This window comes from Condylostylus longicornis, unplaced genomic scaffold (assembly GCF_029603195.1).
Source record: "Condylostylus longicornis isolate FDR11 unplaced genomic scaffold, ASM2960319v2 ptg000100l, whole genome shotgun sequence".
Taxonomy (NCBI): Eukaryota; Metazoa; Arthropoda; class Insecta; order Diptera; family Dolichopodidae; genus Condylostylus; species Condylostylus longicornis.
The window spans coordinates 1,836,295-2,124,652 of record NW_026578068.1 but is presented as its reverse complement, the minus strand read 5'-3'; positions in this window follow the sequence as shown (position 1 = coordinate 2,124,652).

The following is a 288,358-nucleotide window of genomic DNA, read 5'->3' as shown; positions in this document are numbered from 1 at the left end:
TACTGTAGATTGTAGATTTTAAGGAAACAGAGTGGGGTAGGATCATCTACCCGGGCCACCGCAGCTCTTCGTGACTTATATGCGTAGTCCGAGCTCTAAGCTGGAGATATCTGGAAGGGAGTTGGACAACAGTTCTTGACGCTTAGGAAACTCAATTCAATACGATTGTCACAACTAGTGTCAGACAACCAGTACCACGAAATCGCAAAGGATGTACATTGTGGTTTCGTCACTGTCTCCACAAAATCTGCACAAGGGGAGTCCAATTTCGTGATATTTTACTGGGCAGTGGCCAGCGAAGAAATTCGCATTTGCACTAACCCAGTTTCTATCCATCCACAAAAACTCTGCGGTCAACTTTCCCGAGCATGATGGAAGAAACACCTTCGGATGATAACATCCTTTCTTGTCGCGTCAGGGAAGGTCGCACTCCGCCCTAAGAAGACAATCAAACCTAGCCCTCACGTCAGAAGAAGCCAGTCCGCAGAAAGACAGTGGCTGCTCGCAGTAAGCCCTCGATCCTCTCCGCACCAGACAGTTCCATTGGCAACTTCTTTTCGCCCATATCTACTATGGTCAGGCACCCAAATGAGCGTGACTCTGTTTTGCGATACCAACTCCACAAGTGCAGTTCTAAATTGACTTTCACACTGATCTATATTGCATGTATTACAGCCTAAAATACCGTAAAATACCGCGTTAGGTTCGCATATATGTGCTTGTTACTACGGATACCATAAACACCAGAAGGTACACTCCGTCTACGACCAACCTGTGTGCCACACGCTTATTCCGACTGAAGTACCAGCCTAACCTGTCCACATCCGTCGTTTAGGAAGCAGAACTTTGTACCTGCTGTCGAAGTTGTATTGTGGCAGACAGGAATCCGAAATGATTATTCCCAGCAACAGACGAGCAAATAGACATATCAAGTGAAATTAAAAAGTACTCTATTTCCAAAATTCTTTGGGAATGTACCAAAAATTTTTATCTTCAATAGTCAAAAATTTCTTTGCAACTTTTAATAATTTTCATCACAATATGCTTTTCAGGTCATTGACTTATTTCATACCTTTCTTTTTTAATAAAATGGCACTCACTCAGCTATTAATAAACGAAATTAATGAATGATGAAGTTTTTCATTATATTACAAGTACACACACCTAGATATTTCAAATAAATAGATTTCTAAAAAATTTTTCTTTATTTTTTTTTTTCATCGAACAAAAATATTAGGAGTAATAATTTAAAGGACTGCCACATCTATTTTATTTGTTTGTTTTTTTTTGTTTATGCCTTGGAAACCACTTCGTTAAATGAATAAATTAAATAAGTTTTTCTTTGCGCACAAGGAAGTCGACATTTTGTAGTGTTTTAATTTTTTGTTTCCCCGTTTCGTAATTCCAAATATAAAAGGAATAGAATAAATAAAAGTAATAACAGAAAAATTTTATATTTTATTTAATAAAAATGTAAAAATTTTGTTATAAAAATTAAGAGGAAAATTATTTTTCTATGTTTTTTTTTTGTTTCTTATTTCCTTATCAAAGTACGTTAGGTAGATTTTTTAATTATTATTTTTTGTTATTATTGCAATGACTCGTTCAATTGGAAAGAAAGGAGGGCAAGCGAGATAAAGAAATTTTTATTTTTCTGTTTTAGTGCCAAAAAACTTTGCATACCTCCCGCATTCCTTTTTATTTTCAATACAATGAAAATTTCGCGTTTATTTCTATACTTTGCTTGCTTAATCATCTGACACAAATCATTTTTGTTTCTTTTTTCTTCTCTCTCTCTTTTAGATTTCCATTTTTAATGCGATTATTTTACTAATACAAAGAAAGAGAACTGAAAACGCCAATAACCAGAACAAAAAACAGTATGCTTTTATATTAAAAACAAGAGAAAAAAAGGAACACTAACAACATTAAGAAACGTAACGGTACATTAAAAAAAAAAAATAAAGTTAAAACGGATCTTTTCTCAAACAAAACACAGCATATTATTTATTTTCTCTTTCTTCCCTTATATTTCCTTATTTTTTCCATTTTATTTCTCAAATTATAATTATAATCATTAATTTTGCTTTTTTCATTATTCTTACAATTTTATTATTTTTGCTCGGCTTTGACTTCGATTGGGTGTTTTGAAAAGGTGAAATTTTTTACATTTTTCGAAGTTTTTCATTTTAAAAAAGTTATTTTTGTTTTTTATAATTTAAATTTTTTGTTTCATTATTCTTTTAAAACTTTCTCTTTAAATTTTAGAATAAAGAATAAATTCCCGGTAATCCAAAATATTTTGGAATTCTAAAGAGATTGTCAGCATTTTTGTCTTTGTAATATTTTGTTCGCTTTAAAATCAAATTATTTAAACTCAGACACAAAGTTATTAAAGGATTGGAATTTTTTCACTTTAGTGAAAAATAATATTCAAGGAGCTTTTTCCTCTCAAAACTATACAATATAGTGTTATAAATAGGTGCTTGTTAAAAAATTTAGAGTATCTTGGAATGTGATTCAAAAATTGTTCTCAAAACAAACTTTTTCATTTAATAAAACACTGACTTTGTATTTTATGTACTTAAACCCAATTTCATTTTAAAAATAAGGTCGTGTCTAACCAGTGGTTTGTAAAATACAATCTAGTACAATTTAGTTTAAAACCAATCTTAATTAGAAAAATACAATCTAGTTTAAAACCAATCTAGTAATGAACTAAATTATTAAAATTACTTTTATTCTTATACGAATATATTTGCATACCTTTGGGATGAGCAATGAATGCAAATTTTGAAATAAATCAAAAAAAGTTTAAAGAGACCCGAAAGATAAGAAAGGTAATTGCGAAAGATAAGAAGATTAATTATATTTGTTAATGGCATTGCATTTAACATTAGCTTTCTACATTTATAGAAATTTAGAAAAGCTTACGGTTTCGGAAATACAAGGTGCGAAAAATTCGAATTTTACAAATATCGAAAGGCAATAACTTGAGAGGTGGTGGAAATAAAATTTTCTTCTAACGAAATGAATGAAGATTTTTATTTATGGAAAATATTTTAATTCAAAAATGTTTCCTTAAGTCAATGATTTGTCCTGGAAGCAAAATTTAAACTATGATGAATTAAAATTAGTTTAAAATATAAATCACATTTTCAAATATTTAAACACAGTATTTAAAATTTAAGTTCTCGTATTGAAAATTTGAGTAAACTGCTGCGTATAGTGTTAAACAAAATAAAATACATAGTATGCACATAATTCCACTTATAAATATAGTATTATAAAATATTTTTATTATAAAATTCTAAATAACCATGCCATTATACAAAAGCAGTTCACCACTTTATTCCTAAAATTTTATCCTTTTATTCAAAAAACATATTATTCAATTTTAAAACCCCTACACTAACAATGCCCTTCATACAATATATGGCTAAATCTATTTACATTAACAAAATGAAAACAAAAAACGAAGCGGTTTAGACATGACAATTCATTTTGTGGCTTACTATAAATTATTTTATGCAAATTATTTCTATTATTTAAATGATTCGGTTATTAAACAACGGGTGGCAAAATATAAAAACATTCAATATAAAATCTTTAAAATTTTTTAGAGTACCGTGAACCGAAAACATATTCCATAATAATAAAGGGAATTTTCCTTTATTTATTTTAAATATAACTATTATTATACGCTCATATTTATAGTATATAAATTTTTAACATTTATAATTTTATCCTTGTTAAAATTTTTATATCCTAATTTAAAATGAAAATTCTGTTTAGAACAATATTATTATTAAAATTATTTATACAAAATTATATTAATTGAAGGCACATGATTTGTAAAAAGCTTTCAGAATGTATAACAGTGTAAAGTAAAAATTTTATAAAATATTGTTACAAAAAATTCATTTAAATTTAAAATTCTGATAATATGAAATTTTGGGGGAGAAAATTTCGATATTTATTTTTTGCTTATTTTGTTTTAGTAAAGTGCCGAAATTGAACTGGGATAACATAATATATGAGGCCGGTGAAATAATTTAAGAACATAAATTAAATATTCTTAAATAAGGCTCATTATAAAGGCTACATGAGTTCCAGAAGTAGAGATAACGTTTAAATATAATTTTTGATTTATTTTTAAGATGTTTAAATCGGCACGATATTCCGGCTACTTTAAATGGAATTTTTATTTAAAGTAGCCGGAATATCGGTTACTTTATCGAATGGAAATAGTAAGGATCAACAACTTTCTAGAACTTTTGGATGCATTTTGAAAAACGTAATGTAAAATTACAATATTCAATTTTGCAATTTATTGAAAATAAATATTAATATTAAATAAATTTAATTTATGAAAATCAAGCTTCCAGATTTATTAATTAAATGCTGCATTCAATTATGGGGGAAATTTGGAAAAGTTCGTAAATTTATTAAGTATCCTATGTGCAAATATAATTTTGTACTTACAAAGTAGTTGTTAAAGTTCTAAATAGCCTGTATATGGTTTATGGTCATGTTATTTTTGAATTTGGTATACAGTTATATAGTACTCGTATATTACATTAATATAAAATGTACGCGTTATTTAAATTAGTAAGGATATTTTATGTATGGGGAATATTAATAAAGAATCTCTTGAATAACAAGAGAAGTATGAAAAAATTATATTATTTATATACTAGAATTTGTTGGGTATATTACTGTAGAATAAATTGAAAATATTATGGTTTTCTTATTTGGAATCGATATCCAATTGTTTTTGATGAAGATTGTTTTTTTCCTTTTTAAATTTTACTTTCTTTTAGTTTATAATTAAAATATTTTACTTAAGTCAGATACAAAATACTGTAATAGCAATTGAAATAAAACTAATTAAAGTGTATATCTATTGTATAGAATTTCATAAATTATAAAATTTATTCAATATAAATTTTTAACAAAATAAAGCAAACTAAAATTAAATGTGGTAGGTTTATACGTAAAATACCAAATATATATATATATATAATATTTGGTATTTTATATTGGTATATACCAAATATATATATATATATATATATATATATATATGTATTTATATATATATATATATATATACAGAATATGTACGACACAATTATTTACTATTTTATAATATGGTTTAGACATATTTGCAAAATTAATAAAAATAAATTTTATAGTTCAATTCTATAAATTCGATATTATGGCAAAAATATAAGTAATTTGTTATAAAACAGAAAGTATAATTTATCTCATACAAAATTATAAATTACTACATATATATATGAAAATTTGTATGTGTAGATAAATGTGTTAAAAATTAAAGTACGTATGAATGAATTAAACTCTTTGAAATGAAATCTTTAAATTTTTGAACTGGCAATCAAAATATATTTACGAAAATTTTAACCACTATAAGGTAATTTTTTACATACCTATAAACATTTGTTTAAAAACTATTTATTTTATTATATACGTACATACCACCCAGTTGGTCAAATATTTGGACTTTGAAATATTGTTCACAGTTTGAATTTCATTTCAGGTATAATATGTAAATGTATATACGCAATATACGGAATATTACTTTTTGACATTTTCACGACATTTCACTAACTTGACTTTTTGGCATTTTAACGACATTTCACTAACTTGTTACAAAGAGAAATATTATTAGAAATGTTTTTTTGCACTATTTTTAGGCAATTAGAAAATTTATTAGAAATACTTCTGGCTCCTTTTCCATATATTCGGTTATTTTCAGTCAACGGAAAATGTGGTTGTAAATTTATAAAATATATTTATTTGATTGTCAAAGAGCATTTTTGTAGGTATACTTGTACTAATGAAATTCCATAGTTGGAATAGAAATATTGTGGGTAATCTGGAGAAATTATTTAATTTAATACAAATTTCAAAAATTACATCAAAATATCAAAAACAAAATTTCGTTTTGGAATATTTTGATTTGGTACAAAAATTCCAAGATTCGGCTATGAGTAGATAATATTGTATGGGATATGAGTATTTGTTTTTAATCTATATAATATGCTTCGAAGTATATCATGGAGAGAAATTATTTTTAAATTTTATTTTTAAAATTTTTTAAAACCAATTTTTTTTTTGGAAAACCAATTGTGTATTTCACATATAAAATTTTCGAAATTTTCAGAATTTTTATACAACATAGGCGATATATATAGATAACATTTTTTATATGCTTTATTTTTTTTGGTAGAATATATATATATATATTGTCAGAAAAATATTATGGTATTCATATTGGTTAATAATTTTTGGTCAATAAATTTTTTTATAATAAATATTTCTATATAAAATACACATATTCTCGTATATGTTGCACATATATATATATGTATTGTATATATATATATATATATATATATATATATATATATATATATATATATATATAATATATATATAATATATAATATTGTATATATAATATATATAATATATATATATATATATATATATATATATATATATATATATATATTTTGCACAAATCTGTGTATTTATATATATATAAAGCTGATATATATGCAAAAATTATGGTTTTCTTTAAAAAAATAATTCGAATATATTTAATTGTTTATATATATAATATAATATTATAATATATCTCTAGTATATAATGTATATATATAATATATAATAAATATTTAAATTTAATATTTTATATTGTATATAATTAAAACGATTTTTATTGTTATCATTTTTATATAAAATATCTTAACTTTAAAAATTTTAATTTTAATTTTTATTTAATTTGTTTTTGTTTTATCGCCGTTTTGAATTATATAATGTAGTAAAAATAAGAAAAACTTTAATTTTTTCACTTCTTATATACACTGTAATAAATTATATATATATATGCATATATATCGATATATATACGAGTATATATGGTATTTTTAGAATAAGGATAAAAGAGGATTTAAACTTTTTAATAAGAATTTTCTTTTTATATTATTTTATCTTTATTTTTTTTTATTTTTTTTTGATTTTGCTCTTTTTTATTTCATTTACTTTTCTTGTTTTCTTATTTGGTTTTATTTGATTTTTTTTCTTCCACCTTTATAAACACATAAAAAAAATAAAAAAATTAAAAAAAAATATAATAATTTTTTTTTTAATTCACTTTTATGTTTTATTCTATATGTGTGCAAACACACATATACCTATGTAGATATTTTATGTATTATGGACTATACTTTTTTTATTTAGTAAATATTATAATTTTCAATAGCTTTATTTATTTATTTAATTTTTTTTATTTATATATTTTTTTAATTTAATTTTAAATTCAATTAATTTTTTTTCTTGTTTAACATTTTTCTTTTTTAATTTTTTATTAATAAATATTTATTTAAATTTATAATAAAATTATAATTTATTTTAATGTTTTCATAAAATTGACTAATAAAATTTTGTGATGCTGAAAATATTATGCTAAAAGATTTTATACATAAAAAGAAAAAAAATTAATTTTCACAAAAAAAAAATAAAATCTAAAAATCATAGAATTTAAAAGCAATATAACGGTATAATTATTATTGCTTACTAGGTCATATTACATTTTTAATTCTGTACATACGAAATTAATAAATATATAATTATAGAGCAAAGAATACATTAAAAAAAAAGAGGAGGGACGAGCTGCTCTTAATATGATGTCAGATTAATTATTAATAAAGGACTAACACGCACCACCTTTAAACCTTATTCACAAAAAAAACTCATCTCTCATACTTTTTATACGCCAAATGAAAAACATTAGAAAAAAAATGTAAAATAAAATGTTCATAATATTATTTTATAACGGTCCTTTTCCTTATTTTTTTTTCATTTCATTTTAATTTTATTTTCTTTTTTTTTTTCATGTGTATTTTCTTATGTTGAACTTGCTAAATATACAATAACATAAACCTTTTCCCAAAATTATGTTATGAACATTTTTATATTTTATCTATTATATAATAATTTTTTATTGTATATACCTATATTATATATTATAGAAAAGCATTGTAAACAATTTGGTGTCATTTGTATAAATAATAAAGAAAAAAAACCAAGTATAATAATATTTTAGGATAATAATATGTAAAAATTAGATATCAGTGTTGTAAAACATAATTTACGTAATTGTATCGCACAAAGCCTAGTAATAATTTAAAGGAAGTGTACGGAAATCTTCTATTCAGTAGAAATTATATAACTATATTGTATACAATAGTGTTATAATAAGTAGATATTATTGATTCTTATAAGAATAGATAATATGAAAATTTTTTTATACATCTGCTGAACAGACGGATGGTGCAATCAAACGAACGAGTCAAAGCAGAAAAATTTATTAAAAAAATTTCTAATCGGACGCTCTTCCAACTAAGCTAGATAGGTATGAAGAAAATGCCGGCAAATTGTTCTTCTCATTGTTTTATATTACGAGTAGATATTATTCAAACAATTAAAAATACTTGATGTTGCAAAAAACAAACCAGCTAGTTTACATATGTATCAGTTTCTCAAATTACTTTAATAAAAAAAACCAAAATAATTCAAATTCTTGCCTAGATTTAGGATGAAAAAAAAAAAATTGGTGGGAGCGTTAGAATAAACGTCGAACTCGACGATCAAACAAGTGAGATAAGATAAGAAGAATAATTTTTTTTTTTGAAGCCATAGCATTTTTAAATGTTATTTAAAATTTATAGAAACTCGAGCAGTTTCAGAAATATTACGTATGAAATATTCAAATTTTACAAATTTCATAGAACATGATTACTTGAAAAGAAGTGGAGTCGGGAAAAAGTATCTATATTAAAGATACTAAAATTTCAGATTGTCTATAATATTAGCCCTCAATGTATACTTTTTTTGTGTTGGAACCGAACGTGGTTAAAAAATGTAACAATAAAGTACTGTGGGTGTGATTTATTCGATCAAAGTCGAATCAAACTAAGAGTTAATATTCTATTAATAACTTAACTTCGTATTTATTCCGACTTTTGTGTGTTCACGTTTATTAGTTTGAAACAAGTCTAAGCCATATATTATTAGATCTGATATTTATAAGGTTAACCGAAATTTACCTATTCTTCAATTAAAATTTTTTCAATTAAAATTTCAACTAAAATTTAAATTTTCAATTTAAATTTTTTAAGAAAATTTTTGAATTTTGCCTCTCTTCTTTAATATTTTCAATATGTTTTTAGATATGAAAAACGACCCTAATCCCATGTTTAAATCCTTATATAATTCAAAATTTAAATTGAAATTATATGAAGTCTGTGTTAAATGAGAATCTTTGTATATATTTTTATTTTTTATTTAATAACTCATATTTTAGATGAGTTACAAACCTATTTCTGTTTACTTACTGGGTTTACTGTTCACTTCTGTTCTTAAATACATTTTACTCAATTCCATTTTTTATATTCCTACTGCACTGCATTGAACTTATCTATAGAGTTATACAGACTCGACTAAAACAAAAGAATAACGATCTAATTGCAATTTGGTTTTACAAAATTTCATTTTACAACACTGACTAATTATTAATTTACAATATTATAATAAATCAAATTACATACTGTATAACTATTATATTATTAAACATTATAATTCATCAAAACAATTAAACAGTTAGTTTCCGCAACAATGAAGTAAGCATATAAAATATTTATAAAACTTGTTTTTTTTTTTTTTGATTAATAATTCTCTTGTTTAAGTACATAAAATATTAATAATAATTCTCATATTCCTATTGAGTACCCATCTACATAGCATATTTGCCTTTTCTACATAGACCATTTTATGTATTATATTTGTATATAATTATTTACAGTAACACTGTTATTATATTATTTATTTTATTTGTAAATTATACACAATTTTCATCTTTATAATTTTCTTTTTTGTTTTTGGATCGGATCCTTTTTAATGTAATTAGAATTAACACCTTTTTATGTAATAAACATAAATTCGTATACCATTATATTTTATAATACATGATGTATAATATTGTGTATATTGAATATCATACATTATTTTTGAACTAAATGTTGAGAGTGGGATTGAAAGATCTCCTCACAAAATATGTAATAGGGAAAGGAAAAAAAGGATCTTTATCTAAATAATAAAACAGGAATAAAATATTTTTTTATTTTTGTTGTTTTTACCTTAATATAAATTTTTTGCTTTTTATTATTACTTTGTAACTTATTTCCCTCACTTTTCTTCTTCTTCTTTTATTTTTGTGTTTAATTATTTAATTAAAGTTTTTTTTTCTCTGCTGTTTTTTTTATAATGATTTAATTTCATTACATTGTATTTTTTTCTACCTTATATTTTTAATATTACTTTATTATATTTTAATAAAACACACTTAATGCATAATTATTATTAATATGGGTATGGATTTTTGATTCTAGAACCTTTCTTTACACTTTCAATGTCACACAAATTGTTGTTGGTATTTTTCTATTTTATTTTTGAATTAAACCACCATTATACCATTTATTTTTTTGACCAAAAAAATATATAAAAGTTTTTTCTTAATTTTACATTATTATTATTGTTATTAGACCCAAATGTACACATTATGGGGAGCTTACATAAATGAATATTATATTTTAATATGTCATAATAAATTAGAAGAGAAAATTATTCCAAAAGAAGGGAAAAAAAAATTATATTTGCGAATTTATGCGAAATATTCACGCAATCATAATAATTTTAGAGTGTTTTACATTTGTTGTTGTTCTTGTTCGTTACTTGATGTTATTATTGTTGCTGTTCTTGACTTTCCATTTATTTTAAATTACAATAAGTTGCAAGTTAAAAAAAAAGAGAAACGGAAAAAAACAACTGGTCTATTTTATTTTATTTTTTTGGTAACCATTTAACAAGAAATCACGATCACGTTTTTTATGCGATTTTATGTTTTCTTTTTTGTTTTCTTGTTAGATTTTTTATATTCTTTTATACACGTATATTATATGTATGTAAAATTATTAATCTGTAATATTTTTTGTAATAAAATATCTATTTATATTATGTGTGTGTATGAACACGTATCCTTTTTAATATTTTAGTCACGCAATTTTATTTTGTGTCAAGAAATTCTTTGTTTTCTTTTTTTTTTTTCTCATTCACTTTTTTATATGAATTTTTTATTTTTTTTAGTTGTTTTATTTATTTGGACTTCGTACTCTCCAGAATGCTATTTTATATTAAAATTTTTAGTCTGAAATTATTAGCAAAATTTTGCATACTTTTAGGATTCTATAGAATTTTAATTATTTTTTAGGTCTGCTTATAATGGAAATATCAGCAAGTTTTATGCACTTTTAAATGAAATCGAATAATTCCAAATTTTTTTTTAAATTTTTTTTTGTATTTTTTTTTTATTTTGCATCCGTGTAATTTGATGTACTAGCAAAGTTTTTAAAATATTATTCTGTTTTATACTAATTTTTTTTGTCAAGAACGCGTAAATCTGTTATAAATAGTATAATGGTTAAATACCAACTGAATATCTTACAAAGATTTTAGTACTGAAAAGGTTAAGCAACCAAAAAAACAAAAAAAATAAACCAAATGTTCTGTTTAAATTTTATTTTCTTACAATTTTTTTTTTCCTTTGAATTTTTCATTCAATATATTACCACATTACATAATGGTAAATAATGTTAATGTTAAAAAGAAAATTATATATTAAATTCATCTCGTATTTCGTATACATGCGTGTTGAATTTTTTTTTACATCAAAATAATATTTTCACCATAATAACAGAAATATAACAATAATTTTTACGGTAAAGAATTTCTAAATCTCTGTTCAAAAACGTAAAGAAATAATAAAAAATATTTTACGTTATTAGAAAAAAATACAATATCGTAAAATGTAAATGTTTTCCTATACATAAATATGGACCATTTAATATTTTTGCAGATTTTACATCAAATATCCTAATTCTTAATAAATAATAGCAGATATTCTGTTATTATTACAGAATTCTTCTTATGTGAAAAAATTACGAAAAGTATTTGAAATTGTAACCGAATACTCTTTTGATTGTTATACATGATGCCGTAATTAACACATTTGCTTTATATGTGAATGCATTTTTATGAAATTACCTCGCGATGTACTTATAGAGCTCTGTAATATTCTTTAGCATATGATATAAAACAAAAATATTATCTGTTTCTTGAAAATTACTGTTAATGGACCTGTTATATTATTAGATTGAGGTTATACCCGTATTTATTCTAAAGTTTTGCTTGTAAGACAAGGCCTTTCGCGTAAAACGTATAATAGAAAACATTCTACACGATGATAGAAAGGAAAAATCTTTTGTTATTGGATTTTGTATTAATTTTAATAAATAAAATAATTTTTGTATGTTGTGTTAAAATTTTGATTTTTTAAATTATTTCAGCTAACTAAATACAAGTAAGTGAATATTAATTTTGTATTTGATCTTGTTCTTAATTTAACTAAATGCAAGTCTCCTCAAAATTGAAATATTTTCAATAATAAAATTTCTTGAAACAATATGCAATTGCTGTTATTTTTATTAATGTGGCTTTCTATTTATTTCTACTTGTTTCTGACAAGTCATTTTACAATTAAAAACCTCACTTTTGAATCATCAATTTTATAACAGTTATAGTATTTCTTGCACTTTAGTTATTTTAGCAGAATAATGTCCTTGTTTCTTTGAGATTTTCATGAAAGTTACTTAATTATAAGTAAATCTATTTTTAAAATCAAAAATTATAGCTAGTTAAAAATAAATAATGAAGTATAAATTTTCAATTTTATAAAAAAAATTGAAGGATGAAGAAAATTTCTTGAAAATTCAGGAATTTTTTTATTTAAAAAACGTTGGTGTTAAAAATTGATTTTCCGCAAATTTTTCCTTTTTTCATTTCAATTACAATACTTACAAAATTTTTCATCATTAAAGTATTATGTTATGTTTAAATAGAATTCAGGAATTATTATTTCTTCGAATATCTATAATTAGTATACTATAGAATTATTGCGTATTGTTATATAGTGCAAACTCTATATAACGAACTCCAATAATTACAAGAATTTTGTTCTTAATATGGAAATTTCGTTAAATAGAAATTCTCTTTATTATTAACAAAAATTCGTATTCTAGAATAAACAAAATATGACATGTCAATTATCAATATCGACCAAATGACGATTAAAGTAGAAGAGCCAAAATTTTCTAGTTGAATTAAAAAAAGATATTTTTAAAGTTTTTGTTTCATTCGATATAATATGGGAAGGATATTTAGTAAAAATGGAAAATTGAATTTGTGTGTTATATAGAGAATGTCGTTAAATAGGGATTTCTTATGAAATTTTTAAAAATGCTATTGCCAAACAAAATTGTTCAATAAGTAGAGATGTTTGTTATAATATGGAAGTGGTATTATAAGGAGGTTCTTCTGTTTTATATATACAAATGCACATACAATACTCGTAATGTATATTTTCAAAGAATGAAATATTTTTAAGAGCAAAAATATAAAAGAAAATCTTTTATTCCTTGAATTCATTTCTGTTTCTTTTAAATATTTTTCACTATTTTCTATCACACATTAATACAAGTGTGTATGTAAATATTACATTAAAATATTAAATCTTTTATAAATAATTATTAGCTTTTTGTTGTAGGAAAAACTTTTGCTGAATAGTAGTTAATATTTTTGAGCATTAATAAGTTTGTGAATAAAAGAGAAAGGCTTTTGAAAAATTTCAAAAATCCTTCTCTTTTATTTCTTTTCTATTATCAAAAAAAGTGGTTTAACAAAATTTTTTGCAGTTTTACACTACTATGTATAACTTGGCCATTAATAGATTACTTCGATTAGATAGAAGAGTGTATTTTAAAATGAAAATTTGTGTACATTAATTGCAATTCAATGTAAATACTTCCAATTAGCAATAACGTAAAATTAACACGGTTCTATATGTAACAGAGATTTAAAATATAATTTTTCTAACATTGGAACATTTGTGATTAGCTCTATAAAAACTATTCATATTAAATAATTTACGAATAAAGTCTCAAAAGTAATAACCTAATTTTGAATTGTTTTGTTTATTTTTAGTAATTTTATTTATTTATAAACTTTAGATAAATAAAAGGCAATTAATATAATATAAAAAATAAAAATATTTTTGACAATAAAAATAAACCCTAACAATACTCTTAAAAATTATAATGACATTTTATATAATAATTCATGAGATTTCTATACTTTCCTCTCATACTTATACATTTACTTTCTCATACTCTCCCTTACTCTTTACTTTATCACAAAAACTGTAATACTTTTTTATATTTCATAATAAACTGCAAATACGTGACCATTTCCTTTTCTCCTTTTTGTTTTTTTTTTATTTATGGTAGGTAATGATAAAATGCTATCTAATTGTGATTCATATTTTTCATAATAATTTTCGTTCCTTTTGTATTATAATATATGTATAGGTAGAAGTGTATCAGGTTTATTGTCATATATTAAGGCAATTAATAGATTTATTTGATCGTATATAACTTCATTGTCAGGACAAACATTAAAATAACTCTCTTTTAGTCAGATTTAAAAAGTGTAAGATGAAAACGAAAATCATAAAAAAAATTTAGTTTTATTTTTTAATTCCTCCTCTTTTTTCACTCGTTGTTTTATGATCTCACATATAATTTATCAGAAATAAGACATCTGTGTCCAAAACTCTATAACTGTACAACAAGTAGTTAAAAATAAATATGAAAGAATGAAAACTAAGGATAACAAATAAAAACAAACAGAGAGAGAACAAAAAACAAAAAATGAATATAAAAACTTTTAATGTTCGTACGCTGAGTCATAACGGGATAATACAAAAAGAATAAAAAATCAAAAAAAAAAAATTATTGTTATCATTTTATAATGACGAATGGTTTTTGCGTTAACAATGCTCCTTTGATGGTCATACATGTTAAGATCCTTTTAATACGTAACGTTTCAAAAAATACAACCGAAAATAAAAAAAAAAATACAATTTACGAGCCCGTAGTGATTTTACGATTTCAAATATTTACACATATTCACATGCATACAACATGCGTCCCTCGAAAAATTATGGAATGAATAATAATTGACCAGGCCAACTTTAGTGATATTATAAAAAGCGAGAGAGAGAGAGAGCGAGAGAGAGAGTATGATGGTGAAAGGTGGGGAAAAGGGGCAACAAATATAACGTAAAACTTTTAATAAAAAAGGAATGCTTTTTACATTTTTTTACTTTCAATATTTTGCAATAAAAATATTTATCATTGTCCGCAGTTATCCTCTTCTTGTATATATTGTAGAAAAATATTGAGAAAAAAAAATAAGAGATTTCAAAAATGAAATTTATAATTTGCAAAATATTAGGAATTTGATTAGAATTCGTAGTTTTATACAAAAAAAAAATTACTTTAAGGATAAGAAGGGAAAAATAGTAAATTTTGAATAATTTTTTTAAAAATTTGAAATACTTTAAATGTGAGGTCTTGTTAAAAGTACGGAGTATATTTTATATTGTCTACTATGGGAACATTATGTTCATATATATACAGAGTGATTCAGTAATTAGTTAGGAGCCATATAGCACCAGTTATAGCATCGAAAATAAGTGACATTTTTATTCGGAATCTAGTGCTAAATCAAAACCGTTTTCGAGATACAGCGATTTTAAGAAAATTGTTCGTAATTTTAACATATCTAAATTTATTTGATTATACTTTTCGTTCCGAAATAGATAGAAACTTCAAACAAATAGTTTTTGAAAGTGATATTAGACGGCTTGATATAAATTAACCGATTATTTGTTTGTTTTTTTAGAAATAAGAGAATCCGAACTTTAGAAAAATTCCAATTTTACTTTTATTTTTTTAGTTTTTTTTTTGACATGTCCTTGTTTCTTTGAGATTTTCATGAAAGTTACTCATGAAATTTTTTGAAGTTTCCTAAATCCTTTGTACACAATTGTTCTCAGGTACCTAAGTTTTAATTTAAGTCATTTAACGTTGACAGAAATGTGTAGAAATTTGGTGCGGACAACAAAAATTTTTCTTATTAATTCCGAATAAAAATTTTATATATGGCTTCTAACTTATTGTTGAAACTATTGTTGTGGTATCCTACGTCCTTTTTTATTCACTACTTCTTATACTTACTTGATTATAAATATTATCGTATATTAGTAAATTGAATAGTTTTTCAATATTGCAGTATTGAAAATAATTTTCTTAATAAAATTAAATTGGAAATTATTTACAAATTTTGCTTAGATTTTCCAGCTTACAATTACCGTGACCAGTTGAAATGGTAACAAAATCTAAGCTGTTTAAAGATAAAAATCCTTTTTAATATACAATTATTCTTATGACGCATTTTACAGTCATTCTAGAATTTTTTAAGCTGTAACTAAATTTTAGAATATTTCAAATTATTTTGTATAAAGAAAATTTTTCAAGCAAAGTTGTCTCGTATGTTGCTGCAATATGAATAAAATGTCTGGGATTTCGACATAATAATTATTAGAAATAACATTTAAGATTTTGAGGTATTCAAAAAACTTTCATCCAGAGATAGATATTTCAGTTCCGTATATAAAATCACGATTTTTTAGCTTAAATGAGTGTTAAATTAAGTAAACGAACAAAAATACGAGGACGCAGAGAAAAATAAATAACAAACATTTTTTTTCCAATATCACCGAAAATATGATAAAAAGAAAATTTTATTTAATTATTTTACGAAAAATATAATTAAGGACCCTGTCCGGAGGGCAACCGCTTTTAAAACTTTTTCCCGATCAACTGCAATCTGGCCAATTCCAGAGCAATTCGTATTATGGCAATCCTCTTCTCACAAGATTTTTTTTCCAAATATTAACGTGAAACGCTAAAATTTATTTGCATAAAAATCTTTTTAGGCCACGAACATTAAAAGGTAGTCAAAATTTTGTTTTCTTCACAAACTCTTGAGAGTTTCCTTATATGAAGTGTTGAAAATGAGAGTCTACACGGATGTCTTATACCAATGAGGGGTAGTGGTTCATCATGTAATTTAATTAAAAATATTTCCTAAAAAATTTTACTGAGTAGTCATTGAGAGTAGTAACAGTGTTTACCCTTACTTAATGCAGCTCAAAAATAAAAATGTTCTTCTTCTTTAATCCTTGTATTATACACACGTATACACATAAGTATAACACTTTATTTATAGTATTTTTGTGGAGAAAAATTTTTTATTTAATTTTAAACTATATGACCAGTTTTTATTCACTTGAACAACAGTTTTATTTAACTTAAAGTTTTTTTGAGTTTTAATTTAGAGAACGTGATTTAAAATAAAGCCATTGAATTCAATATTGATTTATATTTAGCTGTACCTGAGTTACTTTTTTATTAGGTGCTCATCGTCTTAACGAAAAACCCTTATTTAACTTTCATAAGGCGAGTGCCTTACTAGTGGGAAAAAAAGTGTTTTCGAAAGCAGTGAACTGAGCACTTTCTTTATTTTTTGTTTTTTTTATTATATTAATCTAATGATAAGAAATTTGGCATCTTTCTTTTTACTCTGTTCATATTAAATTTAATGACTGCACTTACTAAGCACAACGTAAACTTATATTGGAAAATTTATTTTGTTTTTGTCCAATCTTGATTCAATTAAGAAGATAATAAACTTCAGTTTAATAGACTAAAAAAAAATGCTTTTCCAAAAAAAAAATTTTTTTTCCTTTACAATTTTTTCTCATTTCACTTTTACTCATTTTTCTTACAACAAAAAATAAGAGAAAAATTCACCAAAAAAAGTTCAAAAGAGTTAAAGGATTCGCGTTTTTTTTTTTTCATTACTTCAGGAGAAGAAGAAAATTTTTTGTTAATTTTTTTTTTCCTAGATGATAAAGTTTTATTTTTTTTATTTTTTCTCAATATTTGCTGGTATTTCCATTACTTAAACTAACTTTTTCCATTGGCTAACCGTATAATCTTTTAAATTTAGAAAATTGGAAAGTTCAAAAAAAGTTTTTTTTCTTCTTTATTTTTCATTTTTAAATTTTTTTTCTTCGTAAGTTTCAGAGTAAAGAAAGGAAAAAAATAAAGTAAAAACTAGAGGGCAATATTTAGAAAGCGCTTTAAAAAATATGAAGGCTAGTTAAAATTCTTATTCACCTATATTGTATTATATAACAGTAGTTATGGTATTAAGAATTCCTTTTTTGCTTATCGGAGAAAATTTCGTTTAGAACACATGAATTGAAAATTCTTTATGGTCCTACCAAAAGTAGTAATTTTACATTTCCATTTAGGAGTTTTTAAAAATGAATTGTAAGATTACGTTTGGTAATATTCTAGATTCTTGAGGGGGTTCTATTATTCACTTAACTTTTTACATGAGATGAGTTTGTAGCGGAAACAATTAAAAGATCCTCTAAGTTATAAGAAAATTATAAAAAAATCTCATTTTTCTTTCAAAATTTCATTGTCGCCTCAATTATTTTTTAAGAATTTATTCGCATTTATTCCGAAAACCATATAAAAACTGAAATATAAAATTGGGCGTAAGTCAAAATCTTTGAAAATTTTGGATATCTTCTAAATTATTAGAATTAAAAGTGTTATAAAGTTCGTTGTGTACAATTGTTAAATAGGCTCTTGGATCCCATTGTAGCGACGTCTATAATTTCTTATATACCTAATACAGGCAAAGTTATAGCCTATTTTCTATAGGGACAACCCCAAAAATTATTTTGCTTTTAAGAGTCTGTACTTAATAACCCATTTGCTATAGAGGCAAATTGTGTATCAATAGAAGAACTACACGCAATGGTTGTATGTTAATATACGACTGTGTACGAAACACCCTATGTAATTTCGTGTTCCGTAAAACTCCTATTTAAATTTAATTTATACCATTTTCATTTAAGGTTTCTTCTTAAAAAATTTTCATTTAGCAAGAAATTACAGCAATAGTTTTTGCTTTATAAAAACAATATCGCAAATAATGTTAAAATGTTGCCAAACATTTTCGTTTTTGCCTAAATTAAGTTCACAACTTCTGAATCCTAAACCTTTTTGTTGTAGTTTAAAAGAATTTTTGAATATCACAAACTGTTCTTGGAGTTGTTTGGCAACTACTCTAACTGGTGCTTCAATTTAATTCTTATTTAAGAGAGTTAGTGCGATAAAAGATCCTAGGAATTTTATTAAGTGTATTGTTCAATACGCTTGTTTTTGTTGGATATAGTGCCAGAAATTCGGATAAACATTACTTCCTCAATCAAAGCCATAAAAGGAATTTTATGTCATTAAGTTGTTTGAATAGACCTTACAGTGTTTGTGTCAGAACATTGCATTTCTAATTAGTAAAACACTAAGACAATAATGTAATAGAAGATGGTGCTCTTTATAACCAAACTAAATTGAGCGTAAACTAAAAATAAAATTTTTTCTCAATAGTACAAAGGATCTTTGATTTTATAATTAATTTTTTTCTCAAATCTTCACGTAATGAAGAAACTATAATTAGCTAATTATTATTTATTATTATATAAAGTAAATTGTTTATGCAATTATTTTAATGTGAACTTAATTAAAATATATTAACAATTTTTTTAAAATAGCAATTTTCACCTTTAATTACTTTTCTTTTAACTGTGATATTGTCATTTTTCCCGACAATACTGAAATAAATTATTAAGAAATCACTTTAACATTGGAAATTTTCCTATGTTACAAATTACGAATAATATTGCATAGACAATACTGATTCGCACATTTTCGCGAATGACGGATTTAAAATAGATTTCGCAAAATTTAATAAAAAGGTTATAGTGAAAATAACACAAAATTTTCTTTCCATTTTCATATCAATATAACAAAATATAAACAGATATCCTTTTCATTCTAAAAATGGCATATGTGCATTTTTTAAATTTTTGTAATTATCAAATTTGTTATGAATAAAGTTAGAATTAAAAATTTCAGTTTTTGTTGTATTTAGACGGGTTTAAATAAGTTTTCAATGCTTAAATAAGAGAACGGTTTATTATGGGTTTTAGAAATTATAAATTTTTGAACAATGAGCAAACTGATCACATTCAAATTAATGAACAATTCTTCAAAATTTTTGCTCTCCTGTTAAATTTCGCTCATGTTATTTATGTGGTTTGAATATTAAGTTTCCTGAAACGTAACAATATAAATTCTAATATTAGAAACAAAATAAAATATTTAAATATTTAGGAAAAATACTAAAAAAAAATTGTTGTGGGGGTTTGACACAAGCAGTTGACTTTTATAACCACCCATAATTTTTGAATTTTTTTTCTTTCCAATTAAAATTCTAATTATAAGTATCGATTGGCATTTGTAAGGAGTCTTCTGCTTGATTATTTTTATATAAAATCTATTTTTTTTTATTTTTAAAAGTATTTTGGCAATTAATTTTCTAACAATTTTATATTCAATTAAATAATTTACAAAGAGTGTAAAAGAATATTATTTATAGCAGTTCGCCTCTTCACATATAAATTAATAATTTATTTTTAGAATTTCATTTTTAAATTTTCAAAGTATTTATGTTGTATTTATGTCAATTTGTGCATACATAAAAATACAATGGAAATTTTCAAATTTATATTGACTCTCTACCATTAAAATTTATAATATCACAGATTCTGCTGAATTTAGCTTATGTTGACAAATATATTGCACGTATATATATGTGTGTGCAGAATCATGACACATACAATTTGTTTACACAATATTCATTCAAAAATAATATCAACAAAATTCAACTGAATTTTCTCTCTCTTACCTCAAAGTATGAAACTTATCTATGTAAGTGTATTAATGTTTTATTGTCCCTGTTCTTAGAAAAATAAATTATAATAGCCGTTTAATATTAATATGTATAATAATACTTTTTTAATATGTTGAAAAATTTAATAGACTTAACAATTTTAATGAACGTAGTGGGAGATGCAGTCATCATTGAAAATGAAATGAAAATATATTATTCAATTAACCTTATTTTCCAAGTAAATATTATAAAAATAATTGCAAAAGAAGATTATCGTAATTTCGAATTTTTTTTCCAGCTCTCAAAGAAAATATTTACAGTTTGTTATAAAATAATTTAATCAAATATTAATTCTAAGTAAATTTGTGTTAGTTAATAAAAATGAAAATATTTTATTTATGGAAAATCGTATTGCAAAATTACTTGTAAAGCGGCCGGATATTTTGATAATTTTATTTTCAAAGAAACACAATTTTTCAATAAACCATATTTTCAGGAATAAAGAATTAAATTGAAATCCGTTTTCGTTGGAAATTAAAAATATATCTGAAAACAATATTATAGTATAAAATTAAGTGGGCTAAGATTTTAATTCTCACATGAAGTAAAAATTACTATGCGACTAAAATATTTTAGGGACCACATGCAACTTGAGCAATATTTGAAAAAAAAAATTACTTCATTGTTGTAAAAATTTAGGATAATAGAGCTGCAATTTAAATTTTAGAAAGGATTATTTAGAGAAAACTTTAACCTTAATAGTTACTCTCAGCGATTACATGTTATTTCAATGAATTTTTGAACTAAAGATTCTATATTAGATTTTTAAATAAATCAAATATTTGTGCTGTTTAAAATCCAATTATAATGGAGTGTATTTATTTGGTGACAAACAAATTATATAATACAATTAATTGTTTAATAACTGAGTGAATTAAATTGAATATTATTAATTTGGAAGTACGAAGTCAATTTTCCTCCACAAATCGTCCTTTTAAAACGAAATGTTGACCATTAATGCAAGTTTAGGAGTAAGAGAGAATCAAAAATAATGAATAGTATTTATATATGATACCTATATGATGGGACTGGAAATACAATAAAAAAATGTAAGAAAATTAGCATTTTAGTCTTCAATGACAATATTAAGATATTCTGTATATCACCAATTTTAACTTAATATTTATTTTAAATGTCAATTACAATAATTATTGGAACAAGGCAATTAAAATTCCGTAAAATTACATTTACAAAAGTTTCCAAGAAAAAAAATTATTAAAACTACTTTGACCAGAAATTTTTTCACCAATTATTTATGAATTTATTAAGCAATTAATTCAAGGGATGCCTTCCTCCGAAATTTCTATTAAAAATTAAATTTTCTTCTTTTTTGAAAATTAAGAATAAGAAAATTTTAGTTTCTTTTACATTTTTCTCTAAAAATTTTATCTTAAAGATCGCTTATTTCAGGAGCAATAAATTTTTTGTTGAAAATTTTTATAGAAAAAAAAAAAGAAAGTTTTTTAAAGAAGTAAAAGAAAAAATTCTTGGTTAAAAAGTTATAAAATGAATTTTGCAAAAAATTTTCAAAAAAGAAAAAAAATTATTTCTTAATTGAATAACGAGCAAGGAAATGCAATAAGGTTCTTTAATAGTTTTATAGTAACGCATTGACTTTAAAATCTACTTTCAGAGTTTCTGTAATTGCTTTCTTTCTTATATCGTAGAATAAAAAATAATTATATAATTTAAAAAGTTTTCCGAATTCATGTTTCACGATATTTTAACATTCTGTTAATTTTAAAGTAAGTTTAAAATTTTTTCCACATATGTCCCTAAAAGTATGCAATTTTGTTAAATAAAATTGAATCTTGTAAGATGATCGATTAACAGTTAGGATTTTGTATAATGGCAAACAGTAGTAAGTAAAATTATTTAAATTGAAGTAAAAATGAGGATATTAATAAATTACATGATAAAAAATTACGATACAGGAACCGTCATTATACTTAATTTTTCACAATTTGTTTAATGAAAATCCTTCTCTTTTCAATTATTCCTCTGATTTAATGATTTTTACCGCAAATTCAATTTATAAGCAAAATAGAATTTTAATCTTGAACTGAAGATCAATTTCATGAGGTATTACACACATTTTATTAGTGGGTCTTATAGAAAGTATGAAAATAAATAAAAATAATGAAAGTACAAAATTTTTTGTTCAGTTGATTTCTAAAGTAACCGTACTACAAAAACAAAAAATTTAAGTAAAGTGCATTCTCAAGTAAATTTATATAAAATCGCAGTTATTCCGGTTGAAGTAACTTCCGAAGGAAACATGATATATTGTCCTGATTTTCTTTTCCTTTTTTTCTTTTTATAAAAGTTTAACCATATATGAGCAATATGCAATTTTTTTTTTTTTTTGAAATTTTTGAATTGATTTTAGATCCGATTCTAAAAAAATTCTAGAAAATACAAAAATTCTTATAAATTCGTTGTATGTTATTTTATAGCAGAATATAGAATCTAGTTTTTCATACTGTTGAAAATTGAGGGCAATAATCCAAATATTAAGTGCAAGTTTCCCTCCTTTTCTTTCTTTTAAATTTAATTTTTTTTTTTTAAGAATAAAACATTCCAAACAGACGCTTTTAAAACATGTTAAGAATTAAAGTTTTTTTTTCTTCGTTTATTTTACTTTTATTGTAGTGCTTACGATAAAAGATGCACGTTATATGTTTTGCATGTAATTTAAAACTTATCTTGTAAAAATTTGAGATTTTAAAAAAATCTAAAATATTTTTCTATGTACTACTCAAAATCACATATGCACGAATAAAATCAACTTAATAACTCATTTTATCTGATAAAATTATTCAAATTACTTGTACGCTTAGAAGCCTTAATACAATCAAATTTTTCTGACATTATAATTCCAAATTTCATGGAAGAACGGAGCCGATGTTCACATTAAATTTTAAATCAAAGTTCAAACTTGAATGGAAATTGGAATTCGAAAGAAGTGTTATTTAAATTTTTCTGAATTTTGAAAAATTTTGAAAAATTTTAGACAGCTGTTGTAAGGTACGTAATGATAAAATACTTCACAAACCGATTGCGATTGTGGCCTATTATTTAACAATTTTTTTTTCTTTATTAATAAAGAATCTGTATGTTACGTAGAGGGCAGGAGCATTAACTTTGTCATAATAAAGGAAACATTAAGAAAGAAACTTTTGTTATCCCAAAATATGGTTGCTCAAAATTATATTCTAAGCCGATTGATTTTGAATACGTCCGCCCGTTCATCCTTTTGTTGTTGAAGCAGTGATTTCAAAATTGACAAAGATGTTTAGATACCATCAACGGGCGCACGCTGATATTGAAAATGAGTAGATATACCTATTGGAACTATTACCTTCTGTACTATAGGGACTGATACGGACGTTAAAACATTCATCAATATGGTTATGCCACAAATCGAAAAGGTCTCCCAAATTTCTATGATTTTTTACAAAAGTGTTATCGAAAAGGTTCCTAAATTTTATTCATGTATATTATTAGATTTTTAATTATTCGATTTTTCTATTGAGTATAAGGAAGCACTTAAATTTCACTTTCTAATTCATTCATACCTATTTATTTTTTTGTTTTTCAATAAAAATATCTACATACAATTTATTTTCAAAGTTTTTTCCATAAGAATTTACGTAAGTACATATTTGAGTGTAAAAAAGAAATTCTTTTTGGAAAAATAAAATATTCCACAAAAGCGTATTTAATAAACTATTTTTTTTTTACTAAATTTTTCATAAATAATTTTCCAATATCACATATACTTACATACGAATTTTCCTTACCGTTTACAATCTATATTCAATAATATTTTGGTGTACTCAAAATAATTTTTCTTTATAAAATTTTTATAAAGTAAAAAATGAAAATAAAATTTACACAAAATATACGAATATATAGGCTATAAAAATATTATATACTTTATGTATATAGCTATATGTATGTATGTTATGGATGTTTGTAAGTTTTTTGAATTTAATTTGAATTAAGTTCCTGTTTACAAAAATGTCCTTGTCGGTATAATAATTCAAATCAATATTTTATGTGAAAAGTTTATTATTTTTTTTTTTTTTCCTCTTATAAAATTCGATTTACATTACTAAGAAATACATTCATACATATATACCTATCAAACTAGTAGAAATTGTAAATTGATTGTATATTTGTGAGAGCGTGTATCAGCACATAATTACTATGCTATACATAATCTAACATTGGATAAGCATGTCTTGAATGTTAGATATTGTTTACGTATACGACGAAATATAAGATTTAAGCTGAGTCTGATTAAGGTCTCTGATGGCAATTAATGGAAATTACTCTATTCTCATCAGATTTAAAGACTATAATATTTTTTAAGAATAAAATGACGAAAATTAATTCTTTTTTTAGGAACTTTGACCTTCTATTAGTTCATTTGTATATTTTGGTTATATTTTCCTTGAAAAATTATTAAATTTCAACGTAAAATCTGAGCTCCATCAAATGTGTGAAAGACACCTTTGTGTTTATTTCAAATACCAATTTTTTATTATCCTTGTTTTCGTCTTTTGTTATTAAGGATTTAAATTTATTTTCTATAATTTTATTTAAAATAAATTTCTTTTGAGGGTTTCTACTCTATTTTCATGTTTTAATTCTTTTATTTCTTGTCTCTTTTTTGTAAATTTTTCAATTTGAATTAATCAAGGATTATCGCAAGAAACTCTCAACTGTTTTTTTTTGTTTCCTTTCTTTCATTTTCTGTTTGATATTAAATTTAAATAATTTTTAATAGATAACAAAGAAATTTTCATTTTGAAGTTCGATGAATACATAAAACAGCTATATTATGACATATAAATTTACAAATATTTAAATTTTATTGTCGTAAATAATTTAGATATATGAACAGACTTATAAAAACCAGAAGGTTATTTGATAAAATTTGGTAATAAGTCAATGATAAATGTAAATTTCCATTTAAACATAGTAGACTAGAGAGCCATTGAAATCTTTCGAAAGATGGAAAATTCGAATATTTTTGCAAAGTGCTTTTGCAGCTTATATTATTAGGCCTCCATCTTTTTATTTTTAATAATAATTCCTTTTGATAAGTGTCAGTATGGTATTTGATGAAATTCTAGTGTTAGATTTAAACTGTTATATAATATTTTGCTACAATAATAAGGTATAATAATACATGAAATTAGAAAAATTTCAACTTTTATAAAATTAATAGTTTTGCTGGTTAAGGTCAGATCAATTCCGAAATTTGAAACTCTATACTGAAAACTAATATACACTCTAATAATATCGCATCATCTGAAGTAACCCGTCCAACAGAATATGGGTTTAAATTCTTATAAAACTAAAGTAGAACACCTCATAAGACTGTGTAATAAATGTGGTAAATCTGAATAAAATGTAAAAATTCAAGTAAGCGGTATTTGTATAACAGAAACAGGCCTTGGTAAACTTTAAAATATTTTTATTATTTAAAAAACAAATAAGTGCATTACCAGCACTACCACGATATTTTTACTTTAAGCAGCACAAAATTAAACATTCTTTTACAAAAGTAATTTGAATTGAGTAATAGAAGTTTGCTGTGTCATCAAAACGACATTTTCTCTCTTTTCTCTCTAAAAGAAACAAAATAAAAGATTGAGTATAAATATTTGCAATAATTTCTTTCTGATCGAAAATATTTTGGTGTTCATAGTTGACTTTATCACATTAATCTTTCTTCGGCAACAATTACTATTATTGTCAAAAAAATAAAATAAGTAAAAAAATTAAAAATTAAACAATATTTTATTCCTGTAAGGTATTCACCTTAATTGTATATTGTGAATTGTTCTACATCTACATCCCAAAGTCACAATATTTATAAAAATACAATGTAAAAAAAATTTTTCATTTTTATTTAATAAGTTTTTCTTTTTTTTTTTTCTGGTTCTGTTTCAACAGGAGTACCAATAAATCTACAATCAACATTTTCCTGCAAATATATAAAAATAAATACTGAGTTTTTAAACGACATGTGTTCTTGTTTCACTGACATGAGATTATAACCAGAGAATAAAATGAAAATTTTTAAGGAACCGCAGATGTTTTATAATACATTTTTTTTTTCATTTATTTCTCTTCTTTTTTTATGATATATTTTTGATGACATCCTGACTGAAAATAAAATAGGTGTATTTATATTCCTTTAATATAATATAATGGTATGAAAGTATGTGTATATGTATATCTATATAATATTTATATAATGAGCATACACACAATTCTAAATAATAAAAAATTCCGTTAGAAATTTAGATTACATTCTTGAAAACGTTATCAAAACGTTTTTATTGTTTTCTTCTTCTATACTTGTAGCTTGTATAACAGTAACGAAAAACAACAGTACCATATTTTTATATCATTCTTTTATTTCTTGAAAAAATTGTTTTTTCTTCTTTATTTAAAAATTTAATATGCAATTTAAAAAAAAAAAAAATTGAACTCTTCGCTCAAAATAAAGATGCCATTTTATTTATTTATTTACTTGTTTATGTAAAAGTTCCTATATAAATGGTTGATCTGCAAATTTAAATATTAAATAAGATCTTAATTTAAATTATGGGGTGTGAATAACATTTTAATAATTTTTTTTAATTTATGGGTACCTTATAGTACGATAATAATTTGGCTTAATAAATTATGAATAATAAATTTAGGCAAAATCAAGATTATTGATGATTGAAAACAATTTATTTAACCTTTGCAGACATAAGCAGTCACCCGGGTGATTTTTCCCTTTAATATGCAAATTATACAGTGAAAAAGATGTCTTTCAATTACACACAAACTACAAAATTTCACTATTTTTACTAAATAGGAGCTTCAAATTAGGATTTTTCTCAAAATTTTTGTCGTGTCATGAAAATTTGGCATTTTACAATTTTTTGCAATTATCTAATACATCTAAATCGATACATAATTTTTTATGTAACAAAGTAAATTCAAAAAATGCAAAAATGCAAAATAAAAGCATACTAAAAAGTAGACACCCGGGTAACTAATAATGTAAAAGAAGGTGTTTAATTCTTTATGAACACAAGGGTTAAATTTTTATAACTTCAATTTTGGTATTATGTCAGGCATTATAAATCAATTATCTCATAAATTTTTCTTATAAAGTTGGAATTAAAAAATTGTATTGCAAAATTTTCAGTCAGTCCAAATATTTTCATATCAAAATGATCATGGGTTTGCTACCATTTCCTTCTAGCTTTTCTTCCTAATTGAATTGTTAATTGTGGAATTGTTCCAAGCTGTTTTCTGAAAAATTTGAAAATTAAACTTCTGTAATTTGGATGATTTTATGAATTTTTAGGGCGAAAATTGTTACTTATGCCCTGAAATAAAATTCTCTTGTCTGAGAGAACAAAAAAGACATTGCGTCCCAAGCAAATCAAAATTGTTTATTGTTATTGTTTATTTTGGGTGTATTACTGTTTGCTGTATATTTTAGCCCTGTTGTACTAAAAACTTTACAATTAAAATTTATTAATAGATTCTTTATATTTAATCAATATTTATACTTTCCACACATATATTCAAATCAGATAAGTTATTAAAATTATATTTAAATGTAATTCACACTGCACAGAAAGTTGCATAAATAAATTCGTTAATCTGTATCTTTTTACCGACCGTATTGTGTAAACAATAGGTAGGTTATGTGATGGCAACAAATTTTGCATATCGAGTTTTCGGTGGGAACGTACTTCTTCATAGTAGGGAAGTGTAAATAAACTATTTTTAGCAACCTGTCGGTCTGTCGGTCTGTCGGTCTGTCGGTCTGTCGGTCTGTCCGTCTGTCGGTCTGTCGGTCTGTCGGTCTGTCGGTCTGTGTGTGCACGCGTGTATCTCAAGTTCGGCTGAACCGATTTTGATGAAATTTTATATGTAAGTTTGTTTCCACCATGGCACGGATCGATCAACTTTTGGTATATATCAGGCCTCGGGAACTGCACTTTTTAGCGGGCCTGTTTTACATTTTTGAACATTTTGAAGAAAATATTCAACCGATTTACTTGAAATTTTATATATAAGCTCTGCTCGACCGTCCGCAAAAATTCGTGTGTTTTGGAAGAAATCAGGCATCGGCAACTAGACGTTTACTACGGGCCAAATATACATTTTTGTGTATATAAAGAGAAATAATCAACCGATTTCATTGAAATTTAATATATGAACTCCTCGTATTAAAACAATGAACATATAAATTTTTTGGAAAGATCAGGGCTCGAAAACGGATTTGCGGGCCGATTTTACATTTTTCACCATTTTGAAGAAAGTATTCAACCGATTTAATTGAAACTTCATATATAAGCTTTGCTCGATCATACGCAAAAATTCCTAACTTTTGGAAGAAATCAGGCATCAGCAACTGGGCGTTTACTACGGGCCAAATATATATTTTTGTGTATATAAAGAGAAATAATCAACCGATTTCATTGAAATTTAATATATGAATTCCCCGTATTAAAACAATGAACATGTAAATTTTTTGGAAAGATCAGGCATCGGCAACTAGACGTTTACTACGGGCCAAAAATACACTTTTGTGTATATAAAGAGAAATAATCAACCGATTTCATTGAAATTTAATATATGAATTCCCCGTATTAAAACAATGAACATGTAAATTTTTTGGAAAGATCAGGCATCGGCAACTAGACACGGGCCAAACATACACTTTTGTGTATATAAAGAGAAATAATCAACCGATTTCATTGAAATTTAATATATGATTTTACATTTTTCACCATACCCACAGAACAAATTGATGGAATTTCTTGAAATTTGATATTTGAGTTCTGGTTGTTACCGAAACTAACCGGCGAGCATTTCAGGGAATTCGGGTAGCACAAAGCGAAACTCTACTAAGAGCCAAAATTACATTTTTCAAAGTATGTTAACTATAAGCTTACTAATGTCCTAAAAATTGGAAAGAAGTATTTAACAGACATTTTTATAATATTCTGTAACACTTTCATTTAACTAGACAATACAAAATGCGGTCGGTTATGTGCTGACCACATCAGATTTTTTTCTTATAAGTTTTACTCATTCCATCAGTCCGTCCTTTTGTATACAAATTAGTAGAAATTGACAAAATCCTTGGTAATTAAAATAGCTGTAGCAGATTGCTTTTAAGAACAAGTATTTTCACTCTTTGAAGCAAAACCCATTACAAGACCCATTAGTTTCATCTGAATTTACTATTTTATTTAACATAACGTGGGATCAAATGAAGGATTCTAAGAATAAAAAAAAAATATTTGCCTTGAAAAGAACTTCTTTTTACCGACCGTATTGTGTAAACAATAGGTAGGTTATGTGATGGCAACAAATTTTGCATATCGAGTTTTCGGTGGGAACGTACTTCTCCATAGTAGGGAAGTGTAAATAAACTATTTTAAGCAACCTGTCGGTCTGTCGGTCTGTCGGTCTGTCGGTCTGTCGGTCTGTGTGTGCACGCGTGTATCTCAAGTTCGGCTGAACCGATTTTGATGAAATTTTATATGTAAGTTTATTTCCACCATGGCACGGATCGATCAACTTTTGGTATATATCAGGCCTCGGGAACTGCACTTTTTAGCGGGCCTGTTTTACATTTTTGAGCATATTGAAGAACATATTCAACCGATTTACTTGAAATTTCATATATAAGTTTTGCTCTACCGGCGATGAAACCTCCTAACTTTTGGAAGAAATCAGGCGTCAGCAACTGGACGTTTACTACGGGCCAAATATACATTTTTGTGTATATAAAGAGAAATAAACAACCGATTTCATTGAAATTTAATATATAAATTCCTTGTATGAAAACAATGAACATGTAAATTTTTTGGAAAGATCAGGGCTCGACAACTGATCTGCGGGCCGATTTTACATTTTTCACCATATCTACGGAACGAATTGATGGAGTTTCTTGAAATTTGATATTTGAGTTCTGGTTGTTACCGAAACTAACTGGCGAGCATTTCAGGGAATTCGGGTAGCACAAAGCGAAACTCTACTAAGAGCCAAATTTACATTTTTCTAGGTATGTTAACTATAAGCTTACTAATGTCCTAAAAATTAGAAAGAAGTATTTAACAGACATTTTTATAATATTCTTTAACACTTTCACTTAACTAGACAATACACATTGCAGTCGGTTATGTGCTGACCACATCAGATTTTTTTTTATTGTGAAGGAAAGTTTATTCAATTTATTTAAAGGACCAAAAAATTATCCATTTTCTGTGTGAATTAAAAATAAATTTCTTTTATAAAGGCTGACTTACAAAAAAAAAAATGGTGTTTGTAATTTTCCCCTTGATACAATTCAAATGATTGACTTTGTGTCAACTCTCTTGAAAGAGATTTTATTTATTATTCGATTTACCTATACAAATACCAATACGTTTTCAATTGATATTTCCAAAAAAAAAACAAAAAAAAAAACCAAAAAAAAATTTTTTTTTTACCTTACCAACATTCCACAGATTAAACACTTTTGATTTAATTATTTTCAACCATATTGTTTAAACACTTAGGGTTTTTTTTGGGGTATAAATAAGGAAAATGTTAAATTTTCAGATTTTGTTATAAAACTTGATAGCACAATCTATATATATAGCTACATTTGTATTTTACGTATATTATGTATAACACTTAATGATAACGTTGCATACTTATAGGATACTTGTATAGGAAATTCAAAAGAATTAATTCTGTTTCAAAGTTTTCAATCGGTTCGGTTTACTATTAATTTAGTGAATAAGGTTGAACAGTTAAGTTAAAGACTAACAGTACGGATAACAATCGAAAGTAATTTTTGTAGCCAATGCAAAGAAAAACTACATCTACCTTAGTTTTGCCTGCTGCTAGCTATAACTGTTAGAAATCGAAATTCTGCCAGGAAATAAAATTTTTTGTCATGCTTAATTGAACTTCATTCTTAAAAGTACTTGCAATTTTTTCATTTAATACTGCTAAAAAGTACAATTTCTTTTTAATACTCATGAAGTATATAACAGGGCTAATTGAAAATCTCGTCATAAAAGCTAACTTAATTTTATATGTCACAAATCAGCTACAGAATAAATATATATTCAATATCGAGAACGAAATATTAATAACATTGAAATTTTTTTGGCAACTTCAGATATAAAGTTGATGCTTTTTGGCAGTTGTAATATCACGGAACGATGCGCTTTGTAGACCGCAGCACGGATCATAACAATTAACCTTTAAGATTAGAAACAATTGCAATACTTAGTTCCTTGAAATTCACTTTATAATTTGAAACGTAAATACAATAAGATAAAGTACATTTGTTATTCCTTTTACTATATTATACAAAATAATTTCAAAACGTATATATATGATTATTTATACAAAGAGTATAGTATACAAAATATAAATACAAAATAGAAATTACAAAATATATTATTTATATAAATTAATTAATTTTTAGACTTATACAATTATGTAAAATTATAAAATGTTATATTATAAAATGTTATATAATTAAAAGTCAATTGTTCTATAATCGTATTATTACATAATTAAATGAAATATTAAAATAACAAAAGAATGCTTCCACATTTACTTGAACAGGAATTTACAAATTCTTATAATCTTACATAATGTATTAGGAAATTGTATTGTGAGCGCAATTTTGAGATATCAGAAAATTTGAGATATTTTTGATTTGCTCTTGAAATCTTGGGTTTTTCTGGAGTGATTGATAGAATTTTAAAAATTTCATATTGCAATTTTTAGCTTTAATGTTAAGTTTTATGGATCCAAGAAATAATTTTTTATTTTTTTAAGAAATGTCTTTGAAATTGTAAATTTTGCCAGAATTTTAATTTTGGATAAAAATATATATTACATGCCTGGATTTGGATAAATACATATATTACAAAACTGCTTACTGTTATACGTGCTGAATTCGTGAGATTAGTATTGAAAATTTTTACTATACATAAAATGTTAAGTTATTTCTTCATATAAAGTAATTTTCGCACTTTTTTAACAGTATACAATTACCTAAAAGTAAACCTCAATTAAGAAGCTCAAAAGAAATTCCTAAAATTTCTCTGCTTTTTCCCCAGCATTTCTGTTTTTATTCAATTTACATTTTATTCTTTAGTATACCACATATTCGTGCAATTATATAATAAGTTTCTTTTCAGTATAATATTTTGTATAAAAACTTTTAAATAACATACTTAAGACTAAAGTAATGAATGTTATTTTTCGTTATTTGTAATTTAAAATTCCACTTTTTCCTACGATTATTCTAATTATGTTCGCTTTTTTACCGTTACCACAAAGGAACACATTTTAATTTTATGATTTGGAATTTAAATTTTATTTCCATTTTCTTATTTCATGTAAAAATTAAAAAATATTAGTAAAATGAGCCATGTATAATTATAGGAGAGTTTGTATTGGTTTTGTTAACTAAAAATTTGTTTACTTAGGTTACAACTGAATGACAATCCTTTAATTCGAAACCAAAAATAAATTATTTAATAAGAATGTAATGTCAATTTAATTTAAGGACAACGAGTTGTAATTTCGTCCTCTCTTATATTCTTCATCCACCTGTAATTATAGTAAAAAAGAAAAAAAAAGAAAAAATATAAATAAAATATTTTGTTTCGCGTACGTTAAATGAACCTTAGAGAAACTGAAATTTACCGAATATTTACTTTGAGATAATTGAAATCTGAGAAAATTTCTTGAGTTATTACAGAACTATTTTTTTATTGATTTAAAATTATAAAATTCTAGGGGAGAATTTGCATCGTTCTTACTCAAGATTATTATACAGAGTCGCCCGAACTAGGGCTAAAATTCTTGCCATTCGTTTCTTTGGATTTATTTTTTGTAAAAACTTGGCCTTGTACAGCACGGTTTAGGGTTAAAGTTTAATCAAATTCCGGCCGTTAAATATTTATATTACAGGTTCGAAGGTGTTGACGGTGTCCAATGTTTTGTTTGTAAATACTTTTCTCAGTAATGAATGGTTTACTTCACCATTTTATTCATTATGATCACATCCTTGTAAGACATCTTAATACCCTTAATGATTTATTTTACATAACTACTCCAACAGATGTCTTATACTAAATATAAACATTGTATTCTCTATGATAATTTTTTTAATTAGATTTTCTTCATATATTCTAATATTGTACATTTGTCAAAAAACCCCATAACAACAAAATATATAATATGTATTTAAAGGATTACAATTAACATACACGAGAAGTAGGTACACGTTTCATATAATACATAAAAGGAGGACCTTAATTTGTTATTTTGGTGGCAAGTGTCTTAATAATTCAAAAAACCTTTGTATTTTTTTTCAAGAATTGTTGTAGAGAACTCTGAAATCCGTTAACAATTCTTTATATTTTTTATTTTCCGGTTTTTTTTTTGTTCTTTCTCAAAACATAAAAATTTGTCATTTTACAAGTAAATTTTGTTTTTGTAGTGCTCTTCAAATACTTAAATTAAATAAATAAAATTTATTTACGTATGTTTATTATTCCATTTAATAATGAGATTACAAATATTTAGGAAAAATTTGTGTACTTAGTTGCATATAACATACACATGTGTTTGTATAACAATATAAATTTTTTCATTTGTTATAATGATCCTTACATTGTTAAAAAGAAGATTCTCTTATGTCAATTCAATTAGAATTTAAAATAGAAGAAAATATTATCCATTTAGTGAGTAAATTTCTCGATTATTAAAAGTTTCTCAATTTATTTTCTTGTAGTAGGAGGCACCGATACAATTTAAAGTTTAAATATTAAAACGTTTTACATAATATTTTGTACATTAAAGTAATGAAACTGATATTTTTCTGGTAAGAAAGCCTAACAGTATACAACACACCAATTTATAAATAGAACTAGCATTACATTGATTGCATTAATCAACATTCTAATATAGTACAGCTTAGTGTCGAAAATTAGTAGAAATATTTTTCTTAGAAATAATCCCGATTTGAGTCCTTTCATTAAACTATTGGTTTGATTTATAACCCTGCCACTATAATATATGGCTTAAATCGGGAACGTAAATAACATGTTAATAACATGTTATATTAAAATCTTGTAAATTTAAATAACAGAATGTATTTCAAATACATGCACAAGTATCTCAAAAAAATGGATTCCTTTATTATTTTTTTTGATGAAAATTCTTTGAAATTGCCAATATTAATTTTACTATAATATACAAATTATAATGATTTCTGCAGAAACGAAAGCTTGTTATATCTTATTTTCTTGAAATCCTGTTTTTTATGAATCATAAGATGAAATCCTGTTATTCATTTATGAATCATGAGATTCATTAAACTATATGCATATTCGAATTATTGTCAATTTTAAAGAAAACTAATATTATAGGGAAGTCCGAAAAATTTCCCTAATTTACGCTAATTTTTCTGATATCGGAATTCTATTTGGATAAGCAGTAAAACAATAATAATATGTTATGCATATTAATAATTATTTTTCAAATTTTTATAACAAATGAGAAATTTCTAAATTGAGTATAATAGAAATTGAATTGTTTATGACATTATGATTAACAAAAACTTTTTCTTTATTTACAAGGACACCATTTTTTTTTATTGAATAAAGTTTAGAAGTTGTATTTGCTTTTCGAATTCAACAGAATTTTATTATTCACGGTTGAAATACTTCATTTAATATTCAAGGTAAAATGCTCATCTTCACTTAGAGACTTCATTTTTCATATGAAAATCATATTTAAAGTTTTCTTAACAATTATGTCCAATCTTCGCAAACAATGTTTATTTTTTGTGGCCCGTGTTATAAATTTCTTTTCAATTTTAGCTATTATTGGTTGCTAACTCATTCATTTGAATAATGGAAAACAGATGACTCTCATATATTTGAGTAGATATTTTTCTAATTATTTTGTGTATAAAGTCAAAACCAGATTATTTTGCATTTATGTGCCTTATATTTAATCTGATTGTTATGAAACTTTCATATTTACTTGAATTAACGATACCCAATTAATCATTCAGTAACAAAGATTAAAAATTAGGATGATGAGGTTTCTTTGTTTGAATTTTGCTATCAGGAATGCTTTTTTTTTATCTTTTATGAAACCTTTTAACAAAGTTCTAATTAAATTTTTAGGTATCTATATCTTTACAAATTTCAAAAAGTAAAAAATTTTATAAATTTCAACATAAAATAAAATAAATTAATTACAACTATACCTTCCTTAGGCGATTCTACAACTAATTTATTAATCTTTCATAAAATTATAATAAAATTTTTGTGTTATTTGATTTTATAATGATGTAGGCATAAATTTCAAATCCAAAATTTTGATATTTGTCATTGATAGTTCAGAAATTTTTTATATTCAAGGTCTCTTTTGGCTCAATATTGTTTATAGGATATGTCAAAATTTCCAATATATTACTTTTGTCCATCTCAGTATTATGTAAAAAATTTATAATGGAATAATTTTTCAGAAGAAAAACTACATTTTAATTGTAGAAACCTCTTTTGTTTTATTCCAAATGTTTATTTTAATTCTAAAAATTATTGGTACTTAAAAATCTCAAAATTTCATTTAGAATCTCCATACACAAGACCTTGTGTCTTATTTTCAGTTTGATAGTTTTCTCTTGACAAAGTTTTTTTTCAAAGTATTTTTTTTTTGTTTATCAAGGTTTCATTTATAAAATTTATAATATTCCTTTGAAATCCCACGTTCAAACGTACTAATTTAAATACAAAGTAAAAAAATCTGATGTGGTCGGCACAATATTACAGAGCATAAAGTATATGTTGTCTATTTTAACGAAAATGTTTCCTTCAAATTTTAAAGGCCTTCATTCCATTTAAGATACGAATTAAATATAGGATTCGAATTCTCTGAAAAATGCGACAGTTACTTTCAGTAGGAAGCAGAACTGGAAAATTAATTTTCAAAAAATTTCGTCAGTGTTACTCGTAGTTCTTGAGATATTTAAAAAAAATTTAATGTTAGGTGTTAAACTCTGGTATCTCAATATAAATATACATTAAATGAGATTTTTCTGCTAATATATGAAAAATCGGGTACAAAATGTAAAGTCCAGATGCTGAAATCAGGTTTCTTCTAAAAGTTAGATAATTTCTCGTGTTCTCAGAAGAAGCTTACGTATAAAATTTCAAGTTGACCCATTGTATGTTTTTTAAAAATACCCAAAAATATAAAAGCGGCCCGTAGAAAAATGTTCAGTTCTCGATACCTGAGATGTCTTAAAACTTGATTAAATCGTCATATTTCATATATAATCGGTTCAACCGAACTTTAGATAAACGCTTGTATGTCACGACCGAGAGACCGACAGATCGACATCTCTCTAAAAAAATGGCTTATTTATACTTCCCTGCTACAAAGAAGTGCGTTCTCACCGAAAACTCGAAATGCGAATTTTAATGCCATCACATTACCGCTCATATTGTATACAATGTTGTCGTTAAAAAATAATATCGAATTTCATTCAAATGAATGAGAAAATTTGAAATATAAAAGAAAAATATTGTTGTGTGAGAGAAATTTATATTAAAGTACTGGCGGAAGAGGATTTTAATATGAAAGTTTATCATTACGGTTTTGAATAACGAAAGTATGTAATCTGATTTACAAGAGAAAAGAAAATTCCTAAAAGTAAAAGGAAATTTTAAGAATAGTAGTTTTTAAAACATAAAATAAAATGTCAACACAACAGAAAAAAAAATACTTTCTGTTCTTAAATTTAGAAGAAAACCCACAACTGGTTTGTGAACACGATGAATATTTTTATTTATTACGTACTTAATAATTTGATTAAAAGTGAAGATATTTTTGTTATTATTTTTTACAAGTCATAAGTTTTCAAAGGAGGCGATATTGCGCTTATTAATAAAAGATAATTAGAACTTAGCTGTTAAATTTTTCCCATAAAATATGATCAAATCACAATCCGAAGTTTATATTAACTTTATATATGTATTTCAAGTTTAATTAAATCATTGTTAATGCATTAGAAAAGCATGTCAAATTTATTTCTGCTTACAATTTTGGTCTTCGCCCAAAATTTTATTTCAATTCAACCTGCACATATTCATTTCTTGTAATTAAATCACTAAATTAGTTCATTCAAATTTAATGGAAAAATTATATTCACCTTATTTCTATTAATTGGATAAGCATAAGGTGTCCACCTTGTACAAACATAACATTATTACAATATGTACATATTTATTATATACTTCCAATTACATATTTATCTATAATTATATCAATCATATTATATAACATGTATGCCTAATTTATATCATAGTAAAGGTAAAACTTTTTCAGTAAGAATTTTAAGTTGGAAAATCATATTTTTCCATAATATTTGAATGTGTTAAAACGTTTTTATTGAAAAGATTTTATATTGGTGAAAGAAAATTGAGTAGAATTATATTTGATTGAAAAAATAAATTATTTAAGCTCATATAAAAATAAGGGGAGATTTTCGAGATATGAAGACTATAATGTAAGTTGTATATAAAATTTGGTTACATAGTTTTGGTCACTGAGAACTATTAATGCAAATTATTGAATATTAATCTATATTTTATATCATCTTTCAATACAAAGATACAACCTTGTGTCGTATAGAACAAGAAGAACTCAATTTATAAAGTAAAAATTTAATTTTGTTTTCATGCTTTTAAGAATAATATTCTCTTAACAGATAAGAGTTCCGGATATACAAAAAATATTCAGAAGTAAAACGTAATTGACCTAACGATTTATTTATTTGCATCCTGTTTTGATTATTTCACCTTTAAACAAAAGAATCTTTTAAATTTGTATTTAATCGGAAATAAAATATTATAGGAAATCTCGCACCCTTAACATAACACAATTTTAAATATGTAATTTTTAAAGCTCACTAACTCGCTTTTTTGCTTATTAAATTCTTGAAATAGCTTTACAATATTTTAAAGAAATAAAGTACACTACAAATTTTTGTTAAATAATTCGGCGGACCGGGTAGAATCGCCACGGGGGACATATGATCCCAAAAAGGAATCGGTGGACGAGGGGGGTCTTTCCGAGGGATATGAAACCCCGGATGAGTGGCGTCCCCCTTCATTAACGACGGAGGAGATGGTGGAGGACCTGGAGCTAACCCTTCGGAGTCTCAGGGAGTCCTTCCCAGAAAATAACGTCCCGATGGCAGGGGAAGATCACCATGCCAGTCAACTCAACTAATGAGGGACGAAGGCACTAGGGTCGCCCAGGTGAATGTCCACCACGCTAGCTTAGGTTGTTCTGGCAAGGATGTTCACCAACGAACATCTGGGCATAGCCATGATACAGGAGCCCTGGGTATACAAGGAGCAGATCAAAGGACTGTTAATTAGGGATGCACAGGTAGTATGGGATAATGGGCAGGACTGACCCAGGACCTGCAATCTAATTAGAAAAAATATAACCTTATTTTACTTTCAGAGTATATGACAAGGGACTTCACACCTGTCAGGGCCCGTATTAATGTCGGAGGATGGAGTATCTCCTCCGCCACCAGAGGTGCAGAGGCTCGTGGAGCAGTACAATAGGTAAAAGTGGCCACTCATCATGGGCTGTGATGCGAATGCGCATCACGTTGCATGGGGAAGCAGCGACTTCAACACTAGAGGTGAGTCTTTATTCGAATTTGTAGTTAAAGAAAACCTAGAAATATTTAATGTACGGAATGCCCCAACTTTTGCAACTAGGGTTAGAGAGGAGGTACTGGATATCACATTCGGCAGTCCGAATATGGGATTTCTGGTACGCGACTGGAAGGTGTCGGGGGAGGTTTCTATGTCAGATCATAGAATCATCCGGTTTTGTCTGGGTGGGTTAATGGAGGAGAATCTTCCTTCCTTCAGTTTCTGAAGGATGGAATCTTCCTTCAGAAATCCGAGACGGATAAACTGGGAGGGATACAGAAGGAACCTAGAGACAAAACTTTCGGGGGCTTCGGTTAGAACTGTAGCCAGGAATCCTCTGGTGTTGGAAAGGGGTGTGGAGGAGCTGGGGGGAATTATGGTCGAGGCTTTTGAATCGAACTGCCCCATTAGTGTGCCGAGGGATTTCACAGATGCACCTTGGTGGACCCCTCAATTGGAAAACCTGAGGGTCGGGGTTCGCAGGCTTTTCAATAAGGCTAAGCGAGAAGGTACTTGGGAAGAGTACAAGATGAACTTCGCAGCCTACAGCAAGGATCATTCTGCGGGAACATAGCGGAGACACCGGCGGCTGCGAGGTTGCATAGGGCCCAGGCTAGAGACAGGGTGCCAGTGACTGCTTCTATAAGGAGGCCGGATGGTGGCTACACGGAGAACGAGGAGCAAAAGGCTCTTCTGCTCCTGGAGATGCATTTTCCCGGCAGTACTCCGTATGTTGGATCCGTGGCGTGGGAATGCAGGACACCACGGCCTCACCGAAAACTCGATATCCGAAATTTGGTTTAATCACATTACCTCCCTTATTGTATGCAATGCGGTCCGTAAAAAGTTGTTAACCGATTCTTATTTACTCCTTTACAATATTTATGGATGTTGTTCTTGTAAGATTTTTGAACTATTATATTGTATGCTTAGAGACCCTCAATAGAAAGAAAAACATAAAGTTATATAAAAATTCACTGCTTTACTAATTCTATATAAAATTTCAAAAAACTAGTTCCAATCTTCTATAGTCTTAGAAACTACTTTTCAAGTACATCTATACATATAAAGGTTTGCTATTCTTTGAAATTAGCCCCGCGCTTATGATAATTTATTTTAAACGTAAAAGTATGCAAATTTCATTTAAATCAATTTTTAATTAAAAAATATTATTTGCATTAAATTTTAGTAAATAAATGTGTACACCATGGCACTATAATTTATAATAAAATTTGCTTTTGAAATCTTAATTAAATCTCATTTGGTATTTAGCAAAATTACAACCACAAGAAGGAATCATGAAATTTTGAGAAACAAAGTTAATAAAATTTTAATATTTTATTGATTGAATTGCGCAAATTGACGTGTATATAATATATCTCAATATTATATTAGAAAATTTTAACAAAATAGTTAAGTATTTACCATAATTTTTGAAACATTTTATAATTATATGCCGTTTTATTATTAAATAAACTGCAAGGATATTACCAAAGTTTTTGAAAATATTTTCTCAATTTCCAATTTACAAATAATTTAGAAATTCAATGTATATTAATTTATGGTTCAAAATGAGATTGAATTCATTTCCCTGCAGTATCTATAGTTACAAAATAATTAAGCATATTGTAAAATCTTTTGCAACAATAACCATAAAACTAACTCTTGTTTTCTAAATTTCATACATAAGAGAATTAATATTGTGAATAACTATAATTTTTTAGATGTTCTTCAACCATCAAAAGGTAAAACTGGGTATTCTATATTCAGAGCTCTTGATTTATCAGAATATTATTACTGTTGTTTACTCAAAAGCCGAAGTCACTATACTTTTAATATATTTTGATTTAAGTTTGGTAAGATTTGCATTTTAATATGGTTCTAGTGAATTTTATGTATTTTCGGAACACCAGGCATTCCAACTTCAAACCCAATAATTTCGCAGATACATAATTTTTTGAAAGTTCGAAGTATTTTTTTACAGAATTGAATTTTTGGAATTTACAGTGATCACAAAAACACTTAGAATCGCTCTATCTCTAATAATTTAAGATAAGATCGTATGATAACAGGTGTGAAATTGTTTTTTATGCTGTAGCAAGAATTTTTCATTTTAGAATAAAATTTATAACTCATATTAAAAGTGTGTATGCCTAAAATTTTGAAAGATATTCTGTTTAGGGATTATCTTAAAATGTCACATGAAGTTAATGTGCAAAGATTATACGAATAATTGGTTTTGAAATGGATCATTCATGTGTTTAACACATCATATATGTTGCATTCTCCACATCAATTTAAATTATAAAATTTATTTGCGATATGCCATTTTCCTCTATAGTCTCACATAAAAAAACATCTATTATACTTTTTACTGCAGATGTAAGCTGCTTGTTTATGACATATTGTTTCCAAAATGGTAAAATTTTCTTAGGAAGGAAAAAAAAGCAAATTTCTTTTTTTTTTTTAATTATGATTTTTATACATCTACAATTTTATAGTATAAAAACTTTAAAAGCAAAAAGAGTTTTGAAAAAAAAAATGCTTTTTCCCATTCTCCTATTTTTATCTTTACAAAAAAATTAAGCCAAAAGTTAAAGTAAAAAAAAAAAATTCAAATATCGAGACAACTTTATTGATCCCTTGTCATAAACCCTTTCATTTTCCAATCAAACTCATTTTTTAAATTTATTTAGGTATGCAAATTATTTTGCTTGACCCTCACTTTTAAAATAATATTGAATGCCAATTCAATAAAAAATACTTTATAGTAATATTATAACCTTAAGGTCATTGTTTAAGGATCACTTACATAAGACATAAGACATAAGACAACAGACGGAATTTTTGTAAGAAAATTTTTTCCCTCTAAATATAATTTTCCTTATTACAATGAAAGAAACCCGCAAAGTACCAAATAACAAACAAAAAAAAAAGGTTGAAAACGGACAGAAACTTAGAGAAAATATTTTCAGTTTTGTATGTGTGTAATGTAAGAAAAAAAATTGATTATTTAATTAAGCAATGAATTGGAAATAATTTACGGAAAATCACTGTATTAAACACTATAAAGATTGACACATGTCTGAGAATGTCATTTGGTTGATTTAAGCAAAATAAATCATAACAATTTTGTTCGATTTGAGTTTTAGTCCCTTTAATGTTTTTATTTGCTGTTTAAAGACTAAAATCTCTTTAGTAAGCAAAAATTGGAAGTTTGCAAGTCCAAAAAATTGGTAGGATGATAGAATGATAAAGTCTTAATCTTTTTTTTTTTTGTTTTAATTTTTTTATTTTTTAAGTTGAAAAAATTTTGAGCAAAAAGTTTAATAATAAAACAATAATTTTATTTACTTCATAATTAGTCTTCCTAAAATTGTCGAATTTTGTAGCTTCAAATTTTATATAACAATTAATACAGATTTGAATTTCTTATTGTTTCTAATGCATTTTTTAAACCTTTAATCATCATACCTGACTAATGCTGATAAATAAATATGAAATGTAGCCCCTCATTCTTTGTTTTATCCTTGCAATCTGTGTCAGTTATTTATAACTCAAAGTTAATACCGAACAGCTGTTTGCATTCCGAAAAATTACAATTATTTTAACAGAATTTTGTAATTTCTATAATAAATAAGGAGGAGAATATAAAATTATTTCTGATGTAAAAATATTCTTACCCTGATAATTTTAATATTCTTTTTCATACTATAATACTATAACAGCTTCTCATTTAATAATGTTTTCCAGCTTACTAAAAAATCTAGTTTTTTGAAAATTATAACGCTATAGGCATTCTGAAAGCATATAGATAATACATAAAACTAAGAAATCAGTTTTTAACATTGAACTAAGCCTTTCAATTATTTTTTATACCCGTGCGAACGTATGTTCGAAGGGTATATTAAATTTAACTTACCGTTTGTAACGCTAAGGAATAATGGTCTGAGATATAGACTCAAGTGTATATTTTTGATTAGCGTCAAATTCTGAGTTGATTAAGCTTTGTCTGTCCGTCCGCTCGTTCGTCCCAGAGATGACTCAAATTTTCACAAATGATTTATTATAGTAAACGCCAGAACTCTATTTAAATTGGACATGATCGGGGTACTGGTTCAGGTAGCTGCCATACAACTTCAAAATTTATTTGGCTATATCTCAGAAACTATAAAAGCTGTGACATTGAAATTTCACACAAGCGAATATAAAAGTCGATGAAATTGCTTGGCTCCTTCTGGGAGCTGCCATACAACTTTAATAGTATTTTGAAAAACACAGTAAATTCTGCATAAATTAATATGGTAATACGGCAACTTAAAGTCATATTCTGTCCCATAGTCAGTTATGTCATATTTATTCGTACATAGGATAACAAATTCATACGGGTATCACAGAGTTGACAAGGTCAAGTCTATTTTTTCTCGTTTATTAATTTTAAGATCCCACTTTTCTTGGAGCGGATGTTTAGCTAGCAAAATTCATTTTAAGATCCCTCTTTTCTTGGAGCAGAGGTTTAGCTAGCAAAATTTGAATAAGTAGAAAATTGGTAAAATTTTTTTTCAAAATTCTTTTATTTCGGAAACCGTTTTATTTTTACTTTTATATCCAAGCAAAAGATTTGAACATATTTTTTGATTATCTATTCTAAATAGTAATATTGTGTAACTTTTTACAAAATGAACATGGATTATTAGAATAAATGTACAGATATCGGCGAAATAGATATTACTAGGAAAAAATTTCCTCTTATACCTAATTTAATACTAAAGTGTTGAAAAGACAACGTTGATTTTTATTACTATAATGCAATAATAAATTTACATAATATGCTTATGTACACATGACATAAATCATAAGTATAATAGAGTCATCTGTTAATAATTATTATTTTAAGCATATGGGAGAAAAGTAATAATTTTGAATCAACAAACTAACAAATAGTATTATTGAAAAATTAATATACAAGAATTTTTTTTTTCCAATTGAACTTTTAATCGACATTTAAATTTTTTTCAAATAATATTGAAATCTCCTGAAAGAACTTTACTTTTTTTTATTCATTGTAATTATTAAAAGGGTTCTCATTTCCCTTGAAATCCTTATACGTTCATGTAGACACCATTACTATCATTCAATTTGTATTTTTTCAAAGTAATGACAGCATAATATAAAATGTAAGTATGCATGTATACTGGTGTATTTAATGACTTCATTTTCAAAGAAGCAGCTTACATCCATTTTTATTTTATGAAAACATCTTGAATCATTGATAATTTAAAATTTATAATGTTTTCAATAATATTTTTGAATTTCATGCATAAAAAAAATGGAATATAGCTATAATGGAATATTTTTTAAAAGAAACTTAATTATACCCAAATTGTCCTTGCCAGATTTTTTATAACAATGGGCACAGAAAACAAAATAAAAAAAAAAGGAAAAAAACTGGGAGAAATAATCAAAAATGTTTTTAAAAACTTTTTATTTTATTATTTTTTCTTTTGTGGATTTTTTCCATGCAACATTTATTTTTATGGGTTACTAGTTAATAGAAGGAATTTTTTTGCAATTTATAAAAAAAATATTTTTTTCTTATATTGTCCATTTATATGTCCTTTAATCCTTTTTAATAGAGAACGGAAACTAAGCATTTTTTGATCATATGCTTACCATGATTTTTTTTATTTAACATTATACAGGCAATTTAGTATATAGAAAATTTCTTATGGAATTCGGATGAAAAAAGGTAAGCAATTGTTTTTTAAATTCTAGCCTTAAAACGATATTACAATACTTTTCTAGGGTATAAAAAATATTCTAAAAATTTTCCTTTTAAAAATTATTTTTATATTTTAAAATTTAATTTAAAAATTATTAATAATATTTACAAGAAATTCCTGAAGAATTCATGAACGATATTTTGTTCCTTGAAAATTTTTATGAAAAAAATTTTTTAAATTTTTAAAGTTACAAAAATTAAAATATTTGAGATTACCTTGAAATCAACAACACGATAAGATTTCAAAATCATATTGTATTTAAATCGAATCCATAAAGGATCTGTTTCAAATTCAAATATGAGTGGGGGTTTGAACTTAAAACAATGCCTAGTAATCGATTTTTTCTGTTATTTTCAAACGAAGATGGAAATTTTGGAGCCGGCATTTTGAATAAATCAAAAATATTGCAAATATAAAGATTTTTCCACTTCTACTTTATTTTAATTTGCAACTACTCCGGTTTAAAAAAGAAAACGCAATTAATTTATTATTAAACTCGGTTAATTGAAATTTGAGCACACATTTAATTAAATTTCGACGTTTTGCTGACTCTATCTTGATTACCATTTTATAAGGAATTATTTATAAAAAAAGGAAAAATGCTATTTTCAGACTCTTAATTTTTCTATCTGAATTTTTAATATTTTAATTGCATGTTAACAGCGACTCTTCAGAGAAATTATTTTACTGTGCATGAAAAGTTTTCCTTTCATGAAGTCATAACATCATTATACCATCGTTATCATCATCATCATCATCATCATCATCATCATCATTATTATAATATGCCGCATATGAATAAAAATATGCATACTATGTATTAAAAGTGATTGAAATTATCAATATTGAAGTTGGCTGAAAATTTATAATTATTATCCAGAGATTAATGATGAAGTATGTGTAAGGAATAGCAATTATTAAATACAGGAAAATTTCATATTTTATATTATAATTTTTTTTTTCAATTTATTAAAAAAAAACAAAAATTGTGTACTTATCTTCGTGTATATACAATATTAATTACATATAATATTTACTGTATTGTTTCAAAATAATGTTTTTAAATGAAGAAAACAATAAGTATGAAAATTAAATTCGTTTATTCAAGCATGCAGTTTATTAAAAAAAACTAGTAAAGATCATGAAATTATGAACAACATTATTATTATTTTTTTATGAAGTATGCGAAGCAGGAAAGGAAAAACTAATGAACTGAATATCATTATGAATACTTCCAACTTACTTTAATAGTAGTTTTATATTATGGTATGGTGTCGGAGGAAAATCAACTACTCGGGGTCTATATGCGTTTTTAAATTCAAATTTAGTTAATTAAGATGTGGTTAGAATTTTGTGAAATTACGGTTTACTTTTCAATCCTAATAGTACGAGGATAGGGCATAGATCTAGAGCATGACATCTTAAATAACCATAACCAGTTCTATATCGAAAATGATTATCCACGAGAATATCGTAAATGATTAACGATAAAAATGATAATATTGATTATTTACGACAAATTTCGAATATTATTAAACTTTGACATTAATTAAATTTTGAAACAACGTTCACAACCTATAAAAAACAAAATAATGACAGTTGAATGGCACTGAAATGGAAATATAAAATTAATATTAAATATCAATATCAAGGCATAAATGGACACAAATTGGTAAATTTGTTTCCAAAAAAAAAAAAAAAACATTTCAAGTTTTTGATTAATCAAATTCAATTACTAATTAAATATTTCGTCCAGCCTTATAATTTTATTTATGTTCAAAAATTTTTTGCCTCGTTTAAATTTATTTTCTACTATTTTTTGTTTTTGTTTTTGAAACCAATCACTAAAAATTAGTGAAACGTAAAAACAATAGTTGGAAATTTAATGAAAATTAGATGAAAAAGTGTGAATAAATATTTTTGTTTTTTGTTTTTTTTTTGTCCAAAATTTTTACATTCTATTTGATGATCCGGAAAGGTACAAATAATTCTACAAAATAATATATCAAATTTTAATAGGATAAGTGTTTTAAGGTCAGGTATGGTTTGTTCAACAACATTGTATGTATGTGTGTCGTTTTATATGTATTGCCAAGATTTTTGTGGGAAAAAAATATTTTTGTCCATCAATAATGGATGTGAATTTGTTGAACTGTTAATATTACATTTTCATTCAAATAATTATTCTATTCTAATTAAATTTTTACTCGAAAAATATACACTATACACAGGCGATTCATTTATATCTAGGAAGATTATATAAAATGGTACAGTTTGAAATTTTTGTATTTTTTGGCCATAAGTGTATTTTTGGTCGAATAAATCTGATATTTTTTATCTCTATAAAAATTACAAATGAACATTTTAATTAATTGAATGGAATCTTAATAAATTTTAAATAAAATGAATAAGCCTTAAAATACTTTTTGGAAGTAAAATCTTTTAAGTAGCATATTTCATTAATTATTATTTATCAGAGATTCTTCTAGCATGACAACTTTAATTTGACATAAAAAGTAGTATCTCAGTGGCCAATAAAAATTGGTTACAATGTAATTCTTAAAAATCTAAGAAAATCAAATTTTTGGACAGAATTTGACCATATTACATTATGAAATTTTTATAAAATTTAAAATTATTTTAAATAATTTTTTTCCGAATTAAATGCAACATTTTGATTTAGTTCAGATCGGATTTATCCGAAAATAAATAAGTAGTATTTGAGTAAAGTCAAAAAATAAACTTTTTGAAATTAAATAAAATGAAATAAAGGAGATTTTTATTGTTTTAAATTACGAACTATGAAGCAGCTCATTAAAAAATTTAATTTATAAAATGAAATTCTAATTTGGTTAGCCTTTCATGAAGCGAAAAACTCTGGAATCCTTTAATAGGTTAGTAAAATAAACTTTCAGTATTCAGTTAAATATTGCATATATCTATTTTTCAATGGATTTGGAAATTAATCATTAATTTTTAAAAAAAAATTAATTGAAATTTATTGAATAATGTTTATTTTTATTGAATTCTGACCAATAATGCAGTGGTTATGGCATCTTCAACCGAATACTATAAATTAATAATTAGTAGTAATAATTAACTGCCATAATGTTTTTCATAACATGCAATATTAAAACAAATTTGGTGATAGCTGCTGCAGGTTGATCACCCATTTGTCTATAGTTAACAAAATGATACTGAAATGTACTCAACCTATTATGACTTATGATGTTATATGCAAATAACCCAATACCTATTTGAATGAAAATGGCGGAAAAAAAATATATTAAATTTTGGGGAAAAATTTGTAATTTTGTGGAAAAAGACTAACTCTCTGTCACTCAAACTATTTTGGGAATACAACTTGATTTTCTTTGTAAATAATTTCAGGCTTGATAATATTAAGAATTTTTTATGAAACTAATGAGATTTTCAAGCAGTTCAGTATATGAGAAGGAATTAAATTTAAGTGCTTTTTATTAAAACATAATTACTTCAGTAAAAACACAAAATAATTGCAAAAACAAAATAAATAAAGTTAGGTCAAACCAATGGTTTGTAATTATGGCACTTTTGCCTTCAACAGTGAAAATACTGTTTTTTACGAATAATCTAGCTATGAACTACATCATTAAAATTACTTTCATTTGCATACGAAAAAAATATAAAAATTGCATACATTTAGGATTAGGAAAAAAAATTTTAAAGCGGCGTTAATATAATGCATAAATTTAAAGGTTATTTGCGTGTGTAAAGAAAAACAGTTAAAATTTTTTAAAGAACATGGCATTTACCATTAACTTTCTGCGTTTATTTCAAAAATTTTTGTAAACGACGGACCGACGTACAAACGAACGAACGGACAATCGTGGGGGACGGACAGAGTAAAAGTAATAAGTACATTTTTTTAAATTTTGTTGTGGAAAAATTCTAAAAAGTAAATAGCTATTTATAAATTATTATAACTTATTAAAAATTTTATCAGAGCAAGTTACAAACCACGGCATAAAAAATTTAACAAGTAGCTAAACTATTAAAAACCAATTTTTTCATTTTTGAAATTCTTTAAGAAAGATTAAGGACTCAAGATTTTTTACGTTCTTTATTTGAGAATTTTATATTGCCAATAAATATGACTTTGAGGATGCGCGGAAAAAAGAAGTTAAAAACTCGTAAATTGCTAATATAAAGGATCCTATAGGAGATTTTCCTTATAAAGAAAAAATATGATGAAATTTTTATTTCACTCGCCAGGAAATTAATTTTGTTTTTCTTTATGTGCACAAAGTCAATAAAAATTATTAAAAAAAAAAATGTCAAAGTAAAACGTCGATAAATTTTTTATAACAAAAAATTAAATTTTTTTTTTTCGCCTGAATTTTTATTAAACAATATTATTATTATATTTTCAAGTACTTATCATGGTCGGTTTTATAACAGATAAGTAATAAAGAAATTATGGTGGATAATAGAGGTCGCCCATTTTGTTATTACTTCATTTTGTTGGTTTATTTTAAAAATTTGTATTGACTTTCAATATTTTTTTTTAAATTCGTTATTCTTTAAAATATAAAAATATTGCTTTGGAATGATAATCCAGATGGCCATTCATAACAATTCAAAATATTGTCCTGTAGTATTTTTGAAATTTTGTTATAATTCACTAAATTATTTAACACTGAATTTTAAAAAACGAGATAGGTGATTATTTTATATATCTTTATAGCAATAAATAGTTCATAAAAGAGTTATAATGTATAAAAAATTATTAAATTTTCGAAATATTTGAACAATATTGAAATATTGATATGTGCTTGTTGTAAAATTAATATGTACTACAAATATGTCTGGTGAATTAAGATCCAAGTGATAAAAATATGGTGATCATTTTGTCACCATCCAAGTTATAATTCAAGCTCATAATCGAATAACTTCCTGGAGGACATTTAAATTTTTCTGATACAGTAAACTTTCGAGAAAAAAAAAATTGGAAATTATAGGTAAAATTAAAAAATATTGTGCTAAAGGTCAGTATTTCCGACAAACAATTCGTAAATGATAGTTACATTGTGTCTCATGTAACCGACAATCGCGATCCGAAATGAAAGAAAAACAATAAAAATTAAGATTAAACAAAAATAACATAAAAAAATAGTAAAAAAATAAAACCAAAACATATCAAAGTCAAAGATCGGTTCTCTATATTGCGATGCTAAGCGAAAACAGCCGAAGTACAAAAGTAGAGCAAAAAGTAAGAAAGAGAGATTATATATAAAAAAATATTTTTTTGTTTATCCGTTTTAGTATCAAATGAGTGTTTATTCAAAGTGGTTGTTTTGAAAAAAAATAAAAATTACAGACAAATGCACATATACAATTATTTAAAAAAAAGGATGTTGAAAATTTTTTTTTGAAAATTGCGATTTATAAAATTCTAAGTTAATTTTTAGTTGTTAACAAAAACCTAGAATATGTCTGGAATGAGTTCAGGGAAGAAAGAAGAGCAAAATAGACCATTCCTTGACACATTTCAGGTCTGACACTTTATAAGACACATTTCAGTAATTTGGACGGTTTTTCACGTTGATAATTAAAACGATATTTCGGTTATATTTCAGGAACATTGCAGATATTTTTTTTTGGTCACTACAGGCGCAATGCCTGTACGAAGCCTAAATGATCCCGAAAAGGCTTCGCTTGGTAACTGTGACGCACCATATTATTACAAATTTTCAGCAACATTTCAGTATCGTAACTAATTGTAGCCGAATTGGTCCCTAGTTACATTCCAGGTTTTTCTTTGTTACAAACCCTAATTTTGTTTGTCGGGTATTTATTTAACTTTGTTAAAATCTTAATTTTTTATTCTAAAATATTCGAACAACATTTTCGTCTTAAAACAATAAAACAAAATTTACAAGTAATAAATTTTTATATGTGTATTTTGTGATTAACGTAATAGAATGACTCAATTATTAAATATTTTTTTTTGTGTGGTTTAAATTGTTTTGTTATAAAAAATCTTTAATTTTTCGAACCAGAATATTGTATTAAGCAATACTTACCGAATAATATAATTTCTTTCCTTATATAAGAAAGAAAAATTATAGTATTTTTATAGTATTAAGTCTGATTATCTTTATAAGACACAACGACTGTTTTAATTATTTTTATTTCATAAAACTTGTATAGTAATCGAAAAACAATAACAAAAAAATAAATACATGTGACACAGTAAATACATATTATATACAAAAAATTAAAACAAATTAGTAAGAAAATATTATTTATTAAAATTTTCCTCTATATTAAAACTAAAAGAAAATTTTAATTTTGATTCAATCTAAAAGCTGTATAAAAGTGTATATACAATGTATACAATAAATATCACAAATGTTGAACATCCTTTTTGAATGAAATCATCCTCTTTCTAAAAGATTTAATTAACATTCTCTTTTTACATTGCTGTTTAATAAAAAGTAAATTCTTAATAATTGAAAGTAATTGTGCTAAAGGTCAGTATTTCCGACAAACAATTCGTAAATGATAGTTACATTGTGTCTCATGTAACCGACAATCGCGATCCGAAATGAAAGAAAAACAATAAAAATTAAGATTAAACAAAAATAACATAAAAAAATAGTAAAAAAATAAAACCAAAACATATCAAAGTCAAAGATCGGTTCTCTATATTGCGATGCTAAGCGAAAACAGCCGAAGTACAAAAGTAGAGCAAAAAGTAAGAAAGAGAGATTATATATAAAAAAATATTTTTTTGTTTATCCGTTTTAGTATCAAATGAGTGTTTATTCAAAGTGGTTGTTTTGAAAAAAAATAAAAATTACAGACAAATGCACATATACAATTATTTAAAAAAAAGGATGTTGAAAATTTTTTTTTGAAAATTGCGATTTATAAAATTCTAAGTTAATTTTTAGTTGTTAACAAAAACCTAGAATATGTCTGGAATGAGTTCAGGGAAGAAAGAAGAGCAAAATAGACCATTCCTTGACACATTTCAGGTCTGACACTTTATAAGACACATTTCAGTAATTTGGACGGTTTTTCACGTTGATAATTAAAACGATATTTCGGTTATATTTCAGGAACATTGCAGATATTTTTTTTTGGTCACTACAGGCGCAATGCCTGTACGAAGCCTAAATGATCCCGAAAAGGCTTCGCTTGGTAACTGTGACGCACCATATTATTACAAATTTTCAGCAACATTTCAGTATCGTAACTAATTGTAGCCGAATTGGTCCCTAGTTACATTCCAGGTTTTTCTTTGTTACAAACCCTAATTTTGTTTGTCGGGTATTTATTTAACTTTGTTAAAATCTTAATTTTTTATTCTAAAATATTCGAACAACATTTTCGTCTTAAAACAATAAAACAAAATTTACAAGTAATAAATTTTTATATGTGTATTTTGTGATTAACGTAATAGAATGACTCAATTATTAAATATTTTTTTTTGTGTGGTTTAAATTGTTTTGTTATAAAAAATCTTTAATTTTTCGAACCAGAATATTGTATTAAGCAATACTTACCGAATAATATAATTTCTTTCCTTATATAAGAAAGAAAAATTATAGTATTTTTATAGTATTAAGTCTGATTATCTTTATAAGACACAACGACTGTTTTAATTATTTTTATTTCATAAAACTTGTATAGTAATCGAAAAACAATAACAAAAAAATAAATACATGTGACACAGTAAATACATATTATATACAAAAAATTAAAACAAATTAGTAAGAAAATATTATTTATTAAAATTTTCCTCTATATTAAAACTAAAAGAAAATTTTAATTTTGATTCAATCTAAAAGCTGTATAAAAGTGTATATACAATGTATACAATAAATATCACAAATGTTGAACATCCTTTTTGAATGAAATCATCCTCTTTCTAAAAGATTTAATTAACATTCTCTTTTTACATTGCTGTTTAATAAAAAGTAAATTCTTAATAATTGAAAGTAATTTTATGTAATGTTGTTATTACTAGAAACATATAACTGTATAAAGTATATAATATATATACGTTATATACACAATGTTGCTAGTCCATATATTATAATCCATAATATAAGTGCTTAATATGTACAATAATAACGAACATGAAAATGTACCACTATGTCTTTTGAATATTTGCTTATGTTACTATCTATCCATATATAATAATGTAGATGCATGAATATCTTCAATTTGTAATAGTAAAGCAGATAACAGCAATGAAACGAACAGAATACGGGTTCAGAGAATCGATAATTTTTTTATTTCTTTATACTACCCCAAAATAATTGCTATAAAAACAAACTAAAACATTAATAATATGGAAGGAAAGAAAAAAAAAACTTCCCTTTAAATTTCATTTAGTCAAGGATCTTTGAAATAAACTTATAAAACAGAAATAATTGAATCTACATATATCTAGGTACATACGTACAATGTATATTAAGTTTGTCTATATTAAAACTTTCAAAAGTAAATACGAATATGAGCACTGACATTTTATTATTAGATTCACTTTAAAAAAAAAAAAATAACAAAAACAAAAGAAAAAGTTTTCCCTTATCTAGGGATTTGAAAATTAATTCTCTTAAGATATAGAAAAGTTGAGAAGTCAATAATTACTCGTGTAAAGTATATAGGTACCTTTAGAAGAGCATTCAGAATTCGATAAAAATTTTTGAGAAAAGAACAAAAATATTATATAAAATGTATATTCAATATTATTTTTACCCATGTACCAAAAATAGAAAATTAAAAATTTTTTCTTTTAAAAATTAAATGTGAAGTTGTTTTTATTGTTTTACTATGAAATTTTCCACAACAAAAAAAAAGCAAATTTAAAACAATTAAATTTAATGAGGGTTTTCCGATTTTATCTCATCTCGTATAAAATATTTTTTATTTAAAATAAAATATTTCAAATGTTTTTTGCTGGTACCAAACACAATAATTTATAAGAAAAGAAAAATCAGATTTAAATTTAATAAAATATTTTAATTCGCATGTGTAAGTATAAAAGTATGTGTTTCAATGCTTCTTTGTAGCAGTAATGATAAAGAACTTGTTTTTACTTATTTAAGGATATTTTGGAACTTATGAAGGTAGTAATTACTAATATCAGACTTAATTAATAATACCGATAATATTATGAAAGTGTTTTCTAAACTAAAATTCGAAATACAAAATTAAATCAAAGAGTTTTTCCCTTAACTCTTTAATATCATTCTGTATTGTAACGCATTATAATATTTTTATATTGTGTCGCAAGTTTTTACGACACTAGTTATGATAACTATTTACAGTATAAATTCATTAAATTTTATACCTATGCAGCGTGTGTGAAGTACGATGGCCAGCATTACCATTTTGATTTTACAGAAATTGTGAAAAATTTCATTAAAAAAATTTGAAAAATCTGGCAATATTTACCTGGTTTATGTTTATCAAAAACTATTCTTGTTAAAATTTAATATTAAAAAAAAAAACAACTTGAATCAAATTATTTCTAAAAGTATAATTTTTACTAATTTTGATTTTCTTTCTATTGAAGCTTAATCTGGATTCCCATGATAAAATCAATCTTACTTCACAAACAATATCAAAGTGTCTAAATCAGTATTCGATTAGCCGATGGACAGTCGATGTCTATCGGAATTCACAATAATATAATTATTATCCAATTTCAGTGTCTATAGGTGTCAATTCATTTAATATCAATTTCTTTATATATTTTAATTTTTGAAATACCTGATTACTGTTTGAGTAGTAATAATTTCTAGTATTTTAAGTAGATATTCGAATCAAGAAATTTAAAGCGATTTGTCAGATCTTTCCCAGCAGAAAAAAGCATTGTGGGTAAAAAATCTGGTCATCTGGTAGAACTTTAAAAAATGTGGTAAAGTTAAAAAAAAAAAGCTGATATTTTGAGTAAAAAATCTGGTCATCTGGTAGACCTTCGAAAAATCGAAAAAATCAAATAAATACGCTGACGATGGTACTCCCAAAGCAGGATGATAAGATGCGGCCACACAAACAAAAAACAACAAATAACATTTTTCTTCTTATTAATTATTTATTGTTGATTTTCTTTCGGAAAAATGAATTTAATAAGTCAAAATGTTATCATTTGGAAGTTATCCAAATTATTGTTTCTGCAATTAAATTCAAACTTTCAATTAAAATCACTAGAGTTAATTTTATTACAGTGTTCAAATTGAGAACAATTCTTTATTTTTCTGGTTTTGTTATCACAACCGTAAATAATTTTACTCTTGTACTGTAATAACTGTAAATTATCTATTATATAATATAAATGAAGTTAAAACCAATTTCAATTTTAAAAAATTGAAGGTTTGATAAAACAAACCTTCAAGAATGAACAAAGGTTTAGATAAAACAAAAGAAATTCATAAAGAAAATTAAGGAGATTGAATTTTGTATTTTTATTTACAAAATATTGTAAACTAACGAAATGCTGTATATTTTATGGTATCTTCGCATACTAAGAACATTTCGACTGTACAATATGTACATATGTATATATAGAAAATTATCCTTTCTTTTTCGAATAATCTATAAGCTATGCACGTTTACTATACTTTATGCAATTAAACTTAAAGTAAAAGTAAAATGTAATAAACCTAAATAAATCTCGTGAGAACTATTTTTATATAAAAGAAAATTCAATTTTCAATTTTTCTTCTAAATTTATTGATAAAAACAGAGAGATAAATATGTATTATACAATAATTTGTAGATTCTATATGAATGTATGTGTATTATTGTACATAAAAAAGAAAAATACAAACTAGATTTTGTTTAAAAAGTTTTGATTGAAATTAAAAATAAAATTCACGATTTTTCTTTTATTTATTACGCTTCATTTTTGTTATCCTTTAAGAAGAAGTATGAAGATTTTTTGTAATTCATGTATATTTTATAAAAAAAAAACAAAATAAAATATAACAAGTAAAAACGTTTCTCGAACGCAATGTTTTTACGCAATTACTCGAACCTGTGAAGTCACTCTATAGAAACTTCACGGATATGTCTGACCTATAATTGGACATCCGACTGCCAAGTTTCATGAATCTGACTTTATAATTTTTCCAAATATTTAAAATTAGCTTTAGGAGTTGTATGGCAAGTACCTGAACCTGTCAAGCAATTCCATCAAAACTTCATATATCTGATCTACAATCGGACACACAACTGCCAAGCTTCATGAATATGACTTTATTATTTTTCCAAATATTAAGAATAAACTTTTAGGCTTGTATGGTATCTACTCGAACCTGTCAAGCAATTTCACCAAAACTTCAGAAATATATCTGACCCGTAACTCGACATACAAGTGCCAAATTTCATGAATCTGACTTTATTATTTTTCCAAATACTTAAAATAAGCTTTTGGAGTTGTATGGCAAGTACCCGAACCTGTCAAGCAATTCCACTAAAACCTCACAAATATATCTGATCTACAATCGGACACAACTGCCAAGTTTCATGAATCTGACTTTATTATTTTTCCAAATATTAAGAATAAGCTTTTAGACTTGTATGGGAGCTACTCGAACCTGCCAAGCAATCCCACGAAAACTTCAGAAATAATATCTGAAATATAACTCGACATACAACTGCCAAGTTTCATAAATCTGACTCTATTATTTTTGCAAATATTTCAAATAAGCTTTTGGAGTTGTATGGCAAGTACCCGAACCTGTCAAACAACTCCACTAAAACTTCACAAATATATCAGATCTACAATCGGACACGCAATTGCCAAGTTTCATGAATCTGACTTTATTATTTTTCCAAATATTTAAAATTAGCTTCTGGAGTTGTATGGCAAGTACCCGAACCTGTCACGCAATTCCTCTAAAACTTCAGAAATATATTTGACCTATAATTGGACACATGACTGCCAAGTTTCATGAATCTGACTTTATTATTTTGGCGAATATAAAAAATTTGCTGTTGGAGTTGTATGGCAGCCACCCGAACCGGTGCAGCTATCCCATTATAATTTTTAGAGCATGTGTAGAATATAATTGGACACATGTATACAAAATTTTATATTTATAGCTTTATTAGTTTTCGAAATATTTAAAATAAACTCTTTGAGTTGTATGGCAGCTACCCGAGCCCGTGTCCGAATTAGTCCAATAACAATAGGGTGAGTTATCGGGCGATCGGACGGACGGACATGTCTAAATCGACGCAGAATTTTACGCTGAGCAAGAATATATATGTCCATACCGCAGATGACTCCTTCAAGTAGTTACAAACTCCATACCAAAGTTAATATACCCTTCACGAAGTGCAAGGTATAAAAACCTAAGCAATTTCTATATTTGCTGTTTAACGTCATAATAACATGGTTTTTATAGCTCTAATATGTGATCTTCTATATTACATAAGTAACATTGATTGAATTCAATCGACAAGGCTTTATATCCTATACCCATATTATTCATAATGTTATGTAGTTATAATTATAGGCTTTTATTGTGTTATATTATAAATAAATGTTGCTAATCAATATATTGGCAGAATCTGTGGATTCCAGTGATCACAAAAAATACTTAAAATCGCTCTATCTCTTCTAGTTTAGCCAGAAAACGCGTTTGAAGTTTTGCGAAAGATTTTTTAAATATCTCCAAAAATATTTTTGCTATAGCCTATTATCCCATATTGGGAGAATCTGTGGATTCCCAGTGATTACAAAAAATACATAAAATCGCTCTATTTATTCTACTTTAGCCAGAAAACGCGTTTAAAGTTTTGCAAAAGATTTTTTTAAATATCTCCAAAAATATTTTTGTTACAGCCTATTATCGCATATTGGCAGAATCTGTGGATTCCCAGTGATATAAAAAAAACACTTAAAATCGCTCTATCTTCCTCTATTTCCAAAAATATTTTTGCTACAGCCCATTATCCCATATTGGCAGAATCCCATATTCCCAGTGATCACAAAAAACACTTAAAATCGCTCTATCTCTTCCAGTTTAACCACAAAACGCATTTAAAGTTTTGAAAAAGATTTTTTTAAATATCTCCAAAAATATTTTTGCAGTCTATTATCGCGTATTGGCAGAATCTGTGGATTCCCAGTGATCACAAAAAACACTTAAAATCGCTCTATCTCTTCTAGTTTAGCCAGTAAACGCGTTTAAAGTTTTTCAAAAGAAAAGATCTCCAAAAATATTTTTGTTACAGCCTATTATCACATATTGGCAGAATCTGTGGATTCTCAGTGATCACAAAAAACGCTTAAAATCGCTCTATCTCTTCCAGTTTAGCCACAAAACGCATTTAAAATTTTGAAAAAGATTTTTTTAAATATCTCCAAAAATATTTTTGCAGTCTATTATCGCATATTGGCAGAATCTGTTGATTCCCAGTGATCACAAAAAACACTTAAAATCGCTCTATCTCTTCTAGTTCAGCCAGTAAACGCGTTTAAAGTTTTGCAAAAGATTTTTATAAATATCTCCAAAAATATTTTTGCTATAGCCTATTATCCCATATTGGGAGAATCTGTGGATTCCCAGTGATCACAAAAAACACTTAAAATCGCCCTATCTCTTCTAGTTTAACCAGAAAACGCGTTTAAAGTTTTTCAAAAGGAAAGATCTCCCAAAATATTTTTGTTACAGCCTATTATCGCATATTGGCAGAATCTGTGGATTCTCAGTGATCACAAAAAACACTTAAAATCGCTCTATCTCTTCCAGTTTAGCCACAAAACGCATTTAAAGTTTTGAAAAAGATTTTTTTAAATATCTCCAAAAATATTTTTGCAGTCTATTATCGCATATTGGCAGAATCTGTGGATTCCCAGTGATCACAAAAAACACTTAAAATCGCTCTATCTCTTCTAGTTTAGCCAGTAAACGCGTTTAAAGTTTTGCAAAAGATTTTTATAAATATCTCCAAAAATATTTTTGCTATAGCCTATTATCCCATATTGGGAGAATCTGTGGATTCCCAGTGATCACAAAAAACACTTAAAATCGCTCTATCTCTTCTAGTTTAACCAGAAAACGCGTTTAAAGTTTTTCAAAAGGAAAGATCTCCAAAAATATTTTTGCTACAGCCTATTATATTTTTTTATTTTTTTATTACATTTTTTTATTTTTTTAATAAATTTTTTTATTCGTAATATATTTTTTTACTTTTTAGCACTTTTCCAAAAAATTTTACTTTTTAATTATAGGTAGCACATACCCGTGAATTTTTTGTGAATGACTTTATAGGCTCGAGTAACTACCATAAAGTCATGAAACCTAATTCTAAATATTTCAAAAACAAGTTTTTATAATCAGATTGTCAATTGCAGGGTATAATTCAGTCGGTTTAGACTGATAAGCAATCCTAGAAGCTAACGGTAAATTCTATGACGTTAAAAAATATAATTATTTTTCTTAACTCACGCAATTAACCCTTAAAATCGAGCATTATGTTAAACCCACTTTTTATTAATTTTTGCTTTATTTCAAAGACTGCATAAATCGTTCATCCTAAATAAATGCAATCCTAGAAATAGTTCCGTATATGAATGAAAATAATTTCAATAGTGTGATAGGTATACATAGACTGTATTTTAAAAGCAGTATTTTTACTAATATTGTTGAAGGCAAAAGTGCTACTATACAAACCATTGGTTTGACCCAACTTTATTAATATATTTTTTTATTTTTTTATTTATTTTTTTAATATATTTCTATAAACACAATGCTAGGGGGGTATAACTTCTAAATGGGGAGAGATAAATAAAAGTTTTGTTCTACGAAAATAAGTTTCTAGTAAAGATCTATGGAAGTATTAAATTTCAGCTTTATATCTTCAAGGGTGTGGAAGTTTTGTAAACAGACACACGGACAGACGGACGGACGGACGGACGGACGGACAGAGTGAAACTGATAAGCACTTTTTCTCTTATGGAATGAAATATCTTTTAGCTTTATTTCAAATGAGTTTAAAAAAATATATTCAAAAACAATTAAAAACATTTTAGTCTGTCTAAACCGACTGAATTATACCCTGCAATTGACAATCTGAGTATAAAAACTTGTTTTTGAAATATTTAGAATTAGGTTTCATGGCTTTATGGTAGTTGCCCGAGCCTATAAAGTCATTCACAAAAATTTCAGGGATATGTGCTACCTATAATTAAAAAGTTTGAAGATATATTATCTGGGTTATCTGGGATATAATACACTTGACTGATAAGTTTCATGAATCTACCTTTTGTTAGTTTTCTTCTAAATATTTAAAATTAGATTTTTTGGCTATATGGCAGATATCCGAAGTCGATAAGCCATGTCCTTGACCGAAAAGAAACAACTTGAGAAAGTTTGGTGTCGATTGCATTAATCGTTTTTGAGTTATCGTACAATCGGACAGTTGAACATATTTAAATTAACACCATACCGCAGATGGTTGCTTCAAGTTGTTACAAACGCAGTACCAAAGTTAAAATACGAATCACGGATGTGCAGGGTATAAAAAAGAAAAATAATTTTATTTGCACTTATACTCTTTGTTTTCAAAGTTTTAAAAAAGCATAGATACACAGAATTTATAATATTTTGCAATAAATTATATTTTGTTACAAAATGAAATCGGAACGAAATAAGGAACGAGAAAATAAAAGATAAAAAGAAAATTTTGCACTAAAAAAAAAATTTTACCAATTAATTTATTCGAAAAGAATAACTCTATACAAAATAAAACTGTTACCAATGCATTAATGCAAAAAGAAATACAATAAAAAAAGAGAAAAATTTTCTATGTAAAGAACAAGTAAGAAACGCTAAGAACAGAACACGTTAGCATTTTTAAGTTTCCTTTTTCACTTTTCAATAGAGAAAATTCCTTTTGAGAAGACCCTTGTGATTAATTAAATTTACTTCGGAATGTCAAATCAATACCATTTTCTTTTTTTTTCCTCTGTCTGTTTTGGCAAAGTCGTATATACACTTTTTGTATAATTTTATTGAAATTATTTCAAAAAATATTAAGCAATTTTATCTTTTTATCGTATGAACTAAAAAAATTTTTAATTTATCTTTTGGGATCTTTAATTTATTAAAACACTTATTTATAGACAATGCTTAAATGTTTTTCATTAGTGAATAACATGAATGTAAATACTTACATTTGAGCACCATATTCTCATCAAACAAAATGTATAAAACATGAATAACTTTATTTTTCTAAGCCTTGCCTTACGTATGCATATTTCGTACTTGTATTTATGAAAAAAAAATTAGAACACAGCAAAGTTAAAAGAGTGTATCAATTGAAAATTAGCTTTTGTTTACGCCATATTCAGAATTATTCTCAGAAGCATCTTCGTGAAGGGTATATCATCTTTGGATTAGAGTTTACTTGAAGGAGACATCTCTGGTATGAGCATGTGTATATATTCTTGGTTAGCGTAAAATTTTGCGTTTGATTTAGATGTGTCCGTCCGTCCGTCGGATCCATCGTACGATAACTGAAAAACGAATAATGCAATCAACACCAAAATTTCACAAGTTTTTCTTCGTGTCAAGGACGGCTGCTATTGTAATTGGACCAATTCGGACAACGTGTTCGCATAGTTGCCATACAACTCAAAGGGATTTTTTTAAATATTTCAAAAGCAAATACAGATCTCAATATAAAGTTTAGTGTACGTGTGTACAGTTACATTTTACATACGCTCTAAAAATTTAAATGTCATGGTAGCACTGCACTGGTTCGACTGCCAAACAATTCCTAAAGCTAATTTTAAATATTCGGAAAAATAATAAAGTTAGATTGATGAAACTTAGCAGTCGTGTGTCCAATTATAGGTCAGACATATACATACAGTTTCTAAAGAGTGGTTTGACAGGTTCGAGTAATTGCCATTTAATCATGAAAGGTGTTCCGTACAATTCAATCGGTTTATACCGACTGAAGCGTTTTCATTTGTTTTTAAGATAAATTAGAAAAATTTAACAATGAATTGTAAAACTTTTGTTAGTCCATCAAAACTTCAAATCGAGGTTGCTTTTTATATAAAAAGAATACTACTTTTCATTAAAAATAAAAAATAATTTTAAATTTGTAGTTAAAATTCTTCTTCTAGTAAATCAGAAAATTCTGATTTAAACACATGATACAATTCAAATAGATAGATATCGAAAATTCAACATTCGAACACAAAAGTGTACCCCCTTAACTATGCATGTATATCTCACATAAAAATGTTTACTTACTTTGAGAAAATTGTAAGAGAATCTCGCTGTTACATCAATAGTTACATTCAATCATCATCAGTGAACAAAATAAATTGATTATTTACAAAACGAAATACCAAAATATTAGAAAATGGTTATAATCAAATAAAAACAATAGCAAAATGTAAATTCAATTCTGTAGTCTTGCAATATAGTGTTATAATAAAAGGGCAAATAATATTTTTTCTTCTATGTATTATAATCCTTAAGGCATAACTCGTTGTTCCCGCATTTGTTTAAACTAATCAAATAAAAGAATATTACAAATTTCTTTAAGGATTTCATTTTTAGTATTATTGAATTTGAAATACAAAAAAGAATGTATTGTTCTATAAAATTTTATAGAACAATGCAAAATAATAATAAAAATAATAATATTATTATTTGCTTAACAAAAGATATCAAAATATTGAATAACAATGTAAACGGAAATTATATTGTGCAAAAGGTTAGCTATGTCAACTTTTGGACATTAGTCGGGTCTATTTGAAGGAGATATAAAGATATTATGTTCCTTTTAATAATTATTATTTTTCAGGTTTAGCTTCAATCAAATCAGTTTATGAAATGATTTGATGAAAAATATTGTCTATTTGTTCGCTTTGTTTTAATACAAATAACTGTAAAAATTTCTGTCCGTCAAAAGTTAGCAAAAATTTCTGGAGTGTTACTTTGAATTGACAAATGGAATAATTGTTTTCGTAAATTATCCGAGATTTTTACAGTAGCTTCTATATTGAACATATTCAGTTTTGATCAGTGTTATAGAAGTTATTTTGATTTGCTTATATCCTTGAAACATAATTCGTGACGTACTTAAGAAAGGAATGGGAATTAAAGTATTATGTAAAACAAATAGTAGATAATAATAAAGAAATGACAATAATGACAACACAAACAATATCAGCTATAATATGTGGTAACACCATTCCACATATAGTAGCCGAAAATATATAAAATAAATAATACGAACGAAAATAAAATTCGTAGTATGATTGTTAAAGTTTAACAATAACGTACCTTCGATTCCTGTATTACAATACAAGTTCTATACTACACAAAGGAATTATTTTATATTCGCAAAATTAAACTGTTTATGGCATAATTTTTGCACTTTTGGAATTAATTAATTTCACTTTATAATTATAATGAGTTTTCAAATAAAATTAGAAAATTTAATTTGTTTAACACAATCTTGTTTAAATTGAATGCATACTGAAAAATTAATAGATTAAAAGTTCTTAATAATAAGAGAATTTGGTTTTAATTTAAGGAGAATTATAGTTAATTTTTAACTGCTATATAAGTTTAATTTCTTAGGGGTACATTAAGATATCTAATGTACATGTAGACTATAAAACGTAACTTAATCTGTTAGAATTACCATATGGTCTATAGACAATAGATTTCATTTGATTTATAATCTCGTCAAATTAATGTTTTTTAAAACAGCACATTTCATTATTAATTCTTTAAAGAATTGAAAAGATATCCTTCAGTATTCAAGTTACTCGTACACGAGATATCTCAGAAATATACGACCACTAAACGCTATACGGATCAAAATTGAAGATAAAATACGAGTTCTGTACCTACAAATATGATTTGTTAATATTAAAAATACTCAGTAAGAGAAAAATTCTTGAGATTATTTCATAAAATTTCAAATATTTTTTGATCTAAATTTATTGGAAATCTAAATTACTTCACATCTGAAGTAATTTAGAAGGAAATAAACAATTGAATAGCGGGCATCGGAAGGCAATTTGAGTGAAATAAATCCGCAAAAGTTTTATTTTCCAAAATACACCATCCATAACATTAATATTATATTTTGAGGTTAATTTATGTATATCATAATAATCGATTTTACACAATATCAAAGTGTTAATGACCATATAAAAGCATATTAATCAAAACTCATTATGTGGTAAAAAAGGATAATTAACATTAAAGTCTACACTAAGTTTAAGGATAATTTATCTTTATAATTAAATAATTCTAGAAAATATTTTAAGAACTTTGTTAAAATAATTTAATTTCATTATTCTAATTAAGTGTGTAAGTTCAAAAAGTATGGCATGTTCATTGGCCTCAACATATTAAACGAATAAAAAGTTTCTAAATAATCACAGTTGTTTTGGTTTCTAAGAAAAGCAAAAAATATTATTGTAAAACTCCAGTACAAATATACTTTTACCCTAGTCCTAGTATATTATAAACCAAAATAATCGATTATTGCTACAGGTAAACTAAAATTTTCTACAATTGATTTCAAGAGAATACTTTATATAAAAGTTTTTTTTGAAGAGCTCACATAAATAAAAACCAATTGTATGTAAACTTGAAAAATTTTCATGATATTCTTGTTTATTTCATCTCAGCACGTACTAAATTTCAAATTAAATATTCATTAAACATAGAACACTTACGAAAATAGTTTCTAAGAAAATTCTTATAAAATCTTTAAGATTAAAATATTGTTAAATCATTGAACTGTTTTGGATTGAGTTCTTAAGTATTATGTAACGTTGCATATTATTTCAGACGTTTGTCAACACAGCAATTTTTGGTGTGAACTACCTTAAAAATTAGTTCACATAAAAATTCGTTGAACGGTCACGTTGCACCTAGTAGCTGCAAGTAGAGCAATCGGTAATAAAAATTAAAATTTTATGATAACTAACAAAATTTTTGTTTGTAAAATTAAACTAAAATATTGTTTTTTTTATTAAAATAAAATAAAATAATTTTTTCTGATAAAATAATATTATAAAAGTGATAAAGGTACGCCATAAAGGTAAGGTGGACGCCAGAGAACTTTAATTTATATAAAGGCAAAGAAATTTTTTTTAATTTACAAATCTAGAATATAAATAAAAGGCTTTTAGTATTCATCATAAATTTCAAATAAGTTTCTAATAAATTTTTTTTATTTGGATACGGTAGTTATGTATAGGAAAATAGTTATTATAAGGGATATAATTTTAATGTTAGTATACGTGATTCATTATATTAACAGATTTTTGGATCTAATAGAAAGAACACAATTATTGTATTGAATATGTGGTAGGAAACAACACTTGCCGGATTGACTTATGATTCTTTAAAATGGTATGCCATTAAAATGGTTAAGATTTAAATTTGTTAAAAATTTTAAAGTTTTGAATCGAAAAATATTTTTTTTACATTTTCAGTTGTAAAAATCATAAAAACAATTTTCGACGGTAAATTACACACAGATGGAATTTTCAATATTCTTTCACTGAAAGTATCTACATGTCTTTTTTTCTTGTTTTATATTAATTAGCTAAGTTTAGGTTTAGGTTGACTAGTTGTTGGCATAATCAGTGGGCATTGTCTCAACATGGTTCATCTGACAATAATGTACAAGGTGGAGAGTGGAGTGTGTCGTATGTGCTTAGAAGAGGATGAGACGGTGGAGCATCTGCTATGCGACTGTGAGGATGTGACCCAGCCAAAGCTCAAGTTCTATGATGGGGGCTTTGTGACCCGTTGAAAGGTATCATGGAAGAGACGTAATGCTAAGATGTAACTGGATCACGAACCACAAAAAAGTCAATGGCTCGAAGTGATAACGATCATGAGATCCCCTTCATCCTCCTCCCCATGAAAACAAATACAAAATCTCGTAGCACCCTATAGTACTAATTATAAAGCTATAGTAATTAATTTTTGTATTATTAATTTCGTTTTATTATATGTTCTTCATTGGGAAGCAATTATAACCACCTGTCTAAGTACATGAAATCTAAATATTATACGTATTATGTATACAAGAAAATGAATAAAATGAAATTCAAACTTTACTTAAAAAAAATTTTGAGGTATTGACCTTTACACATAGATATTAATAATATTACTCAAATTTTTTTTTTTCTATAATATTTTTTTAAAAACAAAGTCTTAATCTTAATATATTGTTCAAGTAGTTATTAAATAGGTATAAAATACAACTTAAATATCCTTAATTCAAGTAAATTAGTTTAGACTACAATAAATAGGTTCTTGAATAGTGTTTCATCACATAATTTAAAACCACAAAATTATTTAGAATAATAATTTTTAAAATGAGTTTCTTGATCTTAAAAATTAAATGGAAAAATTTCAGAAAATTTTTTCATAAAACTTACAAAACAAACATTAAATTTTATTATATAGATTTCGAATAATATGAGTTTATTTCATTATTTCATTTTCGTTATATACCTATAGCCAATTTAAACCCATCGATTCAACAATAATTTTCTCAATAAACAAAGTTTTTTTTTTTGAGGTAATGTTGAACTTACAAGATTCCTCCAATGCAATTGGAGAGGGCATAATATAATGTATACTTCGTAAACGAGATGAAAATTTGAATTTACAACACCTGTGTCAAAAATTAATCTTTAATTTGTTTTTAATAAATATTCAATCATGCTACTTTTAACAAAGAACAAAAAGGTTTCTCTCTTTTGATATTTTGGAGTGAATAAAATCATATTTTTAATAATTTGTTTGTAATTCAAGCAACATAAGTTCTATTATAAGAGTTATAACTGATTTTAATTCTTCACTTAAATATTATTTATTTTTAAATTACCTGATTTTGTTCAAAAATAATTCGATTTATTTAAGAATTCATATTTATTTGAATCTTTAATGATATCACGTTTATTTGAAATAAAATTCTTAAAAAGAAGAATTATTGAGGTTGAGTAAAAGACAACAATGTTTTTATAATCGGTCCAGTACAAAGACGGTCGTTCAGTATATTTGAGACATTTCAAATCCGTTTTCGTACTTAATGGAAATTTCTTCATACAACTCTATTTTTATATTTTGATTCGGGATGTAATTTCCGAACCAATAACATTTAATTTTATTTGACTATTTATTTATTAAATAATGAAATTTCGTGTTTTTTGTGGATTTTTTTTTCGTAGAAAAGCTAGTTTCTGCATTTTTGATAAAAAACTTATGCTTTTCGAAAAAAAATGTTCTCTTTACACATTTTGAACGGAGTTAAGCATTATTTCTATGTTTAAACTGGGTACGGAACTTGGAAAACTCCTTTATCAAGCCTTCATATTTAAAATTTTTCAAATTCAATTCTAATTAAGCTAATAAATAAAGTGTTATATGGACACTGTGGAAAATGGCATGTAATGAAATGTCATTTTTACTTTTTTATATAAAATGTCATTTGATAGACATATTGTACAATATTCTATATAATATCTACGCAATATTGTTCATTATACACATTTATATTATTTGTGGTTTATATAAACTATCTTTGACCTATATTAGTTGGAATATTTTTTGTCTTGGTTGTTAATCAAATAATTATTTATTAAAGTTAAGTTAATTATTTATTTAAATAAAGGAATTTTATGTATCTAAAAATAAATATTTTCGTAGAAATCTTATAAAATGCCTTGAACCACAAATTCCATTCCATTTTTTTATTCTTTTTATGATATTTTCGTTTTTCATTTGTAATTTTTGTTCAAATAATAATTATTAAAACCCAAAATAATAATTTAAAGGAAACATATGACTTTATTATTTATTAATTAGTCAAACAATCTATACGATATTGTTTATTGTATAACGTGCCCAATATAAAATATTGTGACATTATTAATTAAATTAATTAACTTGTTCTTTACATTACATACATTGTATATGTACTGTACCTATAATTACATACATTCATATTAACAAAGAAAAACTTTTTTGTTTTAAGTCTAATATTCAAGAATTTATGGGTAAACTCAAAATAATCTGAAAAGTATTAAAATGAGTGCGAAGTCTAGAATTTCTTAAAATGTATAGGGAAATGTGTGACTAAATTATTTTTCACTTTTGATAAATTAATTTTAATAATAATAATGTAACTCATTCTGTTAAAATTTTGTTGCTAACATTGTGAAAATAATAAAGAGAATGAAAACGGGGTAAAATAGATATATAGGTGTATTAATCTTGAATACAAAGCTTATATTCCGTAATGGTGGTTAAAATACAACAAACTATAAATTAAGACGCACAAACTTTGGTTTTTAAGGTTTGAAACTTTATTATAAATAATAAGATATGTAGTCAAAAAATTTTAATTTTTCTGAAACGAAAATAAATTGCGGTAAGACCTAAGAACACGAGTAATATGTTATGAACTAAGAGTTGACGTTATGTTAACATGCCTTCAAATAAACTTATACGTGTGAGTGTAACATGTTTTTGGAAATTCTTATGTGAATAGAAATGTTTAAAGACTACTTGTTATTAATTTGTGACTTTGAGATAAAAATACAAATTCCTCTATTTCAAATCAATATTTTTTAAATTCTCAGAGTTCTTTTATCATATAGAGCAGAGCTACAATATCATTTTATGTAAATCTAACACTGTTATTATAATATTAGCATCATTATTATAATGGTAAAATTTTTATATATTTTGTCTGTAACATTTTTCTTTCTCAAATTAATGTTGGCATGGGTATAATATACCCCTTATATACATATTATATAAGAATATAATATAATTTTTACTTAAAAGAATAATAATATTTATTAGAAGAATTTTCCACAAAATTAGGGTCTGAATCTATATTGTATTTGATATAAAACATTTAGTAGAAAAGTTGAATGACTTTTGCTTTTGAAGAGAGTCAAATTAAACAGAAAAATTTATATGGATTTTTATTTTACGATTAAAAATCTGATCGATTTTAGGTCTTATTATTTATTTACATACGATTTGTTAAATTAAAATATTTATTCGTTTAATTTTATTACTTCATTTTTAGCTTTTATGTTATGTAGGCATGTGTACATAATGGCTACATAACATTATTGTGCTACAAAAATATAAAAATACCCTTTCCATTTTCATGGATCACATTATATAAATGGGGTTTTTGATTCCGTAAAGGATATAAACCATATGTACTTAGAGCATATAAAAAGTAATCAAAAAGTAATGAAGAAAATTATGTTATTTTATAGATTTGTTTTAAAAGCATATGTTATGAATTTTGTTTATCGGAAAAGCTTCTTTAAAAATTTTTAAAATAATTGAGTATAATAATTTAAAAATATATTTTGTGCTATTGAACATTTATTTTCATTTTGAAAATACATAAATGTATTTTGTATCAAATATAAGCTTTTAAAAATTATTTTGAAGATATTATATACTTAACGACAGCAGTTTAAATAGTTTAAATAATTTTCAAGTATGTATATTAAAAATGTATAAAAGGTTATGTAAAAACTTCTCCGGCGAGAGGACATAAGCGGGGTTGCTAGGTGTTTTAAGTTGACACTGTCTGATTGGCGATCATTCCAGGAGGATGAGCCTCCCCGCAAACGATCTCTGTAGAAGCTGCTATGAGGAAAGGAGGAGACGATGACTAACCTGCTATGCTCGTGTCGAGCGTCGACAAGTTTCAGGCGGAGATTACTTGGGTTTTATTTTTTGCAGCGGAACGGAAGAGATTCGGCGGCCCCATATATCAAACTAACCCATTTAAGGGCTTTCCGTTTTCAAGCTATTTTAATATATCAATAACAGTCAAGTTAAGCAGTTATTGTAGTTGTAAGTGCTTCGCCTTGACTTTATATTTTGAAATAAATTTTTGTATAAGCAAAAAATAATATCTAATATTATTATTAAGTTATTTCTGTGTAAAAGCAAAGCATTTTCACTTTTATTATATGACGTGAGTCCATAGATTATTTATGGTATAAGGAACTTGTAAATTTAATTAATATTCAAATAATATACACGCGTTATAATATTGTAATAGTAACAAAAACAAAATCTAAACGTATTTCCTCTTCAGTTTTCAAAATTATATCAGCAACTCACCATCCAGTCGCTTAAAACTGCACTTTATATTTGAATACTTAAAAATAAACTCGAATCAAACCAATGTTTTGTAAAGTAGCACTTTTTCCTTGAAAAATTGAAGATACATCTTTCTTCTTTCATATAGCAGAATATATAAAATTATTGCATACATTTAGGATAAAAAAAAATATTAAAAAATGTGTTAACATAATAATTCAATTGAGCGGTTCTTCATATGAATTAAGTTAATTAACTAAGTCTTTATGACAGCATAGTATTTACTGTCAGCTATTCGTTTTCATAGAAATTTGGAAAAGCTCGCAATTTCGGAAAACACTCAAATTTTACAAATTTTGAGTAATAATAATTTGGGAAGAATTGACACAGAAATAAATTATTTTTTAGTGTCTTAAAGCTGTTAAAATTTCAAACCCTTACAATTTACGGTCTAAAAGAAAAACTATATTAAACGATAAAAAATGTTTCTGGTTTCAACACAAAAAGGTGGAAAAATACGTTTTTAAGATTTTCAGTCACAAAAAAAATTTTTTTGGACTGTTCGGGTGTAAAATTTCAGCTTTCTAACTTAAAGGGTTTATGCGTGATGTTACCGGATACACAACGAACAGTAGTTTTCCTCTATGTATAAACTTTTTTTTCCAATTTTTTATTAGAAAAGTGCTAAAAAGTGAAAAAATATTTGAAAATTTGTTGCTAATTACACAATTTAGTGTACTTATTATTATATTAGCTATGTATAATGGAGAATATTATTGTTTTCAGCATTTTCGTAAACATAGTAAAAATAGTATACGTGTACATTATAATTAAATTATCTTTAACAAAATATTTTTACTTAAAACAAAATGAACTACATCAGGAATGTTCAATTCTCATATTATTCATATTATACAAAAAAAATTAAACTATGTATATTCGAGTAGCATAAAATGAAACTAATGAATTGTTACTAATTTGAATTATAATTGGATTTTAGCAATTTATTTAAAATTATAATCCTTTATTTATATACCTAGATTTTATGTAAATAAATACTAGGATGCGTTCAGTGTTAAAGTCAATAAATCCGTTTAATACAAAAAAATAAATTTATTCTGCGTTTGTGTATAGGTACGTTCCGCATACATTCCATTCTATACACACAAACTGAATAAAAATGGTAGTATGAAAATAGAATTTGAATATAATTAAAGTTTAAATGCTTATTTAAATAACAAAATTCATCCCACTTTATAATTAATGTGTAACTTATAATATTTAGATTTAAAAATATTTAAACGAATTTTATACTTTAAAACAAAAATAAACAATAAATATTTTTTAGTGGAAAATCGTCGTGGTTTTATTTAATTATAATATAATAATAATTTTAACATTTTTAGTTATTTACTTTAATTTTAAAGGAATTCAATAGTTGAAATCTAATACAAGATTATTTAAAAGTGTTTTAAATTATTTATAACTATTATTTTATGGAAAAATGTTAAATTATCTGTACCAGGTAACGTAGTGTTAGGTTAATGGGATTTTTATGATTAATAAAGTGGAAATATTCTCTTAATCTAAATAATATTTTAAAAATTTTAAGTGAAGTATTCTTGTTATACGTGCTTCTATCTAAAATATTAATAATAACATTAAAATTGTACATAATTTGACCATCGTGCAATTAATATTATTGTATACGGGTGCAAAATTAACTTTTGTTGAAAAAAATTTCAATGCATGAATGTTATATTATGGTAAAATTCTCAATACACCCTATTCTCTTAAAACCCTAACAGCAAAATAATTTCACACTTAATTTGGAAGTAATTATCCAGAGAATAATTAATTTACCAAATAATTCACAATAACAATACGGATTTATTATAACAATGTTCCCCTTTTTTTTTAAATATTGAAAACTTTCCAATTTGGATGATCTATAAAATCAATTATGCACAATTTTTTACTTTTGTAATTTAAAATTTAAGTTTGTATTTGAATTCAAATTAATTATTATTTCGTTATAATTATGTCTTTAAAGTGTTTGTTTCTTTCGTTCTTCCTATGTCCTTCCTCTACTAAAAATTTTTTTAGATAGAATTTGGTACCAAGAACAGAATTATAATTTTGTAATCAAATTCAAAGTAAAGGATTTTTTAAGGGAAATAATTAATTTATGTAATGTTACCACACTTAGATGTAATATTATTCTGGAAGATAAAGCAATATAAATGGAATAGTATTTTACCCACAAAACAAGACAATCTAAATTATTTTAAAATTTATTAATCAGAATTTTCGCACAAGTCATTTATTGTTTAAAATAGAGAAAAAAATTCGAAAATAATTTTACTTTTTTATACCCGTACGAACGTATGTTCGAAGGGTATACTAAATTTGCCTTACCGTTTGTAACGCTAAGAAATAACGGTGTTAGATATAGACTCAAGTGTATGTTTTTGATCAGCGTCAAATTCTGAGTTGATTTAGCTTTGTCTGTCCGTCCGTCCGTCCGTCCGAACGATAACTCAAAAACTAATTGAGCTAAGTTCACCAAATTTTCACAAATGATTTATTGTAGTAAGTGCCAGAACCCTATTTAAATTGGACATGATCGGGGTACCGGTTCGGGTAGCTGCCATACAACTTCAAAATTTATTTGGCTATATCTCATAAACTATAAAAGTTATGGTATTGAAATTTCACACAAACGAATATATTAGTAGGGCCAATATGCCCCATAAAAGTCGTTGAAATTACTTGGCTCCTTCTGGTACCTGCCATACAACTTCAAAAGTTATTTGGCTATATCTCAGAAACTATAAAATCTGTGATATTGAGATTTCACACAAGTAAATATATTAGTAGGGCCGATGTGTCTGGTAAAAGTCGTTGAAATTACTTGGCTCCTTCTGGTACCTGCCATACAACTTCAAAAGTTATTTGACTATATTTCAGAAACTATTAAAGCTATGGTATTGAAATTTCACACAAACGAATATATTAGTAGGGCCAATGTGTCTCATAAAAGTCGTTGAAATTACTTGGCTCCTTCTGGTACCTGTCATACAACTTCAAAAGTTATTTGACTATATCTCAAAAACTATAAAAGCTGTGATATTGAGATTTCACACAAGTGAGTATATTAGTAGGGCCGATGTGCTTGATAAAATTCGCTAAAATTTCTTGGCTCTTTCTGGTAGTTGTCATACAACATCAATAGTAGTTTGGCACAACCAGTATTTTGAATAACACATAGTACTGAAATTTTGCACAAATTAATATGGTAATACGGCAACTTAAAGTCATAGTCTGCCCCATAGTTAGTTATGGCACATTAGTTATTCGCACATAGGATAACAAATTCGTACGGGTATCACAGAGTTGACAAGGTCAACTCTATTTTTTTTCTCGTCTCTTTTGTTTTTATATAATCCTTTTTGGATTATTAACTCTAACAAAAGGGAACTTTGAATATGTATTGTATGGTTGTATGCATGAATACAAGCATTACAAACATTATAATATATACAATATTGTAATACAAAATTTTATTATTTTTTATATTCATTTCGAAAAGGATATAGGATTTAAAGACAAAAAGAAGCTTATTCTGGTGGGATCAAGTGAATATTGTAAAAGATTGTATTTTAATATTTCAGGTTAAAATGTTGTTGTGTTATGGCCTACTGTTGTTGTGGGTTGAGATATGGATAACATAAAATTCTTATTCACTCTTATATCAAAAGTATTATATTTTTTTTAGTGTTAATATATAAAAGAAGTACATAAGCAGAACAAAAAAAATTTTTACTGATAATTTAACCTTACCTCATGTGGTTCTTTTTTAATTATTTCACAAAATGGGAAAAAAAAACATTCTCTCCCCCATTTTTATTTCAATTTTTTTTTTATTTGGAAAAACGATTCGAAAATATCCTTAAAAAAAGGGAATTAAATAAATATTTTATCAATCTGCATAACATATGAAGCGTCATAGCTAGTTATAGATTTCTTAAATAAAAAATTTGCATGAACAACTAGATCAGGGTATTACAAGATATTATGTTGAATCAAGGCAAATATGATGAAAATGCAAGGCTACGATTGTAGTTAACAATATATTTAATACTTATCCGGCCAACTCAGTGGTTATGGTGTCGCTTCTTTAATCGAAGGGTCTCAGTTTAAAACCTCGCTCAGGTCCCTATAATATTGTATATTTAACATTATATAAATTAATATGCAATCTTATAAAAAATATTAACATAAATATAATCGCCTATATGTCTATAATATTCGATATTGCAAACCAACTAAAAGAATTAAAAATACTAATATCAATAACCTTCAATATTTAATATTATGGCAGGCTGATCACCGCCTAATTAACTTAATGATCTTCAAAACTGAGGCAAGTTGAGTAAAAGAGCAAAAATCATTTCAAGGACAACTTTATTAACAAAAATTCGTGTAAAAATTCATTATCAAACTAGCACGCCTATCAGGAATTAATCAAAATATTCTTTACGGTGTAATCACAATTAAAGTTAATGACCGTAGTATGTCAATCGGAAACAAAATTTTGAACTTTCCAGTTAATTAGATTTTGGTGATGTTAAGAATATGCGAATGTCTAATCATTTGGCACAAGGCGTAATTTGCAAAAAAAGGGGACTTATACTGTTATACCCAAACCTATTATATTAATCATTTTAACTATAATTTTAGTAGCCAAATAGATCAAATTAATTATTTGTTGTTCTCTATAAATTTATTTAAATTACATGCAAATTTATGTAGAGTAAAAATATTTTATTAATTTTTATGTTTCTATTTTTTTATTTGTTCCTTATAAATGCTTTTCTCGTTTTGTATTTAAGCTTTTAATCTGAAATCCAAAAGAGCAATTGTTCATGAATCACTAAATTTTAGCTCCATTTTCTAAGAAGAAAATTCACATTTGTTATATTAATTACAACATTTAATAATGGAAGTCATTTCGTTTTATTTTTCTTTACAAAATTAAATGTTTACTTTTTTTTTTGTTTTATAAGTGTGGAAAATACATTAATTTTTTTTTGTTGGGAGATTTATTATGCATTAAATCTGTATTATGATCTTTTATCACAGTTTTTCCTTAAGGATTCTATTTAAAATACCTTGAAAGATTATTAATGGTATGTGTTTAAGGTTTATATACTTTTATATTGTATTAAATATTATTCTTTTGCACAGTTAAAAGTGGTATCAATAACGAAGTTATTCTGATTATTTTAAAATATTTCTTATAACTTATTTTTGTTCGTCTGTTAGTCTTGGTTGAAGTTGCTTGTCATTAGTTAATATTAATATTTTTTCTCCGTGCAATAAAAAGCTCGATAGAAGTGTTCTAGTAAAGTAATTAAAACAACTGAATGAAATTGCTTTTCTATATACCTTATTACTTTTCAACCTTAAGAAATTATTCTTATCGTAGTTTTATAATCATGCTACTAGTGTCACCTTATAAAATAGCGACAAAAAGTAGCGAAAATTTAATTAAATTTTCGTTTTACGCTCAAGTGAATGAGATGTAGGGTTTGTAGAAAAGTCTGTGTTTACATAAAATATGATAGCTTTTTGAAAGTGGGAGCAACGTTTTATAATATTTTAGGTGGAATTTCACTCCATTTTTCAAGGTACTTGTAAATTAGGTTTATCTAATTCAAGGTAATATTAGGTTTATCTAATCCTTATGTGAACGTGTGTAGATATTCTTTCTATTTATGAAGTAAAGGGATCTATACCCAAATTTCTAAATTTGGGTGTATTGAAAATATTGGACATTGAAAGTTTCATATTAGCTTCCGTACCCTAGTTTAAAGGGTTGGGTGGTAAAATTTTTATGTTTAAGAGCTTTTTTTGGATTGTGCCTATCACTACAATAGGATACATATCAAACTATAATATTCTAGGATTTTAAGAAGTACACTTAGGATTTTAAAGATAATCAGTGAGTGAGAAACCCCAAGTAGCGGTTTTTTAGATTTCAATAAAATCTAATGTACAATAACTTCGAAATTTAAGCTTTATGCACATTATTTTCAACGAAAGTCTAGTATTGAAATCATATTCCGAGAATTTTGTTTATCTGATGTAATCCAAACCAAAGTTATAAGGCTTCAAAAATGCCTTTCGGAAATCTTAATAGTGAATTTAAAATTTAAGATAGATTTTGGTAAATAAAATTTATTTTGAAACTTAACTTTATTTTATTACATTACTTGTATTCACGTTGAACATAAGGTTCCTCTCTATTTTATTTTATTCAGCCTATTAACAATCGAATAAGTATGTAGCATAGAATAAAAATATTCTTCTACTTTCAATTATAAATATTTCACAAAAAAAAACGAAAAACAAAACAAATTTATATTAGACTTTCTAATTCTGTTATACTGTCTAAATTATATTAGAGAAGAAAAATCCATATGATTTAAATGAAAAAACAAAAATACAAAATAAAAAAAAAACTTAACATAGAAAAATATTTTATTTTTCCATTCCAATATAAAATATAAAAGAATATGTAAAAGCGAAAGTTGCAAAAGGAAAAAACAAAACTGAGAATTAATTTGGGGGAAAATATTTTTGTATACAGAAGAAGGAAAAAATTCTCTACAATTCTGTTATACATGTTTTGACTATACTTTATTTGTGTTTATAATTTTTAAGATCAGTTCATATTTTATACCTTATATGTAGGTATGTGCGTATATACCTAGACCTACATATACATATATGTTCATGAATCAACCCATAAAAGATTAAAGAATGAGACAAAAGGTTAATAACAGAGTAAATACGAAAATTAAGGATTAAATTGGGATCTACATATTTTTTTGTTTTTTTCTTCTTTTACAAATAATTATACTTGAAGTCCTTAAATTTATATATGTATAAGCAAAAGACTTTTTGGTATTTTTCAAATTAATTTGAATTGTTATTTTGGTTTAATCAACAAATATAATATGAGAAATAAACATAGAAAAATACTAACTAGAAAGTTAATGGAATGCCTACTTGTTTTTCTCATTTACTTTCTCCACCACTAAAAATATTCTATCTATATAATTTGAGAAGATAAGTGAGCGGTAAAAGAATAAGCGTACGCATAATAAATAAAAGGATACAAAAAAAAATTAAAACCATGAAAATAAAGAAAAAACAAAATAAAAGAAATGAAAAGAAAAATATTTTATGAAAATTTTTACGAAAATATTTATAGGCGGCATACCATCAGTGTTAATCAAGTTAAAATGAAAAAAAAAAAAAAAGAATTTTCTTACCGTTTTGCACTTCACTGAATTGGAATCGAATGTAGGTACAATATTTTTATATAATATACACATATCTATACCAATATATTATTAAATATTTTTTCCAAAGGATAATAAGTTTTTACGATTAAAGTGATAATAAAATTGAAGAAATGCAAGAAACGAAAAAAAAAAATGGAATGGTGATTACGGATTTTGGTAAATTTACGTGAAATATAAATATTTAATTTTGTGATAAAAATAAATTCTAATAATAACAAATGAAAAAAAACGCAATTTTTATGGCTTTAAATTAATCAAGTCGAACCACTGTTCTTATATTGCAAAATGAACAACTTTAAAAGAAAAAAATTTAAGATTTTAACCTTGAACCAGAGTTCCTATTTATTTCTTTTAAAAACAAGATTATCTCCTGGAATTAAAATTATGAACATTTCCTGTTTTTACTAAGCCCGGCTGAATATTTCTATACTATTTCTTCCAATAAATTTCAAATATTAGTGGGAATCAATAACACGTACATTACATATTATTCTGTAGACTTTAAAAGTTGAGCAATACATCAAGGTACTACAATGGTATATGATAAATATACAGTAAAATACAGTAAAACATCAGTAATTCTAAAAGTTTTGTGCGTATACAAGTTTCGTTAAATGGTTACGAATTGTGTTCGTAATATAGAGAGAGATCCGCTTTATTATACTAATAAAAAGACGTAGTATATAGAGAGTTTCTCACACAGAAATTTAAAAATGTCCACAGACTAAAGTTTGAAATACTTATTTTTGAAAAATTGGCACCATTATTTTTTGACAAAAGAAAAAAAAAAATAAAAATAAATGAAATATTACTCTGTTCATTTAAACTTCTGCTAATAATGACATATCAATGATCAATATCAAACAAATTGTCACAAAATTGTTTTTGAATTTACTAAAACTGGAATATTGAATTTGACTGTTGTACAGAGAATGTGATTAAATACAGAGTCGCGATAATATATAGAGAAATTTTTTTCTATATCAAAAATTTTTAAAAACGCTACTGCCAAACAAAAGTGTTCATTAACTGAAGGTTTTTACCTAATGCATATTGCGTTATAATAAAGGTACCTCTGCATTGATTATTCGACCCATCGAAATTTTTGCAAATGTTTTAAATATTCTTTTATATTTCAATTATGTATTAAATTCTCACCAAATTCTCGATATTCCATTTTCAATCTTTCCAATGTCATTTAATAGATTGCACTCAAAATTATTCATTGTTATCATAATGAAGTTCCTCACAATATTTCAATAATCATATGTATGTATGTATGTATGCGCTTACTATGAACTTTCAATATTCTTATTGAGCTAAGAGAAAAATTTGTCAACAACAGAAGACCTTTAATTTTATATGAATAAGAATTTTAATATTAATACCACAGCTACTGTTCACAAAATAAAAAAAAATTCTTTTTTTAATTCTTATGTAGTATACACATACATACATATTTACTTACATTAAGAATAATATAGAGCAATAATATGTAATTAAAAAATATGATTTATTTTCATTCATTAGCAACTTTTTCAAACTTTTTTTTTTTATTATAAAAATAATGGTTTTCATTATCTGTTTAATAAAGAGATCATTAAAAATATAACACAATCAGTAAAATTAATATAAAGAGCATTTTCGAAACATCGTCAGTGCTCTCTCATTCACCAGTACACTATTCTTATATATTTAAAAAAAAAAAACATTTTAATAATCTCATTTTGACCATATTTTATTGTACAATTAAAATAAAAGCATAATATTTAATTTAATAAAATTTATCATTACTTATCAGACATTTTTGTACTTGAAAACCAATTTTAAAAATTAAAATTAAATGAGAAGTAAAATGAAAAATCAAAAGAGAAAGCAACGAAAATGAATTTCATGTAAAAACAATTACATAATATAAAAATAGTATGGACCATAAAACATCTCCATTAACTTGATATACAAGTAGAATACATAATAATATTATGTACATTATAATATATAAGTGCTTACAAACTTTTATGCAGAAAAAACGTAAATCATGTTCTGTATGAAGGTCTACATACAATAACATAAACTATTATATACCCGCAACTATAGTAGCTACATGTCCTTATATTTGATGAAACCTTAAAACTGGAATACAAAACAAAATAAAAACGAGAAAAAATAGAGTTGACCGTGTCAACTCTGTGATATACCCGTACGAATTTGTTTACCTATATGCGAATAATTAACGTATGTCATAGATGACTATGGGACAGACTATGATCCTTAATTTATGCAAAATTTCAGTACTGTGTTTTCAATATTTTCTAAGATATGGCCAAACTACTATTGAAGTTGCATGGCAGCTACCAGAAGGAGTCAACAAATTTTAACGACTTTTGCCAATACATTGGCCCTACTAATATGTTTGCTTGTGCGAAATTTCCGTATCACAGCTTTTATAGTTTTTGAGATATAGCCAAATAAATTTGGAAGTTGTATGACAGGTCCCCCAAGCAGTACCTCGATCATATTCAATTCAAATAGAGTTCCAGCATTTACTATAATAAATCATTTGTGAAAATTTGGTGAACTCAGCTCAATTATTTTTTGATAAATCGACTCAGAATCCGACGCTGATCAAAAACATATACTTCAGTCTATATCTCAGATTATTACATAGCGTTACAAACGATAAGAAAAATTTAGTACACCCTTCGAACATACGTATGTACGGGTATAACAAGTAAATTTATTTGAGGGTCAGTTTCAAGTATATCTACATACATGTATGAGAAAACATAAAACAAGCATCTTTAGCAACGTTTCTTTTTCTAAAGGAACGGTGGTATTTGATTTTTCATTAAATGTAAGTAAGTATTTATAGTTTCTTCTATATTTTTACAATAATAATTTATAATACACAAATGTAACTACTTTTGACTGAGAATATTGCATACACTGTATTTTTCTTGTATGCTGGGCTGGAGTTACTTCTAATAAAATGCAATATTGCATTTTAATTTGATTGTTTACATTATTTTACAAGCATTATGTTTTTATCCATTTCTATATTGTTATTTTATTGCTTCCTTCCTCAGATTGTAAAAGATTTTTATAAATTTGAGAGTTTCATTTAACTTTATTTTTCAATCAATTAGTTTCGAAATAAAGAGAAAATGAAAAATTCAAAAATTTTTCTTCATTACAAAATGTAACAACACAACGTTAATGCTTTGAATTCTTTTTTTTGAACATATTTAAAAAAAAAAAATGTTTTCCTCTCGAACCGTTTGTTGATTTGCCAACAACAATTTCGAACTCTTTCGAATAAAATTTCGACTTTAATCAGCTTAAAAGAAAGCCTTATTAAGCGATAAGCTTATTTGAAGCACAATTTTTTTTCATGTCATCTATTTTGTCGTTTTCATTCATATACATGCATTATAAATTCATTCACGAAGTATTCTAGACATAGACGAATTGAAAATTATTTCTGCTTACTTTTCAGATTTTTGATTTTTTATCATAATTTCTTTTGGCAAGACATTGATCATACGCAAATTTAGAACCTTTAAACCTTAAAATATATTCATAAGAAACATAATAATTTAATTTATTGTCATCATCTGAATTTTAATTCAATCTAGAAAGATTCACAAATTCTCGCTTTATCTCATTGATATTCATTTACAAATCACACGTGGATTTTTATAATTGAATACACGACGTTTGTTTTAAGAAGCTAAAATAATATTATTTTAATCTATATTTGAATAATTTTCAAAATCGTATTTCATCGCATAATTTATTTGAATTCACGAAACCTGTGCATTCGTTTTGACTAATAAAAATTTGATATAAAATATTTTGTTAATTTATTTTGCATAATATTTTCTTCTTTTTCGCTAGGTCTAGTGAATTTATTTTGTTTCACTTATTATGTATACATTATATTTACATATTAAAAGCATATGTTCTCTACATTCACGCATTTTAAAATCGGATCCCTTTTATCTTGAATTTGTGATAAAAATGCAGAAATTATTTATATACCGCATAGTTCAACTTAAAATATTTTCACAATATTCGAGGGTTAATGAAGACTTCAATTGCGACAAAGTTATCTTCATCTTAAACTACAGAATTGCTTATTAATGAATCACACTTCATGTACAATGTACATTCATATGACATAATATACACTGAACTTTATATTTAAAATCACTTCCATTACTATAGTTTAAATACTAAATGGAGTATCAGACTGAAAGTGAATTCATTTTTACATATCGGGCACGTATTCATTTCATTTTGAAATTTTTATATTATTCGGATCATAAAAATTTAAATAGAGGCATAAAGACAAAAGGGATAAGTTGTTGACTTTTTTCGACATTAACTAAAAATGAACTTTTGCAGTTGACACATATATACGACACAATCTCTTAACAGGTTAAAGTTATTAAATAAATCTGTACAAAAACATATTACGTAATACTTAAAACATGAAAAAATTAATTTAAAAACTTAATATCAACTAAATAATCATATTAGGTAATTAGATATAAGGACAAGCAAATCATTTAAATTCTGTTGAACAGAAATGCTACTTTGGCAAACATTTACATCAAAGTGTATTGCTCAAACGTGATCAAATTTCAATTCTTACAAACGTATTTCTGAAGAATATTATGAATTTACCATATCGTCTGTAACGTTGAGAAAATAATAATAATCTGAGTAGTCCTGCAAGTTTTCATAAAACTTCAAAAATACAAAACTGGCAGTGTTGAAAATTTGAATGCGACTTCGAAGATCGCCTATTTAAAAAAAAATTCCCCCTGTTGTACTAAGTTGAGATAACGGACTATATGAATTAGGAAAGTGAAGTCATTATTTATAAAGAAAACGCAAAGTTGTGTTAAGCTATACAACATTTAGTTGAATTCATTCAATCGCACTGATACTATAGAGTTCAGAATCAAATTTACTTATTCGAATTTTTTTTTATGTCCATCTTTTCATTTTTGCTGTATAATTTACACTATAGTTCAAACGCAATGCTCACACTTACATTATAAAAGCTTCTAACAAAATAATAGACATGAAATGATTGAAATTTTTTAAAATGCTTATTTAATCTTCATTATAATGGGTTTCTTAATCTTTAATATTATTTCAATGGTTTAATTAAGCCAAAAATTTAAGCACATCCGCATTGTAAAATATAAAAATAAAAATATCTACATATATAAATGAGCAATAACCTAAATTTGAATGTTAAAATCTTGGATACAGTTTATATTAAAGGAAAAACTCGAAAAAGGACAATAAAGGTAAAGAAAAAAATAAAAAAAAATATATTTAAGGATATACTTAAGGATATAATAGCATTATTAAGATATTATCGCGATTAAGATGAAATTTTAAGGATGAAGTCTACTTTTTTTTTTTTTAATATTGCGCCTGACCTTGATTTTTTGTATTTTATCTTAAAATTCGGCTACGATGATATTAACTACATTAATATATAACAGTATCTAAGGGGACAATGAGATTTTTATTTAGTCAAACCAATTTTAAGGTAAATGTTTGATATCAATCGGGAATAAAAGTTTTAAAATCTTATTTTTGAATAAATTTAAAGTGGAAGTGTAAAAATCTTATAAATAAGATTAAACTTAAATGGTTTTTCTGATGGGAAAACTGATTTGGGAGTTTTATTTGTGGTAGGATTCTTTAAACAATTTTATTGTATATCATAAATTAATTACATCGTTTGTTAAAATAAATAATTTCGAATTTCCTGAATTTCTTGCAATTTCTTTATTAGAAAACTGAAAGGTGAATCTGTTCCACTTACATACGTCGTCTAGTTTCGAAGGGCGCAATATTTTTCAAAATAAATGCGATATGAAATTGTTACCGTTGAATATGGAAAGATTTCGGGAAAGACGTGGAAAGATTATTACATAAATATTTAATAAGCATGCAAATAAGTTTGCACTATTATTTCTACACATGCAAAGTCAATAATTTATTGATATGGCATGTGTAGGATTAAACAAAATTCCATTTTTAGTTTTCTCTTTTCACTTGCATTGAATATTTAATATACAATAAACAAAAAAAAACATATTATCAGCATATTTTTTTTTTGCCTAAAAGTATGCTTTTTAATTTATCAGAATATCAAATATCGAAATGTTTTAAAATCTTTTCTGAAAATCTACTCACGAAGTCTTAGAATGAATTTTATTTTCTTTTTATTTTTGTTTTTTTTTTTAAGAATAAATTTGTAATATTTTATATTATAAAAATACTCTTATGAATATTCGATTTCCTATAGATAACCACCATCTAATATTGAATATTTCTTCCGTTAGGCTCCTAGTTTTTTTCTCCAATTACTCTTTTCGTTGTTTCTATTTTATTTCTCAGTATAAGAAACTGTAGTACTTTAATATTATGCATTATTCAACATCCTCAGTCCTTTAATTTATTATATTTTATTATAATATACTGTGGGCTAAAAGTCATTTAAAATGAAGTAATTTAAGTATAAAAGAAAAGAAAAAGCGTCCGTTGGAATGGAATATAGAAACTGGTCTTTGACGAGAATAATGCTGCCATCAGCAGTATTTATTTTTCTTCTTCTTATTCTTTTTTTTATGTTTTGCATTATTGTTTCGCAAAGGAATAAAATAAAAATACCAGTGTTCATAGTCTCTGTTTACTTATGACAATAAGTGCACACAAAAACATAAAACAAAAGAAAATGGGAAGTAAGTATTGTACGTTATTTTTCTGTACATACTTTGGGAAATTGAGAGAGTGAAAGATTGATTTTATCAAGTTGAGCTGAGAAGAGAAGACAGATAGAATAAAATAATATGTGAATATTGCGAATGCTAGTTACTTTAGGAGAAAATGTACTTTATTATTATTATTATTTTTTGTGTGTTTTTGATTTTGACAAGCAGATAACGCTGATGGATTATTTTGGATTTATTATAAGAACTTAAGTAAATTAAGTGGGATGAGAGAGAAAAGAAGAAGAGAAGAAAGAAAAAAGTAAATGATAAGAATAGCAATGACCGAACACAAAGTAATAAAAATGCTATCAAAATTTAGTATGCTATTTTTGTTTTTTTATTTTTATTTTATTTTAAAATTCTTCAAAATACTTAAAAGACTAAAGGTCACTGACGAAACGTTTTCCCTTATTATAAGCATTAAAATAAGAATTTAAAAAATGTATTTTCTAATCTTTAAAATATTTTCTATAAAAGCAAAAAATTCTTTAAAATATTGAAATTTTTTTATATTCTTGTTTTTTGTGGAAAATGTAAAATGAACAATTTAATATAAGCAGTAGAAATTTTTCATTACTCTTCATATTTTAATTCAAATACATTCATTTAACACGTATATTACTTTTAAAAAAAGTCCTGTTAAAATTTTCTAGTTATTTTCAAGTAAATCTTGCTTTCGATTGCCCTCATCATTTGATCTTGTTCTACTTGCAGGAATATTTTTATTTAAAGGGTATAATAAATAACAAATGAGTTGCATTTATACAAGGTAATCGCATTAGGTGGTAAATAATTCCAGCGATGAGTTTTTGATCAGCTTCCACCAAAAATTTATTTAGTGATAGGAGGGGAAGGAGAGGGGTGCAGATATACTCGTTTTCGAGATACAGCTTGTTGGAAATATTTACCAGATTTTTCCTGCGCAGAAATAAACTATTATAACTTCGGAACCACGTAACATATAATTACCATCGCGGGCTTGCTTTGCACACATTTAATTGCTCTTTATTGCTAGTCTCACAATCGATTAAATATGAGCAATGGTCGTTGAAATAGAGCGTTTCAAAGACAAAATTTTCGACCCCCTCCTCTTCCACCCAGAATTATCGCTGAAATTATTTGCCACCTTTTGTACAGTAACTTGTATGGGTTCCAGAATTTTATTATCAAAAGATATTAAAATTATTTTTTATTTAAAATTTCGCATATTTTATTGAAATTTTAATGACCATTTCAACTTAATGATTTTAAAAAATTCTATAATAAATAAAAGCAAAAATATAAAGATTATTATAGAAAATATTTTACTAAATAATTTTCATTTTTTTTTTAATTGTTAATCAATTGATTTAATAACAGACGATATTGTTAGAGGTGGACAAAATAAAATTAGGTTTTATAATACGTGATGTTTTTATAAATAGCCTAATTATATTTTTATTATTATTTTTGTGATTCACATTATTAATGCATTCATCATTTTAAATTATTTCACCAGTTATTAAAATTTCTCGTATAATTAGCCATATTTATAAATATAAAATTTTAATTGCAAAAAAATAAAAATTAATCTGCATAATATAGTTTTAAATTTAATGTTTTTCTGTGCAATAAAATTATTTTAATAATAATATTATTTAAAAATACTAATTTTAATTCGAAGCACGTTTTATTTTTAATTTTATAATTGTTTCATAAATTTTTGTTTTTCACTCATTTTTTAATTATTCATAATTGAATTTTTTAGAATAATTAATAAATTTTTTCAATTATAATGGAACACAGTGCGCATGCAATTAGTATTGGATCAAAAATGTGTTAAATAAAAACTACACTGGACGTAATTAAGAAATAATTTCAAACATTTCCGATTTATTTTATGAAATAAAAAGGTTATCAGGGAAATTATGTGAAAAAGAGGGAAGAAATAAACTTAGAAACCACAAAAAAAGAAAAGCGTATTGTGTGATACGAGGGCTGTCCCAGAATTGAGTAGCCTAACCAAGAAAACACAAAAATTTTGAAAAAAAAAATAAACCTGGCAAAAAGCCCTATCATTTTAAGAATTAACTGTTACACTTTTATTTTTTTTTCTCTTCAGATTACCGACTATTAATAGTGAAGCTTTTCAGTAAATTTTTAATATGGTATTAGTCTAGCCGGTATCAAAAGTGAACATACACTACACTAAGAAGATTCTACACAAGGGGAGTAGGAGATTCTACACTAGTATTGTGTGAAAATCAAAAATATTCTTACATAGCGCAGAAAATATCTCGCATTCCACATCTATAGAAATTATTTTAGATATATAATAATCTTGTAAAAATCCCTCTCCCAGAACATTGTATGAAATGAAAATTTAACTGTTGGCAGCTTGCAGCTCTTCGACGGACTGTGAACATTTTGCTACTTAAGATTGTTATCAACACTTTTTTTACTATTTTTATTTATATACTATAATTAAATATCTTTAAATTTGCGAACATAAATCCAATATAATATTTTGACTTTAAATAGCCCACAAAAAGTTTTTGATTTAATTTACGCAAATACAATAAATTGACTGTACTACAAAATTATCTAGTGATCAACCACCATACTTTCCGAAGTGGTTTCTTTCTAGCATAATTGTATTGATTTTTTAGACCATATAAAAATCGCATTCATTTCTTAATAAAAATGTATAGTAAATTTAATTTTTTTGCTTTCTCTACTATATAGCTATATATTAAAACTAAAGTAAAATGAATATTCTATAAAATAATTTGTTTTGGAAGAGTAACTTTTTCGTTGCCTTGAAACTTTTCTGAACTTTTCGATATGAAAACGAGAGAAAAAAAATTTAAATTTCATAAAAAATTTAAAATAAAAATTGCTAGATCTTTAAGTGGATGAAATGTGCAATTTTTAAATTAATTTAAACTTTAATATTATAATATATTGGCGCTACGTGCATGAATATATGTACATGTGTATAACATGTGTTTAAGGTTAAATTAAATTGTATGTTGAATTCTTATTTACGTATTGAGGATACAATATAACCGTATATTTACCTATATGATATGAATATTTCACATTCATATATGCAAGTGATGTGTTCTTACTGCTTTCTCTTCTTCAAAAATGAACTTTGTAATGTTTTTTTGATTAGAATATTTGAATAACCAAAGTTTAAACAAATTAAGTTATTGATTCAAATTAAACGATTCTATAAAAATTTACAAAAGAATTTGTCTTGGATTCTAAAAAATTGCTTTGTTTCTTAAAACAATTATTAAAATTATAACTCCCTGTGGTTGGTTGTTTAACGTGGCCACTGCAGCAGGTCCACCTCACCCAAATTATACAAATGTATCGTTTTGCTACCACTACCCAGTGATCACCAAGCCATCGTTGACCGTACGAGATTACAGATGGCCTATCTAAGCCATCCGGTTCTCTTGAGTAATCTGTCTAAATTTAATCTTCGATATCTCGTTCAGGTCCGTCACACTTACAATGCCCTACGTGAGCAGTCTGTTCCTATTTAAAGTCGAACGCTTTCTTGTCAATTTCCCGACAACTGCGACACATCGTTTGGAAGGGCAATAGTCTAGCTAATCCTCTTCAACGGCCAGTGTTTCGTGCACACCACCGATAGATTAGCTAGGCAATACCCCTACAAGACATCGCCAGGATCCCATCCGATTTTCTAAGGTCGTATTTTGGCCACATCTTTTCTTGACGTCTCGCATGTGGGTAGAGCTTTCCACCTGCGGTCGGCGCACGGTATAGATAATGCCCATAATTATATTCATTTTTACTGTACTGATGGGAACAAATACCCTTTCCTCCCCGTAAATGTACATTAATGAACCACATCTACCTGTAATCAATTAACTTTTAATGAAGAATTTTTAAGAAAGTTATTTTATTTATATATTTACAACTAAAGTTTAATTTATTCTCCTTTTGTACCTTGATAAAATTTCAGTTTCTCCCGCATTAAATAGAATCCCTTGGAAAACTTTTTAAAATATATTTATTGAAACAATGCTACCAAAAAAAAATCAAAAAATTAAATAATTTCTAATTTTTTTAAATTAAAATTTCTTTATTGAATAATTGTTTAAATAGATTAGTTTTTCAAATATAATTTTAAAATTTTTTAGAATTTCAGAAAAAATTTATAAAACTGTTATATGTATAACTTTTTGAAAAGACATAAAAGAAAAAAACTCATTTGCAAGTGATGCAATCATGATTTAGCACGATAAAAATGAATTATTTTTTTAATTCAATTTTTTTTTACGATTCTGAAAATTATTAACTATAAAAGTTGTAATGAAGTTTTACAAAATATTTTTTAACTATAACCAAATAAATTTTTAAGAATAAAGAAGAAAGAAAAAAGGTGCAAAAAAATTTTCTGATAATTTTAAGATTCAATGGTGCAATAATTTTTATCATAAATTTATTAACCATATACAAAGGTGTTTTTGTAACACTATCAAATCACACTGGCGAAAAACTGATGTACTAAATCACAACGAGTTTACATGAATTATTAAGGCTGTGGGAAGAGCTGATTGTGTATAATTCCAATGGATGTTATTTATTGGTTAACATTTCTTATAATTAAAAACCCTAATCTAGATTATACACATAATTATTTTAACGAGTTCGAACTTTCAATCCAAAATGCAAAATTACGATACCTTTCAGCAATACTATTGATATAGAGGTACACACGTATTCACGTAAATCACAACATTAAATTATAATTTAATTTTAGTTTTTGTCTTTAATTAAATTTCAAAATATCAAGCAAAATTATTATACAAATGAAAAAAGAACAAACTGTTTAAGGTGAATGAATTTTGTTTTAGCTTTAAGAAATATTTTCGTCCTCTTACTATAACATAATTTTATTTTAAAGTAACTTGTATACAGAGAAGCAGCACACGTACAAAATACTTGTGCTCATTTATTTTACACGTACACGGTGCAAATATAAATTAGCTAAACTTTTTTACTGAGTTGGTAAGGATTAGTAAATTTTTTTATTTTAAGAAAAAAAAAAATATATTTAATCCTTATGACAACTTTTACATTAAAACAGCACTATTTTATATATTTAATCTAACTTAAGCTATTTAAATAACACATAAACCGAAAAAGAGTAGAAAAAAAATCTTATAATAATTTCCAAGAGAAAATTTAATCTTGTGAGAATGAGAAAGAAATAAGAAAACAAGAAAAGTAAAAAATAATAAGTTATATAAATTACTTTACATTTTTAAATGTTAACTTTTAAAATAACTACAGAGAATTTATGAATCAAACATAATCATTTTAAGTGTATAAAAAAAATAAGATATACACGAAAGAGATTAGGTATGTCGTAAAATTTCGTGTTATTTAGTTTGTATTTTAAACAAATCAAATTCACACTATTAAGCTGAAAGTGTTAATTAAATTTTGTGTGTTACCTTGTATTTAATTTGAGATAAATGACATTAACATGAGTTGGATTGTGCTTTATTCAAATCAAAGATATTTAAAACTTTTACATTTTAGATAACTGTCTCTATACGACATATTACGACAATTTAATATTTTAATTTGATAATTTTTCTTGAAATTTTAAAAATGCTTAATTAAAATCTGATTAGTCATACTTCCAAGAAATTTATGCGGCGTAAAAACCTTGCTCATACCCGTGAAAAAAAAAACTTGTACACATTATTAAGTTGAGTCCCATTGCGCATCCCTTAACTATGTAATGGTAACACAAATTGAACATCTGCTCTCTTAAGATCGCTTAAGATATAAAATATGTACATACCTATAATTAATTTAAACTTTATAATATTAGAAACTCATGTGGAACTCAAAGTAAAAATTTTTCCTAAATTGAGCGGCGATCGCAGGATAGTCCTTTAAAAAACAACACATTAAAAAAATAAGAAATTAAATAAATGACAATGGTAATTAAATAAATAATTTTAATCATTTATTTAATTTTTTATTAGAAAATACATATAAAATATCCAGAAACAAAATCATACTTCATAAAAATTCAAAAATCTATTACAAATGTGGATTTGGAAAATTTTCTTCCGTATGTTGACACATCCGTTCGCAACATTTCCCATAATAATTAAAGCTTAATTTGAAAAAATTCCAATTTATTAAATTTTCTACCCTACACCTTAGTGAGAAAAAGGAGTAGTTTCCAGTATGAACATGTATACATATTTTCTTTAAATCACCGTAAAATTTTGTGTTGATTTAGAAATGTACGGAACGTCTGTTTGCACAATACCTGAAAAATGAAAAAATCAAAAAGAACACCAACTTTTGAAAATATTGTAGTATTATAAAAAATATTGTAGTAAAAATATCACGTATTCTTTTCTGTCATGGACGACTACTGTTGTATATTGACCAATTCGAAAAACAAGCCGTAGTAATTACCACGCAGCCCAAAGAGCTTATTTTACAAATTTAAAAAACTACTAAAACAAGCTGCATATAAAATTTGGCAGTCATGTCACATGTGTCCAAATATGTCTAATAAGCCTGTGCGAAGTCACTTGCGGAGTTTGTTTTTCCTAAATGGTAGAAAATCACAAGCAAATAAGAATATAAGTTATAGTTTATAAACCCCTCAAAAATTTTGTCCAACCTACTTACTATAAGTTTCGGTGTTACAATTAGATTAATTTATTGTAGGGTATAATTCATTCGGATAGAAACAACTGCAACGCTTTTACTTGTTCTATAGCATGCAAGGGTTTTCATGTATTCTATAAAACTTATTATGTGTACTTTTATATTCTATTTGCATATAATTCCCAGTAAATGCGAATAAATTTTGTTACAGTTGTAATGTGATACAAGGACAAATTTTTAATAGCATGGAAATATTTGATGAATATTAGAATTATTACTTCAACAAAAGTTAACCTAATAATAGTGACTAGATACAAAAGTTAGCAAGGTACATTTATTACAAATGCAGTCTGCATTATTGTTATTAAGCAATAAAAATAAAACGCAAAAAACACAAATACCGACAAAAATGTAAATTAAGTTTCCACTAAAGAATCACATGGGAAGTAAAAGTAATATAATGAAAATAAAAGGCAAAAAGAAAAAAAAGGAAATATACACAACTAGGTAAAAATAAACAAACGGTGAATATTAAAAAGCAAGGATTAAATATACATGCTTGCCCGACGCATCACCAAGTAAACAACATATAGTAAAACTTTATTGAATTTTTTTCAATTCTATTATATACTGTAAACTATTATAACCGTAGTGCTAACAATGTAAAGATTTTAATATAAAATATAGTAGACGAAAAAGTGTTAGGTATTTTAAATTTAAATATTTAATTTATTGGAAAAGTGTGTAAAAAAATAAAGTGAAATAAATATCCTGATAGCAAGTGAAAAATTCAGAATCTGAGAAACATGGAGAGTTTTGCTATCTTAAAAATTAGGATTTACGACGATCTTATCAAAAATATCGGAAGAGATAAAATCAGATTTCATAAGTTGAAAAATTAATATCACACCTACGACATCACGTCTTTTATTTAGAGTGGGTAAGTTGATCAATGTGAGCCTGTCCTCATAAGGAGAAAGAAAAAAAGCATCCTTCCAAAGAGGGCGACGTAGCGCAAATCTTAAAATTTTTTGAATCGACTCAATCCTATTTATATGAATACTGTAAAAAGACGACCAAACCTATGAAGCATATTCTAGATGGAGGCAAACCGGCGACGAATACAGTGACTTCAATATGTATGGGTCATCAAAATGCTTCACCAGCATTTAACAAATAAAGCTTGCCTTTCAAATTACGCATAGTTTGTAGTAATTGACGAATGATAACTTATTATGAAAGAAAACCCCCCAAGTTCTTAAGTGAATGAACTCTACTAAGAATTTGACCATTTAAAGTATAATCTGAAATTATAAGCTGTCTTTGTCACGAATAATACACTAGCCCGCATTTTCTGACAATGATTTTCTAGTTGTTTACTAGTACATGATCGTTAAAGTTATTAAGTGGAGAAACTGCATCATTAATAGAATACGTAATATTCAAATATTTTGAATTAGAACTTTCATAATGGTTTAAGCTATTTTATAATTACTTCTTGATATTTAATGGTTATTTTGTAATTAATTAATGGTTATAAAATACATTGCTAGTCTCATCGACTACCATCTTAAGTTTTCCCTTTTGAAATATTCTCAGAGTAAGATTGAAAACCCATTTAATACTAAGTGTTTGTGTATGTATTAACAAAATATTATTAATTATTTTTGGAATTTATTATGTCGTCCTTGATTATTGTTAAGTCATTGTAATAACTTTTTGCAAAATTTATGTTGAACTTTATTAAATCTTAAAAATCAAAATCCTTATTTAAATTTTCATATTCTTGAAATTGTTACAATATTATAAGGTATATATAAGTAGGTACATGTGGTATTAAAACAATTTCCAAAAATTATTCATACATTTTTAATTATTTTCTAAATTTTAACACCTGTTTACTTTTTTAATATTCATATTTCTTGTATATTTTGATAATAACTACACTTATTAAGTGTGAAAATTAATTTATTTTTTTTTTATTTCTGGCTTTTTTTTTCTTCAAAATTTTATTAGATTTAAGTTGTAAATACTTTACCATAAAATATATACAATACCCACTTATATAATAAAAAATATTATATAATATTCCTTGAAAATGTAAGTTCGAACATATCAAGAGCTCCTTTTATTCTGAATATTTCGCACCGTCAGAATAATACCACAATATATTAACATTTTTTAATGAGACATATGTGGCAGCGCAAAATATTTTCATATTTTTTGCCCCAAATCTTGCAACGATAGTATATAAAAAATTTATTTAAAATCAGCGTAGCTTTGAACTCAATTTACTCGAAACTAAAAAATTTAGAGATGTTGCGGTATTATTCAAAAGGTGCGATTTGTTCTCAATAATTCTAGTTTTTTATATTTATATGTTTATAATAATATAGTATAGAGTTACATATAGAGTTAATATTCAAGCATATTCATATATTCATTATTAACACCTTGTTAAATAGATTCTGAAATGTAAGTGTAACATCAATCTTCTTGCCAAAAAAGATTGAACAGAATATTTCATAACAACAAAATTTATAATTTACAAGAAGGATTAAACAATAATATTTTCATCTTATTTTAATAAATATTTTTTTAATTGTTTAAAAGAAAATTTAAGGAAACTAGCTACTTACTTAACTTGATAATAAAAATTACCCCTGAGTATATGCAATTTTATTATTTTTAAAAAACATTAATTTGATTTAAGTATGACAATTTTTATTGTCAAATTAACCTGTTACTTATGAGATTGCGTTGAACTTTAACCAAAATATTTCATTTTAATGCATCATTGAATTTTTTTCCGTTCCAAATGTATAAATTTAAAGTTTCTAGTAATTGATACTATGCCAATAAAATATTTTTGATTTTTGACTTCAAAACTTATCTTTTGGCAAAATATTAATAAAATTATTGCCATACTATATAGCGTATTTGTCACTTCAAAGTATTTTGTTAGTTATTATTTCAAGGATAACGCAGTTATTCAAATTGACAAAAAAAATGCATAAGATCTATATTTTTTGGCAATTTTACAATAATGTAGAGTTATTGATAAAAAATACATTAAGTATTCCATTTTAGTCCAAAAAAATTATCATATTTGTGTCAGACGAGAATTCAACATTGTTTTATGAGCAAAGTTTTATAAAACATTCAAAAATTCTGCATTTTTCATTTAAAAAAGAAATTTTTTTAAATTTTTTAAACACAATTAACTTAAAAACTCGAATTTTTCTGTTATACAACAAAGATACAAGATTTAATTACATAATAATTTTATATAAATATTTTATTTTTTACCTATAAAAAATTCAAATTATAAGTATTCTATTATTATAATCTAGAAAATTTTATTGAATTTTCTTGTATAACATGTTTTTGTTTTTTTGTTATAACAACTCTCAAGGGCAAAATCCCTATTTAACTTAAATATATTGTATAACAAAAGGGAACATAAAAATTTAACACATCAAACTGAATTTGATTAATCATTTGGGTTTTCATTTTGAGGTTTCCTGGCTTAACATACTCGTATAACAAATTCTATAATATATAGAATATTATAATATGTGAGTATAGAAGAAAAGCAAAAGAATGTCAAAAAGTCACAAAGTGCAAAATAATAAAATTGATTCCTTTTCTCGTTTTTTTTGGCGATATAAAGAAAGGATATGATTTTAGTCCTTTTTTCTTTCTATTCTTATTTATTCTTATTATATGTCAATTGGTGAAACAAAATGAAAAACAAAAGTTTTATACAATAGAAAAATAAAGAAATCATTGAAAAAGAAAAGTAAATTATTTCCATCTGAATAAATAATAAGTTTGATGTTTATAAAATTATCGATAAATGTTATATTGGGGTTTTAGTCAATAAAACTTTTGTAATTCCCTACTGACTTTTTAAATGAATCTTTGTATTAGCTCTATAATATCTTTCTTCCTTTGTCTCCTTTATTTTAATTTTTTTTGGGTTTATTTTTGTTGATTGATATTTTGTATGACATTCAAATAAAAAAATTTTTTTTTTTTTTGCAAAGCATTAAGATTATTGTGTCTTTATGGCCATGGCTCATTAAAATTGCTACATTTTTAGCCAATGCGATTTTAATTGCAATCCTTTTATTTAATTAAGGGCTATATGTCTATGTCACGTTTTTACACGCAGAATTAAAAGAGAGCATATGTTAATATAACAGAATTTTCAATCAAGAGTGAGTAGGGATGAGATTTCTTCTTGTATTTTGTATCCCGGTTTTTTAAAAATTTATACAAAAATTTAGTCACGATTATTTCATTGACTTTGTTCTTTGAAGGTGATATTTTGAGAAAAAACATTAGAAAATTTTGTTGGAAGACTGAAATTTAATTAAAGAAACGTGATTTCCTATTTGAAAGTGAATACAAATAAAGGCGAGATTTATTAAAATCTAAGATTTATAATCGAAATTTTTTTGAAAAAAGATTAAATAACCTTCTTAGTTTTAATATTAATGTATAATATTCTGCTATTACAAGCTTAAAACACTTAAAATAATTTTGGAATTCATTAATTATGAAACAAATGACAGAGTGTACACTTTATGCCTCCTTTTTGCCCAAAAAATCAACCAAATTTCGACAAAGAAATCAAATTCTATATGAGATCTTGAGAAATTGAATAAAATTTTATACAATGTACTTTATTATCATTTGGAACAACATTTTTTTTTTCAATTTAGCGGGCTTTCCTTTAAAACTATGAGAAAATCTGTGCAAACATCATAATATTTTTGACAAAAAACATTTTTCCAACTTATAAAAGATGCCTAGATATTCCAATGAATATTTACAGATTACGATTAAAAATATTTTCCTCAGTTTCTTACCGATTTTAACTCTTACAAAAACTAATGCTAAACCAAATTAAAAAATTAATGAATTTAAAAATAATTTTTAAGTAAAAAAAAATAAAATACCTAATAATCTTAAAGGTAATTTTGAATATTTAAAAAAAAATTTTAGTGTGTTTTCAGGGATAAAAAAATATTTAATGAAATACTATGCATACTTCAATATTTAGGGAAAGTTTGAAGTGAAGTTGTATTGTGGTTGTTTAAAAATTTTCCTTTTTATATTGAATGCAAATTTTACCGTCATATATTTTTACTTTAATTGTATAAGCAAAAAACAAAATCAGAAAAAAAATACTTATCAACTTTAAAGTAGAAAGCTATAGATACATTGCTTATATACAAAATATTATAGAAAGGGTACACAATAAATTTTTTATTCAAGTACCAAAAAAACGTAATGCATAAGTTTTGCCAACTTTATAATCTAAAATATACAAAAGTTTTTGACTATAAACTTTTGCAAAACGAAAAAAATAAATTGTGAAGTTTTACGATTGCAGTATTTTCGTAAAGGATGAACTATAAACTATATACTTTGTATGATGATTTATTGCATTAGCATTTTGCAGGGCATTAGAAACCGCATATGAATATTGCGGTTTCTTATTGATTTTTTTCTTATATTGATTTTTTTCTTATACATACATTGTAATTTTACATTTATTGTATTTTTGTGTCTGATAATGCGTGTACCTCAAAAGCACAAGATTTTATTTTAACTTGTGTTTATAGGTTTTTTCTTCTTTTTTTTAGAATATTTTGTTGTTGGAATAATGTTTACTAGAAATCAAAAATATAAGAGTTACTCTAAGTTATATAAAAACTTGTTTATTACAAAATATTGTTTAAAAAATGCATGCATTATAACAGTATCAATTCACATTTTTGCATATCAATATACAATTACATATTTCTTGAAAAATTTTTGAAATATAAAATGATTCTACATTACAAATTAAAAATATACAACGTGTAGTTGTTGATCTTTTATTATCAATTTCTTATTAGAACTAATAATAGAAATTCTTTCATACAACGTAAATGTATAATACAAATGGCGTAACTAAAAGAATTATTCAAGGCAGAAATATTAAAAAACTTTTCTCCACGAACTGAACTCCAACCAGAGACCCACCGGTTTCTTGGCGAATGCTCTACCAACTGAACTACAGGGGTATGAAGAAATTACCGGCAAATTGTTCTCCACATTGTCTTCTATAATAATCATCATGATGACAAAGTACTAATTATATTCGATGGCTACATGCAATCTTCTACTTGAAACACCCAATCACAAGAACTTATAAATAGGTATTGTACCTAATTGTTACACTAATGATATTGCAAATTAATAAAGTTGGGTCAAATCAACTTTGGTTTGGTTTGTAAAGGAGCACTTTTTCGTTCAACAAGTGAAAATACTGTTTTTAAAAACTATATATTAAAAATTTCTTTGATTCATATTATGTAATGTAATACAATAGTTGCATACACTTAGGATGAGGCAATAAAAAGAAAATTTAAAGAAAATTTAGGCCATTTTGTTTTCTGAAAGTTCGAACATTGTGTGCCGTGGCAGAAGAAGCAAGTGTAATAAATAAATAAAAAAAGTGGAATTTTTAGTATTTTGGCGAATAGGGAGTTTAGGTGATACAGCTTTTATAGGAGGAGGGGGAGATAGGTAAAAATTTTCTACTATGGAAATAAGTTTCTACTAAAGATCTATGTAAATTATTTCAGCTTTTTATTTTCAAGGGCGTAGAAGTTTTGTAAAAAAGTCCACGGACGGGCGGACAGAGTGAATCTAATAAGAATTTTTTTCATTATTTTTTAGAAAATTACTAAAAATTACAAAGGGGCTAATCTAAAATGATCAAATTTAAAGTGATCCTAGTTAGCCAGAAAGTTGCAAAATGTTTTAAAATCAATTTAAATTCGCTTCATCTTATAGTCAATGCCTAATGTCATGATAATAAGCAAATTTAGGTTCTGCCACTCATTCTATTTTAATTTTAATTCTTACCCATATGCTCACAAATAAAATTTTTTAAAATATTTTCTTTTATATTAAAAAAAAAATGTTAACGAAAAAATTAAATCGAAAATTATTTTATTTAGCGTTAAAAATACATAAATATGTCAAAAGTTTGTAAAATATGTTCTTATATAACATTATGTAAGTATTGTATTGGTAATATTAAAAAAATTAGATCGTTAAATAGAAGTTTTCTTTTCTTTATTTTCTGTGCCATAGAAGATTTTAATGTCTCAGTTAAAAAAAAAATTTATTAATGTATTTTATAAAATCAAAATTATTCTTATGTGTTGTGTACAATGCGGAAAATTTTCAAAATAACTTGTAAATCGAATACGTGACCAAAATAATTGAGATTGTTATATTTGTGTAGAAAAGGGGAAAAAATAAGGAAATAAAATATTTATTACCTGATAATGGATAGATTAATCTACCACGTATGATTTTTATATATGTATGTATAAGCGAAATTTAAATGGATCGCAATGGATTTCACAATGGAATACGAGTATTATGTATGCGAGTTACATGACCTGTTGTTATTACGAGTATTACAAACAAGAGTGTACGAAAACCATAATTTTACACTCTAATAAAGTTATCGGATATGAATTCAAAATTTTATTTAAATTTTAAAAAATTTTATTTTTGTTTCTGAACACAGAATCAAAAGGGAATTTGTTTAATTTAGATATTTGATTTGTCTATTGTACTTGTATACGTGCACATCTACCACCACTATTGTTTAGATACGCAGTAGGTGCTTACAAATAATTAAATATTATTCTCAAAATATTCTTTAACTGAAATGTAAGCTGTATGATTTCTCTTATTTCCTCGTCAATTAGTGGAATTTATAATATTATTTATGTTCTTTAATGACTGCAATGAAAAAATTTATGTTTTGTTAAGCGGAACTTAGGTTTTCGATCAAATATAGAATTTTATTTTAATAAAAATTCAAAAATGGTTATAAGTACACGAAAAATTTTGGTAAAGCTCTAAAAAATGAAAAAATCTTTAATGTATGTAGAGGCTACTTTCGATAATAAATCTTTATTAATGATTCCTTTAGTATTTCCTCTAGACTTTAAAACTATTCAACTATCACATAGTTACTGATAAATTAACTTGTATTATTGCATTTATTAATTGTAATGTTATGTTAACTAATTGTAAACCTTCATTCATTAACGAAATTGATTTTTAAACCATGTTATATGAAATTTTTAAAGCGTCTTCATTTAATAATAAATTTCGTATTTGGCTTGTCACGCTTAATTATTTGAGTGAAAGAATAAAATAAATATTGGATTTCGCCTTACTAATACTTAAAAAGAATTTTGATTTTACTCAAGTTTTACTCAATACTAATATTCTATCATACATATTTTATCCGGTAAGTAGACGAAGATAGGATCTCATTGTAATTAAAAGATTCTATATAGCTAAAATTTAAAAGAAATTGGAACCCATGAAAAGATGATGAAATTTTGATGTAAAATTTTCGATTTTTTTTAAATGATGTAACCTGGCTTCTCCTAAAAATATTGTTTTACTTAGAAGTCAGGCAATTTTTTTTCTCTTATCCTTTGAAAATTATTATTGAGTTACCCACATCTTTTCTCGAAAATTTTCTGTGATTGAATTGACAATTCATAAAAGTAAGAAAAAGTAAAATAGCAAAAAGTTAATATTTTTCCAAATATCAATAAAAAACAAAAGTTTTCAAATAAAAATTCTTAACGAAAAAGAAAATGAAAAAGAAAAACAAACAAATATAGGAAAAAGCGGAAAAGTTTTTGAAATGGGTGAATAATGAATTAGTCCCATCTCCTTTCATATTATATTTATTGTCAAAAGATTTTAAAACATTAAATAGGATTTACTCTATTGGAAAGGTTTATTAATTTTAACGTTATTTAAGAAAAAAATTTCATATTCAATAATAATTTAATATTGAGTAAAATGAAAAACACAGAAAGCCAGTTTATTAAAAAGCCTTTTTCCTTAAGTTAGAGTTGAAACGTTCTCATTCTATTTTTCATTAAAAAAATGGGATTTTTGAGCTATTTGAAAATATCAATAAGATGTTTGAACTAAAAATTTTGGACCATTCTTAAATGTGACTGTGTATAGCATGATCTGGTTCTATCAGCTTTCCTTGAGTACAATCAAAACTATCTTTAAGAAACAATCTCTTCGTTTTATTGCAATCTTATTTAACCAATTCACGTTCATCGTTAACGGAAGTGTCTTTTATAAAAAAATTTGTCTCCTATACACAAATACAACACATGAGTGTCAGCTTAATTCCGTTCCATTGGGTTGTAAAAATATTTTTTAATAGCGAATTGCTTTTAAAATTGCAAAATAGTTTCTCCATAAATTCGACCAATATTCTTACTGCTGAACAAACTTTGAAAGCAGATCAATCACAATGATAAAATTGAAAGGGAGGACACAGAAAATAAAGATTTAAAATTGCAATACGAGTGGGACATTACACCAACTAAATATTAAATAAATTGAACCCATATAATATAGAGTCTATAAAATTTTAAAAATCCTTGAGAAAACAATATAAACTCTTAATGCAATTTTTTGATTTACTTGAAATATTATTAAATTACTTTATCACTTTATTCAGTATCTTCTCAGATTTCATATAAAAATTTGCCCTCATAATAATTGACAGAATCAAACTTAGATAATTTGTAAAAATTAAAAAGTTTACGGTAAAATGCAATAAATTACTTCATTTGAATCATTTTGGTTTTTATGAATTTTCAAGGATAATTCTAATTCAACAAATTCTAAAATCGCATGAAAAATTCATTGAACGTTATCTAGAAACACAAATTTTCATTGTTACTCAATTCGATGTAAAAAAATTTGCTTTAAATTCCTTAAATGCCGTCAAAAAGTAGTATTTTTTCCAATAACACTGCTATAACAATGGCTTTCAAAATCGTTTGAACTCTAACAATAAATCATTTGATAGTTTTTTCTTTGTTAAATTGAAGAATTAAGAATTTTTTGCCTTTTTTATTTCTGATCTGTTATGTATATACTAAATCATTGTGTATTTAAATATATTTACTTTACATTAAAAAAATGTTGCCGGCACTTTCGAAAAATTCTGAATGTTCTTCCATAAAATTTTAACGATAGGTCAAAGACCAATATGCACTAGTAATTGTTCTGATTGACATAGCGTTAATTTTTGACTTCTTGAGCGTGATAATATTAAGGATTATTTATGATAATAAAGATTTTGTAAAATCTATCTGGAAATGTCAACTTAGCTTTGTTTTATTTGACAATGTAGTGTTATTGTATTTGATACCCAGTACAATAATACAACAATAAGCAATACCGAATACAACAATTTTGTCAAGTAATAGTTAATATTTTGTAAACATTAATATAACAGTTTAAAAATCTTTACTTATACTACTAATTTGAACACTAATTTAAAACTAATCTTGAACAACAGGTTTTAAAAATTAATATAGGGATTCACAATATCTTTCCTCTCTATACTATTCATAATAGATGTCTGCAATTAATTAAAAAAATTGTTTTGTTTCAGAATAATTGTTTGAAATATAATAATTGGTCCCACTTAAATTAAAAAAATATGAATTCAAAAATACTATTCCTTACAATTTGTAAACAATATGAATTAAATTTATTTTGATCGGATTTTATGCAAATTTATTTATAGAAATACTAGGTATACTAAGCTACAGAATGAATGTTATCTAATGGTTCATGAAAATATATAAATAATAATATAATGCATACATACACACATAAAACTATATAACATTTACATAATATTTTTTTGGAATTCATATGAATGCATAATTTTCAAGTGCTTTTATATATAAAATATTTTCATTTTGCATGCAACTATTATATATGTGTATAATTTGTAAATTTTTTGAAAAAGGATATTCTTTTCAAAGGAAATCCTCATTCATTTAAAGTTTCTTCTATACTATAACTACACTTTTAATATTTGCGTATAATTTGGTACGGGATGAAACAGTGAAGTGAAAAATAGCTTCAATATCTTTCACCTTTTTTATATTCTAAAATGTAAGAAAACTTATAAACTAGTATACAGAATGAATATTAAAAGAGTTTTAATAATAGCAAACTGATTTCAAAAAAATTATTTAAGGGTTTCCAGTAGAAAAATTAAACTTACTGCTTTGTTTATTTTTCGTTTTTCCACTGGTATAGAGTGTAAAAAAAAATGTTGCTTCCACACTGTTTCTAAATTTTATAGGCAATAAAAAAATTCTTTAAAAAATCATACTGTTTTTTTACATAATATAAAAATATAAAATCTTTTCTTAACCTTCTTTTATTTTTATTTGTTAAAAATAAAAGAAGGTTAAGAAAATGCATACCAATTTTATTACAATACAATAGAAAATAAATAAATTTAAGAGATTGTTAAATAATTTAAATTTGATGCAGTAGAAAAGCATCATCATCTTGGTAGACATTTTTTTAAACTTAGCTAAGATCCTTCGTTGTAGATATGGACAGATCCATGTCAGATGTTGCGTTCTTTTCACAAGTTTTGCCTCTGCGGTGCCAAAATACCAAAACACTTCATAAGTGAAAGATAGAAGAAATCTAATCAATCTTCTCAAAACATTCCTTGGTTCGAAGTGTAGCTGAGTGTTACAGTGACCACCTGTAAGTCAGCGACCACCTTGTAGCCTTCCTCTTCTAGGCGTACTAAAAGTTGATTTATAAGTACGAGATTCCAAAGAAGAGAAAGGACGCCTCCTTTAGGGGTCTCTCCTGACAGGTAACTCATCACACAAACCACCAAAATGCGCCTTGATAGTTCTGACTAGCGGCATGTATTCTATAAAATCTAACTAGGATGCATGAATCGCGAACTGACGTACTTAAAGGCCCCTCGATTTCAAGAATAGCAGTCATTGTGTAATCTTTGTAATTCAAATATTCCTGTACAAAGCTTGTAGCGTACAAAGAAATGCAGAGCTTTCTCCTCCGACCTGTCTTGGCAGTATCAAAACAAAAAACGAATTCGAAAAATATGTATCAATTGTCAGAAAAAAAATTCTCTTGCGAAAACTTTCAATTCGTGACCATAACAACGGATTAAGAGGCGAGAATTTTATTTATAACTTCTTGCCGATTTTTAGTTATAAAGGTGAGCTCAAAGCCTCATCAAATAAGGTTAGTACTCAAGAAAAATTCTAAAAGTGACTCCCATCACTCCTTTATATCTGAGCTTCCACACCCCAATATATGTGGTGCGCGTTCACTTTCAATGATGAAACTGCTTCCAAATCCTCTCATTTTAGACGGTGGGAGTTCTGTCTGGGAGCCATAGAGCAGGTATGTTAACGGTACTGTGACTCCCCATTCCCAACTTTTAGGCTGATAGCTTTCATTTATTCCGCTGACTTTATTGCTTTAAAGAGGTAATAAAAAAGCATTTAAATTTCTTTTGATAAGCATGCATGATCTTACGTTCCCGCCGTTATTGCTATAAAATAACTAGTAATTTTGCGTCCTGAGTCCACAGATCCAAAGATATTTTTCGGAACTGACTTAGTCACATTCCTTTCGGGTTTTTTCATGAGTACCGGACTCGTTTTTTTTTTAAATTTGACTTCTTTATAACTGTTTGCACGCGTTGCGGAGAATAGATGTCCATCTAAGCAGAGAATCAAAAAAAATGTATATAAAATTAAAAAACAAAATTTTAAAAACAACATTTGCATCCTAAATTATGTGCAATCTAGTTAAAAATGGAAAATTTATAATTTATTTGAGAATAAAAGTCCCCTATTCATATAAGGACATTATTATTGTAAAAACAAAGCAACAAATATTCAATAATGTAAATTATTACAAAATTTTTTTCTTCTTGGTCGGAAAAAATGTAATATTTTGATATGAAAATAACAGGATTATTAAGAAATATATAGAATAATAATGTTACACAGAGATTTTAAATGTAAATATTACTAAATATGGTGTTTATATTTAGAACAACAGAGCTACAAATTAAAGTAAATATATACACAGATACTTATAAAATATTATATATTATAATATTTTTGAAATAATAGATATTCGTAATATAATTGTATAGCACTATCATATAATTTATTAATGCCATTAAAGATCTATGTTTTTAAAATTCTGTTGTTACAAGCAACATCTGTCTATGTTCAATTTGATAAAGAACTTGAAATTTCTTATAATTTTAATGACAGCTCTGTAAAATATGAGAATTTTCCTCAATTAGTTAAGTTTTAAATTAAGTTTCAAACAGTTGAAACAGTTCTTTATTTTCCTTAGCTAATAGATTTTAAGCATAACTGCAGAATCGAATATTTTTTTTGCAATATTCTTCATAAACTCTCGTATTGTCTTGCTTTTTTTGGTTTTAAATATGAATTAATTTCATTTTACATCGATTTTGTATAGGACATAATTTTTTTTTTGAAATACGTGCCACAAATTTATTTTTAGATGTCAAAATATTTAAATGCATAATATTCCCCACCAATATATTAAAATTACTCGTCTGTAACACAAAAAGAAAGGCATAATATTATATTTTGAATTATTATTGGATTAAATCTATATTTAAAAATCAATCTAATTGCTTTATGTATCCGAAAATTTTTAACAATTACTAATTTTTGTTTTTGTTTTTAGTTCCATTACAGTATAATATGCAAATTAAAAGCAAACATTGTATCATAGGCGTTTCCGTTTCCTCTTATTTATCTATTATATACAAAAATGTACTTTGAGGGTCTTATAACCTACATATACTTACGCATGCATATTATAGTACATAATGCATTAAATAATACTATTATATTATATGTGTATCGCCCCTTTTTTGTAGGAATTACTAAAATTGAATGAATTTTAAGTGCTTTTAAAGAATTTATTTGGTTATGATTTTGGTAAATCGAGAATTTTCATTGAAATTTTTTTTTCATAAATGTTGTATGCTTTTTAAACAATGCAATAGTTAAGTGCAGCTGCTTTTTTAAGTAAATATTTACGCAGAAAATAAAAGAACAGAAGAGAAAAACAGTTTTTTTTCCTATTTACGAAAGCTAAATGAAAAAAATAAAACAATAATATTGATTTTCTTTTCCCCATTTTTAATTTTTGGTGAAAAAACGAAAAATCGGAATTGAACAGTTAAAATAAAAATGAAAACAATAATGTTGGGTATTAAAAATTTTAGTCGGAAATTCATAAATAAAATATTTTTCAAAATTAAATTCTTTCAAATCACTACAAGTAATACTAAAATTATTATTTTAAATTTTTTTTTATTTTTAATAAATAAATCCAATGAAGTGAAAAATTTAATAAAATTTAAAAAGAAAAAATTAAATGAATAATTTTACCATTTTAATGCTAAGAGAAAATTCTATCTTTTTCATGATATTTTTGAATTGACGATAAAAATCGGGGTTAGTTTTATGAAACATTTCTACTTTAAATACCATAGTAATAGTAAAATTAAGTGTAATATTGAAAATAATTCAAATACAAGAGAAAATTCAAGTAACAAAATTATTTGAAGCTCCTCGGGGTATTCCGCATAAATTTGTTATTTTAACAAAAAAAATTCGGAGAAAACAAAATTTCAAACATTCTTTTAATATTGTTTTACTTTTTAATATTAAAAATCTTTTTAAAAAATCGCGGTTTTAAATTATAGTTTTTCTACAAAAAAATTGTTACTGTTAGTACTTCTGCTAGATGAATTCAAAGTTTATAGAATAATATTGTACGGGCTCTAAATATATATTTAATAAAGTTAGCAAGTTGTTTCATTTTAATATTATATTAACAAGGTGGTTAAGTGGCCATACGTCTTCATTTGAAGAAAGTTGAATTCTAGATTTACTTAGATTAAAGTTATAACACTAATACTAATATGAGGATGATTGATGCTACGTAATATTAATTATGAGAGTGAGGTGGAATATTCTGATACCTTGTCTTGTTATAAGCTAGGTTGAGTTCAAAAACATTTTGTAACGTGCATGTATATAATGTATATAGATTTGTATGTTAGATTTTTAATTGTACTAGAATAATAATAGTCATGTCAACACTCAAAACAAAACTTTGAAATAAAGAATTAATTTTAAACTTTAAATTTTTATTTTAACAAAATCTAGAATTTTGTGTTAATTTTAAGACCTAGAATAGTAGTCTAATTACATATATAACAATTGATTAATATTAACAGTATAATTAGTTACAGTTACCATATAAAATTTTCGCAATAACATACACATTCCACCAATACCAAACCAAAAGCCAATATTGAAATTTTTCTGATGAAGTCCCTACATCCAAAAAAAACACGTTTATAAATAAATTTTATCGTATTTCTAGAAATATATGTATTTTCATTTTGTATACTTCGTGCAGTAAGAGTCATTATGTTAGAGCTCGTACTCTCTCTCGAGTATCCATGAGTCCTTCAATAAATTTTAAATTATTTTATATTTATTTCATATACATACATATATACATATATTTGAGCTCTATATAAGCACGAATATTATATAGGTCATAATATTTATATATATATTTAATATCATTATAATAGTATATAAGTATGTGCGATGTACTTAACAAAAAGAAAATTCCTTTTTATAATCTCCATTTTTTTTTGTATATTTTTACTTTTCAATCTTATTTATATTATATCGGGTAATAATATTTTTCCTTTAAAGCACGGGCAAAAAATGGAAAACCATTACAATATTTCTTACAAATATTATGTAAATATGTTTTAAAGTTCTAAAATTTATGGATTTTTTTTAAATGGAAATCTTTTAATAAAATAAAAGGGAATCGTCTGATTTCTCTTGTATTTTAAAATATTTGGGTTTGATTACGTTATGAGAGAAAAAACAGATGATTCTTATATACTTAAATAATATTTTTTTTTGTTTCAAAAATTTTTTTCATATTCGAAATGCTTTATGATTTTCACTATTCGATTTGTGATGCTATAATAATAAGGAAAATGATTTTCGCTTTTAAAATAAAAGGAAATGTTCAAAAAATTTTTCATATATTTATTTCAAAATTTATAGTTTCTACAAATATTTTTCAATACCTAGCACATTTACATATTTTAGATAGCCCTAATTTTAAGCAAACGAAGATAATTTTAAATCACAAATTACAGAAATGATTCCAAGGTTCTGCCAGCGATTCCAAGCCACCATTTATAAAATGTTTTTAGCACTTTTCCAAAAAAATTTTTGAAAAAAGTGCTTATTAGTTTCACTCTGTCCGTCCGTCCGTCCGTCCGTCCGTCCGTCTGTCCGTCCGTCCGTCCGTCCGTCCGTCCGTCCGTCCGTGGACACTTTTTTTGTTTACAAAACTTCTACACCTTTGAAGATAGAAAGCTGAAATTTAATATGTACATAGATCTTCACTAGAAACTTATTTCCGTAGAACAAAATGTTTACCTATCTCCCCCCCTCTAGAAGTTATACCCCTCCAAAACCCTAAAAACGGCCTTTTTTAAATATTTGTTGCAATGAAACCATAAGCATTTTTGAAATTTTGTAAACGCAGATAGGCTGTGGCTTGCTTCCCCTTGCGCGGTATACTATAGTTAAACTTTAGAAAAACAAAATGGCCGTTCAAATTTACCGTTACCTAAAGTCCTTTTTTTCCAAATTTTTGATGTCGTTTTTCTTCTAGACCCCAGACTGTAGAAGCTTGATATTTTAGGAGCTTTTAGACATTAACAAATAGTTTATTTTGTTTGAAGAAAATTTTTTTCCATCTCCACCCCCTCTCAAGTTATCACCTCTTGAAATTCGTAAAATTTGAATTTTTGACACCTTATAATTCTGAAACCGCAAGCTTTTCCAAATTTTTATAAACGCAAAAAGCTAACGGTAAATTCCATGACATTGAAAAATATAATTATTTTTCTTAACTCGCACAATTAACCCTTAAAATCGAGCGTTATGTTAACCCCTTTCCATATTAATTTTTGCTTTATTTCAAAGACTGCATATATGCGTCATCCTAAATATATGCAATCCTAAAAATAGTTGTGTATATGAATGAAAATAATTTTAATAGTGTGATAGGTATAGATAGATTGTATTTAAAAGCAGAATTTTCACTTGTTGAAAGGAAAAGTGCTACAATACAAACCATTGGTTTGACCCAACTTTATTAAAATTATTATTGCTTCTTGAAAACGATCTCTTATCAATGTTAGCATAATATTGTGTCAGCCAAATTTCTAAATATTTAAATTTTTACAAAACATCCTATGATTTGCAGTTTCACGAACACAATATACGTTATCCTATTTTAAGTTTTATTTAGGAATTCAAACGTTAAATTCAAAAGAACTTACAAACTAATGAAAAAAGCAGAAATTTTAGTAAAATAAACAAAAACTTTTATATTTATAGCAACGTTAACCTTTTGTTATAGAACCCAAATAATTCAGAAAATCTAATGTACATGTATATATGTAAATGTTTTAGATTTGCTAAAACTTACCATACCTTAACTACACTTACATCTACCTAATCGAAATGTAGTATTGAAAATCCTTCAAGCACCCTAATATTCTATAATTCACAATTTTTTATCACACCTGCAAACACTTTTTTCTCAAAACATTGACTCCATTCCGCAATATTACTGCGAAAACAAAAAAATTAACTGTAATTAAAAGGTAGAATTTAATTATAAAACCTAAACTTTCCCGCAGAAAAGATTCTAGATTAAATTAATTTTCTTTGACATTACATCGTTTAAATTCTTCAAAAAATAACTTAAATTTGATGTTGTACAATTTCAAATAATTATTTTTTTATATTATGCGAGACAAGTCTAATTAGAAATAAAATTCACGTTTCAAATGAAAAACAACCAAGTTGAAAAAAAAAAGTTGAAAATAAAACGTTTACAAAATAAGTGGTAAAGAAAAACGCAAAAAAAAGAGGGAAAACAAAAACAAGAGAAAATTTCCTCTTTATGAAGAGAATTTACAATTAGTTAAGTTTTAACGTTGAAATTTTTATTCCAATGCCATCTAGGAAAAAGTCTTAAGTTATACTCTAAACTGACAAAATAGCAAATAATTTGCTAAAATTAAGTTGAATGCTAAAAAGTTTAAAAAAGTTTATAAAAAAATTTTATTTCTTTCAAAACAAAAGAAAAGGTACTCGTATAAAAAGAAAGGATATACAAAATGGCGTAAATTATCAGACTGGGTTTGAAGATCGATTTTGGCAGTCTGACGAAATTTACATCGAGAATCTAATTACGGGAACTTTATTTTATTCAATGTTATTGGAATTAAAGAGTTTTATACTGGGAAGGGGGGTATTATAGGCGGGAGCTTGGTGAGGCTACAATAAGTCGTGAATGGCTCTAATTACTCGGAGTATATGTCCTCTTGCCCTACTCAGTGTCCTTGAAATCTACCGAATTTATACGGGAGTAGAAATGCTGCCGTTTTTAAAAAGCTTTACCGGATGGAAGTAAATAACATAAAATGTAAATTAAGCGAATATTGATAAGATTGCGCATATTATAAATGTAAACCACTGTTTTTGAATAATAAAACACATCCGATATGAGTCCAAAAATATATTTAATTTTTGTACATTGCATTCTTTAACATCCCACTCAGCGACGGATCTACCATATATGCAAAGTAATCATATGCAATGAGCGCTGGAAAACAGGGGCGCATTTATTATGCGCAATGTGCAATATTTACAGCATATTATTCATTGGTTTAAAAGCGGGAAAGCGCACTTTTTACAAAACGCGTAAGGTGCCGAGCAGGTCAGAACCGGGCCTGACCTCACTTCACAAAATTTCCAAAAGTACCTTAAACTTAAATTTAATTTGTTATCAAACTAAATTTAAACAAAATTCACCTATTATCCTCATGCCCTTTGTAGCTCGAGAATTTAAAAAAAAAAAACAAAAATGACCCAAGCTTGTTATTTTCATCACAGAAAAGGTAAAAATTGTACACAACATTGGAAAGGTAAATATTATTTTCGCGGAAATGTCAGTAAAATGTAAAATTGTTTTTCCGCTAGACAAAGTTTTGGATATCAAAAAAAATAATTTTACTAAAGTTTCAAAATTTTTTTTTTAATTTGTTTGTCCTGAATAGTATAGTTTTGCATTTGATTCTGTTTTTTACTCAGGTTCGTAGCTAATAAAGCGATTTTTTTTTATAGTTAATAAATTTTCGTTTGAATGTCTGTATACTAAGACAATATAGAATTCGAAATGTCACTATAAGTTTACAACTTCTTTAATTTATTAGTTGAGTTTTTTAATTATTTATTATTTTTTATTGCAATTGAAATTATGCAGAAATTGTATTCAGAAAACATGTAAACAATATTTATTAATCATGTAGATGACAGTATAAAGCAATGTGAAGAATAATTTGTCGCAAATTTCTCCATACCTCTGTAGCTCAGGAGGTAGAGCGTCCCCCTAGATAGCGGTAGGTCACACGTTCGTCTCCAGTTCGAGAAGAAAAATTTTTTAATTTTTCTACATTCACCCATTCCATTAATCGCAATTGTATGAAGGTGTTTACATTATTTATTCTTATAAGAATGAATAATAAATTACGAAAAAAGTAAACAACTACTCGTTGTACTAGTAATTAGTAATATAGTATTCGGTGTTTTAATTGACTCGTTTCAAGAACTAATTTGATTATTTTTTGGTTTGATTCGTAAAATTTTAAATGACAAATACCTACACAACGTGCTTCAAAATCCTCAATGTTTTGTAAAACATTTTGCATATTTTTAGGTCATTATTGTTATTTGCACTTGTCACTTAGGGAATACCTCCCTGCCTATATAATATGAAAATGAATTTAGAAATAAATTTGAAAATTTGTAATTTGTTCTATCAACGTTTTTGGTTATTAACCGAGTTTTTTCAGCGGTAAATTCTACCATTTTAAGGTATTCATAGGTTTATAGCTTTTTACAAATTTTAAAAACAAAAAATATACTCTTAATATCATGAAAAATTTTTTATGTTTTTCTACACCAAGTTTTCATAGGAAGAATAATATTAAATTTTTCTTTTATGAAAAACTATAAAATTTTATAAAATAACTTTGCTCTTTAAAAAAAAAAAATTCTTTGTTTCAGTTCTTCTTAAAAATTTAAAAGTAAATCAAAAGTTGAAAAACTTTTATATTAAGTATTTGGCATATATTATGCATGAATGAAGATATTCCAAAAAAAAAATATTAAATACCTTAAAAGTAGGTACTTTCCTTTTAATAAATAACTTAAAATGCTTTTAGATTTTATTAATTTATTTAATTAATAAAAATCACTGGAAACCATGCGACAGTAAAAGTTAATTATATTCTGCCTTTATAGCTTTATTATTCTCCAAAATTGATCACTCTGAAAATCTTTATTTTTTGCATGGAATTTTCCGAATTGCAAATATCAAATAATTAACAAAATTATTAATTGTTTAAAATGCGGCTGTATAGAAAATTTTAAAAATTCGTTTCAGTAATCGTACTTACTGAAAAGTGATTGTAATTTTATAGGACATCAGATTTTGTAAGAATTCCGCAGAGTTTAAGATCTACAATGAAACGAATAAATTTCCCCAAATGTGACCCAAATTCAAATCAGAATCATTAGGGGAAAATTGAAGGAATAAGGCGTGTGGGAAGAAAGCAGATGTCTTGGCTCAAAAACATGAGGCAGTGAACTGGCATACGAACAGTAGAAGAGTTGGTACATGTTGCGCAAAACAGGGAGGCATACAGAAAAGTAGTCGCAAGCATCCAGAAGGAAATACGCAAAAGAAGAAGATCATTGGTTTGTTATGGGCTGTGAATTGAAATAAAAAAATCAATACATAAAAAATTAAAAATTCCATTAATTAACTCCTTTGCATTATGTTCCATGAGTGTACTATAGTACAAATGCATGTATTATAATTATTAATAAAAATATTGACTTAAACAAGACGAATTTCCCGTAGAAATACCTCAAGGTTTAAGTGTTATACAAATTTTAACTTTGTTGTAATAATAAATAGGTGTAACTGTTTAATTAAATTGTAATATATATTTACTTTTAAAATTTAGGTAAATCTATATCACAATTATTATCTTGAAGCTATATACCCATTATTTATGTCTATAAAATAATCTGTAAAATAAAATGATTTTAATATCAGTAAATATCTTGAAGGAAAATTTTCCGTTTTCCTATTGCTTTACATTTTTGTTATTCTAATTGTGTACAACCTTTTAAACGTCTTTAATTTTTATAAATATCTCGCATACATGATACTCTACATTATTATGAGAACATTTAACATTTTTGCTTTATTAAATTTCTCGCATTATGCTCGAGGTATGTACGTATAATAATACATTTGAAAGAAAAAATTTGAAGAACCCATAAATAAAACAAAATTAAAATCTAGAATAGAATGCCTACACCTAATCGAAAGTAAATTTATTTTAAAAAAAGTGAGATTAATTCAATAAGTAAACCAAGCATACCATTACAAAATTTTTAAAATCTAAAATCAATCTCTAGTCATTTCTCTAATATTCTAATTTATAAAATTGTTAGGTATACGCAATTTTAGAAGTTTTAAAATCATTAAGCGTGATACTTGAATGAAATTATAAAAATATAAATTAGTGAAATTAGTAATTTGAGTGATATGAAGCTTATATAATATCATGAATTTAGTTTTATATAAATTTTTAATCCTAACAAAAAGTAAGAACCTATTATTTAGTTTGTTATTTTAAAACAAGTCAGCCGCTGTATACTTATAACTGTAATGAACTCCTTTTTAATTTTTCGTATATAAGATTAAATAAAGGAGAATAGGAATGAAAAATAAATCAGAACATAAACGCACGAAATATTATTTTCACAAAGTACTATTAAAATATTAACGAAAATATTAACAAAAAAAAAATTTAAGGATATTTTTTAAAGGATATTAAATCAAGAACACTAGATAGCAACAGCTGCTTTTAAAACAAATATTTATTTTAAAAATTAAAAATTCCATTAAAAATTCAAAGTGGGGGCCTAAAGTCAGAAGAAAATATTTATTTTGTGATCAAATTCTATTTAAATTTAAAATTGGAGTCACTTCACCATCATAATAAACATACAGCATTGTATATATTATAATATATATATATATATATATATATTTTTCAAATCAGATTGTGGGTCAAATATTAAAATACCCTTATTTGTCACTCGGTTGATTAAAATCGTTCCGTTGATATTTTGAACTTTTTTTATGTGTAAATAATTTATTGAGTCTATACGGTTTGATTTATTATAGTTAATGTGGTGTTTATTACAAGCAACCGATTCCTTTCAATTATATATTTTTAAAATTATGTGAAAAATTTCAAAATTTCAATTAATTTTTTCAGATTAAAATATAAAATGGCCTTTACAGTAGCTATTTATCTATGAGCTTTAAAATATTTGCAACTGTAGTACAGACAATGCTAAGGAACATTCGGTTTACATAACGTAATATTAAAAAAAAGGTTCCTGAACTTTCCAAATAATCTACTTTCCTAAGATATCCATGAGAATTATATTTCAATGAAACAAGTTTCCCACATTTCCTTGGTGGATTACAAAGGATTGTATTGTAATTATTATTTTTCTTAATTCAAAGATGAGTATACAAACTAGCTATACCGAAAATATTTGAATACAAAGAATTTTTTAAAGAAAAAGTTGGAAAATGACTTACCTTTTAATCCTTTATTTTAGAATATTATGAATTTGTTGAATTTAAGGTAGTTTCTCAACATATACATGTGCTGAGGCTATTTACTTTTTTACTATATATACAAAATTGACAAATCATAATATAAACTGCAAATATTAATAATTTTTTTGTGAATCTAAAAGGAAAGGTTAAAATTTTCAAAATGATTTAATTATAAGATTAAAAGATATTTTATTAATATTTTATGTAACAAGACCTTCATTGTATTCCCATTGTATTTCAATTCAAAATGTTATTTAAGAAATTTTGGGATTTGTCCTTTAAATACCCGAGTATCTACACATTATTATGTTGAATAAAAATGAACCAAGACAAAGTTTATATTATTTTACACGTTTTATGAAAAATAGTTTAAATATCTTTCTGCGATATTTTAAAATAATAGGCTTTTTTTATTTAGCACAGTATATCATGATGCATAGGTATAGTGGAAATTGCGCTATATTTGTGTTGATTGGTATTACCAGCAATATCTCAAATGTAATTGAAAGAACTTCTGTAAAACCTATACGGTATTCTACCTTATATATCAGATAGAGACGGAGTAATAAAGAAGCTGAAATCTTCTTCAGCTTATTTAACCCTACTCTGGTGCTTTCTGCTCTAGTAAAAACAAATTTATTATTATATAATTACCGATTATTAAACATATACATATAATTTATCATAAAATAATATTAAACTGTAAATTTGTAAAGCAATTCATTTTGTGAATAATTTTTATTTTTATTGCATGTAATTTTAATTTTAATTCAATGATAATTTTACATTCTTACAAATTCAGGTTGCAATAATTTTTTTATTATGAGAATAAAAAATTTGCATAAGTAAATATTAAAAAGTAAATTTTATTCATAAATCGTATTGGCATTTACAAAAGAGTTTCGCGTTCGATTCAAACATACCAATAAGTATATACAGGAGAATCTCGATTTTAATACTGTTGCACGGTTTACAACAAACGATCAGATTTTTAAAAAACAAAATATTTAATTAGAATTCAAAATTTGCTTTCGGATTTTATACGAATTTTGTGGAAACGTTGTTCAACTTTAATTTTCCGTTGATAGATATCCGTTGGAAATTAAGGAAGGAATCAGAAAGAAGGCGGTCAGAGCGCTGAAGAAGTCTTCCGGGACTGAATCAGGTGAAAATCCTCTTCGACATTTGGATGGGTCACTGTAGACTTAGAGGACTCCTCAGCCGGCTGGGCCTGCAAAATGAGGATATTTGCAGATTCTGTGGGGAATATGAGGAGACTTCGGTGCACCTCCTGCGGGAGTATTATGCTCTTGCTCATGGGAGGGGAGAGGTGCTGGCGGGCTTTGCTCTAACGGCGACGGAGTTGCGGTCTTCCGGTGTTGTAGGGCATGCCCCGCAATCGGGGGGGGGGGGGGGGGGGGGGGAGGCATTATAGATGCTTAAACGTGGTCGCGGTACACTATTGCCCCCGTTGTACAAATCTAAATATGTACATTAAATATAAATACTGCTTTTATACTGGTATGGTGTTCTACTCAACTTAGCAAAGTGAAACATACGATAACAATCTCAGTTGTTCTTTACTTACATTAGGGTTTGCTTCAAACAAAACGAATTCTTTCTGTAATTAAAACTATTTTGTAAGTATAATGTTAAAAAAAATTTTATGTATAATATGTTGCATAATTTTTTTATTGAATCGAATTAAAACAATAAAGCCATCATATTATGTAGCTTTTTAACTGTAAATATCCACATAATTATTATACAAATTTTATGAATACATTGATAAATGTTTATGACTGAATAATTAAATTGTTTGTTTAGCATTATATAAAAAAGATGAATGAAAACATTATTGAAAAAAAATATTTTTTTTTATAAAAAATCCACCATTTTAAATACCTGCTTTTTTCGTTCAAGATAATAATAAAATTTAAAGATAAACGTTAAAATAACCAAAATTACTAATATTTATATTGAATTACATTGAAATTGATTTAAAAAACAAAAATGTAAAACAGTTAATAGTCATTTAGTTGGGATATATTTAAGGTAAGGGAACAATAACCTCAAGATTTCTACTATAGAAGAAATTTAATAAAGCCTACAGTTGTAGTAAAAATATAGGCGAAGAGGAGAGCCGATAAGTGAATTCCGAACATTTTTAGAACTTTAAATCGCATACATGCAATTGTATGGCCGCATGCAATTAAACAATCAAATATACAATATAGTTTAATTGGTTAACAATGCGCGAAACTTGATCTACAATTAGGTAGCAATATAGCAAAATCAAAAATCTTCGTAGGGTTTAACAATTTGTAAAAAGACAGTCTGGGTGAATTGTATACGCACACTTGTTCAAAAAAAAAAGGTTTAAATCTTTCAATCCTATAACTAAATGTTTTGCAAAGCACAATAAATACAACAATATACTGAATAATAAGGAAGAAAAGTATGACAATCAAAAAGACACAGCACAAAAATGAAAATTTTCTGCATAGTACGTAGCTCGGACTAAATCACATATGAGAAAACGTTCTTTTGTTTATTGTGTATAAACAAGTTCCTATAGCTAGTTATTCAAATATTTAATGAAAAAAACCTGTGACTTTTCTTTTCTGTACAACAAAGACCACCTGTATAAATTATGCATTTTAAAAGTACTTTTTTGAAAGATGAAAAACTGATGAAATCAATTGATGTTTTCTAAGAAGAAAAATGATTAACCATTCCATGGGTTATACAAGTTTTTTCTTCAACATAGAATAGTTCAAGTTCAATAAGTAGTTTTTAAAACTTTATTAGATACTTGAATCCCTAAAGATATCAAATAATACCTTTATTTGTTCATAATATGAAATTTTTTTCATTTCTCTTTTTGTTCTTGTGTTCCATAGTAGAAGTATAAAAGTTTTGTTTATTCATAGTTTATATTTTTTTTTGTTGATCTATATAACTTTAATACATTTGGGTCAAGATTCAAAACTTTTGCTGAAATTCAATATAAAGAAAAAACTTTAATATACATTCTAAATATTTTCATCACAAACGTGCACCCACCAATGTTAACTTCAATATCTATATTATATATATACAAAATTATTGATTTCGGTTATGTAGAATTGAAACTTTCTTGAAACTTTCTTGTAATATTTTATGGTTGACTTACACAAGAAAAATTTATAGTGGCATAACTAATATAGTTTAGAATGTAGAAAGTTTTAGAAATAGGACGAGTATATATGGAATACAATATTTTACATATTAAAATTTCGTCTGAAATTTTTGGTGCCATTTTCCTAAACTTATACTTTTTTGTGTATAAACTCTTAATTTGTGAACCCTTATTTAGTACACTTTAAAATATTACTTGTAAATATGCGAATATCAAAAATAATGCCTTATTCATAAAACTTTTTAAAATTGTGAACTTTGCATCAAACATGAAGTTAGGGAACCGAATTATTATTTTGGTTGTTGTTTATAAAACCCTTTGTCATCGATAATATATTAGTAGAATTTCAAATAAAATGACTGATTAACGTGTATAGTAAAAGTAAGCATAAGTATTATGAAAAAGGTTCCATGTTAATTATTGAATTTTTCAAAAAAAAAAAATGATTGCACTGCAATAAACTACTAAAACTTTTAAGTAAAGCAGGAATAAATCTCAGAAAACTTATATAAATTTTTTTTTTCAAAGTTTATCCTTGCACAACTTATATAAAATAGTTTGAGTTATTAACCAAGAAGCAAAGTATTTACATATATTCACTTTTATAAATTTAATGTATGCATTTGACTGGAATTTATTAAATGTAATGATGGCTAAATGTAAAGGAAACTATTTTAAGAAGAAAATTTGTATGAACTTTGATTCATATTAAATTTATGTCTTATATACAATATAATGCATGTATAATATAAAATATCTTATAATTATATCCGTACAAACGTCTGTTTGAAGGGTATACTAAATTTGCCTTACCGTTAGTGACTCTAAGAAATTGTGATCAGCGAATTCTAGATCGATTTAACCATGTCTATTCCTCTGTCCCTCCTTCCATCCGTCCGTCCCAACGTCAGCTCAATAACTATTTGAGTTAAATTCACCATATTTTCACAAATTATATAGTAAGTGCCAGAACCCTATTTAAGTTCGATATGATCGAATTGAATGGTTCGGTTGGCTATCAAATAAATTCAAAATGTATTTGGCTATATCTCAGAAATTATTGAAATATATAGACAAGTATAATATTATTGGGACTCTTCATTATATCTTCATTCTTATGGGTATTACAGTGTTAACAGGGTCTAATCTATACCTACTCTCGTTTTTATTCTGTAATTCTTTCGCAATTTTTTTTAGCAACTTACATACATTCATTTGTAAATATTTGTGTTGGTTCGATTCTTAATTTAAATTTTATCTTCTATAAAATTTCCTTGGTTTATAAAGAGAATAGCTATTATTAGAAGAAAATGAAATATCGACGAATTTTTATTATAAAACTATTTTTAAATTATTATTTTTTCTATCAAAGTTTATTAAAGTAGTAAATTTTCTTTTTAACCTTTTCTGAACTTCTATAAGGATTTCTTTTACCGGCAATTTATTTTTTCACTTTTAAAACTTATATAGAAACCTTTTTGTCTATAAACGAATCCAGTGTAACATTATTATTTGATATAAACGATAAAGTATGAAAATATTTTGAAAAAAAAATTACAGCGGCCTCTTAACTTATAAACTTTTGGAAAATAATTTTATATACATTTATATATATATAAATATATATATGCACATATAATATGTAGATGGTCCATTCGGGCTTTTTATGTTATTAATTTTCTAAATTAGTAACATAAGTCTACTATGTTACTAATAATATTATATAATCAAGAGTCACAAATACATAAATCATGATTTTCATTACAAAATATTTAACCCAGTTTATATCAGGATAAATGTAATAAGGCTCTTGATTATACAAACATAAATAGGTACAACATTAAATGTATATAAAGTAGGAAAATATAGCAGGTAATATAGAAGGTATACTTAACTGGTATATTAACACATTATGAGCGGGTCGGGTACTAGTACCTGCTTGTGTGATTGTCACCTCGACCAATTTGTTACAATGTTTCAATTTGTTTGATGGGACTGATTGATAAAATATTTGGTCGTCCACTTTAGTTTATTTTTTTATACACAAAGGTCCTATAATAATTTTAAAATAAATTATGCGGATGTATACATTGTATATTTGCCCATGATACGCTGCCCGCTCATAATGTGTTAATAAAATTTAGAATGGGAGAAATGCTGTTTACGAAAAGCCTTAAATAATGGTCGGCACAATAATTTTGATGTATACGAAATTCCTATTTATTTATAATAAAATTTAAAAGTATAAAGTCTTACTTCTTTCTACATGAGCCTATTTATGAGATAAAGCTCCATCGAATACAGTTTGTTACTAGTATATGAGACAAAAGTTTTGTCTGAAAAGTTCCTTTTACATTTTTGGTTTTTTCAGTTTTTATGTTTTCTTCTTCATATTGAATATAAAATCTTTAAAAAATCTTTAAAAAATTTTTTTCAACAACTTAATATTTCTCAATTTTTATAAGTTTTTAAAATAAATTTGTGGAAATAACTTTTAACTTAAGAGTCTACACACAAAGTGTATAATAAGTTTTTTTTTTTGTTTTTTTTTTTAATTTCGAAAACTTCATTTAACAAAACTTTGAAATTTTCATCTGTGTCATTTGAAAATATGAAAATGAAATTGCATTTGATATACTAGAAATGTTTTGAAAGCCTATTCGAACACCAAAAAAAAAAACTTATATACATACAATAGTATTTTGTATATGTTTGTGTGGATAAATAGAAAATATATCTACAAAATTTCATTTAGTCTGAAAACTATATCTGTTATATTATGAAATCTATTTCAACATTAAAGTTTTGAAAATAAAAGAAAAAAATTGTAGTTAAAATCCTTGTAAAATTATAGAAAAAAAAGTTTCTATTTGAGTATAACATAAATAAGAAAATCGACTTATAAGTGTTCACATTTAAAAGCAATTTAAAATACAATATTTTTTTAAAATCAGAAAATAAATTCGAAAAAACTTTTTCTTTAGGAAAAATCATAAAGTTTAAATTAAGTTTTAAAAAATAATGTGAGTTGAATGAAACGCTTTGGACTGCTTTAGATTTTATAAAATACATACAGAGGTACTTAAGAATTTCTTCATTATATAAGGAAAAGATTTTGAGCGAATTCAGATTATTATGGACGATTCATTGAATTGTATACACACACTTCTTTCATGTTATGCAAATTTTTATATCAATTTTTCAATATTTGATTTGAATCGTAATATTTAAAAAAAATTAAGCATACAAACGAAATTCATCATCGAAATTCCACAATTTGAATTCAAAAACTTCTGTTGTAATTTATTAAACTATTAAATGACACAATGATTTAGGAAAAAATAAAAATCACCTACACATATTCAGAAATCCTCGAAAAGTTTTCCTTTTTATTATCTACCAAAGAACTCTATTAAAATTTTTTCTATTGAATATTATGCAATATATTGAAATATATGGAATCAAAGAGTATTTATGTAGATATATGTTACTCGCATTGTCCAGAATTTCAAGAATAAAATATGAAAATAAAATTTTAATTGACATTGCTTTTAAAGTCTCTGCATATAAAGTTTATCTTGCAATATACAGATTGCGGGTAATAAATAATAGAGAACTCCTTTAATAATAAAATATTTTCTCGTGTGGTTATTTTTGGTTTTGTTTTGCAAAAAGTTCTGATATTATTATTCTAGTGATTTGATTTATTGGAAAGAATGACATATCGGTTTAATATTCAAGCTATGAAATATTCTTGATAATTTGATAATTGAATAAATCAATGACATTTCTTTTGTAACTAGATCCTTGATTTGTTGAAATTTAGTCTAAACTTAACCCTAAAATACTTAGAATTTATGTCATTTCTACTGCTGAATTTTATGAATATTTTAACAATTCACATATTATTATTATAGCGTAACGAGATTTATACAGAATTTGTGCTTAATATTATAATTTTGTAAAAATGTATACTTCAATGACTGTAGATGGGCCTGAATTATATCCTTGGTTATAATAGTTAATTTTTTTGTGGAATCCGTACAAACTTTAACTTTTTATATCATTGTAACTGTTTATATCATATATTATATTATTTCATTAGAATATATTATGGAGAATACAAGTTGTATAAGTCAAAAATATGAATTTTTCAGCAGAAGGAAAAAAACTTGATAAAAATTGTTTCGTAACACTTCTGAAATTCATTTAAAAGGCAGAAACTATTAATTTAATTGATTTTATGATTACAATATGTGCCACAGGTATTACGTATTTTGAATTTATTTTGCTCTATATAAAAAAGCATAATGACTTGTAACATTTTTATCGTGCACATTAATGTTTTTGAAGATGGCTTTAGGTATATTTGTTCTGCTTTTGCAATATTGTAGTATATGATGGGTCTCTAGGTATTGCAGACTTACGATATTTTTACTAAATATGGATTTTGACTTCCTTAATTCAACTGTATACTTATCTCTTTTTGGCAAAATTATGACTTATCTACGTTTTCTTCGTTATCATTGCATCCATGGGTAATAATAGTAATTTTAATTTTTCTGCAGTTCGTTTGTTTTATTGACTTAGTTTTGCGTTAATCTACAAAATTTTTGAATTAATAATTATTGCTTATACATACATACATACTTGATGCTATACCCATACTAGCTGACTATGAAAATCTACAAATCAAGCCAAAATAACAAAAAATTAATAAAAACAAAAATTCTTAAAATTCTTATTCATTCACTAAAATAAATATTTTCTCAGCGTTTCTCTCTAAATGTAATTAAAAACAGACTTGTTAAGTGAAAGAAATTCATAGAAGTTTTTTTTTATATTTTTTTATTACATTCCAACGCTTACCTTAACTTTTTATTTTAGTTTTTTTTTCTTTTTTTCTTCTCACTGCTGTGTTAAAATTCTTCTAACAATCATCTGTAATTAAAATGAAAAGTGAATTTTTTCCGACATAGTTACAATAGAATTTGAGGAATAAAAACTTTTGAGATCACATTTAGTGCAAGACTATGGCAAACGGGTGTTTCCCATCTCTATTTAAAATTTTCATATCGTCTATCGAGATATACATACAGGTATAGGAAAAGCCATTCCTTATGATGTAATTGTCCTAATTTCATGATTCAGATTGCAAGTTTGTACTATAATGGTTAAAAAAATGTTAAAAATTTTAAGAATTTTTAGTGCTTTAATTGGAGAAGGTTTACTTATGAAACTGAAATTTGGGGTTGGTAAGATAATATCAACGAATTTTTCATGATATTTAGTAGATATTAATAATTCTAGTATGTCGGCATATTATTAATACCCTTTCCAATGATATTCATCGGTTTTTTCCAACATCAATAGCAGAATCTTAGCGTTTAGATGTAATGTAAAAATACAGCAAAGTGTAGTTTTTTAGTGAAAACCTGAAAGTCAAAATATTTTTATTCACTTTTAAATCTATAAAAAATTTCAATTTAACTTTTATATAAAATTAATGATAAAATAAAAAACTTTATTTTATTTTACATAATTAACAAATTAACTTCACTTCACAAGAAGCCAGAAATTAAATTAACTTCGCAGTCATATTTACCTGCACTATAGGGTAAGCTCAAAGGAATAAAAACTTTATAAAAAGTTAAACGTTCTCCTGATGATAGCCAAAAAAAAAACCAACAAAAAAAATGAAAAAAGTGGTAACCTTCTGTAAACCTTTGGTACCTGTTGTATGGTTCATTTATTTGAATCAATTTAATGGGTTAGTATGGAGTGATTTGAAAAACGAAATTCAACTTATTTTTTTTGTAAATAGCTAAAAATGGCTAAATTAACTAAATTAAATGGTAAAACAAGATTCTTTATACACATATACACAAAATATATAAATATCTATTTTTAAAATGAATTTTCAGTTCTTGTGAAAAGTAAAACTGTTTTGAAATAAATGTGAATGCAGTTTGTAAAAGTGTTTGCAACCCAGCAAACTCTTGATTCTTACATTACGAATATAAAATAGTCTCTGTGAAAAAAACGCAAAACTTTGAGGCGTTCACGTATAAGTAAGAAATAGGCACTCAAAAATTTTTCTACAACATTTGTGGTATCCTCTGGATGCTAATGCAAGTTTAGGAGAGATGACGCCAATAAGTTATAAATAAGTATGTAAGCAAGGTTTATACCACATAAATGTTTAAACCAAGCTTATGCTACAATTTTGAAATTTTATTTAAAATAGTCGATTTTTTTTGTTAACTAATTGCTAACAATTTGATCCTAAAATTGCGGAAATTAGAATATATACTAATTGTTACAAGTGGTTCCTGAATTTTCTCGTGCCACATTTTAAGAGGTGTGTGTGAAAAAAAAATCAACACACGGGTGAGCAAACACAGTGTTATCAAACCAATCTCATGAAATATATATAATAGCTCCTACTAACTCTAATTTATTAAAACAAAACGTAAATTTATGAAGCAAGTTCGTGCCAAATGTGCAAAGTGTTGAAAATTTATTATTTTATTGTAAGTAAATCTGCAGTTATTAGCCAAATGATTTCAAAGAGTACTAAAAAGACATAATATCGGAAAAAAAATTGTTACTAGCCATTTTAATGCTTTTAAATCAGTGATTCGAAGTTCCGCTTCAAAGTTAAACCTAAATATTTTGAGTCGATTAAAGTACTAAACTGAATAATTTCACCCATTAGTATTCCCATCAGTACACCCATCAGTAGTAAGGTTTACATTCAAAAGAAAGTAGAATTCAAATTGTTCGATATTTTAATAAACATTTCGATATTTTAATAAACGGAGAACATTACTCCCATAAACAAATGGAATTCTTATGTTTCGTGCTCAACTCGTACTCAAGTATAGTAAAGTAAGTATACTAATAATAAAATATCTTAACTGAGTTTTTCCCATTTAACGACAATCCACGGCAGTGTTATACAATTTATCTCTCTCTCTAATGTGCCTATTCACGTCTTTATGTTAGCAGTCATATGTTGTTGGCGATTGCTGTTGTTTTTATATTCTTGCAACGATGTTATTGTACTCTTCACGGTTCGTCGCCACATTCATTAAGTCGCCTATGTTTGAAATTCCAGTCCAATTCCTGATGTTTCTCAACCATGATGACTGTTTTCTTCCAATACCTCTGTTGCCTTCAATTTTCCCTTGAACTATCAGCTGTAGAAGCTCGTACTTTTCGCCACGCATTTATATATCCAAAATATGCCGTCTTTTACAATACAATTTATGCTTCACCTGAATACTTAATCAACATTATTACTTATGTACCTGTAACTATATCAATATTTATGTGTACGCATAAATAGTACAGTATTTAACAATACATGTAGCATATTTTTGATATTGGTAGGTAGATAAATTTAATTCAAATTATGTAAAATTCCGCGACAAAATACCTACATACTTTTCCTTAAGTAGTAAATTGTGTGATCCTAGAACAAAATAGGTAATCTATACGTGATAATATTCGGTATTGAAATCAACATTGTTATTTCTCAGAAAACTAGTTTAGAACATTAATCTTTAAACTAGTTAAAATGAAAATTTAAAATAACATATCACTTTTTCCAAACACACATACACACACTCATAGTATAAAAATTTATTAGGTTTAAGCAATTTGTAAAAAATCAAGAATTCTTCATAGATATAAGAATTTCTTTGAATTTAAACTTTTAAACTTTCTATACACACATAGAATATTTATATTTGACTTCTAAGTATAGACGTGCTTGTTCATACAAACCACTATACACAAACCACACTATATTTTATTCATTTTATTTGATAATACGAAAATAAAAATGAAACATTTTTGTATGTGAAAAACCATTTAGGGACCATCTTTTTTACTTTTGACGGAAGAATTCTCATAAATCACCTGAACTGAACTCTTATGTACTCTTATATTATATTGTTACCTTCCCTCCTTATGGTAAAATAAATTAAAAAGGAAAAAATATATTGAGTAAAAGAAAAAAAAAAGATTATTAAGATGTAAAATGAAAATAAAAAGTTGTATTTAATACCCTTTTTGGGTATTTATCTTTAAAACTTGACAATTTAAAAAAAAAAGAGAAAATTTCCTAACCCATCCAAAATTTTTTTTATGGGTTAAACAAAAAACACATAAAAAATTAAGCAATATCCAAATGAAAGAGAAAAAAAAATAATTCTCTTGACATTTTCACCTTGAAAATGTCAAGGATATTTTAAAAAAGTTCCGTTTATTTTATACGCTTTTAAAACAGTTTCTTTTCTAGTTATGTATGAATTATTCGGCTATACTGGCGGTATTGAAGGTATTTTTCCATTAAATAATAAATGATGTTGTGGAAATAAAAAGTAGTGATGTCTAATAGTGCTTTTTTCTTAATGGATAACAACTACATGCCTTCTATTTGATTCTATATTTTCTTTGCTTATTTATTTGGTTTGTTAAATAAAAATAAAATTTAAAGAAACTGTTTTTAGGATTCTTTTTTTCAAAAATTTCATTCATTCAAAATTTCAATGAAAGACGCCTGCATCCGTTTTTCAAAAGATCCAATCGATTTGGGACAAAAAGTTTTATTGAGTTCTTTAGAAATTTTAAATTTACATTTTTTTTTCCTTTTACAGAGATCCTGAAATTAAAGTACCTGGAAAAAAAATTAAATTTTCTTAACAACAAAGAAAAGATAAAATAATTATAAACTGTAAAGAGATTTTTGTAGCAGAGCATATTACAGTGTTGTTTTAAATGAAATTATTTTCAAATGTCAGTGGCAGTGTTCTTATTAATCAAAGATAATTAAAAGTATGGCAAGTGAATAAATGTTTCTTTGTTGTGTTTGTTACCGACTGTATTGTATACAATTAGGGAGGTTGTGTAATAAGACGAAATTGCGGCAGGTGCCGAATTCACATCCCTTACCATATCTACGGAACGAATTGTTGGACTTTTTTGAAATTTGATAATTGATATTTGACATTTGAAATTTGACATTTGACATTTTGACGTTTTGAATTTCATTATTCAATAAATTTATTCATAAATTTTGTACTTCAGACAGATGAAATTTCTATTTATATCCATTTCTCTCATATTTTCATATTTATCATAAATTTTACATTGGGTAAACATTTAAATAATGGTTATTATCGACAGCATTGTATATAATAAGGGAGGTTATGGGATGTCGAGCTTTCAATAGAAACGCACTTCTGCATAGTAAGATAACTATTTTTAGAGAGATGTCGTCGGTCTCTCTTTAGCTCTTTTAGTCTGCCGGCCGTTTTGTGTGCATTCCTGTATCTCAAAGTCGGTTTCTGCTATGCCACAGATTAACCAATGCCAGCCATTTCTGCAATGCTATAGCATGGGATATGGGGAAATTTAAAACATGCACTTGAAAGTTAATATTTAAATTCAAAGTGGTAATACACTGAACCTATATTTTTGTTTTTAATTAATCGAACTGGGTCTTATTTTACATCTGTCGATCCATATTGACGCGGAACTAATAGATGAAATTTCTTGGTTATGCGCCGACCATAGCAAATATTTTTTTAATTAAATTTCGATTACATGAAAAAATGAACATTTTGATTAAATTTTTAATTTTTTGCCCCATGATTCTTTTATCAATGAAATTCCTGCAAATTCACAATATTTTTGTTGTATGTTAAGAAAGAATATTTTCAGAAATATTTTTTAATTTTAATTAAGGATAAAAGAGTAAGATTTCTCCTACTTGTATTTAGATAACTGTTTAATTATGAATCAAATATTAAACTAAGTCAAAATCAAATCTTACAAAGAATCTAATAAAATGAAAATAAATCAAATAACCGTTATGTTGAAACACGTTTAAACATGGTTCTGTCGAACATATTTCATCTTGAGAATTCTTAACGTTAAAATATGTATGTTCCCACAAAAAAAATGCTGACAAAATGTCTGTAATTCATTGTGAAATTTTTTTGTTTAGGAAAATCACCCAAGGTTCAATTTGCTAAGTAAGCAAATAACATGTTGTTATAAATTAGGTAAAACTTAGATTTAGAATTTAGTCTTAGACTTTTATTGTAATTCATAACTCAGAATTGAACACAAGAATTCTTAAAGATAATTTGTATTATAAAAATTAAATTACATTATAAAATAAAACATGTGTTTATGCTTTTTTAAAATTTTAAATAAAAATTATTTTTTTTTAATGCAAATCGAATTGAAAATTTGTAACTTGCATACATGTTATTATGGACTTAGCGAATGTAAGCGTTAGGAATTTGAACCGATTTTTGAGGGTTTCGGGTTGGTTCAGATGAGGAGCGGGAGGAAGGAGATCCGGCGGTACCACAACGGGCCTAGTTGGCCTATGTGTACCCTTCGAGGAGCCGCGACAGTGTAACCTAACCTACATGTTATTATTAATTTCTACTATATGATAACGTTGAATCTGTACTACAAATCCCAAAATTTCTTTTCCATAGAGTCCCATAATCCTAGAATTTTGCCTGTAATTAAAAATAAAGAACTCAATTATTTAGATAACTGGAAGTTTATTTGAAAAATATTGGTTCAAAAAAAATTTTTACAGGCAAATTAAATGTTAAAATTTTTCTTCAATTATTCTGAAAAAAAAAAAATTAAAATCCCTGCAAAACAAAATTATAAAACAAAAATCTTATTATTTAGCAACAAGATATGTAATTTGTTTACAAAATATTGTTTAGAAAGAAAAAATCGGAAAATATCCTTTTTCAACAACACAATGATAATATTAACATTACTAACAAAATTTCCAGTCTAACAGAATGTTAAATAAGTATTCGAAAATTTTCTCATAAAATAAAAGTAAGGCAAAAAAAAACAATAACAACATACATACCTAAATATTTTGTATACGTTCTCCATTTTCTTTATGAACTTTGATTTCTCGTTTCGTTCTATTTATTCATCAAGCTGTAACATCATTGAATGAAATCTATAAATATAATTTTGTAATATCAGAGGTTATCCTGTAAATTCTATTTTATTTTACAACCATTTTTCAACAATTTCTAATTAAATAGCTTCTATATGAAATAACTTCAGCGGATCTCAAAAAAAAAATTCTAAAATATGTGTATACGACCAAAAATCAAGTTGTTACATTACTCACAAAATTTTTGAATTATTACATCCATTCAACTAAATCACCAATATGAGTTCATGTATGAGTTCAATTCGGTTCAAAAAGTCAAATAGTTACCAGTGTTATAACCATTTAAAAATTTGTCTATATAAAAAATAAAAAAGGGATGAAGCCACATGAAGAATATTAGATATTTTATGTTTTCGGAATTGGGTCAATATTTTTTTGTAAATTTTCATAAAAATACAAAACGTCTGGTATTAAAAGCGTGTACTATTTTATACCTAGAAAGCTCAATTTTTGTTAAATTAAACTTATTTTCTGTTTTCTTTTTGCTGTATTCTATGCGAATCCTATATAAGATGTTCTATAGCGATTATGTATTAAAATTAAGGAGTAGCTCTATAAACAAAAAAATTGTTTACTTCTGTATGCCAATTCTATTTTATATGCGACGGAGTTTATAACTACCATAAAATATAAAGTTTTTATAAAACAAAAAACAAAAAGTTCAAAATTGCTTATTAGAAAATCAGACGAGAAAAAAAAACAAAAATTGCTTGGTAATAACTTTCTATTTTTTGAGAAAGAGCAAGAAAAAACAAAATAATTTCTTAAAAAGGACAAAACAAGAGAAATTTTGTGAAAAAAATTTTTAGCATTTTAGTGAAACCATTAGATCTGAGTCAACATCCTCAATTGGTAATTACTGAGGTTATTAGTTTTTCTCTCTTTTTTCTTCTTCTGTTTTTCTTTTATTATTATTTGCTTTAACTGCGTATTAAAAAGAAACAGGAAATAGGTAATAAAATTTTTGTTTTGGTTTTTTTTTTTTGTTTTTTGAACAAAAACAAAATAATATTGATTTTCAATTTACAAATTTTTCTCTTGTTGACTGATTTTTTAAAATTATTTTGCTTAACAAAAAAGAAATTTAAAATACTAAAGGATAATAGGATGTTTTGAAGCCCTTTCTATATTTTTTGTGTACAAAGATTATTCTAAGAGAGTGAGAGAATCTTTAAAAGAAGAAATAAAAGAAAAGGTAAAAAAGAAGAAATATGATAGAATTTTGGAAAGGATTCACCGGCATCATTTCCATTTTTCTAATAACATTTTTTTTTTTGGAATTTTAATCGTGAAAGAAAAAACAAAACAAAAGGGAAACGAGAGTAAAAGTTAATCACACTTCGATGCAATTAATGAGTATGCAAAATGCAGTTGTAACACAAAATTTTTTTAAGCAATTTTTTCATTTTTAAATATGTGTTAATAATTCGGATGAAAATTTGACCTAACCCTTGTATAATTTAATTCTGTATATTAGTAATTTTTCATAAGAATCATAATAAATAAATAATATGCGAAAGACAAGACTATTTTAAATACAAATGAACTTGTAAGTCACCAATTGCAATGGTTTTCTGTCAATAGGATTTCTTCTCTTTTTGAGACTTAAATGAAATAGGTAATATAAATTTTCTGGATAATATAATTAAAAAATATTCATAACATAATAATATAATTACAAATTGGCACACAATTTCATCCACTTAACAAAAATACAAGTAGGTAGTGCGCCCCCTCCCCCATTATCCTCTTATAAAGCAATGAACAATATGCAGTTATTGAAAAACAAGCAATGAAATCGGAAATTAATTTTCATTTGTTAAAATTTGGTTTTTTTTATACAAGTTTTCAATAGATACCCTGTTTTCCGGCACTCATTGCAAATGCTTTCTCTGCATAAATGTATATGATAAATCCGGTCCTTGGTATACGTTCCCGTAAAAAATGAAACAAAAATATGTAGAAAAATACAATTATTCTAAAACTTAAAATTTCTTGATTTTTCTTAAATAAAATTCACCAAAAAATTATGGAACAAAAGTGAAAAGATTCCTTTAAAATATAAAAGAAACTTTGCAAAAAAAAGAAAAAAAAAACAATTTAATGGAACCTACTCTTACAATAATTTTTATTTTTTATATCCATGGCAATATGCTTAAAATTTTTTTATTAACTTTATAAAAGTTTAAAAAAAAAAAGAGCAACGTAAACTGGACAACAGCTATAAAATTTAATCGTAAAATTCTGTGGAATCTTTTTAGTGGACTTCATTTGACATTGAGCAATTTAATGTAATCGGCATGTATGACATTTTTATATAAATTAGTGGTTGAAGATGGCGGCTAGACAAATAAAATTTGATATCTTTTAAATGTGATTTAATATAAAAATTACTGTAATTTATAAAAGGAAATTCCCAACACTTTTACAAACACATAACATATTAAGTATATTTATACATTGGGAAGAATAACGACACAACTCAGAAATAATATAACTTCGACTTCCGGAATTTAAAGCATTCATAGCCGAGTATAAATTATTATCGAAGGCTTAAAACGTTGGTATAGAACTATTCTACACGAATATGAACAAATTTTCTGTATTACAAGAAAGCTTTATATATTTAATTATATTATTACTATTATCAAGTTCATTTCTATTTAAAATAATCTCGTCTCCGGAGTCTAAATAACAGTATAGATACCTGCTATTTACTTTATTATGGAACATTTTTATTATGGTAAATATACCGTGCATTCCATTAGTTTTAGTTATTTTATAAGTTAAATTTTTGTTAATAATTAACAAGTGTGGGTTACCTTTATATATTTCCAACTCGAAAATAATAAATTCACAAAATTTATATGTAAAATATTACATAAATTAATGGTTTTCATTAAAATTAATACTTCATATATTACCAATTTTAATTATTTTAATAAATCTAAATATATAAATACTAAATAAAATAAAATATTTGGTTAATTTACGTATCGTTTTACAAAAATTAAAATTCTAAAAATATTTGCTGATTCTACAATCAATATGAAATATTTGTTAAAGTAATTTGAAATGAATTTTTTTAATTTACAAAAGTTACACAAATGTAAGCATTCCAGAAATTATTTCAACATGCAGGTGTAGGTGCATTATTTATCATACTAATAAAATTCGTATAAATTTTAGGCCCACATTGGGAAAATTAAAGCCCACATTTTTGTAGAAAGCTGAAAGCTATGGTATTGAAAATTATACGATAATTCTTTCTAAAATGCTGTATGGAATCAGAGAAACAAAATTAATTAAAAAAATATTTCATTAAAATTTTGTTTTTATATGTAATATGCTTACATGTAAAAAATCATTAAATATTCTAAGAATTTAAAAATAACCTAAAGGATTAAATTGGATACCTACTATTTGAATAATATGAAATATAATTTCCGATGTAAAAAATCAAATGAAATGCTAGAAATATTTTCACATAAAATGTGATTATTTTCAATGTAAAAAGTATTTTATGTCTATACGAACCTTCTCGCCCTTTAATTTAATTTTTGAGCTTTGGATACGAAAAATGTTAAGAACTTTTTGTAACGCTATAAGCTATTTGTGATTTCCAATCATTTTAATTAATCCCTCAACTATAGCATTTAAATTATGTTTCGGAGAAATTTTCATTCAAATTATCTTGTGAATGTATTAGAATTATGATTCTAATTACAATTGCTTGAAATTTTTGTGTAAGAAACTTTTGAAATTTTTTATTAAAAGTAATTTTGTTCGCGAATATCACGATTAAATGAATCCAATCATGAGCGTCTTAACATTCAATTTTAATTAAGCTGTCTTTCATGTTCTATATGCTTTTACTATAAGTTTTATTCAGATTGTGTCCTACTATCGAAAGATTTCTTTATTATTTAATTGATTTTCGCCAACACTCCCTGTATTTGCACGCGAGGATGAACAATTTCAAATAAAACAGTCTGATTATAAAATTGAATAGATATTTTTATTAAATCCTCTTATTTAGACCGAAAAAAAACTATATTCATTTTCATAAATTAGTTTTTAAAAATATATTTTAAATAATTAATGAAAACTACATAAAAAAAACCCTAATCAGTAGAAATCCCACTTCTGTGCGTACTGATTTGGAAAATCAAAATTTATTTCCGATTTTCATTTTTAATAAAAAATTAATATTGCCAATAATTAATATGGTCATAACTTTTATTTTCATACCTTTATTCATACATGGATAGTTGTAGTTATTACATGGGGGATTGCAAAATGTGTGTTATGTTTATGGCGTACGGAAATAATTTTTTGCTCTTTTTGCAGATTTTTCAAATTTCAATAAAATTACATAAATTTATACAGTAGAATACAAGGATATTTTAAAATACTTATTAAAATTTTAATGGATTTTTGTGAATTTCATAATTTTTTAGCATTTAAATAATTTTATTTAAAGTTAATTAACGTAATCAATATTATTAGCCTCCTTTCAATTAATACATGTAATAAAATTATTACTGTGCTCCCCTGTGTGTAGGGTGGGCCCAAATTATTTTTGGACTGTTAAAATCTGCTTTATTTTTCCTAACAGTATCACAAATTCAATTATTGCATTAATCAAATAATGAAAGCAGATGAGTCCGCAAAATTTATAAAAAAAAGATGGCCATTTCTTAATATTAAAATTTAAACTATTAATAATAATATTATCGTAGCTTAATTAAATTTATGAAATTTAATCAATATTTCAAGTGTCTTCAATTTTTTCAAAAATATTGAGTTTTTTTTTCGTCGAATTCAGATTTTAAAAAATATTAATTTTATTTAGTTTTATATAGTCACTTTTTATAACAGATTGTTTTACACATTTTATTGGAAGATCAAAAAAGTTAAGAGAATATTGTGGTAAAATTTTTTTTTTATTTCTCTGAAAATTTTCAATATAATTTATTTTTTGAATCTATACTTTTAATATGAAAAAATGTGAAAATGTTAAAAAAAATAAGAAAATATAAAAGTTTGAAACTTTGAAAATCTTCAAAAAACTAAAAAGAGTTTGTTAATGTCAGGATTAAAAACTCGTATACGTGTACTACATAGAAATTTAATTTTTATTTACAAACTTCCTGGGAATGTGAAAATTTTTTCAACGAAATGATGTTGTTGAAAATTTAATAAGAATGCGTAGAAAATCTTTTGTCATATTTAAGTCAAGATTTTCAGTTATCCAAAATGTAAATATATGAAAATTTTGACTGTACTACATATGCTTATAAAATAAAATTATAACTGTTATACATATAAAATATAAACTGTTATACATATTTAAATTCTTATAGCAAATTTTATAAATTTTACGCTCTTAAAATAAAATTATAACTGTTATACACATAAAAAATAAACTGTTATACATATTTAAATTCTTGTAGTAAATTTTATACACATTTTATACTTTAAAAATAAAATTATAATTGTTATACATATAAAATATTGACTGTTATATCAACATATTTAAATTTCACAACAAATTTTTTATGTCATTTATTATTATCTTCAGGAGTTATAGAAGCCTTACCTAAATCAGTCTTTAAAGAGTAGATTTAAATGAAAACTTGATTTATCTTGATTTACTTGAGGAAATTTCGAGAACTTAAAATATTTCAAATGTTGTAATGCTTTTATAGATCTTAAAATTTTAGCTCATTTTAAATGCAAATTGCCGATAAAAATTTAAAAATTTAATATACCGAATATACCGAATACCGAATGAAATAAATTTTGTTAATATAATAATTAAGGTATGCAGGAACTGTTATTAATATAGGAAAACACCCGATATCCTACACAACTTATATAACAAATTAAGTTACCAATTTATAATATGCGGTACAAAATCTTTAAATATTCAACACTTATCCTACCTATACATACATACAAAAATTTTACTATAATAATAAATTGCGAACACAATTGAACAAAAAAAAAAAAAACATTCAGCCAAACGTATAATTTAACGAAACTTGAATTTTGCAAAAATGAAAATAAGGTCCAAATATTTTTACTGACTGCACTTAATTATAGTGTATAATACACACAATCAACATTGATACCGAGATATTTTTTGTATCTTTGTATAGATTAAATATATTGCTCGAAGTAAATTTATTTTTATATACTTTTATGATGGTAAAGAATGGCGACAGTGCGGTGGTGGCATTTATTGTGGTAAAAATAAAAATTATTGCAATTTTTTTTATATATACAAACATATTATATACTATAACATATATTTTGCAATAATTTTAATTTTATTTGGTTAAAAGGGATTCAAAGAATTTTTTTTTTTTTAATTTTTATTTTTTGTGAATAAGCTCCTGGGAAAAAGAAGGATATATGAAATTTTATTACAAGTCTGTTAAGAATGTTTTAATTTTTTTTTTAATTTAATTTTATGAATGACCTCGACGAGAAGTTTCAATATTTTTATTATACAATTATATTATTTTATATAATATAGATTTAAAGACGAAATATTGGTATGAAGATTTTCTAAAAATTTCTTTGGTTATAACATTTTAAATGCGAAATATACTATAGAAATTCAATTAAAAGGACTTATGTACACAAAGACAATTTTATTATGGCATTTCATTTAAAATTTCTGAAAATTTTCCAAGAAGAACGAAGTTTTCAGAGCGAAGGTCATTTATTAATACTATTGGGTTTAAAGATGAACTAACATTAGTCTTTAATGAGCCAATGTTGCTGAAATTGCTAAAAAAAATTTTAAATTTTATCTGTATCGATTTTATAAAATTCGAATAGATATTTTTTGTCTCATCATTTTCATTTTCATATTATATGCATAGTTAAATATTGAATAAGAAGTAATCTTGCTCCAGAATTTCATGATTGCTAAAATTTAGTATAAATAATGTAAGACATAATTATTTATACATTATTAATTTTAAGATAGATAGCATAGGAAAGTAATGTAAACTGTTAAGGTTGGTATGAAAGGCATAATATTTTTCTTAATAGAATTAAAATTTTTATAAATTTATTATGAGCAACATAGAAATTTTAAATGAGATCTGCTCAAAATTAAGGACCCATGTTTTAAAAATAGCAAGACATTTTTTGCTTCTATATAAGAAGTTGATATTATAACATAATTTTTTGATCATAACAAACCGATCGGTCAGTAATCGGTATATGATCCCACCAATTATTTGAAGTTCGGACATTCGTATTGAAAAACCCGTTTTTTATGCACAAATATAATTTAATATACCAATCAGAATGATAAAATAAAAGTGTCCTTTTTATTTGAGAAGATATTATAAGAATTCATAACGTAAATTTTTGTTGAACGTATAATTTTCTTCATATTGGATTTGAATAAATTTTCTTAAATACAAAGGAATCATACGATAATAACAAGTATACAAATCTTAAAAAATATTTACATATTTTCTTTAACAATATTTACAGTACAAATCACTTTAGTTAAAATAATATCATTGATTTTGGTTATTTTACAGACCATTTAATTTATAATATTGAATATGGCGTCTATAAAATTTCTTATTGTTGAACGAACAATTTTTTGAACATAAATTTTTAAAAATCTATATGGACAATATAATATTAAAAGATAAAATCTATTAGATTATATATAAAAATGTTTTTTTCGTAGAAAATAGAAACATTATTGAGAAAATTAAATAGTCAACAACGAAAATTTTATATGATGAAAAAAAAGAATGATTTGTAATATTTTTGTTGCAATTTTTAAATTGTTGTCCACAAAATAGATAATTTAAGAAATTTTAAAAATTTATACTTGGGATTTAGATTGCGAATGGTACATAATGTATGTACAGCGACGGATCTACCATATATGCAAAGTAAGCATTTGCAATGGACGCTGGCGAACAGGAGCGCTATTTAAATAAAAAGTTTTTTAATTTTTTTCTTTCTAAAAACAAACTGAAATTCGAGGTTATGACAAATCTACAAAACAACTTGGAAAGTTTTCATTTGTAGTGTCGCTGTGTTGGTTTAGAACTAAACGTTGTCAAGTGTCATGTGTTATGTTTGCCTCGTAAGAGCTTGCCTTCTATGATTTAGAGACCTGACTTTAAGACCCACCTTTACATGGTTATGTAAAGGCGGAATTTTAAATTAGGTTTCGTTATGGGGTGCACTAACGTGCTGCTGCTACGTTGAGGTGGTGCCCTAAATCATCTTTACTTATCATAATTATGTTAGGCCCATTTTGGAGTGTCAGATAAGGGAACCATATCAACATTTTTTGGGGGAACGTTGTTTCATAATAATAAACTTACTCACTCTCCTTTTCCTTTCTCATCAAATGAAATTGAATGACAATTGATGCTTGCCCTAAGGAATTGGTCTGATATATGTATAAATTCGTCTGATATATGCATATTACTCACTGCTTTGAAAGCCATTGGGGGGTGCGGGGGGGGGGGGGGGCTGGCACACTTTTTAGAAACCAAGTAGGGCGTCCAACAAGTCAGAAGCGGGTCTGTGTATTTATATCCTTAAAGGGTTAATGATATAAAAAAAAATTATGATGACATTTCATAGGATATAATAAAATATTATGTACACACATATATACACATAAAAACATATTTTTTTTCTTATCTCTTTGAAGGATTTTTTTCCAATATTAAAATCACATTTAAATTTTAAATTTCCGAAACATACACGAATTTTTTTTTTTTGCAAAATAAAAAAAACTGAAAACGGATAACATAAATATTAAATTTTTGTATTGAAATTTTTTTGGAAAAATTTCTTCAGGGAATTCACATCTGAAAAATTTTAGAATATCAACATATTGGACGGAAAACCCAATAAAGTGTTTCCACATGGATGTCAGTAGTTAAAACGTGTGATTATATTGATAAAATTTCAACGTATAAAGAACCTTGCAATACGCAGTCAACAGAAATTTAATTTTAAAGAATTTTTTATTTTCACAACGAATAATTAAATTTTGTGTATGCCATAATTTGTTGTTATTTTGACTCATAAAAAAAATGATGAATTATCCTGTTGTAACAGAATAAAAGAGTTATCGTTTTGCTTATAATTTTGTTTTTGAAGGAAAAACTGTATAAGAGATTTCTTAAGAAATTTGGGTTCTTCCTTTTTTTGTCTATATGAAATAGGTTTTAATTCTCCATTTACAAAATTTGAAAAATTAAAAAAAAGGAATCTGAAAAATTTGATTAACGTTATAAGATTCAAAATGCGTTTATCTAATCTGATCATCAAAATGTTGTTCAACCGATCTTTGATAGTAAACTATTAATGTCTTGTTTACATGTAAAATAAATGAGATTTTATTTAATGTATTAACATTTTCATATGTACATTTAGTATGGACATCTATTTAAATATTTTTCAACAAATTCAGAATTAATGTCTCATTTGTTAAATTTTTAACATAATTCAAATTTTATTTAACATTTTTGTATAAAACTACTGATCAGAAATTAATGTTTTTCATTTTAATTTCACATGTGGGAATTCAAAAATTGTATATTATGTACCTATATAGAAGTTTCGCATATTTCCATATATTAGTCGCACAGCCCCCTAAAAGTTCGCTTAGGCCACCTAGGCCCGTTGTGGTGCGGCCGGATCTCTCCCTCCTCCTTCATTAGAACCAGGCCGAGTTCCTAAGAAATCGGCCAAGGTCGCTAGCATTTACATTCGCTAGGTCCATAGTCCGCCGAAAAAGAAATTGTATATAGAAGTTACAAATTTCACTTATAAATTTGTAACTTCTATATACTATACTCTATAATCGTAAAAAAGATTCTTACGAACTCTTGAATTTTATTCAAATTTCCTTTTTTTGCTATCATCATTCTATATACATACATATATGTTATAAATATTTTTACTAATATTATTTAATCTAATACCATAAACATTATCGTTGTATAGAATCCTTGAGAAAATTCTTGAAATAATATGGGTATTTAACGGATACAAACATCCTGAGATTAACTAAATACATATATTTTTTAATAGTATATATGTATAGGTACGAGTATATAATTATGATAATATGTAAATATGTTAGTGAACAACAGTATTTTATGATTTTAAGATAAAAAAATATCAAATGCGAGATAATCTAAAAAGCGGGATAAGAGAAAAATGTATATAAGCTAATAAAGAAAAGTGTTATATTGCTTAAAATGATATTTTCTTTCTATACTATAACCAATGTTAAAGTTTTTTTACTTTGTTTTTAAATATTTTGAATATGTGGTTATTAAAAAATACGATTATAAGAAAAATATAAAAATATTTTAAAGGGCTTCTCGTGATATAACATAGGTAAACTGTGCATATTATTTAAGAAAATTTAGTTGGGGCTTATTGATTCTGAAATATTAAGAGTGCTGATTAAAGTGTGCGGATAAGTTTTAACCTGTTAATCATGTCGTATATATGCGTCAATTTCAAAATTTAATTTTTTAGTTAATGTCGTCAAGTATATGTGCGTTATGCCGAAAAAAAAAATTCATTTTCTATGAAATTTAATGCAAATGGCATTGTATTTGGTTCTCTGTTGTGCCATTTCGTTTACACACATGTGATGAGCCCCACATGTGAAACCATATGCTAACTGCACTATTCGAAAGCCGGGTCGAAAAGGTTAAGATTATACATAATATATTATGCATAAAATAGCACAAAGTATTTTTTTTTCTATCAACAGCATATTATTCTTATTCGCAATATTCTCAAAAAATGCAAATACGTATAAGATTTTTTGATTTAACATTTTTTTGGTAAATATTTGCGTTTTTCAAAGAAAAAGAAAAAAACAGTGAGAAATTTGACATTGCTTTTTACAATTAAAATTTTTGTTGGTTTTCATATTCAAAAGCTAAATTTTATGCAAATAGATTCAAGGATATTTTCATTCATTATACTATGAAAACTATTTCATCGCCCAGACATTTTAAGTTATTTTTAAAATTTTCTTATGAAATTCATAAATGTAGGAAAAATTTATAATTATAATGCATAATGAAAATTAAATGGGTGAGAAAATTCTATTTTTTATTAAAAAACCATATATGCTTTAACGCTTTTATTAATAGTGTTTTTAACACAAAATAAAATATTCTCTTAAAGACTCATCCTTTTTTCCAATGAAAATTCTTTTGCTGTTAATAAACTAAAATAGTGTTTCTAAATTATTGTCTATGTATGAACATAGGAAGCTAGTCATTTTTATTTTGAAAAATTTTCTCATTTGAAAAATTTCTTTGACGTTATAAATAGACTACAATTGTTGCTCTTTTAAATTTATATTTTCATTTTTTTTTCTAAGAATTTTCTTTGTGTTAGACAATAAAAATGGTGAAGTCATGAATAAAATAAAATGTCATTTGAATTTTATAAAAGATATGGACCTATGCATCAAGTTTGCTTAACCTAGTTTTTCATAACAAAAGAGCGAAATTATTTTCAAGAGCTTCTAGAAAGTATATATAGAAAGTAATATTAATTACGGTCTTTCACAGAAATTTTTGTAATTAAAAGAATGTTTTTTAAGTGAACGCCTTATTCTAGTATATTTGATGATATTGTAAACATTTATTTTGTCTGAAGATGCTATGCAATTATAGAAAGTAGAATGTTTACGAGCTTTCTTTGTAGCAGAATGTTGTTTCTAAAAATCTATGTTATATTATCTATGTACGTATGTTGACATCTATTTTGTAATATTGTTCACAAAGATGAAAAATTTTATAGTTCTTAGACGATCTTTAAATAACATTATTTTGTTTAATCTACTTGAATCTATAGGCAATTGTTGCAAGTGCATCTAAACACTTAATTATGAGGTAACAAAATTTGAACTACAAATTTTTATTGTTCGCAAATTCAATACAAAGTTTGTTTACAAAAAATTTCATATAATTTAGGTACCCTAATCTAGGTATACCATGTAAATGAAAATAATTTTCCTAAAAATTTAAGGTTTTTTGTTGATATTGTCTTCTCTTATAGAAATTTTGTGTGACAATAATTATTCAAAAAATTCAATTTCACCTGAATAAGGAAAAATTTATTTACACTTCATGCTACAGAGTATATACACATACAGGTTTGTCGTAATTAAAAGTGCATTTGATTTTTTTATTTAAGTCGTGTCTAACTCAAATAATGAATTTAGTTTCATGACCTAAAAATGTTGTGTTTTGCAATGCTATTAATTATGCCTTTCGAATTACTTTTATTAAGATGCGCTTTGTCTGTAGACGTACAGGATGTGATTTTCTTAATTTAAGTAAAATTCTTATTTACTTTGATGATTGTATAATATGTTAATATTAATGAAAATTAAAATGTATTTTAATGATGATCAATAATTTTAGTATCAATTGTTTAGTATTAAAAGTTTAATAAACTCTTATGCAAATTCTGGTGTATTTATACGTAAGTGTTTATACTGTCAGGCTATATGTATTGTTGTTCTTTGTATTTTTTATAGAAATCGCTCATTTTAATAGAATTTTTCCATATTACTTGGTCTTTTATATTTCAAATGAGTAAATTTAGAGGATAGAATAGAATAAGGTGCAGAGACTTCCTTTTTCTGTAAATCAAAACTCCATATTCCAGAAGAAAGTGAACTAAGGTCTTCTTCCCTTCTTCATAGATAATTTAAAGATGACATTACCCTCTAGACCCAATTTAGGGCGGTGTCTCATAATGTTCACTTAGGAAGCTCTTAGGTCTTCTGTAATGGATCTATTCATATCCGCCTAGAACCTTTTTGGATTGTCGTAACCCCGGACGATTCCTTCGTTATTCCGACATCGCACTTTAGTTTATTTCCTTCGCACCCGCCAAAACCTTTGCTGATCTATTCCGGGAGAGGCTTTCCACCTGAGGAGGAGTATCTGCACCCCCCCCCCCCCCCTCCCCGTCTCCTCGTCTAAATTCAACGCTTTCGGGCATGATCTCTGCACTGTAATAGCAGTCTATCCGACATAATCGCTATAGTCTTTGAGTATTTACTTTACTATACTCCTAAAATTGTTCTCATATTTCTTCGACTTACTAAATTCATAAAACCAAAGTGCTGATATAAATTTATAGAATAACTCCTTTTTTACTTCATTAAAATTGAATTTTATGTTTATTTTCACAATATTTCAATTTTATTTCGTGCCTGAATCCATTCATGTCCACTTTTTTTCATTGAATTGAATAGTAAAAAAAAAAACAGAATAAATAAATACAAAATGACAATACCAATCCCTTGGTAGCAAATTATTGGCAAATTGTACACTTAACATTTTTTAATATTTATTTTTTATTTTTTTCAAAATGCAGTTTATATTTTTTTTAATGCATTTGTATAAACTTAACAATTTATTTCCCCAGAATTTATAAAAAATAAAAATTTGGAAAAAAAAAAACCAAAAAAATCCCAGAATAATTTTTCATCATTCAACATTCGGATTATTTTTTTATCCAATATTTTACATCAATTTAAGAGCAGATTCTAATCCTATGTATACATATATAAAATAGAAAAATATCTCCGGCAAGAAGAAAATATTTTCTAATTTATAATATAATCGTAATATTATATAAGTATTATACAAGTAACAAGAACCTACCTTATATACAATAAGGAAGTAGAGAAATGAATACAACAAGAGGAGATTTCCTTTAACTATATTTTCTATATTCCTTTGAGAAATTTAATAATTTTCGTTTTTTTTCATCTTATATGGATAACATGTATGTATATGTATATATATACACTCTAAATCCAAGAGTACTTTTACAATATCTTACTAAGTAATAAGACATGTATGTATAGGTTTTGTAGAGAGACACATTTGTACATAATATTTCTTTGGTTGCGTGTATAGCATATGGCATACAAATTTATGAAAAATAAGAGTTCTAAACATATTTTATGTTTAGTTTTTATATTCAGTTTTTGTTGATTCATAATATAGTTTATGATAAAAATGCTGAATTTCCAGAATATTCAAAACAAGAATTTTGTAGAACATGTGTGTATATACATATGTATAAATATAACCATGATATAAATAAAATGAAAACTCTGACCTCCGGAAATATTTTTTGAAGATGACGGACTTTTTTATTGGATTTTTTAAATAAACAACATTTTTATGATTGATAAGAGAAAAGAAAAAATGGAAAAATTTCATGCTGCTCATGTTTTCTTTTACCAACCACCGCATTACATGCAAGCAATAAGGGAGGTTATGTGATGGCAACAAATTTTGCATATCGAATTTTCCGTGGGAACGCATTTCTTAATAGTAGCGAAGTGTAAACAAACTATGCTTGGCAACCTGTCGATCTGTCAGTCGTCACGGAAAAGAAATAATCAACCAATTTCCTTGAAAATGAATATTCAAATTTGAAGAAAAGGAACTAGGGGTCGAATTTACTAATTGATGGAATTTCTTGAAATTTGATATTTAAGCTCTGGTTGTTACCAAAACTAACTGGCGAGCATTTCAGGGAATTCGGATAGCACAAAACGAAATTCTAACGACTTTACATTTTTCCAGATAACATGTTAACTAAAAGCTAACTTCCTTAAAATTGAAAGGAAGTGTTCACTTGCATTCCATCATTAAAATGAAGTTGCATGTTTATAATCTTTTGTAACATGTTCACTAAACTATGCAAAATGCACTGCGGTTGGTTATGTGCTGATCACATCAGATTTTTTTTTTTCGTTTCTTCATTTATATGCTTGATGGTCGTATGAATAGCAGTTAGATTTTAGAGTTTAAAATAAAATTATTATTTATCCTTAAGGTATCTTCTGAGATAACAAGAAAATTAAGCTGTATTTTGGTTATTGCATACAATTCAAAAAAATTTTATATAAGGCTATAATACTTAACTATAATTGAAAATTATTATATAAATTATTATTTTTTTTTAAATGTTTGTTATTAACATGCTTCAATGTTAACCTTGTAAATTTTTGACAAGTTACTTTTTAAAATAGATTTTCAAATTATTTTCAATTTAATATTCAATAAATTCATTATACTTAATTAATATCTACATATTGGTTGTAATATAAATTTTATAATTTAGTTGAAAATTCCTGAATAAAATATGAAATGGGAATTTTTAATATAGAATTTAATACAGAATTTAATTTAATTAATTTATTATTGAATTAGGAAGGCTGATATTTTGAAGAATATAACAAATATTTCAAAAATTTATAATATAACTTAGGTACATAGTTAAGACTTACCTTAATCAAATTTTAATTATGCAATACCCAAAATCGTATTATGAACTGTTATATGCTTACATAATACAAGTATTTTGTTTATGGAAAGAAATTTATAAAATTAAAAAACTATGAATTTTATAGCCAGAAATCATAATATTGAAGTAACTCTTATTATAACTTGTATTACAACATTATTTTGAATAACAATTAACAATAATTTAAAATGTTTTAAATGCTTAAGACATGCGGTCAAAAATAAAATTTTACGAGGGTTTTAATTTCGAAACTGTAGAACAAAAGTATGCTTAATAATTTTTGAATTTTAGAACAAATATTTTAAATTTTTATAACACAGAACATGGTTTGCCAAAAAAATTTTTAAATCTTTTATTGTATAACTTTATAACAACACTATATAGACACAGTCATTAGAGGAATACATACGTATGCAAACTTTTGAGTTTAGTAAAAAAATTTTCAAAAATTTAAAAAAAAATTCATTTAAAGTTATATTAAGCGATTTTATGAATTTTTTAACTTTTAAATAAAAAAAATAAAAACTCTTTAATTTTATTTATATGCAAACTTATACGAAAAAAAATTTAGAAAAAATACATTGAAACGAGAATATAGACAGAGTTGACCGTGTCAACTCTTTGATACTCGTATGATTGTTAATTGATTGAAGTGCTGATTGTTAATTGTTACACTGTTTCAGCCGCACTCTTCGTTTTTTTATATGTATAATGCTTTTATACATAAATATGGCAGTTACTACATACATTCATAAACATTAATTAATAATAATGGCCATATTATCATATTCTTTTATAAATTTCAGCAATATGGAATTTCATTAGTTTTTACGATAATATACGGTCAAATGATTTTGGAAGTTATGTGGTAGCTGCCATCACAAGTCAAAAAATTTCAACTAGAGCCCTAACCTAAACAGATATCAGCATCCTAAATAAAATATTTGGGAAATTCCTTTTAAAGTTATAGAGCAGCTACATGAACGACTGTCTCAATCACATTCAATTTAAATAGGGTTTCGTGTTTCCGTGTAATCCTGTTTATGTCTCCTAAATAAAATTAATATTATTTTTTTTGTACCATTAAAAAAACTTTTAATGTTTACCTTATTTAAAATTTAAAGTTATTTTACTACACATAACATTTGCAATAAATTTCATGTACAAAAACATAACATTTATAAGGATTAAATGTTGACAAAAAAAATGTTTCTATAAATTGTATAAGAAATGCTGTGTTAAGTGAATCTATACTGCTTCGGAGTTATCTATATAATGCATGAATGTACTAAAAAAAATCCACAAAAAAATTTTTGAATTTTTTCTTTTGGATTCGGCCCAAAATAGTTCGTGTTGGCTCGGAAAATCTAATATAAATTTTTAAAAATTCATACTTTATTTTGTGAAATGTTTACGTGCATTCCGGGGTTTTTATAAAAATTTTAAATTCGTGTGTATTGAGAAAAAAAAAAATAGATAGATATTTGTTTCATAGGAATGAAAAATGAAGCTCAATTTGATTGGCAATTACCCAGCCACAAGTATGAGTAAACTGAGAAGTAGTGTGTTTTTAAAATTTTACTAATATTACATCTTGGTTTATTTGAAATCAAAATTTTGTTGATAAAATAATGGGATGAGCTCGCTTCATGCACGACAATTTTTATATGACAATACCTAAACAACACCTTAAATATTGATAACACATAGGCAATCTGGTGTTCGAAGGAAATGAGTTTCAAATCATTAAAAATTTGAGTTCAAAAGTACCTGCAGGGTCCTCGGGAATGGGAATAGATTTCCATGCATTTACTATGGGACTGGTAAAATACAAGAATGGTAGAGTGTGGGTCCCTTTATCTTCACAACAGATAATCTGCGAAAATTTAATACACACGAGATGAATTCGAGCGGGATTACTTTAAAGACCAAGTGATAAGAAAAGACGCCCCTTCTGGAAATCATGAGAATAAGACTATTTTCTCATTTTTCATTTCGTTTTATATAGTGCCTGTTCCTTAATAATATTACAATGCGTATCCCAACGTATTTTGCAAATTCTTGAAATTTTTCTTTTCTTATTACTAAATACTTTTTCATTATTCATTATTCTTCGTTGTAGTTTTCTAGAGGTACATAGCCGCATGAAAAATAATTATAAAGTAAATTTTAATAAGTGATAAAACTTAATTTAATTTAAATAAGTGAATTCTTACAATTTCATGCACCAGATAGGAATACCTTTGAAATCACAACAATTTCAAATGCCAATATTAACATTGCAATTTAATTAAAAATATTAATAAAGTTTTTCTATTCAAAACAAAAATAATTTTTTAAAGTATAAAATTGAAAAATAAGAATATTAAAAAATAATATTTTAATTACCGAAATGTAATTGTGGTAATGTAAAAATTTCATTATTACTTTTTTAAAAAACTTTACTGTTATCATACTTTTACTTCATATACTCTTATAATATGTATAATTTATACGAGTTAATATTATTGCAAAATTTATATCTTTAAATAAATAATTAATTGAAATTAAATTCGTTCTCTTCTTAGTTAAATAATAACGAAGCAGAATTACAATATCGTAAAATATTTATATTACAATATCGTAATAAAAAAGTATGTACATATTTTATAAAACAGTAAAGGTATTATGATCAATTTGATATTTCGAATTTGGTGCGATCTCATAATACATTTGGTGCAAATCATAATATTCACGACTTTGTACGACAATAATTTCGTTTTCATTATAATGGTAAATTTATTGATATTTGTAAGATAATATTCAGAAAATGTTATAGTATGGGACGATTTTGTGGTTATGTTGTTATCTTTCTTTAGTACTTCACATACTTCTTAAGTAAAATAATGAAAATGTTGTAAATAATATTGAATTGAAATCAAAAGGAATAGGAATCAAATCCTCTATACATATACTCGCAATCATTTACATCTGCTTCAAATTGATCATATTTATTATAACTCCCTACGCTTCTAGGGAAGTGCAATCCAATTACTTTGTAGTATTCATGAATATTCGTTATTTCACCGATCAATATCCGTTACTTTTTACTCATTGCTAGATACTTCTAAAAAATTTATTAAGGCTCTGTAATAAAGCTTTGTATCTTGGGAACCAGAAGTCGAACATACATGATTTAAAAAACGTATTTTAGGTTTTTTGATAAAAAACATCAATTTGCGAAAAAAAATTTAAAAGTAAAGCAGATCGATTTCGCCCAAAAAACGGGTCAAAAAATTTGTGCCAATTTTTTGTTTGTTTTTTTAGCTTCTGTTACAGGATCGGAGAGTACGTTTTTTGTATTAAGCCGACAGGCGCTATGGTTTCCAAGATATCAAAACTTCTTTAATAAGAACATATTAACTTTCTTTATCAAAATCTACTAATATGTTTTGTAGAAACAAAATTGTAACTTGAATGTGACGTTAACGCTATTTCAATTAAATTTTAATTTTAAACTTCCATTTACATACATTAATAACTCACTATATTCAAATGCAAAAAATATTCAGAAGTTCTCCTCACTTATACATAGTTACAATAATTTAATATAATTAACATCACAATGTAATAACAGCACCTATACAACAACAACAAAACATGAATCAATTCTAATAAGAATCTGTCACATTTCTCCGTAACATGTCTGCCAATATGAAAGATTATGTGCGATTATTAAGTAACGAGTACTCTTGAACAACGAGGAATCAGTTATTTCGAATTCTCGAAGTAACGATGATTAAAATAACGAATATTTAGTATTCGCACATCACTACTTCTTATAGAATTTAAAATTTTGCAGATTTTTCAAATTCAATAATCTAAATAAATTCACTGTGTCAACGCTATTATTGTTGTTAAAATAAAAGGACAATCTCTGTAAATTTTTGGTATTATTACGTTATTAATATTTAATATTGATCTGTAATAAAATGTATTGAATTATCCTTGCAAAATAACATTGAATAAAATTCTTTAAAAATTCTTCAATAAAAATAATTCGTGAAAGAAAAAAAGGATTAAATTTTTTTTTGTTTTTTTTTTAATATTACATAGTAAAAGTACTTGCCTGACCTACAAAATTAAGGAAATATTTTTTATAAATTTATTAATTTTTTTTTGTTATTTTTTATTTTTGGGGAATGTAATGCAGAAGGACATTTTGGATTTATAAATAATATTATAACATAAATTTATATCTACATACAAACATACATACAATATTAATTCTGGGGGCAGAAGATGTCTCTGTTAAAGTAATTTTCTCAAAAAACTTAATATTTTTCTTTTGGTTTCATTTTCATCCGTAAAATTTATGTTTTCATATCTTTTTGATTTTTTTTTATATTTTAAGATTTTTCGCATTGAATTTTCCATGTACATACTCGTATATACATATATATTCATATTATCATTAAAATTTATAAATTCCAATCTTGTCCATTGATATATTTTGTCCCATTTGTTCCTCGGGTCAAAGTAAATATTTAATACAATAATAGTCTGATGAATACCACATAGATAGAGTATTTATATTACAACTCAGCATCTGTCTCGTTGTTAAGTCTAAAAAAAAAAATTCATACAATATTTTTTTGAATTAAGGAAAAACAAAAGCTGGAATCCGGATACAAAATAAGTTAAAGATATAATGAATTGCTCTAAAAACAGCACATTTCTTTATGAATTCTCATTATGATGTAATGAGAATTGTAGCTGGCGGCTAGAGAATAACAATCAGATGGATAGTGACATAAAGTCAATGAAATTTTGAACAAAAGACAAAAATACAAAAGGAAGGTAATGGTAGCTGCAGTTACTTCATTGTAATGTGGTCAAAAGTCTTTAATGAAAAAATATTGGTCATGTTAAATTTGTTAAAAAGGCAGAAACATTAAGGAAATTATTTTATTTTAAGTTTCATCTCATTTTCTGAGTAAACACAAAAATATTTTCAATTTAAATTTTCCATTTCAAAGTTTTGAATCAAAATTTTCAATCTCAAATTTAATGTATACTAAAAATAAATTATAATATAAAAAATTTTATTATAAAATAAAGATAGGATTATGAGAACAAAAAAAAAATCAAAGTTGTAAATGAAGATGGTCATTCAACTTTTGTTTTGTTATGACTTGAATTAATAAAAAGGATCCTTTTATAACAATACCCAATGTTTTTTATATGATTAATAATCCATAGATATTATTTTTCTTATGAATTTCAGATTAAATTTATGAATTTTAGACTAAATTATTAATGATTTCGTTAGAAAAAAAATTTATCCAGCTACTATATATATATATACTAACACACGTACATAGCCATGGTGTGAATATTGAAAATTTCGCAATTCCATGAAATTTTGTTTTTCTCAAGAAAACGAAGGCACAAAACACACCATTTGAATTTATAATATTTTCTTTGTTTTTTGTTTCGTTGAATTTGTAAGATTTAGGTTAAAAAACGGCTGGAAAAATATTATTAATAATATTTTGCCTTTCTTTTAATAAATTTTCATAATCTTTGATATAAAAAAAAATAGTCTATAAAATTGAATAAATTTTGAGTTTTATTTGAATGTTAAATAAAGGGTTTTAAATTCAACTAAAGAAAGTTTTTGTGAGTATTAGTTAAAATATTTTTAATTGTAGGTAGTTTAATAAAGCCATCATGCATAAATATAATGAATATAAAATATATACAGGCCCGGTTCTGACATGTTCAACGCCCTACTCCCCCCCCCCCCCCCCTCCCTCAGGCCCCCTCTTCCTCCATCACTTTCGAAGTAATGAACAATATACAATTAACCTTAAACATTACACATAATAATCTTATACACTTATCTTCGTACAAGTATATCATGATAAATACAAGATTAGTCATTGAATTAAGGCCTGGGATTGAACTATCAGCTAACTCTTGCACTTTCAATCGACGGTCGTCTAATATAGTTTTGTCGATTTTTTTAACCGTTTCTGGCGTGGTGACCTCATTTGGTCGACCAGTGCGAAGTTCATCTTCACAGCTCGTACGTCCACGTTTAAACTGCGCTACCCAATTTTTAATCATTTCATATGAGGGAGCAGACTCCTCTAGTTTAGAATCAAGTTAACTTTTGATACCGGCTAGACTAAGACCTTTCAAATAAAAATATTGAATGACATAACGATGCCCAATTTTATCAATATTAAAAATTTACTGAAAAGCTTCACTATTAATAGTCGGTAATCTGATAAGAAAAAAAAAAATAAAAGTGTAACAGTTAATCCTTAAAATGATAGAGCTTTCTGCCAGGTTTATTTTTTTTTTTTCAAAATTTTTGTGTTTACTTGGTTAGGCTACTTAATTCTGGGACAGCCCTCGCATCTGTTTTGCAATATTTGTAAATTATGTCAACAAGTTTTTAGGAAACAGTTCAACGCCATATTATCTACTGTTTTCCTGAAAATTCTGACGTCCAGCGCTATATAATCCGACCTCGAATATTAATTCTAAATTTTTCTCTTCAAAAATATAAAAAATTAATAACATATTTAGTTTAGTAAAGGTAGAAGTTATACACATATTATAATAATTTATAATATATAATTAACTGTTATACATATTATAAAAGATGAACTACATATATTCTTATAAAAAACCTACAACAAACGAGGAATTCTCGGTTTTTCAATTCTTTTTTATGCAATTAAAATTCCTTATTTAAATTTTTTTAATTTTTCTTTAACAGGGTAGCTAGCAGCTACTTCAATACAATCTTTAATTAATTTATAAAATGAAAAAATTTCACTCGTTCTTAACCACTGATGAAAATTTTAGTGGGTACTTGGTATAATAAATAAACGTTAATTATAAAAAAAATCATGTTATAAATTTTCGTAATTCCTTTTCCTATATAAAGTTTTGAAATATTATAAAGAGCCAAATCAATATTATAAAGGAGATTATGAATTTTGTTGAAAGTTAATAAGTAACTTTAAATCTGTGCTATTTTTCTTTTATCCTTTTGAATTTTTTATGCTGCTCCTTTTAATTTTCTTTTGCAGTTTTGTATAATTTATTCGTTTTTGTGCCTTTTGCTACTTCATGAATCATGACAAATATTTTTTAGTTGTTCTTTTTATTTTGCTCTCTTTTCTTTCTCTCTCCGTGTGTCTCTCTCTGCCGTGTCACTCTTCTACGTCCTCTATGTGTTATAATTTTAAATATTATGATTTCTTCGTTGTTAAATTTAATTTTTATTTTTTATTTTTAAATATTTGCTTTAATTTATTTTTTGTATTTTTCTTTTTTTTTTAACAAAACTCATATTTGTTCATGTTAACATATTAATTTCCCTTGTGTTATTTTCATCAACTTTTCAACGAAAAATACAAAATTATATTTTGAATGATATGTGTGTGTGTACAAGTAAAAGAGTAAATATGAGTATAAAAATTTAATAAAAATACAATAATGGTATATAAAAAAAAAAATTGTGTAGCTATATGTGTAAATTCATAATAATATTATTAAGGAACAATGTTACTTTCATGATGGTATATTAATTAGTAAAGGACCAATATGAGCATTAAAAAGGGGATCCCTTTTTATTCCTGTATAAAAGTATAAATTAGCTTACAAATAATAATGTTTTTATTTTGTTATTTTTGTTCTTATAGTCAGAGTCCTTGATATTATTATTTACTTTAGGCTTGTCAAATAAATTTTTTTTGTTGTTTTTACATTTTTTTTGTTTTGTTAATGAGATTTACCTGTTAAAAAATGTTATAATAGATGTATGTATATGATTACAGACCCATTTGACGGATTGAAATACATTGGTATACAGACATGGTATATATACAAAAATAATTGAATAATATTGCTTGGACTTAATATTAAAATATGAAGAGAATATCAATTGCATAATATCATAAAATCAACCATGTTCATTTAAAAATTTGTGATACAATAAACCTTAAAATTTTAATATAATTTATGAGAAGCACATACGTATACAAACATGTTTACACACAAATATTATTAATGGTCTTTAATTAAATTACGTATTATAAAATTTATAATTGCTATTCAAATATAGATGTCATCTCAATTATTTGAGTTGGGAATAATTTGAAAGTGAATTACTTGTTCTTGTTATACGGAAGTAAAAACTTATCCGTTCATTATAAAAATATTAAAACTATCTATAATGGCATAAGAATTATCTTTCATACTTTTCCAACTAATCTGTTACTTTCAGAATAATGTAACTATAGTTGAAATTGAATATAGGGGTATTGTACATAATTATCTAAAACAAACCCAGTAACAGTAGACTGAAGAAGTATTTATTTTTTAATATGTATAGCGTAATATCTGGAGAAGATTAAGAACGTTATTACGAAACTGTATTGTCATCTAACTATTGTTAGCCATCTATTAGATGGCCTAAGTTTTAATAAAAGTTTAAATACCCAAAAGAAAGCTTAACATCTAGAATTTCGCTCCTGCTCACCTGCGTTAAACTGAAAAACGTAATATTTAGGAATTCTCGTCACTCGACTTATGTATGTTCCAAACACGTTATATCTTTCTTAAAATGTTAGTAAATTTATTTTAAAAGAATCATTAGTTAATTAAGCGAAAATGTCGTTTCTACATGAAATTCTAGCAATATTATTCTCTTATGTTTAGTAATCAGTTAAGCTGTTTACTTTCCAAACTTTTCCTATTATGTTCATTTTTTTCTAAGAAGATCAAAATTTTAAAAAATATTTTATGGTGAGAATTTTTTTTTCCAAATTTAAAGTATGAAAAATGTTCAACTTTCTCTTAATAACTCTTACTCCAATTTTATATTAAGTTTTAAGAAATTGTATGTATCTTATATTTATTTATTTACAAAGTAGCAATATCTTATTATTTTTCGGGATACAAATAAAAGTTCTGGACCTTTTTAATATTTTCTGTATGATATTTTATTAAAAAACCCAAAATTCAAAACAAAAGTACATTATCAGTTTGGTAATTTTTAAAATTTTGGTCACGCAACGTTATTTGGTGTCAAAAAATCTTTTTTTTATTCTATAAAATGTGAACACATATTTTCTATATCAATTTTATGCTTTTGAATTATTAATCAATTAGATTATCTAGAATAGATTTTTCCTTACTGTACACATAATACGAACCTTAAACCTAGTGTTTTTATTTGTAAGAAAAAATTCTTAGTTTTCTCAGTCTTAACTTCTATTTAAAAATAAAGTTATGTGATTTGATCTTTCATCCTTAATATTATTAAGAATGTACATATGTGTGTATGTATATTGCCTTTTCTATTTTGAATTACAAATTTTGTTTTTTACAATAATAATGTATTCCTGTATAAGGCACGTACCTATATTACGAAATCTCTGTTATTTAATGTGTCATAGTGCGAGTGTTATCAACTGGAATTTCTAAGTTTTTAGTACTGAAGAGTTTTAGAAAAAAATTACTTTTTTATTTTTAACATTAATAATTTTTTTTTACTCTTGAGAAAATATTTTTATTTTAATTTTATACATGCGTACTAAAATTTTTGTCTCTTCAGATTCTCTTGACTTTTTTATGTACATGGATGGTTTTTGGTACAGAAATGTTTATTTGTTTGGTTATGTTGATTTCAATGATACGATATTAAAAAATATTTTACGATATTGAACTGCATAATATGTCATGGATACTTTGTGTATAATTTAATTCAAATTTATGCAATACACAAAGTAAATATTAATCTGTTACATTATTTGTAGTAAAATCATCATACCAAGTTATTCGTATTTTCTTATCACATAAAATATTAGTAGTTATGGTGATGATTACATTGGGATTTTTAATATTAGTTATACAACTTTTTGAATTTGTACAGAAAATGAGAAGTAAGACATGAAATAATTTTTTTATATTGAAATTTTAAAATTAAAACAAGAATACCGTAAAAATAAGATAACAAGAAATCAGTTGAATTAATACCAAAATGACGAGGGTGTTGAGAGGGCGGAATTTTAAAATTCGCAAAAGAACTGATTGGTGAAAACTTTAGGAATCGCTAAACGATCTCGTATCAGGCATATACGTATAACATCAAGCAATCATTTTTACCTTATGATAAAGTCAGAGTATTGTAAGTACATTATATCTAATGTGTACAATGTCGAAATTGTCAAAATTATATTTTTAAGCCGCAAATATAAAAACTTTGGAAATAACGAAAAAAAATAATCAAAATAAAAATTTTACCTGAGACTAGGTTTCGGTACCATACTTATACTATTTTAAAATTAGAGTACTTAAAGTTCAATATTCCATGTTTGTGGGTACGATATTTAATTTCTATCTGCTTTTTCAATCTCATAGCCATATTTATAAATGTAATTTTTCAATTCTCATTTCAATTTTTATATTTGATTAATTTTTTATGCGAGTAAAAATTATACCATATACATAGGTAAGTACATACGGTAAATTGAGCCATAAGATTTTACAAAAAAAAAATAATATTTAATGGTTTATAAGATATAAGCTTCTTACCAATTTTTTTATATTTTAAGATACAAGTGTATATTATTATTGAATATAATGTATGTATATATGTATGTACATATGAATTTTACCTACATCCCCGCCCCCTCCCCATTTTATGAAATCTATTTTTCTTTATTTGCTCTCTTACCATATTTGTTTTTTATACTTGCCTTTTTCTATTTATAAATTGCAGGTCAATGTAACATATATAGTGTTCGTATGTCTGTATGTACACGTATATTGAGATTAAGTACTACACAAAGTAAGCGTACAACATATAGAAAGATGAAGGAAATGTTGTATATTAAAGGTTTGTAAGTGGAAAATTGATCTTTGTTATATACAATTTTCGATTATTTGAAATTTTTTCTTACATTTTATAAGCCGACGTATCAAAAGAAGTTATTATTGATTAGAAAAATCGTTTGTACTTCAATCTTAATGTTATTAATGAATTATTCTTAAGATAGAATAAAATGCTTTTTAATAGCCATAATTCAATTATCTGAAGATAAAAGTTTCTTTTGCAACAAAACCATTTGTTTCCAAGATAAGTTTCGGTGATACTTTTCAATGGTCGGCAGATATTATCAATTCGGTTCGCCTGAAGAAAATCTTTTGCTCAAAAATATTTTTTAATAATATATACATGTTCGTGAGTAGCAAGGCCAGGACTCAATTAACACTCTTTGCAATAATTAGTAAAAATCAGCTATACTTCCTTATGTATATTCAAAAATTGTATTTCCAAACTAATGACCCTTAGATGATATACTTAAGATACATGATGTGTTAAATAAGATTACATGAAAATTTTAGTTTTCCTGTTAGTTGAATTTCTATTCTATTCAGCTCAGCTCAGCTTCTATTTCCAAAATTTCTGCACTATTCAAGTATTTTAATATTCTAAGTACTCATTTGGATAGTGTGGAAAAGATCAAAATTCATGAATTAAATTTCGTGAGCAAGTATGCAGAAATATTGTTTTTCTAGAAATCTAGAATATAAATTACAAATTATCTCGAGATTTTGTAGTTCTAATTCAAATAAAATATTGGCCAATTGGCCTAAACTTTTCCAATTTATGAAAATATACATAGAATAAATTTTTTCCTCCTCTTGTTTCCTATAAAACGCAGAGTCCGTTTTGTTGTTGCTCCTGTCTTTGTTGTTCCTTTTTAATTCGTATACTTTTAAAAAGGAAATAAAAAGAAAAAAATCATCTTTTTCTTTCTTTTTTTTTGCAAAATTTATTTTTTTTATTTTATTGCCGTTTCCCTTTTTTTTATATTTTTAAAATTTCATTCTACTTTATTTTTTGTTTCCAATTTAATTTATTTGATATTTTGTGGAAAATTAATCAATTTTTCATTATAGGTAGTTACATACATAATGTGTATATGTGAATATGCGTAAATATATAATAATAATGATACTAAAAAGTTCAAAAATTTGATTGATTAAATTATCCTTATATCATATAGGTTTCAAGATAATATTTTCCTAAAGGTTCGATGTACACCTTCAGTTCTTTATTAATCATTTATTTTTTGTTTGTATATACCTAAAAAATTAAGGACATGGTTAAATTTGAGCTGAGAATTTTTTTAAATTCTGTTTTATTTTATACTTGCCAAATAAGCAGAACCAGCATTTAAGAATTCCTTTTAAAACATTTATAATTTAAAAGTATCTTCTACAACTGAAATTTGATTTTTATGGGGAAATTTCATTTCAGTTTATTATTCAAATATTCTATATTTCGGAATAAAAATGTAGAAATCTATTCTACTAAAGGAAATTCGAAAACTTTATTTATATAAAGAAGAATATAATTTTAATTTAATAAAAATCAATATTTCTCAAAATTTTTCAATATTTTTTGGTTTTTCTTAATAATTTATTAAAATTACAAAAATGTTGTAATTAAACTAATGCTTGTCAATATGAAAATAGAGAATTATTTTGAAAGAATCTACAATATCCTTTGTATTATTAATATTAACTTTCTTTTTATTATTTGCATTTAGCTGCACAAATTACAAAGAAATATTTTGTAAATGTTGAATTTATTACATATTATATTATAAAAATTCCTATTAGGGTGAATTCACTTGCGTATGGACGGCCGAAAACACTAAACTCGAATACTAAATTTTAAGTATAGAGTCCTTTTACGTATCAAGGACATTTTACATTATTATAATCAGGGATCCATAAAGTATGCTTTGGGACTCATTGTATCGTAGACATGTGGACGTATATTTCATGTGTATTATTTTGTTGAAATAAAAAATTTAAGATGAATGTAAGAAAATCACGTGAATGCTTGTTGAATCCTAAGTTTTTAATAAGACTTTATAAGATTAAACGTAAATTAAAATAATATGCTACTCACGAAAAACTTACAATGAAATTAATAGGTTCCTGCGAGGAAAACTTAAACTTTTACAATTTTCTTAATTAACCAATTTAAATAAGTTGGAAATTAAGTTTTCTACCGGAGCATATATGAGTAAACATTTCAAATTTCGATTCTGACAAAATTTATTAAATGATGTAGACGATAGGAAACTTACCCTACATAGTCGTAATATTTGTTAATATAAAATATTACTATTTCAATAGTTATTTATTAAGTTTACAACAATTTTGTTATACCTAAAATACAATAAAATTATTTCTTTGAAATTCAAATATTTAGTTAAAATAGATTTCTTATAATGAATAAATAATTTTTTTGTAATAAATTGTACTTCAACGGCAATAAAATATTCTGTATTCTATGTAGTCTTGCAATGATATAAAGGAACCCTGGACCTTAATTATTATTTCATTAAAAGAAATATTTCAGATTTAGAATTCTTTGTCGTAACATAAAAATATTCGTCAAATATACCACAACTTTTAATAATAGGTTTTATATACCAACTTGCGATTTAAGAATAATTTTTTTATTTGAAAATTTTCATTCTACGAATATAAAAATTATGAGAATAATATTTTATTGATTTTTATTGCAGCTTACTTTGATACTTTGATTTAATTTGCTAAGATAAATTTGCTTTGACTTGTTGTTACATGAACATTATGCTTCGGCTTTCACATCGTCAGTATTGGTCATCACACCCAAAAAAAATATCTTTATTTGTTAGCTTAATTAATTAATAAAATTAAATTTTAAACATAAAAATACTTTGAAAATTAAACTTTTAAAATTCTCCTAAATTTATGCAATAATAATGATAAAAGAAAAGTTGCTCCTATAGGTTATTTTAAATTCTTTAAAGCTTCAATAAGAGGTCAATAGAGTAAAATTATTAAAAGGAAATGTGCTCTAATAATAATGAAAATGAGGCAGAACCAAGTGAAAGTTCGCAAAGGTGGCATTATAAATGCGCTATCGTGACAATATTCGAGAACAGCAATTTCCTTTAAAATTTCTTGAAGGAAATCTGCTTTTTAAAAACCAAAATTTTGATTTCAACACAATAACAATATTGAATGCAAGTAGATGAAAGTGTATTTAATATGGGATAAATTAAGATACATATATATATTATATGTATATACTATATTAAATATTAATGCTTCGATATTAGCATGGGTAAACATAACATTTTAATGCTTTAGGCCGAAGTACAAGTTATACAGAATTTATAATTTTAAATCTTAATTAAAATTTTTAAATTTTTTTTATATTGTACTTATATTTACATTGCAACATGTAAATATTCTAATTCAGAATAATTATGCATGTAATTTGATAAAAAATTTTTTATTAAAAAAAAAAGGATATTCTTAAAAAATTTCAGCAAATATTGGCAGTTTTTAATAATTTTAATTTCCTTAGAAAATCAAAATTAATTTTAACTACTTGCATAAACCATTTATTTGGATTTCATCATTGTGAAATTAAAACGCAAGATATTTTTGTTGAGCAGCAATATTATTTATAACTTCAAATCTATTGTGAAATTTTGAATCCTTTTGCAATTCTAAGGAATGAAAGGATATCATATAAAAGGTTTTTCAAAGTAAAGCATAATTACTTTACTACAAAATATTTTACATTGATAATTAAATTTTTAATATGAATTTTTTATTTATAAACCGGTCGCAAGTCAATATGATTTGAGATTTTATAAATGATTGGATTCAAATTACAATTCAAAGAATTGTTTGGATCTTGTCAGATTTACAAGATCGTAACTGTCAATTTAACATATGTTAATTAATATAAAAATATATTTTTATGAAAGATTTTGTATGCAAATATAATTTTATAAAAGCGAATGTACCTACATATTGGTATGGTAATGCATGTATATACAAATAAATTAAAAAAAAAAAAACTGATGTGGTCAACACATAACCGAGCGCACTGCATCTATTATTATTCTGTTTGCTTAAGAATTTAAATTACATCCACCATTCCTGTGACAATATTAAAATAATTATGATAAGTCCTCTAACAATATTATTATAAAAGTTTCGTATATACAACAGCGTTCCAATGCCAGTAGTAGTGTGTTAACTGGAATTATTTATCATAAAATCAACCATGTTCATTTAAAAATTTGTGATACAATAAACCTTAAAATTTTAATATAATTTATGAGAAGCACATACGTATACAAACATGTTTACACACAAATATTATTAATGGTCTTTAATTAAATTACGTATTATAAAATTTATAATTGCTATTCAAATATAGATGTCATCTCAATTATTTGAGTTGGGAATAATTTGAAAGTGAATTACTTGTTCTTGTTATACGGAAGTAAAAACTTATCCGTTCATTATAAAAATATTAAAACTATCTATAATGGCATAAGAATTATCTTTCATACTTTTCCAACTAATCTGTTACTTTCAGAATAATGTAACTATAGTTGAAATTGAATATAGGGGTATTGTACATAATTATCTAAAACAAACCCAGTAACAGTAGACTGAAGAAGTATTTATTTTTTAATATGTATAGCGTAATATCTGGAGAAGATTAAGAACGTTATTACGAAACTGTATTGTCATCTAACTATTGTTAGCCATCTATTAGATGGCCTAAGTTTTAATAAAAGTTTAAATACCCAAAAGAAAGCTTAACATCTAGAATTTCGCTCCTGCTCACCTGCGTTAAACTGAAAAACGTAATATTTAGGAATTCTCGTCACTCGACTTATGTATGTTCCAAACACGTTATATCTTTCTTAAAATGTTAGTAAATTTATTTTAAAAGAATCATTAGTTAATTAAGCGAAAATGTCGTTTCTACATGAAATTCTAGCAATATTATTCTCTTATGTTTAGTAATCAGTTAAGCTGTTTACTTTCCAAACTTTTCCTATTATGTTCATTTTTTTCTAAGAAGATCAAAATTTTAAAAAATATTTTATGGTGAGAATTTTTTTTTCCAAATTTAAAGTATGAAAAATGTTCAACTTTCTCTTAATAACTCTTACTCCAATTTTATATTAAGTTTTAAGAAATTGTATGTATCTTATATTTATTTATTTACAAAGTAGCAATATCTTATTATTTTTCGGGATACAAATAAAAGTTCTGGACCTTTTTAATATTTTCTGTATGATATTTTATTAAAAAACCCAAAATTCAAAACAAAAGTACATTATCAGTTTGGTAATTTTTAAAATTTTGGTCACGCAACGTTATTTGGTGTCAAAAAATCTTTTTTTTATTCTATAAAATGTGAACACATATTTTCTATATCAATTTTATGCTTTTGAATTATTAATCAATTAGATTATCTAGAATAGATTTTTCCTTACTGTACACATAATACGAACCTTAAACCTAGTGTTTTTATTTGTAAGAAAAAATTCTTAGTTTTCTCAGTCTTAACTTCTATTTAAAAATAAAGTTATGTGATTTGATCTTTCATCCTTAATATTATTAAGAATGTACATATGTGTGTATGTATATTGCCTTTTCTATTTTGAATTACAAATTTTGTTTTTTACAATAATAATGTATTCCTGTATAAGGCACGTACCTATATTACGAAATCTCTGTTATTTAATGTGTCATAGTGCGAGTGTTATCAACTGGAATTTCTAAGTTTTTAGTACTGAAGAGTTTTAGAAAAAAATTACTTTTTTATTTTTAACATTAATAATTTTTTTTTACTCTTGAGAAAATATTTTTATTTTAATTTTATACATGCGTACTAAAATTTTTGTCTCTTCAGATTCTCTTGACTTTTTTATGTACATGGATGGTTTTTGGTACAGAAATGTTTATTTGTTTGGTTATGTTGATTTCAATGATACGATATTAAAAAATATTTTACGATATTGAACTGCATAATATGTCATGGATACTTTGTGTATAATTTAATTCAAATTTATGCAATACACAAAGTAAATATTAATCTGTTACATTATTTGTAGTAAAATCATCATACCAAGTTATTCGTATTTTCTTATCACATAAAATATTAGTAGTTATGGTGATGATTACATTGGGATTTTTAATATTAGTTATACAACTTTTTGAATTTGTACAGAAAATGAGAAGTAAGACATGAAATAATTTTTTTATATTGAAATTTTAAAATTAAAACAAGAATACCGTAAAAATAAGATAACAAGAAATCAGTTGAATTAATACCAAAATGACGAGGGTGTTGAGAGGGCGGAATTTTAAAATTCGCAAAAGAACTGATTGGTGAAAACTTTAGGAATCGCTAAACGATCTCGTATCAGGCATATACGTATAACATCAAGCAATCATTTTTACCTTATGATAAAGTCAGAGTATTGTAAGTACATTATATCTAATGTGTACAATGTCGAAATTGTCAAAATTATATTTTTAAGCCGCAAATATAAAAACTTTGGAAATAACGAAAAAAAATAATCAAAATAAAAATTTTACCTGAGACTAGGTTTCGGTACCATACTTATACTATTTTAAAATTAGAGTACTTAAAGTTCAATATTCCATGTTTGTGGGTACGATATTTAATTTCTATCTGCTTTTTCAATCTCATAGCCATATTTATAAATGTAATTTTTCAATTCTCATTTCAATTTTTATATTTGATTAATTTTTTATGCGAGTAAAAATTATACCATATACATAGGTAAGTACATACGGTAAATTGAGCCATAAGATTTTACAAAAAAAAAATAATATTTAATGGTTTATAAGATATAAGCTTCTTACCAATTTTTTTATATTTTAAGATACAAGTGTATATTATTATTGAATATAATGTATGTATATATGTATGTACATATGAATTTTACCTACATCCCCGCCCCCTCCCCATTTTATGAAATCTATTTTTCTTTATTTGCTCTCTTACCATATTTGTTTTTTATACTTGCCTTTTTCTATTTATAAATTGCAGGTCAATGTAACATATATAGTGTTCGTATGTCTGTATGTACACGTATATTGAGATTAAGTACTACACAAAGTAAGCGTACAACATATAGAAAGATGAAGGAAATGTTGTATATTAAAGGTTTGTAAGTGGAAAATTGATCTTTGTTATATACAATTTTCGATTATTTGAAATTTTTTCTTACATTTTATAAGCCGACGTATCAAAAGAAGTTATTATTGATTAGAAAAATCGTTTGTACTTCAATCTTAATGTTATTAATGAATTATTCTTAAGATAGAATAAAATGCTTTTTAATAGCCATAATTCAATTATCTGAAGATAAAAGTTTCTTTTGCAACAAAACCATTTGTTTCCAAGATAAGTTTCGGTGATACTTTTCAATGGTCGGCAGATATTATCAATTCGGTTCGCCTGAAGAAAATCTTTTGCTCAAAAATATTTTTTAATAATATATACATGTTCGTGAGTAGCAAGGCCAGGACTCAATTAACACTCTTTGCAATAATTAGTAAAAATCAGCTATACTTCCTTATGTATATTCAAAAATTGTATTTCCAAACTAATGACCCTTAGATGATATACTTAAGATACATGATGTGTTAAATAAGATTACATGAAAATTTTAGTTTTCCTGTTAGTTGAATTTCTATTCTATTCAGCTCAGCTCAGCTTCTATTTCCAAAATTTCTGCACTATTCAAGTATTTTAATATTCTAAGTACTCATTTGGATAGTGTGGAAAAGATCAAAATTCATGAATTAAATTTCGTGAGCAAGTATGCAGAAATATTGTTTTTCTAGAAATCTAGAATATAAATTACAAATTATCTCGAGATTTTGTAGTTCTAATTCAAATAAAATATTGGCCAATTGGCCTAAACTTTTCCAATTTATGAAAATATACATAGAATAAATTTTTTCCTCCTCTTGTTTCCTATAAAACGCAGAGTCCGTTTTGTTGTTGCTCCTGTCTTTGTTGTTCCTTTTTAATTCGTATACTTTTAAAAAGGAAATAAAAAGAAAAAAATCATCTTTTTCTTTCTTTTTTTTTGCAAAATTTATTTTTTTTATTTTATTGCCGTTTCCCTTTTTTTTATATTTTTAAAATTTCATTCTACTTTATTTTTTGTTTCCAATTTAATTTATTTGATATTTTGTGGAAAATTAATCAATTTTTCATTATAGGTAGTTACATACATAATGTGTATATGTGAATATGCGTAAATATATAATAATAATGATACTAAAAAGTTCAAAAATTTGATTGATTAAATTATCCTTATATCATATAGGTTTCAAGATAATATTTTCCTAAAGGTTCGATGTACACCTTCAGTTCTTTATTAATCATTTATTTTTTGTTTGTATATACCTAAAAAATTAAGGACATGGTTAAATTTGAGCTGAGAATTTTTTTAAATTCTGTTTTATTTTATACTTGCCAAATAAGCAGAACCAGCATTTAAGAATTCCTTTTAAAACATTTATAATTTAAAAGTATCTTCTACAACTGAAATTTGATTTTTATGGGGAAATTTCATTTCAGTTTATTATTCAAATATTCTATATTTCGGAATAAAAATGTAGAAATCTATTCTACTAAAGGAAATTCGAAAACTTTATTTATATAAAGAAGAATATAATTTTAATTTAATAAAAATCAATATTTCTCAAAATTTTTCAATATTTTTTGGTTTTTCTTAATAATTTATTAAAATTACAAAAATGTTGTAATTAAACTAATGCTTGTCAATATGAAAATAGAGAATTATTTTGAAAGAATCTACAATATCCTTTGTATTATTAATATTAACTTTCTTTTTATTATTTGCATTTAGCTGCACAAATTACAAAGAAATATTTTGTAAATGTTGAATTTATTACATATTATATTATAAAAATTCCTATTAGGGTGAATTCACTTGCGTATGGACGGCCGAAAACACTAAACTCGAATACTAAATTTTAAGTATAGAGTCCTTTTACGTATCAAGGACATTTTACATTATTATAATCAGGGATCCATAAAGTATGCTTTGGGACTCATTGTATCGTAGACATGTGGACGTATATTTCATGTGTATTATTTTGTTGAAATAAAAAATTTAAGATGAATGTAAGAAAATCACGTGAATGCTTGTTGAATCCTAAGTTTTTAATAAGACTTTATAAGATTAAACGTAAATTAAAATAATATGCTACTCACGAAAAACTTACAATGAAATTAATAGGTTCCTGCGAGGAAAACTTAAACTTTTACAATTTTCTTAATTAACCAATTTAAATAAGTTGGAAATTAAGTTTTCTACCGGAGCATATATGAGTAAACATTTCAAATTTCGATTCTGACAAAATTTATTAAATGATGTAGACGATAGGAAACTTACCCTACATAGTCGTAATATTTGTTAATATAAAATATTACTATTTCAATAGTTATTTATTAAGTTTACAACAATTTTGTTATACCTAAAATACAATAAAATTATTTCTTTGAAATTCAAATATTTAGTTAAAATAGATTTCTTATAATGAATAAATAATTTTTTTGTAATAAATTGTACTTCAACGGCAATAAAATATTCTGTATTCTATGTAGTCTTGCAATGATATAAAGGAACCCTGGACCTTAATTATTATTTCATTAAAAGAAATATTTCAGATTTAGAATTCTTTGTCGTAACATAAAAATATTCGTCAAATATACCACAACTTTTAATAATAGGTTTTATATACCAACTTGCGATTTAAGAATAATTTTTTTATTTGAAAATTTTCATTCTACGAATATAAAAATTATGAGAATAATATTTTATTGATTTTTATTGCAGCTTACTTTGATACTTTGATTTAATTTGCTAAGATAAATTTGCTTTGACTTGTTGTTACATGAACATTATGCTTCGGCTTTCACATCGTCAGTATTGGTCATCACACCCAAAAAAAATATCTTTATTTGTTAGCTTAATTAATTAATAAAATTAAATTTTAAACATAAAAATACTTTGAAAATTAAACTTTTAAAATTCTCCTAAATTTATGCAATAATAATGATAAAAGAAAAGTTGCTCCTATAGGTTATTTTAAATTCTTTAAAGCTTCAATAAGAGGTCAATAGAGTAAAATTATTAAAAGGAAATGTGCTCTAATAATAATGAAAATGAGGCAGAACCAAGTGAAAGTTCGCAAAGGTGGCATTATAAATGCGCTATCGTGACAATATTCGAGAACAGCAATTTCCTTTAAAATTTCTTGAAGGAAATCTGCTTTTTAAAAACCAAAATTTTGATTTCAACACAATAACAATATTGAATGCAAGTAGATGAAAGTGTATTTAATATGGGATAAATTAAGATACATATATATATTATATGTATATACTATATTAAATATTAATGCTTCGATATTAGCATGGGTAAACATAACATTTTAATGCTTTAGGCCGAAGTACAAGTTATACAGAATTTATAATTTTAAATCTTAATTAAAATTTTTAAATTTTTTTTATATTGTACTTATATTTACATTGCAACATGTAAATATTCTAATTCAGAATAATTATGCATGTAATTTGATAAAAAATTTTTTATTAAAAAAAAAAGGATATTCTTAAAAAATTTCAGCAAATATTGGCAGTTTTTAATAATTTTAATTTCCTTAGAAAATCAAAATTAATTTTAACTACTTGCATAAACCATTTATTTGGATTTCATCATTGTGAAATTAAAACGCAAGATATTTTTGTTGAGCAGCAATATTATTTATAACTTCAAATCTATTGTGAAATTTTGAATCCTTTTGCAATTCTAAGGAATGAAAGGATATCATATAAAAGGTTTTTCAAAGTAAAGCATAATTACTTTACTACAAAATATTTTACATTGATAATTAAATTTTTAATATGAATTTTTTATTTATAAACCGGTCGCAAGTCAATATGATTTGAGATTTTATAAATGATTGGATTCAAATTACAATTCAAAGAATTGTTTGGATCTTGTCAGATTTACAAGATCGTAACTGTCAATTTAACATATGTTAATTAATATAAAAATATATTTTTATGAAAGATTTTGTATGCAAATATAATTTTATAAAAGCGAATGTACCTACATATTGGTATGGTAATGCATGTATATACAAATAAATTAAAAAAAAAAAAACTGATGTGGTCAACACATAACCGAGCGCACTGCATCTATTATTATTCTGTTTGCTTAAGAATTTAAATTACATCCACCATTCCTGTGACAATATTAAAATAATTATGATAAGTCCTCTAACAATATTATTATAAAAGTTTCGTATATACAACAGCGTTCCAATGCCAGTAGTAGTGTGTTAACTGGAATTATTTTTGTTTTGTCAATCAGAATTGATTCATGTGTTGCGCCTGTTATGATGTTAATTACATTAAAATATTGTACTTATTAATAAGTGGAGAGAATTTCAAAAATGAAATTTTTGGCACAGTTTTTTTTGGACTCTATTTTTTGGGCAAAGTCGCATGTCTTTTTACTTTTTGGTTTTTTTTTCGCAAATTGATGTTCTTTATAAAAATTCAGGAATACATATTTTAAATCATGTCTAACCCAAGATCCGATTTTCTGGTTCCCAAGACAGGAAGCATTATTGCGGAGCCTTAAAAAATTTTTTTTGGGGTACCTAGTAATGAGTAAAAAGTAATGGGTATTGATTAGTTCAGTAACGAGTATTCATGAATACCACAAAGTAAATCGATTGCACATCCTTAAATGAAACATAATCTCAATAACCCTATTGAAATGACGTTCCATATAAAAAGGAATTAAAAATATTGTAATTAATTACAATACTACATACATATATAAAAAAATATTTTCAATTTTTTTTACTGGGGCTTTTCTTGTGCGAATTTAGTATCCGCAAGTTGTTTATTAATTTTGTTAAAAGAGAAAATAATTATTCATATAAATCTTATTTTGATCAACCATAGCCATCTATGGTTCATTAATCATTTATTTAATGCTATAAATTATTCAGATTTTTCAACATTTCCGAAATTTTTTTTTCGAAAATTCTGTAAAAAATTTAAAAGCTGTTTTGTTTTGTTCTTTTTTGTTGTTTTTTATTGAATGGATGATATTACGTTCAAGATTAGTTTACAAATATTTGCTCTGATCAATCAAAACTAATTAAGCTAAAACTACATAACGATGTAACAATGAAATTTTATAAGAGAGTTAAGTTTATTAATGAAGTTTTGATACTAAGCTTCTACAATAACATGTAGCTCACAATACAATAGATACCTACATATTTTTGTTAAGGCAGCACAATATACGCATTTTAAAAAGGACATGTAATATTTTTTTACCATTTCTTTCTCTTCTAACTTTTGTCATCCTTGTCTTTAACAGTAACGTTTTTTATTAACTTTAATTTTAAATTTACAATTTCCAATAATCCTAGATTCAATTTTGGTCTGTTATTTTTGATTTCGATCATAGATACTATATATAAATTGTCCTTTATATACATATTAAAAATAATTGGTCCTTTTACTATAATGTGTTTTATCTACATTTTTAAAAAGCAAAAAAATAGTGGTAATATGTCAAAAGGTGTTGATTGATTTTAAACGGCTCTCGAAAGTTTTGCTTTTTTCGGATTAAGTGTAATAAATTTATTGAATAATATTTTATGAGAATAAATTTCTCCTGTCAACACATTCATTATAATGGGTAATATTATATATGTATGACAATATTTTCATGACATGCAAGTTATATTTTTGTAAAATAATTAAATTGAAATTTCCGGATTTAAAATCCTTTAATAAATAGAGTATTTTGTTGTCACACTTGGTGGGAATTATTAACCGCAATTGGATTGGAATGTTCTCTTAGAGTTGTATAAAAGAACTTGTAATATGTAATGGAAAAACAATCAACCAAAAATTAAAGGAACCAAAACTTTTAAGGAACGAAACTGTATATCAGTTAATCGTATATTCATTACCATGACCTCAAAATTAAATAAAATACCAGATAATATTTTAATTTAAGTTATGACCTTTAAATTATATCTTCTTATTTTACAATAATTTACAATAATTCTAATGTCATAAATGACATAAAATTTTAGTTAAAGGACTGCACTTGCATAAATATGTAATTATTGCCTTTTTATGAGGAAATCTTTTGTCTATGTAATTGTATGAAATGTAAATTAGATTAACGGAAATTTTTTCCAATATTTTACGGATTATTATTGAATTTTGCAGTTTTAATGATCAGATTTTAATCTACATATAAGTACACAGAACTGTCGTTTCATAATAACGTGTTGCGTTGCAGAGGATTTTGAAATTGCAGTAGATTCGGTTTTGCTACTTCAATTTCCAATTCTTTCAAGCAAGATCTTTTAAGAATTTGTATCAAAATAAAGCAAAATCCATTATCGTATTCTAAATAGACCATATACGATTTTTGTTCTGAGAAAATAAGTAACTTATTTAGCACAAAAATTCAGTTTTTCTTAAAACTTTTTCGATTTAGAACGTTAAATGGGAGTGTTGCAATAAGTGGAAATAAATTGCATAGATGCAGTAAAAATTATGTAGTTCAATTGCAGTAAAAATATTCAATTGCAATGAAAACGACCACACTTTATTCATTACTATGTTTTAATTGTGAACGTTTTTGTTTCACTTTTCAATTTTGAATTTATGCAATGTATACGGAAATGAATGCCATATAAAAGTTTCAAGAACATCAATTTTAAAACTTACTGATCATATAAAATTATAGTTGGTACACACATATATATATACACATAATATTTCGCATGTTAATTGAAATTTAATGAACATTTTATGGTATATCTAGGTAAAAAACAAAATTTAGATAATAATTACATATGAAATTCTGCTGTTATACCGATTATGTACACAAAATATTAAATATTGTGTACTTACATATAATTATACAAAATATGAGAAAATATTAAACAAATTTTAAATTGATGTTGCTGCACTCATATACCTTTACTTTTAATGATTTTGAAAATTAAAGAATTCTTTTATCAGAAAATATTTTAAATAGAAATTTTATCTTTTGATTATTTACACAACTTGATTAATTTCACTGATTCTTTTGCATACAATAAAAGAGAGGTATTGTTTTCCTATCGAAAAATTTGTAATTGTATTAGATCAAATTTTTTTTTATATAAATTGAATTGAATAAGGTAATTTAGAAAAAGCAGTCCGAGCTTTTCGAAAGCCGGCTGTGATCCCTGACATTTACATTCCCTAGGACCGAAATCCGTAAAAAGCAAAATGACTCAAGGAATCTCCGCTTGTCCTTCACCCGAGCCGGAAACGAGCAAAGGGGTTGGGTTCACTGATTCCTCCTTCTCCCCGTCACAGCAACTTCAGCAGAGATCGTTGGCCGGACGGCTCGTACTGTCCTATCACAACTCCATTATGACCCCTACCGCAGCTTCCGGTGACACATCAGAGACATCTGGTGCGACGCAAAGCTTACTCTTGCTCCAACAATTCTCTGGTCGCGGTGCATTCAGGTTTGTTCTTTGACATTAACGAAGCCCAAAACTAACTAATTGTATGAAATTGAGATATTACACAGTACACTTATATGTATGAAATCTTTATCAGTTTTAATCAACAATCTAGAATAAATTTAGTTTAATTTGAACCATTCGAAAGGCAATAACACTTACAAAAACTTAATTTTACGGAAGCCTGGTAATGTTTTTAAAATTAATAATATTTTTTTAAATATATGCAATTTTATAAGATATGTGCTGGCCACGTCAGGCTCTGTTTTTTTTTCCATAATGTATAATTTAATATTTGCATAATATACAAAGTTTATTTGAGTTTTAACTATTTCCTGAAACTAATACGGAAATTTTTTCATATACAGAACGTATAGATATTTAAAAATATTACAAAATTTACATAAAATATTTATAATATGTATAGTATTTATATAATATAAAATTACTAATCCTTGGGGTTATAAAAATGATAAATAACAGTTCATTTATATAAATGTATGCGTTTCAATTTTATTTTTTTGTTTTTTTTTCTTGTTCGTTCTATTTTAATTGAATTTCATGCATAATACAACCTGAATAAATGTACTTGAAATTTATATCCTTTAATAAAAATGTATAACAGTAAAAACTAAAATGCAAAAAAAAGCAAGAAGAAGAAAGAAAGAGAGAAAGAATATAAAACTGTTACTCTTTATAGTTTTTGTATAATTTTATGCTCCTAACAAAGAGAGTATAAACTTTTTTTTTTCAATTTGTTTTTTGTTTTTATTTTATTTACGATTAAAGTCAGTAGTTGTAGAATAATATTCTTTTCAATATGCAAGGACATTAAAAAAAAAACAATTATTCTTGCACAAGTATTATTTACGTAAATGTATGTACAATAAATACATTGAAGGAACAAAATACAAACAAAAATTTTTTATATAGAAAAGTTTATTCCAGGATACATTTTTGTTTTTTGAACTGTTATATGTTTGCATTTGCCCTTGTTTACCTTTTATTTGGCTTTGTTTTTTCATATTTTCTTCTTTCCTTTTCTTGTTTCTGTTTCTTTTTTTCTGTTTTGTTTTTGTATTTCAAGAGCGGAAAATTTCTGCATATGATTACACGTTAAATTTACCTAACAAAAAAAACTTTTTTTTAATAACAGTAAAATTATATTATAACTATCGGGGAAAATGTACTTTTTTCTTTTTATTTGTGTTTACTCTAATGCCTGTTTAAAAATGTTCCAAAGGGCATTTTGTTGATTTAAAAAAATTAAAAAAAAAAATTACTTTTAAAATTTCACAAAAAAAAAAATTTTTTTTGATACATTGTTCAAATTTAAGATTTTGTTGTTCGACAAAACTGGAGGGAAAGAAAAAAATGAAGAATGAGAGTTAAAGTTTTTTTTTCAACAATTGAATTTAACCTTGAAAATTATTTCACAGCCTATTAATAATATATATGCGTATATATCAGAAAGTTTGGGTCTTATTATTCTTACTCAAATTTTAATAACAGCAATATACTTCAAAGACAAAAATAATGCCTCTGTTAAGTTGTGTATTGATCTTAAAAATATACAGTCAAATCATGAAGCTATAGTAATTATTTCTCAAATGAAATGAAAGTAGAAGTAAAATAATTAAAGCCTTATTTAAAAAATATCCCCTAAATATATGCAATTAATGTAGATTATAATTTTCATAGCAATTTAAGTGCAATTTTCGAAAATTTTCAAATTTCTAAAGGTGGAATATTAATTTTTAAATTATTCTATGAAAATATTGTCTAACACAATTGGAAAATTGTAAATCATAAAGGGTTACTCGTAAAAAGAAATAGTGAGTAAAATGTGGTATGATTTTTAATTAAAAATTTTAGTGAAAACAAAGGACTGCAAAAAATATTAATATTAATATAGCAGGGAATATTTCTGAAAATTACGGTTGTTCTTCAGTTTAGAACAAAAATTTTTAGAAAAAAACTTTTGTAGATTAGCGGAAACTTTTGTAGATTCATATTTTAATTTAAATTGCTTAGCGGACACTCAAATTTTATTAAATTTTTGAAATATTTATTTATAGCAATTGCGCTACCAGGATACATTTATAAATTCAGTATATAACAAATACAAAATTCTCTATTATATTTGGTATTACATATTGTTGCTTATATAATATATTGTATTTAAATTTGTATATTATACATAATTAAAATAGTTATTAGGATAGTTTCCCAGAATTTAATGAAATCTAAGCTATAAAGTTTTTTTTTGTTAAATTTAAACAATTTATGATAAAAAATTTTATTAATTTTCTATTTTATTTTATATGATGTAAAAATATTATACACATGTACTCGTATATAAAATTTTAAATTGAGAATTCTATACTGTAGAGACTGACAACCTAAGACTATTAAATCGCGTCTTTTTTGTTTTCTGTTAAATTTTTATTAATTAGGAATCCGTCCTCTTGAAATCCACTTTATTTGCAAATTTAAATGACATACATCCTAAAAATTACAAAATATCTGAAATTTTTTAATTTCAAACATAATTATATTCGTCGCATTAGTTATAATATTTAAGATATGATAATATTTAAGATATTTGATATGATGTTTGCCTTAATGTTAAAATAAAATTCCAAAATTTAAAATACTAATATAGAATTTTCTTTATAAACATCATATAATGTTAAATACGAGTAATAATATGAATATTAGTGAAGAATTTAATTTTCTTATTTATTAAATGGTAAATACATTGTTCTTCCAAAATAATAAATTCGGATCACATCTTCTAGATTGTAAGTTATTTCTGAAATTTCGTGATACATGAATTTTATATATGTATAATAAATTTTATTCATTTCTTGTATAGGTAAAATGTTTTCAGTTATAGATAATAATATGTACTACAATAATATACTACCAAATAAAAATATTCTACTTACTTGTATATTTAAATATAATCGTTAAAATATTCCAAATTTTTTTTATTTATTTATTTTTTAATTCTAAATCATTCAAGTCAAACAAGAAACCTATATATTACATGCATTTTAATTTATGCATTTCCATTCCACATTACTGCGATATCTGTATAATTCAACAAGAGGGTGTAGTATTACAATAATTTAGTAGAAAAATTTGGAAAGAAAAATGTTAAAATATATTTGGAGGGCGGCAATATAAAAACAAAAAATATAATTATATGGGAATGAAAAAAAAATGTCTTCAAATTTGAATTTATCATATATGAAAAATTAAGTATTCATGTTAATTTTGGTTATGAGAAATGAGAAAACAGGAATATTTTATATGTCCATACACAGTCGATCCCCTTATTCTTTGATATTATCTGTTCCAACGAATCATAATGGAAAATATCATAAATTTTGGTAATAAATTATTTATTGTACACAAATGTGTAGGGCTTTTGTGAGACTAACAAGCAAAATTTTAAAGTCACCTAGCATTTAATTTTGTAATCGAGCAATTCCGAATATTTTCTCTTAATTACAGCAAAATATTATGTATGCTTGTATCTCTCAATAATGCGTGGGTCAAATATAACCAAAAATGAAGAACCAATTAAACCAAATATGAAGAAGCTGTATTCAAACTATGTGTAGTGGCTATCAAATTTTTAATGCAAAACTAAACAAAATATTAACAAAAAATTATTGGGAAATTATTTTTATTGAGTACATGATCCTCGATTGGGAAATTCATGTGCTAAAAACCCTTATCAGTGTTAGCGATTGAATATAGAAATTTCCAGATATTTTTCATGCTTCAATCAATTGTAATGAATGTTATTTCTTTATTTACCAAATTATAAGTTAAAATATCGAAAATTAAAAAAAAACTACAAGAATTTAAATTTTCATTTTTTATAAAAGTCTCATTTGGTTTCAGTTTTTAAGTTTTATACAATTTTTCTTCACGTCTTTAATTTTCTACATACTTTTCTAAATAATTGCATTCCCTTGAAACGCTAAATTAAAACGTTAGTATATAGTCTTAACATTTCTCTTAGAATTAATGATTATATGAAAATGGAAATTAGAATGCATTAATTATTGCACTTATATAACAGTTTTTAATCAAAGGAGAGTTGTTGCGCTTTTCATAATTAAAAATGTTTCTCTTTTAACATTCTACTTTTGATATCATTTATGCATATTAAATTTCTGTGTATATAACTTGGTATAGAACAGAAAAAAAATTTTATATATCATTATTATGCAACATGCTATTATACATTCAATATATTCTTGTGATTTTATCATTACAATGTGAGTGACATTAAAAATTAAAGTTCTTAAATTAAAATTTCTGCTGATGAGGAAAGTATGTAGAAACGAGGATAAAATGAAATTGGTTGGACTCATTCTGGAGTATCTTATGAGCTTTTTACGGTTTTAAAATTTTGTTCTTAAACAAAAAAAAATTCCTTAAATAATCATTAACTATTAAGCAATTCTATTTAGAAACCTGGTGAAATATACGGTCTTATGGTGGAAATATTGCAAAGGGGTTGCAAAATTTTTCAAGAATTATCGATTAGAACCATATAACCGAATATAACTGTTTATTGCGACCTGTTGGAATGTGACAAAACGATTCCTGATTCTTTTATATGACATTTCGTGATAGGTTGTGGAAAATAAATTAAAACAGAAAGGGCTATAATATTTTCCAGATGAAGCAATTGAAAAAAATGTTAAAGAACTCGTTCAAAAGTGAAAACAATTATGCACATATAATATCATAGTTATTAGTATAACAAAGCAATTATTACATAAATTTCAAAATGATAAAAATTTTTCGTACGGAATTTCTCTATCTTGTTACATCTAGGCTGCTTGTTACTCATTCCTTACAACATTATCAAATTGAAATGATACACATGAATTTAAATACACATTATCCTTAAATTTCATATCCTTAAAAGAGGAAACGTTTTCACTATTCAAAATTTGAAGTTCCATATTGCACTATTTTGAGAATTTTCTAGAATATTGCACGTTCCAAATACAAATACACCAATAATAGGCTATACTATACTTATTTAATTTTCACACCAACCTTGCGTGAATGTATGAAAAAAATAATCAATATTCTAATTATGTTATGTAAACAGCATTTCACATGTCATAATTAATTAATTAAATTCAATTCAGTTGACATTTTTATTTTCAGTTGGCATTATTTTTATATAAAAAAAGTTTTTCTGTCACATAGTTTCAAAAAATTTTACTAAGGCACAACTTTATAATATACATATAATAAATAAGGATTTAAAAAAAATTTAGCTTACGTTTTTTTTAATATTATTGAAAGTGAATCCAAATTTACAAAATAATAAAAGCAGTATGTGCCACTAATCCCTTATTATTGCGCATTGCATTTCAATATTATTTTGCAATTATGTAGTTTTAGCATAATGTGTGAATTATTTTGCATAAAAATTTTCTATTTGATTTCATCATTTTAACACTTTTCAAATTCTATGCAATCTAATTTAAATTTACAATGAAATTTATAAAATTAATTATAAGTTAAAGGCAATGCGGTATTTAATTAAAAATATAATACACAATACACAAAAAATAATGAATAAATTTAAAAATAGGAACGTTGGATGCCTACACATTCGCGTAACAAATTCTAATTTCAATCTTATATATAACATATACTTAAGAAGTGGTCCATTTAAAAATATTACAGGATAATTGGATATTGTCAGATTTCCTAAATTGGTTTTCTTTTCAAAAAAGAATGTTCGAAATTTATTTCTTTTACACTAATAACTTTTATATTCAAATGCGAAAATAAATCTCATATGGTACACTGCATAGGTACCATTGTTTACGTAATATTATTAAGGTATACCCCCATAGCAAATAAATTTTACACGTTATTAGATTGCATAAAACAATTGCAATTGTAACAAAATAAAAACCTTGTTTTTTTTTGTGTATTAGAACATCATTCATTAGTAAAGCTATTTTATTGTATGTAATATCCAAATGTATTCAGAACTACAATTTCGTGCTAAAAAAGTACGCACCAAGATAATGGGTTTTTTTTTCATTCATTCATATTGTGGTTTTCTCTAAAACTAATTTCACACTTGAGAATCTTCAACAAAGTGAAATTTTTAACACTATAATTATGCATACTAGCCGGGAGTTAAACACATTATTATTTTTGTTGCAGAATCATGGCATATCTTATTATTATTATCATAATGCATCTGCAGCACTTAAATACTGAATAATGATAAAATTCTTGATAAAAAATAAATTTTGAAGCTCTTAATTACGTAAATGGGTTCTATAGGAAATAATTCTTTTCCATCGAATATCATTATTATCAATAGTTCCTAATCGAAAATAATTTGATGAAAATTTAATTTGTACGTATTACGGATTATTTTTGTGGTGCAAATAATCAATAGTAGAGTAGAAGAATTTTTTGGTTTTCTGCAAATAAATTTGAAAATCATTTTAGACTAATATTACGAGCCGGTTCATATTAACAATATTAGTAATAATATAGAATCACATTGTTAATATTGTAAAATTATGCTCCCCCACCTATGATAAATTAGGGAAGAAAAAAGATTTATATGAGTGCATTGTATTAAAATTAATATTAATAATTTTATTAGTAAGCAAATTTTTGATACCCCAGAACAGAATAGTCTTGGTTGTTCATCAGCCCAAGTGCGACAATTCTATCATCGATAGAATTTTGTATTTGGGCCGTAAGTCGGTCGCAGTGCACGAAAAACCTTTTTTCGCGGAATGGTCATTTTTAAAATACAGCTGAATAATTGCGGTTTAAGTTTTTCCATGATGATTTGCCAGACGATACTGAATAAGAAATAACGAGGCAGTTCAACAAGAGTCACACACGCTATCTCTCCCGGTTTTGAAAAAATACCTCAAAATTAATCACCCTATAATAGTATTGATAGCATAAATAATATTCAAATACTTGCAAGATAACACGAATTTCTTGCCAATAAGATTATTGCATCAATACGGTCAAGGTAAATTTTGTATACAATTAATTTAGTATCAATTATTTATTTTTTTTTGTCTATTAAATTAATAACTTACTAATGGTCACTTTAGCTATTATTAATCTCTATTTAATATTTATTTTTTGTCACAGAAATCAAAGTTTATAACTTTATATAACACAAAATAAAACTATCGAAACAAGGACATTATATTCCAAGTTAAACATGGTAAAATAATACGAGTATGGTGTAAATGAGTGAATAATAAAATAGTTATAGTGTATATCGTAAAAATATTACAATTTTAGATGTTTTTAAAAGGAATGGACAACTACATAACGTAGTAAGGGAAAAAGAAAATCACAAGGGAATTACGTGCTGAGTTCTACATAATTCCTTTTCATTTTTTTTTTATATTTTTGTTTTTATTTTTTGATTTTATTTATGTGATTGAAATTTTTATTGGCTCATTTTATTGTTTATTTATGTTCTTTAAGATTTTACAAATGAAAATGCGATAAAAATACAAATAAATAGAAAATTTTAGTTGTAAGATATAAAAATGTATAACATTATGTATATACTCTTAATATAGTATATATACTCGAAAAGCAAATAAAATAAGGATACAATCTAAATAAAATGAAATAAAATCTATAATTTTTTTTTTTTTTTGTTTTTCTTATTTTTTCATTTTACTTGGGTTTATGACGCCCAGAGGTGATTTTTTATTGGTTTATTTAATCAGTTTCTTTTATTTTCCTTTTTTTGATATTATTATCCTTTTTCAGGATCGTAATATTTATTTTTGAATAGCTTTGAGGAAATCAACACTTCCACTAAATTAATTTCTCTTTCCTTTTTGTTTTTTTTGTTTTTTTATTTTGATTAGTTTTTGCAATTCATTTTTTTTCTAGAAGAAAAGTATGAAGTGTCAAATCTATATTATAGAAGATGTTTGAATATTATAGCATAGTTATAGTATCTACACTGTTAACCACATAATTTGGGCAACACGAAATTGCTTTTTAAATGGAAATTTAAAGCATATAAAAAAAAAAATTTTTAAGAGAAAGAATAAGTAATAAATATTGGTTTATTTTTAATATTTTAAAATTATTTTGAATTTTTTAATTTTTTTTTCGAAAGTGTAAATAAATTATATTCTAAATTTGTAAATTCAAATTTGAAATAACACTACAATAATATAATTTGGAATAACTAATTTATATCTACCTTAAATGAGCCATCACCATGTCAGGACTATTTACACAGCTTATTCAAAATAAATTTTTTGAAAATATTCATTAAATATTTTCAATTTCTTTAATATTCTAATTTTTTCAGTTTTTTCAGAAAACTTTAAGTAATAATTTCATAGAAATCGTAGAAAGTTATTTAGTATTCGATTTTCCGTTCCCAAAAAAAAATTTCATATAGAAAATTTCAAGAAACACTAAATCTAAAAAGTCTGATCATCTATCCCGCTATTTTACTCGGCAAATGAAAAGAAATTGTGAAACTATTATAATATTTGTGTAATATAATTTCCAAGTCAAAAGATTCAGTGCTGTGTATCTCGTTTTTTTCTAAATATTTTCAAAATTCATTCAATTAATTTTTGAAAGTGAATTGTTCAGTCGATAATTTCAGAAAAAATGTAAAAATCTAATTGAAAAAATGGGTAATCTTATTGGAACAAGGAATTCTAATTTGAAATTGAATAAAAAATGAGTAAAAAAAGCGAGATACACGATTAGGCTGAAAATTTTATAAGCTTATTAAAAACTAATTATGATAATATTTTAAACTTTTCAAGCTAAAATTCCAGTGCATCTATGAATTTCTGATCCACGTCATACAAAGCGAACATTTTTGATCGAAAAAGTGGATATGGATCAAAATCGCACTGGACCTTCTCTAATTAATTTGCTATAAGTCTCGATCCCTTTGATGAAATTGCACAAAACTTTATAGTCAAACTCTTAAAACTACAATAAAACTAGTATTAAAAATTTAAGAAATTCAATAGTTTAGTTTAAATAAAGTGTTGTTAAATTTCAAACGCGATTTTCTCGATTTAGAGGTCATGCCGACGATATGTTTATACATATTTTTTCCCAGTTTTTATACCCGTACGAACGTATGTTCGAAGGGTATACTAAATTTGCCTTACCGTTTGTAACGCTAAGAAATAACGGTGTTAGATATAGACTCAAGTGTATGTTTTTGATCAGCGTCAAATTCTGAGTTGATTTAGCTTTGTCTGTCCGTCCGTCCGTCCGTCCGTCCGTCCGTCCGTCCCAAAGATAACTCAAAAACTAATTTAGCTAAGTTCACCAAATTTTCACAAATGATTTATTGTAGTAAGTGCCAGAACCCTATTTAAATTGGACATAATCGGGGTACCGGTTCGAGTAGCTGCCATACAACTTCAAAATTTATTTGGCTATATCTCAGAAACTATAAAAGTTATGGTATTGAAATTTCACACAAACGAATATATTAGTAGGGCCAATATGCTCCGTAAAAGTCGTTGAAATTACTTGGCTTCTTCTGGTACCTGCCATACAACTTCAAAAGTTATTTAGCTATATCTCAGAAACTATAAAAGCTGTGGTATTGAGATTTCACACAAGTGAATATATTAGTAGGGCCGATGTGTCTGGTAAAAGTCGTTGAAATTACTTGGCTCCTTCTGGTACCTGCCATACAATTTCAAAAGTTATTTGACTATATCTCAGAAACTATAAAAGCTGTGATATTGAGATTTCACACAAGTGAATATATTAGTAGGGCCGATGTGTCTGGTAAAAGTCGTTGAAATTACTTGGCTCCTTCTGGTACCTGCCATACAATTTCAAAAGTTATTTGACTATATCTCAGAAACTATAAAAGCTGTGATATTGAGATTTCACACAAGAGAGTATATTAGTAGGGCCGATGTGCTTGATAAAATTCGCTAAAATTTCTTGGCTCTTTCTGGTAGCTGCCATACAACATCAATAGTAGTTTGGCACAACCAGTATTTTGAATAACACATAGTACTGAAATTTTGCATAAATTAATATGGTAATACGGCAACTTAAAGTCATAGTCTGCCCCATAGTTAGTTATGGCACATTAGTTATTCGCACATAGGATAACAAATTCGTACGGGTATCACAGAGTTGACAAGGTCAACTCTATTTTTTTTCTCGTTATAATTTAATATAAAATTCGTCCATTAATATGAAAATAGAATTTTTTATAATGAATTTCCGCCTTTTGCAATTTTAAAATATAAATTTCAATAAGAATAAAATGGTCGTAAATTAAAATAAGAGTTATTTTTCCCTAAAATACATTTATAAATTTCTATTAGCCCTAAATTTTTTTTCGTCTGGTATTCAATGAACTCTGTATGTATGTATTTGAACACTAAGATAACAAAAAAATTTTGTTTTACTCTTAAATTTCGAAGGGAAAGAAATATCGAAAATATATCGGTAATAAATTAGAATTAGAAAGAAAATTCTACTTTTTCATAATACAAAATTAAATTTTTAAAAGATAATATTTGATAATTGAAAAAAAAAAATAAGTGCAATAATTCCTAAATGTTAAAATATTCAAAATAAATTCATCTATAAATATAAGATGTTAGGTATCTATATCCTCCTATATACACCCTTCTTTAGTATTTGACACTATATTTTTCCTTCACAATTATTTGAAATATTTTTACAAAGAGAAAGTACTTGCATATTAAGTATGTGCGTACATGCATTTTATGTATTGAGAATAGTTTTTTTTTATTTATATTGAACACTTTACCATTTTTCTTCCAGATTCCCACTTATATTTTCATTGAGTGCTCTTTGCTTACCATTCTTTGGCCATAAAGCACAAAGAATATATCAATTTCAATGTATTGATTAATCGATAAAATTTTAAGAATATGTAAACATAAGATGTGCATATTATGTATACACTGAATTTCAAAATTATTTACACAACACAAAATTTTTGACAGAAACTGTTTTATCGTTTCAATATTATTAACACTTTTCTGATAACAATTCTAAAATATATGTGGGTCCAAAATTGGTGTTTAAGTTTGATTTCTTCGAGTTTTTTTAGAAAAGTATTGTTTGTGCATGTTGAAGACGATGATTTTGACATTAGCCAAATATGTACACTATCATAATAGAGGCCTATTTATTGAGAAAAATAGTTGTGAACAATAAATTACTCTAGCTTCAACAGCTGTTATGGATTTTTGTCTAACAGAATTCTGGAAAATTTTCCCAATCGTTTAAATTCCGAAAACTTAAAAATTTTTGACTTTTACCCTCCAAAACTTAAACAGCTGGCCATAAACGTCTGATGTTTACCCCACACACGAACAATTTATTCTTTAGAAAAATCTAAAAAAATTACAATTCGAGAGTTTTAACACGAGTCCTGGACCAATATGTATTTTTTTTCGCACTTTATTAGAAGAGTGCAAATACTATTGAAATTCACTGTATTATAAAATTTTATCAAATGCATCATGCATAATACATACATACACATATCAGCTTTGCAGCTTAAAAAAATAATTGAAATTTTGTAACTTAAAAGCACTTAAATAATAAATAAAAAGTAAAACAAAAAGAAGAAAAAAAAATGAAGAAAACTTATCTAATTATTCAAAAAGTAATTGAATTGAAAATGTAATGCAAATTGTATTATACCACTTATCAAGTAATTTGTTAACGAAAATTACATCATGTGTGTGCAGTGTGTGCATATCTAAGAATATAATAAGGATTTTTAATTCAATTGTGCTCCTTTTTTAATTGAGAGATATTTCTTTTTAGTTGAATAAATTTTCTGTACTTTACTTTCCTTTTTATGTTAATCCTGATTTCTATACCATACATGGGGTTATATAAAATATATACGAGTATATAGTATTGCAATTTTAAGTATAGAAAAAGTAGAATTTTATCATCATAAAAACAAAAAATAGATTTTTAAATTTTAGAACTTTCAGTTTAAAATTTTGTATTAATAGATTTTTGTACTTTGTATATTATTTATAAAATACAGTAAAACCCGTTAAAATCGAACTCTGTGAAAAGTGAAAGCCTGTAATTTCCGGAAAAATAAAAGTCCATGCAAAAATTTTTAGGATTGAAAAGATTGAAAGCCTTTTAAGAAAATTTAGAGCAATTTAAACACTTGAGAACAGTTTTAAAATACCGAAAATGGTTTTTGCTTTTTTGGTTTAAATTGTTATAGTTTTGCTTGAGGAAATAGGGAAAACCAATTTAAAACAAAATAATGTATAAAAATATTTTCAAAATGGATAAAAATTGTGATTATTCCTTTGAATTATTAGCCCACCGAGTACTTAGTACAAGTACTAAAATACAGAAAATTTTTAATATTAACTATCAAAACCTGTCGAAATAAGAAAAGCCGAAATAAGAAAATTTCAGTCCCTTGCGATTCCGCCTCTACCAGGTTTTACTGTATTGAAAATAAAATTTGGGAATTCACAATTATAAAGATTTGTTTTCAAAGTTTGTACCATAAAATTTTATTATTTTAATTTGAAATTAATTATAAATTCACAAAGCTCATTTGGTTTATTCAAATTTTGTTTACAGGAAATTTGCAGTAATCTAATTCCTGATAAACCAAAATAATATGTGGTAAATCTGCACCAAGTACATTAAATATATACCAGATAAGTCCAGCTACAATTTTGGAATTCAAGAATTTAAATAAGAACTGTATCACAAATGAACTTTCAAATTTTGATTAGCATTATAATCAAATGAATTTTAATTTTACAGGTGCAAGAAAATATACACTATTATAAACATTATTATTACAATCATGTAGCTATACTACCATTATAATAATATAATGTGCTATGCACAATCTATTAAAATATTAAAATTTCCAATATTGCGAAACTAATTTTCGATTTTGCTATTTTTTCCATGCTAATGAATATTCATATTGCATAGAATTAGTATGAGGTGGAATAAATTTCTTTTATAATCCGACTTTATTCTAATTTACATTTAAAATATATCTTCTAATTTTATCTACTTGTATTGCATTATGTAAATATTATTTATATATGTATATATAGAGTAAATGTGCGAAATAAAGAAAAATGCCAATTTTCTTATTTCACATTTTCGCAGTTTGTATAATGAAATTTTACACAGGAATGAAATTATTTACATTGCAATTTTCTTACAAAAAGAGAAAAAAAAACAAAGAGTTAAAACACTAATTATTATTCAAGATCTGGAAAATTAAAAGGAAAAAAGTATTATCTAAATCTTAAGTGAATAATATTATTTTCTTAATGTATTGAGAATTTAATAAAAAAGCAAAAAATTATTTACTAAATTATTTTTGTATATTAAAACTGCAATTGAATCGATAAAATGATCTTCTTATAGTCAATTAAATTTTGAATTAATATGCAAATTTTTGCATTCATTTTATGCAATCGTTTAAAATAATTTTAAAATTTTATTTTTGCACGAGTCCTAAAAGGAAAGAATAAGAAGAAATTTTAAGTAAAATTAATTTGGGAATTCATAAATTTATAGAATGTGTTAACAATAAAAACAGCAACTAGCTATGGCTTATTTGACAAATATTATGTTCATGTTGCACGAAAGTTTGCATGTTGCGGAAATCAAGGACAATAATTGTGACTATCACGTTCATTTCTTATGTACCCGCTGCCTTTAATTACCTTGTTTCAATCAAAACACAGAAGAATAACAAAAATTATAATGTGGCCGTATATCGGGTAATTGAGAGGCACCAAAAACGCTCATAGTTATCTTATCTTAATTCTAACAGAATATGCACACCATACATGTTTGATTAACTCCATTTTTGCTACTGACTATGGTGGAATAAATCCTTTTGTATGGTGGCAGTGTGAAGTATTCTAAGAAGGACTTTCTCAAGTCTTTTGCTAAGTTTTGCTCAGGAATTTCACAATGAAAAGAAGCAGCTCATAGAAATTTAACCGTTGCATGAAAGTTAAGGTTTTTTTCATACGGCGTCCTAATCATACAAACCCGGAATCCCATTACCAGGCTAGTGTACCTATACCGGCTTCACATAAAATTACAGATATTGTTGCGTTCGTTGATTCCATCTCTACAATTGCAAAAATTTATGAAATCGTCAATCAAAAGTTTTGGTAAATTAATACAACCGGAAATTTAATTTATTAATAGAACATATTGGGAATAGGAAAAGTCCTGCATATCTAGCTGAAATAATACAATCATTTTTACTCTTTTTTTAAAAACTTTAATAATATTGCTATTATTTTTTAAGTAACGAGCGCTGCAAGACTGTGATCTAATAAATGATTTTGGAGAAATGTCTGTATTTACTGTATTGGCTAATTTGTAGTTAACGTTTAAGAGAATTTTAGGGAGTCAAATATGAAAGTTTGCAGAAACTGCTATAAATCAATACTGTGTACGATATTGCTAAATGCCATTGCATTAAATTTGTTCCATAAAATCTAGTGAATTCCTTAAAATTTTCTAGGGTTCGTTGTGTTGATTTTCTTAAATTTTTGCTTCAACATCCTGTCTCTAAATAATTATTCTCTTCTTTTAAATCTATTAAAATGTTTTGCAAAATAATTACGGTAGGGAAACGAACGATAAATTAAATTATAACTTTTTATGTTTCAAAATGTTAATTAAAGAATTAACTAATTTTAATCGTAGCCACATTTTGTGAAAGAAAAACAGTATACAAAGATACAAAACATAGTCATGTAAAAGGAGTCGGAAAAGCCGGCTAACATTATTTTATTTTTCTTTTTCCTTTTGTTTTATTCTTCTGATTCCTTTTATAGGGCTAACAATTATTGTCTTCATTAATTTGGTTTTCATTTAATTTTGTTATTTTGAACAAAAAGAATTTCGTATTTAAAGTGGTAAAAAATTTTAATTGTTTTCAATTGTTTTTGTATTTTTCGTGTTTTTTCTTCGAGTTTTATTTTAACTTGTAGGGAGTTTTCCGGTATTTTTCCATTAACGCTTTTCCATTTTCCTTTTCTTTTCTCTTTTTGTTTATTCCTTTCTTTCGCTTATTATTTCTTTTCGTCTTATTCCTTTTATTCTTTTAAATTCATTTAAAACTTTTATTTTACTTTTCTTTGTTTCTTTTCATTTTATTATATTATTTTATTAAGGTAGTTGTTTTCCAATTTATGGGTTTAATTTTGAGAATGTCGGGTAACCTCTGTTAAATATATGACAATATTTCTTAAGGAAAAAGTTTTGAGGCAGAATAATTAAATATTTTTCGTGTTGAACCTTAAGAAAAAACAATGGTTTTGTACATTTCATTGGTTCTTAAATTTTAAAATATATTTTTTTTGTTTTAATTGTGTTTCCCACTTTGCTCTTTTACTTGTTTTTTGTTGACAGCCACTTTTTATTTTAGGAACAATCATTACATTTTAGCTTTGCATCACAGCTTTTACTCTGAATAATTTATTTGGATAAAATTTAGTTTTTAATTTTCATTCTAATGGAAAATATTCCTTACACACTTCCAGTAATTACTAAGATAATATATATAAAATAAGATGTCAATATTGGTACTTAAAAGATACCGAACGTAAACGAACCTATACTATTCTAGAAGTAACTTTCGATAACTGCCTGACTTTTTTTAAACATTTCCCAGCAATCTGTAAAAATTTGGGCAGCAGAAGCAGAATTCTAAAAGTTTTGGCTGCTAACTCATAGGAGAAGGCCAATGGAGTGCTGGTCGCTCAACATTCAACCACTCATGTGGATGCAATAAAGTGACTTGACAAAACACAGTCATTTGCACTGTAACTGGAAGTCATTCGATAATACATGCAGATGTTTTTCATGAAGAAATGGCAATTATTAAGGTCAGGTGGCATTGTGATTTATTCACGAAATAGTTCTTCTTGACCTTGACATAGACGTCCTCCTACTATAAATTGCAGCGAAAATTAAGTGGCTAAGAAAAATCAGGAGACTTGGACACAACTACGTTGGAGCTGGTGTCATATGCTTCAGAAAAAAATTTGACAGTTTCTGACCCGAGGCTATAGCCCATCAAGATAACCAAATCTGTGAGGCTAGTGACAGAAGCTCTTCGGGATGGATGTTTAGTTAACATCACCTGCATGTTATTTTTCCCGCCTATTATAATATTTGGTATGCTAATCCACTCCTGCCTTTCCTATCACCTTTCAATATTTTGAGTGCTTCTTTTTGGTCTATTTGCTGATTCAAAGCCGGTATAACCATAACAATAACAGCAACAGCAATCTACATGACTGCAATAGTTTCTGACCAGTTTTAGAATTTCTGACTTTAATCCTAATGTAAATTGCTTTCAAATATATGAGGCTGTATAGATTTTTAAAACAGATTATATTTGATTTTATATACATTTTATTCTCCTCTCTTAATTTTGTCCTTTGACATTTTAAACAAATTGGAACATAGACAATTAGATTAAAGATAATTATTATTCATTTATTAAGGTTTACTCCAGACTAGACTTGCTTTATCCTCTTTTTCCTTTTTGATTTGTGATTGATAATTGTGTTACCGCTCTATTTAATTGCACTCTATATAATATGTTTAGAAAATTTTTGTTATTTTACCGTCGTCTTTGTTTAGTTCATCTGATAAAAATAACACATACATAGTATAATTTCTCAGTTCGGTTTGGAGATTTGCTTTTAAAATCGTTCAATAGATAAATGATATAATTTAATTAATCTAATTGTCAAAATGATAATCATTTAAATAATACATGTTATTATATCAGAGTCATTACGGTAATCCAGAAAAATACCAGAGTATTTTCTTTTTAAAATGAAAGATAAGGTTTATTGTTTTACGGTTACATAAGATATTCTCAGTTTGAAATGAATGGTTTTGTGAAATTAGATAAGTCTTTTAATAATATTATACCTGTTAAGAGTTCTACTACTCACTAAAAGGTTTTGATTCCACCTTTCTTCTTTTGTCTGTAGTATACGCGATCGATACCATTTAAGTAACATGATATCCTAAGTCCACTGAATTTTTTTATTAATTTGCAAAAATATAAAGGCTTTTTATTGCATTTTCCATCTTTTCACTCACATTTTAAAATTTCAATATTTCAACACCTTGAAAACCCTTATAATATAGTAGAAAACTTTAGTACTTATATTTAAAAAGCCAAACATTCTAAGAGGAAAGTAAATTTTTGAAGTTAAATCTCAAGGTAGCAATTATGAGTTAAAATTTTCACAGAAATTCTATGTAAGTATTTAAGGAAAATTTTTTAATTTAATTTTAAAAACTTTTGAGAACAATCCAAAATACTCTCCACTGAAAATGACTGAAAAGAAATCACATAAAATAATAAAATTCCTGTAATAACCTGAGAGAAAATTTATTTTACGTATATTTCATATTAACATTATTTTAGATCCTTCAATAGATTTGTAAAAAAACTTATCGAATTCAAATAGAATTCCTGAGAAAGGATTGCAATACGTTTTCAAGAGCAATTTACAAACTAAAATTTTAATTGTATTATATAAAAAATAAATGATTTCCCTTTGATTCAAGAAAATTTTACGCTTATTATCTTATATGTTTATCCTGCTCTTTCTTGTACAAAAATTTTACCAGACTGCTGATTTCAAATTAACAAGATCATAATATCCTTTTAAAATTTTCATGAAAAGTACTAAAAAATACAAACAGATTTTAATTGAGGATAAGAACACGTTTTTGCAACAGTTTTATGAATATTAAATTATAACTCCTGTATATACTTTGGTAAATAGGCAAATGGGACGTCATCATACTTTTTTTTTTCTTTATAAATTTTTGAATAGGAAAAGTTTACATATTTAAATTTACCTTTGTGGAACGTTAAATAATTTAATATTCCCACTTGGTGAAAATTTTTCGCTATTTTCCACAATTTCGGAAAGTTTAATTTTAACTCAAAAAGCATGCGAGTTTATGGTAAAGGATTGGGTTCAACTATATTTTTTAGTTTTAAAGGAAAAATTTTTTATATAGGAAGAGAGAAAAACAATTCTGCTTTTTAGAAATCATCATTTCTTTAAGTTTGCCAAAATATATAGGAGTTGGTGTTGGATAAATTTTATCTAAATTGTTATACAAAGTATATACAAGATAATAAAATGCAATATATGAAATGATATTAAAATTTTATACAGTATATTCGGTCTTTTAGAAGCAAATTCTTGCATAATATTATTAAATTGGAACATGTAAACTTAATGAATTTTTGAAATTTAGATTTTAAAAAGAAAAGAAAAACAAAATCTAATTTAAAATTTAATGTAGATTATTTAATTGAAAAAAAGGAGAAAATAAAACCAAATTCAAAATTTACTTTGAAAATCTGCCAAAAACATGTATACATATATTATATCAAGTGACGTGAATTTTTAAAAATTTAATTTGAAAGTCATGTAGCTTGTGTAAACACACAGCTACATACAAATTTTCTTGCTTCATACAGAGAAATTGTAGGAAAAATTTAATTTTGTAATAATTTTTAAAATTCACATTTCATTAAATTTTTTATGATGGAAAATTTTTAAAAAAAAAAATTAAAGTATTATGAATCTTTCAGCTTGGCGAATATATAAAAGTTTACCATCTTCAGAGCTCGAAGATTAAGAAATATTTTGGTAATGAAATTTCGACATTCGAAATTTGGTGCCGTCACATAAACCCCCCTATTGTATGTCATGCAGTCGGTAATATTATATTTTTGGTTCTACACCTTCTTGCACTTAAATATTAAATACACACACACACACATAAAATATTTGCAAAAGAAAACCAAGCACTACATAATTTGTTACTTATAACTTTTTTCTCCTGTTAAGTAAGTCATTAAAAATTCCGATCAAACTTCCAGAATAGTATTTTGGTTAACCAAATATTTCAAATAACGATACCTACACTTATAATATAATATTAACATTGTGAATGTATCTAATTCAAAAACAAAATTGCCAACATCGATTCAGTAATCTCAAAAGTTTATCTATATACATTTTATCCATTTCTATATTTTGTTAAAGTAAAAGTTATAGTTCTAACAAAATTAGAAGATGAAAGATGTAGTAGCATGTATGTATATACGTACAAGGTACTTTTATCTTTGTGAAATTACCTATTATACTCGTTCAAACAAATGAGATAACCTAGGTGAGCTACATAAGAATAAACGCAGATAAAGAACTACAATTATGGTTCTATTTTTTATTTTTATAGCCGCACGAAAGTATGTTTGAAGGGTATGTTAAATTTGCCTTACTGTTTTTAACACTAAGAAATAATGGTCTAAGATACATACATAATAGTATTAGTTTTGATCAGTGTCGAAATCTGAGTTAATTTAACCATGTCTGTTCGTGCGTCCGTCCGTCTGTTCGGTTCAACGATAACTCAAAAACTAATTGAGAACATTAATTTTCACAAATAATTTCTTATAGTAAAGGCGAGAATCCTATTCAAATCGGATATGATCAAGACATTCAGGCATAATTCAGAAATTATAGAAGCTATGACATTGAAATTTCGCAGAAGCGAAAACATTATTGCGGCTTAAAAGTTGCGCATAAATTAATATGGTAATACGGCTACTTAATTATGTTTCCCATAACCAGCTGTTTTCTATTTGTTTTTCCGCAGGATAAAACATTCGTGAGGGTATCACAGAGTTAACATGGTCAACTCTATTTTTTCTCATTTGTTATATTTTTTTATGTATTAAGAATTATTTCAAAGTCAAAATATTGCAAGGTTATCACTATATATGCTATCAAATTTACTCAATTGTCTGTACTGTAAATAAATCATACAAAAATATTATGCCATTAGGTTAAACTTCAATTGTTATATACCTACCTACACGTATATTGTATGAAATGATGTCTTTATTCTGTCATTTATAATAAAAATTTATAGTTACCGCACATATAATTCTACACTTAATATTTTATACAGAAATATGTATGGACTTACATTACATATGCATAGTATATACCAAGTATATAAATTATATACATATATGATTATATAGTATTATACAATTTTTAGTTATAAGGTATCTCTATATACTCTCTAATATGAATGAAATAAATATAATGAAATTGGCATTGTATATAAATTCATTCACTATGTGGCTTTTTAAAAATATAAACCACATTTACAAAAGGCAGCTATACAAATGTTATACCTAAATATTATATAATTTTATACCACAAAAAAAAATATTTAATGTGGTGCAAGGATCATAAGAATGGTGATATAAATTTTACCTAATGGTTTCAAATGATGGCAATGTTTACATTTCTATTAAAAAGCTAAACATTACAGAGGTTTTATAATTTTATATATACGTACATAATATGTATACAATTAGTATAAATGTATGTACATGTATGTATTGTACATAAACATATTTTGAAAAGACGTAATAAAATTTTTATTCTATGGTATGTCGTTATACGAGTATGTTCAAGAATATGGTGCCTATGCATAACATAATAGGTATTGTTTTGCTTCCTGATTTGTTTTAAATATTATTTTCTGTTTACATGTTCATCTGCTATAATAGTCTTTTTTCGGTTTCTTGAACTGTAACTTTAAAATTGAATGTAAATCAAATGAAATTAACAAAATATACAATGTTGAAATTATAAAGAATGTATAACAAATTTTATTCTTTTGTAAATAATAATATCAACACAATTTGCATTATATATATAATAATGTACATATCTACATATTATGTACATAACACACATTGATTCAAATTTTGCAAATAACTTAGTTGATAAAACGGAGAGGTATTGTTATGTTTGAATATACTGTAATAATTTGAGTTCAATTGATTAAGAAGTCCCAGATCAAAAATTTTGAGAAAACTTTAATAAATTTTATTTTTTATAAAAGTTTAAAAAATTTATCTTTTACTGAATGTTTTAAATATAAGGCTTGAAACACCTTGCTCAAACTTTACTACATTAATTTCGAAAAATTTTTTGATAATGAGCACAGCTTCTCATTATTTAGGTTTGCCGAAAGCGATTTTTCAAATTGAATAATTTTACCGGCGTATTATGGGTTCAAAACAGTGGAGAAATTTAAAACAAACAGTGTCAAAAATGATACCAGCTCTTTTCATTATAAAGAACACATTTTAAACCATAAACTTGATTACTGGAACCAGGTATTTTAAGTTTTTTTGCTGTTAATCCACACAAAAATTTAAAGTACAGTAAGTGTTAGACTGAAAATGTAAACCAAATGTGAGTAACATCTTTGATATTGGAATCATGCCACATTTTTTATATTTTTAAATATTAAAAGTTAAAATCTTTAATAGCTTCTGAAATAATCTACCAAATGAATAAAGCACAACTCAAGCCAATGTTTCAGAATTTATAATAAATAATGTGTACAACAAGCTATTCGCTGAAATTCTTGATATTTACAAGGAAAAATTTTAAATTTTTAAAATATTTTCACAAAAAAATTCCTTTTAAAGAACACATAAGTACATAATATTATATAGAAATTTCATGTTTTCTTTCACATAATAAAAACTCGCCAGTCATCGTCATCGGTATTGTGAAAAAATTTGTTTAATATCTGCAAATATGTATGTAATATACCATTCTACAGCAAATTCTTTGCAATGTAATGTGTATGTATGTATGTACATTATGTAAGTATAAATACGCGTATACAAAAGAATATTGTTTACTTTATTATTACAATGGGCTTGTTTTATAAAGCTAGTATATACCGTCACAACAATAATTTACTTTACTTTTTTCTAAATTCTATTTAAAGCCCTTATAAATTCTTTGAATTTATAAAAGGAAAAGAGAAGTCTATTCGTGCGTATTTTTTCCCATCTTTGTTGTTGTTATCTAAGGTTTCTAAATATTTTTCTTAGTGATACAATTATTTAAATGGTAGCTACCTATATGCTACTATATTGTATATTATAAAGTCTTATTCTTTTATGGTGGTAAAACTTTATGTCATCATTATTTTTACATCTTGTTATTTTATTTGTTTGTATATTATGTATAAGAAAAAAAAACCACAACCATTTTCTTCTTCTTAATAAACAGGAGTATATTGTCCGTGAAAATTAGAAATTCCACCGTATTGTTTGGATACATACATATAGATATTTGTGACTATACTATGCAAATAGTATAACAAGTTACATAATACGCAGAAAAGTGTATTGATGCAAGACAATATTATTCAATTATTATTTGTATAGGTATTACATAGATATTATATAATTGTTTAGGTATACATACATATCATAAATAATATTTGAAAAATTTCTACTATGTTAAGTAACAAGCTAAAATTATTATAACCGTACTGTGATATTCAATTTGTAATTATATTGCGTGATGGAATTTGGGTTTTACTTTCCGCTCTTCCATTAACACTTTAATGAATTTCTTGATGAAAGATTCAATTTCATCATTGTACCTAACCAATTCATAATTTTTACATCTGTTTGTAAGAATTAGTGTTAAGTAATTTCTTGAATTTGAATACAAAAAGTCAATCTCAATTATATTTTTACACTTTTATTATTTCGAAAGTTTTCTTCAGATGCACGAGTTCATTGACGAAAATATAAGTGAAAGCAGTGTTGCCAACTCTTTCTTGCTCAATTTACCAACCTTTGTTCAAGTCAATATTGTAAACGATTCATGAATTCTTAAATAGCAAAACAATATTATAATTTAAACCACAAAAATATGCTAGAAATAAATTTAAATGTAATTTTCATTCCAACAAGAAATCCTCTTCCGAAAGTTTTTTTTTATTTTTTGACTTTTCAATCGCTTAATAATTAAAAAATAATTACATTTTACAAATTGTAAAGCACATACTTTATAAAGTTCATTCGAGTCAAAATGAACTTTTTAAAGAATTTCATTTTATAATATAATTAAGTTCACAATTTCCTTATGGTGACTATGTACATTTGTTTGTATATCTGTATGGATGGAATTATAAACAGAACGACTATATAAAAATAAGTTGTAAATTCAAATAAAAAATTTTAATAACGAAAGTTGAATTTTTTTTTTACTAAGAATTTTCGAAAAATTAATATTTGTTCGGGAAATTTGTGTAATATTGAATTTAAAAGAAAAATACTGTACACACTTTGCTTATATAACTTAAAATGTGTACACATGATGTACATATAAAAATTTCATTTTTGTACTTCAACTTTCAAGTTAAATGAGTTTTACGAGATTAAATGGAAAATATCATCAAAAATAGGAAATCAAGAATATGGGGTTTCGAATTGAGAACACTGTAAAAGATACTGTAAAAGATTTGTATAGGAAAATAATATAAGTGTTATAACAATATGAGTTAAGACTCTTTCCAAGATTTTTCAAATTTTTTTGTGAAATTTCGAATAAAATTTCGTTTGTTAAGTCTGTTAATTTACTTTCTTTAAAATTACTAAAAGTTAAAAACTTACAACATACTCAAAACCTGTATCAGTTTGCCTCAAAATTAATATTCATATAGATATACATTATCAGATCAATCAACTCAGTCTTTATCATATTTTGCCTATGTATAGAAATAGAAATGTAAAGATTGGCTTTGTCATTTAAAATTTAGCACCATAACGCTATTATATTAGCACTATAACAAGGGAGGTATTCCTTGTTGTATGCAATGTGATTCCTCAATTATAAAATTTTGAAAAATTTTGTATTTTTTGCTTTTCCAACTATATTTCATGTAGACCTTATATAATTAACCTAAAATTGTAAAAAAATTAAATAATGTTATCAAATCCAACTAAAGAATTTGTTTATTCGAATCGCAATTGGAATAGCAATAAAGCAACCACATATCACAAAAAAATTTTCACTCATTAATTGCATTTTGAAAGGATTTTAACTTACAAAGTCTTTTTTTTTCTAAATTTTGAAGTATCAAAATCCATTTACTGAGAGGGGAATAGGAAATGTGGTTCTAATTCAAGTATATATTAAAATTTGTGAGGATTTTTGTAAATAAGTTTTAGTGGGGTCATAAGAGAAATAACATTTCCTGTATTTGAAAAACTTTTAAAATAATTTTCAAAGAACTTGATAAAGGATAACAAATCCATTGTGTATAAAATGTAAATTTGTCACTATTTTAAGTTTTTATTTCGGTTGTTCATAAAAGTTTTTAACAGGTGAATAAATTTTAGATAATAGATAAATCTTGTAATCTCAATAGGAATATAAATTTGCATAAAATGAAATTGACAAATGTTAAAGAAATTGAAGTTTTCATGATGACATTTTAAAGTTTTTCTTCAAAAATAAAAATATTTTCCGAATTGTTTTTTTTTGGTTTTTGATGAGTTGGTAGAGATGTGCATATAGCAAGTACCCGATATCATTCATGCTAATGTTATGTTTATGAAGAAAATTTGGGAATCATTTTATGTAGTTATCCTCAATACTTTTTTTATCATTAGTTGATATTAATATTTTGAATTGAGTAACTCAAACTATAGTTTATTAAGAAACAGTTTTTTGTTGTAGTTCGACTATTTGTTCTAGCATTTTGGGACAAGTTATTTGAAATTTTTTGAGAATCCCGAAAATTGTATAATATATAGAATTTCAATAATTATTGGAAATTGTTTACCAATAATATCCAATTACGAGAATCATAAAAATGCAATTTTTTTTTTCGTTTGAACTCAATGTCCTTTTTTTCCCAGGATATAATTTTAAATAATTTGATTTCTGCATTACAAGTTTCAAATTTTCCATAATTTTGTTTTCGTACTAACATGAAGTAATTTCAGTAGCATGTAATTAAAAATAAATATCCATTGTGTTTTGAGCTTTACAATGAATTTCAGCGAATAATATAATTATATATATGTATGTACAAAATTATGATTTATGTATTTGAATTGTTGTACGACACATGTCGTGTAATACTGATGATCCCTGCATTCCATTTTATCATTACTATTTATCATTAAAGTAACATCGGTAAGTAATTTATACATAATTAACACAAAATAATAATAATGTTAATAAAAGTTAATAATCACCATTTTACAATGTAATAATACAATTCTATTTTATCAGTAGCAAATAATTCTAAAATATTAATCATAAAGATTAATTTATACTCTATATGAACACATCGAAGAGGACAAATAATTTATGTAAATGAATTATAGAAAAGGATAATATAAATCCTTTAACATCTTTTTAAAGATAACAAAAGCGACAGGTTTGATGAATGGTGAATGGTTTGGGAGGAGCAACAACAAATAAGAATGATATCAAATATACAAATGCATTTTTCAATTCATATAGTCGTTTTCGCTAATAATTTTGGCATTTTAATTTATGGCAAACAGCTAATTCCTAAAAATTATGAATATGTACTTGTATATTTTTGTCATTATGTTCGAAAATCAACTCTTCCCTTGATTTAAATGTAGATGTTTAAAAATGAAGAAAAAATCAATAACTTAAGGAAGCAATAAGATTTTATGTACGTTATATTAAAACTTAAAAAATGAAGAAGCTAAAAGCTCAGATCTTTGATTTTTGATGTGGGAATGTGGGTGCTCGTACAAAATTATTGAGAGTGATTTAGAATTTTCAAGTAACTCTTATTTGTTTTTAGTTTTGGGAATATTAAGTTTACTTTATAAACGAAGGCTTTGTAGATTACCCTTTCCTAATTATGTTAAAATCAATTTTATCCTATCAATCCCCAAATTTTTACTATTTAAATAGAAATGAATAGGTATACATACCTTTTTTCCTTTTATTCTTCCATTTTCTTTACCTTATCTTTGATTTACGATCCTGATAAACCTTTTGTGTTTCTTACAAAAAAGAAAACTAAGATTTTCAAAAAAGTTGATTTCCTTTTCATCTATTGTACGCTATTTAGAAATAAAATAAAAGGGGTTTTGAAATCCTTGAAAACTTCTTTCTCCTTCCCTTCATTTTTTTTAATTTTTTTATATATAACGTATATATATATATGTGAACATATTATAATATGTATATATTATAAATTATTTTTTTCAAATTCATATTGTTAATCGTATTTTGACCGAAAAAAGAATAAAATTCCCCCTTAATAATCTTTTAGTCCTATGATTTTTCGGTCCATTGAAATTATTAATTGTTTACTAAAATTTTGTGTAACCGCGCTATAATTTTTATTAAACTCCTTTATGCAAAATTTTATTAGTATAGTACGAAAGTGAGTTATAGAGTGTGGTTTTTATACTTTTAAATTTTTTTTTCATCTAGGTGTTACCTGGATATATACAAAATCTTTGTTCCTAATTATATTGCACCCACTTGCTTTTATTACATTTTGCTCTGTATCCAAATTCTGATAATTTTCTGATCAAATTTAATTACCACTATTTATTGACTACACTAGTGTTTTCTAAATGACTTAGTAGTTCAATACCATTGAGTATATTTCTTCACTAGGATTGCATGTGAGTAGAAATTAAACTGCATACGAAAACTTAACACAAGGGGTGACAAATTTGTTGGAAGAATAAGTGAGAATCTTTACTTAGCGTTAAAATTTAGAACTTATATCAAAATCACAGATTTCGAAACCAGTATATTCTTTTACAAGCCTCTTCTAATTTTTTATGCAATATAAGTGAATTGATTTTTGTGAATGTAGTTAAAAACTCCGAGGCAGTTTTTATTTTGGAACATGTTGTAATTTGAGATTAAACGAAAATATTTCTCCTTTGTTAAAACAAATTTTCTTTATTAATTTAATCCTGTATACGTGTAGTTCAAGTAATTTAAGGTGTTTTAATTCAAGTTTCTTGTAACATAGCAGAAACAAAGTAGGTACTTTTATATGTAAACATTTATATTGGATTTTAATTATGCAAAATAATATAAAATTTATATTCTTATTTTGATTTTCGATGTTTTAAAAGATTAAAATTTTATTTTATTTTTTCTTTATTTCTTTAATTTACAAATTTTAAATTGCCATCCTCTTGCTTTTTAGTTGGAATTTTTGCAATTTTATATCTATAGTTTACATTATACTTTTTGGTTAAAACTTCATTATGTTAAATTACATTATTGTACTTAATTTTAAATCCAACGTAAAGTAAAATTTTTAAATTTTATATAGAAAAGTTCATTTTGAACCCAATGTCGTGTACAATCCATTGCTATTTCCATGGTTATATTGCAATAATAAGGATGCAAGTAAATTACATCATTAAATAAGAGAAATTTTTTTAAGTAGATTAAAGAAATTTCACTGGCAATTTAACAGATTGTAAATTTTAAAACTCCGATGCGAATTTTTGTTTTTTTTTTTGGGGTATAAAAAAGCGGTGTACACTTTTACATTATACTTGAAATATTGTTATAAATGTGGTTTTAATTTATTGTTTGCGGTGTTTCCACGATAATGTACAGTTGCTTTGAGACACGTTATTATCTTTTTTCGTATATAAAAGTAATCCCCGTTTTAAGATATAAAACTTTTCGCTATGTTATTTAGCTTTTCCTCTTATTCATTTGTTTCTTTTCTTTTTGTTTTTTGCAATTTGGGTATTTAGATTACGGAACGAAAAAGAGGAATTGAGAAAATAGTGTACTCCTTTTTAGTACTTTTCCAAAAAAATTTTGAAAAAAAGTGCTTATTAGTTTCACTCTGTCCGTCCGTCCGTCCGTCCGTGTGTCTGTTTACAAAACTTCTACATTCTTAAAGATAGAAAGATGAAATTTAATACGTACATAGATCTTTACTAGAAACTTATTTTTGTAGAACAAAATTTTTACCTATCTCCCCCCCTCTAGAAGTTATACCCCCCCAAAGCACTAAAAATGGCCTATTTTAACTATTTGTTGCAATGAAACCATAAGCATTTTTGAAATTTTGTAAACGCAGAAAGGCAGTGGCTTCCTTCCCCTACCGCGGTATACTATAGTTAAACTTTAGAAAAACAAAATGGCCGTTCAAATTTACCGTTATCTGCAGTCCTTTTTTTCCAAATTTTTGATGTTTGTTTTCTTCTAGACCCCAGCCTGTAGAAGCTTGAAATTTTAGGTGCTTTTAGACATTAACAAGAAGTTCATTTCTTTAGAAGAAAATTTTTTTCCATCTCCACTCCCTCTCAAGTTATGGCCTCTTGAAATTTGTAAAATTTGCATTTTTGACACCTTATATTTCTGAAACCGCAAGCTTTTTCAAATTTCTATAAACACAAAAAGTTAACGGTAAATTCCATGACATTAAAAAATATAATTATTTTTCTTAACTCACACAATTAACCCTTAAAATCGAGCATTATGTTAACCCCTTTTTATATTAATTTTTGCTTCATTTCAAAGACTGCATAAATGGTTCATCCTAAATATATGCAATCCTAGAAATAGTTTCGTTTATAAATGAAAATAATTTTAATAGTGTGGTGGATATACATAGACTGTTTTTAAAAGCAGTATTTTCACTTGTTGAAGGGAAAAGTGCTACAATACAAACCATTGGTTTGACCCAACTTTATTTTTTTGTGTTTTCTTGTATGTGGAAGCAAAGCGTCCTGGCAACTATAACAGAGTAGAGGATAATTTTGATTTAGAAAAATTTATATTTCCCAAGTTGAGCATTTTAAAGAAACGAAAAAGCTGCATTAAAGTTAATAACCTTTTAGTAACTAACTAAATACTGGTCTTAATACTTTCAAAAATAGAGAAATTTAATATTATTGTCATGGAGAACGTGTGGTTTTTAATTTGATAATTCGTTGCTTTGATTACATCATCCATCTCTTCCGCAGTTGTATGAAGAAATCTCAACTAGTTATTTGTAATAATTATTTTTCATATAATAATGAAGAAGCATGAAAAATTTGATTCAACAAATAGATTTTAGGAAAGAAAGCTGCATGGTAAATTCCACTTTTTAATTTTTAAAGCGGCCGCCTTTAAATTAGTCAGTAAGATCAGTAGAAACGAACTAGTTGAAGGAATAGACCTAAATAAAAGAACCACAAATTCCCAAGAAATGAGTTTTATGTTAACAAGACAACTCATTCACGCCGCTGTAACCTATATATCATAAATTATATTATATGCCTCAAATTACATCTGGTTTTTCAATATTTTCAACCTTTGTTAAGCCAACCATAGTTTTGAAGTTAAAGTTTCCATTTTTATACGCTGTACCTTCGGGAAGGGTGTATTAACTTTACTATGGAGTTTGTAACCACTTTAAGGAGTCGTCTAAGGTATGGATATTTATATAATATTCTTGCTCAGCGTAAAATTCTGTTTATTTAGATATGTTCGTCCGTCGTTGCAGCTGCACTCGTTCGAGTAGCTGCCATACAACTCCAAAAGCTAATTTTAAATATTAAGAAAAATAATAAAAATAAGATTCATGAAACTTGTCAGTGGTATGCGAAATTATAGGTCAGACATATGAGCGAAATTTCTATAGAATAGTTTTAGATATCGGTTTATTTATAAAAATATAAATATATAATATATAATATTATCATATCATGTATACGTAACTTTAATCCATAGTTGTAAACAAAATGGGGACAAAAATATATAAATAAATTAACAATAACGCAGTCGGGCCTTGGCATTAACCCGGGAAAGGCAGTTATTGTACCATTTACTAGGCGACGGAAATTTAGTTTGCGCCCGATGATCCTGGAGGGCACAAGCATTGGACCTTCCAAAGACGTCAAATATCTGGGATTAATCCTGGATTAACGACTAAATTGGGCGCCTCATCTTAATGCAGTCATCGTTAGGGCTACCTGGGCTCTATGGGCTTCGACGAGGCTATATGGAAAAACGTGTGGCCTTAGACCTAAAATGGCTCCACTTCATATTCACCTAAAGGAGGAGGCTATGAAGGAGGCACTGTGGATAAGGCAATACAGGAAGCCAAAACCGCGTGACCTTAGGGGCCATCTAAACATCATTGCGGGAATCAATGGCTTACACGACATGGGGATGCTCTTGGGCTTTGATCTGAGGTAGAGAAACATAGTGATACGTTGTGGATGTAGCTGAAAGGTATATCTGGGACAGGGAGGATCATAGCTTTACCCTGGGGCCGTGGTCTTTTATACGGATGGATCAAAAACCAATGAAGGGGTGGGCCTGGGTGTGTATAGTGAGCGCATAGGCATTTCTAGGGCCCTCGGGCACTGTCCACCGATATTTCAGGCTGAGACATATGCCATTGAGTTGTATAATCTGGAATGTATGAGGAGAAACATTAGAAGGAGCAGGATATTATTATTTCGGACAGGAGGGCCATTCTTGGGGCCCCCTCATCTGATGTAGTGGGAGTCAGGGTGCTGAAGGAATGCATTGACGCCTTCATTGGGCGGTTCCTTTTATTGGGCCGGAGCCATGCTTTGGGGTGCCCACGACAACGGTCTTGCGTGCCCTGATTGGATGGGGGGAGCGAGCCGGGGTTGAATACTGGAACGGCCGCCTGGGCCTGTCGCACTCTACGAAATTGTACCTCCCCTGGGACTAGGGGATTGTGTCCGGCCATGCTCAGCCGCCCAAATTTGAGGACATTAGTGGAGGTTCTCACTGGACACTGCCTCTCAAGGGTCCATCTGAAAAGAACGGGCGGCGGAAACCATGGAGCACTTACTGTGTGAGTGTGAGTCCGTTGCTCGCCAGCGACTGAGATGCTTCGGGGGGCTTTGTGACCCCGGGAAGGATCTCACAGCTTGATGTGACAGCCATACTGTGGTTTCACAAGGGCCTAGGTATAGAGCTAATGTAGGTGAGGATGGGAATCACAAAAGATCCTATAGGTCAACATGAGGAAGGCCTAAGGGCCTCGGTTCCCGAGGGAAAAAAAAAAAATATTGCAATCGATTTTAGTCTATTGCAATGGAATATCAGAAAGACCCTAACTTTTTCTAACTTGAAGAGGAGCCCAACCAAATTTTGAATTATTTGCTTATGCTTTAACATTCAAGTACAATTAAAAATGAAAATAAATTTTTTACGTACATTTCTAACAAACATAATTAATTTATTGACTGATCCAAAAATAATTTATTAATTATAAGGTGTAGATTATGCTTTGTTTACATAATGTGAGAATTAAGCTTATTGTAATTGGTATTTATATATGTATAATTTTATTGAATTATTCCGGTTCCTAAAACTACTGTATCAACACTACATATAACCCTTCTTGTTTATTAATCCTAATCCTCTGCTTGAGTCATACGGTCATGGTTTATCTTTTATTCCTACTGCAACCAAGTACATAACAACATTTTCTTTATTGTCATTTAATTTTTTATATATTTAACTGTTTTATTAACTTCCAATTACTCTCCAAAATGTTAACATTAGATTTTAAATAGAATACTTCTTGTACCTATATGAAATTATTTAATTATGTATATTATATAAAATTTAAAATTATTACTTATAAATTTAATATGGTTGAATATTATGACGTTTATTTATATAAAAAATTCAAGCTATTTGCGTGGCTACTTACCTGAACTGCTTTTAGAGATGCAGCTCCGCAGATACTTTTATAGGTAGTTTGGAGTTCTACCTTTAGAGTATCCATTCTTTGTGTTCACATTAGGCATGCATGGTATAATATTCTTGAATATACTATAATAGTATAATAAAAACTTAAAACAAAATAACTGAGTATTATGACAAAATCAATATAGTTTCCTATTGTTTACATTTTCTTCGTATATAATTTTCTTTATACTCAGAAATATGCTGAGAAAACTAAAAGAGAAACATTTTGTAAAGGAAAAAGTTTATTTTTTGGTTTGTAATTTTGTGTATTTTGAGTGGCAATTAATATAGGTATAGGTACATTATATATGAAGATATTTTGTTGATACAACAAGAATGTATACTCGTACTAATGTATGCATCAATATACAAGTATATTGTGTTAGATTCTTAATTATTTAAGTATACTATATTAATAGCTCTGTGAATATTTACCTATTTCTAAAAGTATCATTTTAGTTTGAAAATGTTTTCTCATGTATTTTGTTACTTAACTAATTTTGTGGAATTGTAAAACTTGAAGAGAAGTTAATAGCTATAATATAAGAGGTATAATAAAAACAATATCCTTGTGATTATTGTGACGGAGAAATGTTTTTTTTTTTTTTTTTTGCCGTTAAATGTATTTTTAGATCACTTAAATTTTTGATATAAGAAATTTAATATTAATATATATTTGTATTTATTTTCTTGAAATAAAACGTGCATTCACATTGTATGGTACTTAAATAAAAGCCGGATTTATTTTATGTACATACATATATAAATGATTTTATAACAATTAATTTTTATGATATCGTTACATTTAACATTTTGCATTATATACGAGATTTTATATATTAAATTGACGTAAATTGTCATTTTGAGTTAATTATTTTTAATGATTTTATAGTTATCAAACAGTTGAGAATATTATAAATAATTCTAGTTTAATAACAGAAAACAAATTAAAAATAAGATCCACGAATGACTAAATTTTTAATTTATGAATTCTTTATTTACGATTATTATCCTTAAATTAATTAATAATATTATTTCTATATTGAGACTCAAAATTGGATTCCTGGTTATAGCTGTAATGGGGGTTCTCGCGGGTCATTTTCTGGTTGACAAACATGCAGGAAGCAATGGCCTCCCTGCAAACAATCTCTGTAGATGCAGCTGCGATTAAGTAGCAGAGGAAACTGTGACCCGCCCCATATGCCTACTTCCGGCGCTGGTGAACTCTCAGCAGAGATTTCTTGGGTTTTACTTCTTCGATTGGACTTCTTTGGTATATTCTTTCTCTCCATAACATTTGAATGCGTGAAGTCATTCTACTGACTTCGCAAACGCAAATGTTAGAGATCTTAACCGATTTGTGAGAAGTTCCGGCTGTTTCGAATGAGTGGAAGTCTATGTCAATTTATGAAGTCTATGTCTATGAACATTCTTCGGAAAGCCGCGGTAACCTGACCTACCATGGACTCAAATGTATTAATTACAAACATACAACAACCGGTTCTTCTAGTATCTCTCTTCACATAACACCATTTTATATAGCACGATTACTAAATCTTTAATTATTTTAAACTTTAATACCTATAGAATAAAAGAGAGAAAAACGAAAATCGTATAACATAAATATTTTCAAAGCCAAGGGCACTTCATAAAAAAAATTCAATAAAATGTTAAAGCTATTCAGGCGGTGATAAATTTTACACATACATGAAAGCTTACATACGTTTCATATTATTATGTATGTATGAAAAAATTCAGACATCATCAAAAAATTTGCAATTTAAAAAAAATTTTTTATATCATCGCCATTTCAAAAGAAAATCACTGATTTCATTATAGTTTCTCTAGCTACAGAATATGAACAAAGTTATACATACAATCATAATGAATAAAATATCAAAGAGAACAGAGAGACTTAAATCATGATTCATGACATGACCATCGTTGTATAATTTAAACATAATAGGGGGGGGGGCCCTATTTAAGAGTACATTTTATATGAGAATTTCATGATTAAAAGTTTTTTATTAATAAAATTATAATAGAGCTGCGTTATTAATAGTAAATTTTATGAGATACGTAATTTGATAAATTAGGATTTATTAGATATAAAAATCTCTAACGAAATCATCTCAAATTACAACCAATATTAAACAGAAATCATAATTTCACATTAGATTTAATTATTCTTGTAATAATATTGAGTAGGTATTTGGAAATCGTTACTCACTCAAATCTTAATAAATTTGAGTGTTTTACTTACAGAACTTGAACGACTATGTGTCGCCATTTCAACTGGATTTTTTGGAATTTTGGTGTTATACAAAACAAATATTATAAATTGATTGTGATTAAGAGGTTGGAGTTGTGCATAAAATTAAATTATTAAGATATTTTAAAATAATAATAACGACTTAAAAAATTAATGACGCCCAATCGTCCACTATCCTTCCAATACTTTCAATTCAGTTCAAAATTTTACAGAGCAAAAGACATAAAAAGAATACTTGATGTCTTAGTAATCTACTAAATATACAAAAATTTTAAGAATTTTTCTTACAACCTTAAAAAAATACATATGTATGTATATGTATATTCTTTAAAGAAATCATTTTCTTCCTTTAATGACAAGTTATTTTTCAACTGAAAAAAAAATCCGCAAAGATAGGTACGTTTATTTCCTTGAAAACCTGAAAACCAATTTAGTAAATTGAATTTTAAAAAAACAACTGCAAATATTTCGCGAAATGAAAATACGTACCACTACGCACAGCTACCTACTTATATAATATATTACATAATCTATATAAATATATAATTAATATATTATGGGTATACATTTTGTCTTAAGGACAATAAAAAATTTTCATATGATTGTATCAAGCATCAATATTTTACACCTGCTGACTTATAATAATAAAGTAAATGCAAATCATTAAATTTATATAAATTATGTTGAGATTCATATCTTTATTACATTGATTTTTCAAGAATAAAAAATATGAATAATAACAGTTATGTAAATGTTTTCAAAAGAATGCTTTAAGGTCTTCGTATATTTTCATTCTTGTGTATTACAAAATCCATAGCTTCTCAACGGTATAAGCATTATTTTATTTTCAATTGTTAAATTTACTTATTCCCAGTGCTACTTGTTGTTATTGTTTTTATTGTGTCTTGTCATTTATAAATCATCAAAAATAATATTGATATGACAAAGTTTTCATAACATGCTGTAGAATTAATTTATTGTTTTACCTGTTAACGTAATAATCAAGATTTGAGTTGATTTCTCTTAATATTTTGGGCAATTTAATTATAAATCGAATAAACAATTTAGTAATAAGAATTATTTTAATAAAAATTTACTAAAATAATTTAATTTTTAAAGATTTTCGAAAATTTCAATTTGAAAACTATGAGCTAAATGAACAATCAATCGCCTGTAAAACAAGGTCCGGATGGCTACTCAATGTCGCATGGTTATGAAGTTATAAGCATCAATTTATATGCAGAAAAATTATCTGGTACCTTTTTTGAACAGACTGTAGCCCGGAAACGAGTATATCTGCCTCCCCACTCCGCGCTGTCAATACAATAATTTTGCTGGAAATTGACCAAAATTATTGAAATTATTTGTCACTTTACACGAATTATCCAGTATAGTATACTCAGAATTGGAAAAACCGATTCTCGGAGTTCATTTGAACTATATTATATTAGCCTGTGTAGGAGACAGTAAAAATTTGAAATCACTTCATACGTTTTCAACTGGATATGGACGATATTGACGTTAATTTTTCTCATGTACATAATATGTTCATATCCACCAATGTCTTAAATTAAACCTCACGAGACTAGGAATGTAATTGAAATAATGCAATTTATCGTTCTCGTATTTTTACCAAGGGCTTTCAAAAAAATAAATATAATTTCTATACTTAAATTGCCCAAAATATTATCCAATATTAAATTCTATATTACAATAAACTTAATTCACTTTAAGTGTGCTATTATATAGACAGTAATAATTGAAATGAAATTTCTCTACTATGTCAAAATGATGAAAGCATGAATGAATAATAATAATGATTTAGGTTTTGTGATTTATTTCTATAAATTTAAGATACTTTTGTACAGTGTATATAAAATTTATCTCTTTTAGCATAAATTATTGTGTTTGTTTTAGAAAATATTGAATTAAATGAGAGTGTAGGATAGCTACAGTATTATTAAAAGAAAAAAAAGCGAAATTAATATGAATAATAATTGCAAAGACATTGTTTTAAGAATCACAATATAATTATAATTTTAAATTGTAAAAGATATGAGTAAATTAATGACTATTTGGTTAAAGTCAGCGAAATAATAATTTCGAAATAAATAAATTATAATTATCCGGGAATTGAACAAAAAAATTTTCTTACGATGTTAATCAACAGTATCAAAAAAGTGCATCAAAAGCAATAGTAATATAAAAGAAATAATATTATGCATGGTGAACCACGAATAATGAAAAACATTCTAGTGAGTGTTTGACTATTGAACCGAGTGTTGAAACTATTTTGTAATTTTGCCAAATAATAATAATTTGCAGTTGACTAAAATATCATTATTTGCAAGTATTACTTTAGTCTCGCATTATATTTCCAATTTACGGTGGAATTTTCTTTGTAACTTTATATGATTAATAGTCATTCCTACATAATATTAACAATGCTTTTAATTTTTTAAATGTGAATTGAATAAATAGAATAAAAGCCCCTCATTTTACTTTTGATAAAGGGTTTAGTTAGGGTATATTATGTAAAAACCTTTTAAATATTACTAATTTACCATTAACATTGAGACAGTATGGTTCCTTTTTCTTGAATTTTCTTGAATTTTAATTTTTATAAAAAGTTTTAAATTTATGTGTAACCTTAAATGAAGCCCATCGCCTTATATAATATAATATATGTACATACACGTGTAAATTAAATCTCTGAAAACAATTATAAAAACTAAAGTTTTGCTTAATTTTTTAATTTATTCCAATATATTTTTTTTTCAAAGAAGCAAAAACATTACTAAAAAATAATGAAATGAAGTAGACGCCTGTCTTATGTGAATGAATATTAAACTCTCCTTCATTAATTATGCATAATGTAGTCTTTTAGTTTTCTTTTTCTCTTCACAGTGTAGAAAAACAATATAATATACAGGATATATAAGAGGTATAGTCTGAATATACACATATAATAGTCTACAGTAATGTCAACAATCCAATATAACAAGGATTGTATGTGTGTATTAAAGAAATATGTATATAAGAAAAAAATAGTACAAATAAATTATCCTTTACAAAAGCTCAAAATTAACTCAGAATGTCTTTTTTCCTTTACAGTACTTAAATGAAAAATTGTGAGAAAAGAAAAAATTAAAATAAAGTGTAAATATCCTTATATAAAATGAGTTGGCAGAAAAAAGGCAGCAAAACTATTTCTTAACACATTAAAGTTTGAGATGTGAACGTAATTATATTTTGTAAAATTATAGATGTATGTAGGTGATATATACATACACAAGAAATATAGGGGTGTTTGTCTTTATAGTAATGCTCATTCTGTTTAATAAAAGAGAAACTTATTGTACATATTGTTCATGTGTGTGTAATAATGTGCTCGATAGTGTTTAACGAAATAAAATAAAAAATTGTTTATAATTTGTTAAGGGTATGGAACTTTTTTTCTTTAGATTCTACATGATTTATTAAGTCATTATGAAAATCAAACAAAAATCTTAGTTTTTAAAACAAAAAAAAAAGAAAGAGAGAAAGTTGACCGTGTCAATATTGTGACACCCTTGAGAGAGTTTTGCAAGAGTTATATGACATATCTGAATAAACTTTTGCCATCCCAGCCACATTTTTATTATTTTTATGGAAATAATATGTCCCCGTGAATAAACTAACGGTTGGTTTATTTGAAGACGCTGCGAAATTCATAGTTTCTAAAATAATTTTTGAAGTTATGTGGCAAATTTTGATCCGGCTCGTAAGCTTACAGCAAAATTTTAGCAAAAATAGTTTTACTATTATTAGTGTCTTCGAGATACGAGAAAATTTTTTTTGTTTTTGGAGGATCGCTACTGGAACCGCCGATTGAATCCAATTCATATAGGCATTAATCACTGAACATTCGCTCATACAGGTATAAAGAAGAATAATTGGTGTTTCGTTTTCAAAAAGAAATTACTTAAAGTTAATTTTCTTAGAGTGAAAATTATTATTCTAGAGCTAGAATATTATTCCAAAACATTTTAACCAAAAAGAAAATTCTTCTTCCATGAACAAAAGTGTATGGATTTGAGTGTGCTTGAACAAATCTTATAGTATTATTGATCTTCCTTCTGAACTATGTGTAATCAATTAATAATAACAACCTATATAAAAAAAGTTTGTATACGGGTTAAAACAAAAACAAATAACTTTATTAATTTATTTCTGAAACTAAAAGCTAAACTTGTATTGTTTTTAAAGTTCACCACTATGAAATGGGGGAAAATGTTAACAAATATAGTGAATGATTTTATTAGAGCTTGATTAATATTATCTTATTGTAACTGATATCGAATTTATTTTTATAATTTGACTTTTATATTATTAGGATAAAACGAACAGAATATTAAGATACAAAAGATGTGGCACGTGTAATGAAAATTTTAGGAAAGTTTACTTCTCCCTATAAACTTTGATTTTCACTTTAAATTAATTCCTCTTTTATTCTTCCTCTTTTAGGAGCTACTTTAATAAGCTTTGCCATATTTTTGGATATTAGCTTTATATTTTCTTCGCCAACGTACACACATTATCTACTTTAATTTTGAAAAGGATTAGAACTAAAAAATTTTTGTTTTTTACTTAAAGATTTGATCTCTTTACATTTTAAAGTCCAGCGCATATTTTTGTTCCTACAAAATATTATTTAATAAACTGCTCCAATTTTTATAATTTAAATTATTCACTTAAAATTTTTCATTAAATTTATATTCAAATTTTTTTAAATAAGTCAAAGAAATTGAATCTCCACTTACAAAATTCATCAACTCCTTGCATATTTTTATTACCGTATGCTGTATACCCATCCAGAAAAAAATCTTTGTGAAAATATTATAATGAGATCACACATACCCACACATTCATTTTATTACTCTTAGTAGTAAGGCAAATAAAATTATTTCTTATAGCATTATACGAATTTTCTCACCTTAAAATAGAATACATTCGAGTTACGAGTATATTGTGTGTATGTGCGTACTAACAACATTTTTATACACATTATATAAAATTATAACCTTGTCAACTCTGATACCCGCACGAATTTTTTATCCTATGGCTCTGGCACTTTCTACAATAAATCTTTTGTCAAGACAGACGAACGGACAGACAAGCTAAATCAACTCAGAATTCGACGCTGATCAAAAACATACACTTGAGTTTATATCTCTGAGCATTATTTCTTAGCGTTACAAACGCTAAGGCAAATTTAGTATACCTGTCCAACATACGTTCGTACGGGTATAAAAAACATTTACATTGGAAATTTTGTTCTTCAAAATTTGTCATCCTTCTGTTTTCATGAGGCGAATACTGTGATTCAGAAAAACTAAAAAAGAGAGTAAAATGCAATGTTCAATTATGGTTAGTTAAATTAGCGAGTTAAGTTGGAATATATATATATCATAATATTTACATATATATTTTAGAAACTTAATGATATTGTCAAAAATATTTTTATCAGAGTTTTAAAAGTAAATCTAATTGTCTATTTATGCTATGTAAAAATATGTTATCACGCATTCACTTAAGCTAAGTTTGGAAATTAAATGGAAATGTTCAGCTTATTTAATTAAAAAGATAGATACTGTAATATTGCACGTAGAAACTATAATAATTATAGATTCTTACAAACAGTTAAAAGACTACTTTGAAATTCTTATAGTTCGAATGCAAAATTTTTCCTTGTTTCAAATTCCGCATAGAATCCACAGGTAATTACTTTGATTTAAATACAATAAATACAATAATACTAATACATCAAACTGTGAACACCCCTATTGCACATTATAAATTTTAACACAGTTTTGTAATAAAAATTTAGCTCATGTAAAATAATACACGTGTAAAAAATAAATGAATCAATAAAATTGGACTCAATTTGATGTGGTGAAGTAATTAACAAAGGTAAATTTAAGAAGTAGAAAGAATGTTAAGGATAATTTGAAATATTGCTTTTCATTTACGGTTTGTAGATTGTGTATAGTATTTAACTGACTAAAAGCATTTCCCTGGTTTTGAATTAATTTTTCGACATTAAATTGAAATTAACAAACTATATGAATAATGGCAGATGATTGGGCTTAGTTGCTTTTGTTTATATTACGAATAGAATGACGGTGAAGCAAAACTAACATCCTTACATATAAGAGGATTCCACAATTAACCTGTAATACAATTTTAACTTTATTTATTTGAAATTCCTTTTATAAGTTGGTATACGGTCAAAATAAAAATAAAGGAACGAAAACCAAATATATTTCATAACGGTAGAGATTTTAAAGGTACTCAGGAAAAATCAATCGCAATCATAATAGGCGGGACACATATTTGACTTAGATTTCTAATAAAATAGTCTGGCAATTTGAATGGCTTTGTAAATTCACTTAAACGATTTGCACTTTTATTCTAATTGAACAAAAAACTCTACTTTAGAATAAGGTTAACTCTTCAGTTCTCCGAGTAACTTGCGAAGTTGGCGAAATATAAATATTTATTGACCGGGAGTTGTAAGCCATTAGTAAATGAGTTAAGTACATCCAACATCAGTATATTCGATGAATTTTTTACACATATTTCCTAGGACACTTTTGGAGTTTGAGGACTAGAAGAACTGATCGCTTTTTAGAAAGTTCCCAAACATAATTTGCGGACTCTTTTAAGAATCATTCACTAATATCTTGCACAAAAATCTTTTCTTGGCTTTCTTAGACCCTTTTTATAAGTTTCCCTCGACATCCAGTTATTTTCTCGAAAATCCTTTTAAAAATTTTTGAAGAATTTTCAGAGACAAGAAAGTAATCGCAAAACTTAAATTCTGTTTTATTTATTTTTTTTTATATTAAAAGGAAAATAAGTTTCGAATTAAATTTCCTTTGTCTTCGCAAAAAATTTCAAAAGTTTTTTGCCTTTCACAAGAATTTTTTGCATACATTTTTTTTATTTTTAGATCAATGAGGAATGAACGCACTGCTGTAAATGTGTACAAGAAAATTTAATGAACATTTAAAATTTAACTTTGTAAATGCTCAATCATACAATTTGTATTTATTTATTTCAAATTTTCTTATTTCCTTTCTTGCATTTAATCCATTGCATATAAATCCTATTCTAAACTTGATTTTAGTTTAAAGATGTGAACTCAGGCCGAAATTTTTTCATACCATTGAAAATATTTGGGGAAGGTCAATAACGCGTAGTACGGGTATGCTGAGATGCATTTCCTGAGTTTTTCATTATATTCACAATACTTTCCAATAATATTATTTTGAAATATTCGAAATATTAATTTGTTAGCATTTTAGAATGTTTGACAGTACATCGAGCTTTCAATTTTTTAAAAGCTTTCATCAGAAATTATTTGATTTTTAGTGAGCCTTAAGTTCGATAATATTTTGAAAAGTTTTTGTCTGCCGCATCTTGTTATTTATAACAGGTATAAACTTATTATACCTGCTTTTCAACAGGTTTATTCTAGAAAATACTTATTCTTCAAGGAATTTAAGATAATCACTGAATTTGCCAAGTAGAGGGTGGGTAAAACGGGTAATAAATTTTTTTTGCTTTTCTGTCAAATTTTTCTACTTTTTTCCCAATATTTTTTTCTTTTTCATTGCTGCAAAAGTTTACCTTTTTTTCGGTAATTTTCTGAGTAATTTCATTAGTGTTTTCTTTTTTATTTGTTTTTGAAAATTTCATTCGCCTTTTTTATTTCAAATTTTTAATAAAATTTTGTGAGTTTGTTGTTATATTGTCTTTGTACTATAACATAAAGTTCTTAAGTTAAATATATAAAGTTCGATAGAATTTTCAATTCTAATGTACGAAAAACTTTTTAAATCGAATCTAAAAAAACTGAAAGCAAAGTAAGAAAATTTTCTTGTAAATTATTTTGGATTAATTCAATTAAACTGCTAATATTTAATTTCCACTTAATCTATACAATTTAAATAATATACTGGCAATATTTTATTGAGCGATCTCTTAAAGTAGATTACTTGGAATTTTATTTTCTAATCAAAATTTTATTGTTACTTTGTATTATTATAAATGTAAAGAGATTTATATAAAATGTGCACCATACTACATCCAGCTCTGCGGCAGCTCCACACTTGGTTTGAGCCAATCTAACCTTGTTTGAGCCAAACCATGCATTCATTGAGATGACGCAATTTTGATGTTTTCATTTTAAGTTTTTTCTTAGATTTTTTTTCAACTATGTCTCAGGATGGATAACTAAGCAGTAAAAGTCAAGGCTTCCGTGAGTATATCGTAGTTCACCTAGGGAATATAAATGTACCTTACGCATTACAGGAAATAAGTAGATATATATGAGCCAGTGAAATAATACAAGTACCTTTTTACCCATAGAGATAATGTAGAAAAAGAAATATTGATAATTTTCACTTCTCAAAATTAATTACGTTTGCATACAAAAGAATGCAAAGATTTTCTCTATTTCAATTGAAATTATTTCACATGTGTGTTTCAAAGAAAGTTTTTCAACCTTATTGCAAAATCAATATCAACGAAAATTTTTTAATAAAATTCTTTTGGTATAGAGAAAAAAAAATACAATCGAAATTTTTACAAAAATTTGTGGAAAGCATTTCATTCTTTTTTAAATCCTCTTGTTATCACAATGCGATCTACTCATATAATAATTTATCATTTGGAATTTCTTATCAGAATATAGTTTGACAATAATATTATCCTGTCGTGGGAAATTCTTTATACAGTGTTGATTATACACAAATTACTAAACAAAGAAAATGAGATATTTTTGAATTTTAAATTGAAATTCTGTGTGACTTCCGTATACTAACGACTTATAACAATAAACCTAAATGAAAATATAAAATATTTTTTGAACAGATTTTGATCAAAAATAACGGATGCTCTTTTCAACGATTACTTTTCAATAAATCAGAAATTTTTGCATATTATTATTATTATATTTAAGATAGATTTCATTGAACATAAAGATTTTGCTTCCGGACTAATATTTTACCATATTCTATGTATTCTATTTTAGTTTAATATTATAATAAACATATTGTTATACACAAATACTTTTCAAAGTTATTGTTAAATTCAGGAATTATTATGCTATAATTATGACGTTGTGTTGTACTTAATGCGGCGTTTCCGTGGAAAATAAAAGAAATGCCAAATTGTTTTTCATATTACATAGGATTAAACCATTCATTCTTTTTTTTTTTAAATTATTTATAATGGTTAGGAAACTACTTGTATAATCAATATAAATCCGGAAATTAAAATATTGTATAATATTTTAGTAAAAGATTTAAATTGTTCTTTTAATGTGTTACTATTATTGAAATTAATATGGAATTTTGGTGAATATGAAGATTTTGAATTATTTTGTGCAATAATTATTGTTTTTCTTCTTAGATGAAATTAACCTAAACCCTTCTTCTCTCAAACTCATTTCATGAATTTCACAGTATTTCAAATTCATAAGTGAATTCTACGGAAAATTTTCTAAGGTCCATGAAAAATACTTTTGATGAAATATGAAATGGTCTTTTCTTTATTTTTTCTTTAATTCGAAATAAATTTCATAAACGTTTGTCAAGGATCAAATACTATGTAGCACATTTTGAATTCATACAAAATGAATTAATGAACAAATTTAGAATGAGCAAAATATTAATAACTAATGAAGAGTTAAGAGTATCTACTGTATGTTGTTTTTATTAAATATTAAGGCACATTTTAAGATTTTAAATCGTGTACCTTAAATTGAAATAATCAAAGTATACAATAATTAACATTGAGGGACAATTTTCCACTATTGAGCTGTTGACATTACTGCGATACCAAAATTCACACGAAATTGCAAAATGTTATTCAATCCTCTGATATAGGGTAGATTATATTGTTGCAACATGCAACACCGACCGTCCCAGAGTTTCGGAACATTTAATATTTGTCGGTGCAATTAAATGACAAACTGGAAAAATAAAAAAAAACTAAAAAATCTAAAAGAAGAAGTTACTGTTGCTGTTGTTGAAAATAGACTTTTTTAGATTAAATTATTGTCGCTGTCGCTACCAATGTAAACTGAATTGCGACAATATTTACCCGAAAGATTTAATTGATGAGAAGCATTTGCCATAATAGAATCAATGATAAACTGAAAGGTTTCTCAGATAATCTTTGCGATTTTGATCATGAATTTATCAGAAAAATTTAAAAAACCATTTAACAAATTTTAAAAAACCACAATTTCGACTAAAATTTCAAAGAATTTTGTAACCTCATAGCAGTTAATGTAATCTGCCATATGAGATCTCACCATATAAAATTTTTTTTATTGTCTTTTTAACAGGAACCAAAATGTTTTCAATTACATTACTTTGAAGAATAAAATTCAAAAGAAAATTAAGGTAATTCAATACATTTTGAAAATATTAGAATAAAGTTACACATAATGTTAGAATTTTAAGTGAATGCTCACATTAAATAAACCTTTTTTCATAAATTAAATGTTAAAAGTCACAGAATGTAAAGTCAACAATATCGCGAATCCTTTTCCAATCCTTAAAATAAAAATACGTATATAATAAATTGGTTTGGTTGAAATTAAAGTTGAAAATTTTTTCCTTAGTAAAATAAAAAAGGATTTTTAATAAAGTAGAAACTTAAACTTTGTCCTTGAATTTCATTTGGTTTTTTACGACACAATCCAATTTCTACTGAAAAAAATCTATTTCCTTTCCGTTATTATCTATTTTTTGCTATATTTTTTTTTTCTAAAAAGATGTAATTTTTTCCTTTTTCTCGTTCAATTGAATTTAACATTTTCCTTTTTTTAATTTGACAATATAAATAGTTCCCTCGAGATCATTTTAAATTTTCCTTATATTTATATTTTCCCCTTTTCATTTTCTAGCCCTGGAATGTAATTTTTTTTTTCGTTCTTTCTTTAGTATATCAATAACGAACACTATTCTACTAAAAATAATAGAAAATTGTTTGTAATGGAGGAAAAAATTTCACTTTTTTTTATGTGAGTACAAACGAAACCAAAGATGGAAAGCATTTGAATTTTCTTTTTAAAGAATAATATGGAATTTTTTTTCTTGTTTTCTATTGCTTGACTGACCATATTTTATATATATAGAATGATTTCATTCCTGAAATAGTAGAGCAATCGTAGTTGATATTTGAGTAATTTCAAATATGTAAAATGTTAACGAATAATAAAAAGAAAATTTTTCACTTTAAATGAAAAGGAAAAAAATTTTTCTATCAATTTTTTATTTAAAGAACAAATAAAATATTATAGTGTAAGTGTTTTCAGTTTCCTGTAGTAACGAAATTTTTATAAAATGTGAAATTTCAATTACCTTTTGATTATTTTCAATGACCTTAAAATGTTAGTGAAATTTGATAAATGACAAACACGTTTCAAATAAAGAAAAATGGAAGTGTTCTTTGTAAAGTTTTTGTAACTATTTTTAAAAAATAATGCAAAATTATTTCGCTCGATTAACTTTAAAATTAAAATCTGTAACAAAATTTTGTAATTTAATAATATAACCGACCGCAATGTGCATTGTCTAGTTTAGCGGAGATGTAACAGAATATTATAAAATGCCTTTTAAACACTATGCTTTAAAATTTTAAGAACGCTAGTAAGCTTTTAGTTGACATACTAATAAAATTTTAAATGGCTCCTAGTTACCATAACAACCAGAACTCAAATATTAAATTTCATGAAATTGCATCAATTAGACGAAAAAAATTTGAAATCGGCCATTAGCTTGGTTTCCGGCCCGCAAGAAAGTCCAGTTCTCGAGGCCTAAAATAACCCGATCAATCGGTTCCATAGCCAAAATAAACTCACATAAAAAATTTCAAATCGATTCAGCCGAATTTCTGATACAGACATGACACAAGGAACGATAGGCCTTCAGACAGACAAACCGACACCAAGCGACAGATCCACAGGCCAGCCAACATGTAATTATCTGAATTTTTAGGGCTATCATATAACCTCCATACAATGCTATTATAAGGAATATTCAATCTGATATTATAACTATGCGACTTAATTTTCAATATTTCTTAAATATTTAAAACAAAAACATTTTACGATATCAATATAAAGATATACAGAGCTTCCTAATGGTCATATTAATACAACAAATTAAGATATTCAAAATAATATTTAAAAAAAAAATAAATGCAGAATCAATAAAAATAATAAAATAAATAAGTAAAACTAATAAAACGAATAAAAATTTATTTAAATAAAACCAAATAACAAAGAAATGCCACAAATTGGTAAAGAATATTGGATGTGGTCATTATATTTCCGATTGTATTTTAATTGTTTCAGAATTGAAATTGTAAAGTACCCTTTATACAGTATAGGATTTAACCCATATGGAAAAGTTTAAAATACCTTAAAATGGTCATTAATTTCGGAAATTCAATATCAAATTACTCAAACTAGCAATTAAGTAATGTTTGCATCCTTTAAATAAACACTTCACTCAAAAACTCTAAAAATTTTGAATACCACGGCGAACACAAACGTAATATACAAATTTTTTTTAAAGTAACTGCATATATATGCATAACAATGTCGGCCACTAAATATTCAGATATTTAAACGAAAATCTATTTAAGAGTTATCCAACTCATACACAATTATTAAAAATACTTAAAAAAATTTGATTACAGAAATATCATAAGGAAATTTTGTCATGGTGATTGATTTCCTTCTAACTCATATATAAAACCTACATTATGGGCGTATAATTAAAACAATCATACCCACTATGAAACCTGAAGAAATATGAGAAACATTGGTGCGAAATTTGATGCTAAGACAGACCTTCTTTTATTGTCTTTCGTACGACCGTCAATAAAAAAGTGAAAATGAGCCTATTAAAATTTTATGATAAGATTTTTGGTATTTTGATATTTTTTTCAAAAAATATCTAAAGGTTAATGTCAAGTTTATCTTAAAATTGCAGAATATCAAAAATTTTTGTTTTTCTTTGAACAGAGAATTGGAAAATTTGAATATAAAAAATGGTTAAATATTTAAAGTATTAGATTTCTAATTTAAAAACGTGTTTGATTTTCTCCAGGGATTAGAATTTTTAAACATTATAAGAGAGTATGGAATACAATATTGTTATGTAAAAAGCTTCACAAATTAAATTAATTTAAGAAGCTACTCGTATGTATGTACTTACAATGTAAAATATTAAAAATTTTTACTGAACAGGAATTAAAAATTACAAAACAGTTAATTTTCGAAATAAAATTAAATTTGTCTAACTACTATATGGTAATTATTGTGGTTAAATTAACATACGGCGTGCTTTATTCAAATTATATTATTTAACATTCCGACATACATAAGCATTAGCATTACAAAATTTAAGTGCATTCTTCCATGTAAATACTATACGACTTTAATATTAATGAAATTTGAATGTTCTATTTATGTAATAACAACAAAGAAGGATATACCTATATATATGGTGCTGTATATAGTGTAAAAACAGTAATAAGTTCATTAATTGATGGCAACAATAATTAAACCGAATAAATGCAACTGTTATAACACACAACTGACAGTATTTTAACCAATGTGGTTTTTTTCTACGTTGATAATATTTTAATAAATTTCGGACGAATGTGTATATATTTTTCACCATATTATATACATATATGTATATATGTATGTAACTACAATATACAAGCAGTATACGAGTAATAATGTGAATCACATATTCACATTACTCAAACGTGCAATATACGTAACCAAAAAATTGGTAGTTAATTAGATTACAAATTTTGAAATAAAAACCTCTTATTAAATTTGCATACACGTTAAACACACGCTATAACACAATTTACACGTTATAGTATGTAAATGTACGGTATTCTAAGGTATGAGCTGCAATGGTTATGAAAATTTTAATATTATAGAATTTATAAAGTAAAATCTTTTATTGAAAATTTTCATTTAAATGAAATTTCTATATAGCAATATTTTTTTTTTTTAATAATAAATTAAAGTAATTTTGTCCACAACATGATAATGTTGTCGTCCCAAAAGACATAATAAATTCAAAATGTTTGTTAAATATTCAAAAAATTTATGTATGCCTGGTTGAGCGTGTATTGAGTTACCTGAAATTAAAAATTTTCAAAAATTATTGAAAAGAGCTTTTCTGTATTAAAAATCAAACTACCGAAATAAATATTTGTATTATTGCAACTCCTACTTTCTCCTTTTTTGTATAGGTCTACAATATTGCATACCATTGAAAGGAACATGTCCAATAACAAACGGATTGTAAAAGGTTTTATTAATGAAATCCCAACTGTTTTTAGCACAAATCTCACAAAATTCTTACTAATTTCCTTAAATCTTGCAGACTACTTGCACCCTTACAGCATCTTATGTACAGCATGTCACATACAAAATAGCCACTTCCTTCAAAATTTACAAAAAATAATTGAAATACATAATGATTGTTTGCCAGAAAGCTCATTTCCCAAAAGAAAATTTATGATTTACCTCAGACTCTTCCACAACTTGACAATTCAGTGTATCGAAAAAAAATTATATAAAGGCTATGACCTACTTCTTTTTACTACAAAAAAATGGAAACTTAACAGTGATGAAAAGTCTCATAAAACTAACCGCTTAAATCTGATATTTTCAAAGTTTTAACATCGTTTTGCTCTTGGGCAGTAAGTTGTGGTGAAAAACTTATTTTTAAGTAGTTCCTCGAAAATAGCAAAATTTATGCTTACGATTCCTTAATTCTTCCGAAATTAAGATTTCACAAACTTCTAAATAAGCGAAAAGAAAAATAACTGTAAACTGTACCTCTTATTTTTCTTATATTCAACTCAAGTTGGCAACCTTACACAATATATGTAGATATGTATATGAGTAGTACAAAAATAAATCAGTTTTACATTATTGATTGAAATACGGTAAGGCTTTTTTTCTCATTTTAATTTTTGATTTTGGAACCCAAATCAATTTTCTTTTATTTATTTGAAATATAAATTAATTAAGTATATACATATGTGTCTTTGTACATTGTAACAAATATATATTTTGTGAATATTGTTGATTTTTTGTATATTTTGTCAACCAATATTAATTATGTACTATGATTACAAGTTTCGTCCGTATATCAGTAAGACTTTTTTTCTTGCCCTGAGTTTTTGTATGGGAAATGTCTCGGAGACTTTTGGTATTGGTATATATGAATAAAGGGGATAATATTAACTAAAAAGTATTTAAGGAATATCCTTGTCAATTTGAAATATAAAAGATTTTTTTGTTTTCAAAGGGATGCTATTTACGTCTCTTCAAAAATATTTTGTAATCAAAAGATCATTGAAATACAAATTTTATATAGAATCACTTAAAGGACAAGGATACTAAAAAATGTCAAAACAAGGTTCTTTTAAATTATTTTATTTATAGTTTGTATTGAATTGAATATAATATTTATTTGATGTAATATAATATTTATTTCATATATTTCAATTTTATATACGTACGTACATGAATATTAATGTAAATTTAAAAGAGAAAGAAAAATATTTAAAGTTTTTATTAATCACAGGACTTTTGATTACGTCTAGCTGCAGAAACAAAGTCTTCAGTGGATATTTTAACAGCTGTTAGAATTCTTTGAGCATATTACTTTGAGCATTGAGCTTTGAACTGATGTTGAAAGCTATAGAAATACTTTAAAGGAAAATCTAGATATATAAGAACCATTAGAGAGCAAATGTTGTGGAAATTTTTGTTGCAATTTTAAAAACGAAAAGAAAAACTTTTTATTATTGGCACTATTACAAGGTGAATGCTTTGGTTTTTTGTAGATGGTCGTATACGCCCTATTTGAAATTGAAAGCTTGTATAGGTCTCTAAGCCAACGAAAGGAAACATTAATTGCTTTTTTACCCTTTTTTGCTCTGCTTTTATTAAAAATTTCTTAAGCTATAAATTTTACTATTGTGTATATAGTATGGTTTACAGTGATATCACGGTCTGCCCAAGCCGCCCCTCCTCTTACAAATAAAAGCTCAACACTCATTGACAAGACGCATCGAAAAATGTATTTCTTGAGTATACAACTTATATACTTTTAAATAAAAATATTTTCTAATTTTATAAAATTCGAAGCAGTTCAACATATAATTCCACAATGGAATTATTAATTCCACAACCATTAAACATATTATATGTTTATTGGTATGCCTGGAAAATTTTTTGAAAATTTTGGACCATTTTGTAAAAATTATAAAATAACCCATATGTGAGTACCTCGAGGCTAATATAACCAAGCTAAAAGAAAACCATAACGCTACGTACATTTCAAAAATAAAGATCTTTTAATAAATTACTGCAAAATAAGGGAATTAGATAATATAAATATAAATTATCTAATTAAATTTATAAAACAAAAATGGCAAGAATTAAAAAATTATTTTTAAAACAGTCGCCAAGTTCTAAAAATCTTTGTGTTCTTAAACCATACAACAACTATGTTCCACTTTTAAAAATAAATAAATTTTAAGAAGATTCAAACTTTCTTGTATCACCATAGGATTTTCATTTCAAAATTGCTGCAGTGATTTAGTAAATCTCGAAATAATTTTAATTCTTAAAAATTATTATAGAATAGAATATAGTTGGTGCAATATTTTTCAAAAGGATACAATTAAACACTACCAAAAATTGTTCTTTAAAAAACTTTGTAAAATATTTTTAAAATTTAGTTTTGCAACAATTTACAAAAACAAAGAAACATTGTATTTAAAATTTGTGCGCCTAATTAAGAAGTTTACAAATTTTACGAATAATTTCTTTAGAAATTTTGTGTATGAATTATTTTTAATTTTTTTCCACAGACTTTAACAATTTTATATTTCTTAAAATTAGGCATTCTTCCAAGGAATTACAAAATAAAATTATCAGCGGGAGATAATAAAATTGGCTTTCATTTATCTTTAATTTGTCTACGATATTATGAACTACATGTACATTTTAAGGACTAACACCGTAAAAAAATAGGAAAAATATAATATTTTTTTTTTATTTTAGTTTTGCCAATAAACGGAATGCATTCTGAAATAATTGTTTCAAAGAAAATTCAAAAAAATTAAAGCCATTATATAGGTAGTAGAAGTATGAAAATCTCGGAATTTTAACAGAATTTGAACAGAAAAAAAACTAAGTAATTTTAAAGCAATACAATAATTTTGTTATTTATTCGTAATACAGATTTTGTAAAGATTAAAAGTATTGGAGCAGATTATTTGAAAACAATCACATTCTTGTTCAATTATGAATACATGAAATTGAAGAATTTTTATGTTTAATCTAATACCGTAGGCAGAATACATACTTGTACGAGTATATATTGTAACAAAGCAATCATAATTTTCCGAGAAATTTTCAAAATATTTTGTTATTAAAAATTTTGTTTTTCTTATCGTTTTTTTTATTTGTTTTTCTTATCGGTCGTTGAATAAATGGAAAATAGAAATCCTGTTTATTGTGAAATACACAAGCACCAAACGCACACACTATTTTTTTTTAGTAGTTTTATGATTTTTTAATATTCGAAAATTGTTCTGGGGATCAGACGTATAATAAAACGTATATAAATTCTAATTAAACTCTTTTCCGCATAACAAAATGATATTCGGTCATACATGCAAAATTTTGAAAAGCTTACAATCAGTACACAAAAAACTAAAATAATCAGTATATGGGCCGCATGTATCTACAGAGGAATACGATATATGAATTATATATAGGTTGTGCGTATGTGTGAATTCTTTGCCTCGTTTACTTTATATGCCTAAATATCAAAATCATCGAAATGTAGGTTTTCCCATATTATATTATATCATCGAAATGTAGGTTTTCCCATATTATATTATATCATCGAAATGTAGGTTTCCCCAATAAAAAAATTAATAATTTTTGAAGAAAAATTTATTGAGATACAATATCAATTTAAAATTCCCGAAATTCAAATTTCCGTTCTTTTTTAGTTTCCCAAATAATTGAATTCATTTACAGTACGTTGCATGAAGTTCATGGAATTGTGTTATGTAATAAAAACATTTTGCATTCAAAGGCTAGCTTTAAGAAATTAAGATAGTCAAGATAAATATTATTATGAACTATAACACAAATTTAATTGCATACTTTTAGGGGTAAATATTTAGATATTAGACAGTTTCAGTTATTAATAAGCGACATTATGTTTAAATTTACACATTTCATAAAAAAGTTAAAATTATTAATTTAGAATTATTTTTTTTAAAAAAAAGTTGTAGAATTATTTGCTGCTAGTAAATAATTGTTTTCTACTATATTTCAAGGTATAGATGCATAATAATAATTTACAATGCAAAATTTTTGTTTATTTATGCAATATTAAAATATTTTTATGTTCTACCGGCGACAGTGTCGGAAAATAAATAAAAATATTATATAAAACTTTGGGAGGCAATTCATAACAATTAAAATTTTTTTACATTTTTCGGCGATGGTAAAAAAAAAACCTAGCAAAAAAATAAACCCAAAGTTTAAATAATAAAATTTGCGATTGTATAAATTTCTATTTCGTTTATATTCATAGGTATAACAATTTATAAATAAAAGTAAACACACATGTGCATATCATGGGTATATTGGGCAGAAAATAGTATGATCCGATTGTGTTTATCCAACTTAACAACTAATAACTTGTCCAAAGTAACAACAACTAACTTGTATTGGCCAGAAAAGAAGAATAAAAAACGGAATGTAATGAAGTATAAGTATTTGGAATTCCAGTTATATTTTCAAAACGAAGCATCAAGTTTCTAATAATATGTGTAATAATTAAAATGAGACATTGTAATTTATTTTTAATCTTACACATTCAGTTACTTTACTACTACTCTATTAGCCCTAACCGGTCATAATATTAAATTTAATCTTAACAATATGGTTAAGCCAATATAAAAGATTAAGAGCTTAATATCATCAACAATATGTCACAATGTGTTCTTACACCATATTAACATACCGTAAAATTATATTAGGAACGCTTACAAAACCTACCGAAGAAATAAACACATAATATTGGAAATTTATTTGTGGGAACATAATTCATATGGCAACGTTTAAAATGAGAGAATTTAATTATAAACTCCTATTTCTTGGAGGTATCCATTAGTTATCAAGATGGAATATGCTGAAAAAATAATCCTAGAGAAACGGAAAACATAAAACCTGTAAAACGTTTAAGAAAAATGTTAATTTATTAAAGAAAGTTTTCTCTATAACAATTTCTTATTTTTTTCGTATATTAATTATATTTTAATACAATGTTGTTGATTATCCCTACCAAATATATCCCAGGATACTTAACCTTAATGAAAAACACAATATGAAACTGATTTTAATAAACATTTCTTTTCTATCATGATTTTATATTTTTAAAGTCGAAAGGAACCAAAATAACCACTTAAATTAGTCCAAAAAAAAATACCACAAAGTCCTTTTAATCGTCACTACGAAAAATTCAAAATAAAATTATACCACACTTAAATATCACAAAAAGAAAATTAAATAAAAAAAAAGAAAAAAATTAGACCACATTTATTCCCTAATTATCATATTTAGTCTTTTTAATCTTTTATCTTATACCCTAATCCTGTACCTTTTTCACTATTTAGAATAGAATAAAATTGAACTTAAAGTTGGTTAATGGTCAAGAGTTTCTAAGGCACGTACAATGTACATTAGATCGGAAGTTGTAAAAGGATATTTTTTGTTTTACAAAAAATTTAAACGAACTTTTTCGTCAAATTTTTTTTTTTTTGTTCTTTTCTTATATCCGAGAATTAATTTTCCTGTTCTTTTCCTTTTTCATTACCTTAGGTTATCTTTTACAGTCATCTTTATTTTGTAATGAATTTTATAAACATAAATTCTATTTTATAGAAACAAGAGAACATATAAAATATTGTCATTTTCTATAGAAAAAAAATCATACATTAAGAGTATTTATTATAATTTTATTCTAAAATAATGAAATTCAGAGTTCTTATGAAATCCTTATAATAGTAATGAACTTCAAACCGAAATAGTTTTCAACTATAGTGAAAACTAATTCATTAGGGTTAGAATACGATTGTTTTTTCGTTAATTTGAGGTGTTGGTTAAAAATCAATATAGTTTTTTTATCAAATGAAGCGTAAGGGAATGCCGAAGAATACTCAAAGATACGATTCAAAAATATCACGGATAAAAATTAATTAATAATAATTGTCATTGACCCGGACTAATAAAAATTGTATTGGGCTATACTGAGTTCCTTGAGGCCTTTAAATTAAAAATTTTAAAATTTTTTTTAAATATTTTCAGAAATATAGAAAACTAATGACTCTGACCATTATTAGTAGAATTATTTTTGTAAATATTTATATTTTTTATAAATTTTTCAAGATATTAATTACAAAATTTTAAATCTTGGGCCTACAAATATTTCTTGTACTTAATTACTTTCTTTATTCATTTTACATTTTCATTTTTATTATTTAATTTATAATTTAAATTTGAAAGTTTTTCTTTTTTTGAATAAATATTGAGGAATCTCGGACCCATGTTTTCCGGGGATCTATAGAAGACAAAATGAAGAATGTGCCTTTTATTATCTAAATTAAAAGCTAAAGAAATCAGTTATAAAATAAAAATTAATCACTGCAATTAAATCTAAAATTAAGCAAGTCTATGCAAAATTTATAATATCCTCTTAAGAGCATATGATTTTTGAAAGCTGTACAAGTGTACTAAATTTTTAAGATTCATTAAAATTCAATCTATTTCAAAATTTCCAGACTCCAAAATATGATATTGCAATTTAAAACAAATTTTACTCATTTCACTTAAAAATAAAATGAAAATGAATTTTATTTAAAACATTTAATCGAAATTCTTTACAATTATTACCACAAAATGTGTTTTCTTAAAGAAAAATATTCCTATTTGCTTCAAAATGTTATCATGAATTTTTTTCATTTTAAAGCAAAGGAATAAACCAGAAACCTAATTTTATTTACCATAGTAACAAACAAATTTATTACATTAATTACTAAAATTTAGATAAAATCTTAAGCAATTAAGTTGTGTCTGAAGACTTTCTCTATATAATTCTAAAAGAAACATTTAACTTCTGTTTTTCGTAATTATCTTGAAAGAGAAGAGAATTTTTCTTTAAAATCTTGAAAAGGATTCTTCTTCTTTATTTGAATACATTTAATTTTGGTTTCACATAATTGCCAAAAATATAGGCCATAAAACGTAACAAAATTTGCAAAAAAAAAAAGGTATAGTATAATGAATGGAACACATACATTTACAATAATAACTTAAATATATTTTCACATATACACATACACACATGTATAAAATATACAGTATGCGTAGTAACTGAACTTACATACAATTATAACGTTATATTTTCTTTTTTCTCTTGCTTTCCTTTTTGGAAATTGTTTGAAGAAAGTATTATTTTATTAATTCTGTAAATCCTTTTTGTAATCATTGTCGTTATAAGCATTTAAAAGGAGCTATTTGTATATATATATCTAGATACATAATAATATAAAAATGATAAAATCATAATCACCGTTATCAACATTATCTGAATTACCATGGTTTTGAGTTTTGATTTTATTTTTTAAAAAGATATAAGAAAAATTAAGTAAATAAAAAATAAAGCAAAAGAATTGTAAGAATTAAAGAGTTTTTTTTTGTATAGAAAATTCAAATGAAGTATACTTGAAAAGTTAAGTACGTAGAATAATGCTTAAATTCTATTCAGATTGAATTGAAATTGAGTATAAAATTTTTGCCATTATGCATAAGAATCTTCAACCTGACAATAATTCTTAAATTTTTTAAATAGGAAACTTACTCAAGGTAAGTTTTATATATTTTTAAATTGGTGTACTGAATAAATTCTTTAGATTATGAAGAAGGACTTTTGTTGCATCCAAATGTGCAATATTTAGTCGTTAGAAATCAGTTTCATTTATGAAGGAAATATTAATTATACGTGAAACATACCTAGGGACTTTTGTCTAGAATAAAAAAAAAAAACATTAAATTGAAGATTACAGAAGTGTAGCATGTTATTCAGGCAGTGGGATTACATTCAGCGATGTGATCGGTCGTTAATATTAGATTTGATTAGAAAACGCCACTACTGTAGTAATTTAAAACTTATCAACATAATTCATACTCTGTCACGCAAGTATATTTCACATAAAACCATTAACCATCGTGTGTGGTAAAAATCAAAAACTCGAGAGAACAAAAATTAATTCATATAGGTTCGAAAGCTGTTCGGAACATAACAACATATAATTGCATAGAATTCGTTTCCACTACTTTTCCCTCTCGAAAATATTTAAAGAAAAATCCAGTAATTAGTTGCAGTTTACACTGACTTAATAATAATGTCAGTGTGGTAAAGAATACAGTGAGAAACAGAGGCTGTAATTAGAAGGGAGGGTTCCATATTTTAGGTATATAATTTGTATAATTATTATTATACCTAAATGTAGTTGACCTTATCAATATAAATATGTGCGCACCAGTTTTTACTAAAATTTCTCTTAGTTTAATAGGATGCCCCTTGTGATATGCAATCAAATAAACACAATAATATTAAAAAATTAAAACTTTTAATCTTGTCGAAAATTTCTTTTGTTCTACAACACTCAACATTTTTACTAAATTTTACATAATATAGTACATTATTTTAAGTTCACAAACACATAAATATATATATATAACATTTCATCTATAAAGTATAACAGATTGATTAATAAAGATTTTATGAACAAAAAAATTAATTTTCAGGTTTATTTTATTATGCAATAATCAATAAAATTTTTTGATAGATATTATTCAATTTAATGAAAATCGAATTGTTTTTTAATTGGAAAACATTTTCATTTAATATTGCAATCATTTAAAAATTATTAACAATAATTTTTTTTTTTATTGAAATATCATTGATATAATAATAAGCTAAATTTTATAATAATTAAAATATCATATTAAAATTTATATAATTTATTATAACAGTTTTATTTAGTAGATTGCAATTATATAATTTGATTAATTTCAAATGCGATTATTGGTAATTTAATGGAATTTATTGGGTACAATTTTAAATTTCTATATGGTATCCGGCTGTACATTAAAGTATAATATTATATGCCTAGGTATTTATGGAATTATTTTATGTAATTTTGGTTATGATTTTAAAATTTAAAAAATTTTTTATTCTATTATGAAAGCTGCGTACTAAAGTTCATTGATAATCAAACATTCCCGATAAAATCGAGTCGATGATTAATTTTCGGCACCTCTAAAACTAGAATGGATTTAAAACAAAACTGGTAACTAAATGAATAAAATATAAATTTCTTTAAATTTAACTGAAAAATGGATTGTGCTTGTTACTAAATACCAACATAACTTGTAGCTGTTTACCATTATTATTAATTCTTATAAGAATAACTAATGCAAACTCTTTCATACAAGTGTAGAACAGATGGATTACATAATCGATTTAACGAGTCAACTGGATTCAAACAAATGACCTGCAGCTTTTTAGGCGGACGCTCTACAAATTAAACTATACAGAGGTATGAAGAAATTGCCGGCAATAGAATTTCTATTGCGGCTGTCCACAAACGACAGTCGATTTATTACAAAATTTATTTTTCACAAATTATTAAGCTTTGCAAAATTTCCATAAAGAATTAATTATTTTAAATGAACTTAAAGTACTTTAAGAAATCATTTATAATAGTGATGTTATTTACAATCAGCATATTATTATTGTATATTCATGTTAATATGGCGTAATTACCAATATTTCAAATCAGAAGAGATAACAATTCTAATTGAGAAAATGCATCAATTATAAAAGAGCTATAATGCTAATACATTCCTATTTAAATATATTATTATTCATAAAATTACCAATATAATACATACATAGTCACTATAATATTATGAAAAATATAATAAATATACAAGGATATTAATGTTAAGTAAATTACAATAAACTATGTGTGTATATTGATAAAATGAATAAATGCATATCATTGGATATTATATTTGAGCAATCAATGGAAAAGCAGTAAATTTTAATTAGATTTTATTAATTAAATATTTTAATGTACATGAAAATAGTGGCTAGAAATATTTCAACTATGAATATTTGCATATCATTAAATTAAATATTTTAAATACACATATTTCACTTGATTTAAATGTATGTACTTGTTCAAGTCTTTAAAATTTCTTTAATATTTTGTATATGTGAATTTGGTGTAAATAAAAATTAAAATATCTTTATTTTAATATTATTGTTAATCCAAATATTTTAATATTAATAGTTTAATTTTATTCTAAAATCTTAATTTGAATTGATTTTAAAAATTTAAAAGCTTAACTATTGATTAATGAATATTTGTTCCAGCTTGAGATATAAGCACATATATTTCTTCAAAAATTTGTTCAATTAATTTAACATTCAATTAAAAATTTTCGAAATAATAAAATATTCTTATAGACCTAAATGATTAAAGTCGATCTATTCAATTCTTAAATTGATTTTATCCTTGAAATCGATGTAAGTGCGTAAGGGCTTTTAGCAATTTTTATTGAAATTTATCTAGGTATTGTTAATTAATTGTGGTGTGTAAAATAATGTAATCTTGAATATTTCACATTTACTACTTTTTAGTATGTTTCAAAAAAAATTTGAAAAAAGTGTTAATTAGTTTCGCTTTGTTCGTCTGTCCGTTCGTTTATCCGTACGTGGACATGTTTCTACAAAACTTCTACACCCTTGCATATAGAAAGTTGAAATTTCATATGTTCATAGATCTTTGCTATGTCATATGTACATAGATCTCTCCGCCTCTAAAAGTTACAACCCCTCAAAGTACCAAATAAAAACACCAAGTAAAAATACCATTTTTTAAATAATTATTGTACCAAAACCAGAAACATTCCTTATATTCTGCAAACGGAGAAAAATAGTGACTGACTTTTTCTACCACGGCATACTATATTTGAACTTTATAAAAACAAAATAGCGGTTAAAATTTATCGTTATCTAAAATCTGTTTTTTTTCCAAATTTTTGATATCGCTTTTTTTCTAGATTCTTGGTTTTTGGGAGCCTGAAATTTTAGCAGCTTTTTGAAAATAACGAATAATTCATTTCGTTAAAAGAAAATATTTTTCCACCATCTAAAGCTATCACCTTCGAAATTTCTAAAATATGAATTTTGGGAACCTTATATTTCCGAAGCTGCAAGTTTTTACAAATTTCTATAAATGCAGGATACTAACGGTAATTTCAACTTTCAAAGATTGAATAAATTATTCATCCCGAAGTATGCAATTTTTAGAATATGTTGGTATATGAGCAAAAGTAATTTTTGTAATGGAGCACGTAGCTAGATTGTATTTTAAAACGGTATTTTTACTTGTTGAAGGGAAAAGTTCTCCATTACAAACCATTGGTTTGACCCGATTTTATTTAATTTTTTTTTTCGAAAATGTCAATAAATTTTATTCTAAATTTGTTTTTCAATTTTATGTAAAACTAATAATTATTGGGAATAACTAATTTATTTTTTTACCTAATTATATTTTATAGTTAGTACCAGCTTTATACAATTTGACGAACTATAGTAAGGGTAATATACGATATACGAAATAACCTAATTTTTTCTGAAATAAGTGAAGTGAAATTAACAATAATATTAAAAATTATTTTTATTTCGCTATTGTATTAAATTTTATTATTATTTTACTACACTTTAATAATTCTTACATAGTTGTACAACGCAACGCAGTTAACGTGCAAATACCGAATGATGACCAAATTTTATTGAATAATTAATAAAATTAATCATCTTTAAAGAACACAAAAGAAATTTTCAATTATAAAAAAATTCATTTGATTTAATTTCATAGTTGATTTTATTTGACTTATTTAAATAAAAATATTGTGTGTATGTAGGTTATTAATTTTTAAATAATTGTGTAATAATAATATTATATTGTAATTAATATATTTTATAATCCCGTTACATTATGATTGCAAGTATCAATTTTAAAAATTATTCAAACTAATAGGTGATATGAATATTTAAAAAGATTTTTATTTCAATAATAATTATAAGGTTTAAATAATTTAATATTATTATTTTGAAAAATTATAATACATTTTTGTAATTATAAAATTATTATTTTAATAATTAAATTTCAATCGATTAAAAAGCAAAATTCCAATTCTGACCCAATTGCAAAGAAAAGAAGAATTAGAAAATTAATTACAAGAGTGTAATATTCGATTTTATAATTACTTATTTTGAAATTTAATAAGAAATCAATTAAGATAAGATTTTATGAGAAGCGAGTGGAGCAGAATGATCGCCCCGGAACAACACAGCCATTAGTAACTTATTGTAGCCTTCCCACGATTCCACATATAATAATAAAGCACCAAGAAATCAAAGAAATTTTAAATATAAATTTCTGATAGTTCTTTGAACGATGGCTTATTAGTAATATTGTATTATTGTACTTGTAAAACATTATTTGTAAAATTAACATGAACAAAACAAGTCTTTGATCTTTTAATACTAACCTGACCCAAAAATATGCTAAAACAGTTGAATGTTTTTAATGGAAAAAATTTGAGAATGATTATGAATGATTATGTATATTGAATAATAACTATTGTGTAAGATTTAACAATAAAATCAGTCATAAAACTTAAAATAATTTAGAATTTCGAAACTTGGTATATAATTAATATTCTAAATTAGTAGAAGAGGAGTCTTAAATTAGTAATATAACTTAAATAACCAGATTTTCGACTCATTTCAAATTTTATTTTGTTCAAAAAATAAAAGAGATCGACCTACTAAAATTACTGGAAGTTTACTACTAATATAATACTAGAACAGCAGTATACTAAACAAGTTTTTATAGTGTTCCAAGTATTATGGTGTTACAAGTATAATAATCAACTAACAAATTTTAGAGAAATTAAATCAAAAAGTTTGTTAACGGGGTATTCTCATATAAACAGTGTCTTATAAGTAAAATTTAGAACTTTTTTTACAAACTTTTAAATTCTGCTCTGCTACTTTACTTTTCCGGTTAACCATTTCCTTTTTTTTTTCGCCATCAAGAGGAGTGTAGAGCTGTGGCATATGACATCATAATAGGGTCATCATTTCTTGTTATTAGTAATTAGGTTAACAAGGCTAGACTGTCTGATCAATTTTATATTATTTAAAATATTATTTTTCTTCAATGAATAATTTATTAACAAAAATGTGCTGTTAAAAAAAAATATTTTTATTTACATCTTACTTATTTCTATTCAATATTAAATAAATAAATTCTATTAGGATCTATTTATAAAAATAAATTATATAATGTGATTTTATTCAATTTCAATAAAATATTTACAATAATTTTATTTTCTTTTTCCTGTTTTTCTTATTTTTCTTATTTTTTTTAACACAAACATACACAAAATATTTTATTTACATAAAAATATTATAAAATCTTTTGTTAACTCTGTTTATTTGTGTATTATTAACTTATAAAAATATTTAAAGTTTAATGGAATTTTGATTTAAATTGTGTTACAAGTACTGTAAATAATAAAATATCTATATATATTTTAGGGTTTGCGTTACAAAATATGGGAGGACTCATAGACTGACCGATACGTTTAACATTTAAAACATGGAAATCAACGTAGTAAGAGAAGTAGCAAGAAATAGGTTATTCTGTTCCGAACTTTACACATTGAGCGTTATATTTTGTTGTTGTTACATTGTAAGATTGTATAGTCTATTTCAAGTATTTATAAAAAATTTCTTCAGGTTTGGTCGAAAATTTAATAATTATGAAATGATCTTTTTTTGTTTTAAATTGTATTTCAGGAAACGGGGGCCAATAATAAAATATTTTGAAAACTATATAAAGAAACTTATGCAATATCAGGAGTAAAAAATTTTAAAATGAATTTTTTCGGTTTTATTTTTGGAGGCATACCTATACAGCATACTGGTAAAAATATATTTCAACACCTTATATTTCAAGTTTTCGGCAGGAATTTATTTTTCCAAGCTAGGGAAGCCTAATTAAACTGTTTTTAGAAAGATATCTGTTTGGCTGTTTCTTGCAAATCTCTAGTTCGGCTGGACCAATTTTCACGAAAATTTATCTTTGGGATCTACTTTTACGGATATATTAGATATCTGAAACCAGATCTTTACTACAGCCGAATTTACGTTTTTGGCTAGATCTAAGAATATTACGGGGCACGGAAACCTAACTAGCAGCCGATTTTACATTTTTTAGTATATCTTAGCAATCAATTGATGGAATTTATTAAAATTTTATATTTGGGTTCTGTTTACTACAAAACTAACTTTTTCAGCGAATTCGGATGACATAAACTGAAACCCTACCAAGAATCAAATATACATTTTTCTAGGTATGGTAACTAAGAGCTTACAAGGGTCCTTAAAATGTGAAATAATTATTTTATTTTTACAATACACCTTGCGGTCGGTTATGTGCTGATCACATCAATTTTTTTTTTGTTTTTTAAGAAAATATTTATGATATTTTGAAAGGATCAAATACTTTACAAAATAAAATCTATTATAAATAATAAATTTCTAGAATTATAATTTACAGATAAGAAAAGTTTATTTTTTTTCTCCCTATAAACGCACATAATAGAAAAGCTCTTCAATGTTAGAAGCAAATTTAAATATTTTTCTAAATAGAAATTTTATTTAAAATCTTAATAAAATATTCTGAATTGAATTATACATTAAAATAGTGAAAGGAATTCGAAAATTAAGAAAAAAAAAATTTTTTTATTGATATAGGTAAATATTGTGAATAAAAAAAAAATAAGAAGGGAAAACATATTAGTAAAATTTTATTTTTGGGTAAAGAAAGGAATCAGAATTTCTTTGTTAAGATTCTGTTGTTAGAAATAAAAAAAAATCTCAAGTTATTTTAAAACGACCTTTTTCTAAATATAAAGCAATGTATGAATTTCACTAATAAAATGTACAAACATTTTTTTGATGGTTTTGTGATAATAAATATGCCATCGTTCTAACAAATTTCAAAATATCTGGTAATAATAACACAGAAAAAATTTTTTTTTTCTTTTCTTAAAATTCGATTCAATGAATCAGTTTCTTTTTGTAATTATTAAATTCATAATAATGTGATTGTTAAATAATTACAAAAAATTCCCGATTGTTAAATAATTACAAATACATTCCCGATTTTATTTATATCAAAAATATAGTTGGCTATAACATAATTGTTAATTTTTAAAGAAAAGAATGCAAAAGTAATTTTTATCCTCTAATTTCTTAATTACTGTGTAAGATCTACTTGGACTCGAGAAGTTGAAAAAGAAACCGAAGAATTAATTCGTTCTATTCAGTTAACCAATAACCTGACCAAAAGTGCAATAGTTAGTGCACGGGTCCTTTAACAGAAGGGTCTCGGTGTCAGGTCACTGTAAAAATTACATTCAACATTATATAACTTTATACACATATATACAAATAAAAAAAATTAGTATTAACTAATTGCCATATTTCAATGATATCCAATATTAAAAATACCAGCAAAATAAAATAGTAAATATCAATAACCTTAAATATTTGGTATAAAAACTACGTTAAGCTGGTTACCTACCAAGACGTAAGACGTCACTGACGTAAAAAATTGGTTCTTAGGCTCGTCACCTACCAAGTAAACTCACTGACGTAAGAAATTGGTTCATAGTTATCTTAAATATCGTGCACCAGCCCAGGAGCGAAGTAGGAATAAAAAAAATTCACTTAATATTTAAAAAATATCTCAGAAGTAATTATTATTTTAAATAAAGAGTACTTACTTTAAAAATTCATAAGCATTTGCGTCTTAGACCGTTTTTCACCAATTTAATTCTGAATCGAAGCTTTATGTGTTACGTATTCCTCTACTTTAGTTTATACTGACGCTGCTTTCAATTTTACATATTTTGTCATCTAAATTATTTTTGTACAGCATTCTTTTAAATTAATATTATTATTTTTCCGTTCTTAAAATAGCTAATTTTCAAAATCAATTTGAAATTTTATTATTAAAATTACAGCGAAACTACCATTATAGCATACCATCTGAAATATTTCGCTCGAAATATTTTAAATAGTTTACTATTATAATTTGAAAATAGAAAATATTGTTCATGATGTAGAACTCGCTAAATTGAAAATTAAATTAAATTGTAAAATTTTCTGACGTCGCAGGACAATTTTGTTCGTAAAATAAAAAAATATTCATTGTGTGTATGGTTTGTTATATGAAAGTTTTACTGTATTTAAATTTGTGATCAAATTAATTTTCAATATTTTATTTTACTTTTAACACACACATATTTTACTTTTAATACAGCTACCACACATATAATTAATTATTTTTAACTTAGTTAAGGAAATTTATTAAAGTTGTTAAATTTTTGGGAATTTTTTGTGGAATTTTTGATTTTTTTGCTTGCAATTTTTAAATTATAATAAAAAATTTCTCAGTTGTTTTCATCAAATGGTTTGAATTGAAATAATTATGGTGTCTTGTTGAAGGAAGAAATCTACATATATTATAGAAAGTGTTTATAATAATGTTATATTCAAATACGTAATTCTATTCGCTATAATTGGATTTAGAGTAATTTTGAGCCTGATAAATTAATTTTGAGTTGACGACATAGTATACAAGAAAAGTTCTGTGTGTCTGCCATTCGGCTACATGCTTAATTTTTTTTTGAAATCTTTTAAAATTATTAGCAAAAAATCCATTGGGTTTTTTATATACTTTTAATATTACATTTTTAAATTCAATTTTACATCCTTATAGATTTGAAAAATTAATTGGATTTTTTTTTCATTCTTGAAATTTTATTCAAGTTCCGTATTTAAATTAGACTATTATGAGACACTTCTGATTTCCTTTTTTCCAATTCAATTTGAATAGCACCAAAAAAAAAAAACCTTTTCAAGATAACCTCATTTTAACCTTGAAATTACAATAATATTAAAAACATATGAATAAAAAACACATTTTTAGTCAAATATCTAAAAACACCGAACTGTTCTACATTATATACATATAAATGTACATAATATATATGTATTACATATTATTTTTATACTGGTGTTTAATAAGAGTATTGTAAACAGAACGCTTTATTTGGTACTCAAAAAACATTACGGTGTAGTATGAGTGCTTTTATTATGCACACACACACATACACATTACATTTAATATTTTGTTCTATTTGTTTAAAATTTCATTCAAGCCTGAATACACTTTATGCGAAATTCAATATTACATTTTTTGGGTTTTTTTTTTCAATTTACAAAATATTTACATTTGTACTTGATCTTAAGAAATTCAATAACAAAAAAAAAGGATGTTATCAAAAATTCTATTTATTATGCAAAATACCACAATATTTATTTAAGAAGCAACAAAATAATATAAAAAAAAAAGTTCAAAATTTTTAATTAATTTAACTTTTAAAATAAATATACAGAAAAAGGAAACAAAATTATCAGTATCAAGTAGTCAAGTATACCAGGTATCTGGTTATCGGGTGTTCTCTGGTGTTCTTATTACAAAATACTAAATTGAAGTATGAATTCAAATGAACAATTTTGTAAAATAAAATTTTAATAAGAATGGGTCCTAAAAGGAAATACTAAATTATTAAAGCTGACAATAACATTCTTTTTCGAAATTGACTCATCTCAAAATTAGCAAAATTTCAATTTTCGGAACCTCAATTTTTCGAAACTGTAAGAATTTTTAAAATTGTTTAAAAATTATGAAAACTAGAGGTAAATATTCCGCATAAATATTTTACCTTTTGGAAGGGTATACTAAATTTGCCTTACCGTTTGTAACGATAGACTCAAGTTTATGATTTTGATCAGCGTCGAATTCTGAGTCGATTTTATCATGTTTGTCTGTCTGTCCGTCCGTCTGAGCGATTACTCAAAAATCAATTGAGCTAAGTCCATCAAATTCTCATAAATTATTTTTAGTAGTAAATGTTAGAACCCCATTTAAATTGGATATGATCAAGGCATTGGTTCGGGTAGCTGCCATGCAACTTCAAAATCGTCTTTAACTTTATTTGGCATCGTCTCAGAAATGGTAAAATCTATGGTATTTAAATTTCGTACAAGCAAATATATTTTTAAGGCGGTTATGTATAATAAAAATAGCTGAAATTACTTAACTACTTGTTATAGCTACCACACGACTTCATAAGCTGGTTGTCCATAGCCCAAAAACTATTAAAACTACAAAACTGAAAAGTTGAGCAAAGGAATTTGATGATGTGGTTATCAGTAAAACTATTTTAAATTGCATGGATTAAATTTCTTCGTCTAAATAATCCAATATATAGATATTATAATTTTTATTTTATCAGAATTCTTTATTCCCACAAAACCCACTAAAATTACAAAAATTACACAATAATAAAATTGCCACAAATATAAAGAATTTTAATCAGTCATACTACACTGAAATTATAAACCCTCATAGTAATCATTTTAATTTTTATTATTCTGATAAAAATTTACCTATATTCAAATATTGCATTCTATGGCAAAAGAAATTTTAAATAACATTGAAACCACTTACATACATGACGTGGTACATAAAACTAAAATTGTTCTTACTCTAAAAAAATCATGTATAACAGAAGTACACAGACAAGCTTAAATAAATTTCCTCTGAGTATGGATACTCAAATGTAAATATTTGATAGAGCTGTTAAAATAAATGAAGCACATCAATTAAACTTGGAAAATATTATTAAAAAGGACTTTATTATATACATACACATGTACATAATGTGGGCATATAGTAGGTATCCACATAATACACATAAATCTCATGAGTTATATAGAATTTTTTACAAAGAGATTTGAAAAACTGCCTGTAGGGGACTTCAGCTTAAAGTGAGATCATCAATGGTCGTTGTAATTTCAAAATCAAGTATAATTTTATAATTTAGTATGTATATGGTTTACCTACAAAATGTATAGATATATAATTTAAATTATATAATACATGTAGTATGTTTATTGTCGTGTTCATTTCATGTTGGTACAATTTCTTTATTCACCCAATAGTAGGTCCTTATATTAAGCATATTTCTGATAAGAATGAGTCTAATAACACGAACTACAAACTGATTCATATACCTTGTAAGTCAATCCGAATTCAGTTCTTCGTAAATATTATCTGCATTTCATTAATATTATTTTATATTATTAAAGAGTTGAGAACGAATTTTGTTCATGTATCGCCTTTTAAACATCTACGTAATTTATAGCAGTACCATGCACATATAGTTGGACCATCACAGATGACTTATAATAGAGCATTTTTTTTGCGTTAGAACTTCTGTTTTTCCATAAACTTTTGAGAATACTTTTTAATATTTGACATGGAAATATTATATTATTAATAATAGGGTTGATACACACGATACATACTTTGCCTTCCGTTATCAAACTTAAGAATAAGAATAAAACATAATAATATTTTTAAATAATATTATTATTTCATTAATCGGATTATATTTTTTTATAGATGTATTAGAAATAATTCGAGTTTACCAAAATAAAAAATTTTTATCAGCTATTTAATTAGGAAGCTTGCAATTTTTACCGTTTCTGAAAATTAATTATAATCACAAATTCCTTACCAGTGCTCAGTATATCACGACATAACAGCTTTTAATATGCTTATAATAAATTTATTGCCCCAAAAAAGGGAAGTACAAAATGCATTCTATTTTTTTATTTCAAATTTCTCCGATATCGTCAACATTGATTTTTGTCTTGCTTGCACTTGTTTTCTCGCTTACAATGCAATATCTTTACAGTCTAAAAAAATTTTTTTTTTAATTTCTCTAATAGCTTTTATTGTATGTACTTGTAGCTTGAAAATAATTTATTAACAGTGATTATAAAGGAAATACCTTTAAAGAGGAAATAAAGGACTTTTCAAAACAAAACTCTTAAGAGTCTGTGGACAAACAATAGCGAATTTTTTTTCCTATTTTAAATGAAACCAATAAAAAAAAAGGCAAAATAATAATATTAATAGAAAGTTTCTGTGTGCAGCATTCCAGCGAGCTGTCGTATATTTGAATAACAAAAATTTTATATAAAATTTAAAATTTATATTTTCCGGTTTATAAGGGAAAACTCGCTTATAAACTTTAAAAAAACGTGTTCCAAACTAAATTCAATAAAATTTTAAAATTTAATAAAAAATTTGATTTATATTAGTTTTTGGTCTATAATTTCGAAATTTATTCAATTAAAATAAATGTACGGCAGAGAAAATAAAATTAAGATTTTATTGAAAATTAGTTTAACAAAAACTTGATTTCAAGCATTTTCCAACACCTTTAAAATAATTAAAAGAGTTGTAAATACTATAAAATCCTCATTGTATTAAAAAAACCCGGTAATTAGAACTTAAAAACTCTTTCTCAAAATTTTAATATTCGCCATAGTATAATTGGAAAATTGTTGTGTTCGGAATACAAACAAATTTTCACATAATTAAAACGACAACTTTTCCTAAAAACTTAATGTTTAATTAGTAAATGGCAAAATTTTCAAAATTGACTTTTTCAAAAACTTATAGAAAGAAATTGAAATTTATACATAAATAAATTTTTATTCTTTGATAAGTCATCATTTTAATTTTCTATCATTTTATTCGCCTAATGCACTCAATTGTGAAAAACTTTGATCACACAAAGTATTTTTCGTACCCTTTTTTTGTTAAATTTGTTTTATTTGGGAAAAAAATGTAGAAATTGGAAAAAAAAACCTAATGATTATCGGAAACCAATAAAAGAATTAAAAAGTAATTATAATATGAGGAAAATGTTAGTTATGTACAGTTGATCCCGCAAAAAATGGAAATAATTCGAAATGATATGGAAAAAATAATAAAATTTTGGTATTTGTCTTTGATTTGCATTTAGAATTGATGCCAATTCATCCATTCTAAAAAAACTGTTTTTGTTAAAAAAACGAAATTCAACTGAGAGTTTTATTTAAAAAATTCATACGTACCTTATGCATTTTATTTAAATTTGTTTGGTTATGCAAAGTTAAAACACAAAAAAAGGACACTTTAACTTGTTTTAATTTAGTTTTTTTTTACGAAGTTTTCCTTTTTTACTGTGGATAAACAAAAATTAGATCATCCGGGATAACAAAAAACAGACGATTTTTTTCTCATTGTCTTGGTTAATAATAATGATTTTCATTTTATTTAATCTGCATTTAATTCTACTGCAATTTATTTTGTTCAAATTTAATATTTTTTTTGGATGACTTTAAACAAAGTCATTGTGCATAAAAAAAAATAAAAACAAATAAAAACGTTTTAGTCGGTCTAAATCCACTGAATTATACCCTGCACCTAGGCAATCTTATTATAAAAACTTGTTTTCGAAATATTGAATATTACATATTGTATAGTTTCTATAAAACCTGCCTAGCCAAAGTTGTATAGTTCCTACCCGAACCTGCCTAACAATTTCACAAAAACTCCACTTAATATGTCTGACCAATAATTGAACACACGACTGCCAAGTTTCATGAATTTACCTTTATTATTTTTAAATATTTAAAATTAGCTTTTAGGGTCATATGTCAGGTATTCGAATCCGCTCAATCAATCTATTATAATTTTCAGAACGTAAGTAAAATGTAATTAGACAGACGTTTACAAAATTCATTAATACAAATTTCATTTGTAATATTTTTATACGCCTTTAAAAATTAAAATCAATCCGTTTCAGTTGTACAAAAGCTATCCGAACTCGTTTTCCGAATTGGTAAAATTATAATAGCAGCCGTCCTTGGCAGAAAAAACACAACTTGTGAAAGTTTACTGCCGTTTATTTTATTCGTTTTTGTGTAATTGTGCAACTGAACAAACAGACAGACTGACGCAAATGTCTAAATCAATACAATATTTTACGCTGAGCAAGAATATTACATATATATCCAGATCAGAAGCGACTCCTTAACAAAGTTAATCAACCCTTCACTAAGGTGTAGGGTATAAAAAAGGCAATAATAATTTCATAAAATCATATCGCTATTAGATTGAACAAAAAAATGTTTTAATAAAATGGTCATAAAGAGCTCCACACTATATGCGATATAAAGTCATATAGGTCAAATTTATTTTGATAGAATGTTTTTTATGATCAATAAATGGGTCGGTTGATTATAATTGAATAATATCAAATTGGTAAAATAAAATTATTTAAAAAAATTTATAAAATTTTTAAATTAAAAAGATTAGAAAAATTAAATTTAAAGCTCTTTCACCATCAAAAGATTTAAAAAGTATTTCGTATTTCCCGGTAATTATTCCAAACTACAGTAATATAATGGTGTAAAATTATACCATTAGATTTTAGTTTTTCGGAAAAATCCCTTCCTTAGAAAAGAATTTATAACAGTTAATATTTTAAATAAGTTAACCAATATAATCACCTCCAAGTCACCTCCAAGTGGTGAATCCTGGTAATGGCGGAGGATAAAAAGCTGATGGAAATGAGTAAAGTTACATTCGTATCGTTGTCATGTCTCGGCGAATTCCTTGCTTCGTGAACTTCAGCCTGATATCTATAAGTCAGCTAACGACAGGCGTCCCAAGTCCAGGTAGAACAGTATATGCTGATGACTGCGTGGCTAAGAGGGAGCTTAGTCGTTAATATTTGAACTGTGGTCACCAGGCAACCTCCAGTTTCAATTAGCCTTCCCATGGTATGCCGGGCTCTGCCATGGGTGGCCGTATTTCCCACGCTACTTATTCATACCACAATGAATGAGGAAACAAAAAACAACAACTAAAACAACAACGACAAAAGCTTCAACAAAGACAAAAAGACAAAAAAAAACAGCAAGGTCACCAATAAAGTGGCCGGTAATATCATGATCGGTGCTCTAGGGCCTTCGGAATCAGAGCTCATTTTTACGTATGCAGAGGAAGAGCTCTTTCTCACGCCGATGGAAGATGCAACAAGACTCCTTCTCTCCTTCTCCTGGTATGCCCACAGAAGGAGCCCGCGATTACGAAAAAAAAGGCTGGAAAAGCTGAAGGCCTACGAAACGGTTTTAACAACCAACCATCCCCAGAAGAAGGAAACGTCAGAGAGCAACACTCCTGACGCAGGACCTTCAAAGAAGAGATCGAGAAATGATATGGCTGTGAGATGCATCCAAATAAATCTTCAGCATGCCAGAGTATCTACGGATGTTCTGGCTCATAGATTGGTAAAGGATCACCTCGACATCGTCCTTATCCAAGAGCAGGTTTACATAGTGAAAGATCAGGTTAAGACCCTAACAGGTGAGCTATCGTATGATAATACAACTGTGGGTAGGCCTAGAGTCTGCGTCTTGTTTAGTAAAAGACTAACATATCTTCCCAAGGTGAGATCCCCCGGGGGTTGGGCAGAATTTGTTGTATGATCATCCCATTTACCGAGAGACCGACTAGTAGACTTCTGTGGAAGGAGGAACTTCCATCTGATAATAGGAAGTGATGCCAATGCCCGCCACACCGTTTCGAGAAGCAGTGATATAAATAAAAGAGGTGAGTGCCTACTTGAACTTATATTTAGTAATAAATTAAGTGAGGGCGGTAAGCCGACTTTCATAAATGCAATTAGAGGAGAAGTTTTTGACATCACCCTTCGCACTGAGTTTATCTGTAATAGAATTGACGAATGGCATGTCTGAAATGAGGCATCCGTGTCTGACCATATACAGATTAGGTTTGATATTCTGGTCTCCGGGGTCCTGGCAGAATGCATCAGGTAGACTGACCACAGTTGGAGATAATTCGAAATGCTCCTAATGGAGGGGTAGGTTCCATTTCTGCTTCTGTCAGAACAGCGGTGGATATCGAACTGTCCGGCGGGGCCCTGACGACGGCTATCACTGATGCTAATCATGGCAGGTGCTCCGCCAAACCGAGGCGCTCTGCAGGGCCCAGTGCAGTTTCGGGGCGGATGTCTGGAGCTGCGCCGACGATGTTGCTTTCATCATACGCGGCAAATTTGAGAGCATTATTTCTGAACTTCTACAGCTAAATTTACGTATTGTAGAAGGGTGTTGCAGATGTGTTGGGTTAAATACAAATCCCAAAAAAAGCACTTTGGTTGCCTTCATCAGAAGCAGGAATAAATTAACGAGCCCAATTGTGTTTGATGAACGTATTGGTTACTCTGGGGAGGTGACGTACCTGGGGATAACCCTAGATGATCGCCTCTACTGAAATACCCACGATGCCATTTTTTTATAACATAATGTTGATGCATTTGATTTAAAATTATTCTACTATCATTTTAATTTATAAAGTTTTCACCACTAATAATAATTTGGAATTTTTATTTATAAACAATTTTTTAAGTTATTTTTCACCATTATGATGGTCATATGAAGGACACAATATGACATAATTAGCTGTGGTTTTTCGGGTGAAGAGACTATACCATTCCAAATAGCAAATAGCAATAAATAATAGAAAATAGCAAATCTACAATTTACAAACTACATCATTGTAATAATTAAAGTAACATATAGTTCCTACTTATAACTCAATAATAATTGAATAATCTATTATAAGTTCTGGTCATACATACATATTTATTTTAAAATTAATATCAAAAGTGAGGAATTGGATTTCAAGCAATTTTTTTTAATGAAAAATAAAATCTAATTTATAATTTTGTATTTAATTTAATTATGTTTTATTTTGTTACTCGTATTTTGTAAGATTATTAGATGATTTAAAATAAGTGTTTAAAACTAGTTAAAAATTTTCTTTCTAATAAAATTGATTTTGGGTTTGTAGCAAAAATATTATTAATTGAGTAATTTAAATACTACTATTTGTGTGTATAACTATTACACGTGCCTATATAATACATAGGTTGAATATGATGTGCAAGGATTTTTGAAATGTCAGTGCTTGTTTAAAATCGTATAATTTTCGTTCTATTGAAATTAATAAAAAAACGCATTTTAATTTTAAAATTTTTTTTTATTAAACTATTAAAAGATTATTTTTATCAATATAATTTTATTTTGCAGTCAACTTAATGATTAAACATTAACTTTTACGAAATTCAAATTTCGTACATAGAGCTTCAATAAAAAATCATTGTCGACAGTAAATACATGGTACATATTACATAAATATTACTTATATACATAAAATGCTTGGTGATAATGCCTAAATTTATATATCAGCAAGTGGATTTTATAGATTAAAAACTAAATATTGAAAGGTTTATTGAAACTTTTGAAAACCAACGAAAAAAAATATTTTAATAATGGTTAATGCTTGGTCATTGTAAATATTTTTAAATTAATATTAAACAAAATTATTTTGTAAAGAGTATTATTTCATAATTTTACTAAATCAATTTGAATAGTACGAATGATTTTCTAAACTTCAGAAACTTGAGAATTTCAGAAAGTGGAAATATTATTTGCATACCTATATTATGTGGGAAGGCTTTAAATTTCAGAAAATATAACACTATAGTCGAATAAAATTACAAAGTCATTTTTTATTTTTGTCCCAGTTGACCAAATTTCGAAATATTCCGTTTCAATTCAAGGCGTATTCCGATTAGGCAACCATAATAGAACTGCATTTGATTATTAGACTTTATGCGACAAATATAACCTGTTTCGAATTTTGAAATTTAATAAATTTTTCAATTTTGAAAAATATTTTTAACTTTTTAACACCTAACTCCGTACGTTCCATATAATGAACTAAAGCCCTTCTTAAATTCGACTCAACGTATAACTATTGATTGCCGAACTCAACCTTAATATAAATTTCCGAATTGAATTTAAAAATCCATTTACGCAAAATACGAAAACAAAAAACACATTAAACTTTTGTTGAATTTAAAATGATATTAGTTATACGCACGGCTCCTTTAGGCTTTCGTATAGGTAAGCTAAAAATTATAAATGGCAATACAAACTTTAAATTTCTATGTAAAATGTTAATAAAATTGAAAATGTACTTTTTAAAAAAAAAAAAATTTTACTAAATTTATTAGTTGTGCAAAAAAAAAAAATTAAATTTCCTTTTGCAGTTTACGTGCTTGCTATCGAAAACACAATAAATTTTATTTAATTTACTTTTAAACTGCGCTATAGAAACATTCAATGGCTGTGCTGGAAAATACTGAAAAATAAAAATAACAAAAGAATCAAAACTCATTGTAAAACGAAGTTAAAGTGTTTTATTTTCCAATTATCGATTTCACGCTAAATTTACTACAGCAGAATAGAAAAGAAAAAGAGTTCAAATAGGAAAACAACTATTCAAAGAGATTTTTTTCGCTTTTTTTTTCGCGTTTCAAATCTTTTGTAATTCCTATTGAGGCTCTTTTTTTCAAATATAAAGACATGAAATTTTATGGTGTGAAAAATAATCATTTGCAGAGGGATTACTGATGATAATATATACGTATAATGTGTGTATATACAGCGATATGTTCCATTTCAATTGTAATCAATTGAAGGCTTTGTATTTGGGGTAAATGATACACAATATATGTATATCGTGTTAAAAGTGATAAAAAGTAAATTTAGAAGAAAGGATTTGGTTTGTTGAAAATTTCAAAAAAATTATAGAATTTATTTTGTTATAATATGAAAATTAACCATTTTTCTTTTCTTCCTCATTTCGCAAGTGCAGCATTATTCAAAATGATGGTATTTTATGAAAATAGTTTTAGTATGTACATATATGTGGGTTTCGTATACGCATATTTTTCAATTCTGTGAAAGTTATCCCAATTAGTGTTTTGTAAAAACCCCTAAAAATAGAAGTTTTATCAAACATATTCCAAAATATTGTTTGTTTAAATTCATTAATCTTTATTACTAAGATTATCCGGACTTCTTGGGTTGCTTTATACGCTATCAAATTTAAAATTTTATTTAATTAAAAATTATTATTAAAGGAATATTAATCTGTTAACTAAACAGAGCTGAAATCTTTAGGATCGCGCATACAAGAGAGCTGACGTAGGGCATTTGTAATTTCCGTCTGCTGAGATTGGATCGTTTTTTTTTGCTTAAAAAAATCCATTTTTGACTATTTTAGCGTGCAAAAAGGATGAGTTTATGAAAAAAAATTTTACGCAATACTACCACTGTTTACTAATCTTTCATCTTATAATAATTACTTCCAGTAATTCTACTCTGCTTCCGGAATTTTTCTTCCTGTAACATCATGATATCTTTATTTTGTTTAAAAACTAATAATGGCTTAATGCAGCTAAATAAAATTAATTGTAATTGAAGTTTTTTCTATGTTTTATAGTCAAATACTAAAATAACTGATCTCAGAAATTATTTGATAAAATGTTCCCAATTAATTTAGTTTTGAAATTTGAACAAATTTATAGGCAAGTTATACAAAATAAGCAGTATGTCCATTTGAAATTTTTCCATAACATCTTTTGGTGCATTACGAATATCATGAATGTTCCATGGATAGAAAATTTTTCTTTAAATCTCTAATATTGAAATTCCTTTAGATTGAGTAATTTAAATTATTTTTGTAATTGAAACTAATATTTATGTACCTGACTGCTGCTTTCATCACTTTCTTCAATATGTAAACGCTCTTTTCCACTACTCCTTAGATCGGAATCGTAATTACACTGTTTTAATGCAAAATTCAGCTGACAATTATTGCTGAATTGTTTATTAATATACGGCACTATTACGATTCCAATGTCAGAGTATGTGCTTCCTTCCCTCCATTGTCATATTCGGATAGAATTATATCGACAAAATTATAAAAATATTAAAGTTTCAGCAACAAAAATAGTAATCTCTTAATATTATAAAATTTTTTCCACGACAGTCACATTACAATTTTGGTATAACAAATTACAATTTTTTGGTAACAATAGAATCTGGAAAATGGTTTACGATTTTATCTACCTATATTATAAATTATAATATAGTAGGTACTTTTTGTATAATTTAAAAAAAAATACAGGAAATAAGTGAAATATTTTTTATGTTGCACTTTTTTTATGAAAAACAAAGAAAAATGTGTGTTATTGTTCTCAAATGCATACAAGTAAAATATGCGGTTGGCTACTCTTAGAGACATTTTAAATCTATTTGGATTTTGGGTTTTTTTTTGGTTTTTACTTTTCTGCTTATAAAAATGTTGAAAAAAAATTTCTTTTTAGCACTTTTCCAAAAAATTTTTTGAAAAAAGTGCTTATTAGTTTCACTCTGTCCGTCCGTCCGTCCGTCCGTCCGTCCGTCCGTGGACACTTTTTTGTTTACAAAACTTCTACACCCTTCAAGATAGAAAGCTGAAATTTCACACGTATATAGATCTTTTATAGAAACTTATTTCCGTAGAACAAAATTTTTACCTATCTCCCCCCCTCTAGAAGTTATACCCCCCCAAAACCCTAAAAAGGCCTTTTTTAACTATTTGTTGCAATGAAACCATAAGCATTTTTGAAATTTTGCAAACATAGAAAGGCAGTGGCTTGCTTCCCCTACCGCGGTATACTATAGCTAAACTTTAAAAAAACAAAATGGCCGTTTAAATTTACCGTTATCTAAAGTCCTTTTTTTCCAAATTTTTTATGTCATTTTTCTTCTAGACCCCAGCCTGTAGAAGCTTGAAATTTTAGGAGCTTTTAGACATTAACAAATAGTTCATTTCGTTAGAAGAAAATTTTTTTCCATCTCCACCCCCTCTCAAGTTATCATCTCTTGAAATTCGTAAAATTTGAATTTTTGACACCTTATATTTCCAAAACCGCAAGCTTTTCCAAATTTTTATAAACGCAAGAAGCTAACGGTAAATTCCATGAAATTAAAAAATATAATTATTTTTCTTAACTCACACAATTAACCCTTAAAATCGAGCATTATGTTAACCCCTTTTTATATTAATTTTTGCTTTATTTCAAACATTTCATATATGCGTCATCCTAAATATATGCAATCCTAGAAAGAGTTTTGTATATGAATGAAAATAATTTTAATAGTTTGATAGGTATACATAGACTGTATTTAAAAGCAGAATTTTCACTTGTTGAAGGGAAAAGTGCTACAATACAAACCATTGGTTTGACCCAACTTTATTTTTTTGTAAATTTTTAAAATATTTTTATAGCACAATCTTGAACAATAGGAAAAAAATTTATTCGTATGCATATGGTACTTAATATTTCCAAAAAGAAGAAGAAGAAAAAAAAATCTGCTCACATAATTCACTCTATTGTAATATTTTTTAATTTTTTTAGATTATTTTTTTTTCCCTCTAAAAGAATTTTATAAAGTAATTTTTTTTTCTGTCTTATTTCAACATAATATTGAATAAGTTATTTATAAGTTACAGGCATAATAAGAAAATGCAAAAAATCTATGTATGAATGCATTAGGTATGTGTTTAAAAAATCTCTTTTAAATTTTTGATTGTATATTATACAGGATAATCTTTTTTGTTACATCCTTACCTAGCTCTACTTATATGAAAAAATTTTTTTTTGGAAACATTATTTATATTTAGTACAGAAATTGTTAGAAAATTTCATTTTTGTTATAAAGGGTTGGCATTATTTTCTTGGAAAAGTATAAAAAATTTTTTCTAAAAAACAATCTGCTATTACATAATAATTAATTATTCTTATTAACGTACTAATATTATATCGTAAAATTTTTAAAAAAATTGCATACTGTACGGCGGAACAAAATATACAAGAATGATTTTAAATATTACGAGTAGAATGATTTTAAATATTAATATTTATAACTTAGCTAGTAGCTAAATGTCAAGGTGTTTCGAAAAATTGAAAAGCCGAAAATTCAAATTTTGAAGTGCATATAACTTCAAGTATTAAAGGAAGGGAAGCGAAATGGGGAAATATTTTTTTAATTAGGGCGTAATAAACAAATTACTATTTTGTAATCAATTTTATAATATTATAATGTATGACCATGCTCTCCCTCCATAGCTCCATAGAAGATAAACTGATAGTCGAACGAACAAACAGGAACCGAAACTAATTAGAACCTTTCTTTTTCTAGTCTTCTTGAAGAAATTTTAATAAAAAAAAACTAAAACGTAAATAATGTAAAATTTAAAAATTTCATACTATTAGAAAACACAGAAGATTTTCCAATAAAATTTTCAATGAACGTATTACGTAAACAATATGCACGTGAATATTAAAAACATATGGATAAAATCTACAGAAAATTACATAACGAAAATCATTAGGAAACAAAATTTTTTTTGTTATTATTATAATCCTTATGTAAATCTTACAGTAGAAATTTACAGTACACAATGTAGATGGTCTTATTTATATTGTTAAATAATTTTTATGAATACAAAATGTTTTCTCTACATTATATTATATAAGAATTATTATGAAACAAAATAATGGACATGAATTTGATTTAAATACTTAAAATATTGGAAAAAAAATGAAATTTTCTAGTTTTTTTTTAATACGAGTACCATAAAAGAGAAAAGAAAATTGAAGTAAAAAAAATTTTAAAAATATTTTTTTCATACAGAATTAGATTACATGGGGTATAAAGTGAGAATATGAGTTTGAATAGCTTTTGAATGAAACTTTTCAGTTGAAAACTCGAGTATTAGAAAAAAAATATTTTTCATTCTGATAGTGTAATTTATACTTACCTAGTTGCATATATATTAGATTCTAATTTTACTTTAAAAATTGAAAGAAATAGATTCTTATAGATAAAATGATGCTTTTATGACCTCAGTACATAGATATTTATATAGATGCATTTTAAAAAAACTCTGAAATTTATCATTGAACACAAAAAAAAGTAGACATAATATGAAGCATTGAAATTCTTCCCATATTTCTCTTAAAATCTGACAATTCGTTCAAAGAATCTTATTTTTTCTTTTATTCGTATTTCAGCCCATTTGTCCGTCCAGCTCTAAAATTTTTATGAGCAATATTTTTAGTACATATTTCTACTTCTTTATAGTTGAACCAATATTGTCAACCTAATTCTATATTTGATTGTAGCAAAATAATTTTTTTGCAAATTACCATTTATTTAATATTGCCCCTAAATATATGCAATATTTCACGATAACAATAAAATTTCTTTCAATATAATTTATTTTAATTTTTTAATATAATATTATATAATATATACACTAAATATAATGTAAAGAATTATAAAAAATTTAAGTCTTTAATTCAAAGATTTAAATTTTTAAAAGTACACATAACCTACAAATTCTTTTACAATGCAATTAAGATAAAATTTGTATACGGAATTGAATTTATTCATGTTATGCTTAATGCAAATACAAAATTTGCTTTGTTAAATATTTTTGATCAACCTGAATACTTTAAGTACAATTTTCATTATATGTATAATATCTTAAAGATTACCTTCATATTAATTATTTATTGTATAGTCTATTTACACAATATTAATAATATTTCGAATTCTCTGTATAATTAATAGTATTAAAATGAAATCAACTGATAAAAAATTTTACAATCATTGAATATTAAATAAATTCGATTTTATTAATAATTTCAATACACATTTAATTTTTTAAATAAAACAATTCGTATTCTTATAATAAAAATAAAATGAATACCTTATAGTTTTACATATCGTAATTTTCTTTTTTTTTTAAATAAAATAATCCGAAAATTTGTATAATTTTTTTCTGGCGAAAAAAAAAGTATCAGTTACAAATTCTTAAAATTAATTTCAATAATATTTTTTCATTTTGCGGCGATAAAATTACATTGTTGTAATATTATAAAAAAATAAAGAGAAGCAAAATTTATTTCAGAATATGAGAATATCACAGAATATGAATTAACATCATTTGCCCATGTACATATATACATATATGAATGTATATCTGTACTTCATAAAATATTTTTGGAAATTGTTTTTACAAAGTTGTAAAGTTAACAGTATATAAACTGTTTTTTTGTTCAATGGTGAAAATCGTGGTACCTGCATGAAAAAATATTTTCATGCAGGTACACACATAAATGCATTTATTTTTTAGTTATGTCACATAAAATAAATCATAAAATTTTTCAGGATTTTTTCATAAAATTTAAATGATTTGAAATATACATATTTGAGAAATATCAGAAATTCAAGAGGTATATAAAGTGCGTTTGGCTATGTACGAACCTATTTCAGTTCTTAATTCCATACAACCTTCTTTTCCAAATAAGAAAAAACATTTGCTTCAAATATATTCATTTAAAGTGTAGTATCAAAGATGCATTTAACCACTGCATTGCTTTCATACTTCTCTGTAATAACAATTATAATTGCCTTAATTCTTTTAATTCATATAACAATGCGAAAGAAGGATGTTTATACCATACATATTATTAAAGGATTACGTATGTATCAATATCCTATATATAGAGAGGAATAGAGGCTGTCAGTGTTCTCTTATTCTTTTATATAATTTTTCAAAAAAAATGCAAAATGGTCTGAAAAAAGAACTGCCTATAGGGAAAAGCCTTCAATTATTTCATTTTAAAAGGATAATATTGTGTTACTTTTTCTTTTAATTCAATATAATAATTAAAAATGTTAATAAGTATGTACAAATAATTTTATATGTAAGAATCACTTCGAATTTTAATTCGAAATCATTAAAATTTAAATAAAAAATTGCAATATTATTGTTATTTTCAAGATAAAAATATCGGAAAAAAATCCAATTTCATTAAATGTAAATAATTTTTAGTGTTTTATTTTTTTTTTTTTCAATAAATTTTTCGTACAAGAAAAGGATTTTTTTTTATTTTATATTTTGAATTAAAAATAATTATGACATGCAAAAATATTAAAATGTTAAAATCAAAATAAAATTAAGTAAAGATCAATTTTATCCAATTGAACTTTACTCAATAGGATTTATATAGATCAAAAATTCTATTATACTTAAAGTGAGAAAGTACTAAAAGTTCGTTTATGAATTGAAATATATTGAGGGGCCCAGAAGCGCAATGGCTCAACCCACAATCACACAATTTTTCCCACAATATGTATAATTAGGTTACTTTTATACTGGAAAAAAATTAAATTTTGCGTTATGGCAGAAAAACATAATGGAATATAGGAAATACTTAACTGTTTTATGGATAAAATTAAATTTGCGACCTAATTTTATATACATTTCCAATAAAAAAGCGTACACGTATTCGTATATGTATGTTTGTATTCGGTATATGTTCGTGTATTCGTAACCCACTGCATTTGTCGTATATCTTATGTTAATATTAATTACGTTACCTTAAAATGTGATTCTTCGCGTATTAGCTGGCCGGAGCAGATGGTCGTGATACTTTATTATTATTATTATTATCATTATTATTATTATTATTATTATTATTATTATTATTATTATTATTATTATTATTATTATTATTATTATTATTATTACTATTATTATTATCAAATATAGTAAAGTGAATTTTCTCACTTTGAATCAAATATTTCTATATTCCTTTATATTGGTAATTGGTTACAACAAAATCATGCAAATACTCTTTTATATTATATTCAGTCAATGATTTTATTAATGAGCACTTTATTTGTGCTCGACTTAAGCTTCTAAAATTGAAAATTTATCAGTTTTGGAATATTGTATGGAATTACTATGTACTTGAGTAGAACTATAAAAATTCAAATTTTTTCTCAAATAAATTCTGTTTTGGTTACATTATAGTTTATAAATAAAATAAAAAAGCCTTAGGAACTTAAAAATATTGGCTAAAATCATAACTACCTTCTCTGAGTAAGAACATCAATAACACGGGTTTTATATAAACTCTTTCTTGATTACTACTCTTAACCATATTCAGCGATAATTGGATGTTACCACAGACTTAACAATTCGTTTATAACGTTCCGTACCATGATCAAAGGAGAAAATTGTTTTAGTTTGCTAATAATATTTTCTTTGATTGTGTTAATATTGGAATTTCCTAAGATATGCAAATTTTACTTATTTTCCGCTGTACAAACGAAGAAAACACAGGAAATAATGAAGTGTTTTTCAAAAAACAAAAATATTGATTTTCAATTTGCAAAACTCTCTTTTCTTTTTCCAAAGTTTTCCTTTATTTTTATCAAATAAGAAATTTATGAAAGGATAATGAGGTACTTTAACAGTATGTGCGTATATGTGTAAGTAATGTCTTTATGCTTAAAATTACTCTGTGTATATTTTGATTCTTGGTATAAAGGTAGAATATTTATTTAAACTTTGTGAGAAAATAAAAAATATTCTTTTCAAGGAAAAAAAATAAATATTTTTAACTTTTCAATAAGAAAGCAAATTTTAATTTTTTTTTTGTTCAAATATTTTAAAGCTTATTCAAATCTTGTATTTTAGTTTCCTTTCGATTTTTCAAAAAATTGATATAAAAATAAATGGATTTTTTTAAAATCTATACAAGTATGCTTTTCCTAAAAATAGATTTAAATATAAAATAACAAAGGTGAAAGCGTATATCAGTGAAATTGAGGTTCTATATTACTTCAAAATAAAATAAATTTGTTAAAGAATCTTTTGGAAAATCATCACCATAAAATTTTATTCTAAAAATAAATATGAAAGGATTACAATATCCTTGTAATGCTCTCAAATTTATTTGCTGATTTAGAACATTATTGAGTGTAGAAATATTTTTGGTGACAAAATAATTTTTAATATTAACCATAATTTAGTATTAATTTAAGTACGTGGAAAACAAAATTATTGTAAAATTCTTGAAAAATATTTTTACTGTGCCCCGTACTATTTTATTTTAAGCTTTTCTCGTTGCGATTCAAAATGCTGTGCCTGTTATTCTTTTCTAATATAACACAATATATTATTTGGTCAGTATTCTAGCTCCAATAAGCCTTTAACACATAAGTCATTAAATATTTTAAAAATTATGTTCAAAATATCAATAATCGTTCGAGAATCAAGATGTAATTAGAATTCAATGGTTATACCAAACGATAAAGTCAAAAATACATGACTCTAAAGGATTCAACGCTTCATATTCTTATTCTTCATGTTCTTAGAAAATTTTAATTCGTATTTATGTGATTATAATTTTAAATAGGAAAAAAAATTTATAAGATTGGGAATTTTTTAATTCTTCATATAACAGAGTAGTAGAGATTAACATCAATAAATTACTGTTCACATAATTCCGATGTTCATATTAACACGTGACTACTTTATTATAAACGATATTTTTGGCTATTAGTAGTAGAAATAGCACGTAAATAAGAGAATGATAGCATTTACATTCCACAACAGAAACATTTACGTCTGTGAGCGTAATAAGCTAAAGATCAGGATTATCACCATTTAACTCATTAGAAGAATAGTTTCCGATCTAGTTCAGTTGAAATATAAATTTAAAATATATACTTCTTTCTGTTCTCAAAATTTTAGTCTGAAAGAAATTAATGAGAGAATTAAAATGATCGTGGATTAAAATCGTCTAAAAGTTCTATATTTTGATGAAGAATAAATTCTCTGCGAGCTGGTGATTTCCTTGTGTTATAAATTTAATATACTATATATGTATGTATGTAGGCATTTTATATAAAATTAATTGTAAAATTTAGATTTAAAGATTAATACTTATATTTTATATATAGTGATATTTGTTAGACTTTCATCCTGCAGTAGCTGCTGTAATGAGGAGGATGAGGTAGAGGAGACGGTGACTAATTTTCTGTAATCATGCCCAGTTGTGGCACGGAGAAGGCGGAGGTTCCTCGGATCCGCGAGTTACGAACCTGGCGAATGTAAATTTTAGGGACCTAAACCAGTTTATAAAGAACCCGGGCCTAATTGGGCTAAGTGTATCCTCGGATACCCACGTTAACCTAAACCTGAACCTAAAACTTAGGGTTTCATTTCATTAATTTTGCTTTTTAACTAAGCATTTCAAGAAACTATTCCATATTATTTTCACTCATATACAAACTGAAAAGTACCGAATTTACTGTTTTATCAAGAATGGTATTCTACTAATTGAAAGGTCTTGGTTTTGAAAAAAAAAATGTTTTCTTTTTCTTTTCAAACAAAATGTTTACATATTTTGAATGTTTAAGAAAGGGAAATTTCAATATTATGAGGCGTCCAGTATATCATCATACACAGTTTCTTTTATAATCTACAAAATATTTTACAATTAAATTGATGGGCTCCAGATTGATTTTCTAAAAGAAATAATTGTTTATTTATTTTTTTTTTTGTTTTTTTTTTTCTGTACAAGAGAAAAATAATTTCCCAATTATTTCGATTTTCTGTGTATTTTTTCATTTAATGCGATTTTTTTTTTGTTTTTGAACTGTTAAACAAACGAACGAAAGAATGAATGGTTAAAAATAAAAAAACAAAATAAAAAAAAAGGAAATGCTTTCAATGGAAATTCTAAATTATTATGGTTACATGGTAGAACCAAACTAAAAGAAATTTTCCGATCGAAATTCTCTTTTTCTCTTTTTTTCGGTTTTCTTTCTTTTTGTTCATTTTCAAATAACATTTTGTATAGTAATGGCACAAAAAAAAAAACCATAATTCCTCAATTAAGGCGTGTTTCAATCTTCTCTGTACAAAAAACATAAAAAAAGCACTAAAAAAATTTTTAGAGAAAATTTTTCAGTTTTTTTCTCGTTTTTTTGAGAAAATAAAGAAAAACCAATTGAGCAGAAAAGTCTGCTACGTTCATTGATTATCGCAACCGTAAAGGGAATATAAAAAAAATAACTGTGTTGTATTTGACTAATGAGAGAAATAATTATTCAAATTTAAAACTTGGCTTTTATTTTTTCTGATTTTCTTCTAAAACTGTGTGTAGTTTTCTAAGAATATACTATTAAAAAGGGAAAAATTTTACTTTTTCTCATTCAGTGTGTTCATTTGAATTAAAATGCTTATTGAAAAATATTTCATAAATTTTTTAAGTTGCTATATGGTAAAATAGGCCATTTGAAAAGGAATACAAGGAATTATGGTTTTTTTTTGCATCTAAAGCCTTTGGTATGTGCACTTTGGAAAAATGGTTTTGTGCAATATGAAATTTAATTTGAATTTTTCAATTTCATATCGATTGCCTTAATTGCAAAAATTAATTGTTTTTTCTTTATAAATTTATTATTTAGGTTCACTGAACATTGATTTGAACGTTAATTGTTTTATAAAAATTTTAAATCTTTTGGGGCAAAGTTTAGTATACATTCTGTTCTATTTTTCTTATAGTATAGGAAAACTTTTCATATGATTGAAATTTTCCTCGCCCTCCAATATGAGGGAAACTGTTACCCTACTATCCCACGTTATGTGTCCAACGTTAAGTATCCAATATGAAAATAAAAATACCCAAAATCATACGTTTATAATAATTATAAAATTTGTAGTTTACACGGAATTTAACTTACCATATCACCAATATTGAAAAATTCCTTATTAATTAAATTTTTAATTTAATTTATCAACTTTTTTAAATTTTAAAACTTTTCTTAATTATTTATGGAATTGCGTTCCGATTAGTTTTTGATGTGGGACGTAATTGTTTCTTGGATTTTATAAATGCCCAAAATGACAATTATATCGTATCGCTAAATGACAATCGCAATTGCAATTATACCGTACCGACACATTATTTAGTAATTTGCATTTATAAGCTGAATACAGTGATATTATTACAATTCCGATATCAGGGATAATTATAGAAGAGTCAAAATTTTATTTCTGAATCAATTACAGTTATTCCACTTTACATTTGCTACGGAGAACAGAGGCCTGTATTTTCGCGTGAATATTATATGTAAACCACTAAAAAACGCCAGCATAATTTTTTTTTTCATGTTTCGATTCGAAAAATATATAGTGGCTTCAATTCTAAAATACTTTAACTTAATTCACAGAGCCATTGCTATGTCCAGTCTAGGTTTTTGTAAAATCTATAAGCTTTTTAAGAATAAATTTAAAATTTTCAAATGCTCTTAAAGAAACTATTAAGTTTTCCTTCATTGCATCTAAAAAGAAAATCTTTTCGGAATTTAGTAAATTTAGGAAAAAAATCTTTTATTGAATTCTGAGTTTTTTGACTTTTCAAATATATATTAGGTAAAACGAATGGAAAAAAAAATTTGTGAAAAGTTTTCTTACAAAAATTCCTTAACTTTCTATTCCTTGTTTTTTTGTGATTTCTTTCTTTATAGACTTTTTTCTATATCAATATTTAAAGTCATTGACAAACTTTATTCAACAATCAGAAAACTTTTCAAACCCGATTTCATTCAATCTAAATAACGAAAATGACAAGAGAAAAAAAAATGTTAATAAGAAAAAACTTTGACAGCTTTAAGTGCAAAGGCAGATTCATTTTCAACCCATTTTTGTCTTCTTTGCTTTTTTTTTCTTTCGACATGATAATGAAAGCAAGATTTATTATTACTAGCTATAATATTATTTTTTGGCGATTTATAGTCTGATTGTCCATTGTTTTTTTGTCAAAACTAGATTTTCAAAGTTTATATGCCTTCATCACTCACTCGATATCCACCATCCTGATGTACCCAAATGCTTGTGTGGTGGGGAAGATCGCAATTCTACGGGCGTGAGAGCAAAGACTTCCAGTATTTGTCTTCTCCTGCGAGCGATAGCAACACACTCTCCTAGAAAGCGTAGTTTGATCTTCCTATCTTCCCCACACATCTTGTAAGTATCTTCATTTTTCAGGCAAAACCAGTTGAGGTGCCCCCCATGTCTAGAATGACCCGACAATACCCTAGTGAGAATTGTGATATTATTCTTCCCAATCCTTATAATCCACTTAAATCGTTTCATAATCTCACAGAATCCTCTTTGTTTACCGCAACTCAGGAAGTCTCTTCAGCGGTCCGACCGCCTCCTCTGCAATTCCTTCTAAAATCTCCAACGAATCGTATGTGGCCCGAATCGTCTGAGGGGCTCCGGTCCAAGAAAAGAAGTCGTTTCCTCCCCCCTCCTCCATCGTCATTTATGAGTATGCGAATTAAATTTGAATATAAAGCCTGCAAATAAATAAACAAAAATTTTAATTTAAAATGTCCTTTTTACAAATCATATTTTGATATTCTAACTTAACATGAAATTCTGTTCATCATTTTGTCATTTTATCCTTTTTTTTGTATAATTGATATAAGAAAAATTCACAAAAAAAAAAAAATATTTATCTATATACTTATTGGAAAATGTCAATTCAATTAAGAGGAAATTTTTAAAATAAATATTAGAAAAACAAAGGAATCTATTCATTCATTCATTATAATAATAATAGAGTAGATCTTTATTAAAAGCAAGTGTTCTACTGAAGAGAAAATGATATTTTTAGCAAAAGAAAAATTTAATCCACTATCGTAAACAAAGAGTAGTAATATTCTTCTTCCTTCCCGCTTTAGTTAACGTAAACTTTCTTTTGGAAGATGACATAATATTGTTGAAGAGATTCAATATTATTTATGCAATTATAATTTTAGCAAAAACAAAATTTTAGAATAATATGAAATGTGACACATCGCCTATTTTCATATCATATTTGGTGTTTCCAATTTATTAATTTTTGAAAAGGAAATTCAACATTCTTTTGGCATCTATTAATTTGCTTTATATACAATCGTTATGATCTAAATTTGTTTATAAATTTTCATAATCAGCCCTATAATGAAGTCCACTCGTAGAGTCCTACAAAATCACGGCGTAAACTTTTGAATGATTACAAATTCCTTTCGTAGAGATTATGAATCAGTATTTTATTTCAATTTCACTTTCACGGGAGCTGTGTTAGAGCAACTCAAACTTAAACAAAAAAATTCAAAACTTGAAAAATTAATAGAACTATTCTCTTTAAAATGCTTGTTACGTGTAATTATTTCTTTCGTAGACTTCTGAGAGTTATTTTTATTATGAACGTAATTTATGATTACTATCTTGCGAATATTCAGAGCAGAATTTTAGCAATTCCTAATTTGACAATATGATATTCGTAATTTTCCGAATTTCAGAGGTACGAAAGAAATTTATGATGGCGCTTTTCAATATTATGTTTTCTAAACTGAAAATAAATCGTATTATTTCTGATGAAATCTTCTGATGATTCTTCAACTAAATTTCTTCAATTTTTACTAGAACATTTACTAGAAATCTCAAACACGTTGTATTGCTTGCATACCCAGAGTACTTAATACACATGTTACAAAAAGTAAATAATACCAAGCTTTTCCATCACTCAGTTTTTTTATGTCCTGTAAGAAAAACAAAAATAAATATTAATCACTAACCAAGCACCTCTTTTTTTTTAAACAAAAAAAAAAAAAACGTTGTATGGGTAAAGAATACTCGTATGTTTTATACTTATCTGATTTTAATCGTCTTATGTTTTCTTCTATACTTTCAAAGTATTATGTTGAGATTCGCATTCGTACTCTAAAATGAAGAAAAAATAAAAATGAAAATTTTAAATAATATTTTGAAATAAATTGAGTTTAAAGCAAACAAAAGATGCATTAAGTAATTTTATGATGTATGGTATTGTCTCCTGCTTGATATTAAAAAAAATTCTTGGCTTGAATTAGCTGGTACAGTATGCAGAAATGGGCTGTAATAAATTGAAATTCAAAAACTGGTAGCTACAAAGAATGAATTTTTAGTGTTATAGATTGAAATGAATCTCGCTCATCGTCACGCTATGTTTATTTGGCCGGCTTGGGTGAAATTTAATATTATATAGAGTGTACGAAGTTTCCCATCCCCTTTAAATTATTCCACTTCAAGCCGTCAAAATGCACTCTTGCCAGTATATAATTTTTAATATTTGCTGAAAGATTGTTGCATCAATACACATAATATTTTGTAAATTTTTTGATTAAATAGGCATAAAGCAGATTCTTAAGCAGACAAAGCCTTTTTTGGTAACAAGGCACTTATACCTGTATATTTTGATGTACGAGTATTGTAAGTATTACAATATGTGTTTGCGGTGAGTATTTTGTCAAAAATCAATTTAAGAAATTAAATATAAAAATAAGCAATAATAAGAGAAAAATATAAACAAAAAAATTTAATAATAGCTATAAAAATGTCAGTGTAAATATAATTGAAATGAACATTCTGTAAAAACATGTTTAAAATTAGATCAAATGTTTGTACAGACATTACCCATTTAATGCCTGTTATCTTCTCTTTCTCTTTGAAGATACGTATAGGAGAATAAAAGAAGAAGAGAGAAATGATTTTGAAGGTCGTCATCATGATTCATCACAAAAGCATCAATATTCTTCAATGTTTATGTACACAGAAGGTATATACAATGTTCTACCTACGTAAGTCTTTTTATATAACAACTTTTTTGTTGTCTTCTCTTTTTTTGGTACTTTTCCTCTCTGTATTATTGTTATACTTAATGTTATATGCTCTTTTTGTCAGTTCTATCACTGTCTCATCACAAGAGATATGATATTAGTGTTGTTACTTCTATTGTTAAAACAACATCAAGACGTTTCAATTACGTTTGAGTTTTTGTGGGTAATTCAATGATTGTTGATTTAGTTACTTCGTTCTAAAGGACTTCTGTATTCCATTTTTATTTGTTGTTCTTTCTTTAATCTCTACTATAAGACCTTTGTATTCTATTAAAGCATCTTTAGAAATTCTGTAGGTATGTGGTATATGACAAATATACACTTTTTCTTTTTATATTCCAAGGACTTAATATTTACTCAATGCAGAGTATAATATGCATTTATTTACAATGCAACGAGAAAAAAAAACAAAGCGGCTTGTTATTAGAAAACGTATATGTGTACAATATGATGAAACGATGACAAGGCTTATGACGTGAGAAATTTAAAAGGTATATTCTGTTCTATTTGAAATTGAAAAATATTTCGCGCAATCTTTGTTATCTCTGCATACCGTTTGTTCTCTTTACAAACCTTTAATACTAAGAATTAAGAAAATTTAATAATGTTAACAAAATGGTTACAATATGTACATATGTGTATATCAACCCTTACTATCAATTTACAATAGAATTTCAGTTTTTCAACTTGTATTCCCGATAAAAGTTTTTCACAAAAATTACGAGCTTTTATTTGAATTCTATGACCTATTTCAAATTTATGTTTTATGAATTTCTTTAATTATTTCTAATATGGAACTGTCTAATAAGCAATTAACAATTCATGATTTTCATTAAGAACTTAAATTGCTCATCATGTTATATTTTCAGATTTAATTTTATTTCTGTAAAGTAATTGACTTGTTCATGGCAAAAAAAAAATTCAAGAGACAGACTTTTATATTTGTATGTATGTGTGTGCGTCTCAGCTTTTATACAACAACGTTCTTTGCTGAGTAAGGATTTGCTTTTTTTCTCCTTTTTGTTTTAATGATCAACTTGAATATTATTTTGAATGATTTTAAAGATAAAATTCTTTGCTCAATTTGTTAAATGACAAAATAATAATGATTATTTATTGAAAAAAAAGAGATTATGATTTTTCCTTTCGTATAATGAATTGGCAAAAAAATTTACTTAAAATATTCGGCTATCGAAAATATTCTAAATACACGTTTATAATACGAAAAATTGCGGTTTTAGAAAATGTTGTCTTTAAGATTTTTTATAATAATTATCAATTTCGTAAAAAAAATTTTTCGAATATATGAGTTTTCAGTAAAATGTCATAACTTAAGGCGTAAAAATGAAGTCATTATTAAAAGATACTCTAAGGTTGTATTTCTCAACGGAAGTTATATGGCCCCCAGTGGGCCGCAGCGCAATTTAAGGAGGCCACGGGAAGGAAAACTAAAACTGGAGAGCTAATTTTTAGGTCGGAGATCGGGTAAATTTCTTAGGGTCTACAATAATTTTCACTTTATATTTTAAATAGAAAAAAAAAGTATTATTTTCATGGGTCTTCTGATCTTCTCACGTTAGTCGCGTTATTTATTTTTATAGAAATCGTATCAGATATTGCTACAAAAGCGGGTCAAAAATACTTTCGTAAATAGTAAAGTTAAAATCATTTGTGTGAACTTGTTTAAAAAGGAAAGATTCCTTCTAAGACGATGTTTTATAAGCTTTCTCCAAAAGTTCTGTTTATCAAAGTATTTGCTCCGAAGTTTTTTTTGATTTTGAACGGGATCAAGTGTTACTAAAACAATCTTTGAAGCTCTACAAACTGCTTTATAGTGGAGATTCAGCTAAATCATTATAACTTATCGTATAAGTGCTACAGAGAACCCAGGAAGTATTTTCCTTTTAATGAAACTGTTGTAACATATGCACCCAATTTGTTTCCAAGCCTACAAAAATATTATTGAGGCAGATAGAAGAAAATTGACTTATTCGCATCAAATAAAATCTCACTATATAAAACTAATAAAAACTTCTTTTAAAAAGCTTTTTTTTTTAAATTAAGGGACTATGCAAGCAAATTCATTATTTTTGGGTGCCACGAACAAAAAATGGGTCGAGAACCACTATTCTAAAGAAGTGCAATAAAATTTTAGTTTAAAATCTGAAACTAATTTGCTCAAACTTGTAAAAAGGCACAAACATAATTCAACATTTATATGGCTATAACTAAGTCTTAAACTGTGCGATAAAGTGTGTACTATCGAAAACAAGAAAACTTATACATTTTTAGTGTAAACTATTTAAGAATTTTAATTAAATAAAATTTTTTTTCAAAATTAAATTCATTTTTATCTTAAACTACTTTCTGGGTTAATTTTGTTTTATTTTTGTTTCACTTCAATGACAGCAATATTTTATTTATTACCATTATTGTGTGCTAAAATAAAACTAAAATTAAAAAAATTTTTTATGTACATTAATAAACAGAAAATTTTCTTATCTTTATTAAATTTTTTAAATTAAAATGCCTTAAATAATTTCTTGAAATATTAAAAAAATTTTATGAAATAAATTGAATAATTCAATTACATACGTGCACGTACGCCCCCCTCCCCTTTATTACATAATATTTTAGAAATACTAAATTTAAATTTGGAAATATGCATGCACATATGCGTAACACACATAAAATATTTATGTAAATAAATTTTTAATATATTATATAATAAAATTAATTTCCTTATGTAAATTTTCTTAAAATAAAATTTTTTATATTCAAATTAAAATCTAAAATAAAATAAAATTTTTTTTTTATATTTTTTAAAGAAGCAATTATATATAAAACAATAAAATATTAAATAAAATTTGAAATTCTAGATTCAGTTTTGTATGTATGCATGTATGTAACAATAATTTAAATAGGAAAGTAAGAAGAAGAAGTACAATAAAAAAATGTCTGAAAGAAACTACAAAATTACAATTAAAAAGAGAAAGGTTATTTCACTTATTGAGGTCAAACTTATAGGAACTTTCTAAATTGGGATTTTCTTAAAGATTATAGTTTAGATAAGACAAAAAAAATATTAAACATTTTGTAAGTAATTATAAATTTAAGAAATTATAATTTAAATAGCAAAATTTTAAGCAAGGGAAAGAAAAATTTTAAGATTTATATAATATTAATGTATAATCTAATATCTTGTGGTGTGTGGAGCTTTTCGAATATCATCACAGTTCGGATTACCATAACGATGACCTGATGATTGGGATGTTAGTGCCGCAAATTCTAACTCTAATAAATACCCCTACTAACTCTCTACCATTTCTTTTTTGGTTTTCATAAAATGATGATGATTTTGATGCAACATTAATTTGCATGCTAATTTAAGCTTAGGCCTAAGCAATTCGTCTGATATATAAAATGGAACGTTAATGTCTCATAATGCGCGAATACCTGATGTCCGTATTCTATTCTAATCCAGACATATAGTGAATATTCCAATTTATTGGCTACTTATTAATCTAGTTAAGAAAAATTAGTATTCATCCTATTAATAATGACTCTGTTTGCAAAATCACAAAGTTCAATTTACAATTTGAAACAATATTGAAATCAGCGACAAACTTTTCAATTCCGTAACAGCCACAGAATTAAAAGTATCTTTACATTGTCAACATAATAAGAAGACCGGGTATAAAATGGTTATCATATCAAAATCGCAAAATAGATCTTGAAACTGAAAGAAATGGAAAAATAGTTAACAGTATACATACAAGCTATATAACAAGTTTCATCATAGCCTAATAGAAATAAACCCTTGTCTATCTTACTTTAATAAAATAAGCCAAAAAATAAATGTATCAAAAGTTGTGTTCCACTAATATCTGTGAAAACGATATTTATACTTGGTCATCTTGATGAAAAACTATGATGATTTTAAAGACAACATTGATCTAATTAAGCGTAATTTTTCCAACCCAAGACTAATATCATGAAAAAGCGTAAAACATCCTTAATTTTGATTATTTTCTCATAATTTTTTCATGAAAGTGGGTAAGTTAATAAAGAATATTTAACAAGTTTCGATAATTTCTTCAATAACTTTTTGTTAGACCTCTTGAACCTACTTAATTTTAAAAGAATTACTTTTTTCTTTCATTTCACATCATTTTATAATAAAATTAAAAGTTAATTTTTTTTTGAATATTATTTACGTACATGTGACGATGGCCATTCTCATTTATGAGTTCCTAATTCTATTTAATAAGCATTTAAGACTTAAAGAGGCATAAAAAGAAAATGTTTAGACATTCCATTAATCATAATTTAAGTTCCTTATATTCCATCCTTCTATCACATAAAATCCATTATTTTAAATTTTATATAAGAAAAAGCTTATTAGTACGTGTTTAAAGTTTCCTCTATGATCATGATAATGGAAGAAAAAGAAAAAAGAAACGGTAAAGGAACATTTAAAAAAAAAATTTCTTTTATCCTTTTTAATGACAATGTAATGTTTATTCTTACCGTTTCTATCCTTTAAGTATTTATGTACAATTTTTTCATCAGAAAACTTTATCACTATGATGAATATTTAAATATGTTTTTCCATAGTACACAAAATATTTTAAGGTTTTTCAAGCGTGAGAAAATATTCTACATAAAAAGGACAACACTAATAAAAATAAAAATTCTTGGGTAATGACTTTGTTAAGATATTTATGGTTGAAGATTTTTCGTTCTCCTCCTTTTTATTTTCTAGTAGATTAAAATTTCATTTCACCTATAATAGTGATTATAGGTGTAGATTATGGAAAAAGAAAGTTCCTGCTTTAAATTAGGTACTTAGATTTTAGTGTTTGCACAGATATGATTTATAAGAAAAGTAAAAATAATTTGGTTTTCATTTAAACTAGAATTAAAAATTTGCCTCTGAATTTGCACAAAATTTTTAATTTAAGAGAAATATATTTGTTCTTTTGCAAGTATGCAAGTATTTTTTCTAGTGTAAGGTGTCAACAATATCGGAATTAAAGTGTTGTGATATTGATATATTGCAACATCACCACCGCTATAATAATAATTTTGTTCTTACTTTAAATTCAATAAATTAGGAAAATTTTGCTGTGCATTATAATAATATTAAAAAGAACCATCTAAAACAGCCATAAAACTTGTTATTGCTATACTGTTAACGTATTAACGTTCCTTTTGCACATACTGATTATAAGTAAATGCTTTTCTTATTTTAATATTTAAAGTAAATAGATTACTAGTTTTAATATACTTATTTGAAATACTTAGAGGATTGGAAGCGAGTTCAGTAACTCTTACATTAACGAATTTTAAAATTAAAAGTACCTAAAAGTATGCAATTTTTTAGAATTTTTAATTAATAAATTAAATAAAAAATTTAGTTAATTGAAAATATATTTTTGTTAACTCCTTTGCAATTCTTGAATTTTAGGCGTATTTAGAAAGTTTTGTTTGAAAATCGTTATTGACTGTTTGCTTATTTCTGCGTTGCATTCTTAAGTAATTTCTTAACATTTTCTCAACCATTTTTAATCCTATAGCAATATTTGAAATAAATTTGAATTCTTTAAATTATTTAAATATTCTTAAAGATTTTAAAATTTATATACCTACATAGCTTTATACATTATTTTTGATATCAACATCCAATTTTAATCGTAAAAGGTATATAAAAAAGAAAATAATATTAGTTTCAGTTTCAACCTTATCAGACAAGTAATCCAATTTATATTTTCAGTATAAACAATTTCTTTTCTTTTTTCTCTGTTATATTATTTAAATAAAATACAAAATGATAGTTGAAATCAAATTTTATTGGATAATCCTGAAAATATCCTTTCTTTTAGTAATCATTATTTTCTTCCAAAAAAAAAAAAAATCAAAGCTCATAAAATGAAACAATCATCTAAGCTTATTATAACCATCTTAAAAACATAATATAAATATATATATATATATATAGACAGGAAAATATAACTTACAATACAGAACCACGAGTATGTATGAACGAAATATAAAGTGAATGTGTATTAGAAGATTTCACTAAGTCACATTGTTTTGAATATTCAATAAAAAGTTTGTTTAACAAAATTTTAAATTACTTTTTACTGTTCCCGATACCATTGCCCGTAATGTTAAGGGAAAATTTTATTTTATTAAGAAAAAACTTTATGTTAAATGAATTATAAAAAAAAGGCTTTATAACTCTTTGTTAACTGATATATGTTTAGTGTAAGAAAAAATAAATTCACGTTCTTGATTTATTCGAAAAATTACGAAAATCGATTTCCAAACTATGCCAAAGTTTCAATTCTTACAAATTATCGAAGTGCTATAATTTTACCTAATAAAAATTTTCGCGGATCTTAATTAAAGATCATTATTTTGTAAAATTTTGTAAAATCTTCGCAATTCACCCTTTTTCATTGATTCTATTTCAATTTTTATACATTTTAAAAAAGGAAATCAGTAAGTATGCAAGCATATACTAACCAAATCAGTGAATTTGGATAATTCTGCAATTAATATTCTTGGTGCCCTTGGTTTCGGAATGCATTCCATACAAAAACATAGTTACTGTTGTAATCCTATCACAACAAAATTTCACTTTTGGACTGTTAACCACCAAAAATGCATGCTTGATGTAGAAATCCGTGATATTTTTCATATTCTGAAATTTGAATTAAAAAATTTTTAATAAAATTTATATCCAAGTATTATAATTGAAATTATAAAAATTTTAATCGATGTAACGAGTTTTTTTAATTTTCAGGCATTATTATATCAGGATATAATTTTACAATTTCACGAAAATAATTAAAATAATGTGAAAACGAGAAAAAAAATAGAGTTGACCTTGTCAACTCTGTGATACCCGTACGAATTTGTTATCCTATGTGCGAATAACTAATGTGCCATAACTAACTATGGGGCAGACTATGACTTTAAGTTGCCGTATTACCATATTAATTTATGCAAAATTTCAGTACAATGTGTTATTCAAAATACTGGTTGTGCCAAACTACTATTGATGTTGTATGGCAGCTACCAGAAAGAGCCAAGAAATTTTAGCGAATTTTATCAAGCACATCGACCCTACTAATATATTCACTTGTGTGAAATCTCAGTATCACAGCTTTAATAGTTTCTGAAATATAGTCAAATAACTTTAGAAGTTGTATGGCAGGTACCAGAAGGAGCCAAGTAATTTCAACGACTTTTATGTGACACATTGGCCCTACTAATATATTCGTTTTTGTGAAATTTCAATACCATAGCTTTAATAGTTTCTGAAATATAGCCAGATAATTTTGGAAGTTGTATGGCAGGTACCAGAAGGAGCCAAGTAATTTCAACAACTTTTATGTGACACATTGGCCCTACTAATATATTCGTTTGTGTGCAATTTCAATACCATAACTTTTATATTTTCTGAGATATAGCCAAGTAAATTTTGAAGTTGTATGGCAGCTACCCGAACCGGTACCCCGATCATGTCCAATTTAAATAGGGTTCTGGCACTTACTAAAATAAATAATTTGTGAAAATTTAGTGAATTTAGCTCAATTAGTTTTTGAGTTATCGTTGGGACGGACGGACGGACGGACGGACGGGCGGACAGACAAAGCTAAATCAACTCAGAATTTGACGCTGATCAAAAACATACACTTGAGTCCATATCTAACACCGCTATTTCTTAGCGTTACAAACGGTAAGGCAAATTTAGTATACCCTTCGAACATACGTTCGTACGGGTATAAAGAAACTGAACAACAAATATTTTGACATCATTATGAGCCCAATATACAGTTATCGACCCCACCGAAAAAATATTTAACAAAATTTTCTGTAAACAAACAAACAATTTATTAAGGCTTCCATAACCTCTGATTTCGAACTCTGATTAAAAGAAACTTCAACTTATCGTTCATTACTTAATAAACAATTCCACGTTTTTTCAAAATTTTACTCATCTAATAAGATTTTAAATGCTGTTGATTATGTGCTGATCTCATCCGATTTTGTTTTTGTTTTTCATTATCAACATATTTTAGTTAGTGATGTCACCTACGTAGTACGTATCCTTCGAAACCATTTAAGTTATCCTAACTTATTGTAAATAAAAAAAAATTTAGTTATAATCATAATGTGTAAAATATTTTTGCAAAAAATTTATAGCTAGATACTCTCATAGACCAAAATGGTGATAAGCAAAACCAAAAAAAAAAAAAAACAAAATAAAGAGTTTTCAACTATAAACAAATAAAATAAAAACCTTAAACACCGTATTCACTTATTTAGAATAAAATCACTTCACATAAGTTTTCCTTAAATATAAGTTTAAAAAAAAAGGGGGAGAAAAAAATATCATATTTTTCTCATATACACAGAAAAAAAAAACACAAATCGTGATACGCCTTCAAAATAACAAAAATGACTAAAATATTATTCATGACGAAAATCTCATATTATAAAAAATACGTGAGCCTATCTATATAAACATATAAATAGTATCTATAGATCTATATAATATATAGGTAGTTTTTTATGTAATATATATACAATAATAATAATATTATATGTGAAAGTAAAAATGATACGTGAATATTACTGAGATATAATGCAGTAAAAACGTGAGATGACGGTTTATATTATTATGATTATCAGATTTTTAAGCATAATATTCTTATATCGTCATCATATTATAGAAATCATCATAATAATAATAATATTATGATTATCCATTATTTAATGAAGGATTTTTCTTTGACTATTTAGATTTCGTTAGATCATAATATGTGCCTATATCATCTGATTTCATTATTATATTACATAATAATATATAGAATAATTTTCTAAAAAAAAAAAGTATGTATAATTTTTCATTTTCCAGTATATTATGCTTAAACGTATGAGTCGTGAAATTAAAGTTCACATACTATCTTTTTGAATAGGAATTGTAGGAAATCTTTTCCATGTTTAAGATTTTTCAATAAAAGGCAAACAATATTCTAAAAATCACTCTATTTCTTACATAATATAAATTACTAATGTGGCAATTGCATTTTTTGCATAAATTTATGGAATAAAATAAAAGTCAGTAATATTCTGGCAGGATTCAGTCAACTATAAATTTTCTCATAATATAATATTGAGAGATTGGAATGAAATCATAGGTTGATTTCTTAGAGTACTTACCTCAAAATTTTATTTCTCATCATTACCACTACTTTCTTTAGCAACATTATAATATAGAGGAAATACTATTACAATTTTAATGAAACTTAATCAACACTATAATGATAAGTCTTTAGTTTTGAGCACTCTGCTATGGAACTGGTATGTGTACATATACCCATATTTTTCTTTATATTGTATATAATACCTATTCTGAGAAGAAAAACCTACTCGTATCGTAGTGTTATATGACAATGAAAATTTTTGAGGAAGTATTGTGATAAAAAAGAATGAAAGAAAAGGAAATATGAGGAAAAAAAATATTGTGAAGATATGAAGGAAAGAAAAAATATTATATTTTGTTGCCAAAACTTGTTTAAGGGTTCGTATGAACAAATAAAGTTGGGTCAAACCAATGGTTTGTATTGTAGCACTTTTCACTTCAACAAGTGAAAATTTTGCTTTTAGATACAGTCTATGTATACCTATCACAACTATTAAAATTATTTTCATTCATATACAAAACTATTTCTAGGATTGCATATATTTAGGATGACGCATATATGCAGTCTTTGAAATAAAGCAAAAATTAATATAAAAAGGGGTTAACATAATGCTCGATTTTAAGGGTTAATTGTGCGAGTTAAGAAAAATAATTATATTTTTTAATGCCATGAAATTTACCGTTAGTTTTTTGCGTTTATAAAAATTTCAAAAATGCGTATGGTTTCATTGCAACAAATATTTAAAAAAAGGCCATTTTTAGTGTTTTGGGGGGTATAATTTCTAGAGGGGGGGAGATAGGTAAAATTTTGTTCTACGGAAATAAGTTTCTAGTGAAGATCTATGTATGTATGAAATTTCAGCTTTCTATCTTCAAGGGTGTTTGTAAACAAAAAAAGTGTCCACGGACGGACGGACGGACAAAGTGAAACTAATAAGAACTTTTTAAAAAAATTTTTTGGAAAAGTGCTAAAAAGAAGCAAAAACAAATTTTAAAAAATATATTTTTTTTTTATGATAAAAATCAAAAAAAAAATATTAAAATGTAGCCGAAAAAAAAATGAAAATAAACAAAATTTGTTCTGCATTTCTAAACATTTAAAATTTTTTAAAAATGTAGGCAAAAAATTTTTCTATCGTAGATTTTTTCGTAAATTTTATAAGCATATGGCAAACCCAATTTTTTTTTTTTTTTTTGTAACATTTTGTTGACTTTTGAAGAAAATTAATTTTGATATTTTAAAGGACATTTTAGAGAATTTCATATTTCACTTTAATTTTTTTTTGATCACATTCCTTTATACGTGAATTAGTAGATTTTAAATGTATAAATAAGTAAAATTACGATATTTGAACAAAACTTTGAAATGAAATAAAGAATAAAACTTTAATTTTTTTTTATATTTAGTAAATTAAAATTTTATTGGTGGAAACCTGCCGAAATCTGGTTTTGAGTTCAAGTCTGTTATCTATATATCTTATATAACTTTATATATCATTTTAATAGTGCAATACCGATGATTAAGCCGTTTTTCCATGACTGCACAATCCTTTCTTTACTCCATGCTCGTGAAATTTGTTCAAATACCTTCCCATAAGTTTCTAATAGCTGGACCACATCTAGTACGCCAACCTGAAAATGATCCGCTGATGTGCCATCACTACCTACTGCCAAGTTTTTCTTATGGCGGTTCTAATTTCAATAATGCTAAGAGGATCTACATGGAAATTCTTAAGTTTCCTTGTCTTCTGTCTGAACTGCAGTCACGTATCTGTCGTTTGTATGCGTTACATTGCCTATTGTTTCAAAGTGTGCTTCCAACCTCAACAGCCTGGTTTCTTGATTCGTCACTAGGTTGCCATTTCGGTCTTTATTTGGGCATACTGTGTTCTATTTTTGTCCGGTAAGTGCAATATTCGTTATAGAATTAAAGCGTATAATTGAACTTTCAGCGTTTAGTTAAGCCATGTTTATATATACATAGGCACATGTTTTCAAGTTACTTTTGCACTCATCGCAAATGTTTGCTTTGTATATGTATGTAAATGATGAAACCGGTCGCTCAGTACTTGTATCTATGTTTTAGACGTCCATTTCTTTTCGGTACAGCCCTAGTTTTCGAAAACAATTACATTAAAAAATTTTTCTTTAAATTAATTAGCAAAATTCTAAATAAAAGTATTTGAAATGCTAATTATAGCATTTTTGCATTATGAATTTAATTTTTTGCTTTAAAAGTTTTATCTGTTTTATTAAATCATTTTATAAATAATAAAAAAAACACATATAATAATGTGTTGTATATTTATTAAATTTATATCATAATTAATAATAATAATTTAACACATCTTATATTATGATGATTTATTATTATATACTATTTGTAATACTTGATACTTAATTGATATTTAAGGTAATATGCTTATTTTAATAAGTGTCTAATCTAAAACCGAATCCTACAAAGTAATATACAAATAAAGAGGATACATAGTATTTCCAAGAAAATTGATTTAATTTTAAATGTGTATAATTCTCGAATCAGAAATCCTTTTATATAAAATATACAAATTAAACAACACAAGGTTATCAATATTATGCTTTTACATTGAAATAATTTTGTATATATTATACTAAGTACATAATATATACATACAACAAATGTTATACATACTGGTTCACTACAAAAATAACAAATTATTTTAAGAAGTTTTATGAATCCATAGCAACACTCAATCTTCAGATATACTTATGAAATCTTTTGTGTTCAAAATAGGTGGTTGAGTTCTCTAATATAAACAGAAAAAGAAAATATTAATTTTCACATCAAAAGTATAGCAATATTTCATTTAATCATTTAATAAAAACAAGAATATAAGAAAAGTTTCAAAATTATTCAAATGACCTTGAAGATAAAACTATATCCTTGCAAAATATCAATAATATATTTCTTATATAGCACTAGAGCATATACCTATATACATACCATATAGAATAAAGAGCATAAATACAAAAAAAAATAATATTAGGTCAAAGATCATATACCGAAATCGTGACGTCTTCTAATTAATTCCAATTATTCCATTATAGTGAATGAGTATCCTAAAATATGTGCCTGTTATTTTTTTTTCGGTTATGCAAATATAAAAAATTCATATTCCCTTATCTTCTTATGAAACTCTGGAATTGTTTTAATTTTCCCGATTGCGTCCATGAATAATATCTGGGTTATATCCGATCAGATTATTTTTTCATGTAAAAGAATATTGAATGAAAAGCTAGAATTTAAAAATTTAACTTTAACATGTGTTCCAACTAAATCAACATGAATAGCATTCAAAAATATTTTAGAAAACTGCAGTACTATCTTAAATTAGAATTATTGGTCTTGTGTTTTTTTTCCTTTAAAAATGATTTTCTGAAATTTGGTTCGTTTTCAATCAACCATTTGTCCAAGAAAAATCTTCGAAAAGCTTAATCGTACAATTATTAGTTACTGAATATTTTATGGAATTAGAATGTCTAATTGCAGAAAACAAAAATATTGGTATTAATAAGGAAAAATTTGGAAGATGAATTTGATGGTGAATAACTAAAAATTATAGTTTCACTGAAAATGAATTGGCTGATCTCCAATAGCACAAAATCACACAAAATCTTCAATAAATGTGTGAAAAGCTTAATTAACGTTTTACGAAATTCTGTAGGAACTTATTTTTTTTTTTTTGGTTGAATAGCTACCAGATATATTATAAATTTTTGTTTGTTTAATATGTAAGTCTCCATATATTCTACAATAAAAACTGTGTCTATAATATAATTTCAATATTAATTTAACATTTATAATAAGAGTAGACTACAAAAATAAATTTTTTCTAAATAAAATCTACGAAAGTCCATTAAAAATTGATATAAAATCCGAACTCTTGCAATTACAGTAGAAATCAACTCTTGCACTTACAGTTCCATATAAAAAAATAGTAAAAAATTAAATTAAATGCGATATTTAAAAAAAAAAACCATACCAATAACAATATTAAAATAAATTGAACTTATCGGAAACATTAATATCTTGAATGTTTCAGAAATTCCATTTGGAAAAATGTGATTATTGAATAACAGTAGTATCAACCACTGCAGCTCACACAAATTGAAAACTTTAATATTTATTAATAGAAAATAAATAGTATTTCATGTGAGAAATAATTTTGTTCTAACATTTTTCACCTAATATAACATTGTTCACATACGATTTAAGAAGTGTTTGTTATCTTCCAGTTATAACAAGTACAAAATGTATAATAATATTGTATGTGTACACATTCGAGTGTATAGTAATAAAAAATCTTATAGTTCAAATTTTATTTTAAATATTTACTTACCTATAATGTATAGCAAATAAGATATTACATAAGACAAAAAGATATAAGAAAGAAATATTAATATATTTCAAAAAGTCATAAAATATTTTTCTAGTTTATTTGATCTTATTCTTCACACTTATAACACAATTTGTTGCATTTTACAACATTTAATTCGAAGCATAGTTAATGACAAGAATATTTTAACAAATCATAAATTTTTCCATAAAAGAAAATGCGAGAAGTCAAAGAAATCAACTTTATTCGCATAAATTTTTCATTAAAGATTTTTATTTTTCTTCAATTCGTACATTTGTTTCCATCTCACTCCTAAAAATATGCAATTTTTTAAACTGAATTTAAAAATATTTTACCGACCGTATTGCACACAATAAGACAGATTTTGTTATAGCACTAAATTTCGAAAATCGAAAATTTTCGTTGAGAACGCAATTATCCGTAGTAAGGAAATGTAAATAAACAATTTTTGGAAAACTGTCGATCTGTGCGTCCTTCGATCTGTCTGTTGATTTGTGTGCACGCGTGTATCAGTTCGGTTTCACCAATTTTGAAGAAATTTCGGCTATATCACAGATTAATCAGGGAACATGCATATTACGTATACCAAAAACCATTTTTTTTTTCATCTTTCTTCGTACTTAGTTTATTTTTTTTAAATTTATAAATATAAGATAACAATATATAAAGTGAACCGCAACACGCTAATCCTTTTTTTTTTAATCTCCTTTTCTACTTTTAAAAACTTAACAAAATATACTTACCAAATGTGTACGTATATCCTTCAAAAGCATAAGACATAACAGAAAAACCAATGATCTTCATTCTAATCGTGGTTTCTAAAAAATACAACAACAAAAATAAAGAAACTTTTCCTTTCCTTTTACTTTAACTTTTACGTTAAAAAAAAAAATTCAAATAGAAAAATAATAAGCAACTTAAATACTTTTCATTTTGACCCATAAAATTTTTAACATTTATTATACAAATAGTATGGCAGTATTAAGGTATTAATATTTGTATATACTCGTGACCTCGTACATATCTATACATTACATTATATACATATACATAAATTCATATATATCTGAAATGTTCGTTTGCATTTGCGTCTTGGGCAGATAACAAGAAATTTTCGTATAATTCTTTTACTTTTTCAATTCTTTGTTTACATACAATAGGAAAAAAGGATAACAAACTTAAAATGGATAAAATTATTGAATTATTGCAAACTGATAGAACAGGGCAGCTGTCGTTTATAATTATTTTTAATAATGATTCATTATCAAAGTATCATCACCATAATCATCATCATCACTTCCAATATTCCTTTATTCCTTACAAAAAAAAAATTTCTCTATTTTTCTCTTTCTTTGATATTATCAAGGAAATCAATATTTCACGAGTAATTTCTCACGTAAAAATATTCCGCTTTTTTGATAAATTGAACGTGATATGAAAAATTTTTCAACTCGCTTACAATTTAAGTTTATTGTATAAAAATTTTAATCGTTATACAGAAAATTACAATTTTTCTATCAAAAATTCTTATTTTAATCTTAAATGATTGATTTAAAACAAAATTTTATTAAAAAGAAATATGAAAAATAATTTGTAACCTTTAAAGATGCGCCTTCGGGTTAAAATATTGGTTCCGTATATGTTAGGGTTGACATTTTACCGTCGTTATCAGAAATATCACAAAAATTAATATTGACTCCAGTGTAAATTCATCAAATATTCATTAATCGTTTACAATAACAAAAACCTGATTTCTATTTTATTTGGATGTGATTGGCTCGAACAAGTAGTTTAAAATATAGGTGCTACTATTTTATAAACTGAATCTTAAACAAAAGACTTCAAAGCTGTAATTCAAATAACAATACTTATATATGAGTCACAGAACCAGGAATTCATACTTGACACGTTCAGTTCTATTTATTTTCGTTTATTTTGGTTTTCATAATTTTTTGAAAATTCAATTTCACGCTTATTTTTAAAAATAACTAAGAAATTTATAGTATTTAGTATTCAGTAATATCACCTCACCGCTACCATGAAGTTGTCGGCTAAAAAAATATATCGCCCCTTTTTTCGGCAAATGCGATTATTAATTCGGCACATTAATAATAAGCTCCGTGCGATATCTAAAACCTTTGTACCGGTCCCGGAAAAAGACAAATGTTAAACATGAATTAGGCTATATTAAGAGAAAAATGTTAATTCTTTCAAGATAGTTAAAGCACTAAAATAAATTAAAGAAAAGGCTACTCCTTTCTCCAGAAATCGTAGCAGTTAGGCAGTTCATTGCAATATTACGTTTCTTAAACTTCCATTTTGATTAATTAATCAGCATTTTTTTGTATTACTTTACCAATTATTGATTTTATCATTTATCCCAAATAAAATTCATTTAAATAAATTGGAATTCTAATTAAAATTTTAATAGAGTTTTAGATTTTCAAAATCAAAGGAATTTGTTGTTTTCTTTATATTATTATCAAATAGTCAGTAAGATCGAATTAAAATTTTATTTACGGTTTGTTATACATACTTAAATCTATATGTATGCATGTATGCACATATAGTAATATAAGGCTTATACGTTTATTAGGGTTTTAACATAACATTATGAGAACTCAAAATACCAGAAAAGCTCAGTCAACCAAAAAATCACGTAATGCTGTTGTTAAAAAGGTGCAAATTATATATATAAAAAATAGAGAGGGAGAGGGAGAGAGAGAGAAAAACGGGAAATAATTTTTATAAAAGAGCGAAAAAAAAAATTATTTTCCAACATTTGAAAGATTACATGCCACTCATCATAGTGACGTTTTTCTCTTTACGTTTTTATTTATTTTTTTGTTTGTTTTTTTTTTCTTCCTTTTACCAACCGCAGTACACCATGTGACGCCATTGTTGAAAAGATAAAAAAACGAATGAACGTAAGTTTTTCTTCTTGTTATTCCCGCATTGTTTTTTTTTTTTTTTAGCCCAAAAGAAAACAAAGGAAAAGGCATTAACTCGACAAAAAAATTTTTTTTCGCTTCGTTTTTGCTCCCTTTTTATTTTTTGAATTTGGTTTTGCTTATTTTATGCTTATCTTTCAACGGGTGCACTATAAAGTTAAATTGGTGAGAAGAATTTTTAATCAGTATAACAGTTACTGAGAAAAATCATTCTTCTGCCGGCTTTATATGTACACACATGAATGTATACATACATACGTTATACATATTATACTATTTACAAAGGATTCTACTCTCTATGATGATACTAGGAATTCGGAAACTTTTAATATTGTGTATATTGTTGCAATTTGCAAAGCCATCTTCGTAATAAATTCTTTTGTTTAATAACCTCATTTTTATGTGCATATAGATTTATTAATATCTTAACAAATTTTTACTAAAGATAAAAATTTTTCGAAGGATAATTTAAGCAAGGACACCCTTCAAATATTAATCAAAGTTAATGTAAAATTTTCATTTAAAATTACTTAAATTTAAAAGTGTTAAAAATGGCATTTTTTTTTTCTAAAATTCTTAATCATTGTCACCCTGTATAATAAAAATATCAAATTTCATTAAGTTTTCTTCTAAGCTTGGAAAATAAATAACCAAAAAAAAAACAAATTTTTTCTCGCAAAATTTATACCTAAAGGAAAGGACCAAAAAACAAAAAAAGTTGAAATTCAGATGTGAAAAAATTAAAAATTTTCAATGAACCGAGGACGATTTTTTTTTCTTATTTTGCAAGCTAACTGCGGTTAAATATATTACCTAGTAGATTTTTATTTTCAAGTATAACATCAAGTAAAAGGATTAATCAGTTCATATACAGTTAATCTGTAAATAAAAAATATGATAAAATTTTCTTTTCGGCCTCAATACCTCTGTTGCAAGATAATCTTGTACCTTTACCTGTAGACACTTATAAAAAAAAAAACTTTTCGTATTAAATTATCAATTTTCGTTATTTAATAGCTCTTTCAACAGTTTTAAAGAATTTAGAGCGACGCAATATTTTCTTTGCAATAATCTCGTAATGTATAGAACGATATTTTCACGAAAAGAAGACGTAATAATTAAATCTAAAATAAAATTTGAATTGAATCCAAATTAAAGTTATAAAGCTATTTGGCTTACCATTAACTGCGTATGTTACATAAAGTACAGCTACCTTATGTTACGTATAGCACGGCTAGTATTAACTACGTATGCCAAAATCACCAGCATGTAAATCAATATTATTCCAAAATGCTCTGATTAAGATGTTCAAGAAATATCTGAGTTTATTTCAGTACAGCAGTATGACAATTTAAGTACACAAAGTGCTTATTAATGTACTTTAATTTAATTGCTGTTGTTCTAGGATTTACATATATTGTGCTACAATACCCGAAATTTACATCCAAAATTCAATTTATTCATAGAAGATAAAAACAAAATATTAAAAATTAAAAACAACATAATACGCCTAATTGATGTTAAAATTATAATTTCCTTAATTAACATGTCAAAAATTTAAATTTTTACTATAAAAGGACATTGTAACTCTAACTTTAAAAATACAATCATAGTAACAAAAATGAATTAAAAATGATGTTCCTAATTTATTAATTTGAAATTTTTATTTATAGACATTAGTTGAAAAAACAAAAAATATAAAGGTTACCTAGTAGATTTAATTTATCAGAAAAACTTTAATGAAACTTTTGTGTTTTTTTAAATAATTTTTGTTTTTTGTATAACTTTTAATTAATGCAAATGATTATAGTTTCAACACAATCAGTGTTAAAACTATAATAATATACAAGTATATACATATATGTATATATAAAGTCAAAGTGTTCGGAATAAAATGGGTTAATTTTAAAACTTTTTCAAAAGTTTTCGGTATAAAATTTTTTTTTATAAAAAAAAAAATCCCTAAACTGGAATGATGAAGTGCAAATTACAATAATATTTTAACTTCCTACACGATAATTTATTTGCCATAGCATACACCCATACATTTAATAAAGTTTTCATAAGTTTTCGGAAATGTTAATGAAGCTATAGTGTACAATAATGATGCGTTAATTTTATATTGAGAGTTTTTTTTTAATTCAATTTTAACATTGAAGTTGTTAAGTATATTCATAATGTACGCTTATTTAATTTTCATTATTGTATTAATTAGGCATAGGTACACGTGTTAAATTTTGTATACTATATTTTACCGACAGGATATCAAACAAACACTAAGGTATTGTGAGTAAGAACTATTACAAAAACATGCGGTGTGACATTTCTAAAAGTAAGAACTGTTTTGAAAATTAATGTTTACAGAAAAAAATAAATTAACTTCGACGTTCACTTCCAAATAGTATTTATTTTCGGTTGAAATGATAAGAAATCTTCGGTTCTAAGATGAAATACTTCTAAAAAGACAGAAATCTTGCGTTTCCAGAAAAAAAGAATGAACTGCGAATCTTATTTTTGGGATGCTGTCTTCGGCGATTTTGTGCGCCAGAAACTTTTATTTAAACTGTAAAGAAAATATTTCTGACACTCCGGAACTCTTTCAGAGCAAGCGAAATCTCTTGATTGTTAGCACTTTTCCACCAGGTGATGTGGCAACTTCATAAGTCTATTTTAAGAAATTATTAGAAGAACAACAATTTTATAATAATAATCACGAAAATTGTAATCCACGAAATTTATTATTGTATACGAAACTTTTTAAAATTTTAAAGCTCATTCGAAAGGGGCCACACAAATTGTATAAAATCGAAATATTATTCTCTTATAATTAAAGTATGTACTGAAAGATACAAATTTGTTTCTCAACTCATATGACCAATTTTCTTTCGCCTACAATATTCGACTAATATAGAAAAAATTATTTAAAATATTTTTATATACTAAGCATTTTTCAAACCGAGCAAATGTATAGCACAACCTTTCTTAGAGTAATTTGCTATCATGACTTTTCGATATCGTTAAAATGGAAGTTCCTATGTAAAAATTCTTGTTTAGAGATACACCAATTTTCATATATTCCATTTATTATGAACTTTTTTTTATTAAAAACCAAAACCTAAGAAATTAACTTCTTGTATTCCTTAAGATAATTTCATATTTTTAGTATTCATTTATCTTGAAAAAATAAAGATATTTACATTTTTATATTGTTAAGTAAACAAAATGTAAAAATTTCAATGCTAATTTTTAACAAATATTTAACTAGGCATTTTAATTATTTTTTATTGAAAAGAAAATTTTACTAAGAAAATATGGGTATGCATAAATACTAATACATGAACAAAAATTAGTAGACATGTATTATGTATAATATTGTATGAACACATGTATGTAGATTGTTTATTGAAAAAATTTTAATTATTTATGTGATTTGATTATGTTATACTAATTTATTTACAAGTTCTTCTAAGAATATTAAAAAAAGAAAATCACTCAAGTAAAATATTTCTAAATTTAAGAGAATATTATTTGAATAGGATGTATAAATAGGTACATGACGTATCTACCTATGTACTAATATTACGAAGCTAATATACGGAATAATGTCCTTTTTATAGAATAATTTAATTAAAAAATCTTATTTCCGAATAAACATTAAATTTTAATTTAGAAATCGGGAAATGCAAATTTATTAAAAAATTTTAATTAAATTATATTTTTATGCTTGAATTTTTAGTAATTAAAAATATGAAATATGATAATTGTATATGCTAGTGGAAACCGTTGGGAATTACTGAAACACCTAATAAAATTATACACGAATTTGAATTTTAAAAATGTTTTTTCCTCATAGCAGTTTTCCCAATTTATTTACCACTCTATTAGAAGAAAATCTCCAAATTATGAATTAAGAGACAACGCTTACTGTACTACATAATGCTTTATTAATAGAGATTTTTTGGTTAATAACTATTAGCTTACACGCGTATTCCTATTTATAAATTGTAAATTGCAATTTTACAGCCACAAAAAATTTACAGTTTTTTCAAAAAACAAAAAATAACCTTGATTTTTTCACGATCTCGCAATATGCGCAAAATATAATCATAATTTTCTATTAGTTATGGTTGAAATTAGACAAACACCTGAGCAAATTAACATTTTAATTTCCCTTGTGTTAGCATCTCAAATTAATATGTTATACAGTTTCCAAAAGTAAAATGCCGCTCATATATTGTTATACTGATTCAACTGAAAAAAGGATTTTGGAAATTATATTAAGAAATATTTATTTGAATAGAATTTTGATAAAAAATGTGAAAATTTCAGCTTAATATTTCAAAATAAGCATAATGTGATGAAATAAAGAATGCGATATGAGTATTCAGACCATGAAATTTTCACTTATGAAGATTTGTGAGAACTCAAATGAAAATTAAGGATCACAAGTTAATTTTGATGTACTCTGTTTTGTAACTTTTCTCAAACGTATAGGTGAAATATGAAAATTCTAATAAATTTTTTTTGGCTTATTGAAGTCACTAATAATATGAAATATCATTTAAAAAGGCAGTCAAGAATAATATTCAGTAAAAATTACAATTTTTGTTTTTATTTAGTTAAGCTAAATATTGCATCGAGCTATCCGACACGTCCGACATTGAATTTTTTGCATAAGTAGTTGCATATTGATTAATTTATGATGGGCACATCTTCAAATCTTATCATTTTTAACACCTTTTTTTATTACAGATTGTTTGTTGTAAGGATAGAACCGTGTTTTACGTACATTTTAGATTTGTTAAAATAAGAATAGATTCCTCTTGATTAATACCGTTAGAATCATTTCTTTTAACTTCACGTATTCTCTTTCACAGTTTTCTGGCCGGAATTAAGATTAACGGCAGTTCTAATTCTATAAAGAATTTCTACGAATTTGGTCTTAATTTTATTCCGAAATTTGTTTGTACATCTTCTAATATTTTTGTCGAGAAAAAAATAATTTCTACATCCAATAAATAATATCTTTTTATGCTAACATACTTACAGTTAATTTGCTTTTTACAATAATATACTTACAAAAAAAATACAATATGACTTTCCTTTTAACTTATACACATATTTTACTCAAGGCATATTATAAATTCACATACATACATACATAGAAATTATAATAATACATTCCTTGTTATATTAGGTTATGGAGCAACTAGATATTTTAGTGAACTAGAATATTATTTATATATTAACATTGTTATACCGGCTATAGCAGATACTTTTTTTCATGTAAATTGTGCGTAAACATACTCATATTTCCTTTATTTTTTACGCTTCATTACTTTTTTAATTAAATAAAATTTATTTATCTTTATTTTTTTTTATAAACTATTTTTATATAATTTTAGAAAGAATACCTTAGAAATTTATTAAAATATTATTTTCGATTTATTATTTTATTTTCTAAAAACAGCGCGTATAAATTGTATCAATAGCATAACGACCAAATGCCGACTAAGTTTTTAGTAAACATTTTAGTACAAAAAAGAATTTTCAAAGAGTAAAAAATTTAACATTGTTTTTCTCTCTGCTCTTATCTAAATCACATTATATTTTGTGTTTTTTTAACACATACAATAATTGCATACATTCGTGTTTTTCTATTAATAACAAGATATCAGAAAAAAAATATTTTACGATATTTAATCGAGAGTATAAGGAAGTGGTGAAAATATTAAAATCATAATATCGGAACTTGCAGATTTTTACAGCTTCCTCCTGAGTACATAGAATAATTTTTTATTACAAATAATGTTAGTTATACCAGTTAAATGTTAAATGTAATGTAATGTATAATTCAACGATAAAATACAATGATGTCGAGAGTTTTTCATTTTTAAATAACGTATTCATGATTTAGTGAGAATAATAATAATGAGGTAGTGTAATGTTTGTGAGTTCTTAGAATTGAATGTTTAAAATTTTCATAACATTATTCATTTAAAAGGTAGAATTAAATTTGAAAATGTAACAAAAACTATGGCAATCTATTAGCTTTTTTCGATCATTTTTTTCCAATATTTATTGTAACCCCAATATAAAGATGAACAGTAGTATTTTACTATGGTTGTTCCAATCCCTAATTATGCATTTTTTTATTAATAATAAACCTTGATAATCTCTGAAATATGCAAATTGCAAATTCGATTCTTAACGGGAGAGCTACTGCTGCAGTCCATCCTTGAATAAAACGGTTTACGTCATTCCATTTTTCAATAAGCTTCAATATTTAAGCCAGAACTTCAATATAATGTTGAAAAAAAATTCATGCAAGAATTAAAATGATTAAATGACTCCGTGCAGATCTAGGGATAGGTATTAGTGGAGCCTTATCTTAAAAACGAAACGTTCATATGAGTATTTTCAATAAAACCCAGAATACATTCTTTTTAATCATTCGATTAAACTAAAGCAATGGTGGCTTTATAAGCATATATTTTTAAAAAATAATTTTCGAGACCAGCCGCGATTTACGTAAAACACCTCTTCTCTGTGCTTTATGTTATAGACATGGAAATATGAAATATGTGAAAAAGATTTTCATATCATAACAGGCTAGTTTACCAATTAGGGAACACTCCAATAAAAATAACAAACAAAATAAATTTTTCACTTTTAAAAGTTGCGTTATATCCTTTTATCTCTTTACCCTTTAAATCACCCATGGATGTTTTTCCATGCGTTGCATCAATTTTTGATGTTAAATTATTGAGAAATTTCTGAACGTGTTACAAATTTAACTTTTTCAGAATTTTTCTTTATTATGACGTCAGAGCTGACATCTGTTTCTAAATTATCTTTCTGTTTGAATAATAACAAAAATCGTTCCTTTTACTTTTGCACGTACAGAAACCCATTACAATTTTTGAAATCTAAAATTTGTGGTTATAACTTTGCCAACTAAAATATTAATTTAAAATGAAACTAAATGAAAACTTGAATAGTAATTTTTCAACAAAAAATTCCAAAAGTGAAATGAATACGAGAATTTGAAATAGTTTCCTTGGAAATACTTTATTATTTCAAATTGAAAAAGTTTGTGTAAGTAAAACAAAACCTTCAAAAAAAATTTTTTTTTTCGTTGCGAAACGATTTTATTGTCTAAGAGACAAATAAAGCAATAAATTTATTTCCGTTTTATGCTTCTATATAACAAAAAAAAAAAAAAATTCTCTGCGTTCGTGTATGCCAACAATGAAACAGTACCTTATTTACAGTCAATAAAATGTTTTCTTTGAGTAGCTATAAATATATGGATGTATTTTGTAAAAGTTGGAATTAAAAACGAAAAAAGTTTTTCTATAAAACTCTGATATAAATTATATCCTGTCAAGGACATTTGTGAAGTGACTCTCATTGCTTGATATAAGTCTATTAGAGTGTTATAAATAATTTCATTTTTGTATGTCTTCATTATAATAAATACAAAAAATTTAATAAGAAATAATAGATTGTATTTCCGGATTATCGCACTTTTAATTGAAATCGGAACAGGTGTTTAATTTTTAATGTACGCAATTTTAATTTATTTGCAAGTTATAATGTCTACGATATTACTTTAATTAATTGTGTGCAGTACTACTAAGCCAGTTTGTGTTAAGAGATTATGTCGTCTGTATGCGTCAATTTCAAAAGTTCATTTTTTAGTTAAAGCCGTATAGAAAATTGCATTTGCTATGAAATTTAAAGTTAAGCAAAAAACAAAAATTTCTTTCTTAATAAAATTTCGTAAATACGCGACTTCGCTTGAAATTAATTCAGCACAGCAAATCGAACTGTCTTAGAATAACTAATCACTTAACAGTTTAATAGTTGGTAGACCCAAAAACACAGGGAAAAGAACAGTAATAAAGAATGAAATGACCAGTCAAGGGAGAATATGGAGCCAAATCAAGAAACTGCCCCAAAATAGAGACAAGGCTTTGTGGAGGCGCTATACTCCTAATAAGCAGTTCATAAAGCAAAAAAAAAAACTTCTACATATAGGTGTTTACATATATGTAGTTAGCACACCACTTTAGTGTTAAAAAAGCAAAAGTAGATATTATATTGAATAAAAAATAAAATTATAATTTTAAATTGAAATTTTTGAGATGCGTAAGATAATAAAGATGCGAAAATGGGACTATTAAATTAAAGCAAAAATTAATGCCTTAATAACGCAACTTTCTAAAATTTTCCAAACCAAAATGCCGAAACAAGATATTCATGCTTCATTATAGACTGTATGTCGTCATATAAAGTAAACATCAATATTTTGGAATGTCATCTTTCTTGAGACGACTTTACAAACCCAGTTTTTGTTTCAGGCACGTACGAAATGCTTCACTTATTTCAAAAACTGCTTATATAAAACACTCAATTTTACGTCAATTGTATATTATGTGATTTAATATATAAACAATATTCTCTAATTATCCCAATGGATTAATTCGTAAAAGCATAATAGCTGATGCATGTATATGTAAATCATCCATCTTGGGTACTTTTATAACGGTAGATTTTAAAATTACAACAATCTTTAGGTACAATAAACGAAAACAATACATAAGGGAAATTTTAATTGTCTTTTAAAATCAAGAAATTATTCTTATTTTGGCACATAATCTCAACAATTATAATAACAAACTTTTACCACTTTATAATAAAATTTTCATTCTTATTGTTATATTTTACAATTTTTACATAATAAATATTAAAAATTTTTTATTATAAATATTAGCTATTAAAATCCTGAAAATTTTAAGATACTTTAACTAAATTTCATAATTTTATATGACAATAATTATCTGAATTGCTTGCTCTAAAACTCTCAACCATTCAAAAGCATATTAACTACCTTTTCAATCGTAAAACAAAAAAAAAACAACAGAACTCACTATAGTACTCTCATAACGCCTACTTCATTTTGACAGACAGACAACTATAGCATAGTCCTTCAGATAGATTTCATTATTAGCACTCATATTTTTATATAGATTTTTTCATATACGCACGTACATTTTACAGTTTTTATTCATTCGTTCGCATTTTGTTTTCCTTTTTAACTTAATTTTGCAAACTGCGTGACAAATTTTTTATATTTTTTGAGTGAATATAAAAATCATGTTGACATTTTGTTTGATGTTGAATGAAAACTCATTCAATCGTATTTTCTTTAATTTTGTTTTTGTGTTTGTTTTGCCATATTATATGCAATATAAATATGGCATATGTTTTTAAAGTGATCGTAAAAATTTCACATATTGTACACATTATTGTAAAATATAATAATTATTGTACCAAAAATCATTGTAATTTGCCATATAATAAAATAAAAGAATTTTAATGCTATCATCTGAGCGCTATCTCTCTGCCACTATAAAAATGAAATATGTTTTCTGAAATTTAAGAAAAAAAATGTGTGATGTGAGCATAACATAACCGACCATAACGTTTATTGTATTGTGTAGCAAATTATTGTTTTAAAAATGTTTTTTAGATACTTATTCAAAGAAAGCTATAGACAGTAATCTTATTATTTAAGCACAGATTTAGTTAATGTTAAGAATAACTAATTGAAATTTCTCCTTACAACTACAGAACAGATGGAAAAATTTTACCAGTTTTTAGGTGGATGATCTACCAACTGGGCTACAGAGGTATGAAAAAATTACCTACAGATTGTTCTTCACATTGCTTTACACGTAAATCTACATGATTACCAAGTAGTATTGCTTACCTCAGATGCTGCATTTAATCTTCCATTTGAAACACATAATTACAAGATCATATAAATAAGTAATTTTTTTAATTTTTCTGCCGTGACTCGTGTCTTTGATTACGTATGTTTTTACGTATGGGTAATACAGATAAGAACAAAAACAAAAAATATTCTACTTATAGAAAAATTCCGAAATCAAATTTCAAGAAAACCCGATTCATTTTACATATTGTGGTCAAATATGTGACTTAGACCCATAGGAAAATTCATGTTACTGATACTTGAATCTAATTGGCTCATTGTTATATTATAGGGCGACGTTATGGCGTGCTGCCCTGTTTTAAAAACTAAGATGTCATATCTGCCCCAAATAGATCAATTGAAAGTTTACTCGAATATAATTTTTCACAAAAATTGGTTCAGCTGGAATTGATATACAACAAGCTTTTAGACAGTCAGACACACAAACATCTTGTTGAAAAATATTTTGTTTCCATTTCCCAATCATGATATTGTGTACTTCAGTCGAAAATTCGACATTTTTTCAGAATTTGGTGCCATCACACAACCAACCTTATTTTATCCAATGCAAACTGTGAAAAAGGAGGCAAAATGTTCATATAAATTTTGTTTACCTACATAACAATTTTCATTTTAAAAAAAAATGAACTTAAAAGAAAAGAATTTTTAACATTTTTGGCAATAAAATTAAATTTTACGTGTTTTGTCTCTTAAAAAGAAAAAATTAAACTTCAACAGTGTGGCGGTTTTAATATTTAATTTTTCCCCCGTTGAGATTTTAAAACAAAAATTTACATACTCGTATTACGTAATCAAATATTATTTATTTTAAATATTACGGGCAGAAGAGAAAAATTATTGTATGTATACACGTGCAGGTACTTATATATCATATGCAACTCAGGTGCATGTTATAATATTGGTACAACCATGTAACAGTTAAAGGTTTAACTCACACAATTATTTGTTTACATTAAATTATTTTATTTCTATAATATTTTAAGAAATAATAATATGTTTGAAAAAAATTCAATTTGAAATATCGAGGACATAAGGGGAAAACTCTGTAAAAGAGTATTAGAGAAGATCCCAGTAGAAGAGTATAGGGCTTATTAGTTTCACACTGTAAAAAAAATTTTCAATCTCTACCTCCATTCTAATTATAATCTCTCGAAATTTAATTCTAAAATTTGAATTTTTGGTACCTTATATTCCCGCAACTGCAAGCTTTTCCAAATTTCTATAAATGCAGAAAGCTAACGTTAAATACCATTCCATTAAAAACAATAATTATTTTGTTTAAGTCACGCAATTAACCCTTAAATTTGAGCATTATGTTAACGCTTCTTTAAATTTTTTTTTGTCTCATCCTAAAAACATGCAATTTTTAAAATTTTTTCGTATATGAATGAATGTAATTTTAATAACGTAGTACATAGATAACCAGTTTTTAAAAGCAGTATTTTCATTTTTTTCAGGGAAAAGCGCAACGTTACAAACCATTGGTTCGATTCAACTTTATTCAACATATTGCGCTCAAAACTTTTAGAAATATGATTAAACTTATTGGCCGCTTAAATTAATATTAAGAACTTTATCTCACAAACTTGTATTCCTGTATTCGAAATATAAAATATACACTGCTTCCGGAAGATTTGACTCAACATTATTAATAAAAAAAATAATTTTAAATCATTTGAAAAAATCAAAACAAAAAAACCTTCAAAAGCTTATAGATACTTGCGGAACAACAAAAATAAAGAGGAAAGAATGTAATTCCCGTTATTTTTGATATATTATGTCTAGTATATGTAATAAAAGTTAGTGAAAGTAAATCAAAAAAAAAAATCTGATGTGGTCAGCACATAACCGACCGCATTGTGCATTGTCTGGTTAAGTGAAAGTGTTACAGAATATTATAAAAATGCCTGTTAATTACCTCTTTCCAATTTTTAGGACATTAATAAACTTATAGTTAACATACCTAGAAAAATGTAAATTTGGCTCTTAGTAGAGTTTCGCTTTGTGCCACCCGAATTTCCTGAAATGCTCGTCAGTTAGTTTCGGTAACAACCAGAACTCAAATATCAAATTTCAAGAAATTCTATCAATTAGTTCCGTAGATATAGTGAAAAATGTAAAATCGGCCCGCAGATCAGTTTTCGAGCCCTGATCTTTCCAAAAAATTTATATGTTCATTGTTTTAATACGAGGAGTTTATATATTAAATTTCAATGAAATCGGTCGATTATTTCTCTTTATATACGCAAAAATGTATATTTGGCCCGTAGTAAACGTCTAGTTGCCGATGCCTGATTTCTTCCAAAACATACGAATTTTTTGCGGACGGTCGAGCTGAGCTTATATATAAAATTTCAAGTAAATCGGTTGAATATTTTCTTCAAAATGTTCAAAAATGTAAAACAGGCCCGCTAAAAAGTGCAGTTCCCGAGGCCTGATATATACCAAAAGTTGATCGATCCGTGCCATGGTGGAAACTAACTTACATATAAAATTTCATCAAAATCGGTTCAGCCGAACTTGAGATACACGCGTGCACACACAGACCGACAGACCGACAGACCGACAGACCGACAGACGGACAGACCGACAGACCGACA